A 287520-nucleotide genomic window follows, 5' to 3' on the forward strand; every position below is an offset into this window, starting at 1 on the left:
TATTTTTATGACAATCTCTCAGGAGACTAATTAGGTTCTCCTCTGTTCCATAAGCCATCTTTATTTCTTTCAGACTCATGTGTTTCCTACTTGTTTATTTTGGCCTCTTATTTCAGAGACTAGCCTGAATAATGTTATGATCTTAAGAAGTTCAATAATATTTGAATATGCACATGGATAATGCTATAGTAGCTGGTGAGTTTTGCTTTTAGATGACCATAAGGAGATCTGGCTATTATGCCAGGAGGACTCTAAATCCCAAAATGTACAAGTCTTTGCTTCTGAGACAGTGTGTTTCTTCAGAGAAGTATCCTCCTGTTTGAGACTTGGGAAATATAGTGACTATAAGGTGTGGGATTGGAGGGGACATGGGCGTATTAGCAGTTCTGTATATAGACTTTTGGTTAATACCTGTGTTTTTAGTTCCACATCATCCTCTCGCCCTGGGGTTTCCCAGCCTTGAGTCTCTGAGGCTGACGCCATGACCATCTTCGTGTGCTAGGCTCAGGCTTTTTCTTACCGCTCCATCGGACATCACTCCTCTATTTACTTTCTGTCTTCCAGAAATTTGTTTAAATCTTTTGTCTGCGGATAGCCTCCCTCTCCCCCGCCCCACCCGCCTTTTTTTTTTTTTTTTTTTTTTTTTATCAATCTAGTTTACCTAAAAAGAGTATTATCTTAAAGTCAAAGAAAGGTAAGTTTAGTGAGTTGGAAATGCCTGGGAAAACCTGATCTGAATTGGGTCAAATCAGAGCATGGAATTCTGTGAATCAGCATGTTGTATGCACTTTAGTAAAAGAGGGCTGGGACTAGGATGATATGACTGACATACTCATTCATCACCTTGGATGCAAACTTTAAGAGGACATGTGCCCTTAAAGTGATACTTATTAGAAGTATCAAAGTTTTAAATAAAGGCATGATTAGTAAGCCATATTGACAGCTAAAGAAATAGAAAAAGTCAATAATACTGATCGTGCTTTTATTTTAAAATTGGTATTTTGTTCATTATATATTTTTTGCAGAATTTTTATTTTAAAAAATATTGCATTAACATATAACATAAATTGATTAATGAGATTTGTGGTGCCCCCTTAAATTTTGTGCAAACTGATGAGATTTAAACAGCAGGAAATTTTAATAAGCACAGGAAATAACTTACATAAATAGATGTTTGCAAAGCATAAGAAGGAGGTTTTTATGAGTAAGGCAGTGAAGAAATCCACTTCACTCTAAGACAAAACACAATATTTCTCACATGGCATTCTCAACACTATAAATCGGGGAAGATAATAATACAGCTACTAGGCTCCTAGCTTGTTACACTTCCATCTTCTAAAACGTTTTCCTCATTCACAAAGTTGGAGATGCTTCACTATGCAGGAATTTACCTAACTGCCTTTCTGCAAGCTTAGTTAATCCACTACTACTGGTCGGGACTGAGGATGAGAAGTCAGAAACACACAAGTACAGTATCTAGAGCATAGTAGGAACTAAAATGCTAAATGAATAAATAAAAAAATACTTAAGGTGTTCATTCTACTACCAATAGTGTATAAATAAGACCCTCACAAATACAGGCAGAAAATGAAAAATTATAGGACAAATGATTAAAATCTGTTATTCAAAACCTCTTTAAGCACACTGGTTAAGAATTACTACCAGTCTATGGGAGGAAGATTTGGACATTGCTATCAGAGCCCTCCATATATTTTTTTTTCTTAGTTACATATTTTTATATAGAATAAACTGTACAAAATTCTTATTAAAATGTTAAAAAGCTCAAAAGATGCGGCCAAGCTGACATATAAACAGCCACCACTGAGGAAGAGGGGCTACATGGGAATTCTTTGAATTTTATGCTCCACTTTTCTATAAACCTAAAACTGCTCTTTTTAAAAAGTCTATTAATTAAAAAAACACAAAACTGATATTTCTGAGATAAGTATGGTATTTTTTTTTAAACTAGGATTCAAGAGAAGATAGAAAATTATTTATTTCGAATGAAATCTGATTGCAATATTTTTGTCAAGGTCAGAAGAAACCTTGCATTTTGTCTCCCATAAAAATCACTATGCTCCATGTAGATTTCATGCTGGCATATTTTGTGACCCTTTTTTTCACATTATTATAAAATAAAAGGTTTATTTTCTGTGAACTTCTACCATAATCTGCTCCCAAGCTATCCATTAGCATAAAATGATTATGGGGGCTCATTTGTTGTTGGTTGATTAATTTTTAGAGTGGACTTTAAAACAGCTTCATCCTTAACATAGTAGACCTTTCCAGGCACAGAAGCATTCAGGAATCTTATTTTGAACATTAACCTTTAGACACCCTACCTGAAGTCTTCCTCTAAACCACCATAGTCTCTAACTTAGAGAAATATAGAAGTTTCCTAACTGGTTTCTGTCCTTTCCACACTCTGTCTATTCTTAGCAGAGCAATCAGAGAAGTCCCGTTAAAACATAAGTCAGATCACGTCACTATTCTACCTCAAATCCCCAGGAGTACCACCCTATTCAGTTTCTGCCACCCTAGCCTTCTTGCTGCCCCTGAAGCCTTTGTTGGCCCCTGGGTCTGGAGTGCTCTTCCTCCAGGTACACTGCTGGCTTGCTCCCTCACTCCTTTCAGGGTTTTAGTTATATGTCACCTTTTCAGTGTGGACCATATAAACCACTGTATTTTAAATGTTTCCCTTCTCTTCTTCTTTTTTTTTTTTTTTGACTATAGAAATTATTATTTTCTAATATGCTATTTTGCTGTTTAATTATTTATCGCGTTTATTGTCTGTTTTTTTTTCCCTCTAAACTGCAAACCCCTTGAGAAAAGAAGGGTATTTTGTTTGCTTTGCTCACAACTGTATTCCCAACATCTAAAATTTGCTTGAAATGCAGTAGGTGCTTAATAAATATTTGTCAAATTTGACTAAAATGGGTAGCAGTGTCTTCTAGGAGCAAACTTCTTTTTGAGATTTCTGTAGCAAGCGCCATAATAAATCTGGGCCACGTTATAGAGTAATTAAATTTTACATGGTTTTCATAGGTGTGGAACAACTTTTTTATTCAATTTACTTTTCTAGTGGAAACGGTTCTAAATGTATACTGCATAGCTGCAGAATACAGAAAATGTTAGATGTGGCCTCTGATTCTCTTGACTAATTTGAAAACCCACAGACTTCATATCACAATCATGTAAAAACCAATTTTTTTCCAAGAGCAAAAGTTAAATATAACCCTTCTTCTTTTTTCTTTCTTTCTTTCTTTCTTTCTTTCTTTCTTTCTTTCTTTCTTTCTTTCTTTCTTTCTTTCTTTCTTTCTTTCTTTTCTTTTCTTTTCTTTTCTTTTCTTTTTTTTTTTTTTTTTGTGGTTAAGGTGTCCAACTTTTCCTCAATGGTACTTCCAGATTCAGGCACTTGCATATTTTTCATCACTAATTTTATGGTGCAATGTCTTCTGAAGTCAAAAAAGCCAGTCTATTGATTACCTTTCTAAAATCAAAGAATGGTTATGGTATATTTGTAACACTATTTAATGTAGATGAGTAGAGAGGCATGTAACCTTCCTGCTGTTTGAGCGTAACTGCCTTCATCAGATGAGTTCATACTGACATCTGGAGGCTGAGTTCAGTACTACATAAAGACCATGACATTTCACCACAGCAATTCATGCCTTTGACTCTCTTTAAAATAAGTAAAACACCTAAAATACCTAAAAATATCAAAAAATAGTAAAAGTTTTGTTTTGAATGTTTTTGTATCTTCTACGTAGAACCCTGTGGCTTGGGAAATTTGAGCATAACTGTGGGGAAAGAATAGCAGTAACTGTGGCTAATGTTTCTTGAGTGCTGGCCAGATAGATGTCAGGCAGCACACTAGTTGCCACACTCGTGCTTTACTTGCAGCAATTCATTTTAATCTTCAGACCACTCTGTGAAACAGGGACTATTATTGCCCCCATTTTAGAGGTGAGATCAAAGCTCAGAGTGGTTAGTAATTTTTCAAGGTCACTTAAATAGTCACAACAGAGCAGAACTGGAACCCAAATTGGTGTGCCTCCAGAACCCAGCCAGCACTGTTGCAAAGGTTCTGCACCAAGGCTTGTGTTACGGGATCAAAAGGAATTCCTTTGAAGAATAAAGTGCTTTGGGTCATTCCCACAAGGAGCTGAGTTATAGAACTTCCTAAGTCATAAACACCCAAAATATTCCATCGAGAAATATTTTTTGGGAGGAGAATTGGTGGGAGGAAAGAGGAGAGTCTCAGAAGCAGTGTCATCATTTGCCAACTAAATCTGAGGTCTTGTGTGACGTAGTTTCTTGGGTCAAGTGAGTTGGGCCTATCTGTTCCTAATGGGGACCTGAGATACCCTTTGTTTGGGGCCCACACTTGTGAAGCACCTCAAATGTGGATCTTAGATGGGATGTACTGAACACATTGAAAGATGACGACTTTCATTATACAATTCTATTCTTGTGTCACATTAAATGAAATTCTGACACCATCATGCATTATGAATATATAACTTAGCGAATGTTTTAATTATCTTCTAAGAAGCATTACACTACATTTCTGCATTAAAAATATTAATTTATTAAATGTATACATGCTGTGTTTCAAGAATTGTAACTGTTTTGTCATTTAAAAAAAATCGTTTTTTAAATCCAAGAACTTCCCAAGATAGAAGGGGCCCATGCTTCTATTGCTCTTTTAAATGCCCTAGGCACACAGCTCTATGATTCTACTATTACACTTAGGACTTTTATCCAAGGAAGTGCTCATCTTTACTTTAAGGACCCTCTTCTTTAACTCAGCCTTCCATTCTAGCAGTTTCTCTGAGGTATTGAAAAGCCTTTGTTGATAAGCCAACACACCTCAAAAACTAAAGGCATGATTGAGGATAATGTTTAAGAAATTAGAAGAAGATACTCCACCCAGAGCACTTTGACCAGTGTGGGTCTTGTATTTGACTAACGGGACTTAGCTGGCTTCAGTGTCTCTCAATGATTTAATACTCCCAAAAATGAGAGTATGCTTTGTTTAGAAAGACAACAAAGTTTTTTGTTATATCAAGGTGGTAACAATTAATGAACATCTTAAAAGAAAGTTAATGAATTTTTCAATCAAAATTTATTATAGGACTGGCAAATATCAGTAGGCACAATGTTTTCTCTCCTCTGGTTCCTAGCCATATGCCCAGAGATCATAAACGAGGCAGGTACTTCTTACACTTCATCCCTTCATGTTTCCCTCTGTTACAAACTCATCAACTCAACATGTTGATGATAGCAGCTTGGCAAGAGCCAGTATCTTTCTACCAGCTTGGGCTAGAAAGGAAGATCCGTTAGGGCTAAGACTGCTGCTTCTCATTATTGCACCAAGTATGGTTCCTGTGGACCAGTGAAAGACACTCGTTTCAAAACCTTTTATGTCTCCTATCCTGGGCAAATGTAATCTGCTATTATCACTATTACTTATGTGAGGATCAGCTGTAATAATGTGGGTAATTGGAACGTAACATATCTAAGCTAGAAACCTTAGTCACCCTTGACTCCTTGAATTCTTTCATAAATACCCATCCTACTTTTCCCCCAACACACAAAACGTGTGTATAAATGTATATATACACATTTATATATAAATATTTTTATATATAAATACATATATACATATATGCATTTTATATATACCTACACACACACACATGCACATGTATTGGCCGCTAGTCTTTTTTATTCTTCATAAAAGCACTAAAAATATTCCAAGATCTTCATCCACACTGTCACGGGCTTGTAATTGTCTTTCTGCCTCCAGTACACAACCCACAACCCCTCAAATGTGCCTTCCACATTACAGTGAGAGTGATCTGGCTAAGGGTAGTGCCTCTTATGTTAAATAGACTGGAGTCTGAACCACAACCCTGACATTTACTAGCTGGGTAACCTTGGGCAAGCTACTTAACCCTCAACTTCCACCCAGTAAAAAGAAGGTAATAATTACATTTAGCTCATAAAGTGTATAAGTACGTTCCCATATATGACTAACAGAGGCTTCTGTATAATTTTATTATTTCAATTATTTCACTTAAGGGTTTATAGAAATGAATTGACCTAGGAGGTCATTTTCTGAGGAAAATTATCATGGTTAATTGTATGTGTCAACATGACTAGGACCCAGGGTACATAGATTTAGTATGTGTGAGGGTGTTTCTAAATAAGATTAATATTTGAATTGGTGGACTGAGTAAAGTAGATTGCTCTCTCCGATGTGGGCCTTACTCAATTTGTTGAGGGCTTGAATAGAACAAAAAGCAGAGTAAGGGAGAACTTACTCTGTTTGTTTGACTGTTTTTGGTCTGGAACATTGTTTCTCCAGGTTCTCAGACGTTTTGGACTCAGACTGAAACTGTACCACTGGCTCTTCTGGGTCTCCAGCTTGCAGATGGCAAATCATGAGACTTCTCAGCCTCCGTAATCATGTGAGTCAATTCCTTACAATAAATCTCCTTAAATGGGTAGATGCTCCTTGACTTACAATGGGGTTGTGTCTTAGTAAAGTCAAAAATGTATTTAACGCACATAACATACCAAATATCATAGCTTAGCCTAGCTGGTTTATACTGAATGTATCACTTCTGCACTATCATAACATTGGAAAATGGTAAAGTCGAACTACTGTAAGTCAAATTGTTGTAAGTCAGGTATCATCTATAAGGATATATATATACACCCATATATATGTATCTGCATATATGCATACATATGCATATATATACATGTACATATACATATATGTACATATATACATATATATTCTGATAAAACTCTGACTAATACAGTAACCAACCTAGAAGCTATAGTCATTTATATAAAATATTTGCAAATGTTTATAATTAATGAGCAATTCCAAATGAATTAATATTTATAAGCATTGTAATTTATTATATCTAATGTCAGAAGACAGGCAAAACATTAGTTTTTGCCTGTGTATTGAAAGAGGAGAAGTAGTTATTAAACCAGTTGAAAGGATTCGTTTGGTATACTAATTAAGGAATCTCCCTGGATCTGAGGGTGATATTCACTAAAAACTGCCCCAAATTTTTGTTTTCAAACTTAACCAATTTGGTATTCATAACTTCTCAAAGTCATCACTTTGCAATTTATAATTTAGATGTCTCAAACCATTTTATAATAACTTGGAAATGGTCTTTGGTGTTAAGACTGAAAAAATAGCAAAGAAAAATATTGATATGTAGATGGTTTCAAATCCCTCAAAACTGAACACTTTGTGCTGAGGTAGCCCTTATTGGAGTGTGCAATGGTGTTTAGCAACTCTGGGGTACCCACTCTCTTAAAAATCCACCTCTATTCAAGGCATCTATTTTATTATTATTATTATTATTATTATTATTATTATTACTAAGCTTTATTTTCAAAATATATTGTTCCATTTACCAGAAGCACTATTTATTTAGATACCTGGCTTTAGATATTCTTCCAAGAATATTATTATATTCATTTATGAACAGTAGGATTCAACACTATCTCTGGCTATGATTTTGGAAAGTTTCCATCGGGGTGTTTTGTTTTGTCAGTGTTACTTCTGTTGATGACCTCTTAGCTCTTGATGGTACATGTCGAGGCAGTGCTACTGCTGGTTTGCATTTTCATTCCTTCATAGTCTCTGCTTGCCTGTGAATATTACTGAAAGTAAACCTCTTAGTATGCTATTTAAAACTTTCTGAATATTGTGTCATTTCAGTATGTTCTGGTTAGCAGATATCTACCCTGTTGGCTTTGATACTAGCTTATCATTGAGATTTTTTTGCAAACACTTCAAGCTCCTTTTTAATAGACTATTATTATTCCAATTTCACTGAATTAATCATTTTACTTTTAAATTGCTGGTAAAGTCTGACATAACACTAGATTTATTTCAAATACAGATGAAACAAATGTTCTGATTTATGATTTCTCCAATGGTTCAATAAAAATAAATATGCTAAATATATATTCTTAATGGAATTTAAAGTTCTGTATAATCGTGACTCATTATAGAAATAAATTCAATCACTTTTCGGGAAGTGAGAAATTTTCTACTCCTGGTTAATTTAGTCAGATTAATGTCCTACAGTTAGTGGCATATGTTATTTCACCATAATTAAACAATAATTTATACAGATGTATATTCATGGAGCTGAGTGACTTGAATAAAAATATTGTGCAATAAAAATATAGCATATATTTGATAAGAAATTGAAAGTGCATTGTATGAATATATATTACATTTAATCCATTCATTAGTTGATGGGCATTTGGGTTGTTTCCACTTTTAAAATAATATTATGAATGATATTGCTATGAACATTTATTTACAAGGTTTTGTGTGGACAAATGTTTTTATTTTTCTTGGGTATATCTAGGAGTGGAACTGCTGGGTCATGGTAACTCTACATTCAGCATTTTGAGTAACTGTTTTTCATAGCGGCCACTGCACCATTTTACTGTCCCACCGGCAAGGTAAGAGAACTGCAACTTCTCCACATTCTTGCCTAATTTATTATTATCCTCTTATTATGATCGTTATTATTGCCATCCAAGTATGTGTAATATGATAGCTTATTGAGGTTTTGATTTAATTTTTCCAAGTTTACTAATGATGTTGAGCATGTTTTCATATGTTTATTGACTGTTTATGTGTCTTCTTTGGAGAAATGTCTATTCAAATTTTTTGCTCATTTTAAAATAAGGTTATTTGTCTTTTTATTATGGAGTTGTAAAATTTTTTTATATATTCTGGATACTAGACCTATATTAGATATATTATTTACTAATACTGTCTCCCATTCTGTGGATTGTCTTTTCATTTTTTTATAGTGTATTTTGACTCATAAGAGCTTTTAACTTTGATGAAGTTCAATTTACCTATTTTTCTTTGGCTACTTGTGCTTTAGGTGTCATATCTAATAAATATTGTTTAATTAAGTTCACAACGACTCACCCAAATGTTTTCTTCTAAGAGTTTTTAAATTTTAGCTCACATTTATATCTTTGATTCATGTTGAGTTAGTTTTTGTATGTGTTATCAGGTAGGGATCCAAATTTATTCTTTTGCATGTAGATATCCAGTTAACCCAGTGCCATTCATTGAAAAGACTATTCTTTCACCATTGAGTGGTCTTGGCACCATTGTCAAAAATCAACTGACCACCCCAGAATGTACAACACAAATAGTGAAACCTAATGTAAACCATGGACTTTAGTTAATGATAAATACCAATATTGATTCATCAATTGTAATAAATGTGCCATGCTAATGCAAAATGTTAATCATAGGGGAAACTGTGAAGTAAGATAGGGGGTACCTGGAATCTCTCTGTACTCTGTGCTCTTTGCCTAATTTTTCTCTAAACTTAAAACTGCTCTAAAAAATAATCTATTAAGTTTTTTAAATTAACCATTTAAAAAATCAATTGACCATAAATATATGGCTTTATTTCTCTTCTGTCAGTCTATATGTCTATCCTTATGTGAGTACTACACTGGGTTTTGTTGTTGTTGTTGTTGTTGTTGTTGTTGCTGTAGCATTGTAATTTTTAATCCAAATAGTGTGAATCTTTATTAAAAATGTGTTAATGAATACACAATGTAAAGGCATGTAAATCGTGACATCAATAACAAAGTGTGTTGGAAGGAGTAAAAGTATAGAATTTTCGTGAATGATTGAAGTTAAGTTATCAGCTTAAAATAGACTATGTTCAGCATCTAAATGGTTGAATGACTTGGACAGATTTTCATAGATCTGCTGCTTCCTCTGTAAATTGGTATTATTTACCTACTGCCAAGGTTATTATGAGGATTAGATCAAATGATGAATGCAAAGTATTTAGCATATAAGTGCTCAATACATTTTAGTTCTTCAAAACATTTGCCACGGTGACTGGCACACAACAGGCATTCGTTATTTTAATTTTAATATTAGTCAACATTTAATTACCATTAAGACAGTGACTATATCTCCATTTCATATTCCTCACAGTACTTAGGCAGTCACTAACTCATGTTAGGTCCTCAATTAATTTGATTATGTACATTAATCAGAAAATATTTTTCCCGCTTTGGGGTATGGAAATTTGGTGATTATAAAAGAAAAGATGAACTACATTACACCTAAGAGGTTCTGTTTATCGTAAGATACCACAAAGAGTGAAAAGATGAGCCACAAAGTGAATGTGATATGTATAATAAATATAACTGAAAATGGATTAGTATTCAGAATTTATTTTAAAAAATAATTTCTACAAATTAATAAACAGAAGACACATAACCCATTAGAAAAAATAGGTAAAAATCATGAAGAGGTAATTCACAGAAGGAAAAACAAGAAGGGCTGGAAAAACAAGGTATTCAGCCTCATAGTAATGAGGAATAAACCAAAAAAAAAAAAAAAACTATAATGAAATAGCATTTTATAGCCATTATATGTGCAAAAATTTTAAATCTGACAATATCAAGTTAAAATAAAAATATGGAATAATGGGGACTCAAATGCACTTCTGATATGAGCAGAAACTGGGTAACTACCTACTTTAAAAAATAACTTGGTAACTATGCACTAAAGACCTGGATGGGTATAGCTGCTGCCTTTGGAAAGCTAAGACGATGAGGATGAAACAGATACTTTCAATTGTATTGTCATGAATTCTATTTCACAAGTTGTATAGTTTTATACCTTGTTTTAATTTATGTGATTGCATAAATTATTTTGAACATATCAAATATCACACAATGAAAGGTTTTGAAAATGAAAGGTTCAATTAGGACAGTTGAGGTTTGCATTTAGTTATTATAATTCATAATAAAATATAGATTACAAAATTTTGCTATGAATGTGACTTATATGGCAGGTTAATGAAGAAAACATGTTATTGTCTTTCCCATCATCTTGTCTCACTATTAAAAAAGAAGTTTGAGATTCTCTTTTTGATTGTTCACTCAGAGAAGGCCAGAATTATAAAGGACTTTTTGTAGGCAATATTCTTTTTGTCTAATACAGCATTTTGAAAGTGAGCTTTGTTTCAGTTTTTTCCAAAATGTTTGAAAACAAATTAAATGGAAGAGCAATACAATTAAAACCAAAGGTATATCAAAATATTATTAATGCTGTGTAAATTCATAAGTAATTCTGAATGGTATTTATACCTAAAGACAAAAAAGTAATCACATCTAAATTATTGGAGGAAAACTTTTGTCTCTGATCTTCTCTCATCCCTCATAACTATGCCACATTAGTATAAACCCATTTAAAAAAGTCTACATTTAGAGTCTAATCACTTATTATTAAAAACCAACTGAAAATTAAAAAGTGTTACTTCTGAATCAGTTTCATATTCAATGAGAATATGAGATTATACTCACAAAATTTAGTTTATGTCAAACTTTTGTAACATATCTATTACATGAAAAGTAAGACACTCTATTTCTGTGCATGATTTGAAAACTGTCTATGCAAATGTACAGAGCTGACTGAACCTCACAGGATAGATTGGTATCTAGATGTGTCATAAACCTTTGGGACATATGTTAATGTGATTTTTTTTTTTTTTTTTGCTTTCATTGCTGTTAGGAATTTAAAAAATTAACAAACAAAAAATATAAAAGACTTTAAAACTCAAATTTTGTTTTAAAAAGTGATATGGCCATCCATGTATATATATTCCTATTCTTTCACTGGTTTGTTCTTTATGTCTACAAACATGCCATATTTTTTTTTCTAACTTTTCGTTATAAAAAGCAATTTGAAATAATGATAAGAAACACAAACAAAAGATACCCATAATCCCATCTCACTATTTTGAGACTAAACGTTGACTCCATTCTTTCAATCTTTATGCTATTTTTCTCTCAAATATCCTTAAAACTAATACTGTATATCGAGTGTAAATAATCACATCAACTTTGGTTGCTTTCTGGGATTTTCTAATAAAGAAAACAAATCTTTCAATGATGACTTGCCAAGGAACATAGGATACACTAATGGCTATTCAGCAAAAGAACACATTTAACTGCATTTAACATTATATTAGGACAAGGGGAAGGAGAATAAAATGTAAATCTGTGGCATAAATTACCTTAACTTAACTTTAAGAAAGACAACATAATTTTATTGGCTGGGAGGAATGGCAAAGAGGCTTCATTTGTTTTCCAATTTAAAATGGCACATTACTTGGAGCCCCTTATCCAATATTCTCCAAATTTCTAATATAACATCTATGAAATCCCGGTTTCAGTTAGAAAATAAAGAGGATAAGAAAGATTTTCTATTCTATAGTAAATACAAAAGTGAAAACAAACAAAACAAATCATATTTTTTTTCCCATGGTTCTAGCAAAAAGCAATGAATGCAAGAAATCTGGATGAGCTAAACTCTAGAGAGAAATGAGTTCTTCACAAATAAGCAGAGAGCCATGGTAGTTTCCATATCTGACCTGGGTATGTATGGATGTAGCAGACCTAGTAGAGCTGCCAGAGATGGTGAAAAATTGCAGAGACAAAGCAAAACTAGCCCATGCTTAAATGACAGGGTGGGCTCACAGGATGAATCTAGATGTACCAATCCCCACAAAAATATTGTTCAGCAAAATGATTGTCGGCAACATTTTTCCAAAATGTTGGCATTGGAGGAGGACTAACACAAGGCATTCTTCAGCGTAATTGCCTTTACCTCCCACTCCATACCATTCGTACCACATATACCATATTCTCTTTTTACTTTTATTTTTGTGATAAAAGGGCAAATAGATATTATTTCATTTCTAAAACCTAGTGATTAAAAAAACAAAAAACACAGATGTTCATACATATCCTTTCTGGGAACTTAATCAGAAATTGGTAAACATTAGAGCTGAAAGGGATTTTACAAGTATTCGTCCTGGGCCGTGAGTCATTTCTCACACTCTACAATATTATTAACTATATTCCCTATGCTGTATTTCATATCCCCATAACTATTTTGTAACTACCAAATTGTACTTCTTATACCCTTCACCATCTTTACTCGGCCTCCAAACCCCACTCCTATCTAGCAACCATCAAAATGTTCTCTGTATCTATGAGTCTGTTTCTGTTTTGTTTGTTCATTTTGCTCTTTCAATTTCACATATAAGTGAGATCACATGGTATTTGTCTTTCTCTGACTTACTTCACTTAGCGTAATACCCTCCAGGTCCATATGTATTGTTGCAGATGGCAAGATTTTTGTTCTTTTTAATGGCTGAGTAATATTCCATTGTGTATATATACCACTTCTTTGTTCATTTATCCATTGATGGACACCTAGGTTGCCTCTATATCTTTGCTATTATAAATAGCACCGCAGTGAACATAAGAGTTCGTATATCTTTTCTAATTAGTGTTTTTAACTTATTCAAATAAATATCCAGAAACAAAATTGCTGGGTCCCAGTTCTATTTTTAATTTTTTCAGGAACCTCCAAACTGTTTTACATAGTGGCTTGCACCAATTTGCAATCACACCAACAGTATACCAGGGTTCCCTTTTCTCCACATTCTCACCAAAACTTGTTTCTTGATTTATTGATGAGAGTCATTCTGACATTTACTGAAATTTTCTATCCTTTTCTAGAGTTTCTTAAACTAGTAATAATATTTATTTTAAAGTTTTTAGATAACTCCAGACTAAATTATCAGTGAGTCTCTTTCTAATAGTTTCACTTAGTTTCCAGTCAATTGTTTCTACTTTTTATCCATACTCCTAAATATAATTATATACTGGCCATTGTGTGTGAAAATTTGTAGACTCTAGATGATGTTATTTTCCTTAGAAGGTTTTGAGATCCTATCGAGAGTTCATTTTGTCCTTTGTTCAATCTTGCTCTGTTTTTAATTTTTCTACTAGGATGTGGCATTTCTGCAATCACAACAGAAAGCCTAGGGTATTTAAAAAATACCTCTGACTTGATGAGCCAAGCTTAGGAAGAGGTGGTCTCACCAGGAGTCATTATTGTTAATAATAACGACAAATTAAAACAGCCTAATCAGTAAAGCATTGATTAGCAAGTGGAATGTTCAGTAGACTTTTTAAAATGTGTAAATCTATGTAAAACTTGAGAAGAGATGTGGATATGTAAAATAGAAAAGGAAGATATAAAAATTGTGCTGATTGTATATTTACGTTTGTTTTTAAATGCATCAATAAGTATGTTTTGGTGTTGACTCCAAGTGAATGTGTCTAACAATGGCAGCAAAGCAGAATTTTCATTGCTATATTGCTTATGTCAATCTCTAAAATAATAGGTCTTTAAAAACCTTTACTGTACACTTTCAGTGAAGAGCTTCCTGTCATCTGTCTAACTCATGTCTAAGAGCATAGTACCCATGTTTTTATAACCAGATCTCATAGACAGTCTTAGAAAAGAAAAGATAAATGCAGTGGTTAAGATGAACTATAGTGTAAAATGTTTATTATATCTTACCATTTAATACTATTTATATTCAATTTTAAGATTTTTTTCATTACTTTTGAATAACAGAAATGTCAATAAAGACATATTCCCAGAAAAGGATATTATAAAGAAAAGGTTGATTTCCTTAATGTTCAAGATGTACCTCCACACCAAAAAACAAAAAAAAAAAAAAAAAGAGAGAGAGAGAGAGAGAGACAAAAGACATGAACAGAAATTCACAAAAAGAAAAAGTTGTAAATGGCCAATGAATATGTGATTTAACAAGACTTATCTCACTGCACTATTCTGAGAAGAAAATAAAATATGTGATTATTATAGTGGTTGGCCACAAAGTAAGTCCTAAAGAAACAGTGGTAATACTGATGATTAGTCGTTGTTATCAGGAGTAATCTAAAAATAAAACAATGTTGTGCCATTTTTCACATTTCAGATGTAAAATTTTTTTAACATAATGATAATACATAGCTTTGGGGACAATATTAAGAAAACAACTATTCTCAAATACTTTTGTAAAAACATAAATTATTATCTCTTTGGAGGGCAACTTAACAATATCTACCAAAAACTTTAAGGTTTTACAAACTCGTATTCAACAATTACATTTTAAGGCAATAATTATAAGTGTATAAGCAAATAAATGTGACAAGATATATAGACAAGAATGCTTGCAAACCAAGTAACAAAAAGAGCAAGAAATAAATTAAATATTTATCCATAAAAAATTGGCTGAATAAATTATTATATATCCAGCCTGTTTTAATTTTCTTTAGACCCCCCTGAACAGTTCAAATGTTTTAATCTTCTTACTACCATATTTTTTAAAAGAAAACTGATTCTAATTATTGGATGTAAGAACAAAATAAAAGCCATAGCTACTGTCAGTGACATCCTCCCCCAAACCTTCTCGCCCTAGTCCTAGAGAAAGACTTTCATGGGTACAGATATGTTTTCCCTCAGAACGGATGTGTTTTACTCCTTTTGGGTCATAGATCATCTACATAAGTCCACAGGTTTTCCAACTTAAAATAATCCAGAAAGAAAAGTTTGGGTAGGATTTTATCCAGTTAAGATAGAGGTGAAACCCACTGCAACAACCCCAGTGTATTCAGAGCTCACAGCATTTATAGTGTGTGTCCAGATTTCTGTCCACCAGAATAGATAGCTTTTTATTCCAGATCAAGGCAATTACATCAGAAAGAACAGGGGCAGTATCTCTCCTTGATATATATTTTACTTTAAGACTCAGGAAGAGAGGAGTAGTTCAAACTAACATGGGCTCAACTGCTTAATCTATCATAAAGAGACAAGCCTAATAAATCAGAATGTACTGCTGCCTAGGTCCTGCTGACCTTCACAAAATTTTCTTTTAATTCATGAGAACTTATTATCTTAAATCTGAATATGAGCATGGCCCCGGTTGTATTTTTACAAGAGGAGGAAAAACATCTGCAGAAAGTTTCCACTTACAAACAGAATCTCACTCACCATCATAATCCCAAGAATCAGAAGGTGAAAGTTAGATTACCACAATCAGAATGTTAAAAACTGCCACTATACCATAAAATGAGTCCTATTCAGACATTAAAAGAGATAATGTAGATGTCGATGTATGAATATACATGTGGTAAAATTTTAAGTTACACAAATTGTAAACAGCTATGTCATACCACTTTTATGGAGAATCTCAAAGAATAAATAACAAAATATTAACAATATTTATCTGGAATAGTCCGTAAGCTATTTTCATTACTATTCATATAATCTAAATATTTTTAATCTGGTTATTTTATTTTTATAATTATTGATGATTTTTTCTAATCTTAATCATCCTTGGCTTTTATTATACCATTTCATCTCATTTTATAGCACTTGTATGTGTTCTTAGCTAAGTTTATCCTTTTTCTTTTTGAAAATGACAACTGCTAGGTCCTATTTTAACATCTTGGAGGTACAAAATAAATGTACATCTCCTTTTAGGGTTTCAGCTAAATGGTTTGAGTCCGTATCTCCCCTTCTCATAGAATACCTCTCGTTAGCAGAGAGAGCCCATTGGGGATAATAGCGAATATTCCTGGGATGCAGTTTCTGTGCTAAAGCACCAGGCCAGACCTGGAAGCGTCCTATAGGGCAAGACACATTCCTGTCTTCACCCCAGCAGACCCAGACATCAGTCCTCTTTGACAACCATTTTGTGCTGCCTCTTTTTATCCTCCTGATGATTATACGAGAAGAGTTTATTCTCCTCTCCTGTCATTGGGTCGTAGAGAGAACTACTAGCCCACCCAACAGTTTCAGTTGATTTGAATACTGCACGAAGACAGGACTGAGATCCAGATCTCTCTTCCTCCTGATGCTCTGGGAATTCTTGGGCAAATTACTCAGGTTCTCCCTAGTGACTCCAAGTTTCTTTTACCCAGTTATTTTCTCACAAAAAAAAAGTATGTCAACTTCTGTCTGTACAAGTACCTTGCTACATAATTAGCTTTCTTGGATTCTAAAAATAATGCAGTCTCTTAATAAAGGATGTAATAAAGAAAAGTCTAGAGGGAAATAAGATATAAATTATTATTAATTCCAGCATATAGATGTAAATGCTGTTCATATTTAAATAAATTTCCTTGTTGTTATTTCATGCTATGTCTATACATTTTTAAACATATAGGGACTAAATTCAATTTACTTAACAATTGTACTCAATTAACTCTATACCTATATTTAATGTACACTTACTTAACACTTATATCAGAATTTTCTAAAATCATTTGTCTTCAAAAGTATGGCATCAGGGGCTACATAACATTCCAGTATGTGAATGTATCATAATTTACATAATTAAATTCCCTTTACTGGCTATTTAAGTAGGTTTCTATTTTTCTTCATTAAAAATAAAGCTTAAACATTCTTGCGCATAAATCTTTTTTCAATCTCTAGATATTTCCTAGGACATGTTCCCATAAAGAAGTTTAATGGACAAGCCTATTTGTAAAACATTTAACATTCTCCATTGTAGGAAGAGATCAAAGGGGAATGTACCTTTTACCTCTCAATGGACAAAGATGTTACTTTAGTTTTGACTTAAAAAGTAAAAGTATAGCCTAGCAGTTTATCCCCATATCTAGAAATCTATTTTTAAAGTGTCTTTTTCAATTCTAAACTTACTCCTTTTAATTCTGAAAACAAAGCATACAGATTCTTTTCATTAAGACGAAACCCTTCCAAAAATCAATAATCTTTGGTTGTAATCTGAAGTCGAATAAATTGTATTCTGGCCTAAACCTGATGGTGGACTTAGCCACAAGGAATGCTTTGGGTTCTATACTAAGTTTTAGCTGATTTCAAGCAACTCACTGTCCAGAAGCAGTCACCTCTTCAAAGATGGCATTCAAGCAAGATTAGCATTGCCAATTTTCAGTGTAGATGTGCTCTGGGAGTTAACAAAAACTCAGTGTGGACTTTCATCACATGATGAGGGAAAGTTTCCCCATCTATATTCTGCTTTCCCATTGCTGCCTTTGTCACTCAGATCTACCTAGCTTTTTGTATCTTCGTTTTGCATATTGCTAACTTTGGCTCATCTCCATAGGCCTTAAGAAGTGTTAACTCCCATTTTGAGAATATGTTTTATGATGGCTCACTTTATCTACATAGGTTTTTTTTTGAACAATGATATCTATGAACTATTTTCAAGTGCATATTTAAGCAGTGAAAATCACCCCACTCCCCTCCCCACAAGAAAACCTTACATAGAACTCCGATATATGAAAAAGACGAAAGCTGCTCTGGTTGAAAGCAAGCAGGGGTTTCTCCCTAAAATTTTGTTCATCTCTACTCTCAAGTCAAGAGGCCCCTGAATCATTTCAGAAAATCTGTAAGTTTAAAACCAGGGGCAACAAACCAACCAACCACAGGCTTATATCAAACAAAAATTCGGTTCACTGAAAAAGGAACTGAGGGCTGGTTGCCCTCAAAGTATCCATATGCATACCTGAAGCACCCAGACAATTTAACTTTTAAAAAGATCTTAAAATTTCCATTTGTTTTATTTATGTACCTGAAACTAGTAATGAAGCCAGCAGCATATTTACTTTGCATATCTTTTTCATCCAGTTCAGCAGAGGCTTCATTTCATCCAGCATATTTATGGGCTAATTAGCAAATCTTATCATATTCAGAGTATTAGATAACAGTTCTGTGCTGTCCCATTGGCAGAAGTCAGTCAGTCTGCAGAAGCTTTATTTGGAGCACAGAGGCATACTAAAATAAACATCGTCGTTTTACATTTGTGGGAGTCTAGGATTTAAACAGAGATATGTTATCCTGAAAGGGAACACCCAGTACCCAGTGACTTATGGGGTCATCTGCCTTGTTCTATATTTCTGGAAAGAAATGGCAATGCAACAAATTCCTCTAGTTCCTCTTCTTAATTTATCCTAATCATGCAGGGACTTTTAGGAATAATATTGTGGTACATTATGGTCTCATTTTTATCACAATTTGTAACAAAGCATATTGCCTATAATTATTAACATAATATATACAAGTTTAATTCAATTATACTTTAGAACTTAGAGCCAAAACACAAGATATGAAAGCACAGTCTAATACGCAAACTAAGTAGATCATTTCAGACAAATTATAATGTTCTGGGATTTTACCTTGGGTATTAGGATAGAAAGTGGCACTCTTATTTGCATGGTCTTTTTGGTTACCTCAGAAGATTTTAAAGCCCTCATCACTTAATTCTTATAAATTCTTAGTTTGTCTATAAGAATTAAAGAACATAGAAACCATTGAGTCTATACACTTCAATCCTATGCCTTCTTCAGACAACCAACGTGCAATTGTCACAACTGAATTTGATGGTTTGCCTAAAAAGATTATGAAATCATCATGCCACCAAGCAGAGATAGATGAGTGACAGTATCTCCCAAGAAAACCTAGCATTATTATGCCAGGACAGGAATGGCACATTCTAAAAAAGCTGGCATTTCCTGGGCTCTGCCATATCTATTGTAACAGCCTTATCATTCATCCTACTTAAACGGAACACCCTCCCTCCATTTTTGTCCTTATCAAGGGACACAATTTTCAAGTATATCTATAACTTGAGAAACAAAACTTGGAAAGTGTACCTCTTCAAATTAAATGATCACTTCCCCCAAGAAGAACTAAAAATACCTGACAAGATAACACTGAAAAAATAGGGGTCCTATGAATTCTCTAAAGTGGCTTAATCTCCATATAGCCAAAGGAAGCTCAAGGACCCCAAAATGTGGCTGTAAAACATCACTTACTAAATAAAGCTGGAGTGAAATTGATTCTTCCATGGTTCTTTCATCTGGTATGTGCTTGTGACTGAAGGATGCAATTTGTTCTGGGTCCGCTTTCCAAAGGAAGGATAAAATCTCATTCTTTTTGTACATACCCTCAATCAATTGATTTGGGAGGATGGGAAGTCAATCCCAGCTTTATTTACTTAGTAGGAAACTTTCTGTAATGTAAAATGCAAGCACCAAAAAAGTAGTCTTCTCATACATTAGCTTTCTCTCCCTTTTTTAAAACAAAATACTACATGCCAACTTGCAAGGGAAGCTTTGAAAGCCCTAATTTTCCTCTTTGAAACCTCAGTTGCCAAAGATGGCATTGGTAAGGATAGGTCTTATTTCACATGCATACTGAGCCAGGTTTCCTCTCAATTGCTAGTAACATCTGGCATCTCTCTAGAGTCTGTTTGAGATCCATGATTATTTATTTACCATGTTAATGATCACAAATATCTCTTTCCACTATCCTGCTCCTTGTAGACTTTTCTGTCTTTACTGTTGACATGCCATTATAAGAAAAATAAATGACAATTCCTAATTCCATGGTGCACACCTCCTCCTCACAAAATGATGATTATCGACAAGAAGAATACTTCATGTCTATAGCCATGCCACCCTGAATGTGCCTGATCTCATCTGATTTCAGAAGCTAAGCAGGATCAGGCCTGGTTAGTACTTGGATGGGAGACCACTTTGGAAGACCAGGTGCTGAAGGCGTTAAAAAAGAAGAAGAAGAAGAAGAAGAATGTTTCAATGTTTCATCAGGAAGTAATGGTCTAACCAATTGATTCTAATACCAAATGTAAAATAATTGCATTTCTTAGAAACCATCAATCAATCTCTACACTCTTCCATATGGATCCAATACTTCTTTCTCCAGGGTCACATTTGGCTTTTAATATTGTAGGGGAATAATTTTTGACAATGCCAGCAATTTGGAAAATGACCACCCACTCTTAAATTGCTTAACTTCTATGTTTTATCTTTCTATTGGCAAGGAAGCCAATTTTCAAACTGACATCTAACTTAGGCCTGGGACGATATTTAGCTTTAAATAGATCTGCCAAGTCCTGACTCCTGAGTATAAAAAAGCTTCTTTAACCAAATGGATGCATTCAAACTGGAGCAGGAAAGGTATTCCTTGTACATGAAGCACCTCAGGAATCACCAGCAATCTTTTCACTAAGCTGTATGAGGATTCTAAATTCAACACTGAAGTCAAAGGGAATATACCGAAAGTCAATACTTACATGCAGGTGTCTTTAGCAATAATAGTAATGAAATACAAATTCTAGGGTGAAAAAAATTCTGAGATTTCACCATTCATGAGGTGAGTTTATAGGATCCTGCCTGACAGTTGTGGATCATCCTTCCTTAATCACCTAGTGAGCCCAGATATTCTGGAATATTCTGTGGAGTTTGTGATGTACCACTTCTTCATGAAGAGTGGTCTGAGAGCTGTGCCCACACAAGTATTCTGCAACTCTTCCCTTCTCATAACCTGTAATTAGATTGAGACAAGAGCCTCACACACATTAAAGAGCAGGAGCTATAATCCTGTCTCCTCCCCACTAGAATGTGAGGGCTTTGAGGGCAGGGTCCTCCTTTGTACACAGTACCCTCCCAGTGCCTAGAACAAAGCCTGGCACTCATAACAGGAATTCAGTATCTGTGGAATGAATGAATGAAGCAAGACTTAAGAACAATCATCAAATGCTTCCTTGTGTGGAGAAATCTATAAGTGTAGGAGGACTTCTGATGATGAGCACAGTAAGTGGACCAGAGTAAATGGAACAGCCTTAGCAGAAAAGACTCAAACTTGGCTTTACAGGCAGAGTAAGATTTCAGTAAGTGGAAGGCTCTGCCCAGAAGGCGAGTAGAGTAAGCGATAAGAGGCAGGGCCAAAAGGGAAAGGGGACCTGCAGGGAGATCCCTCTCTCTGTACCTTTAAATCTTGGTTCACCATCTGGAGCCGCCTCCTCAGATGTACCATGCAACCATCCCCATATGTAGCCAGTTCCCTGGACCACTTCTTGGAAGCCAGATATCGATTCCTCTTCAATATCTCACGGGGGGCGGGGGGGGGGGGGGATGGCACAGAGGAATGTGCAGGAACCCCATCACTTTCTCCCTTCTCAATCTCCGGTAATCTGTCCTGTATGTCTCCTGTTTGCTCTCTCCAGAACCTTCTCTCTCTCTTCCCAGTCTTTGGATAGTCAGCATTGTCAGACCAATGGGCTTGAAGTTTCGTGAAAATTAAGAAAAGTTTCTAGTGCTTGCACTTTTCCTACTACAATGACACCCGAGGTAGACTTCCGGTAGGTCCAGAAAAATCTTAGCATATTGGGAAGAAGGTAAAATTCATGGAGAGCATAAATAAACACTTCAATAAATGAAGCTTCCACAATTTCTGCCAGTGGTTATAGGGCCTCTTTCTGCTTTCCAAAGGCACTGTAGGGATAAATAATTAAATGTAAAAGCTGTCAAAATTGAAAGAGTTGGAAATTAACCCCAAATGTTGGGTTCCAACCCAATCTGTGCCCTCTGGGGAACTTAGAATGTGACAGAAAACACTGCAGCACAGCCAGGACCTTCCTCAGCGAGGCGCTTGTTAATTAAATACTACAACAGGGGCTGGTCTGGAGCAGGGCTCCTTGTGACTCAGATAATTAAAATGAGGAAAATACAAACTGAATTGAGGCAAAGAGATTTGATTTCCTGCCTGAGTTATCCAAAGAGAGTGATGATTTGCCTGTTTGAGAGATGAAATTAAATAACTCAGAAAACTAAGTGACACATCGAAATTCAACACCACAGATTTTCTCTCTGCAGCCTGCCGCTTAGTCTCCCGAGACTCCCCGATATCCTAGAAATGCATAAAATATATATTTGTTGCAACAGTGCCAAACTGAATGAAGGAAATACTGTATTTAATTTATACGATAAAACCGCAATTAGCTGAAGTGCTTGAAAAATAGAATATCTTGGTTATCTCAGCATTCGTTAGAGAATGCCATATATATATATACACACACACACACACATATATATGTATCTATACACACATATATACACACATATACACGTATATATATATAAATATAAAATAACTTTATATAAGAAACCAGAGAATGCCTTATAAAATCATTCGACTCAGTGAGCCCATTTTCCTGCCTCAGTAAGCAGAGCATGATTTAAAAAATTAACTTCCTTTTTAATTAGAAGGAATATTATATAATATGTATATAATCACATATAAAGAAATTTAATATAATTCAATTCCGTTTTTAAATAACAATAATTCTAAAACTCTCTGCGTCTGGGTTGTATTTAAGTGAACTGAAGGGACTAGTCTGGCCCTGCTGCTTTGGCCCCCTTCTCGTCAGAGCCGAGAATGTTCTCTCACGTTCTCTCAGGGAGTGCTAATGAAGAAGGGAGTTCGCGCCTCCCAAAGGCAGCACTCGGGTATTATGTGGCAAAGTCATTAACTAATTCCCTCCAAGCGGTTTTTACTTACCCTGGAAATAGTCTTTGATGCCCAAATCCATGTGTCAGTGGTTCCTTTGTTCTTATTTTCAAAAACTACAGAAAAATTATCTTTCTAAGTGGAACTCTAATTACTTGAGCTCCAGTTAACTCGAGTTTCCCAGTTTTCTAGTCTTCTTTGTTCTCTCCATGTGGCAGCACTTTGCAGAGCAAGATAAAGGGGGTAGCTTCCCCCAACTGTGGTGGAAGGGAGTACCAGGAGGGGAGTATGCATCGATTTTAGTAAAGAAGAATTATTTATATTTTGGTTCCAAAATCAATTAGTCACCATCTGTTAGCATATTTGCCACTTGGTATTCTAGGGAGCTTCTATTCTATTCTAAGACTTAAATTGGGATCATTGTTATTTCTATTTTACTTATTTTCATAGTTGTTGGTGTGTGTGTGTGTGTGTGTGTTGTGCATGTCAATGTATGTGCATATGTGTGTGTGTGTGTCCAGTCTGAGCCTCTAAACAGTATGGAGGTCAGCACTACAGTAGGTGTGGTGGCTGCTGCTGGTAGATAAAACAGAGTCACCAGTTGTCCATTTCTGACATGGGTGGGCATGGCGTCTTCTAGGTGTTTTGAGGAAGCATAGCTAACCTTATGCAGAGGTGGCAAAAAGTGGAAGTGGTCACTGATGTCCTCCTATCTCCTCAGGCAGCACCGTTTCCTTCATCTCTTGGTTTTCCTCAGGGCTGTCATCCCTCAGCCTTGCTTTGCATTTCCCCCCAGCCACTCCTGAGCATCAGCCATGCAAAATGCATGTTGTCCCTCTGCTTTCTTAGAGGAGCTTGCCCTCAGCTAGTTATCCTGTGAAATAAGTTTGCAAAAGCCAATTCACACTAAGGTTTTAGACATTGTTACCAAACTGATGCATAACTTCTCCCACGTAACAAATATTTAAACTAGCATTCCTCAAGCAGTGTTTTAACCTCCCTTCTATTCCATATAAGCATCCAAGGGTGGACTTTTAGAAATCTCAATAGGGAAGAAGTTCAAAGGGAAAATGGTACTCTCCTGACATCCCTCAGCTGCCACCATGAAAGTGCCTGCCTACTTGAGCAAGTCAGGGCCTGGGCAACATTCCTAATATTCAGAGGCAGCTGCTGTTGTTAATGGGCCATTTAACTAGTTGCTTCCTGGCATCCCTGTACTAAAGTCTCAGAACCAGAAGAAGCAAAGATGTCAGCTTAACAGTGTAAGAGAGGTGGAGGCCAGAAAGCTATGACTGAACACGCACATTGCATTTTTCTCACTGGTTTGCAGCCCGGCTTTTACCATACTTGTTGCAGCCGTTTACAGCACCAAAGCAGGTCGCCTTAAATGAGATCAACTGACCTGGGTAGAGAGCTAAGGTAACAGGGGATCTGTTTATTTTCATTTATTTTAAAATGACGCAAACCCTGTTTAATGTCTCTGGTTGTGTTGCTTAGAAACCTTGACTTGAATCCAAGTTACAAATGACACATTTGGAAAACTATGGAAAAATATTCTTGGAACTCTGTCATCATTCAAGAAACTTTTTTTCCATGTTAACTCTTCATCTCTCTTTCTGTATATGTATAACTTCATAGATATAACTGAAAACTATTTATTTTTGGTTGTTACTCTATATATCATAAAAGAAAAAACATTCATTTTCTCCAAGTTCTTGCCTCATATGATAAAAGAGACACTTCCACTAAACTGGTGGTATTGGAAAGAAACCTTTCACCTTCCTTTCCTCTAGTCATCTCCCTAGGGAGGAAGAGTGACCTAAACTAGTGAGCAGACCTTCCCAGTGTCAGCAAGAGTCAGTGTGTCGATAACCACTGCCCACGTGTGGCCTCTCTCTTTCTCTCTGGCCTCCTGTCTCTAGAAAGATTGTGTCCCTCCAGCTGCCTCTGCTCACCTCTCCTGCATGCTGTAAGCCTGCTGGGGAATGGCCTGTCCAATGGTTGCTTTGCCAGGACCAAGTTGATAAATGCAATTCAAGGCATAAGAACTGAGAAAAGTCTCTTGGGTCCAAGTCCATGCTACATTCTCCAGTCCAGCTTCGCCAGTAATCAAGCTGTTATTTTGGTTTTGTATTCCTACATCTATTTCTCAGTCTGCCCAGAACTTGAGAGAAGAGCGTGATTTAGTCAAACTCCAACAGATTAATAAAAAGAAATCATCGAATATACCATCTTTAGAGCTGAAAGGAATCTTAGAGATCATGCTGAATAATTCCCTCATGTTCTGTAAGCAAACCAAGCTCTGGAGGCATTAAGCTACGTGCCCAAAGTTGCTCAGACAGTTAGAGACCAAATGTGAGGAGAATTTGGCAGTCTAGATTTTGGATTCACTAATCTTTTCCATTACTGATATGTTATTTGGGGCCAACCTTGGTCATAGGCACTTGAAATCTTTGCAACTGTCTCTTGCCATCACCTCGAGGGGACTTCAACATCCAAAGATACCCCCTTTTGCAACCAGGTCTTTCAGTTATGACTTTTCACATCTCCAAGGAACCTTTGCCACCCCCTCACTTGAGCCAATTACTATAAGTGCCACGCACATTATTATACTTATTGTGGTGATCATTTCCTAAGGTCTGTAAATGCTAAATCGCCACGTTGTTCACTGGACGCTAGAATAACGTTGTACGTCAACTATAATTAAAAATAATCTTTTTAAAAAAAGAGTCATATTGTCAATTCCTGAAACTTCTCTACCACCAAAATCACTGAGTTAAGTACTTTTTTCCCTCCCTATCCTCCTGCCTGTCCTTCCTGCTTGCTATTTAAATCACTACCACTAAGACGAATCTCCAGGCACACTGAGACCTCCATCAATTGACTACTTTCTCCCTATCTCCCAACACCCAACTTGGTTTTACTTTCTCAATATCAAGCTTATATTCCAGGGACCTTCCTTACAATTATTCTTCTTATTTATTCCCCTAATCCTACTGACTCTTTGTCCTTTCATTAGATCCTCACAAAACTACCGTGGGTGAATCTAACTGTTCAACCTCCCCATTTCTGAAAACAGGCAGATCAGTATTCCTGAAGAAAATCACACAGTCAGGAAAATCTATATCTCTATAAAGTTGAGGTCTTCGCTTTCTCCTGTGATGGCAGCGTTACCTAACCATCCTACTACATTTCTCTGGCCATCTCATTCCCATAGTCTCCACAATGGCAATTTCAAAACTTGTCCTTGCTCCTCAAACCTTTGAAACCCCTTCTCCTTCATCATTCAATAGCAGATACCTCCTCATTCAGATAAAATATAAATTACCAGATGAGAACTTCTCACCTCTGCATGATCGAACTCACTCTTTTCTCTTCCCATCACAGTGGAGGAGGCATGCCTTCTACCTAAAGTCAAGCCCTTCAGCCATGTTCAGGAGCCCATCTCCCTCACCTCCTGAAAGCCCTATGCAGTGTTTGTCTCCTTGTGTGTCATAGTACACAAGGGATTCCTGAACTCTTCACACAACTGTTACACGAACTTTTCTTTCCTATGACTAAAGACATTTACTGTCATCATGGAATCTGTAGACAAAATATCAAGGGATACTGATCCAGCAATGTGGCATATTCTAGTATGGTGAAGTATGTTGTCCCACTCACATAAAGCCTCTCCCTCTATAACAGACTATTTTAGCAAGCACTTAAATATGCTACCATCTATCAGCTTGAAAACAAGCCTAAACCAGCAGACAGAAACGTTTCCTCCATTCCACATTATGCCTCTATTACCCTATCTTTTCAAAAAAGATGTATGTACTCTCTGCCTCCATTTCTTCACCTCCCTTTACTCCTTAACTTCCTACCATCTTTTTGTCTCTCTATCTGCCCCTGTAACTGCCCCTTATTAATCTCACCGGAGAGTTTTTCCCTTTCTCTTGTTATCTTACTTGATCTTTCAGCAGTATCCCAGCAGATCATTGCTTCCACCCTGAAACACAAAGATGATATTGACTTCGCCTTGTTTCCTCTGTAATCCCCAAGCCATCTCTGAGTCTGTTTCATTGATTGGTTGTAGTGGGCCTTATGACTTCTTCCTCAATATCCAGCCTCCTTTATTTTGATAGCTAAATCATGGTTGCCGAGGTATTTGAGCCTCAGACTCACAGCCAATGAGCAATGGAGGTCTCGACTTCACTCTCAACACAAGCGTGGGTTGTATATGGTTCAGGTTAATTCCATTCCGAGGCTTACCAAATTTTGGGTCAGAGATGGGCATGTGACCTCATTCTAGTCAATAAAAGGAACACTTTTAATAGGGACTTCAGAAGGAAAAGCCTCGTCCTTCTCTGAGAAAAAACAGACCCATTCTCCTTTCTCAGGAAAGGAAGTCGTTATCCCTGGAAACTATAGACAGCCATCCTGCAACTACATACAGGAATCAGCCTTAGATGGAAGCTAACATCACATAAGGCAGTGCCCAGAGATAGAAAGAAATTGAGAACTTGATGGCAGGGTTAAACTGCTGAATAGATCCATTTTTAAGCCCACATTGTCAGGGGGTTTTGTCATCTCATAACCTTTTTGCCGTTTGAGCCAGTCTGGGTTGGCCTAATTATTTGCAAACGAACTCATTGTTTCTGACTCACTGACTTGACTTTAATCTTTAAATTTCCTCTAGAGTCTGCTCATTTTTCTCTTCTCAATTTTTACCCACCCCCATGGCTTCGATAATTATTTATTGTTGACAATCAAAATATATCTCTAGGCCACACCTCTTCTCTAAAGGCTGGTAACTAAGTATCTCCCCGCATAGCTCACAGGTAACTTAAACTCAAGTTCGAAACTAAAGTTATTTACTCCTCCTGCCACTCCCTCAAACACTCACAACTTGAGGAGGGAAAGAAAGCCAAGGATGGTAGGGATAACTAACATCCCATTTGTATAGAGAAGGCTTGAAATATTGACTAAATTGATGAGACTAAAAAACATATATAAATATGTCATTTAAAATTATATAAAAAAAGAGTAAACTTCAGGTTTAAGATAAACTAAGCACAAGCTTTGGTTTTCTGTCTCTTCCAAGCCCCAATGTAGTAAAAATATAGAAGTGCTAAGAAAATTATAACAAGAGAGCAGAGAACAAAAGAGGGGGAGGAGGGAAAAGTCCTGGGACAGGGTCTTCCCTGTCCTGTCCCAGGACTTTAGCCCATTTGACAACATGGTTAATAATATAAAAAATTTAGTTGTTCCTAAGGAAACATAAGCTCTATTAACTGAGGTTTCTCTGCTTTCTGTCAAGTAAAAGTAGATAAGTGAACAGAGTGTCCTTGTCAGTTATTCTTTATTTTTTTCAAAGCAATAAATGCCTAGACCCAAAACTAGATTTAAAAAAAACCTAACCATATGCTTCTTCTAATACTTCTTGTGTCTTATTATCACAATAAATAGTTAGATATTTCTTAAGTAGGAGAAACCAGAAAGATTTCCTATAAAGACTTCAGATGTGTTTGAATATTTTGTTACCTTTCTTTGAAATTGGAATATTTGAAATGATATGCTGTAATCTACAGTCTTTTGCAAAAAAAAAAAAAAAAAAAAAAAAGTCCAGAAATAATATATTTGAAGTAGCAGTGGCAGAAATTCAGTGCACCAATGGAATCTGATCGTTTAAAGACTGCTGTCGCTTTGAGAAATTCTTCAAAGTTGGCAGTGGAGTTGCTCCTCACCTCCCTGGCTACAAAATTCAGGAAGTTTGAGATGAATCACTCGGCTGGCAATAGCTATCAGGTCAATTAAGTCCTTGGTGATGAAATTTAGAAGTACCATCCATGGAAAATCTGAGAAAAGCTAGGCCTTTTTCCAGCAGGAAAGCTCAGCTCTCCGAAGCTCTGTGTTATCCCTGGGATGCTCTCTGTTTCAAGTCCCTGCCATTTTCAGTTTTAACTGAGCTTAGTACAGTTGCTTTCAGAATCGTCAGCAAACAGAATCAAAAGAGTATTAGATTTATAACCCTAGGAAGGAAGTGAGCAAAGTCTATTTTATACAGTTAATATTACCAGATATCTCAGGCATCGAAATATCCAGATGGTAACCCAGCAGGACGGGTTTAAGTTTCATGTGCATGGAAGTTATCCAACTCAAAGCCCGGGGGGGGGGGGGAACCCTTAGATTTAGGCTCTGACAACCTGGGATTCAACTCTAGCTCTGGATATTTTCTAGATTTCAATCACAGAAATAAAGATACTTCTTGCATGAGATTGATTTGAGGGTTATGTGAGATCATGAGAATATTTTGTAAACCACAGTACACTGGGCAAAGTGTCCCCACTTACCTGTTTCTAGATCATGTCCTTTCCACCACCTCTAGGGTTTCGCTCTATAAAGAATTCCCAACATGCATGGAGGAGAGCACTGTGTGAAGATGGAGGCAGAGATTGGAGTGAAGCATCTATGAGCCAAGGAACACAAGGACTGCTGGCAACCATCAGAAGCTGGGAGAGAGGCAGGGAACAGATTTTTTCCCTCAGAGCTTCTGAAAGAAACCAACCCTGCTGACACCTTGTTTAAGACTTCTGGCCTCCAAAACTGTGAGAGAATAAATTCCTGCTGTATTAAGCCCATAAATTTGTGGTCGTTTTTTTAATAGCAACCTTAGGAAACAAACACAGTCCTTCATCTAGAAGCTGAACATTAAAATTCCTTACCGCTCAGCAACTCTGAGGAATATATCCAAAAAAATTTTGCACATGAACAGTTTATTCATAAAATGATACACTTTGTTTACAAAATGGTGCAACTTGTTCCACATTGATTGGATAATGTGACATCACCACAAAATAAAATATTTATATAGCAATGAAAAATGAATGATCTACAGCTATATGCAATAGCATGGAGAAATCTTAGGAATCAAATACTGACTGAAAAAGTAAGTTCAAGAAGGCTATGTACAATACGATTTTATTTTTATAGAACACAAATACTAGCAAGATTAAGCAAAATATTTAGCAATCATCTGTAATAAAGTAGTTTCTTAAAAAACTGAATATGTGCTTGCCATGATTCAGCACATTTATTTCTAGGCAGTTGTTTCAGAGAAAATAAAATTTAGCTTCACACTAGACCTGTACATGATTGTAGCAGTTTTATTCATAATAACCAAAACATAGAAACAAACCAAATGCCTTTTCTCCAACAGGGGAAAAGTTAATCAAACTTTGGTACATCTACATCATGGAATACTACTCAGCAATTTAAAAAATAAACTACTGATAAATGTAATAACTTTGGTGAATCTCAAGAAAATTTTGTTGTGTAAAAGAAGTCAGTCTCAAGAGTTTGCATACTGTATGGTATCATCAATATAGCATTCTTGAAATAACAAAATAATAGAGATGGAGACCTGATTAGTAGTGAGCAATGGTTAGAAAGGAGTGAGGAAGGAAAATAATTGTGGCTATGAAAGGATGACATGAAGAATCCTTGTGATGGAATTATTCTGTATCTTGACTAACAGTGGCCACACAAATCTATATATGTGATAAAATTGCATAGAACTAAACATATACACATACGAATAAGTGCATGTAAAACTAGTAAAATCTTCATAAAGTTGATAGATTATATTAATGTGAAAAAATAATGAATTTTATTTTTCTCCTGTAACTTCAGACTCTCCACTATTCATCAATTCGTTTGTTCACTCAAAGATATTTTCTGAGTATATTGGATACCAGCCACTATACCATTGACATCTTTCATGAAAATTGTGAGATATGCTACAATGGAAAAATGTTCAGAATGTGAAGCGGGGAGAGCTCACCTTGTCGTTTACGTCAGTGAAGGCATTCCCAAGACAACATTGCTTAAGCTAAAACAATGGATGAGTAAGCCGAAAGTAGGTAAATAGCTGGGATCCTAGTGTTGGAAGGAAGAAGTGTTTCAGGCAGAGAGAATGCATGTGTTTCCCTGAGTGTTGCCTTGAGCTGGGGAGCAACATGACTTCAAGGTACTAAAAGATATTCAACAAGATGGAAGCAAAAAAAGGGGAGAGGTACAAGATGCAGGTGCGAAGGTAGTCAGGAGTGAGGTAACCCAAACAGAGTCTCGTAGGCAAATGCATGACTGTGGAAGAGGGTGACTGAGAAGGAGCAAATAAGAAAGTCACTGGAGATGAGTGCGTCATTGACAATTCCAGTTTACTAAGTGCTGCCTGAACAACAGTCGCTCTCACTGTCTACACCAGTGCATCAGTTTTTAGTGTGTCTGAGAAATATATGGTGAGGATGTAAAGACGCAGATTCTTGGGCCTCAACCCAAGACACTCTCATTCAACTAATCTTTGTTGTGGCTCAATACTCTCTATTTTAAACAAACTCTTCAAAGCATTTTAATGCAGGTGCTCCTTAAATCTCATCTGAGAAACATTGGAAACCCAAGCTATAAAGAGAATGATATAAGACAAGGTTACCACTCTAGGACAGATTACAGTTTTATAAATGTCAGAGTGCGAATTAATTTGAAGAGCTAGCAAGAAGCTAAACAGGAGGGAAAATGAAAACTAATGTAAAAAAATTTTTAAAGCACACATTATTATCAACCAGATAGACGCAGGATTTGGCTATGAAAAATATAAAAGAAAAGATAATATCCAAAATTTCTAAATTAGAAGTGATCAGATTGATTATTTCATGACCTAAATCAAAGATTCTAGCTCTTTGTCTATTCATACGGCTCCTTGTTTATTCCCAAGAATTTTATGAGAAATAATAAAGGCTGCCAAGAAGAGAAGTGCTGTGAAATTTGCAGCCTCTCTGAACTTCAACAAAATTGAAATAATAAAGTCAGCTTCTCAAGGTTCTTATAAAGATTAAAGTTATTTTCCAAGTGCCTAGTATAGTGTCTAGCACATTGCAGGCACTCCTTAAACAGTAGTACTGTTGTGTGCTTTTCTTGTGTTTCCCACCAACATCTGAGAAGAGTGAGAAAGCCGCTCACCCCATCCTCAGTCAGGTTCATCACAAGGCTGTGGGGGAGGTTTTTGTGCTGCTGACAAAGCCTGATTTTAGATCTGAAGCATGAATAGGATGCTGAGGATCCTGAAAATGTAGTATTCTAAAGAAGAGTTTCCACCAGAAGGTGGTGCTTTGCTTATTGTGGTTACTGTGTAATCATGTACTAAGGTTTCATATAGTTTTCAGGTTTATCTTGAATAGATCTGAATACAAATCACTTAACTTAAAGTAGTAAGTCATCTTATTTAATAATTTTATGTGTTTTATAAATGTAACACGATATTTAATCTAGGAGACAAGTATTTTATTTTAAATTAAGGATATAGATAGGAAATTAGACGAAGTAAATGTTGTAATATATTTCAGGTTGATGTTTAAAGGTTATTTTTGTTCCCTGCGTGAAAGCTGCAATATATAACCCATTTGCTTTTTCATTTTTGTTGTTTAAATCCTGTCTTCAGTAGAGTGAGCCAAACAATTTCTTTCATGCCCTCTACTGGATATTTGAAGTTAAACATCAATAACACAGCAAAGTGACCAAAACACATGATCTTAAAACCTTTTTTTTGTTTGTTTTATAGCTTTTTTGTAACTAAAATTAAGCTACATTGTTTCACTGGTGTCAGAATTCCTTTTTCTGTGCAAATTTCAGAGTCATCTCTTCTTATGGTGTAGAAATTACTGGTTAAGAGGGAGTGAATAGATGTAGCTTATACGACTATCACCTTTGAGGCATCTCTAAAGAGGGACCATGCTGCTGTAATACTTAAGAAGCCTCTATTTTATTGCTGCTCTAGTTCAATAGTGATGTCTGCTGTCGGGTAAAACTTGTATTAGATGGGTGGAGTGGTAGAACGGCCCATTACTGACGAAATTCTCCATATTATCTGCTTCATTAACACATAGAATCCATCAGGAGAGCAAAGGAGTACTTTACTTGATCATCTGGTTGCCTATGGCCATCCCTACGGGATACTTTGGGGTGTCTGGCAAGATGTTCCCCAACTCCAGCTTGTCCACCCTCTCCTGGGGCTGATTTTTACTCAGCAGGGCCATACCAGTTATTAAATATCGAAATATTTTCATAGCGGTTGGTACACGACCATTGTCATTGACAACCACATGCTACTCACCACATGTTGACCTCGGGGCCCTATCCTGGGACTCCTTGGACTTCCCCCACAATCAATTAATTAAAATGTTAAGGCCTGGTCTACTTGCCCTAAGAAATTGCCTGATCCAGTCCACCCAACTCCCTAAATCCTTCAGGCCTGATGCAGACCCACATGGGTGTATTCCTGCCTGGGTTAACCGTGACCTTCACACATCACTCTCATGGTGGTACCATATAGCTACAACTCAGCGGGGCCAATGTCGAAAGCAGGGCTTCTGGGTCTCAGTCTATGATTTTCTTTCTATGTCACAATAATTTGTAAAATTTATGAAGCACTTATGTGCCAGGCACAACATATATTATTTCATTCACTCTTTACAACAGACTTACTTTACAGACGAGTAAACCAGAAACAACTCATAACGTCCACAGCTAGTGCATGAGGAAGATAGAATTTGAAGTAGAACTGACCCATACCAAAGCCAGATATCTAGTGAAACTCACCGAAGGCTGCAGACCCAAGGACAGTGCAAAGACTGTGCAGCGGGCTGTGATGGTATTTTATCGGAGGAGTTTCCAGCCATGGGTTCACACAGAGGCAAGATCACGAGAACGGGTATCGTGCCACTCAACAGAGGAAGCCACATTGGGAGGTGGACAGTCTCAGTCACTCAGTCACACCTTTTGCTTCCAGGAGAGTAAGGAAATTAAACTTTGGATTACCGGTGGCCACAGAATCCTCCTTCAAATTGGCTTATAATATCATATGTTAAAGTAACTTTCAAAGAAAGTACGATCATGACTCTCATACAAATATATAACAAACGTGTCAAATCTTTCATTTAACTCATTAATTAAGTGAGAGAACTGGTAAAATGAAGGCCTCAAAGAACTCAACAGGAAATTCCATTAAATAGATAAGAGTACAATTACTTGGTGATTGAGAGAGTAAGACTCCATTAATGGCCAGTTCAAAGGAGAAGCCAGAAAGCAGAGGCATTTGTAAATCAGAAATCCTGGAAGGAATTTGCAAATGGAAACAAAACTGATGCTTTTTTGGAGAAGTGAAGGGAAAGTCAATTAACCCTTCACTGAACAGAATTTATTTGTCTGTCTATTGAAATATTTGCATTGCTCTCAGTTTTCTACGAGTTAACTTTGTACTCTCCAGAATTATAAAATAAACCAATCAAAGACAAAGGCGCATATTACTATAGTCGGACAATCTCTAGTGGTTACAAAATTCCCTTGAAAAGGTATTAATTTTGTCTGTTTATTTTAATGCCTTCCATGTTTTCTTACTTGGATCAAGAGAAGAAAAATGAATAGGATTGATCAATGATCATTTTCTTTTTTTATGACCGGTTGCCCTTTGGGTTGGATTGGGGAATCGGTAAGAAAGATTAGGAAAATTAACTATTTACTCTTCAACATCAGTCCCAACAGAGTGTTTTAGAGATGAATAATAAAAGCAAAAACATGTTCACATTCATTTATTCATGCGACTAATTCTTACTGACACCCACTTCCTGTATGACCACCTCTAAGAAAACTGTCAGTCTACATGAGTTTCTAGGGGACTACTCAAGTAACAATAGCTGCAAACATTTAGCCTCAAATAAGGTGAGCTCCAAAGTTTGAAAATGTGGAGTGGAACATCCTGTTGACCTGTATACCACTTAGGCTGGCTATCTGACCAGCTTGCTTACCCACTGTTTTTCACGATTGATACAGCTCGTCTGTGAATCTTTCACAGTAATCTCCCTCTACGCACTCCCATCATTACTAGCCCTAATGCCAGAACATTCTTGGTCACGTTAGAATACCTTACTTAACAAGGTAGTGGGTCTTAAGGCTGACACATTACAATGGGCCTGGGGTAAGGTTTCTTTTGATATTAAAATCATATCCCTCTCCAACAAAAGTACAACCAGGACCTTATTTCTGGGTCTTTGATCTTCATCTATCTTTTCTAAGATGTTATTTAGACTTGATTTAAAATTTACAAAACTTCAAAGCAAATTAGATCTGTGCTGACCGAAACACACATGTATGTATAGGCAGGAGTGCCATCAGTGGACTGAAAAAAAGATGATATGTATCTACCAGGAGATGGCAGTGTTGCTGCTGCAAACATCTCAGATAAGCAAGGACCTTGGATCTAAGAATAGAAAGTAAGGGAGGCTATTTCTTGACTTGTTCTATACTTCATTCGTATGTATTCTTCACAGAAAAGAATGTAACTTCATTTTACCTCAAAGTTCACCATAATAATAATACTCAAAATATACACTGATACAAAGTACAATAAGAATAATATTTTTAAAGTATGAGACATATACTGAATCACCATTATGGAAGTTACCCTGTCTGAAGTTCTATGTGGAAGACATAGGTAAGCAAAGAGAGTCAACCCTTAAGAAATTTGGAATATGCTTTGGAAAAAGAATTCTATTCATAAAATCATCAGAATTTCTCCTTGAAAGAAATTTAAATTTTCTAACTTAGGTGCTCCTAGATCTTTCCTCCTCAGAGACATTAAACAGGTTGCTTTCTTCGTCCTTAGCCTATCATGGCCATGTTTTCTTTACCACTTTCACTCATTTGACTGAAAATATCTCAGCCCTTTACGTTTTTGGTGCTGGAGGCAGAGAAACTAAGTCTTGAAGTAGCACCTTCCCAGTGGAAATAAAAGGCACATGCCTCAACCCTTCTTCCCAGACAGCCAAATAGCTCCCAGCTCCAAGACGCCTGACTTCCCAAGGCCCGCGTGTTATTTCCCACAGAAACCTCAGCAGCCTACCCACACTTAAAAGTTCAGTAGCCAAGATCTTCAAAAGAAAAAAAAATGGCTTATGTTGCTTATATTTCCAACTTCAACCATTTTTTTAACCATTTAACAAATTAAATTTCAAAATATTTACTAACCTTTTGTTATGACAAAGAATAATAATTAACCGGAAGCCCCTCAGTTTGCCAAACAATAACAACAGTACTAGTAGTTATTATGCCTGTTCAAGGTCTTTCTCTCTACCATGCTAAGGCTCTTACTTGGTCTTAACGAAAGTCACTGTATGAACACTGTGTCTATGACTCAGAAAGCTCATTAATCTCAGTGAGTGTCTCTGGCACACCTTTGCATAAGTGTAGAATTCACATCGCGGGGGTAGAAGGAGCAATCAGTTATTTGAGTGTTAGTTTATTTTGCCTCATTTACAGACAAAGGAAATAATACAGTCGACCTTCCTACCAACAGTGAACATCTTCCCCCTCTCCTCTCCGCCACCGCTCAGGTTTGAGATTGTTTTTGCTAGTTAACGCTCATTGCGAAGAACACAATGACTAATGCTACAGAGGAAGGAATGCCAGGTCAGACACTGACCCACTAATGCCATATGCACCTGCTCCATAAATGCCCATTTTTCAACTTTAGTGGGCTTCCAAATTAAATAGCTAAGACAGATGACGCAAAGAAAAATATGACTGCAGCAAAATACGGAAAGTATATTATGGCTAAAATTAAATCTTCATACAAATCATGCATTTTTAATGTGAACGTTTATGAAAATCACCTCTTAATGTTTAGACAGTGTTTTTCTTCATTGGTTATTTATGATGCTTTGAACTGGAAACACAAGCTAAATGGGGAAGCCAGAGAAGGATTTACTTAACAACTGACAACCTTGTCCTATTGTAAATAAAAAGAAGAAAGCCCATCATCTTCTCAAGCTGCATCATGATAAATCAAATTAAATAGATAAACTACTAGGATTCATCACATCTTTTTCTCTTCCCAGCCTGAAATTCCCTAATGACATAATGTCTGATTGGTTTGTTTTCTCTACTAGGGATTCTCTGCCATGTTGTTTAGATTAATTGTGTCGCTTTATTATTTGAAATGTGAATATAGAAAAAAAAATGTATTTGATAAAAGAGCTAATAATTAAACACCTTCAGCAAGTGAGAATAGCTTGTGGGGCAGGTGGAGGGGAGGAAGGAGGTGCTGGAGATTAACATAAAATGCGGCCTGAGGGGAGGAAAAAGACAGGGCCCGAGACCCCAGTAGTGAAACTGGCCCCCAAGCCTGTTCAATTTTTTAGTGTCTGCGTCGGGCCCCTCCTCGAATGTAGTCTTTGAACAGTTGGTGGAATATCCCCTAGGAGAGTATTAAAGTTCTGCAGTGGACTTTGCCTTGGGATTAAGCTTCTGCAAACAAATTTGCCCCTGAAAAATGAGTAACTGAGCTCATGTGCTGAGGCTCAAGACCATACCATCGTTTATTTGCTTGTACATCTCTCGGATTAAGATATGGGTCCTAAACAGTCATCTATGCAATTCTTGCATCCTCAGAGACGCTGAGACCCAGTGTTTGGCTCTGTCCTGAAAGAATGCATTAATCCCCACTTCATCCTTGGAATAATCCCTAGAAATATTGTAAACAGGATGCCAGATGCCCAGAGTAAATAAGAGCTCTGGGACCCACCAGAGGGAACTCGTGAGGAAGCTTGTTTCTGTTTCAGGAGGAGATCTCGTGAGTCACTCATGACCGTTCTCATGTCTTTATGTCTGTTATGCTATTATGCTATTATGAAAGACAAGGAGCCTTTCCAAGTTCTGTTTTTACAAAGCCAAGAAATTTTGCACCCTATGGCAAACAAGATGCAGCGAACAAGACACAATAACTGCCCTAAGTGGTCTCAGCGGCCAGTTACCCTTCAGGAATGATGGCTTCCCTCCAACCAGACTTCTTCATGATTCCAGATCTTCACAGCAGATTTGCTGATAAAGTTGAACTTCGCTTAGCCCAGACCTGACAGACTGTGGGCCATGCTGATCTCTACCTTACACTCGTTCTTAAAATAGTACTTTCCTGCCAGGGCGCCCTCTGAGGTGATGCATAGAGCTAGAGTAAGGCAGGTGAAACAGTGGAATCTGCAGGAGCTGTCATATCCTCTGAAACAACTCCAAATTCGAGGATTAGCTGAGCTGGCCCAACAGGCAGGCTAATTGCCAAGACTGAAACATTTGGATCAGTGCAGATCTTCTTGCTGTGTAGACAGAGGGGAGGGACTCTTTGATAACAGCTGAATTCCACTTCTAGAAGCATTCTATAGTTGCCCACACAGACTTGGTGCTAACCGTCTGTGGGTCAACACATGAGACACAAATAAATGTTGTTTTTTTAATAAAATAAAGTCATAGTTATTTCTTATCGAGTTGTATTTATTACATGACTGTGTTCGTTTTGTGAAAATTCATCAAGGGATCCAATTAAAATTATATGTATTTCCGTATACTTCAATAAAAACTTTACTTTTTTACAAAAAAGCAGAGGATTGTTCTGGATATGGGGTCAGCAAATAATGGTTAGTGGGCCAAATTCTGCCACCTACTATTTTTATGACTTATGAGCTATGAATGATTTAAATATTTTTAAATAATTTTTTAAAAGAAGAAAAGTAATATTTTTTCATATATGAATATTATGTGTTTCAAATTTCAGCATCCCTAAAGAAAGTTTTATTAATACAGCCATATCCATTTCTTTACACAGTGTCTATGGCTGTTTTTACGCTGCAATGACAGAGTTGAGTAGTTGCAAAAAAGAAAGTATGACCTGCAAAGCTGTAAAATACTTATATTTACAGTTGACCCTTGAACAACATGGCTTTGAACCGCATGGGTCCACTTATATGTGGATTTTTTAAAAATACTATAAATGTATTTACTCTTCCTTATAATTTCCTTTACAATTTTTTTAAAATTTATTTTTAATTATAGTTCATATACAATATTGTCAGGTATACAACGCAATGATTAGACATTTATATACCTTATGAATTGATGACCTCAATAAGTCTAGTATCCATCTGATACCATATATAGTTAGTACAATGCTTTTCTTAATAACATTTCCTTTTCTCTGGCTTAATTTATCGTAAGAATACATATAACATACAAAAGATGCGTTAATCGACTGTTTATATTATCAGTAAGGCTTCCAGTCAACAGAAGGCTATTAGTAGTTAAGTTTTTGTGGAGTCAAAAGCTGTACACGAATTTTCGACTGCATGGGGCTTCAACACCCCTAACCCCCACATTGTTCAAAGGTCCATTGTATATTATTATTGTATTTTAGTATATTGTTTTTATTAAATATAAATATTTTGTTTATCTAATCTTTCATAGAAACTATTTGCTGACCATTGTTCTAAGTTTAAAGAGACAAAGTACAACCAAACACAATACATGATTCTTGATTGGACCTAGTTCAGAAAAAAATTGCTGTAAAGGTAGTTTTGAAAACCGTTTGGGAAATGTACGTTCTGTGTAATCAGATATTTTTATAACCATGTTAAATTTCCTGGTGTGATAATAGTATTGCGTTTATGTGGGAGAATGTCCTTGCTCTTAGGAGATATATACTGCTGTAACTTACTTGCAATGGTAGGAGGAGATATACACAAAAAGTACACAAATTTATCACAAATGCGATAAAATGTTAACAGTTTAGGTGAAGGACAAAAGGGTGTTTATGCTACTGTTTTTGCAACATTTCTGTAGGTTTGAAAGTTTTCAAAGTAAAAAGTTGGGGAAAATAATAAATACAAACCTAAAAATAATAATTATTTTAAATAAGTCACCAAGCAGAACATTAATGATCTATCAGTAGCACATGCGGAGGTTTAATCAGTTAATACAAGTGGTTGGGTTTTCACATAAACCTCTTTAGCAGTTTGTCAGCTATCAGCCCACGGCTCTCATCCTTGTGGCTTTTCTGAATTCTCCTTTCTGTTTTTTCTGAGCCAATTCCAGACTGCAAGGGGTTTACCAAAGATTTACTTGTTATTCAATCTCTATATTCAAAGCAAAAATGATAGTCAGCGTTTATCCTGTCTTTCGAGAAACTAAAAAATTACTTCCCACATAAATGTACGTTTTAGTTTTTCCTAGTGGGACACAGAAATCTATTGTTAACCATCACCTTGCCTTTTAAGAATTATTTAATTCCTTGAAGATTTATGATCTCTTTAATCAGAGCAAACTCTTCATGCACCAGTAATGATCAGTAATGTACCAGTAATTATACATCATTTTCAACCTATATTTTATCTGTGTGTTTTATGGGAATTTCTTTTCTAAATTATGCTTTCATCTGTCAGTAGTAATTTTGAGGTTTAGGAATCAGCCGAGGTATTGATTATCTTGAAAGGTTGCATATGGATCAGCAACGGCTTGAAAATTCTGTGCAGAAGCACTTGCAGGCAGGAGCTATGAAGCATTTGTGGCTCTGGAATGTGTTAAAAGTAATTGTCACTCTTCAGGACCAATCCCTTGACTCTTGTGTCAAGTTGACTCATTATAATATAAAATCTACTTTATCACAATTCATTTTGTCTCAGGTTGTCAAGCAGACACTGTGCAGGTTGTGGCTTCTCAAAGAAACAAAAAAAGCATTTGTTTTATTAATGGAGTCAATGGTTTCTTCAAAGCAAAAATGTAGATCAGAAACAAATTATTCTTTCCCCACTGGCTGAGATCGAAAACAACTCCCCAACTGTCACAGAAGGAACTAGGCTGAATTCAATGTAAAATGCATGAACCAGTTTCTAAAAATAAAATTGGAATCACTTTCACTGCTACAACATTCATTCCAGGAAAATGAGTTATATGAACGTCTTATATTGTTTTATGGAACTTGGAGATTAAAATGATTTTTGGTAGACATCGTGTCGGCTTCCTATTTGAATCAGTTCAAAATGAAGCTGAATAGAATTATAAGGAAAAAATGAATGACGGTTACTGGCAGTTAAATAATCAGGCATTGCCAATGACTTTTTAAGTACATATATATACCCTTTACACGCCCTTCAAAATTTTTTATTGGTTATGTCCACACAGACTGAAGGTTCTACACCCAGCAGTCACTCTTAAAGCTGATTTCTGGTGACTCAAACTGTTTTATGATCCACTCCTAAGTTTGAAAGAAGGGGATAGCAGTTAGCTCTTTGTGGTCCAGTATCTCCAACACCCATTCAAGGCCAGCAACAGGTAGCATTATCCTCTGCCTCCAAGGAGATGAAGCTCTGTTGGAAAAGAATGTTTCATGAGCCCTGCCAAAAAGCCTTTTGCAAAGTAAAGCACAAAAGTTAAATAATCAGACATATGTCATAGGAATGATATTTTTTTTCTCTTTCCTTCTTGGAAATTTCTTTTTATTCTCTAGTCCTTCTATCATTTATACTGAACCTTAAGACTGAGCCTTAATTGCCCTGGAAGAGAGAGGACGACTATTATCCCAGGAGGAACAAAAGAAAATAGCAGCCTCACAAGGCCTATATTGAACTCTAAAATAGGTTCTTAAACCTATAGCAGAGATAGATTCAAAGAGAAAATAAAGGTTTGATAAGCTCCAGAACGAAAAAAAAAACATGAAGTGCTCAGAGCATAGTACTTATATGATAAAATCCAGTATCTAATTGCAAAAGGTGGTTTCCTGAAGCACAAGAGATCCTTAAGGGAGGGAGTTGGAGAGACACAGGAAAGTGAAAAGATGGAAATGAAATTAATGATGTGACTCTTTGTAAAAGGGTCTTTAGGTACAAATCCTTAGGAGGGAAGGGGTGATGGAAACCACCCTCCCTCCCTCCCCCCGCTACCACCCCCCCCCCCCCCCCCGCCACACACGCACACAAAGACATGGGAAAACAAGAGAGGAAGAGTGACTTATGCCCTGGGTCCTGTCTGGAATGCGAGGAGGAAATGTTCTTCCAGGGTACTCCACACCAACATGAGTAGCCACAGTAGCATGGAAGGGACAGAGCAGGTGCACCATAGAGAGAGGATATGAAGCAGACCCACCTGAAACAGAAGCCACCTTGAGTTTCCTATACCTACAGTACTTGAGGGAGACCCCAAAATGATGAGAGACTTGAGTGAGCACAGAGAGAACCCAAATGCTGGATTTCAGAGGAAAGAGAAAGATTCCCACAGTAGAGGCTGCAGGGTGGGCAGCCAGAGCTGGAAATGGGATGGGAAAATGTTGCTGAGTTTCGGAAGCTCAGCAGTCATCAGCCAGAGTCAAGTCAGAAACCACAACAGGAGAGGAGGCTGGGCCCAGCAGAGCAAGCGTCCTGAGGCAAGCCTGTTGTGAGAACTGGCTTTGAGTTACATCAACAGTGGATGCCAGCAGAAAAGTGACTGCAACCCAAAGGATTCTCTCTCAATGCCAAGATTTTATACTAATCCCCCAGGACCTCTGGCCGTGCCTGGGAGGTGGGAAAGAAAAGGGAAAAGAGATGAAACAGGAAATGACTATGTGCCCCAAAGGGACTGGACTGAAGCTGAAGGCGGTGGTTCTTAAAAGGAGGCAATTTTGTCCCTCCAGGGACATCTGAAAATGGCTGGAAACACAGTTTGGTTGGTACAAGGCAGGAGGGGAGGTGGCTACTAGCAACTAGTGGGCAGAGGCCAGGGAGGCTGCTGAACATCCTACAGTGGACAGAACAGCCCTCCTGACAGAGAATTATATAGCCCGAAATGTGAATAGTATTAAAGATGAGAAACCCTGAATCAAGATAATTGAGTTACCACCATCGGTAGAAATGAAAGCATGAGAAATGTTAAAAAAAAAAAAAGTTACATTTTTGCACACCTAAGTTTCTATAACTGAACAAACACATGTGTTTGCACATACACACAATATAATACAAAGATAGAGATTTGAGAAAAATGATGAGTGGAACGTAAAACGATAGAGCGCAGCCCTGAGAAACTTCAACATTCAAAGGTTAAGTAGAAGAAACTAGTAAAGAAGATTTGGGGGAGGAGAAGTGAAGTACAAACGAAACCAAGAGAGTGTGTAGTAGATCACAAAAGTGAAGGGAAAAGAGTAGTTCAAGAAGTTCAGAGCAGCCAATTGCGTAAAATATGAAATGAAAGTGACTAGTAAAAAGTATGTCTATTAAATTCTGCCTCCTGCCTATTAGGGCAGGTGTGGAGGGATGAGTTCAGAGGATGTGAAAGGACTAGCTTTATGTAGGAGAAGAGATTCCTCCTCCACTGCAACGAGAGGGAAGAGAAAGTGAATAGGTGTAGGTACTACTAGGTTTATAAATTTTATTGCAAATAAATTGAAAATTTCCCACATCAGAGGCAAAATCATGTGTTAAAACTGAGAAAAAATGAGAAGCCAGAGAGTGTGGAAGCTGTGAAATGGTGATTATGAAGAGTAGGTGAGTCAGTCAACTGAAATTTGGCAGGATGCGTGAGCGGTGTTGAGTGCCCAGTTGAGAATGGCGATCGTGAAATTGTAACGATAATGATCAGTGTGTTATGTGATATTTTCCCAGCACTTCTCAGCGGCCCAATGCAGTTACAGAGAAGATACATAGCTAGGTTGGCCGGCATAGGGTTTTGTAGGAGAAATGGTCCTTAACCAGGGTTTGTATCAGAATCACACTGGCATTTTCTGGAAGCACTCACACACATGCATAGACTATATCCCAGAGTTCTGACTCTGTAAACCTGATGATTGATCTGTATACCCCTCCTATTTAGAGGAAGTTCCACAGTGATATGTAGCCACAGTTTACAACCACTTATCTATTTGTGTGCAACCAAAGACAGACTGGAGTTAGCAGGGCCTCACAAGTATGAAAAATAGAGAGATCGTTAGATAAGACATCTCAATAAAGTCAAATAACATGTCCCATGTAGAAAGAGTGCCAATGGCAGGTTTTGGATTAAGCAAATTTAGAGTACATTTTCATTCTCGCCATAAATTTTTATAGAGGAGAAAAAAATAACTTGTCATCTCTCATAAAGCTGTATTTTCTTATAAATGATGGCCCCAAAATGTTTGTCATTTCTCAGACACTAATTAAATATTTAAGTTTCCAAAGACCAATTATGCCATATGAAGCTGCCCATAGGGGTTATAAGCGTTTCCCCCATTATTCACAGATGGCTTCCCACAGTGGATGAAGAGCAAAGAGACAAACACACTTTGAGCATTGCAGGAGGAAACCCATGATGAGGGGGGCTACCCCAGCACTGACGACTGAGCCGCTGGGGCCCTTCGATCGTTTCACCATGAGCCACCATTTCTTGACATCCAAACTATAAGATGGCAACACCAAATAAGAAGTGGAAGTTGGGATTTTCGTATACAATTCAGACTTGCCATTTTCTGTGCATTTACTTTTATAGTTCTCCTTAGAGTCAATATAGCAATTGCTAAAAAGAGCACATTATTTTAGAATGGGAGCAGAAGGAAGACTTCGAATAGTGAGGGCTTTAGGAAATGAATTTAGGAGGATTTTTATCTCTGGTCAATAAATTATTTAACAGATCTTCTCTTCAAGACCAATGAATCTTTAAAGTTGTCTTCTTCTAGTTTAAGAATATTGGCTATGATTGTTAATATTCTCATCCCTCAGCAACCCTTCTGCCCAACCTCATCAATAAGAGAGATTACTCAGGGGATGGGTTCAGTGTCTAACTCAGTTCCCATAAGAGGGAACTGAGGGGCTGAGCAAAGTCTGTGAAAAACAGAGAACACGCTCTGAAAACTGGCCTATTGGCCTGGCCTGAGTGCAGCTTTGCCTGACACACTTTATGGGGCTCTCCAACACTGAAGGAGGTTCTCCTTACAGCATTCTCTTAAGAATTATTGCTCTACCATAATTTAGCAGCTCCTCAAGTTTCTGTTTTTGTGTTTTGTTTTTCCGAGATTGAGTCCAAACTCATTGCAGGGGCAGAGAAGGCTCTTCACGGTCCAGCCACTGACTCCGTGTCTAGCCTTATCTTCTATCACTTTCCTTCTTCTCTCTCTGAAGCTGGCATGACAGCCACACCAAGTGATGCCATTTTTTGGTGATAATATGCTCTCATGACTGTGTCTTGCACATATAGGAACACATTCACCCAAACTCCTAGCTTGGGAGATAGAGACTCTGATTCTCCTCTCAGCTTTGCCTTCATTCAGGTGGTCTCAGTTTTTCCCTCTACAAAATAAGCGGATTAGAGACTTAGCAGTTGTGAAATGTGGTTTCTGGGTCAAATCTGGCTCCATATATATTTTGATTGGCATAATTTTTGTGCGTATGTGTGTGCTCCACTCTCCAGTCTAGCCTAGTTCCCACTACGCTGTCTCACCTACACTCGGCAGCAAACATATCTACTATGTTAGTACCTGGCCGCTGAAAGCACATGAATTGGCCACCAGGAGGCCAGATGATCTCTAAGGTTTCTTCCAGGTCTAACAACATGTGAAATAAATTAACTCCAAAACACAGGATCAAGCAGATGGTAAATGTGCAGGAAACTCATAAAAGACCTCAGCCTCAGGTACCAGAGACCTATCAAATAGTCCTGGATTGACACCAAGACCTTTACAAAACAATCAGATTCCCTTGACTGATCCCATATGGCTAACGAATTTGCTCTCTTTTACCATGTGACTTAACAGGTATTATCACCATCACTCCCAGGATGGTCTGTTTTTCCACACAAAACCAAATTGATTTCTCCACAGAACACCTGTTCCTTTTGAAGTTGTAATCCAATGATTGATAATATTTATTTTCCTTCCTGAATAATAATTTAAGTGAGAGAAAATGAAGGTCCTAATTTTTCCCGGTTTAGCACTGACTAGCATCTGCAAGTTTCAGTTGCACTGGAGGAAATCTGGAGCCCATTTCTCTCTAGCACTTGATTTTGACAGGATCATGAACCACTGGAATTCTAGTCTACTCTGGGGAAACCTGTCCAGACTCTGTGATATATGCTCACCTACTCCCAACATCCATTTCCTTTGACGTAAAGAGTATGGCCTTTTCTTTGACCAAAGTCCATCTCATCTTAAACTAGTCTAGACTTTTTTTACACTAAATTTGTGCTGCTCAGGTGCAGTAAACACAAATAAATCATCTAATTTGCCCCAAAGGGAAAAGGCTATGACAGCCGCTAAAGGGTCATGGGCTGGATCAGGTGGTCTGTTAAGATCCCTCTAGCTCTACCATTTTATAAATCTAATTTAAGTTCATCAAAAGGTAGCGCCAGAACTACAGGTGCCTTACAATATCTTATGAATAAAAAATACTGAAAAAAAAAAAAAGTGTAATTGTCTACATTATGAAATCTCTCTCCAAAAGGGAAAACAAGGACTCACTGAGGAAGTACATGTGCAGACACCAACTTCTGGACGTCGAAGAAAAGGCCAAAGTAGTGTCAGGCTGGAATATGCAAGAGTGGCACCCAGAGACTTGAGAATTCTATTCAGGTGGTGACCTACAGCTCTAGAGTCCAGGCCTGGAATATTCAGAATGATTTTTGACTGCAGAGCTATGTACAAGAAATGTATTTAGGAGGAGAGGAAAGAAAGATGAGCTAGTGTCACAATAAGTAGTAGTAACCTTCTGAGAGATAGCTAAGTGCTTTTAAAGTTTATAACTAAATAAATAAATATTTCTAATCTCGATCAACCTTTTGGAAGTGAGTACATATTGTGACTAAAAAGACAGAACGAGTACTTAGGCTGCCAAAATCATCACAGCTTCCAATTAATTTTATTCATTTGGAAATTATCTTTTACTTCTGAAACTTATTTGCTTAGGTGATGTGTCAACTAAAACTCTACAAGTTAGCTATCTACTGTAAACACAGAACTGCATTCTCATAGTTTTTTATCCAAAGCTGCTGATAATAAGGGTTGTTTCTTTACAACATTTAAAAAAGAGAGAGACCAAGATGAGAAGGAGAATTAAAAAAGGAACAAAAAGGAAAAAAGGTGGAAGGCAGGGAGGAAAAGAAGGAGAGAGGGAAGGAGGAAGGGAGAAAGGTGGAGGAGAATACAGGAATAAAGAGAGAAATTTTCTGAAAAGGTGTTTGAAGAATGATCTTGGGAAAATAGGCATCAAAATCCTACAAATAGGCTGGGACAAGATAAAAATGTAGCTCAGAGATTGGAAGTGGTTTGCCCAAAATTACACAGATAAGGAGTAGAGCAGGACTTGAACTCAGAATCTAGTATCCTTTCCCACAATCCCATGCAGCCTCACTAGAGAAGACTACTCAGTACGTATGGCTTCCAAAGACGGCCCCACAAGTTATTGCTTAAACACCTCTGCAAAGCAAGGTATACAAAGTTTTCCCTTTTCATTCTCTGCCTCACCCCACCCCCCACCCTAAGAATGGCAACATTGGTAAACTGATAAACTGGATGTACCCAAAGAGAAAATAGACTCTCATTTCTAAATAACGAGTCTGGATAAAACTCTACATAATTGGTAAACACTTAGAAAACTTAATTATTTTTCTTTGTATAAATAGACAACATTAAACATCTATATGGCAAATCTAGAGCAAATCAAATATATATCATGCCAGTGAACCTTGTAAAATGCCTTTTTCTGCTTCACCTGGCTTTTCTTGCATAATCAGCTCTTTAGGAAATTAAGGTACAAACTGGTATGACATATTGAGCCACCTCTGGACCTTCTCCTTAATTTTTCCCTAACATGAAAGGGGAGCTATCAATTTTATCAACTCTGAAATTTCCCTACCTTTTAGTTGCAGTAAGTTATATATTAAAGGGAAAGAGAAGCTTTTGATAGTATCTTTCCTGATTTTATGGATGTTGCTTTACAAATAAAATACACAGAGGATTTGAATTAATTTGTTCATGGGAGAAACCATTTTAAGGTAACACATAAAATGTATATTTAAAGCATTTCTGCTAGAAAATTTTAGAAATATTTGCCTTAAAATATGGGTTTATTGCTCATTTATATCTATGCAAGGGAATAGAGTATGTTAACCGTTTAAGTTTTAAAAATTCATTTGTTACACAATTTAACCAAAGAAAGAATCCAGAATCTGATTTATTACCTCAATAAAAGTTTTTAAACATTAGATACATGTCCACTTAAAAATCAGGAAAAAAGCACAGTAGTAATGAAATCACTTTGTATGAAACAAACTACATTACATAAAAACTCTACCCATGAATAATTATCAGAAAAAAAGTATTATGCATAGTCACTAGGGTCACAAAGTAGAGGAGAAATAATGGTAAATTCAAATATTTTATGGTTCGATCTTAATCATATTGGAATTCATGAAAAGTACCAAGTAAAACATCTGAGCTCCCTATGTCTAAAAGTCTAATAATAACTATTATGGCTGCCATTTACAAAGCACTTACTATAAACCTGACACTATGCATTACTTCATTTAATCATCCAATAACTTATAAAGTAGGTGCTATTTTTGTTCGGTTTTTACAGATGTCTACACTAAAGCTTATGGACATTGCTCAAGGTTACTCAGATAATAAGCAAGAAACTCCTGGGTCAAAATATGCCTGACTCCTGAATCTGGACTGTTCGTCACCATGCAATATTAACTTGCTGTAAAAGAAATTCATTATTCATTCATTCAAACACTTCTATTGATCAGAGAGCCCATGGAAGTTTTGAAGCATGATCATATTTGTGCTTTAGGAAGCTCACTCTGGCAGCGGAGTGGAGGATGGCCTATGCGAAGAAAGAGACTGATAGCAGGGACACGGTTCCGTTTAGGATGCTAGTGCAGTTGGCTGAGCAAAACATGAAAAAGACCTCTCTTTAGGTAGTAGCAGTGAAGATGGAGAAGAGGAACAAAACTCAATATGTAGTTTTATAGTAAAATTAGGAACAGCAGGTGAGAAGTTGGATAGTGAGGGATGAAGAAGAAGGAGTTATTGAGGATAACCTGTCTTTTTAGCTTGGAGACTGGGTGACGGCATTGATGGGAGAAGAAATGTAGGAAGAGAAAAAGGCCAAGAACAAGTTGGTGAGGACAATGGGGATAATGAATTTGATTTGGGTGCCTGAGGTTATTCAATTAGGTGTGCAGAGCTAAAGACAGTCATAGGTAAGAGGCATGATCATGTGGATAGAGGTTAAAGTCAAGGGAGCATGGAGAATCACTCAGGGAAAGTTTATAGGGTTAGAAGAAAAAAAGACCGATAGCTGGAACCTTGTGCAACACCAGCATTTCAAGGCTTTGGCAAGAAAGAAGGAATAAGCAGAAGACTCCCAGAAACAGAGTATGAATACTAGATTAGTAGAGAGCTGTGTTCCAAAAGCAAAGGAAGAGGTTTCAAGAAGGAAATGATACAGGGAAACCAAGCAAAAGAGGTCCAAATATAGATCTCTGGATTAGCCATTAAAAAGCTGTTAGCACAGGGTGAATCAAGCAGTGGAAGTCAATGTCATTTTAGAGTCATCAGAGCCTTTTTGGGATTAGGAATAAGCTTCTTTCCTGATGGAAGAAGGTGGTAGGAATCTTACCCTGCCTTTAAAAAAGTATAGTCCTGGCATTTGATGCTTCTGCAAATTCTGAACTACGTGTTTAACTGGATTCGAAACACTAACACTGCTTGACTTAATTTTTTATTTAAATTCAAAGTCAAAGTGAGAGTCCTTCAAGATAATAAATGCTTGACATCCCATAATTATTTTTATGTAAGGAACAGAAGCATGTTGTACAAAAGATAGAAGCCCAGAGACTTTGATTAATTCACTGCTCACATTTATTTCAAGCATATTATTCAGGACTAGACCTAATGAGGGAGAGTATGTATTTCTTTTTACCTAAATGGCTAAAATGAAGCTATCACATGCCAGGCAACAGCATCAATGATCCACTGGGCCCACTAGTTTTGAAATTATGTCATGTGTGATAAATTTTTAATATGAGGATTCTCATCTCAAATTTTGTACATTAAAGAAAACTTTATTTTTATTTTATATTATACTATTTTAATAGATTATTCAAGTACACATAAACTATATACATAATGTTTATATTAAATAATGTTATTTTATATATTGAACACTTAAATGTTAATATTTGACTGACTTAACTGAGAATATATTTTCAATTTACTGTATTACTTCATAAACAAGTTCTATACAAATGTAAAGTATATTGGTATTAACTTTAATCAAATATCAAAGTAATTTAACATCTTACTATTCGATATACTTCTTTAAGAAGCTATCTTGTGAGGTATCTGTGTCACTTTGAACTAGTCTCCACTTTGAGTGGGCCATCTAACCCAACCCTGTGTTTTATGTAAAGGGCATAAATTATTCAGTTTTACAGTTAAGACATTGAGTCTCTGAGAAAGTGAGGAGGGGGGGAAATCAGCTTGAGTATGGGCAAGTCAGAAATTAAATCAGAAAAGAATGGACAGATTTCTGTGTTTCCAGGACTATTCTCTCCTTTGTTACCAGAAATAGGCTGCCTTTATATCCATAACCAGCTCTACCAATTTGATGGAATTAATTGTGTTGTTTGGATTTTTTAAAAAGTCTTTGTTTTGCCATTTCGTTTGTAGTAATTGGTAAAATAATCTTACAAAATCTACAGCTAGAAGTATCTATTACCTCAAAATTGCAAATGCCGATGATAAATAATATATGATAGTCAAAATTAGCATGTTAACAAAGTCAACATTGATATTGACTGGGAAACAATGGCTACGTGAAGTATGTCCAGCTGTAACCATCTCGTAGTCACAGAAAACAAGAGGGGCTGTTTGAAGTGAGAGTCATTTAGGTTGGAGGCCTCAGAGGAGAAAATTTCAACAACGGCAACTGAGACAAAAGAAAAAAAAAAACTTTTTGTTCACAATTTAATTCTGCAAAGAATGAATCCTAACTGATTAGGGGACATGTGACAGCCAAATGGGCTTGAACAATAGAACAGAGTGTGGTAGAGGGGTTTAAGTCTGGAGCTAGGAAACTGGAGTCTTGAATTTTCTTTAAGGTCTTGCCAATGACTTGCAGACTGACTTGATCTTAATTATTTATTCTCACTCTTTACCTCCAACATTTCAGTCTCTTTATCTATATAAATAGATGGAAAGTAGGGGAGATTATTTGTAGCATGCTTTGTACAATACATGCTAAAGTAACAAACTATGATAAAGAATTCTGTTTAGTCCTAGCTGGAGATGGATAGGCTAGACCACACAGAGGTAACTTAAGAGCATGGGCGAATTTTTAAGAAGCAATTATATTCTTTCCTTGTTTTATATTTCAATGTGGAAAATGCTGAGAAGTACAGAAAAAATAAAAATAATAGAAATTTACCCATAAATACCAAAATCATCACTGTCAATATTTACTGTATTTCCTTTCAGTCTTGTGTGTGTATGTGTGCTGTGACATACTACTAATATGCACACTATTAAAGAAGAAAATACATTTTAATAAGTTATAATCATGCTCCATATCGTGCTTTATAGCATGTATTTTTCACTGAATAAGCGCTGTCAATATTTTTGGATAATCTTTGAGACATTTGGTGGCTCCCATAATATTCTATTGAATGCACTTAACGTTATTTATTTAATCAACCCCATCTCATTATTTATTTAGGTTATTTTCAACTTTTTGGCATTAAAAACATGCTGTACTGAATAACTTTAAATATGGATCCTTGTAGCTAATTGATAATAGGATTGAAGTAAATCTGGGGTATTAAAATTACTGAGTAAAAGAATTTGAACATTCTGGGCTCTTATTATATATTCCCTCATTGACCTTCTAGAAAGGTTATACTAAATTACACTTTGTTCAGTATTATATGAGCATGTACATTTCTCTGAATTTTTTCTCTCATCTTCAATATTTAATAGGTTTTTAAAAGAATATTTTACTTGTTTTAATTTCTTTGATTATTAACGAGCAATCATATTGAAATAGGATAAGTATCTGTGCATTTTTAATTTAATCTCTTATTTTTCAACTTAGAAGACACAATCTACCATCTTATCAAAAGAATGTCTAGAAGAGTAAACTTCCAGCTTATAGTTAAGAAGGAAGTAGAAACTGAAAGCCCCAGAGGACTCAGCTATCTGCCAATGATCTAGAACAGGATGGATAATTTATGCAAATATATGGTACCTTTGTTCCCCTTCCTGTACCCCATTTATTGGCAGACACCACTGATAAATCATGGTACTGTTTTCTCAGTGAATCTAGATGTACTCTCAGAATTCTCAAACCAACTACTATTATCCTGAGCTATTGCCCCTCTTAGTTGGTACTTGAAATGAAACCTGTTTGCTTTCTTAGCCTAGAGTATAACTTACAATTCCATTGGAAAAGATAAAGTCCAAGAACTTACAATGTTACATGGCTGTTGGACTCTTCCTCTGATTTCATCCTCTCCCAGATATATATATTTATAAATGCAATGTTAGCTAAACACAAATTTTCCTTTTGTATATACTCCATTAATACATACAGTGCATTTATGGAAGTTTTAATGTCCTTTCCATATCTTCTTTAGTTTCTAGAAGGTACTCCTTAAAGGCGCTCAATTAATCGGTATTGGCCATTTAACAATGAAATTGTCAGGATTCTTCCTAGGTCTCTTCGAGCTCAGTATAAATTCTTCCTCCAGAGTTTACCTTCGCTGTCCAACATTCAGTTATCTTTTTTCTCCCTTCCTAACCCTTTTGATTTTAATGTCTCTTTTTAATGCAGCCATTACCATTCCCTAAAAAGACACCATTTCATGAGATCCTGAAAGGCCATGATCATTCAATAAGCACATAAGTGGGTGACTGCTCTGTGGCATCTTTAGAGATCAATAAAATCATTCTGACGTAAACCATCAATCATGAAGAAATGATGCCTTTTTATTTTGCTGCAAAAGAAGGAAGCAGCTGGTGAAGAATTAATAATGAGAGCTGCACTTTTGATAAGCAGCAGGAAGGACCAGGCCGGAGGAACTGATGACAAATAACTAGTCAGCCTTTCCCAGAAGGGAGTTAAGCTTGACTCCCAGTCTCTGCATCCCTTCTATTCTGACAGCTTGGGCCATTGACAACCAATTCTGACCCTAGGAAGGAAGGATTTTAAGATATTCTAGTTCCACTTGAGATACAGTGTACCTGGCTCTGACCTTGGGTACAAGAACTGATCACTGAACTCCCCATATTCAGTTAGTCATTCACTTACTCAACATTTTTAAGTGCCTTTTATGTGCCAGATACTGTAATAAATAAGATAGGCATAATGCCTGCAAAAAGCCATATGTGGACTAGTTTTAGGTTCCTCATAATCTCCATTAGCTGCCCCCACACTCCGCATAAATTCCTATCCATTCTTATAAACAGATTGGTACTCTAATTCTCTCCTGAGGAAATTCTGGAGCCACTACTTGCCTGATCCCTGCCCTCACAGAACTTATATTCAATGGGTCAAGCACCAACAGTAAGAAGTCAGTGACAACCCAGAACTACAAGTCCTCTGATGGGGACACTAACTAGAGCTATGGACACTCAAGGAGGACATTGAACTCAAGTGTCATCAAAATGACATCCAAGATGAGACCTAAAGCATGATATGACTTAGGTAGCAAAAGAGGTAGGGGAAAGAGTCCTAAGCAGAGGATTCAATATCTACAAAGGCCAGAAGGAAAGCCTAAGAACTATTAGTTTTAGAGTGTAGAATATGAGTGGTTGAAGGGTAAGGGAAACAGGGCAAATCATGAGATATGAGAATGGGGAAGTGGAAAGGGCCAGGTGAAAGAGAGCTATAAGCCATGGGGTTTGGACTCCATCCAAAAAGAAATGGGAAGCCAACATGTTGGAAGCAAACAGATGAACTGGACAGTTTGTGTTTAGAAAGACCACAGGGTAGAGGATGGAGGGAAGAGAAGCAAATCTGGAGAAGAGGACTTCATCCAGGCTATAGATGGTCATGTGGCTGGAACCAGGGCAGTAGGGAGAGGAAGATGTATGAGAATTGTATTAGTTTTATTACTGTTAGTATTATTAGGGCTGCTGTAACAAAGTACAATGGATGTATTAAAACAACAGAAATTTATTATCTCACGGTTCTAAAGGCGAGAAGTTGGAAATTAAGGTGTTGGCAGAGCCATGCTTCCTCTGAAGCCTCTAACAGGGAATCCTTCCTGGACTCTTCTAGCTTCTGGCATTTGTGAGGAGTCTTCGGCTTTTAGATTCACTGGCTCCAGTCACACGGTTGGTCGTCTTCTCCCAATGTGTTTTCACATTATCTTCCCTGTCTCTGGATCCAAATTTCCCCTTTTTACAAAAATACCAGTTAGATTGGATTAAAGCCCATCCTAACGATCTCATTTTAACTTGATCACCTCTGTAAAAAGACCCTATTCCTTCCTATCCTGACCAAAAAAAAAAAAATCTCATTTTGAGGTACTAAGGACTAAAACTTCAACATTCCTTTTTTTGAGGAATACAATTCAACCCATAACAGGTCACATCAAGTCCAGGTCTCCACATGACACTCTGGGTCAGGTGAGTGCCTTGTTGCCTGGGCCTGAGCTCTTGTCCTCCTGGATACAGCACTGCCTTGTTCTTAATAGTCCTTCATCCAAAGGCTAGAGACTTGTCTCAGCCCGGGAAATGGAATCTTCGGGGCTTTCCTGTTGCCACCGGCTGCTAGTTCATTTCTCAGAATATTTTCTGTATCTTAATTCCTCAGCCATCCATCTTCCACGACATCTTACTCCCAGGATGCAACATTGCTGTTGCCAGCTGCCATCCCTGACTATCATCTGTTACCACTTTTGCAACCCAGTAGATCAGTGTGGTCCACAGATCACCTGCAGTAGAATCATTCAAGAGGATTGTTTTAAAAATCTTTTATTTTGGCCCACCCAACCCCACTGAATCAGAACCTCTAGGGGTGGGTCCAAGATTCATGTTTCTAACAAGCTATCATAGTAGTTTTTATGAATATTCAAGTATGGATCACTACTCTACCTTATGCATTCTGCTTCCTGGAATTTTCTGCCAGCCCCTGCTGTAGGGTCTGCCTCTCAGTATTGGCACTACTTCTGGAGGTAGATCTCATTTTAGGACCTCTTCACTTTCAGGTTGGCCCCATGTCATCATGTAGATCTCACAACCAGAGAGGGAAGAATAGTACCAAAATAAACTCCTCTTATAAAGAAAAGACCCAAATTTGGAAATTTCACTTAGCCTAGTAAAGATATGTAATTACATATGACTGATGAAAATAAGAATAAAACTATTTATCGCAGGACTCAAGACTATCACCCAAAATTAAAAACACGATAACGTATTTATAACAGAAAAAATTAAATATGTATGTAGAAAATAAATGTATATATTATATATATATGTATAAAACTGATAGTAGAGATAGGCTTTCCAGAATCATAACTGCTTCCCATAAGCTCGAACACTCATCTCCACTCTACTCCAAAAAAATAAAAACTAAAGTTACAGTTTAAAAGTTGTCATTCACTTGATATTTACTTTAAAAGAGCAAGACTAGCTTCTTCTTGGTGCTTTTAAAGATTTAAATGTTGAGGGTTTGGCTCCATTATAAGTGATTTAAACAATAGACATATGTATGTAAAAATACTAATTTTTAAAGCCAGGTCACAAATGAAATCTTACAAATTTCTGTAAGGGATTGAAGTTTCAACTCTATTTGATTACAAAAGAGAGCAGGCTGAAACAGCACTCTTGTAAGTACTGAATAAATATTTGATGATGTTGATTATATTCTTGCCCAAGGCTGAGATTATAACTGACAGAGAAATAGATGATCATTTTTCAAATTGTTTGTTCTTATAAGTACATAAAACTCATATCAGATTTTCACTTGTTAATAATGTTGTATGTTGGAATGATAGAGGAGTTTTATAAGCACAGATGCCTACTAGTTATTTGTAATTGAATAAGGTACAGAAACTCCAAAACAATGCATGAACTGACAGAATAACTGATCTCATTTTCTCATTTAAAGTAAAGGAAGAATTAAAGCCATTATCTAAACAGATTAAGCCTTAATCTGATTTGATGTGATATTTGATAATGATATTTCCTGGACATTTTGTCAAATCATGATGTTATTCATTTCATTTACCCACTGCCTGGAGATGAACCCACCATAATTACACTAAGTTTAAAGGAGAGATGCTTTTTCAATTTTTTTCAATTCAACAAACTTTAATTTCTAATACCAAGAACAACCAACGTAGGAGACCAATATTCATAATTCAAAAAATAAACACTTTTTTGACTTTTTCTCTATGTTCTTACAGGTACGTTCTTTAGCTGATGCGAGGGTAAAGATATTTTATAGTAACAGGCAAAGCGAGGGATTGTTGAACTTCTGACACCACTAGAGACCTAGCAAATTTTACTTGGGTAAGAGGAAGCATCTCTTTGTTGTCTTCTTGTTTCCTTTTGATCTCACGCCTGCCATCTTTACAACATTCTCTTTGCTGAGCTTCCCAAGTTGTCTTCTGCTGTGCAGAGCCTCCTGTTAAAATACTACTTAGGGTTCACACCATATCACCAAGTACCTTGTAAAATAAAAGATATAAAATGTTGCCCTTCTCATTTTCTCCAGTCCACAGTTTTTCCCTCAGTTAGGAATTTAAAAAATTCAGCTGATTAAAGTAGCTCACATTAATGTTACATTATAAAAGAAGGATATTTTAGATAAAATATGGAAAGAAAAATAGTGAAATAGGGTTCTCAGTGGCCCTCACCATGTCTGTCTTCTTCTCCATGACAGAAAGACAAGAGGAACGATAGGGTACCCCATCTTTGAAAGGATGCCTCCCCATTTTCCTGTTTTACTGCCTCCATTCCAAACCACATTTCAAACCACTTTTCTATAACTAGTTACTCTCAGCCTTTCAAATGTAAATATGGCTATGCTTTGATTATCTTATACGTAGACCTCAGGAAGAATTATTCTTTCTATATGCTACCATGACGTGTTTCTTCTGACACTCAAATAGCATGTAAGAAGAAAACTTTGGTTTCTAGTTTATTTTGTCTTCTCTTTACACAGAATAATCTTTCTGTTTTTAGATACTATAGGTAATTTGGAAATCCCAAATTACATAAATAACCACACCCCTCTCTAAGTTTCAGTTATACATAAAAAATCTTTCTTAAAAGATTTTTTTGGGAAGCAGAAGTCAGCTTTGAAAATGTGTGTCAATTTTTTACTCAACACAAGTCAGAAACAGCCCCTTAGCATGTTGTTAGTAATTGTTTTTGGTGTGATGCTCTAAAAGAACGTAAAGTTGAGTTTTAAAAGGCCAAAGTGTATGTTTTTTAATATTGCAGATCTTATAAGTTTAGAAATTACAAACTATTGTCCTTTACATTTCTTATTTCTTTTCCAGTGAGAGACATTGGATTAAGTTCTATTTTTAAGTGTATCTGAGCCTATAGAGAAGAAATTTAAGCAAAGGTCCAGGATACCGATTCTAGACAAACTTCTAAGACCAAAACCCACCTAACTGGCTCAACACAAGCTTGGTTTAGGGACAGTGCCATGATACAAGCAATAACTGCACAAATCACATTTTGCAAGGCAGCCTATTGAGTGCAACTCTGAATTACTGTGGGAAGGAAAGTTTATGACATTTTCCCCCACCATTATGAGCTTTATCAATAGTGCTTCACAATAGGAAAAAAATACAACTTCCATTTGACAGCAGAATGCATTTGTGAAGAAGGAAGAATAAGTTTCAGCATGCACACAACCAATTCGATGCAAAAGCATTTCTAGCTGATAAAAGGAGGGAAAGTAGATCAAGGGGAATTCACAACTAAGCACTTGAGGGCCCACAAGTAGGAAAAGCCCAGTGCAAATGCTGAATAAGGAGTAACATTTAAAAGCAAGCTAATGACACTCTTCCCATTACTATGCAATATTAGAAGTCTGCAGAAAAACCTTTGTACTAGTAGTTGTGATGATTAGAATACAAATCAAGATATTGCCACAAAGAGACTCAACAATATAGCGCCTTAAGTAAGACAGGAGTTTCTTTCTTTTACACATTAGTACACAGGGCCTCTCCTGCTCAAAGGAGAATGGCTATGGGCATTCAATTAGAATTTTCCCATTGTAGTTAAATGACTAACTTCAGAATATGAGTGTGTGTGTGTGTGTGTGTGTGTACACATACACTCATATACAAATATTCTTATCAGTTGTTAGGGGCTTACACAGAAAGCAATACTACTTCATGATTAAGGTAGATCAACAGTAGACTTTGAGGCCAGAGACACCTGAGTTTGAATCCTAACTCTATTGTAGACTAGGTTTGTAGCTCTTCTAAACATTCGCTTTCTTACCTATAAATTGGGGATAATTCTTATCTCATAGAAATATTATGAGGGGCAAATTTTTAAAAAATGTGTATTGTTAGATAATAAAGAATGTTTCTGTTCTTTATCCTGGGTTGCTGGCAGGGAGCTTCTAAAACACTTGTAGATTCCCAAGTTTCTTTGTTATTCATGAGCTCCTTGGATCACCCGTGAGTTTGTGCTAATGAGATAGAGATGGCTCAGGATGGGGACTGGTTACCAGAAAGACCAACCATGTAATTAGAAGGTTGGGGCTTTGGGCCATGTGATATCAGCCCAAACTCCTGACTTTAGGTGCAAGGGTTGGAGGCCGGAGATAAATTCAATCTTATGGCCAGGGATTCAATATGTAATGAAATCCTGATAAAAACTCTGGATGCCTGTGCTCAGTGGAGCCTGCTGGTTGGTAAACACATTGACACCAGGAAGATGGCACACTCTGATTCCACAAAGGCAAAGGAGCTGTTTGGCACCCTCTCAGACTTTGCCCTATGTGTCTCTTCATTTGATTGGTCCTGATTTGGGTACTTTACAATAAAACTTTAAGAAGCAGTATAGTGTTTCCCTGAATTCTGTGACTCATTCTAGTAAATTATCAAACCTGCATAGGTGTGGGTACCCCCCAGATTTGTAGCCAATCATTCAGGTGGCCTAGAGACCCCCTAAGTTTGGCTGCCATCTGAAGCAAGGGCAGTTTGTGGAGGACCAAGCCCTTAACTGGTGGTGCTCACTTCGAGGCGTCAGTGCCAGAGTTGAACTGCAGTACACCAGCTGGTGTCAGAATATGTATAAAATGCTTACCTAGTACCTGAAAATGTGAGAGCTCAACAAAAGCTAAGTGTTATTATTGCTTTGAATTATTATTATTCTTAATAATAATTATTCCAATTAGGAATAATAATAATTCAAAGCAATAATACTCCATTATTGAAATCCTAGTGATGCAGAAATAATATCGAGCTATTTTGAAGGTTTTTTTTTTTTTTTATCAGAGTTTCGTAAATGTTTTCCTCAACATGTGGCTACCTCCAAGCCTCTTTCTACAAATACAAAGTTGAGAATATGGCCTTATGTCCCTACCACATTAGTGAAGAAGATCTAATACGCCACCAGGCCTCGCCTCAGATGAGCAGCAAAGACAACCTTCGACAGCACCAGTTTAGAGGCTCCTACATGAGTGCAACTTACAAAGTACACAGGCTCATGAGCCCCTCAGAATTTGGAGTCATCTGAAGTAGGTAGTGCTTTGTTCAAGCTAGAGATTACTTCCTGCCTATATTCTGAGGGCTGTCACCATATGAAAGGAGGATCCCAGCTCACAAAGTCACCTTGCCTGGCTGGCCAAAGCATGTGCTTTATGGCAAAGAAGAATTACTAAGATCTGGGCAAGATGTGAGGAAGATGTTTTACATACATAAGTGTGGTAGGAAAAAGAAAAAAAAAACATGTGATTTACTGTTTGGCAGAACCATGTTTCAATTCAGTCTTTGCTATTAACCAACTATATGGTTTGTGGTAAATTTCTTAATCTCTCTGAATCTCTGTTTTCCTCTTACATAAAATGGAGTAATAATGAGTCACTCATGAAGTTATTGGGAAGAAGCACTGAGATGCATGTGGAGTATTTACCATAGCATCCAGATCATAGAAGCAACTGAATGCATGTTAGTTCTCATCTCTCTTCCCTTCCCTGGAGCATGGTGGGAGGGAAAGCCTTCCACTGGCTTAGCTAACTATTTAAAAAACCCAGTGCAGAAAGCTTTCTAGGATCGGATTACCAGTTATTCTTTTCCTAAAAGGCAAGTCTTAAGTTACAGTTCTACTGTAAACATCTCCAAAACACTACAGGCAGAAAGATCAAGGAGATTTGCAGTTCTTAGAAGGATTCATGATATCCCCTGCAAGTTCATATTTCAAGGCTGATCTGCTGGTTTGATGGGATTCTGTCATCAGGAGTTTTCTTTCTCCATGTGGCTTCTTAGAAGATAATCTGACCTTCACAGTTTATTCCCCACAATTTGTTCCTTTGTATGGGTAGTATTTTCTATTACTTTGACATTTAGAGAACGTTTCTATTCAGAATTCTTTATATGTGATGGAACTGAACTCTTCCATTAATGAAGAAATTTTTTTTTTATTTATTTAGTTAGAGCTTTCAACTCTTCATCCCTCCTCTTTTCCTAGTGCTAAAATCCTGCCTGCCTATACTCCCAAAGTAGAAATGACTGCAAAGTTCAAGGTTGCTTTCAACAGATTACTATTTCTTTGATGCCATAGGGAGGTAGGATATAAAGAATATGCCTTTATGGTGCACATGATCTAAAAGTTTCTGGGCTTAAAAATCGTCATGAGACTAATACTAATCAATCAATAATTAAGTATTTGTGATTATGGGTGGTGCAAACATTACAAATGTTCACCACAGTACTTTTCAGCGTTTCTGCTTTATAAAACAATAATTTATTAACAAGTAGAAACAAACTTAAAGTCCAGTCAATAAGGAATTAGTTAACAATTATGACATTCTATATAACAGTACATTAGCCATTAAAAATTAAGTTGTAAAACTATATTTATTAATGTATTTATGTATTAGTAATCTACACATGCTAAAAAATTATAAAATTATGTGTTGCACTACCTCATTTTGTTAAAAAATAAAATTACATATTTATGTATTATTTTTATACTATGGATATGCACTAAAATGTGAGTGATAGAATTACAGCTGATTTTTGTTTTCTTCTTTTGTCTTGAATATAGTTTTCGTTTTTCTATAATAAATCTGCATCAGTGACAAACGTTTTTAAAGTTATTATTACAATAATTATTTTCTGATCATCACACTAGGCTCAGTGGGATATAAAGAAAGCATAAAAAGGAATTTATGTGCTAGAAGAGGCAGTGAATTAGAACACCAGGTCTCAACTGGATGCTAAGATGCTTGCGTCCATAATAAACTCACCTCTGTGTGATATAATCTTGGGCAAGCCTGTTGTCTTTACTGTACATCACTCTTTCCACACAGAAAAGCATGATGACAATCCATGCCTCAGTATGATATCGCTGAGACTGGGCGCATACCTTTTACATGCTCTGGGTCATGGGAAAAACCCACACACCGTCAGCAGTCTGTATTTCCATTAGTGGTGTGAGCTATGGGTTTGTTGGAGTATTTATTTAGTATTTCTATTTGTTTTGCTATTATTAGATTATGTTCTGGAAACTTTTCCATGCATCATGGAGAGAGGCTTCTCTGTGGGTAACCTTGAATTGGTAATCATTTCCATCAGGAGCAGAGAAGCTGTGTAGCCTTTTGCTTCTTGGTTAAGTTTGAGGAGATCTTTCATAAGTCTGTATTGTTTGGTTTTGCAGTTAAGGCTTAAATGAAGCAAAACTTTACCTCTGACTATAGAACTGAATAATTCAGTGAAAGGGAAATTAAGACTTTGTATTGGTATTTAGACAATATGCAGCCCACTGAAGAGAAAATAGATTATAAACCAGAGAAGTACCAGAAAGTTGTGCAGGTTGGTCTTCAGCTTTTATAGAGTCTTTATTGCTTCTTTGTGAGATTATGGTTCTTATGCTTGAATCTTTGCAATGTCTAATGATATGCTCATCTAATCATTTAAAAAAAGCGGAGAGAAGGGGAATTGTGTTCAATTGTTTATTCAAATTAAATTTAACAGGATAATCTGACATTGAGCATTTAAATCAGAATAAATAACAATACAAATAAGTCTTACATGGGTTTCAGAGATTTTCTTCCTGATTAACCCTACGACATGCATGCTTCTGCATCTGGTAGAAAACTAGAGTACTGAAAATCTTACTCTAGGGTTACAGATGACCAATGTCAGGTGGCTAGCCACAATTCATTTTCAATTCCCATTTAATCACTAATTACAGTAAGTATCCTTGATTTAACATTCAGTGTAAGAAAAGGTCAAAAAGGAAATGTAATATACAATGCTCCTGAAAAACCACTGCCTGGTTCCATTATCACCTTTATATCTATTGCTCACAGTAGCTATAGTAACTAGCATTTAAGACGCGAACACACACAATCAAAGTCCTAGGCTGATGTGACAGTTCTCATAAGGCTTTGTTCCAAGTCTAAGATTTCCCTGCCCGCTTTTGCATCATATTTCACTTCCAAAGCCTCAAGTGACTAACTTACTGCTTGAGTACGGCAGGGGAAAAGGGAGTTGTAGATACAGACTGCATTAGGGCCACCTGCCCTTCATAGAAAAAAAAAAATATCGATGTTCAGGGCAGTTAGTGCGACTCAGCCCCCTGTGTGTTCCGCTGGGAAAGAAAGAGGCTGTTCCGAGACAGCTGTCGCATTGTTGTGAGCAGTGCTCGTCCAGCCCCCTCCAGGAGCATAGCTGGGGTCAGGCCCTGCGTTGCCCGGCCACAAACTCACCGTAACCTCACTTAGACAGGGGATAGGGTGGGTGTGTGGCTTCCAATGTGAGACTGAAAAAGGACAGATGATTTTTCAAGGGTCGAATTCAAAGCAAAGAAAGAGGGATAGAGCAAAGGGGAAAAGAGAAGCTAAGCTAGAATAATACTCTCAGCATTTGTGAAAAACATATTGGACTAGTGATTTTTTATTTGGATGTAAATACATTTTGGTTTATTGCATCTATTTTTTTAGCAGATATGGTCAATGTGCTTACGCATGTGGTGAAAAATAAAAGTGATTAATAAAAAACAATTCTATTTGGGCATTTATATTTTCAATATAAGGGATATTGACAATTGTATCTAAGACTGGCCCAGCATGCTAAAAACACACTTTTCTGGCATTCCAGTAATCAAGAAAAATTAGGCCATTTCCCAAAAAAAGGAAATTCAGACCCCAAATTATCCCTTTTGGAAGACTACAGACGATATTACTGTGCAGGGCACATTAACCTTGGGATATTTTTACACATATAAACCCTTAACGGAATGACAAACTAATAATTCCCAAATATTTCTTTAAAGGAAGCTTATTATTTTGGTTAGCAAGTGTGCCCAGGGGAAGTATTACATTAATAATACTTGCTTTTGACACAGTTGCTTTTTTTTTTTTTTATGTAGTCAGGATGCTTTATGGTGGATCAGATCCACAAACTGAAGAGAGAAGGAATACACTTTAGCTTTTATGACTTACTCCGTTGAAAGAATTCTCTTAAGAAGCACAAAAATAAAGCCCTGTCTCATGCTTGAAGGAAAGGTTAAGTGATTCATGACTTGAGAAACATGAAGAAGGTTTATGATAAATGTGAGTTTATAATCAGATGTGAGAAAAATACACAATATTGTTTTGCTAATGAAGATTAGAATTGTGTAATCTGACCTTGGACCTACCCAAATGAGGTTGGAACTAAATGCAATGATCTGGAGTATATATATATATATATATATATATATATATATATATATATATATATATTTATGACCAATAACACAAATACTTCATTTCCTCAAGCCCTTGGGCTTAGTCACATCTCTGACACTGCTAAGTGTCAGAGATGTGACTCTTGTGGAAAAGAGTTCTATAACTTTCCTGCATGTGTGAAGTGCCGCATATTTAAGCCTGAAAAGCTCATTTATTAGTTAAGTTCCATGGTCAGTGTCCATGTGAGGGGTGGGTGAGGAGAGGGAGCTAGGAGTCCTGTTCTGTTTCTTATTTGTCTTTAGTGCTAAGCCCAAAGGAAAAATAGCATTGGTTAAAGAAGTACAGCTGTTGGAATCCTTTTTTATTTTGGACAGTTGGCCAACAAATACAATGTGATTTCTTAAGGCAAAGGGACAGATGTCATGTCATACAGCCATTTGCAAAAGAAGGGTATGTCTTAATGATTGCTATAGCTAAGAATCGTGCTGATAATTACATACTGGACATTTATAAGACACTATGCCCTGAGAAGTTCACACATTCAAGGGAGACATAAGGGAGCTGGGTGGGATGGGGAGGGCCTCATGCCATCCGTGTACCAAAAGTCCCACCAAAGCCAACACCCTACCATCTTCATCCCCCAGAGACACCCAAGAGCATAGCTTTAGGGGGACCAGAGAGACCCGATTTCAAACACAGATGTGTGATCTTGGGCAAATTACTTCATCTCTCTGGGCTTCAACTTCTCATTTATAAATCAGTGGATTGTTTTGAGAAATAAATACCAAGTGCCACTTAGCACAGCACCAGGTACGTGTTAGGCCTTCTCTCTCCCTCATCGATCTTTTTCTCTTGCCCTTTATTTCTCTGCTTTAAACATACACAGCAATAGGAAGGCTGTTCTTCAACATCTTCATTTGCTCAGCAATTTATCAGTTGTTGGTTTTCCAATTATTCTTAAAAAAAAATGATAAAAGCAGAATGGCATAGAGTCGTTACAAGGATTAAAAGAAGTAATGTATATAAAGTGCATGTTGGAGGTGGGCATTTGTATATTCGTTCTTTCCACAAAAACTTGCTGTATGTGACTGTGCCAGGAGCAGGAGCCAGACTCATTCACAGTCTATGTGGGGCATTGCAGAACAGCAGTCCCCAGCCTTTTTGGCACCAGGGACCAGTGCTCCTTTGAGAATCTAATGTCTGATGATCTGAGGTGGAGCTGAGGTTGTGATGCTAGCGCTGGGGAGCGGCTGCAAATACAGATGAAGCTTCACTGGCTGTTCACTGTTTGCCAGCTGCTCACCTCCTGCTATGCGGCCTGATTCCCAACAGGCCATGGACAGGTACTGGCCCGCAGCTCACGGATTGGGGACCTTTGTTATAGAGCTAAGGGAAAGTCCTGGGCAGGATGGGGCACCAAAACCACTTTCAGAAAGGGGTTTTTGGAATACTTGGGGTGAATCTTGAAAGAAAAGAGGGAGGCCACCAGATTGAGAGTAGGGGAGAGTGGGGAGGGTGTATTAGGAAGGTGGGGGATGGTGAGAGAAGAAGTGCCAGGTAAATGCAACACACCTAAAGCTCCCAAGGCACTTTTCAGCTACCCACTCTTAAATGGGAGAGGCCTGGGATGGCCATTCACTGAGGAAACCTCCTAACGAGAAAATAAAAGCTTGAACCCTAAACTAAAAAAAATAAATGAATAAATAAAATACGTGTACAATAATTCAAGGAGAACTCTTTTTTCAAAATCAGTATTAATATCATTGTTGAGATTAGGGAAAACACCATCTTGAAAGTAAGATCAAGGCAGTTGAGACAAAGAGAAAAAAAAACTAAGGCGTTAAAAGATAAAATATTCTGACTTTCAAGATGAACAAAGCTGAAACCCACTATGTTATAGAGGTTCATTTCCTCCCTAAATTTCTAAACACTAGAATTATTTCTAATACCCAAAATAGCTGACTTTGAAATAACTGATGATACCCTAAGGATGAGGGGGTGCTGAGAAGAATTAAAGGATTTAATTACTATTTTGCAGTTTAGAGAGGAAAATTGCTGTCTCCCATCCTGTGACTGCTGTTGGTCACAAAATGATGTGGTGAAAAGTGGTAAGGCTGTGTTTCTAATATCTCATCTGTCAAAGAATAATTTTTACAAGAGGATAAAATAATGACTTTTATACGAATATAAAATAAACATATGTGAAAAGTTTTATATAACTCACTCATAATGAGAGAACCAGTAGGATATTACAATTGGTTCAGAAAATAATTCTTAAGTACTACACATTTAGGAAAAGAATGCTGTAATGAATTTGAAGAACAATACGTAAAAAGTGAATTTGAGTTGCCTTAGTTTTTAATACCTCAGGCTGAAAAGAAGGTATGAAATGTGTTAAAAATCTTAGTCATATTTGCTCAGTTTTGATGGCTTTGCTTTTTGTTTTGTTTTGTTTACTGGTTAATGCCTTTGCCTACAACATAAAGGGTTATTCTTTAAGTGAAATCTACCCAGGTAGCAAGAATTCTGTGCCTTATCAGAAAAACTGTGCTCCATATTGATTTCATTAAGAAAAAAAAAAAGAAAGGATCCTTCATTTATGATAGAGCTGTGGTTCTTTGTAATTGTGTGGTTTTTATGTTTTTTGTATTTTATAAATTATTTTTATTAGCGTATTTTCCAACTTTTTTTTTATTAGTTTCAAGTATACAGTACATTGGTTAGACATTTATATAGTTTATGAAACTAGCCTACTGATTACTCTATCTTCCCTCTGGCTCTACACATAACCATTACCTTACTGCTGTCTGCATTCTCTATGCTGCGCTCCCCATCCCCGTGACCCTCTATCAACTAGTAATTTGTACTTCTTTAACCCTTCCCTGCTTTCTACCAGTTATGTTTATTTTTAGATGCCTTGTTGCCACTTTGATTAAATAGGTAACTGAGTGCCATTTCACAAACACCCATGATCTCATCTTAATCAAGTATCCAAACCTCCTCTGACAAAATTTTGATATTCGTCTTCGCAGAAAGTGGGCTGGCCATTATTAAATTTGTTAATTAGGTGAATTCTCCATTACCTCTTTCTTATTACATTCTAGTTTCTATTTTTTTCACAGTTCTATCTACATCATCAGTCATGGTTAATTCCTACACCCAGGAAGCTTACATTCCATCAAATTAAGTCAATATGGAAAGTGCTATAGTAAAGTTATATATTAAAAGTCCCAGAAGCCCTCACCTTTATGTTCAACTAATTTTTAGGAAGGGTGCCAAGACAATTCAATGGGGAGAAAGAATAGTCTTTTAAACAAATTATACTGAGACAACTGGATATTTACATATAAAGGAATTAAGTTGAACCTTTACCTTTCACCATATACAGAAATAAACTGAAAATAGATCAAAGATCTAACTGCAAGAGCAAACTATAAAACTCAGAAGAAAATGTAGGAACAAATCTTTGTCACCTGGATTAAGCAATGCTTTCTTAGATATAATAGCAAAAGTACAACCAAACAAAGAAAAAAATAGAGAAGCTGGACTTTATCGAAATCTTTAAAAACTTATGTGCTACAAAAACACCACCAAGAAAGGGAGAAGAGAACACACAAAATGGAAGCAAATATTTGTAAATCATATCTCTTGTATCTAGCATATATTAAAAAAAACTCATAAATAGACATTTCTCCAAAGAAGATATACAAATGGCTAATAAGCACATGAAAAGATATTCAACTTGTTTCGTCATTAGGAAAATGCAAATCAAAATCACAATTTGATACCTCATCACACAAACTAGGATAGTATAATTAAAAAGTCAGGTAATAACAACTGTTGCAGAGGATGTAGAAAAATTTGAACCTTCATACACTGTTGGTGGGAATATAAAATGGAATAGACATTTTGGAAAACATTTTTATAGTTCCTCAAAATACTAAACATAGAGTTACTATACAACTCAGAAATTCCACTCCTAGGTATATACCCAAGAGAACTGAAAATCTTTGTCCACATAGAAACTTGTACATGAGTGTTTATACCAGCATTGTTCATAATAGCTAAAAAGTGGAAACAACCCAAATGTCCATCAACTGATGAATGGAAAACAAAATGTGGCATATTCACACAGTGGAATATTATTTGACCATAAAAAGAAACGAAGTACTGATATAGATGTTACAACATAAATAAATCTTAAAAACATTATGCTAAGTGAAAGAAACCAGTCACAAAATATCACTTATTGTATGATTTCATTTATGTGAAATGTCCGGAATAGGCAAACTCATAGAGAAAGAAAGTAGAAAGTAGACTGCTAATGGGTATAGGGTTTCTTTTAGGGTTGATGAAAAGTTCTAAAATCAGATTGCAGTGATGGTTATATAACTCTGTGACTATTCTAAAAACCACTGAACTCAACACTTTAAATTAGTGAATTTTATGATATGTGAAACACATCTTAATATAGCTATATATTTTTTAAAAGTCCCAGAAACATGGAGCAAGTTTAAATGAGAAGGGGAAAGCTTTATGAAGAAAATGACATTTGGTCATTTTGGATTAAAGGATGAGGAGTAGTTCACCACATAGAGAAAGGTGAAAGGACTTTTCACCCAGAGGGAAAGCTAGGAATTGTATTTGAGAAATGTGTGGCCAGTGCCTGTCTAGGAAGAGGTTAGTAGGAAATGACACTGGAAAATAAAATGAAGGTTTGAATCAGCCGGTCTCAGCAGGAAAGAGAAGTGATTAAAAGAGGGTAAAGAGAATGGGATGAAGAGATTGTTCACAGAGGTGTGGCCAGAGTTAAAGGAACACAAAAAGGATGGTGACGCTCTCCTGGGACCAGCACCAGGAAGTCATTATGGCATCTAATGGAGGGGAAAATGACCAGAGCTCAGTGAGAGCTACAGCTACAGGAAAGAACCCAGCTGATTTGGACTTCAGGTAGAGAGGAATGCGGCCTTCGCCAAACCTTGAAGGAAAGAAGTCCTAAACAAAGGGAGAAAACACTGTGACTTCTCCTTCTTCCCACTCTCCAGGCTACTGTCAGCTGACCCAGAAGGCACAGAACACAGAACCTGTTGACATACTTTATACAGGTCAGCTTCCTGGGGCAGAGAGCTGGGCTAAGTGTGAAGAGTGAGCCTGGAGAGGAAGCAGCTCAAGGCCAGATTATAGAAGACTTATGTGCCTTGCCAAGCGGTCTGGACTTTGTCCTGTAGACAGGAGAAAGCCATAAAAGGGGCTTAAGTCGGGAAGTGACTGCAATGTGATGGTCTGGAGGAAGAGAACCTAAAACTCATTCTCAAAATGTGGTCCCCAAACTAACAGCCATCCACATCACCCGGAAACTTGTCAGAAAAGCAAATTCTCAGGTCCCCTCACAGACCCACTGAATCTGCAATTATAGGAGAGGGGCCCAGCAATCTGTATTTTAACAAGCACACCTTCAGGTGATTCTGGGGTGTGCTGAAGTAGGAGAACCGCTGGCCTAGAACGTTACCCCTGAATCATAGGCTCCGTCACAAAGCACACCGGTTTTAAATAAGAGTGAAGTTTGGCCTAAGCAGAGCCACCACTTATGACTGTGCAGATTGGCAGTGCACACTTCTGGAGGGTGCTGTTCAGACAGACTATCATAGCTCCGTTAGCTAAGGGTTAGAGAGGGTGGAGGAAATACTACAGGCCCACACATTGACTCAACTGGTTAGGACCTCCAGGAGCAGCCTCACCTATAGGGGATAATGGGTAACAATCCTGTATGTCAAGATGATGCAAATGTTCAATCCTAGAGTAAATGGATATTTCTTGAAAGAGCACATTTTTTCCCCCTTGGAAAGAAGCTGTGTATGAAGGATTGTTTCACTCATGAAGGAACCAGGTAGATTCTCTTTCAAAAGTAATCATATTTTGAAACAATCAAATACTGTATTCAAAAATAGGAGATTGGCTAAGCAAATTATGGTACATCCTCAAATGTAATACCAAATAGCATTATAACTGATGATTCATAAGAATATTTAATATTATTAAATTTTTTAAAATTACAATGGTATATTCTATGATTCCATTTTTAAATTGCATAAATATTATATATGCATTGAAATAATCTGGAGGGATATATTTCAAAATATTAATAATTATTATATCTAGGTGATAAATTACATAGGTTTTACTTTCTTCTTTTAATTTGAATTTCAACAATTTTTCATAATGAACATGCATTTTCAGATAAGAAATACAAGTTATTTAAAAGAGAAGGCAGACAATATAATGAAAATATGTTAATATTTAAATACTTAAAGTTTAAAGAATATGTGCAATAGCTAAATTATTATTTTTTAAAAAATTTATTATTATTTCTTTGTGGTGACATTGGTTAATGAAATCTGGTAAGTTTCAGCTGTTCATTTTAACAGTAAGGCATATATATATTTACATGGTGTGTTCATCTCCCGTTATTAGATTTCTTTCTGTCACCACATATTTGACCCCTTTACCCCATTGGCCACCCCCTCCCCCACAATAGCTAAATTACTATAAACAAAGTCAAAAGAGATGTGAAACTGGGAAGATATTTGTAGATTATATGACGATGAGTTAATAAGATAAAGAATACCTCAGTATAAAAGTTGGCTAAAGTCATAAACTGCTATCTATAAAAGAAGAAATATCAACATATAATATGAACATATATATTTAACTTTGCCCACTAATCAAAGAAATTAAAAATTAAAACAAGGTACACTCTTTGCTTTTCTGATTGGCAAGATTAAAATAAATAATCCAGAGTTTTGTGATAGTGTGGGAATGGGTATATTATCATGGTTTCAACAAGAATATAAATAGTTATAAAATTTTTAGATGGAAATTTCAAAATGTGTTCTGAAAGCTCTGAAATATAACCTTTGACCAGATAGGATTTTTTAATGAGAATATAATTAGATAATTGTACATCAGTGTATGTTTAGTTAACAAACATTGAAAAGATGCTTAACCTCACTATCAATCTAAGAAACCCAAATTAAAAGAATATGTTGTCGTATATCCGTGAGACTGTCAAAATTAAAAATTTTTCTTCCAATATCAAGCATGGTTAAGGTTCTGAAAATACAGATAGGTATTGCTGGTAGGAAGCTAATTTGATATAGCTACTTTGGGAGACAGATTTGATACTGCCTATTTTTAAAAAATACTATGCTTACTTTGTGGCCCAATAATTATATTTTTTAGGATCTAACCTAGAGAAAAAGATACACGTCCACAAAGAGAGGTACATAGGACATGCATGTTCACAAATTACTCATATTAAACAAGGAAAAGAAAAAGAAAAGAAGGGAACAGCCTAAATTTCCTTATGTAGAGAGCAGATAAATAAGAGATAGTAAACTCATAATATGGAGGAATAAATTATATGTAACTACATGGGAATAGATGTCAAAAACATATTGCTGAATGAGAAAAGCAAACTGTAGAATGATATATGCTGAATAAATTATTTATGTGATAACATGTTAATAAATGTTTTGATACATGTATCATGTATGTTATATATTGTAATATGCACCAAAGTCATCATAGTTATTTGCTCTGCAGAGGAAGGAGGGCCTCAGCTTGGAAGGTGGTAGCCAAAGGAAATTTTTATTTGGAACAGTCTCATTTTTTTTTTAACAGAAGAATATTTGTATATTCTGAATATTTATATACATGGAAAGGCCGGGAAATGATGTGTTGAAACATTAATCGTAGTTAATTCTGATCAGTGGAAAACGGATGTTAGTTTCTGCTTTTGATATTTTTATTTATTAAAAATTAAAGATCTTCCTAAAAATATATATATACATAAAGAACTTTTACCATATTTTTGTTAAAAAGAAGGAGAAGGATGGGGTGGAGTAGGGGAGAGAGGAGGAAGAAGAAAGAAAAGAATATCTCTAAAGCTACATAGTGTAAGATTCCAATTATATGACATTCTAGAAAATTAAAACTATGGAGACAGTAAAAGATCAGTGGCTCCTAGGGACTGAGGGAGAGAGAGATGACTAGGAGGACACAGAGGATTTTTAGGACAGTGAAACTACTCTGTACAATACTGTTATAATGGATACATGTCATTATATTTACAACCCCAAATGTAAACCCTAATGTAAACTATGGACTCTGGGTGATCATGATGTGTCAATGTAGGTTCCTCATTAGTAGCAAGTGTACAACTCTGGGGAGGAATGTTGATAATGGGGGAAGCTATGCATGTGTGGAAGCAGGGGCTATAGGGGAAAATGTGCGTATCTTCCTCTCAATTTCTAAAACTTCTCTGAAAAAATAAAGTTTATTTAAAAAGTGTTTTTAAAGTTCCAACATAGAAACTTGATGAAATTGTGGTATGCCATAGAAGAAACTATCATTAAAAACAATAATAATGAATAAAGACGAAGTATAAGATTTTTTAAAAGGCAGGGACAAACAGAATATGTTAGGAATCCATTTTGTTAAAAAGAAGCTAAAATTTCCAAATGATGAATCTGCAGGTAACTTTCTTTCCACTTATCCCTATTTTCTATTCTATCTAAAGAGAGCCTTACCGATTAAATTTTATTACTTAATTAATAGTTTGAATAATAAAGTAATAAAATAAGTAATAAAATTGATTTTTAAAAAAGTCTAGCAAAGGGAAGAAAGTTAATGGCAAACCCACTATCGCCCTATTTGATTTTTATTTAGCTTACATACATCTCTTTTAGTATCTTTTTCTTAAAAACTGCCTAACAGTTCCTTTTCCCAAAACCAACACTCAGAATTTCATGCTGCTAAGGGAAACTTTATGACGGGCAAGGAGGATTTGAAATATAATTTCATATGAAAATGCAAGTGATTTTACTATGTTACCTCCTAATGCAGGACAGCTAAGGACACAGAGCCATGAGCTCCATGTACGGGAACCTGAGTTCTAGTACCCACTAATATTTCTAAACTGTAGAGAGCCAAGCCACCTACCTGACTTAGAATTACTTGGAATGTTTGTTAAAAATGAAGCTCTGCTCAAGGCCTAAAGCCTCCAGGCCAGAGGCCCTAGCATCAGCGGTAACAAAAATCCTCAGTTTCTTATGTAAGCTAAAATGTGAAAGTCTTTGCCAGAGATTAACCCCCCAAATCACTGTGATATTCCAGAAATTTGGATTCTTCATCAAAGTGCCAGTCCTACCAGATTGAGGATAACATGCAATAGTGCCTTTCAGCTTGCTTTGAGAAGTCCAAACACCAAAGAGGCGGAGACTATGGTTATCAGTTACATTCTCTCTTGGGCAGAGCCTTGGCATTTCAAAGAGGACCAGAGACAGAAGGAAATGCTTCCAGATTGAATTATCTTTAGGTAGTCCAGATAGGGAAGAGCATGAGTCAGGGAATTCCTATGGATTCAAACCACAGAGGAGACCGTGCAAAAAGCCCAGAGCCAGGCCTATCACATAGGTGATGAGCGGGAAAGGAGATAACATCAAACTCCCTAGGATGCAGGGAATGTTCCTGGCACATCACAAAGGAAGGCTGCTTTTGACGAAGGACCCTCTTCCATTCCTATATATCTCAGGATGATAACAAGCATTGCTAAACTGCTCCTTGGAAAACTTTAAAAATGATTTGTCCTATACCTTTCCTGCTTCCAACAATTTCTGACTATAGGCGGTGGAGACAGAACAAGAAAGCCAAGTATCTCCGCCTCAGTAAATGTGAGCTTCAGTACACATGGGGCACCTCCTGGAGTGGAATATTCTAGACCTACGCTGTCCTGTATGTGGCCACTGGCCAGGTGTGGTTATTGAGCACTTGAAATGTGACCCGTCTGAAATGAGATGTGCTATAAGTGTAGAGAATACACACTGATTTTGAAGACAATGTGAGAACGAGAATGTAAACTAGTTAATTTTTACTTGATTAAATGTTGACAAGATATTTTGGATATATTTGGTTAAATAAAATATATTATTAAAATTGATTTCACCTATTTCTTCGTATTTTTTCTAGAACATCTTAAAATACATGTGTGGCTCGTAATATATTTCTGTCAGACCGCAGCACTCGAGAACAGCAAGGTAAGCAAGACATATAAGTGACAGGTAGTCTACTGCCTTTCAACCTAGCCTAAACGGAGGCACAGTTTCCATTTGAAAAATGCCTTTCACTCAAATCTGACCTTCACTAAAATTGCTGAAGTTTCTCCCCCTTTCTCTGGTGAAGTTCCCCGTGGTGAAATAAGAGCTGCACTCTTGCTTTTATTTTTTAATCTCTCAATTCCTCCGTGTCAGGAACCATGTTGCTTTCTCTGTTTTACAATGGCTCCTCGCCCACTGCGAATGCAAGATAAAGGCGACCCACAATGATTAACCATCCTTGCAAGCTTCCTTCTGTTTATGCCAAACGGTTGTTCATTAATGGTCTTGAGGTGGTTCATTAGTGTTTGGGTGTATAGATGAGCATCTATAGCCAATTGGTGAATATTTATTACTAATGAGTAAAGGCTGATGGAGAGATGATAATAGAGAGTTCTGATTAACTCTGAACAATAGATCAAAAGGCAATTCAAGCGCCAGAAGACACTTGTTTTGTGCAAAGCATAGAGGCGTGACTAGGAAAAAAGGAAACAATGAGGTTAGAATTGTAAATAGAATATACATTTAGTAATCATATCAAGAAGACCTTAGTCTGAGAAGAGAATAGCTGGACAAAAGGAATTTTGGATTTGAGTTTAGATTTTAGAGCTAAAGCATGTCTCTTAAACTAGGCAAAGCTAGAATCAGTTGCAGCTCTGTGTGTGTTTAATTCCACACTGAGCTCTTCTTACAAAATGATATTGTGAATGCATGCATACATCTGCATCCTACTCCAGCGCATGCACACACACAGACACACAAACAGACACACACACACACACACACACACACACACACACACGCACGCACTTGCTCACACACCTCACCTCATACCATTCACCTCCATGGCTGGAAGCTCCACCATTCCCATAAAATCCCTCATGGGAAATATGGACATTTTCAAGTAAGAATCTGAAAACATTTGCAGGATTGCAATGTTTAATTTTCAAATATTTGTTATTCTGGGGCTGCTTGTACCAGTGAGCAATGACCAAAACAAGGATTAACTAAAATCCAGCTTTGGACAGATCAGGAAAATCTGTGGGTCAGAGGGAGGAGTTTGTGAAAATCACAGACACATTTTAAAGGATTAAGCAACTTGCTTGCAATGTGCTTTTGTGGGACCCGCCCCATTCCTTACTATTCCAATACTCTCCTCAATTCCTACCCTTCTTGGTTTTTAGTATTGTTTGTTAGTTTTTTTTTAATGTTACAATAAACTACCAATTAGGAATAACTTATATCTTCAAAATTCCTTCCTAAAAATTCAAGTGATTCTAGAAAATTAGGGACTATCAGTTATTCACATGTTTGTGCAAACTTGTTTAATGACACCTGAGACCACCTGTGTTGGAAAAGCCGATGGAAGGGCTGTGACTGAGGGGAAGAAGTGGCAAGAAATTTTTGGAACTTGGGAGCACTTTAGGAATTCAGAGAGACCTTTGAAGGTACCATGGTGGAGAACACAAAATGCCGTGAGTGAATGGGAGCCTGGTGAGAAGGAATACCAGACGCTGAGAGTAAGGCATAAAATGAGGTGAATGGATGGATGACGACACACTTCACCAGTTTAGATTTTTCTAGAGTGCCATCCATCCATTGGCTCAGAAGGAGGAAAAGTTACGCTCTCCTCTCTTCTGGCCTCCTTTATTCCTGCAAAGACTGCCACCTTCCCCTACCATTCAGACTTCAAGCTAACAAGATTAATGCTATGACTAACTATTCTGAGATGTGTTTGCTTTTTTGGTCTAGCCTGGGACTTGATCACCATTTATAACATTAATCTTTTTTAAAAAAAAAGAAAAAAACAAGTATTCTCTAATGCAAGCAGACGAAATGGGCATAAAATGGACTTTTGGAACAAATTATTCTTAAGATATAACTTACCCATAAATATACTTTAAATAATAGCTGTATGCTTCTAATAAAGTTGTCTTTATTACTTTTGAGATGATTAACCTGATTCCAGAAAACAGAATCATCCTTTTTATGAAAAAAATTTCGTTTCATTAAAAATTCTCCACATTGTCTTTTTAAGATCATTTTTATCATTATTTTGCAGACTTGTGGAAATATTTTAAAGAATAGCATTTGTGAGTCCCTGTTCTAAGCTGCGGTCTACTCATAGCCTAAGCACCAGTGCAGTCATTCCAGAATTCTCTCTGCATTCCATCTGATACTTACAGCAGCCCTGAACTGACTTCCTTCTTTTCCTGGATCAAAACCACTACCCCTGGCTAAACTTATCCCCAACTCAAGTTCTTCTTTACTGTTTGAGGGACAATCCTCACCACCCTCAACCAAATAAGGCTCTTCTCTGCTCTGAATCTGATGCCCAAATTGAGTAAAATGATACATGTCCTCCATTTCCAGAGCCCAATAGCAGAATGATGTCACAAGAGAAAAATACAGAGCATTGCAGAACGGTTAGAGGAGGGTTGTTCTCTTCTATTACAAATGCAGGATATGGAGGATGACAGCATGTTTAACAACTGGATCTGTGCAGGAAGCCCTAATCTGTAGCATTTGCAGATTTCCATGGTGCAAGTACTCTCACCATGACTGATTTTGAGCTGCCAATATAATATCTCTGACTATGGAGTTGGGAAGTGATGTACAGCAGTACACCACAACATAGAATTTCCACCATCCCTATTCGGGTGGAATCTAAGATCATAGATAACAGTAAAATGTAGTAACAATGAACAAGTAATGCATTTTAAGTAGTTATCACTTTTGTTTTAACTTATTTAGCTGTAAGTTTATATAATTTAAGTTTCAATATTAACTGCGTTTAATAACTGGCTCACAAATTTCTAAAATCTAACAGTGAGTTTTTGTTAAGCAGTGCCATGGGGCTCCGGCACACCACTTATGTAGGTCTGCCTTGAGCAGGGGACTCTTACCTGTATGTCTCAAGTAGGGGGATGTGGAGAGTGAACCTTCTTCCTGAAATGCTGGCTGTAGGGATCTGCTATCAGAGTATTAGCGATACAATCAAACTTATTTAAAATCATATATTCATCTTAGATACACTTGGGTTTTCTTTGGACATTCCCATCCTAGTGTTGACCATACTCAAAGCTACTCAATTTGCAAATTCTAGTGCGCTTATAGCCTGAGGTGATATAGTTTCCAGCATAGTTAATATACATGCATAAGTCAAGAGGGAGATGACCCTGTTATTTAGAATCATTGTTCCACATGAGTAAAAAGTCAGAATCACTGTTCCATATGAGTGAAAAGTAACGGGTTTATATTTTACTTGCTTTAACTATGTTTAGATTCAAATGAGTATAATTTCCTAAAACAGTAACATAAATCCTAGAGAAGAAAACCTGTCACTTGTAGGAAAGCAAAGCCAGAATAAAGCATTCCAATACCTCCTTTTCCACTTTAATTGGGTGGCTAGTCTTCTGACAACCCAAAATATTATTTTAAGAGCTTGAGACACAGGGAGAGGGCACAGACAACCCAAGAGAAAAGGTTACAATCACAGTTTGGTGAAGAGAAAATACTCCCACAAAGATAATATGCCATGACATATTGTATTGAAGTGTGGCTTTCCATGAGAAATTCCACACCACAAGGTTCTCATGTAATGCAGGACTAGTTGTCCCTAATCTCCAAATCCAGCGTCTAAGTGCTAACACAACCTGCTGTGAAACAAGGCTCTTACATAAATCCTACATGCTGTAATATTTCAGCTACAAAGGAGAATATATCTGCCAGGATAGTTCCCAATGAGGAAAGTTACAGAAAATATAAACAGAATTCTTTCTCTACATGGAATGCCCAGAACATTTTTTTTTTTTTACTTGTAGACAAGGTTTTGCCACACGTGGACTGCCCATTTTAGGGTTAAAGAGCCCATACAGAGATTTGACATTTAAAGAGAAAAAGAAAATGAAAATTGTATGATACACTCAGTAGGGGATATTTTGAAAGCTTATGGGGTAGTTTGTCTAAAATGTATGTCCAGAGAATTTTTACCGATGGAAGGTTGGAAGAGTCTTCATCTGGCAATTCCTGATTAAGAGTGACAGGACTGTGTACCCGGAAGCAAGCCTTCGGTCTTCAATAGCAGAAATGGTCAGCATCGAGGCTGCCATGCCATGCAGGAAGCACTCTGTATTTTCTGTTTCTATCATTCTTGATAAGTTTTAGATTGCTATTTTCAATTTTTAGATCCGATCTTTATCTCCTAATCAGCTGTTCTACTGCTTTAGAATGTATATGGCTAAATTGATTGGCTCAGAATGTTACAAAGTCCTCTCCCTCAGGAAGAACCCATTTACTATTAAGACCCTGATAGATCTACAGCCTTTACCAGACGCTTCTTGGGAGTGGCTGCCAAATTCACAATACTTTTTCCTCTCTGGAAAGACTCTCACACAAGGATAGGTCCTGAGTGATCGTATCTGAGCCACACAATCTTGTAATCTTTGCTATAGACGAGTGGCTCAAGAACTTTCATGTGTCAGAATCAACTACAGGACTTGTTAAAACACAGACTGTGGGACCTGGCCCTACAGTTTCCTTTCCAGTAGGCCCATGGGTGAGGTTCAAGTGTTTGCATTTCGAACAAGTTCCCAGGTGATATTCATGCCGTTGGTCTGGCACCCATACTTTAAGAACCACTACTATGGATACTTAGTCAGGGATAGTTACTCTAAGATAGGGCAATCGGCTTTTCTCAGAAAACCTATTTAAATTTATTTTTTAATTATGGTTGACATATGATGTTGTATTAGTGTTGGGTGTACAATATAGTGATTATGTTAGGTAGCTAGTCAGTCATGAGTGAAAAGGGGAACAAAGGAAAGGGGCTCGGCCTAGAGACCACCTAAAGAACACCCTAATGGTAGATATTTGTATACCTTATGAAGTGGTTGCCCTGATAAGTCTAGCACTCATCTGATACCATATGTAGAGACAGACACAGAGACGGAAGGCTATTAGAGTAATGCTCTGGAGGGAAGGTCTAAAAACCACCACCGTTTAGGTTCCAAAGAGCTGATCTGGTTCCTGTTCTTAGGTGGAGCCTTGGTTGCTCAATTTTTTAAATAAGCCCTATTACTTTTGTTTTATTTTGTACAAATTGGACATAGAAAATTTCTGTTGCCTGCCCCTAAAAGAACTTGAACTAAGACATGAGTGTATCAGCTAAATATTCCACCACGAAAACAAAAAACACTCTGATTATTTAAAACAGATAATCTGGAATTGATCTCAATGATGATAGAAGGTCTGAGAAGACAAACATGCAGTGAGAGATTAGCAACAGCAGGACATGACCTCCATCCTTAGGCTGTAGGGACAAAGGGCAAAGGTGGTATTAACAGAAGCTTGAGTGATCTGGAAGATGATGGAACCACAACAGACCTGTCCAACAGAGGAAATGCTGCTGATGCTGTCAGAAACAGCACCCAGCGCAATTGAGGAGGTGGCAAAATACCCTGGCTTCTCCCTGCCTCCAATATCCCAGAAGTCTTCTCTATGCCGAGGAATGAGGGGAAGACCTCCTGAGATGCTAAGGACAGCTGAAGGCACTGCAGAAGAACGAGGTGTGGCTCTGAAAACAAATCAATAACTAGCACTGTTCAACTTGGATTTCTCATTTTTTTCTTCAAAGTACATTTTGCCTACTACAAATTAGTGAGATGATATATGTACACCATATAATATCTTATAGTTTCTTAAGAATAAGATTTTTAAAAAATTTGAATAGGTTTTTATTAACTTGTTCCATAATTAAAGTTGACGTTTCTGAGATAATCTTTAGGGGAAAATTGCAAGTGATAACAAAATTTAGCATTTGTATACTTCTTTCCCATTCGAAGTGTTTTTATATGTCTCATCTAATTTAATCCTCAAAATCCTCCTGAAGGTTTTATTACTAGACCCATTTTTAATATAAGGAAATTGAGCCTCCGAGAGAATAAACAGTCACATTGATCAAAAGTGGTAAAAAAATGGCATGATCCCAAAGCCGGGCTCAAGCACACAACCTCAACTGTTGCAAAACACCAAGCTATTGTGTGAAAACACGTGCAAGGCTACAAACTTAAAATTCTTTCTCTGTTGATATCTCATTTCTTCCTTTATCTAAAACCCAACAGCCAGAGTAAAACCTTGTAACCAGAACTGAGAGATTATTTCAAATCAGCAAAATACCCCATGACATCTTTCCTCCTCCTCTACCTGCAGAAGTCAATTAAGTATGTGTTCAGTGGGCCCACAGGTTCCTAATTAACAGGCAATGATTATGGGACAAGAGAATGCCTTTCATATAAAATCATTCTAAACAGCAGCAATCATTTAAAAAGAAAAGAAAAAAGTAAAGACATTCTTTGAAAATATAAAATAAGCTAGACAGAGTGGGTATTTTTGATGGCTTATGAGACTACTTAGTTACCTAGAAAGAATTAAATATAAACACACAATGGGAGCAAGAACGAGAGTTCTCTTCTGTCTCCATAGAAATTAAACTTCTTCTGGACTCAGGTCTACAAGACTGCATTTGTGATGTTGAAGAGCCATCTTTGTTTCCCCTGGTTACAAATGAAATAGTGTGCAGGGATCAGTTCGAATCCATCACTTATGGCAAAATGCTTCCAAACACAATGCCTTGCTTTCAATATTTATTATCTATATTTATAGCTATTTAATAGAAAAGATAGATCACACATGCACACCCATACATTCCTGTGTTTATAACCTACTGTGTATGATGTTCTTCATACATGGAAATGAGCTATGTAACATGACACATCCCTATAATATTAATTACTAAAGAGAAAAAAAATTTTTTTCCAGGCAGACTCCATCTTCTCCTTCACTGCTAAAAACCCAAGAGAACTTGCTGTAAGGTAATTTGTCCTATAAAGTTATTCCTCAGAGTGTGCCTCAAAATATGCTATTATCTATAAGGATAAGCCCTACTTTATGGAGAATCTCCATATCCAATTTGACTCAATAAATTTCAAGCTCACTGATTATATTTCCATCTAAAAACTTTACAGTTATAAAACTAGGAGGCCTTTTAGAATCATCACAGGTCAAGTTTCTTTCTGAATATTTTTTCACAATGGGCTGCAATAGATTGAGCCTACCCATTAGCCAGAATATCATTTCTTGTACTCTTCATCTGATGGCCAATGGAAAATTTGTTTTGTCTGGGTTCCATTAAAGACAATATTTGGAATGGATGAAATAGTTCAGAACAGGAGAGCAACATTCAAAGTTATGTTCAGTGAATAAAAATGTGTCTGGTATATGAAAAATAGGCTTGTTAAAAGAAATCAAAATTCAGCATTGAAATACCTCTTTCAGCAGAACAAAGCATTTTCCCCTCCCCTGAAATTCTCAACTAGTCCTATGAATATTTTTCTTTTGAACATCGTTCCACAAAAGAGAGAAAATAAGAATGATAAGAAAACTTCTATCAACAATTAAGTGAAGAATTGTTTAACATTTTAATTGTGACCTTTCTTTTCACAAGTGGTACATTCTTCTAGAGATTTTGCCAGCAGAAATAGGGGTGTGAGCTGATCTGTATATGTGATTGCAACATCAAATGCTATTATAATGTTCTCGACTTTTATCACTGAAATAACTAGATGTACTGATTTTTTTTTTTCATTTAAAAAGACACCTTGAGATTTGCTCTTAATGTGATTTTTTTCCCCCATAATATTTGGTATTCATTGAACAATAAAAAATGCCAGGGAAAAATTTTACATATTAAAAGTAAAATCTTCCTTAAAGGTTCAGAATTCTGATACACATCTTTTGCTTACCTTTAAATAAACATTTAGGTATGTTAAGACCACGGCAATTCTTGAACAGCAGGGTGTTATTTAGTTTAGGTCATTTAGAAAATGTCTGAAAAGAAAGGTAGGGAACATGAGAGGAGAGTGTTATGGATTTAAAAGTACATGTGTACGTAAATATGTCGTTAAAACTTTTTTAGAAAAAGATGTCTTCCTGGGAGTTGAGAGCCACCAGAGCGGGAAGTCCGCTGCAGGGAAGAACAAAAGCATGGCTGCGCGATAGTACTATCTCTGCAGCAGCAGCCAGCTCCCTGAGGAAGGGTTGCAGCGACCGTCTTGTCTATTACACTGCGTTTTTTATTAGTGACAGCCTCCGTTATTCTGTCAGCTCAGCCAACTAAGCCGTTTCTCGCGAACTCCGTTAAATGGGAGAAGGAAAGAAAAGACAGAAAGGTGAATTGTACCAAGTGGGGCACATGGGGATTTCTCTCCTTCGGGGTCGGCTTCGCTTCATCCTCCGGGATGTGGGGAAATTCCAGGACCGCTTTTAACCCAGAAACCCGTGCGACCTATTAATTAGTAGGGAAGGCAGTGAAAGGCTTAATCTTCTCTTTCCAGCTGGGGCCAACAGAGCACGGCTGGTCAGGGCTTCCTGGCCGGCGCGCACTGGCTCCAGACCCTTCAGGGCCTTCAGATCCCGCACCGGGACGAGTAGAGGTCAAGTCAAAGAGCACCACCGCAGCCCCCGCGCCCCGCGCCCCGCGCCCCCGCCCGCGCAGTCCGTAGCTTAGCTTCCAAAAGACCACCACTACCACTGCAAGGCTGTAGGGCGGGGAGGGGGCGGGTCCCAGCGGGGGCGGGACGAGGGGGCGGGGACAAAGGGGCCGAGGAATGAGTCGGGAAGTGTAGTTGTGCTAACCCCAGTAGCGTAGCTACCTAGGCTCTGTTTGTGAACTTAGGACTACAATTACCAGGAGTGCGCGGGCCCCGCCAGGGAGTCCATGCGCAGTGGGCGCCACATTGTATCCTATCAGCGGAGGAGAGGGTGATGTCACCTGCGAGTTGGTAACCTACGAGCGGCTGTAAAGGAAACTGTTTAACCGGATCCCATTGTACCCGGAGCGCAGAGCCGCCTTTTCAGCATGCAGGGGCTCCTCAGGTAAGGGGGACACGCCGCCTCGCCTGCCGCACTCATTCATTAAGTGGCACCGCGCGGTGGCGCCGGGGTGGGCGCGCTTCTTCGGGCCGGGCGCTGGGTTCGCGTCGCGCCCTCCTGATGCCTCGCCGAAGCTCCCGGGCCAGTAGGTAAATATTAAACTGGTCCTTCAGGTTAGGGCTGGGTGGAAACAGGACATAGACAGTTCTTGGCTGCCAAACGGGATTTGGGAAAATGGCTGCAAGCGCGGAGCAAACTAAAGCGAGCCCGGAGGAAGGAGCCCCCGAGGTTGGGGGTCCCTCCTTCCTTTCTTACAGAGGCGCTCGGATGCCAAGAGAACCGGCAGGGTACCAGGTACAGCCGGCCTGCTGCAGGCACCCCGGGGCTGGGATACTGGGGGTCGTAGCCTCGGTTGTGGGCATTGCTGCTGTCAGGAGCTGCTGGCGGGGGAGGCTCCGAGAGGGAGAATCCTAAGGCAGGCTTGAAGGAATCGGAGGAGGCGACAGGGAAGGAGGGAGTCTGAGCAGAACCTCCACCATCCCTGGCACACTCACTTCAAACCTTATGCGAAAGGGATGGAGTGACTAATTCAGGCAAAGTTGTAAGCTAAAGGATTCAAAAGAGAGAGGAGGGGAAACCCGCGTCGAGGAAGGAGTAAGAGGTGTTGGCAGACAGCGGCGAGGGGAGGCGGCGCCGTCTGCGGACGGGGTTCGAGGAGCTGCAGAACACTCCTTCCCCCAGCCCCTCCCGGGAGGGAGTATCTCGGTCCCCCCTGCACTGATTGCTCCCTCGACAAAGAGCACCTGAGCTGGGCGAAGTGTCTGCCGGGAGCCCTGAGCTGGGAGATGGTAAAGCGTGTGTGTGTGTGTGTGTGTGTGTGGTTTGCTGTGGGGCAGGAGGCTGGGTAATCGGGGTTTCCCAGCTAGTGCGGAAAATCCAACTGCTTGCGATCCGCTTGCCCTCGGATTGGAGACGTGCACGAGGCCCGAGAACTCCATGAAGTCCTCTGGATTTCCCAGTCCCTAGCACCCTTGTTCTTTCCTTTACTCACTCATTCATCAAACCCTGCTAATGGCTCTGTTCTCAAGTTGCTCACGGCCTGAGGTTGGGCTGTTCTGTCTCTTGACTTCATAAAATATATTAGGAGACCCAGAAATAGGTACCCATGTTCCATTTCTTCCAACCCCACCGCCCCCCATCTCCACCTGCAGGTGAGCATCAAGAGAAAATGCCACCCATGACCGTTTTGCTCCCATTAAGCTGGTAGTTTCTCGAGCCTCGAGAAGGACCTAGTGAATTGAAGCGGAATTTGTCTGCAGGATGAATCCCGTTGCCATGGCGACTCCTGTCGTCGGAATCTTAACTGCTCTCATTGCCGTTTCAATTCGATGTGGCTCTGTGGGCAGCTGGGAGGGCGTGGCCAGGGGGTGTGGTCAAGTGCTCGCCCTGGGCCCAGCTGCTTTCTCCAGCTTGCTGGTTTCACAGCCCTGGGGCTCTCTCCATGTAAATAGCTTGGACACAGTTCTTAGCCCCTTTCCCTTGAGCGCGCATACCTCGTCTTTCCACCTCTCTCCTTAGAGATAATTGTTTGGAGCCCCTTTCCTAAGGCAAACTATGAAAATTACAATGGAAAGATGTCGTTCCTCTTTCAGGCTAGCTGCACCATTTGCCTAGTAACATGTATTATAGTGTTGGAGGCAGCTTTCTCAAGGGATTTCTCAGTTCTGCTTGAAGAGAGCTCTCCCTGGCCACGAGTAAAAAGGTCCTCAATTTGCCCTATGTGCAACTTACTGGAAGTTTTTAGGGACTGGTAATAACAAATTGAATTCACTGCCATTCCTTGTGGCTCTGATAAAATCTAAAAGCCTCCCTTGCAGGATGCAGGCCCTTCAGAGTGAAGGTGGTGGGCTGGGATCTAGGAAGCCTGGGTCCTTGACTGGCTCTGTCATTACTGGCTATTCCCCTCTGGGGTTAACTCTTTACCTCTGGGGACCTCAGGCATTTGTGATGGGGGAGAAGGGTACAGAGGATTTCCTAAAGTTGATTCGAGGTATAAAATTCTGTGACTCTAAGAAGGACTTTGTCATTGTTTTTGATTTTTCTCAAAGAGATCTGAAGATGAGAGTTTAAACCCAGCTACAGACACTGAGCCTTACTTGTATGGAAAAATAATATGGTTCTTCATGGCATTCATCAAAGTGGGCAAGGCAGACATGTTACTATTTATAATATTCTAATATTACATCATTAACCCAATATCTGGACTTTCATTTGTCCTTTTATCTTAGAATTAATTGTTTAGGTTTTGCCTTTTTATAGATTCTTGATGAATTCATTTATTTGTAACTTAATTGCATTAAGTGTAATTAAATTACATAAATGTTTTGTTTCTCTTCTGCTTTCATTTTATACCAAGATTGATTATCACAGATATTGCCATTAAGGGGGGGGGGAGTGTATCTGTGGTCATTTATTTCTGTGCATTTGTGTGCAAGTGAATGCTTGGAGATGCTGTGTGCCCGGTAGTTGACATTCATCATCTCATTTTAAGTAGGTGGTTACATCCCTATGAGGAAATGGGATCAGAGTTGTCACTCTTTATTTTTGTCCTAGAGCTTATTGACTGAAAAAAAAAAATCTTTTAATTATCTGTTTACTTTTTGTCTTCCTGTAATTCTGACACCAGTTCCAATGTAGAGAGTTTTTATCCCCCTTTCCTAAGGTCTTTCAGAAAGGGGTCTTCGTCTTATCTATCCATGTGTCTCTAGCATTTAAAGAAGTGTTTGGTTATGTAGGTATTTAATAAATATTTGTTGAATCAGGATTAAGTAGTAGAGCCATGATTGGAGATCCCAAATCTATATTCTTTCCATCGATAGTTCTGTCATCAATTGTAATATTCCTCTTAGCTTTCTGTTAAGCATTTTCATCAGCATAACCCCAAAACTATGTAGCATGTGATGAAGTGTAAAAGGCCCTCCATGTGTTCGAAATAGAGGCTTTTCATAATTATTTGCTTTTGGAACACATTCACCAACATAGACAATTCTTACTATCCCAAACTAGACATTTCTACATTTCTTTACATTGTACCCTCCGTGACCCAGATAACTTTCCCAGGAGGTATATGACAGAAGAATAGGAAAAGAGACCAGAACAAAGATACCAAGAGCCTTAGGCAGGCCACCAATGGCTCCTATGGCACCATTTGGGTAGAAGAGCTGGACATAGACAGAGTCAGTTGTCCTGGGCTGACTGATGTGAGAGAGGAGCAGGGTAGGAAACATTTGTCCAATATTTGTAACATTCTGTTACCATCCAGTAAGTCAGGTTCTGTGGGTTTTCAGAAGTATAAATTAGTGAGGAGGTGTGATAGTAATGAGGGTGTGGTGGGTCATGTCCTTGGGTGGTGCTTACAGGAGCTCAGTGAGTAGGTGCCAAGGAATTTGAATCCTGGCTTTCTTCCTTTGTAGACACATTCTGGGTGTTAAGAGAGAGAGAGAGAGAGAGAGAGAGAGAGAGTGTGTGTGTGTGTACAAGGTGTTTTATTTGAGCTACTTTATTTAGAAGGATGTTTTTGGTGTTGGTAGTATGGTCATCAGAACACATAAGATGTTTATAAACAAAATATGGTTAAGATTGAAAGTGTTTCATTGTAAATATTTGGGGGGTGGTGGCTTTGCTTGAGAATCTTGAGTTTTGTGAAATCACTTAAAAAGTTACAGCTATTGGATCAGGGGAAACAACCTTTTCCAACAAAGCTTGGTGCCACTGAGAGTCTTAGATGTTTGCTTCAGGAAATAATCACAGAGCTTGTAACTTTTGTGGGACCCTCTCTGGCTTCGTGTCATGCTCTTGGTATTTCTAAGAGTTAAGTTCATCCTTATATTGCAAGAAACAAAGCAACTTTGCCAATTTAGTTTAGCAACCTGTTTAACTTCTAAAAGGACACCAGTCAAAATGGAAATTCTACGTTGTAATTTTTTTTCTTTGGATAAGGATTGTGGACTACTGTCTCTTATTTTGACATTACAGCTGGTAGCAGAGGAAATCTTCTAAATGAATACGTATCTTAAACAATCACAGCATCAGTTCTGAATGAACCTATGAACACAGTTTAGAGGCAAATGATAGCACAAGTAACTTAAAAATAGGTAAGGAGGGCAGCTTCTGTATGTTGTTAGGGCAGGGTGGGGTAGGCCAGGGCTGAGGATACCTCTCTTGAAGTTACATTCACTTTAGCAAAAAGACAGTTTGTTGTCTGTGTATATAGATTGTGCTTAAAGTGACTGAGAGCTGCTGATAGAAATTGGAATTGAAGGATGGATCTGATCTGCCCTCCCCACAACCTTCCTTCAAGCCACCACTTAGTACCCCCACTGAAAGAGGGACAGATGAAGACAAGATGCAAATTGATTTTGGTGACCTACATTCTACTCCAGCAGACTATTTCTACGGCAAAACAAAACAAACCAAAAGTCTAACCTTTTTATTTTCTGGCATCCCTTCTACTATTCCAGGAACAAAGAACCAAGCCTTTCAGAGTGAGTTTGCATTCAAAGCACACAAGTCTAAAAACGAGTTAATTGATAAATCCTAGCAGCACCACAACAAACATATATAGAATCTTCCCCACCCCCGCCCCCCTTTCCCCACCCATTAAACTGGGATATTACCAAATACACCCTCAGCAGTGCTTTGGTGGGCTTATTTTCCTTGTTGACTTTTAAGCTCACCTGGTTTTTATCTCTATTTTGTGAACTTCTACAGTAATGGTTCCCCTCAACTGGAATGTTCACTCTTCTGAGTATCTAAATTCTCCTTGTGCTTTCAGATCCTCCTTGAATGCCACAGCTTCCAGGAAGACTTCCCTGCCTTTCCTTCAGCTTTCACTACCACCCTCTTCTCCTTCCTTGTTAGAGCCCTGAGCCTGACCACACAACTTAGCACCTACAGTTCATGTGATACTAGTAGTCAAGGTATGTGAGGTGCTCACTTTTCGCCAAGCCCTTCCTAATACTTTACATTGCTCCTTCACCATAATTGTATAAAGTAGGTCCTATTATCACCATTTTACAGGTGAAGAAACTGAGGCAAGAAGAAGTTAAAGAACTTGTCTAGCTCAGGTCACACAGCTGGTAGGTAGCAGACAAGGTTAGGGACCCAAGCAGTCTAGTTCTTTACACCCCACACTCCTGCCTTGCCTCTAGTTTTCCTATATATTGTATTTTGTCTCCATCAGGTTGAAGGACCACAGTTCCTTTGTATCTCTTAATTCTGAAACAGTGCTGCGTCAATAAGCGCTGGGTTGACTGAGAGTAAAAATGCTTCTACACTTAATGGTTTCTTATAGTCTGATTTTCTGGAGTATAAAGTGTTGCATAAAATTAAAAATGTTGCATTTGTTTATTTGAATGATAAAACTTTTGAACTGCCTTTTTTTTTTTGCTACGTGAATGATAGGCAAATGCTCTTACATTCCAAATCGATTTGGAGCCTGTCCAGCATTAGACCCTATTTGTTAACTGAGATAACTTTTCAGTAGGCTGAATCCCTTATCTGAAGAAAGCCCTTATCCAGAACAGGACCACAGAGCATGCCTTGAGAGTTAAGACTCCCATAACTCCTTAGCTTCCCTCCTCCCTGTCATCATTTAACATAAATTGAAAGAGCTCTTTTAAAAAGAAAATAATGAAAACTTTAGCAGTAGTCAAACATGTAATCTAATATTGGTTATTCTTAGATATTAAAATAAGCTTTTTTTTTTTCCCACCTCAGAAGAAAGACTTTTATTTATTTTTACAGTGGAGCAAATTTGGTGGCAAATATACAATTGCAATTCTTTTAAACCACAGTCATGATTATGAATTAAATATGGAAAATTAGGGAAGCAAGTAGTTAGTACGATTTCCTGACTTACAATAGATCTTTTCCTTTTGGCTTAAAAAACTGGATATTGTGTCACTTTGACAATATTTAATGAAGACAATTGACTAAAACAAAAACTGTGTCATTTAGAGAAATAATGGGAAAGTTGTTGTGCACTAAAAGTGTATTGCCAGGGAAGGAAAATAGAAACAAAAGCCTTGTTAGTCATTAGACTACTCAAATATAATATTCATTCAACAAACATTGATTGCAGAAGCTTTTTATTTTTTCATTCATCTTGTTACACTTCTTAAGTATGTCATTCACCTTTAGTAACAACCTGAGCTCATTCTGTTCTATAAATTGCACCAGGATTGCAGCTGAGGGTTACTTGTGTTTCTGCCAGGTACACAATTAGGGTCACCTATTAAACCGGTCTTTGTCCTTTTCATTTCTGGGGAAAAAAATCTCTGCGATTGGCAAATGTTGCCCATCTGATGGACTTTCTGAATTTAGACTTTCAAAAGTAGACAGCCCAGATCCCAGCATTGGGCATTGTCTGGGTAATACAGATGCCCATCTTTTGTTTTCGAGATGGGTTCTTCTTTTCTGGCTTGTTGGCTAAGCTTAGTTTGTTAGTGACGTACAAACCAGGTCAAGGGCATGGGTTTGTTTTGCCTTATTTTAGAGCCACAAACTGTACCTGTAATCCTAGTCAACTTTTTTTTTTTTTTTCAACTCATGCTCTTGGTCACAAAAGAGACTAGATAGTACACTGTGGATATATCAGTATATAACCATCACCAGTAGGGGCAGAGATGGTGCTATATTATAAAATGAACTGTTGGAGGTGGCAGGTCTTAATATTTTCATACCCCATGGGTTAGAGGTAAGTCTTTGCTAGCAGTTTGCAAAGAAACTATATGTTTCTGACAGGTGTCAATCTGTGAAGAATGGGTCAAGACTAGGGGAAGCTTCCTAAAACTTTGCCAAAGTCCCATAGCCATTACCTTTCCTGGAGGTGTGACCGAAGTCATTAGTGTGTGTTTTGGTGGCACTTCTAGGCTTCACTTTCCTTTCACAAAGCTGCTGCAGCTTCATGCCCTAGCAGAAGACTGTAGGATGGTGGTCAACGTCGTTCACCAGGTGAGTCAAGTTGTTCATGTGTGTCTAGCTGTAAATCTGGATTTGTTTCATAGAGATTTGGTAGAACCGAGAAGTGAAATGTCTAGACACAGGTTAAGTTAGAACCTGCAGTTCTGTGACAAGGTTAGACTTGTGGCCCTCCTAAATCCTGAGAATTAATTATAAAATTTATTGTAAAAAGTTAAACCATTTGAAGGACTTTGCTGCATTCTCTCCTTTATTCTTGAAGTTGGTGAAATTGTGAATACAGAGAGTATCCTATGGTTCTGTTCAAGTAAATTATTTAGGATTTTTAAAAAAAAGCATTTTCAGTTATCCCATATTAGTGGTTATTTGAACTAGGATGATGCTGTAGCAAAGGAAATAACAATGGCATTTGTTTGTTTCCTATTCTGCTTGGGTGCAGCAATCATGATTGCTTTAGAGGTACAGCCCAGTGCCCCCCAACACTCAGTGGTGATTCGAACTAAAGTCAGAATTGTGCTGGAGCTGAAGCTGATGGCTGAGATTGCATCGTGTTTTCAGGAGGTTAAACAAATGGCCCATTATTATATTTCTGTATTTTTAAAATCAAGAATAGAGATAGGATTGGACTGGAAAACCTCTATGACCCATTTAGGGCTCGCATTCTGTGAGTAGGTGACACTTCCAGCTACTCAAGTTCCAGGAATTGTGGCAAGAGACTGCCTTGCCTACGACATTTTCTGCTAAGCAATTGATTTAAAATGTAAAAAATGTTATTTTTAGGTTGACCCAATTTCTTTTCGGGCTGTGACTGAAGCTTCCTTTCTTCCGTACTCCAACCTTTTCTTACTATACTCCTCGGATTGTAATTTGAGTCTGGAGGACCAGTGAACTGCTTCCTTGCATGTTCTGGCCTCCCTGTGGGCAGAAGGAGACTGTTGTCCCCAGGCTGTCAGATTCCACATACAGGAAGCCATAATCATTGACCTTACAAAGAAGCACATCTTCTTCCCCCTTAGCCTCCTAACTTAGGATGAGAGTAGTGTGGCAGCAGAGGGGACAGCTTACATTTTAATTCTCTGGAGCTCCTACTGTTTTTCTGATGGAACAAGTTGGGGGAAGTAGGTGGAAGGGAGGACGGAGGGAGTTATTGGGTTTCGCTTGTCTTATCATTTGTTTCCCTCTGCTTTGTCTTTGTTTATACTGTCTCTTCAGGCCAGGAATTCCTCCAACAGAAAGCATGCATACACGTGGGGATATTCAGATGGCACTTCCTTCTTGTGTTCCTGCTGACTTGGCTTTCCTCCCTACAGCCTGATCTGAAAGGAGGACTGGAGATATTTAACCTACTTTAAATTATTCCATTACATGGGAGAGATCTTAAAACAGTGACTTGAGGCAAGCGTGTTAATAATGGCTTTTCTGAGGAGGAAAAAGGATGATGTTGAGTAGGCTTAAATTTAACATCCACATATAACTTATTTATGTCAGTAGAGACTTTAGTCATGAATGTTTGACACTTTGAATGAAATCCTTTCACCTTTTGGTTGCTGCTTTGCAATTGCATAGAAGAAAAATACCAGTCGATTTTAGATTCAGATTTGGGTTATCGTGGCAAGTCCTTTAAACATCCTGGGTCTCTGTTTCCTCATCTGTGAAACAATGTGAAAATTCTAAAATTTCATGAGAAAGGCATCATCTTAAAATAATGACCTCACGTATGCGGCACTATGTAATATTTGTGTAATATCCACTGGGTTTCCCTAGAATAGAGATCAGTTGGCCCCTGCTTAGCACCACGAACCTGAGACCTGTTCCTGTCTGTAGCTTAACCCTCAAGACCTGATCCTTAGTCTGTTCTTAACTGAACAGCTTCTAGTGACGTTCTCCAGTCCTGAGGATCAGAAAGTTCCATAGCATATAAGGAATGAGGCTAGATGGTGTCTTTGGGTGATCATTTAGTTGTTTAAGTTGGTATTCTCTTTAAACCAGAGTTTGACTACCAGTGGTACATAAGGTGGATGTAGCCAGCTGTCACATTTTGTTTGTCCAGCACAATTTTATTTTTAAAAATGGAATGATTTTAGTGAGCATTTATACTCTTATTTGTCACAGACCTCTCTATACCCTAGTGGCTCAATAAACAGCCACTTTGTTTATGTGATATTTCTTTAACTCCTTGGCCCTTGAAAGTATTTGAGTATGTGATCCCTATTTTAAACTAAATTAAATTGCAATGAGAGTCTCTTCAAACATCTATCAAGCAGTGTGGGCTGGCAAATGACCCAATTCAGGATCTCTTAATTTTGGCACTATTGGCATTTTAGACTGGATGATTCTTTAATGTGGCGGGCTATGCTGTGCACTATAAGATGTTTAGCAGCATCCTTGGTCTCTACCCACTAGATGCCAGTAACAACTTTTCTCCCAGTTGTAACAATCAAAAATGTCTCCATACATTGTCAAATGTCCCCTAGGTGGGTAGAGGTGTCGTGTGCAAAATCAGCTTCAGTTGAAAGCCAGTTGACAGATTTTGGAAGGCCCGAGAACTTTAAACATTGGAACCAAGCTTGGATATTTAGGGATAAATTGGAATTCTTCTGGGAAACCGAGCTACCCTGCTGTTTTTATTTATTTGGGCAGTTGGTTAGAGCAAAGTAAAGGTCAGTAGATTAGGCCCTTTGGGGGTCACTTCTCCATTCTTCCATGACCACTGCCTGGGAGGCCAGCCACATTTTAAGGACATGTCCTTGGTCACAACAGGGGACTCTGTGAGAGACTGATGCTGGGTCAGGGCAAGCCCACCAGAACTAGTGGGTAAACAACTTTGAAGCCCATGGCCTGTGTTGCTAGATCAGTAATGTCATTTGTGGATAAGGAAGATGTGGCTTTGGGGAAAGAAAAGGTCATCTCTGTCATGATTGCCAAAGACCAAAACACTTTTAAAATGATGGGGGGGGGGGCCTTCAGCCTTTAAACATGGAAGTTTATCTCAAATAGTGTGGGAAGGGCCTTGAAAAGAATTAACAGAATGACATTCTATTTTTTCCCTTCACCCTTAAAGACGAATGTCTTTAAAACATGACTCTAAAACTGTGGCAACACTCAAACTTGCCTTGCCCCTCAAAAAAAATACATTAATAAGATTTTCCTTGTACGAAGGGAGAATTGGGAAAAGTTTTAATTAACCAACCCAAGCTCAGTTCTCAAGCAACTAATTCAACTAATGCAAAGATAATGCAGAGGGAAGCACACCCTTTCAGTTAAAGGTAAACCCAAGTCTTTCTCACAGGCATAGGTGTGGCTTCCAAAGGGATCCAGGCCTCTTCCCTAAGGCTGTGTGTTGGTTCTGTACCCTAGATGGGTATCAAGAATTTTCCATGGTGGATTTTAAAAAGATGCCTAGGGATTTTGATTCAGTAGATCTGGGGTTTGGGCCCAATCTCTAGGATTCTTAAAGCTCTCCAGGTAATTCTGATATTTAGCCAGGACTGAAAACTAGTGGGAAGAGCAAATGGTGTGAATATTTTTACTTACCTAGAACTTTGAATTTGAAAATGATTGGTCTTTTACGTGATGTATAGTGTACATTATCTCATACATGTAACATAATGCTTCTAATAATCTTGAAGTGTTATATTTTGTAGTCTTTACTGAAAAACTTGTAGTGATTATCTTCTTTTCAAGATGCTTCCCTGGGAGGGAGGATTCAATTTGTATGCTAACCTATTGTTTAAAAGATAAGAGAACAGAAATCACCCAATCACAAATGGCCAACACTATGAGTGCCCTGGATTTAAAGTGGCTGGGAGAGTAGTATTAAATGCTCTTACTGGCTTCTATTCTAGAGAAATCTAGATTCTAGGAAGGATCTGGACATTTCAGAGTTGAGTTTAACTCAGGGAGTTTCCCATCAGACTTTTCCTTCTGGCTTTGTAAACTTAAGATAGATTCGTTTGTTGAAAATTTTTTTCTTTGGCCTCTGCGCCACGGTGAAGGACTACAGAGTCTCAGAGTTATAACCAATGGTGGGAAAGAAAATGTCTCCTTTCAGTTGGATTTTATTTAGTATTTCAGATCCAGATTTCTATTAAGCATAGCAGAGGCAAGGCAATAACTAAGTTTTAGAGGAAAATTTTATACTGGGCATTTTAATGGACTATCTCATAAACCATGGATATGGTATCTTAAAACATCATTTATTCCTTCATTCTGGCATGTAAAAAAATGTTTAAATGTTGGGCACGAACACTTCAAAATGCTGTTTTAAATCTCAGATTTTTTTCTTTGGAATACAGAATTCTTGTTTTACTTAAATAAAGCCCAGATCATCCTCCGTCTCCAGCTTCTGAAATAAAAATGCAGTAGGTGAAGAGTGTTACCAATGGAAGATTTGTTGCTTTCACTAGCAAGTAGTTTCATGTTTTGCTTATTTGGATCATATTCGTGTTTTCAAAGGAATGTTCACAGCATTAGTTATGGGGAGCAAAACTCTACAATCCCTAATCACAGTTTTCCCCATATTTATAATGCTTATAGATCAAGTATAGTGTTTTCCCCTAAAACTTAGTTATTCCCTTGCCTCTGCTATGCTTGATAGAAATCTGGATCTGAAATACTAAGTAAAATCTAATGGAAAGGAGACATTTTATTCTATTTCCTACCATTGGTTTTAACTCAGTTCTTCCCTAAATGCTGATTTTGAGTCTCAGGTGGCCATTATTTCTAGTACTAGAGAAAAATTTGTCAGTAGGACACAGTATTAAAGAAAAAATGACAGTTAAAAAGAAAGATAATACAGAATTTCCTTTTAAGGTTAATGAAAATGTTCTAAAGTTAGTAGTAATGGTTACACAGTTTGTGGGTATACAGTTGTCCCCTGTTGTCTGTGGAGGGGGTGGGGTACATTCCAAGTCCCCCAGAGGATGCCTGAAACCATGGATGGTTCTGAACCCTATGCATACTGTGTTTTTTCCTATACATGTGTACCTATGGTAAAGTTTAATTTATAATTTAGACACAATGAGAGATTAACTATAATAACTAATAATAAAATAGAACATTTATAAAAATATATTGTAATAAAAGTTATGTGAATGCATTCTCTCTCTCTCAAAATATCTTACTGTGCTGTACTCACCCGTTTTGACCACATGAGATGACAAAGTGCCTAGTGATAAGATGAAGAGAGGTGAATGACTATGACTAGGCACTGTGATGTAGCCTTAGGCTACGATTGGCCTTCTGCCCATGTGTCAGAAGGAGGATCTTCTGCTTTGGACGATCCTCGGTCATCATCGGAGCCGTGTTCATGGTTGAATGTCAGGAGCAGATGATGCTGATGTTTGGAGATATTTAATATTTTCAGACCGTGGTTGACCTCTAGTAACTGAAATCACGGAAAACTAAACCGCGAATAAAGAGGGACTGCTGTACTGACACCCATTCGACTGGATATTTTAATGGATGAATTTTACGGTTTGTGAATCATATCTCAATAAAGCTGTTGCTTTTTTTTTTCTTTTAAAGCAAGGCTAAAAAGAATCAGACTAAGTTTGACATAACTTTAGACTTTAAGGATAATATCTATAACTTCTGTTTCTTTCATGAATATCTCGATTTTCCTTCAAATAAATAGATGTATATCATGGATAAAGAATAGTTGTGATAGTTCCTTAATATTTATGGACCACCTGAGACATAGGATACTTTGTTATAAAGAAATTTTTGTTGTAATGGAATCTGGCTCATATTTTTCTTACATTTCCTAATTGTGAGCTAGGGTGTTAAAGGATGGAGAACTTTGCATTATTTTAAACCTGCTGTGATGATAAGCTAAGGTTTTGGAGATATGTTTGGCTTAGCACATTTTGCTCTAAACTTATTCCATTTGATTATTTCGCATGATTTTTCTGCTGTATAAGCCTTTACACTGTAAAAAGCACTCAAGTATATGATCTTGCCTATAAAGCTAACTGTGTGTGTTGGAAAAGAAATATTTCATTTATAAGGGATTATGTAGCTCAAAGTTTCTCAAATTTGGTTTCATAATCCTTTGAGAAACACTGCATAAGAAGTTGAATTGCTGAATGTTTAGGTACTCACTTGATGCCAGTGGGATCATAAACTCATGTTCAGAGGTAGGCTTTGAGGTACTGCAGTACTATTCAAGTATAAGATGCTTATCTAGGCATATTAGTTTTATTGCTGCATAATGAATTTCCACAAATTTAGCAGCTTAAAACTCCACCAGGTCAGAAGTCTGTGCATGCTGGGGCTAGATTCTCTGCTTAGGTGCTCACCAGGCTAAAACTCATGTGTCACCCAAGGCCATAATTCTCATCTGGGGCTCAGGGTTTTTCCAAGCTCACTGGATGTTGGAAAAAATGTATTACCTTGTGACTATAGGACTGAGGACTGCTAGCTATTGGCCAGGGACTGCTTTTAGTTCCTAGAGGCCACCCACATTTCATGCCACATGGTCCACATCTTCAGTTCACATGTGAATGTCTACTTTCTTCCAGGCTAGCTGGAACACATTTCTCTGATTTTCTATTTCTTTATCAGCCAGAGAAAAGGCTAATTTTATGGCCTCACCTAATGAGGTGAGGCCCACCCAGGGTAATCTCCCTTTGACCATATAATATAGCATAATTATGAATGTGATATGTGATATGTTTCTCCCTCAGACTTAACTGTTTTCCATTCTTATTTTTCTTGTTTTGAGTAGCGTGAAAATGATTTTTTCAAAAAGCTTTATTATTAAAAAAAAATTTATTATTGAAAATTTCCTACAGACTACACACAGGTAGAATTACTAATATAGCTAGTAGGAGAATCCTTCGTAGACCCACAGCTTCAACAATTATCAATTCATAATTAATCTTTCATTTCTACTCCCAACTACTTTCCATCAACTCTGGGATTATTTGAAATCATATTCCAAATATTTTATAATTTTTTTCTGTAAATATTTTCATATTTATGTCCAAAAATATTAACTCTTTAATAACATAACTAAAATACCATTATTATACCTATAATCATTTATATAATTTCCTTAAAATTACCAAACATTTCATCAGTTTTCAGATTACCTTCCACTTTTAAAATAAGTTTGTTCAACTCAGGATTTCAATAAGGTATTTATATGTTGCAGTTTTGATATTTCCTTTCAGCCTCTCTAAATCCTGTGCAGTTTTTTTCCTTGCAAATTGCTTGTGAAGAGAACTGGGTTATTTGTTTTATAACATTTCCCACAGCCTGGACCTCAAGGCACAACATCTCTCCCTGTCTCTCTGTTCCCTGTAAATTAGTTAAGATAAAAATAATTAATGCGATGGACCTATCTGATCACTATGGATAACAAAGTTTATTTGGTAAACAGAATGTGTAGATATAATTTACTAGATCCATGTGTGTGGAGAGATTTAGAAAAACACTTGAGAGCAGAGCAAGGATTTTATGTTTTTCAGATTCCTATTAGTAAGAGCAGTCTAAGTGTTATATACTTAGAGTGTGTGAATTAGCGCAGTTTAAATTCTTATAGAAAATACACGACATATAGATAGATTCATTAAGTGATACTTGGATTTGTTTAGTTCTTTGGGTTAACTTTTTTTGTTAAATTGGGTTTTAGCCTCCATAAAAGGAAAAAAAAAATCTTAAGGAGGAACATGTTTTAGTTTTGAGTCTTGGAAAATGGCCAGATTTTTAAAATTGCAAAGATCATGAAATAATTGTTTTTTTGTAATAGGGCTTTGCTAGTTATTTCATTTTGGTAGGCTCTTCAAAGACATGTCCTTTGGCCTCAAAGTACATGATGCATATTTTGTATTGTTTTAAGAGAACAATTTCATACGACTGTCATTGGAAGAAAGCAGAAGAGGTTATCTATTTAAAATTTTGTTTTGGAGGAAAATTTTGTTTTGGAGGAAAAAGCAGCATTAGACTGAGATAAGTAAAAACTTAATTAAGAGCATAATAACTTAGAATAGGGGATACAGAGCTTTTTCTATAAAGGGCCAGATAGAAAATATTTTAGGCCTTATGGGCCAAGCTGTCCTTGTCAACTATTCAATTCTGCCATTGTAGGAAAAGCAGCCATTGACGATATGGAAACAAATGGGTGTGGCAATTTGGAAAGAACTGACATCTTGAAAACATTCGGCCTTGTTATCCATGAACATGGAATTCTCTCCATTTATTTAGTGCTTTGATTTCATTCATCAGAGTTTCGTAGTTTTTCTCATATAGGTATTGCTTAGATTTATACCTAAGTATTTCATTTTAGGGGGCACTAATGTAAATGATATTTTTGAAATTTCAAATTCCATCATTTATTGTATGTAGGAAACTAGTTGACTTTTATTATTAATCTTATATCCTGCAACCTGGTTTTCTGATAGATAGTTTTTATCAAGTTAAGAAATTTCTGCTTTAGCCCTAGTTTACAGAGAGTTTTTATCATCAATGGGTATAAGATTTTGTCATACTTTTTCTGCAATTATTGCTGTGATGTGATTTGCTTACCTAGGATAAATTCCACTTGATTGTGGTTTATAATTCTTTTTATACATTGTCGAATTCAATTCAATAATATTTTGTTGAGGATTTTTGCACCTATGCTCATGAGAGATTGAGAGATGTTGGTTTGTAGTTTTCTTACAATATCTTCATCTGATTTTGCTATTGGCATAATGTTGGCCTCATAGAATGAGTTAGGAAGTATCCCTTCTGCTTAGATCCTCTAAAAGAGATGGTAAAGCATTGGTATAATTTTTTCCTTAAATATTTGGTGGAATTCACCAGTAAACCCATCTGGGCCTGGTGCTTTCTGTTTTAGAAAGTTATTAACTATCGAGTGCTCTGTTCTTATTAATGTTATGGCCAGTATATAGAAACCGATCTGTTTGTAGATAGTTGATGCTAAAGAATAATTTTCAAAGAGTTTGAAAATAAGATTCTCAAAATTATAAAATAAACACATCAATGATTTAACTTATTAATTAGTGAAAGAACTAGTAAGGTGTTAAGACCACTTCAAAGGAGAATTTAAAGAACAGATATATTTCCACCCATCTGACCATCCATCCATCTATCCATTCAGCCATCCATCCACAATCAGAAATGTTGATATAAATTTACTAGTAGATCCAAACTTGGTTAATACACAAAAGGGCTATAAAATGTAATGTTTTCTTTTCTAACCACTTGTATCTCTACCACACAAAATCTATTTGCTTTGCTGTAGGTAAGAACCATTATATTGCTTGTGTTTTGTATAAGTTAATTCCTACCCTTATAGAGCTGTAAAATAGTCTGGGCCAGCACATTCTCAATTGTTCTTTTGTGTGTGTTTCACAACACTTCGATCCAGTAAAATATTGAAGACCCCAAAATAGATTTGTTTGTGTAATGTATTAATCATGTTAGAAATCAGAATTTGAGAAACTTTAAGACTATTAATTCTTTCATTTTTTAAAAAAAGGGAAAATAATGAAACCCATTTCATGTAAATATCTGAGGAATGATTTCATCATAGATATTGAAACTTTTGAAAAATTCCACTGTACACTTGTTGAGAGAATGAGAGAATATGGCAAGTAGAATTAATATTATCATGAAAATAGCTTTGAACTCATAAACACCCTGACAAGGTCTGAGGTGCTCCAGGTCTCCCCAGCCTTCCCAAACCATACTTTACGAATCATTAGCCTGATTAAAAGAAAGAAAAACTCAAAAGGTAATTCCTGGAGGACCCACTAGACCACAAGTAGCACTCCACTAAAACGATACCCAGAATCCCTTTTGCCCATTTCTAAATCTTTGGTTTTTCCCTAAAAGTAGTACTCTCTCTGACCAATGTCTTGCTCAGAATGAGGAATTCTTAAGGCTATTCTGAAACTATTAAGTCAGAAACATTTTATTTTTGTTGATTATAAAATTATATAAAAAAAAAAAGTATAAGGAAATAGAGAAAAATCTTACCAAGGAGGCAAAAAAAATGTTAACATTGTGGGAAAATATCTTCTTGAAGTTTAAAATATTTTAAAATTATATGTTATCTACATTCTTTTACTTCCTTTTTCCAACTAAATGTCATAAGTATATTTCAAGTTATTAAAACTTTTTTTTATTGTCGTTAAAAACATAAAATTTTCCACCTTAACCATTTCTAAGTATACTAAAACAGATCTCCAGAAACTTTAACTTGCAGAACTGAAATTCTATATCTTAAATAAATCCCTTTTGCTCTCTATCTCTAGCCCCTGGTAACTACCATTCTACTTTATGAATTTCACTACTTTAGATACCTTATATAAGTTGAATCATATAATATTTGTCCTTTTATGACTGGCTTATTTTACTTAGATAAGCTCCTCAAGATCCATCCATTTCGTAGTGTGTGACAGGATTTCCTTCCTTTTTAAAGGTGCATAGTATTCCATCTTATGTATATACCACATTTTATTTATCTGTTCACCCTTTGATGGACATTTGGGTTGCTTCCATCTCTTGGCTACTGTGAACAATGCAACTATGAACATGCAACTATATATGGCTATATATTCAAAGGTAGAGATATACCCAGAGACTGGATTATATGGTAGTTCAATTTTTAATATTTTGAGAAACTGCCATACTATTTTCCTCAGCAGCTGTACGATTTTACATTCCTACCAACATTCGTTATGTTCTGTTTTCCTCACCAACATCCTCACCAATATTTGTTATTTCTGTTTTTTTTTTTATTATAGTAGCCATCCTAATGGACGTAAGGTTATTAAAACTCTTAATAAACTGCTTAGACGGCAGCATTTATTTCCATTTTATGTGCTGTAGGGTAATCATTTTCCTAATGTTTTTTTCCCATTAAAAAACTATTATGAACATTTTTGTGTATATGTTTCAGATTATTTTCTTGGGATATATTCTTAGAAATAAATGGGTCACAAGGTGTATAATTTTAAAGCTTTTTGTTAAGTACTGCCAAATTGTGCTCAAGAAAGGTTTTGCTAGTTGACACTGAATAAGGATATTAAAGCATCTTTCATTTCACCCGTGTCTGTGCTGAGTATTATCTTAAAATTATCTGTGATTGGGCAAGTGGCAAATGCTATCACATCGTATTTAATTTGCATTTTAAAAATTTGTTAAACAGATCTTTTTTTCTCTAGGCTATTTGTATTTTTCCTTTCTCAAGTGAAAGGAAATTTCTCTATTTAAATCTCAGTATTTTGAACAGACCCTGAAAGAGATTAATTAGTAATGCAAATGTGACTCTACTAGAACTTTTCATAAATGCAGTAAACATCACGGAACCTATTAGAAGGAAACTTATGAGACCTCCAGGTGCATTTAAAATGACCAAAAATGTTTCTCTGTGATTAAGGGTCTCTGGTTGCAGATTTGCAAAATTAATTAACAAGCCCTTTCCTCATTATCTAGAGTGAAACCTTAGGTCAGCTCTTGTCATTTTATGGCCGATTTGCATTTCCTGGAGTTTGCCTTAGTGGTTTTTCCACTGTATGTGTTTTTTCTGCTGTCAGTGAGATTGCTACAGCGAAGGCCTTTCTGAAGACAGAACTGAGAGATGATATGTAGATTTTCCATTGGATTGAACATGTTTGGGAGAATAGGAGGTAGAACAATGAAATAATATAAATATTATGAGGAGAGAGGCAGAAGTTTATTTTAGAATGGTTTATATGATAAAAGAAATGTTATACTCAGTACTTTTTGTTTATAAATGGTGTTATAAAACATACTAAAATGCTTAGGTAAAATATTTAAAGCATTGCCTATGTAGCACCTAATATTGGAAAAATGCTGTGCTCACAGTCAGATTGATTGTCTTCATGTTGTCAATATATCAGAAGTCAATATTGTGGGGGAATGGGTTTTCTTTTACCTTAAGTGCTTTAGGTTTGTTCTAATTTAAACAGAGAAAATACTCATCTTTTAAGCATAGAGTGACGCTCATGTTTTAAAACTAATTTTAGATGATTATGGTAACTCAGTAATAAAATACAATGCAATATTTCCTAGCACATTTTAGAGAAGACTAGTTATTCAGTATTATCATGGTTTTGTTCACTTCTTTTTTTTCTGGCACTCTATTTTGAGGCGCTGCATCTGTCTGTCTTCATTTAAATAACAAAACGCACAGTACATCCTGTGGAGCTTTCTGGCAAGGCATGCGTTGGCACATAGTCTGGGTACATTTGTTTGGGAGATATGGTTTGACCCAGTGGTGTAGAGGTCATTAGACGATTCTCTGGAGTAAGGACCAAGGTCCTTGACAAGAAGGTCTCTTTTGCACTCTCCTTCCCGAAACATCAATTCATGTCTTCCTAGTCCTGAAGAATGGATATTTCTCCCCAGCCAATTTGTTAGCTACTAGACACCATTCAAATCACAAGTGGTTTGACTCATTGTAAAATTGACTGATGAAGCAGAAATTCTAAGAGTACCAAATGCCTTTCTAAGAATCAGACACTTCTCTCACACATTCTGTAGACAAATGACACCTCCAATGTAAAATGGACCATGAGATGTTTTCTCTTAATTTACTATAATGTTTTCTTGGCTTGCAGTGGCAAAATCTTGTGAAATATCTGTAATACAAAAAGGAAAAGAGATTATAAAGTCTTATTCTGTTGCTGGTAAAGTTCTGAGCTAAAAGTATTCAAACATACTTTTCTTGTTAATGGTAAGGAATTCCATGTTTATGAATTTACCAAAAAAAGTTGATTTGAGAAATACAAAACACTGCTCAGTTATTTTTTTTTATTCTGCCATCCCTTGATAATTCTTATTATAAAAGTTTTAGGTAGACTATATGACTGATGGATTAATATTTAAACATTTTCTTTTTGTAGGTTTTGATTTTTAAATGAACTGGTCATAAGTGGATCAAACCTTGACAGTTTGTAGGATATAATTAATTTTCTACTGAGATTGGCAAGTATTATTTGGTTCGTGTTTATTAAGAGCCTCAAATGTATATCTTGTTTTGTTGTTTTGGAGAAACATTTTAATACATAAGCTTAAAAGTGACAAAATAATAGGTTTATTTTCTAACAATAATGCTACAATTTATTTAGTATAGGCATTTAGTTGAGAGGCATGAATTTTTCTGAAGTGAGATATTTTTTATAGTATCAAACCAAAAGCCCTTATATTATGAATTGTCTTAAGGAGAACTAAGACAAGTAATTAACTCAAAGTTTCAAACTACATATTATGGCTCATGATGTAGAAAATTTCAGTGGGGGAATTCAGATTCTTTAGCCTGCTATCTACTTGTGTGACTTCAGCCAACAATCTCTTCATATGTAAAATGGAAGGTTTGGATTAGCTCACCAGTTCTGTGACAGTTTTGCTGTTTCCAGTGGCTTTTAAGGAGTGTCATATTCACTGTCTGAATTGACTCTGACTATTCTGAATCAAAAGTCACAGTGCCTTCTTTCCAGACCTGGCAAAACTGAAACCTGGAATGAATGATTTCCTAGTACTAAATTTAGTGTAAGGACAGAATCAGAGTTGGAACTCAGGTCTCCAGAAACCATTACATCTTAGATGATTATCTGACACAGCCCTGTCAGATACACAGATCCCTTCCCCAACTTCCTAGTCCCTCCACAGCCATGGCAGACAGTGTTTATCCAATGTTTATTTGTCTAATGTGACATTTCTTTCCTACCCAGCCTGGACGTGGCCTCAGAATCCTTCTAAAGCAACATTCTGAGCTGCAACTAATAGATAAAGACATCTAACTAGTTTGACATTGTTGGTAGTAGAATCTTTAAAATAAAAAAGGCTACTGTAAATTCTGTTAAGGAGGTTTACTTATATTGTGTAATTCAAGTGGAATATTGTTGCTTTCTCTTCAGCAGTGGTTCCCAATGTGATGATTCCTTTTTAATTTAAAAAGAAACTGTAGATTCCCATATGACCATGAATTCTATGACACTTGAATGGATTTCATTTTACTAATCACAGCATATAAATTCATTTAGAAAAATGAGCATACATATGTGTGTGAGACATTTTACATGCTTATGAAAGGCCTCTTGTAATATCTTCCCATCACCCCCTGCATCCTCCTTCCCTACCTACTAAGAGTTAGAAGCCATTACTCTATACCACTTTCTTTTTTTCTTGGTTTCAGTTTAGGTTTTTTTTTAAGTAGAATGGAGTTTGTGTTTTAAGAGATCTCAGTGGTTTTCATACTATGTGCTATGGAGTCCCATTTCCAGAGGGCACCTCAGGACACCCCGTCCCTTGCCCCACACCCTTTCTAGCTTTTACCAGCCTGTCTGCTTCAAACTCTTCTATATATTAGGGTTCTCCATGAGATTTCATTTGGATAAAGGGTTGAACAGTTTTAAAGATATTGAAAACCACTGCTAATCCCACCTTCCCATTTTGCACAGTGTTTCAGGATTACCCTGTTAGTTAACAGTGGAGCCAGGATGAAGACTCCCAATTGGCCAGTTTACAGGCCACTCTTCATCCCCATACCTGAGCCTCTCTTCGCAGGACCAGTGGAGGATGTAAGCTGACATCGTCAGCTAAGAGCGCAGCACACACTTACAGGGAAAGAAAAATTGTAATACCAGGAGATTCCAATATATTTCCACCCTTCAATAAAAGGTTATGTGATGTACATATTTGTAAATGTTTGTTTTATTTGGCTGCGTGTGAGCTACTCTCACTATTTGGGTTGAGTGGAGGGATAGTGTAACTTTTTAACTTAATTTTCTTTTAAAACCGTAAAGAGTGATGCTTTGGGCAGAAGACAGTTTCCTTTTTTTTTTTTTTTTCCCTTCCCAGTGCTGTGCCCTTTTCCTGTTGTGTTTGTGAGGATGGTTTACCTTGTCCTAATTTTGACCACTGTCCAAGCAGCATATTCAGTCTCTTTCCTGGATTTTGTCATCTACCAAAGGACAACCACAGGGCTCATTTATCTACAGTGATCACCTATTGCCATTATTACATCAACATGCCATCAGATGTCAGCCAAATTGATGTTAACATGCCCTCGTCTGGGCTACCTTTTTCTGACTGGAGTTTTAGCTTGAAGCCAAATGTCCCTCTGCTCTCTGTGATTTCTAGAACTAGCTTACCTCAGTTTACCTTGGGTGTTTGGGGGCAATAGATGATCCTTGTGTCTCGCGACAGTTTGCAGTGGGTATCGTGTACATCTGAGCTCCATACCTGGGTGTGTGTGGGGTGTTAAGTGTTTCCTGTTCATAGTCTTTCTGGTTGCCAGGGTGGAGGAGGTACTAACTGCTGCAGGCCCCTGACAGGCTGCTTGCTTCCTCACCCTCCTCAGGAAGGTCGTCTCCTCTCGTGTGGAAATGCTTTTCTGTTAACTGTGGTAAAGCTAAATGCTTCATTCACTTCAGCCAAGAACTGCAACCCCTTTTCCTCCTTTTCCCATATACTGTTTCTCATATGACGATGAGAAACTGAAATGACTTTCTCTGGCCCCCCTCACTAATTACTAAAGCAGAAGAGCCAAACGTCAAGAAATGAAAGAAACTAAAAAAGAACATAGGAGAGTTTTACTTCAGAAATCTGATTATTAGACCATTGAGCAGTAAATTTTGGTTCTAAGTCGTAAAGCTGAGATGTAAAGGGGGGTTCAGTAACTTAGTGAAAGATTTCACTTGAGCAGAAATTTTTTGTCATTTCTCACATGGAAATTAAAAAAGCTATCTACTCTCTTTAATAGGAGGTGTTTTCCTTTTATCTGTCAGCCCCCTACTAGTCTATTTTCTTGCAGAATCAACTAGCATGGCTAATTGCAAGTTCTTTGTCCACCTAAGAAAAGTTTCTGTATGATAGCTTTAGTTGTCATAGCACATCAAACATTGCTCTAGAGAAAGACCACCAACTTCCCTTCTTGGGGAGAAGCTTGGTGAATAACATGAGTTTGAAAGACTCTTAAAAATATATGTAACAATGAGCTTTAGTGGACATTTTGCTAATGATAACTTAATTTCTTCCCAAGGCAAATGCAGAACTGCAAGGTATTAAAATATCTATCACTTGTATCTATGTCATTAGAATTATTGATTAGCTTGCTGTAATTGCAGCCAGAGTGACTGCTGTTTCAAGTAAAAAGAGTAGGAGTGTAACCTCAAAGATTACAACCCAGAAGCTGTTTTAAAAAGGCATCACTGGAAATCTGAGTAAGATCTGTAGCTGTTGTCTAGTTAACTGTAATGTGTCAGTATCAGTTTCCCGATTTTGATAGTGTACCATAGTTATGTAGCTATCACCAGTAGGGAATGCAGGGGACTTTTTGGTACTTTTTTTTTTTTTTCCAATTTCTTATGAGTATAGTTATTACAAAATAAAAAAAATTTTAAGAATACCCTGAGAAAAAAAATTACTATTCTAGGTAATTTTTATTACTATTACTATTACTATTACTAAATTACTGTTCTTTCCCTTTCATTTTTCTTTCCTCAGCTTTATTGAGATACATTTCACATACATAAGTCACCAATTTTAGAGTACAGTTCATTGTTTTTTCACAGTCACTGGTTTATACAAGCTCTGTACAGGATTGTACAGTTATCACCATAATCTAATAATAGAACATTTTCAACTTTACAAAAAGGAACTCCATAGGCATTTGCAGTCATCTGTATACCCCATCCTCCCCACCTCATCCCATCTCCATCCTTGGCAACCATCACTCTGGTTTCTGTTTGTATAGATTGGTCTGTTCTGGACATTTACTATAAATGGAGTCATACAATATGTGGTCTTTTGTGACTGGTTTCTTTCATATAGTATAATGTTTTCAAATGTTCATCCATGGCATAGCATGTATCAGTACTTAACTCTTTTTTGTTGTCAAGTAATATTCCATTTTATGGATATACCACATTTTCTTTATTCATGGACATTTTGTTTCCATTCTTTGGTTATTATGAATAATACTGCTGTCAACATTCATGTATAAGTTTTTGTGTGAACATAAGTTTCCAGTTCTCTGGGGTAAATACCTACGTTTGGAATTGCTGGGTCATATGTGACTATGTTTAACATTTGAAGAACTGCCAGACTTTTCCAAAGTGGCTGTGCTATTTTATATTCCCACCAGCAATGAGCAAGTGTTTTTGATTTATTTATATCTCAGGTATTTCTTAAGCACTGTTTTTGTTGTGTTTATGAAATGTTTACTCTTGTCTTGGTAGATGTGGGAGCCGGGAGCTTGTATGATAATTTGAGGGAAATGAAACAAATGAAAATCAAATAAATTATTTTTTGATTGGCTTAGTATAGCTCTGGAAGCCTTTCAGCCCTGAGCCTACAAACCTTCCTGTTTGACTGGATATGACATTACCAGGAATTTTACTTTCCTCCTTTTATTCTCCCTGAGGAGGAAAAAAGAAATATATCTTTTCCTCTGCTAGACATAGAGGGTTCACACAAACATAAAGGACCTCCGAGTTATTAATAATTCCACGGGAACATGTAGAAATTAGAGATTAATTTCTGTAACATCATTCTCTTGGTGTTTCCTCTGTGCTGTTCTCCACCAGAGCGTAACTTAAGAGCTGAATCAAGGTTTGTTCAGTTGGTGTTTGGAAAAGAAACGGTGACCAGTGCTGGTCAGCTGGCTTGGAGCGGTTGGCAGGCCTGCCGCAGACCATGCTTCCTGCAGGCTTTATAGCCTCTGAGGGTTGTGAGAGTCCTGCACCAGGCAATGGTGTTTGAATTTGCCCTGTTTGAGCTTGGAATAACAAGGCCCTTTATAATCCACTACGGTAGTGAACAGGCAAGTCTGGAGACCCTGGAAATGGCCCAGTACATGAGCCAAAGACAAGATCCCAGCTCCTTTGCCTTGGCTGGCCGACTTGGGGAGTAGGCAGATAAAGGAACACCAAGAAATGTCATTTCTTAGTTCTGGTACATAAATATCACAACTCCTACTGTGTTCTGGCTACTATGGTTACTTTGGGTCATATATTGGCAGTAAGCAATCAGAATATTTTGCCCGCTCAAATCACAGTATCACAGAAATAGCCTGCCTCTTATGATCACCTTTCTCACATTCTCCCTATTTTTATTCTTGTAGAACAGAATTTTATGAATGATAATTGCAAGGGTAGATTCCCTGCAGATTTTTATTCACATGCCCAGTGTGAGCCTCTATCATGCTCCTTGTGGGTGGTGTTCACTGTGCACATGTGGGGTCTAGAAGATGAATGTTGGTCCCCAGGGCCTTCTCCAGCACTGTTTTAGCTGATCTTATTGAGCAGTGTCTAGTCATACCTCCTATGACTTCCCTGAAATGTCCTACCTCAAATCAGGAGAGGACCCCATATTTCTATCTCCTCTCTATTAAAAACTGCCCACCCAGAGTTTTTTCATAGTTCATTCAGGCATAGTTTTTTCAATGTCCTGTGTTACCTCTGTCAATACCTTGTTTCTCTTAAAATGAAGTTGGGGTATGTATGTATACATATGCGTGGGTGTGTGGTTTGGGACAGTTGCCTGTTTATTACACCCATGCAAATTGCCTACCCATTTTATTAAGCCTATATTTCAGAGATTAGGCAAAAAAAAAAAAAAAAAAAAGATTTTAAGTACATCAGTTTCAAGGGTCAATTTCATATTACTATGAAGAATTAGAATGCTGTAAGATTAGAGTAACAGCTGATGGTTTTTCTTTGGCTAAACCACTGTGTAATTTCTGCCATAATTATGTATTTGGCTTAATGACGTCAATTGGAACTATAAAGAATTGAATTCTAAATATATACAATACATATGTATTTCTTTTGGCTTATTTGTGGCCCAGCCATGCTTTGATTGGATTGAGAATCATAATACCTTCCCTAACTCTTCAAAATAGAAGTTTGCAGCAGTTTTTAATTTTTTAAAACAGATCTTCAATGTACATTTTTTCAACTGGTATTGTGATTGACCTGGTCTTGGGAAAAAAAGATCTGTCAGAAAGAGGCTGGTTCTCATATAGGTGGGGAGTGGAAAACTGGCTCTTCCTTAGCTGTATATGCGCCGTTTTTGTTACTGACCACCGTGACTCAGAGAGGCAGCCCGTCTGTGCTACCTGGACTCAGGACCAGCCCCCTGCATCTGATTTCTAAGGCAGTGAGGATTTATCCACTGCAATGCTTCATACACCTACCTTCAACTTGAGTACTGTGAGTGGATTTATCTATATTACAACTTATCTGCAGAAAATCATCCTTTTTTCTCTGACATTTTCACCTTTGATGGATTTCTGATTATATCGGTTGGGTTTGTAACTAGAGCTCTAAGTAGAAGTCTGCGATTTGATTCTTCTAAATGAAATATGTCCTATGCTGTCAAATATGGTAGTGACCAGCTATTTAAATTATAATAAATTCAAATTAAAAATTCAGTTCCTCAGTCATACTATCCACATTTCAGACCTTCATTATCCACACATGGCTAGTGGCAACTCTGTTGGACAGCAAAGAGATAGAACATGCCCATCATAACAGAAAGTTGGCTGATGGTAGACTTTTCTCTACACCAGAAGATCCAAGGGAAATGTGAATCACAGCAAAGGAAAACTTTGCTTAGGTAAATTCAGGTGCTGAAAAATTGCTGCTACCTGTCCCTAGACTGAAATGAGAAAAGTAAGTAGATGTGCCATTTGTGCTGTATTTTTTTCTGGGCAATGTTTTTTTGTTTTTGTTTTTTACTGTGGTTTAAATGTATATCTATTGACTTCTAGCTCTTTGAAGATATTTTTAAGACTGTATATTTGCTATGTTTATCCACCTTGAAATTTGAATTTACAAGTTATTAATTCGTAAACAGAAGAATTGAGCACAAATCTTCCCCTTCTTCAGCCTTCCACATGTGGCTATTAAGTCATTAATGGTTTTGTGCGACTGATATCCAAGGCTCGAGGCTGCATACAAACCATATAACATAGACACACAGCATATTAGCTCTCTAGGAAGGTTCTAGTAAATGGACAGGGGAGTGGGCAATTAACTGATTTTTCATAGTCGATGTGAGTATTCTTTCTTTAATTTCCATTAACTTGAATAATTCTCAGCAGCTTGAGAATATATAACGGTGTATTCTCCCTAATGTTGGTATTTGGTGGTGATAGTATCTATATCAAAATGAAGTCTGAATTCCTCTCCAAACTTAGGCCAAGCACATGAAGAGGATTTTAACTCCCGCCAACCACTACCACCTACCTCATTACCAGCCTATTTTCAGAAACCTTGTGGGTGAGGTTGTATGAGGATTTTTTTTTTCTTTTTTAAAAATTATATTTTCCTGGGGGCTGGAAAAATTTACTCTATAGCAACTAGCCAGTTCTTGCCATGAACTCTGAGGGAGATCTTTGGTGTACTGTGGTTGAGTATCCTGGTTCTTGTTCTCTGCTGTCTTCTGGGACGAACACGAGCACTTTTTATTCTTGTTACAGCGCTTCAAGAAGGGCTTTTATATTCTTTCCTTCATGAAGGATCATTCATATTTTTTACTCTGTTGTTATGTTTCACATCTGCTTATAATTCATGGCTTTTTCTTTTTTTTTAGCCCATGCTCAATTTGTATAACATAGACTGTTATACAATACTCTGTCTTCCAAGAGGAAAACCCAGGGTAAAGTCTAGAAAACTGGAATTTCTATTCTCCACAATTGGATCTTAGATCTAGTTATAACTTAGTGCAAATGTGTTTGGTTTGAACATGAACTTGGCCATCATGTGTTCTAATTCATTCAGCCCCTATGTACTCTGAGAGCCTGTTTTTCTAGTATACTGTGGTACTGCATCAAGCCATGCATTTATTCATTTTTAACTGTGGTCCAACATCTTGCTCCATTTGCCTGTCTGGGTGCTAGCCATAGATTCAGTTTGAACCCAAGAGTTGCTTCTGCTATGGATGGAGTTATTTATTTTGAAAACACAGATTTTCCAGAATGGCATCCATTGCCCATCACTGAATCATAATGCAAAATATTGCCTTGGCCTCAGTTCTTGATTATAAGCATTTTCCCCAAGTTTCAAGGCCTTTCCTCCTGAGATTTTATTTTACCAGAAGTTTCTGGCAGGAGGTATAGATTGATCTGAGGAAGAAAGCCATAGAAGTCAGAGAATTGGTGACTATTCTCTAGATGTCATGAAACTCAACTAAATTTTAAGCTTCTAAAAGACAAAGATAATGTATTTTACTTTATTACCTATGCTTAACCTATAAGTACTTAACCTATAATTGGCCAATTGATTAACTCTAGAGAAAACATGCTCAGTTTTTTTAAAAAAAAAAATTGTTAACATTTAAAAGTGCTAAAATTGAATATTGTATATTAAAAATAAGTCTGCCTAGTTTTGAGCAGTAAGCTGGCTTATTATGTAGATTCCTCATTAACCACACTCATTATTGCTTCCAACAATCCTTATTATAAATCTATTAATCATAATTAATAGCTCTCATTAAACGAAGCGAGAAAATAAATGTGGTTAGTGAAGCAACACTGATGGAAGTGTTTTCTTCCCCTCTGACACAGAGTAGAACTTGGGCATCCTCTCTCTTTGCCTTTGCTTCCCCTCTTACCTTACCCCACAGATTTGTTTAGCTCCATTTCTAACGTTAGGTCGGGTGCACCCCTGGGACTAGATAAATGTGGTTCTAGGATTCTGGATTTTTCAGGTTGGTGCAGTAGCATGCAGAGGTTGACAGTCAGAGATCTTGATTTGGGCCTCTCCTTGGGCCAACATTGCCACTACGAGGCTCTGTGATTCTGGGCAAGGTTTGATCTAATTTCTCCTTTTAGAAAATGAATATTATGGCACCTGGCCTTCCTGCCTAGTTAGAAAGGTGGCTTATAAAGATCAAAAGAGAAATGGTACATGAAATATTTTCTGTATAGTACCATAAAATCTGTGATCTTGGTATTAAAAAATAATAAATTGCCTATGTATATCTAGGGATTGATATTTATACCAATTGAACCCTCTTATTCATGTGTCAAGAAACTCAAGCCTTATGGCACTGGGGAAACTAAAAACAGCTTCAAGGAATCTAATGAAATGTATGCTGAAAATATATTTTAGTTGCTCGTTAAATTTTTTTTTTTTTTTTTTTTTTGCATGTGAATGGTCAACTTGGTATCTCTTACTATTTTCAAGTAGTTTGAGAAGAGCTTGGGATATTTTTCACTGGAGTCTATTTGGTAGACTGGCCACTGGGCCATTTAGCTTGGTAGAGGAGTATTGAATCGATGCCCGCTTCCTTGGTATGGTGTTGTCTGGGCTGACTTATCTCTGTAAGCTCACAGGGAAGGCACCAAGTAGCCCTAAAGTGGCTATTTCTTTCCTCTTTCCCTTTTAGTTGGTGCATCAGAATTATTTATTTATTTATCTTTTACAGTGAAAAATTTTTATATTTAGAATTAGCTAGCTGGACTCAGTTTAGATGATCCCAATTCTGTTGGCAACATCCAAAGCATCAGTCGGGATCCAACCGAACTTCTCTCCATCAGGCCTGATCAGGGTGTTGACTTTGGCCATGTCAATGTCATAGAGCTTCTTCACAGCCTTTATGATCTGATGCTTATTGGCCTTGACATCCACAGCGAACACAAGTGAATCATTGTCTTCTATAGTCTTCAAGGCTGACTCAGTAGTCAGGGGGAACTTGATGATAACATAGTGGTCAAGCTTGTTTCTCAGGAGGGCACTCTTCCGGAGATATTTGGGTTGCCTTCAGAGCCGCAGTGTCTTGGGCCATCAGAAGGTGGGTGATGTGTGTATTTTCTTTCTTTCTTTCTTTCTTTTTTTTTTTTGTGGCTGCACTGCTTTCTTGACCTTTGAAGCCTTTGCTTTGACTTTGGCTTTAGGTGGGGCAGGGGCTTCCTGAAAAGCTGATTGCAAGCAAGATAAAATAAACTTAAGCAAAAACAACAAGAAAAAAGAATTTGCCAGAAGAATATGGGGATAGCCTTTTTGCCTGCAAGGAAAGCTGGAGCTTTAGAATTTCAGGGAGAAAGTCTGCTTGGCCTGTCCTTGATCTTTGCTCAGCACACTGGCACATTTTTGGCAGGGTTGGAGAGGTGGGGGGCTGGGACACCAAGAACACAAGGAATAGGGTAGGTCATTCCCTGTAAAATCAGTATGCTAGACAGGCAAAATCATCAATAGATCAACAGGATTCTTAGTTCTCTCAAACTGGCAGCAATGTGACACGCTTCTGACCATGGACCTACCAGCACAGGTTAAACCTCCCTTTCCTTTTTATTAACAAGAGAAATAGAAGTTGAGAAAGATCAAAGAGGGAAGGATCTTCATTGAATGAGAGGCACTTTTCCTGAAAATACAATATAGTGGCCCTTTCCTTAGAAGCTAGGAATGGGCCATGCTATTTATTAGCATCCTCTATTGTTTTAAAGGGCAGCATGTGTCTGCATAGACTGACACTGCCCAAATCCAGTCCAGAAAGTACAGTGTGAATGGAGTTATGTAAGGTTATGGTTTCTGCCTTTCCACATCTCTGGGCTATGTTTCTGTTAGATCATTTTCCCACTTCTGTACTTTAATAAAAGTGCCCAAAATAGGTCCATGGAATAAACCACTGTTTTGACTCAAAATATTCATATTTTTCTCCATAGTCAAACTAATTAATATATGTTATCCTTCAAAGTAATTCTCTTTTTGTTCTAATTTCAGCTTCTGATCTTTTTATAGACTCCCCTACAAATACCGTTGGTGCTTTCAGAAAGTGAACCACTGTACAGAAATGGGTTTACATGTGAGGAGGAAAGACGTGGTTTACCTTTCATTTCATTCCTTCTGTCCCTCACTCCTGAAAACGTGCTTTCAGGGAGGAGTGGGGAAGTCTCTGTTCTTCATTACAGATGACCTCTGTTGGTCACCTTCCTGTACTCTTACACCGTTTAACCGAGACAGCTGGCCACGAGATTGTGAGATCTGTTTGTGTGAAGGTCCCGAGGGATTGTTTGGGATGGCCAGGTACCCAAAAGTGTGATTGGCAAGTTTAATTTGTTCCAACATGGAACATTTCTGTCACGTTCATCCTATACTGCATAAAGTGTGCAGAAACATGGGGGATTCACATGCAGACCTGGATTCTGTAGATAGGGAATCTGCAACTTTATACTTGGGCCACTTTTCCCAGTATGAAGTCCCAGACCAGATCTGGTACTCACTGTACACACTGTGAGTTGTTCCACTAAACTTGACTCTTTTTGAGGACGAGGATGGGATCTTATTTACTGTCATAGCATCACCACTGGGCAGCCACATGCACACCCAGGACTCTCGAAAGGGTGGTACTCACTGCTCCAAAGGCAGGCTGTCACAGTGAAGCTCACTTCTTATGCCCAGTCATCACCACCAAGCTATTGCTTTTTCTCGTACGGAAGCACTGTTGCTTCTGCGTGACCCAAAGGACATCTCCAGATGGCTCTTCTCGGCTCTTATGTAGTGAAATGGGATCATTTGGTACTCCATTTTTTTTTCTTTTTTTGCAGTACCATTGTAGTTATATAATTTTAAATAGTGTGGAAAAATGAAGTAAGGCTGTCTTTTTTTCTGCCTGACATCGGGGATAAGGTTTACCTTGGCTGGGAACATAGGAGCTGGCTACTGATAGATACCCCTTAAATATTTTTTTGAAGAAGTGCTGGAATTACAACATTTTGACCCATAAAATGTGTTTTTTTTTAACCACCTTTTTTTTTTTTTACTCTTAAGAGTGAGGATGGAATCCAAGGCTGTAAGACTGAAATCTTTTAAATTTGTGGCATGATGGGAACTTATAATCACAATGTCTTCTTGTCTTCTGTCATTCTCTATTCATCTTTTTTTTATGGAAAAAGAATATTATGGTGATTCTCACTGACACAATTCCAAGGATCAAATGGTTTCCTATGACATAAAATAGATATGAAGATGTTTTACTTAGAGATACTATCAGCTTTTCATAAAATTTAGAAATTTCATTTTTACTCAGTATTATCCTTTGTCCTTCTACCGCTCAACTTCACTTAGAAAATTAAAGGAAGAGAAAATTGCATTTTTACTGTTGGTTTAAAATGGTTTAGAGCATCATTTGACTTGATGATATCTGGAAATTTATTTAACTCAAACTGTTTCGTCTTCCCACACGTTTCAAATGAATGCTAAAAGGAAAATACCTCTGTAGAAGCAGAAGGGGTATTTTTAGATTGCACTCCTATATTTGGGCTTCATTACTCAGATTTTTCCCCCCAGGGCCAGGGTCATATTTATGTGTACTGCACTTGATGGCTTTTCCTTATTCTTCCCTTTACCCAGAACCACCTAGAGGCCAGCATACTCAGTACACATGTCAGTTTGTAATAGTAATAAATTGTGTCTTCTTTGCCTTTTTCCTTTGCTCTTCTCCCAAGTGTTGTAGATCAAAAGGTTACTTGTTTTATATTTACCTCTGGTTTCAACTAGTGGCAGTTCATCGGTGGAATGAATACTCTCCATTTTTTCCCCCTGAGTTCCAAAACATTTTAGTTTTCCACTTTTTTTTTTTATTACATTTAGTAAATGTTAAAGAAGTAGTCCAATAATTTCGTATGAATATTTATAGCTCTGATTAGCAAGCAAGTATTGAAACTAAGAAGCATTTAGTGGGCTGATTTGGAAGATTCCTCTCATGGGGTTATCTCAGTGTATGCTGTTTTTGCCTATCCTGACATGTTAGCATATTTATCAAAGACACTCTTGGTTTTCATTGAATGGAGGATGCTTTTTGCATTTGTTTTCCATTACATTTGGAGGAGATCTTCCTGATACCAGTGTATCATTTAGCTTTTGTTTTTCTGTGAGTTTGGTTTACAAACTCACTTCATACGACTCTTAAAGGGAGGTAAAACCAAGAAAAAAAATGGATACAAATAAGATTAAAAGGAAGACCCACATTTACTTGTCATCTGTCCTAGCCCTTTGTGTATTCATTCTGCTCTCAGTTTTGAAGTAAATATAGTAGAAAGATTTCTCCACCTGTTTACTTTGTAACAGGTGGTTGACAGTGTATTCCTACATTCTAAAAACTCGTTAAGAGTAAATAAGGTTGTATAGAATCTGCTTGATTAAACTTCCTATTTGAAATTCAGAGGAAGGAGGCTTAACCCCACGATGTGGATCAGCTTCTGTTCTTATTTAGCAAGCCCTGAGATCCTTCAGAGAAGCCAATGGGTCAGAATGTTGGTTTCCATCTTATTGGTGGCCATGGCTATTTTCCTGCCTATAAATAGTTTACTATGTTGAAACAAAGGCCAAGTAAGTTTCTTCCCCCACCACTCATTTTAGTAGAATGTTGGAGATAATGGAATACTGTGTGATGGGATAAATTTTGCTGGCAACCTATCGGTATAAACCTTAGTTGATTTTAAGTTTAAAGCCCATCATTAACACTCTTCCCCTTGCAAATGGAATTTCAACCATATGAGGCAAATCACATGACAAATCCATTATTTCTCTGTGAAACAGTAAGTATCCAGGTAGGCCTCTTATCATTTCCTTACAGATAGGCCCCCGCAGGAGGCCGTAGCGGAACTAGACTCATGTAGCCTTTATCAACTGGAAGTCTGATTGGAATAGCACAGACACTAGTGTAATCAGAAGCAAACATCGCAGCTGAGCAGTTGGGGTGCTGGTAGTGGTCGGTTAATGTAGAGGCTTAGAGGCCTCTTTTACAAATGGGGGATCCCCAGGGAAGCAGTAGTATTCTATAGGGTAACATAGAGCCTCTTCTGGGCCTGGGTTTCTTTCTGTTCAAGCAAATTAAACACAAAAAATGAAACAGATATTAATTAAATTGACTGGAGACTTGGAAATCGTGCAAATTTAAGAAGCATTATTCTGTGGCATATGGGACTCCTTCCATCATTCTGTTGTCAGAATTAAAAGTCTTCTCTGTTGAACATATGTACACTTACTGCCAATATGTCTTTTGCTGCTTACAGTGATGTAGGTTAAGATGGATCAAATTCAAATGTTTCTAGCATCTAAGTAATGTAACTGAGCATATTAAACACATGAAGATATTAATTTCCATGTGTCTCCCATTTTTCTTTGGACACGTGGCACACTGTCTTCTATTTTCCCACTTTCAATAGAAATGCAAGCCCAATAATTGTTTTACCTTCCTCCTAATTCTTCTAGAAGGAAAAAAAAGTACAAGCGATATTGATAAAAAATGGCAACTAACTCCTAGCCTTGGTGTTGGAGAAAGAGTGGGCAATGGTGGGACCATGGCAAACTGTGCACCAAATTAGTGCTGCTTGGGAATGAAAGTCCTCTGTTAATAGGATGTCCGAGTGTTTGGAAATCAATAAAACTATATTCTTAAACATTAATATTTTTTAAAGAGACTGTTTGGTCTAGGGTTTATGATTTTGGCTCTGGTGTCAGAGAGCCAGGGTTCAAATCTCAGCTGCACGGTTCATTAGCTGTATAGCTCTGGGCAGTGTACTTAATCCTTGAGCCTTAGATCTTCACTGTAAAACAATGCCAATAAAAGAAAAAAAAATGTGTTATAAGCTTATAAGTAGAACTTGATGAGATAGTCCCTTAGGAGAACTCAGTGCCTGGCATATAGTAAGTGCTTAACAAACATTAGCTGTTACTATATTATTAATCAACACTGAGTCGGTCTAAGAAAGTATGTCGGTGAACTACCAACATGTAACTTCTGTTTAGTAGTATATAGACTTTGAACATTTACTTTATCTTTAGGCAAGTTCTCTAATCCTTCTGAGCCTTTGTTTCTAATCAGTTGTAAGTAGGGCACAGAAGAACCTGCTTTGGAGTTTAATGAGGATTCAGTGAGGTAGGACATGTGAAGTGATTGGCACAGTTGATAAATATACTAGTTATTGAGCACTTAGTAAAGCATCCACTGACCTGAGGGTTAATAGTATTTTATCCTACTTCACAGGGGAGGAGACTGGTTGCAAGTTAATTTTGGGCAGTTGTGCACTGGCTTTTCTCTAGCAGTGCTGCTGCTTGAAGGTTCACGTGTCAGCATATTTCTCAAAGCTGTTTTTCTATAGCCTGTTCGCGTCTGCTTATGAACACCTATACCTGTCCTCCCACACAGTGTTCATCGTGAGAGCTCGTTCTGCAGATCCGTGCATTGTCACGTCTCAGTGATGTCCAGTTGGATGTCATCCTTCCAGAATATCTAACTACTCATTGCTCCTAAATATATATTGTTCACTGAGAGTCATGGTTTTATCGGAGCTCCTTTGTCTTGGCCTTTCTTCCGAATGCCCTTGACTTCTTTTATTCTTGGATCCAAAATGGAAAGTTGTCCTTTCAGGTTCATAAATCCTCTAAAAAATTGGAGGAGAAAGGGCATTAACAAAGGAGAATTGATATGGTGGCTATTCACCAACATATTGAAACTCAATCCTTTATTTAGTTTGGAGGTGGTAAATGAAGCCATATGGTACATCTTTACAGGCTTTCGAGGAATATTGCATTTTGTCCAAACCAGTCAACTACTTTGAAAGATTTCTGGTGGGACATGCACACAGCTGGTACACAGGGGTGGTGGTGAGGAGACAGACCTCACTTCATCCAATGAATAGCCTAGTAGACTTAATAGATATAATTATGCTTAATAACGGGAAATTCCCTTTCTAAAAAAAAAAAAAATCCCATTTGAAATGGTCAGTCTCTTTACAATGAGAAGAACAGTCAGTCTTTTTTGGAGGGTGTGGCAAGTGGGTAATTGCGTCCTTAGCAGAAATGGTCTCTAACAAAGTGTTCTTTCTTGAGCTAGGCATTTGAAGCTTCAGGTAATTTTCAGCAGCTCAAAAGGAAGAAGTTATGGCAAAATGAAGTTGTCAAAGCAATCCTTACACTATGATTAGGTTTCTATCTAATAGTATTTTTTAGTAGCTAAGGATCTGAAGATGGAAATTTATTAGACTGATGATTCTGTTTATTACTCATCGCACACGGTCTGGCCCTTGCTGACCTCTTTGACCTTGCCTGGGGCCTATTTCCCTTGTCTACTGTGCTTCAGGTACATTAGTCACTTTTTTGTTTCTTGAGCAGTCCTGGCTTTTCCTCCCCTCGAGCCTTTGCTATGCTCCCTGTCTGGGACAATCTTTCTTTAGATTTTTGCATGGCTGGCTTCTTCTCATCATTCAAAAATCAGTTCAATGGTATCTTCTCAGCTGCTATCTTCATGACTTTGCATTTTCTAAACTGAATCATTACCCCTTCAGAATCCTTGGCCACTCTCTAAATATCCTGTTTCATCTATCTGAAATTAGAGTAATTATGCTTGTCTGTCTCCTCTCCCTAGAATATGATCTCCATGAAGATGAGGGTCTCATCTTTCTGGCTCATTGATGAGTCTACAGCACCTAGAACAGTCCCCAAAGGTGGTCAAAGATATGCTTGTTAAATGTGTGAATTAACTTGTTTTTAATGTGTTTTTAAAAACATCCCCAAACTTCTCATTTCATGTACTTTATGTAGACCAGGAGTCAGCATACTTTTTCTAAAAGGTGTTAGTAGATCATAAATGTTTTAAGTTTGGGGGGCCAAACTATCTCTGTAGCAATGACTCAGAAAGTAGCTATACATGGTCTGTCAATGTGGGTGTGGCTGTGATCCAATAAAAAAATACCTTACTTACCAAAATTGTTGGTGAAGGGAGGGGTGCCACACTTGGCCTATGGGCTGTAGTTTGCCCACCCCTCACGTAGAGTCCATCATTTTTAACATGCACAATCTTAAATATAAGTGAAAGAGTATGGAATTTGTAAAGTAGCTATCTTAACTGGAGGCTCAGTTCCTTTGGTTCACAACTAGGAGAATATGAATATCTATTTTTGTTCTGCTAGAAGAAAACATGTAGCGAAAATTATTTGTTGCATGATAGAAGCATTCCAAAAGAGAGACATCCCCCAGTTGATGGATTACATATTAGAGACTACTAAAACAGAAAAATTAAGTACTGATCTAGCATTGTAGTAGAAATATCAGGAGAAATTTATAAGTCTTGAAAGATGAAAAAGTTTATTTTGACCACCCCTGGCCAAGCTAAACCAACAAAGGATTTCATTTAGCCTAATGTAGCAAATTTAGGAAATGGAAATATCTGAAATTATGGAGCACTTTACATTCTTTTACTTCTAAAGGAAGAATAAAGTCAAGGATACCTGTATGTCATTGGGCACACTTTTGAAAACTTGAATTTATAAAATGCTTTGTACCAGGATTGATCACAGGCCCTGTTGTCTCTGATAAGAAACTACCAGGTGTCCGAGCTTCCTGGTAGCCAAGAAAACTGTTAGTCCCTGGACCTTCTCCCTTCTTTCCACACTTCTCCTAAAGCAGAAACCAGCTGGTCAGTGGGAAGTCTCTCTGAACTAGCTCTTTCAGTTGTTTGAGGGATCACAGATTCATAGATCATATGCCACATAGTTTGCCGCTGGAGTTGGGTTTCCACTTTTCTTGTTAAAATCTTGATGAGATTCCAAACAGTGTTCCAAAAACAGCATCATTATAAACCAAAAATATTCCTGTAGCTGTTGTTTGTTTACCAATCAATTTGTTTTTAATTGTGGTAAAAAAAATGCATTCATGTAGGATTTTGAGATTCATTTTGCTAGGTTAGACTTCTCAGTTATCAAGAATCCATTTAGAATCATTCTTTGCATCTTATTTAATTGCTGAGTCTCCAAATTTGTATGTGACCATGCGGAAGTCATTTAATATCATAGCCTCAGTATCTGTAAAATGAAGTTTATCTCTCAAGTCTTTTTCATAATTTGTGATGATTTTTAGTTGAGCACATATGCCAGCTTCAGTTTTGCTGGAAGTGGGAATATTAATGCAGCCCATATATCCCTTTGAAGCTATTAGCATGCTTTTAGATGATATATTCATAAGTTGCTTTTCCTTCCAAACTAAATAGTCTGTTAGGAAAACTTGTGAGGATGTAATTGATAATTCAAAGAGTAGGATATTTTTTCTTTGCATGGCAGTCTTTTTGTCATTGGTTACGAAAGCTATTTATTTAGAAAGACATATTGGAGGCACAAACGATTCATGTCCTTAACGTAATGGCTCAAGTCGTACTAAGATGGGTGTTTTGGATGTCTTTCATCAGGTTTGTTTGTTTTATTAGGTGTCTTTATGACCTTGTGAATGAAAATTCAAGGGAGTCCAGCAGCACCTCTGTCCCCAGCTACATGGCTGTCCTAGACCCAAAGGGAACCCAGAATCTCTCAGGCTGTGTCTGTACAGGGGGAAGACAGCTGGCTTTTGTAGCCTCTTCTTTCAGCTCTACTAAGATATAACGGCCCATTCATATTTCATCTTTTTCAAAAAATTCCTGAGGTCATCCTAATTGGAAGTGCCCTTTATGTCCTCTGAACCCTTATAGTACTTAATACCTCTTTTGTGGCATTTATATCTGTCACTCTGTAATTTGCTGTGTTCATGAGTTTCTTCTCTGTTAGACTATAAGCTCTGAAGTGCCTGGAACCAAGTGTGATTTCTCTTATTTTTCCCTACCCTATCAAGGCTGTCTTGGATTTGGTTAGTTTCTCCTTCTTCTCTGTTCTCAGAGCACATCTGTAGGTCGGCCTCTCCCTTTTATCTACTTAATTTCTGAAAGACACAGAGTATGACTTGTTCCATTTTGTATTCCTAATTCTTCACATATAACCCCCCGACATATAGCTGCTTATTTGATGTTTAGATGAATGGAAGAATGAGTAAAGCTATAGTTGGCCCAATAAAACACTGGAATATCTACATTTACATGATTTTTGCTGCTACAGACACCAGCTGGAAGTATATGTATTGCCCTCTAAAATATCATATGTGTTGATGACACACAGTAATCATTTATTTCAGGTGTAATTTAAATGATGTTTCTTCTATCAGAGCCTAGGACAGGTAGTCTGGCAATGCAGAATACTATAAAAAAAGATGACCTGAATTCAAGTCCTTTTATTCTGCTTCTTAGGAGTGGTTTGACGTTATAGAGGTCACTTCAGTACCCAAAGACAGTTTCTCATTTATAAAGTCAAAATAAAAACTATATCTGACTGCCTGTGCCTCTCTTCCTCTCTTGGGAGAAAATCAAATGATACAGGGCATTATGAGTACTTAGAAAAACAATTTACCTTACAGAGGGAGTATACTATTACATGTTATGAAATAAGGTGACAGCTTATGGTTTTAACACTTGCTTTTTTTTTTTTTTGTAGTTATATAAAAAAGTAATTCTACCTATAATTAGGACAGTTGGCTATTACCCAAATAGAGGCCTCAAGTTCTACCTGTTTTACCTGTTATACCCAAGTCCTGAAAAAAAGGATAGTAATGCCCGGTTAGTTGAACATAGTTTTCTTATTGCCACGCTAGTTCTTTTCCTTGATAGTAAAAGAGATAGATGTAGGTAATAAATTTTATGCCCAGAGCAAAGCACTAAATTTTATTCATCACACACTTGCATATTTTAGTTTCTCCTTCCCCTTCTTTCTTACTTCTCTCAATTAGTTTGATACTTTTACCTGTGACACTTTCTTTTATAGGCTTCATGGTCAAATTTTCACATTCTTGATAATTTTCTTAAATTTTGCCTTGTTTGCTACTCTCCACCACCACTTTTGTTATATTCCTTCTCTTGCCACACAGTTCATCTCTCTCAAACTACTTCTGGAGACAGAGGTGGAAATAAATGGCTAAACTTTTGGATTGTGGCCTATCTTCAAGAAAGAGGTCCTGGTGGTGGTTATTTCTATTTTATTTATTTTACTATTTTATTATTTTATTTTATTTTATTTATTTTACTATTTTATTATTTTATTTTATTTATTTTACCATTTTATTTATTTATTTATTTATTTATTTATTTTATTTAATTTATTTTTTTATTTTATGTTGACATTCATTAATGAACTCCAATAAGTTTCAGCTGTACACTTTAACAGTAAGACATATATATATTTACACTGTGTGTTCACCTCCCATAGTTAGATTTCTTTCTGTCACCACATATTTGACCCCCTTTACCCCATCTACCTCCCCACTCTCCCCACTCCCTACCCTCTGGTAACCAATAGTCTACTGTCTGTGTCCATGTGGCACAATTGGTTAGCACGCAGTACTTATATGGTGGTGGTTATTTCTGAATACTCCCTGCTTAGCCATGATAATGACTTTTATATTCTACTAACTATATCTTTACAGCACCACACATACTGAACCTTGTGTTATTTATAAGCTTCAAGGAATAAGTCCCCATAGGCTTATTTAAGATTCCTAGAAAGTCAATCTGGCAAAGATTTTTTCCAAAAAAAAGGAGTCCTTTAAGAAAAGAGGTGTTACATTATTCATATTGATTTGTGAGCAGCAAAATCTTTAGAGGCTTCTCTAAAATGAGACATTTGTGTTTGGATTTATGGCTTGATTTTATGATTGACTATTAGATTGATTCTTAGAAAATAATAATACAGTAGCTTAAAAGATACAAGTTTGTGGTTTAAGGGGGTATGGTGTATAGAGTCAAGTGGAGCATGAACCAGGGGCTTTTGCATTGTTAAGGGACAGAAGTCCCACTTAAATTGGCCTGAGGGAGAAAAGTTCACTGAATCATGTATTGGGAAGTTCAAGGGATATTTGACTTGAGGCTCAGCTGGTTTTAGTAGTTAAAGGATGTCATGGAAACCTTCTCATCTCCTCACCTCCTTGCCCCATCTCTCAGTTTTGCTTTTGTCTGTGCTGGCTTCATTCTTGGGCAGTTTCCAACATGTGGTAGAAAAGGCAGCTACTGTAAATTCCAGGTGTGTGTGGCCCTTTATCTCATGATTCTACGTAAAGGAGAGCAGCCCTCTCATCTGCATTATCCATTCATAAAAAGACCCCTGGTCTCTGTGTAGTGTATTCAACCCTAGATCAGTTGCTCTGTCTAGGGAATAGAGTGCCTTGAATTAGCCAGGCTAATGCCATGTGTCCGCCTCTAAGGACAGAGAGGCAGGACCACTTGGTTTGACTACTCCATTAGAATTCATGGAGCAGATGAAGTAGTTCCCAAAGGTGTGTGAGGTAGACAAATAGGTAAGAGACATGACCACTAGAGGTGGTGATCAGCGGTCCCAAAGACAGATAAGTGTACTTTCAAATTTTACTATGTGTGGTCATGTGTGTCAATGTGCGAGTGTACGCACACTTCTTTGGTGCATTTTGGTTGTATGTGACTTTAAACTATGGTTCTTGGGCTGAGCCCCATGGTGAACTGCAGTGGGTCTGGTAACTGCCTGAAATCTATTCCCACCCACTGTGTGTTCACCTCCCATAGTTAGATTTTGCTCTGTCTCCCACAGAGCAAGATAGAATCTGGAACACTGAGATGGTTTGAGAAGCCAGGGGCTCATGTGCCTGTGAACTAGCTCTGTGAGAGCAAGGTCCATGACTGTTTTCTTCATCCTTGTACCCCGGCACTGAAAGGAGGTGGGCACTAGGTCCATGAGTGAATGGGCGAATAAAGGTGTATAAATTAGCATACACACAGAATTGTGGATTTGGGATTTGTGTGTTTGTGTGTGAGGAGGGGGTGATTCTTGGCTGCCTTAAGTTGTACCTATGAGGAAAAAGCAGTGTGTGCACGCGTGCATGCATGTGTACACGTGCGTGTGTAGCTTCATTATCTGTGGACATCTCTGTCCTGGTTGCTTTTCCAGTGTGAGCAGGTATAGTTGTAAGCCAGCATGTTTTTCTGCAAAGGGACTGTCTTTTACCTTTCATGTGCCACCACCTAGCGAGGTAGGCGGTGTTGGTAAGAGCAGTAACCATGAAGGAGCCAGTAGCCAGGTTAGCAAGCACATTTGTCACAGCTCTGTTTACTGCTGATGAATAGGAGAGAGACCTAACGAAAACAGATGTCCTGGTTGATTATTTTCATGTGGAATGGAAAGTGGTACCTGTAAGGTAAATGAAAATTTTAGGAGTTAAAAAAAAGAGAGAGATGTGGGCCACAGGGAAAGGTGAGGGTGTATACATAGAAATCATAAGTAAGAATTAAGCACTTTTTGATCACGTCTTAAGTAGTAGTTGAATGCTTCCTTGAAATGCCTAACTTTCTTGATTTTGTTATTTTGAGGTCTCTTTTAGTGTTACACCACTTCTTATTTTGGTGTTAATTTTCTTGTCTTTCTTTGAAAAGTAGTTACCAACATTTGCCTTCATCTTTTTGTGTTCAGCTGTTATGCTTCCATTTGATGCCCTTTTGTAATTTATACTTTCCATTGCTGTATTTGCTTGCTTATTTAAGATTGGGTCAGAAGCCATGAATGTAACAGGATACTTTTTACTACTATTTCAATAGCTTTAGAATCTGACTTCAGGAAGCAAGACTTTGGTATTTATACTAGGACATAACAAAAAATTCCTTAATTAAACACTTCTAGTCTTTTATATAATGTTCCTGGAGCTGCTACCTAGAGAGTGGATGTTCTGAAGATAAAGATAGCAATATTTACAGCTGTAGCAAAAACCAAAACCAAAACAAAACAAAAAAAACAAAAAAAAATAACACCTAGGGATTTAAGAGGATTCTGAATTGTACTGTTTGGGGGAAAGTAAGTGAGCAGCTATGCATTTTGTTGTTATGGTGATGAGATGGAATTGGGTATTGTCTTTAGCAAATGGTTTGGTATCCTTTCTTTTTTCTCCCTTCCACCCCAACCCCATTCTAAATTATAAGTTTAAAAGAAAAAAGTCATTGCTTATATTGTTGCTTTACAGTTGAACAGATTGTTTTCATTTTAAGATCTAGCAATTGTAGGGTTGGGTGTGGTGACATGGAAAAGTGAAGAAGTGAAAGCATTCTGTGAAGCAAAGTCAAATCAGATATTCATTGACAAGTGGACTGTGTTCCCCAGAGGACAAAATGAGACATTTAAGGACCATCGCTGATCTCTTTGATTAATCGAGATAACAAATGGATATAAAGCACATTGAAAGTATCTGAGATGTTGAAGAGGCTTGATAAACAAAAGTTATTTAATTTTTTAAAAGACTAGTTTACAAACAAATATTGCTAAATCTCTGTAAACTTTCAGAGACAGCTTGATAATCAAGGCCAAAAAAAAAAAAAATGTAGTCCAAACCCATGTTAAAAAAAATTAAAAGAGAATAAAATGCAAATAAGTTTCCTTCCTTCTTCAATCTCCATTTTATTCCCTAGAAAAAAGCTATTCCTAATGGATTTTTGTATCTATTTTATCACATGCTAGACAATTTCTTTGCATATTTAAATAAGTATCCTCTTTACATTTATGATATACCATGTTTATTATGCAACGTGGACTTTTTATTTAATATACTTTAGACCTCTTAGCATCAGAAAAGAGCCTTATTCTTTTTAATGGCTGTGTAGTATTTTATTATACAGAAGTGCCTAAGTCATTTAACCAGTCCTATATTGATAACTTCCCATGTTTAGCCACTTGATGACTTTAGACAGTTTAATAATATTCCTGGGACCATGAAGTCCAAATATTAACCTCTAACTACTCTAGGCTTGGTAAATGAGTCCAAATAACAATTAAGACAGCTTGTTACCACATTGTGAACAAATTTTGCAAGAGAGGCAGTTTCTTTAGTGTCTAGTCTTCTCGAATTGCTCAATAGAGTGATTACTGCTCTCGCTTAATTATATAGAAAATTATAGAATTGGGTGGAGTGGGGATAGTGGGCAGTATCAGCTTCCTTCACATTTCCCTTTTGCTGACTGTGGAATGACTTTTTATTTTTTGGCCCATATTTAAATCAAGAGTGTGATAATCCATGTATAGTAATTAAAATTCAGTAAAGATCATTCTTCACTACTCGAATACTGACATTTCAGAATTGTTTGTAAGCTATATGAGTAACTTCCCAAAGGTATTTATCGCATAGAAATCTCCAGTGAATAAACACACTCTTTATAGTAGCTGCTGGTAATTTTTATTTTGGTTGATTATTAGCTTTGTTTAATGAAAAGAAATGATATATATTCACTAATTTACCTGCTTAACACATGTATTCTCTTGCCTTTGGTGATGCCTGCTATCTTTTAAAATTTCCTCTATCCCTTCCCCATCCTCAAGGTTTATGCATTGCTTTTATTACATGCAGGTTAAATAGTTTTGCAGTGCATAGTAAAAAGGAAAACACTTTTCCTGAGAGCACATGCCTGGACTTTGTACTTCTTCAAGACTCTACCTTTGTTTGGCTTCTTAACTCCCAGAAATGGCATCATTATCCAGTTCTTCCTATGCCATCTGGGATTTCTGAAAGTGACCTGGAATGCAATTGCCAAAGGAGCTTAGTAACTCTGCTGGTATCAGAACAAGTTCCTGCTGTCTTCCATACTTCCCCAAAGCTCGATAGGCATGTCCAGTTGACTGATCCTGGACCATTTATTTGTTCGGACCTGCTCATCATTGTCCTATGAGCTGTGTGTACTTATGTTCTAGTATCTTATAATGATCCCCCAAAAAAGACCATTTTACTTTTTCTTTTCGAATGAGCATTTGCTTTCAAAGTAATGGTAACTTTATTTCACTGCAATTGATATCAGTGTACTGGTAATCATTTTTGCAGTTTTCAGAATCGATTTCCTTTCTAGCTATTTGTAGTGAATGTTTAGTGATATTCAAAAGAATTGAGTTTCAATTACGTAAACTTTTGGGAAGTGTGGCCAGGAAATAATTAGAATCTTACAGAACTATTGTCAGCATTCAAACCTCGATTTTATAAAATTGGCTGATAAAATCTTAACTTGGTCCTGGAAAGACCATCCCTTGCCTCTTATAAATTCATATGATCATGATGTTTTCATTTAGTTCTATAAGCAGTGTGATGACTTTTTTTATTGATTGACAAGGAGGACCCCTAACATTTCACCTATTAAAAATAAAACCTCAAGAGTCTGTACATAAGAGAAAATTGCTGGAAACCAATTTGAAGTTTTTGTAGCCAAACAATCAGTGCTCAAGTAAATATGGCTTATGCATACTTTTTAAAAAAGTACCTAATAGTAAGAAAGAATTTTGAAAATTGTACTGAATGCACTTTTATAAAAATATAATATTAAAATATATTTGATTGCATCTTAATGTACTAAGTACTAATTTTCATTCATGTATGAGCATCCTTAAGTCTTCTGTCATGGGCTATATCTGTGATGCTTTTATGATTTCCACAATAGAAGTATAATTGAAACAGAGCCGGGGGGGAAAAAAGGAAAATATAATAGAACTTCCCAACTTCTCTTCTAACTGGCCCTGTGACCATTTGAAGAACTTCCAACATAATGGCTTTCGTAAACTGGAAATTCTCCAATAATTGCCTCTTGGGACATGTAGAATTTAAAACAAAAGAAAACGTTTTTTTAAAGTTTGTCCTGTTGTTATCCCTATAGCTGGTGCCTGCAGCCTCAGGAGTACTTTTCTGTGTTCATCCAGATTGCATCTAGCATTATATTCAAGTGTTTAGATTTGTTGGCTGACACAAAACAACTTTTAAATGGGTCGTTTGAGTGGATCTAAAAATCAATATAATATTGACAATGAAGCTGGATGCATTTTGAGGCATGGGATTTCAATGTGCACAAAGTAATTTTAAATAAAAGAATCAATAAAATGGCTAACGAGTTTTCAGGTATATCCTTACAGTTTTTTAATGGAGTTTTTGAGGAGGCTTGCAAACTTTCTCCTTTCAATAGAATACTGACATCTGCATGATGCACTTATGAGCATTCATTATCCATGTGAAACTATTCTTATAGGCTCCAAAAACTTAGACGCACATGGAAATAATAGCTGCCATTTATTGAACATCTTTCACGTGCCAAGCATTTGGCTAAATACGTTAGCAGCTTCGTAGTTACTATTTCCAATTCCTGGTAGATGTCTATGCACTCACATATGTAGGGGTGTGTGTGTGTGGTAGTAGCTACAAATATAGTCTTGTTTTAGTTTTAACGTAAATGGTGATACATATGTATTGATAGGCATCTTGATTTCTTTCTTTTTTTCCCCTATGAATATGTTAGATCTTTTCATGTCAGTATCCATGGATCTAGCACATTCTTTGAACCTGGGCATAGGATTCTGTTGTCATACTTGTCTGCACAATGGAATCACCTGTGAAGTTTGGAAAAATTCCCATGCCTGGGCCCCAGTAGCAGAGATTCTGATATAACTGGCATGGAGGAAAGTCTGAGCATTGGGATATGAGAGCTAGTATTTCATGCTATTGGTGCAGCAACATTTATTGAAACATTCCTTTATTGAGGGATACTTAACTTAGGTGATTCTCTATTACAAATAATTAATCTCATTTTTTTTTTCCTTTTACAGTGGTGTAGTGAACACCCTTGTTAACATCTTTGTGCCCATGTGTGACTATACCTGTAGGTTAATCCCTAAATATGGAATCTAGGAGTTCTTATCTGTGGCTCAAAGGGGTAGTATATTAAAGATAACAATAGCTACTGCCAGATTGCCCCTACTGAGGTGATACAATTGACTTTCCCATCCATAGGTTATTAGATTGCACATTGTGGTGTTGAGGGCTGGTCCCCTTGACCATCTCCCCCAGTTAAAAAAAAAGTTTGTTCAGATTTTGGTGGGTTGTATATTTAAGTGCTTATAGAGGTTCCCAGCACGAAAGGAGACTGGGGAAATACCAAGTCAAAGCTTTATTTCTCTAGGCCTTTTTAGTGCTGTGTCTTTGGAAATGAGTTTTATAGGCTGACCTGACAAAGTGATGCCTTCACTTCTGATCATTAGTGGGTGTGTGCGTCACTCATGAAGGGGTGAGGCAGTTCACGCTGAAGAGCAACAACTACTAGAGCCACACAACACCTGAAACAGGTGGAGGCTGGAGTGCCTCTTTATGGCCTTATTTCTACACGAGAACTTGCATTCGACTGAAGCGTTTACTACCATCTTTCCATAAACCACTCTTGAAGTTTATGTAAAATTTGTAGGTAGAATTTTTATGAAGGGCAGAGTGCTTCTTTCAAAGGGAGTTTCAGTTTTCATAATGTGACTCCCCATCATCCATCCTTATTGTTTCTGGGTGGCTTCTCCATGACTCGTTGTGAGCAGGACTCATTAGGGAACAGCCCGAGCATAGGTGTGGTGCTGGCCTTGCCCAAAATGAGCCCTTTCGAACAGCAGGCTTGGTGGAGAGATTCAGGATGTTGTAAACAACTCACCACACTGTAATTTTAAACCCAGGACTCACCATGCATTTAGCTTTCTATAAACAAGTTTTTTTTTTTTTTTTTTTTTTTAACATTAGTAATGGCAAATGGTGGCTGTGACTACATGTATTCAGAATGATCTTTCTGAGGCAGAAGTGTGAAAGCCAGAGGCCCTGGGTGCTTGCAGTAGGTTTTCTATCTTGGTGACCAATTTGCAATTACTTTCCTGGGCAGACAAGATGCCTTCAGATGTGGAAATAGACTAATCAGTAGGTGGGATCAGTGACTGAGGACAACATGAAGGGGGAGGGGGTCAATGTAGCAAATATCAGCATCCTTGCAGTGACTAAGCTGGGTGTGCTATATGGTAGTTTTCATATAAGTGGTTGGATTGAAATACTAAACCTGTTGAATGCTTCACAATGTACAAGAAAGCTGAGATTTTTTTAATACCTTTTGCCACACTGCCCCCAACCACTTCAGAGAATTTCCCACAGTTTACAGATAAGCTCACTAACCTGCAGAGCCCTTGATTTAGTGATGACAACTGCCCTGTAGAGATTAAACCAGCTTCATTCCAGGAATTTGTTCTGCTGATACACACAGGAATGTCAGAGAAAGGAATCTGGTTAACATATTTCCATCCAACAGTAGTTATCGAATATAAATCCTCCCTCCAACTTTTTGATGTCTCTCTCACTTCCTTTTGTGATGCCCACTTAAAACCCATCGGTTATAGAGGACTTTAGGATGCTGAAGTCTTTTCTAAGTTACTCGATACTCCATGGAAGAAGTGGGTGAGCTAGTGTTGGAACCATGGCTACCTTTATCATATTGTGTGTCTGTTCATCAGTTTTTCCCTAACTGAAGAGCACACACATCATCGGCTGTGAGAAAGATGGAGTACTCTTAACAGTTACCGGAGTGAGGCTAATTTCAATCAAGAACTTTTGTTCTACATGGTGTTTCATTTTTTGCTCTTGCAATTGTATTAAAGTGATCTTGGCATAAAAGTAGTGAGAAGAACATGAAAAGAGGAACACATTAGTGAGTTTTAAAATCCACTTGCAGAAAACATGAACATATAAAGCCCTCTAGGCAAGCTTTTATTTTCAGTCCAGATAACTGGAGTTTCCCTATAATGCCAATAGACATTATTTTTCATAGAGGCCTGTGTAGAAATAAAAATTATATCTACTTGGCAATAAAATGGCTTGGTGATAAAACGTAGTAATAATATTTAAGAAGGAATAAGATTGAGCAGTTTGGAGGCTGAGAGGGTTGGTGGCAGTAATCTCTTTTCCAGAGGGATTACTTCTGGCCTCCCTGGGAAGAGGGACTGATTGTAAGGATGGCATCTGCGCCCTTGGTCCACAGTACCTCTAGTTTATCTTCCCTAATTTCTGCTAAACTTTACCTGAAGGTCTAGAAAACATAGTTGTTCAAACTAAATATATAAATGTTCAACCTCTTCTCTCTCAGGATTTGCCAAAATTATTTCAGTTGGGAGAAGTTTCCCCAAAACACCTAATGATATATTTCTTTTTAGGTAATGTCTTTTAATATCATTTGCATTTTCTGTATGAATGGTACCAAAAGGTTTTCTGCTTCTTGGTAAAGGTCTGAAACCTAAAATGCCTACAGTGTAATGGTTGCGGTGGGGAGACATTTTAAGAGGCACCGCATTTACCTGTAGTGGTGAAGATTCTGACTTTAGGGGTTATTTTATTGGGATCAGCAGAGGGCCGGAGCATATAGGGTACTTACAGGTGATTGCTGGTGTCTTGCAATATCCAAGTATTCTCTTCTGGTGACTATGATGTCTTACTCTCATATCCTTTCTGAAAGGCCTGCTAAGTGATTCAAGAAAGTTGCATTCTTTTCTTTTCTTTTTTCTTTTCTTTTCTTTTCTTTATTTTCTTTCTTTTTTTTCTGGTCTGTGGTCTTTTAGTTTAGTTCGTGCCTTGCTTTGTTTTCGTTGTTTTGTGAGATTTTTTCGTGTCTGGGTGCGTTTCGGTTCGTTTGGCGTTGTCTGTTGTTGTCGTTTTTCTTTCGTTCTGGCCTCCTCCTTCTCGAGTCTTTCTGTTATGTTCTCTTCTTTTTCTTATCTTTTTTCTTTTCGTTTTTTTTTTTCCTTTTTTTTCTTTCTTCCCTCCCTTCTTCCCTCCTCTCTGGTAACCACTAGTCCATTGAAAAGTTGCATTCTTTTTAATATTTGTATTTAAAAAAAATTTTTTTATAAGCTTGTTAAAGAACAAAACTTGGCCTCTTGGAAGAGTGAGAGCTTTGATGTGACTGACGTAGGCCACTGAGTCCTAGCTTCCTTTGTTTGTGCCAACGCCCCTCCTCCCTTTAAATTTGTCTTTGTACAATGAGTGGATCCGTTAGAGGCAGCAGCGAACATAGGAACCCAAAAGGGGAATACAATCTGCATTTCTTTCAGCTTCAGCTTAAATTTGTTTATTGACTTAACGCATAGACTAGGTACAGGTCAGCAGGCCCAAGGGCACAGGCTCTCTGGCCAGGCTGTGCTTTCTCTGATGGGGAGCTCCAGTGACACTTTTGGTTTGGCTCTTCTCCCAGATGATTGAGACGAGATGTCCTGGCTTCCAGACTGGTTTCTGTCACGTGAACAGCACAAACTTTCCAACTCGAGAACTGTGTTATTGGCTTTAGGGATTTGTGCCCTAAACCCGCGGTTAGAGTATTGAGTCATGACAGCGCTGCAGTTGCCAGCTTCTTAGGGTGAAACCTGGAGGTTCCCTTCTTTGCTCTTGAGATGAGGGGGAGGGTGTTTTCTGGCAGGGGTGTATGACTTGGGCTTGGAGGAATACTGTTAATTATGTGCTGGTTGAGGCTTGGTCTGGCTTGAGGGTGCACGTGGACTTCACTTGGGCTCCTTCCTCCCTTATCTAGGGAGGAAGTGGGAAAGGAAGGGGACTGATTCTGGCTTCCGCTTTGCACGCCCACCGCCAACGCCGATGCAGGGCAGACACAGAGAAGGGAGTGTGCTTTGCTTTTGCTGCTCTGCTTTAGGCCGTGGAGCAAAATGTTTGCAGGGCACCAGTGGATTTTTGAATGCTTGGGTTTTGGTTTCCCCCTTGATGATGGAGCGCCTACATCATTTTCCTCCTGCGTCAGAAAAGTCACCAGACTGAGACGACTGAGTGCTGGGTGAATTTCCAGGAGCCACTACAAGAAGTGCCCAATTAGAACATCCTTTGGGGACCAAGAGTGTGGGGAGGGCTGTCCCTCCACTGGACACGCTTACTGGGAAACGCCCTTTCCGTTTCCTGATGGCCAGGATGTTGAAACTTGTGGGGAAAACACATCCCCTTTCAAATGTTCTCCTACAACCTTTAAAGTATATCCCATGATTTTTTTTAAAGCTCCAAATAGTATCTGGCATCTGGTATACTTGGGAAGTGAAACCAGACATGAGGAATGTGCAAGGGAAGAGAGATGGCCAAGGAAAGAAGCAAAGCAATTTTTTTCTTTCACATTCTTCTTGATAAGAGAATTTAGGTTAACATTATCGTGTTGTTGAAACCCAAATTGCATGTCTGGGCCCTTTGGACAAATGCAAAATGTGAAAATGTGGGATAAACTGCAGCTCTGAAGACAATAGGTATGGCAGTTAGAATTCAGGGTTCCCCCAACCATCATAGTTGCTTGAATGGCATAAATTTTCGTTCACGTTCCACTTTTTATGTCTGTGACATTGTTTCAGTAACTCCAGAAACCATTTTTAATAAACAAACAATGACAGCATTTTAGTGTTGAAATTATAATTGGAGAATTAAATGTGAAATACTGTCTCTTTTGATTAAAATAATCAAAGTGGGGCATAACCTCTCTGGCTCCTAACTGTACTTTTGCAAGTATTTGCAGAAACGCAGTTGTTGAACTAAGGTGGGAGCTGGGGAGAACTCTCTCTCCTCTCCATTTCTTCAGCATCTAAGTTATTTCCCCTGGTTAGAGGAACTTTGGTAACTTAGCCAGTCAGCATATCCATCTGTCTGAACAGCCATCTTATAAACGTGTGGCAGAAGTCCCTGATGAATCCATTTAAATGATGTATGTATCAGTGCAAATCTATCTTATCAACACAGCCTTCAAGCTTCCCCCTATGTATTTGGTACTGATCGTGTGCTGCTTTGCGGAGAACAGACTGTACATAGCACATATGTATTGTGACTTGGCATTCTCAAAGGGAAATGTTAAGGAGGGTTTCCTTGTGGACTATATGAGTTGTTCTTCGATGTTTTTCATTATCGTGATCATTGTCATCTACATTCTGTAAAATTTGGCCCTCATTTTTTGACTGTTACCACATTGAGAGTCTTGTTTTGTTAGACAGTACAAATGACTCTGACTTCGAGCTAGGCCACAGATGGATTAAATTTCTTATTCTTTGCTAAGCAAAATGCACCTGCTCCAGAATCTTAAGTAGCTTTTTAATTGCTTCCTTGTGCATGGCATAGCAATAGTCATCTGTAATGCTATATAGATGGACTGCATTTTGGATGTCCCAGAAGTGACTTTTTCCCCTCTGCAACCATGCCAGAAGCTGAGATTAGAAGATGTTTTCTGGTTGAGGGCCCAGCTGTCATGGTGGAATTAGTCCTTTCTCTCAGTCCGATCTGATTTAAAAGAGACCAGGAGTGCAAACATAGGCCCCTGGGTTTAGTCACTGTATTCCCTCTTCACAGAACAGAAGGACCAACTTCACTGCTCCCTAAGTGTCCCCACGAGGCTTCGATCTCCCTAATCTGTGGATCTTTTTCTGCTGTTTCTCTAGCACCTAACACAGTGTCTGTCCGGCCTAGTGATTGAAGAGGCTGAGCTATGGTAGCTGCGTAAGCAAATATGCCTCGGGCAAAATGTTCACTGACTGTAAGGACTCGTGAAATGTCTCAGATGTTCTACCAGTGGGTCCGTTTCCATAGGAGCTTGCTTGAGGATGGGTGGAAAAACCAAGCACCAGTTAGTTCTGCCAAAAAGAAATTCCTTGTTGGTGGGAAACTGCAAATACCCCGAGGATGAAGTCTATTTGTGAAGCTACTGTCAGCATCGAAAATCTTGACGAGTGGCTAAAGAGCACTTGGTGATCTGATTGGCTTCAAATGTTTTGGCAGTTGTGAAAAACAGATCTACATGCAACTGTGGGAAGAACACCCAGCCACACAGCCCTGAAGTTCAGAGATGAGATCATCTGTTCACTTAGGCATTTATGTCTTCACATTCAGCAAACATTTATTGAGAATATATTGTGTGCCAGGGACTGAATGAAACCTGGTCCCTGTCTTGAGGATCTCATAGTTGGGGAAACAGGCATGAATTTAAGCAAACATGCAACTATGTATATGGTGCTAGGAGTATGGAAAGAAATGTGTGACCATCTCCGGGGAAACTTAAAGATTTATAAAAACATTAGTATTTGTGTGGGTCTTGAATGGTGAGTGGAAGATGGTCAAGTAAAGAAGTAATAGAGCATCCTAAGCTGAGGGGATTGCAGAGGTGTGAGCTCAGAAATGTGGTTCCTTTCAAGAGCTGTTGATTGCATGTGCACGTGTTGGGGGGTGGGGAGTGGGCAGCATGTAGACACACAGTGCTCAGGATGTTGGGACACAGGGGTGAAAAATAAAGTAGGTAAGGGCCAGGCCATGGAGGGTCTTGTGGTCCAGGCTGGAAAGTTGGACTGTATCCAGGAGACGCTGCTGAGCTGAGTGACACAATCAGATTTATGATGTGCTGAGAATAAATCCCAGACTCCTCACTCTAGTGTATGAGGCCCTGGGGTCTGGACCCCTGCCCTCTTCAGCCTCTTCTCTCTTAACAGTCCTTTTACTCACTGCTCCAGCCTCACTGGTCTTCCTTTTCTAACTCAGACATGCCAAGTGCTCCACCTGCTTCGGGCTTCTGTACACACTCCTCTGCCTGGCATCCTCTTCCCTGAGCCTTTGCAGGGCTGGTCCATTTCTGCATTAGGTCTCAGTTTAAACGCCCCTCTCCGGAGAGGCCTTGCCTGATCACACTCTCTAACATAGCCGTCGGTTCCCACCACCATCATCACCATTTTCTTTCACTTTCCTCTTGGGTCCCTTGTAACACTAACCAAAATCGATACTTTAGTTTACTTGATTTTGTCCCGCTTTCTCCAAAGCAAATAAGCTCTCTGAAGTTACATGGTTTCATTTTCTTCCCTCTTCCCTTCTGTGCACAGTGTTTGACACATAATTGGTGTTTGATAAACGTTTGACTCAAATTATATGGATGAACGAGGGCAGCTTTGGCAACTGCATGGACGCACCACCTGTTTTTGTATGGTCCATGAGCTAGCTAAGAATGGTTTTCACATTTTTAAATGGTACAGCAAATCAAAAAAAAAAAAGAACAATATTTTATGACATGACATTATATGAAATTCAGATTTCAGTGTCCAAAAATAAAGTTTTATTGGCACAGGGGCATGCCCATATTCTCAGATGTCTGTGGCTGCTTTCATGATGAAATGGTAGGGTTCAGTAATTGTGATAGAGGCCCATAAAGCCTAAAATATTTACTATCTGGCCTTTTACAGAAAAGGTTTGCCAACCCCTAGCCGGGAAATCAGTAGTCAGGGAGAAGTCTTAAGAAGTTGTTATAGTCATTCAGATAGGAGATGAGGATAGGCTGGACTAAGGTCGTAACCTTGAGGTTAGAGAGGGTGGGAACTGAATTCCAGCCAGATTAAGCAAGCAGGTTTCCTGAACTCTGCCAAGCTTCCATGCCCCACTCCCAACCAATTACACTTTTCCAAATAAACATCTCTTTGTCTTCACCAGGATATCAAATCTCTCTCAAATTTTTCTCTTCCTAATTGCCCTGCTCTCTCCCAAATGTCTACTTAAGTGTCATCTCTGAAATGGGGATGATGGAATGATGTGATGGGTGTGTTGTGCTTACTAAAATCATATACACAGCCAGTTTCTGGGACTCCTTGTTAGCGAAGCACTAGAACTGTTGAGGAGAACTGGCCAGAAGCGTCAGCTGCCACTGAGCAGTCGAGTGGGGTGGATGATTACTCCCGCTTCCTGTTTTGGTCTATAGCTGGGAGACTAGGCTCTGAACAGTCGAGTTCCAAATACATGTATTAAAAATGGTTGCTTGTTGGAAATCTCAAAGCTTTGCCATCGCCTACAGTTTAAGGATTGGTTTAATAGAAGACCTCGTATTTGGGGTTGCACAGAGGAACTAGCGTCAGACTTGGTCTTTGGGCTTTAAACACAAATCACCTGTCAAAGACAATATTTTATCTTTATTAAAATTATTTCAATTAGTTTCTTAAATGTAATAGACCTTGTATCTTATTACCCATCTTAGAAACTAGCCAAGACACTCATATTCTTTGGTTTATACAACTGCTGGCATGTTTTTTTTTTTTTAAGACTGAAAAACTGCTTTGGATTTAGACCTTAACATTTCCTCTGTACCCTTCCTACATACAGTCCGAATGTAATATAACTTAGATTTAAGTGAAATAACTTGGAAAATGAAAAAAATAAAGGAATTGCTCTCTCCGTTCACTTCCCAGATACTTTGGTTATATGTGTGAGGCTGTATTCAGCACATGCTGTGGGCATTTTTCCTCAAGGAGTTGACTTTTCAGTGGGGGAAGACCCAGACCACAAATTCCTCTAATTGTTGGCTGTGCATCATGGGGTCACAATGTGCTAAGAGGGCCCAGACCACATTTAATTGAGTAGGTTAGTACATTTGTCCCATGTACTATCATGTGCTGGGGACACAGAGAACAATATAGCCAAGGTCCCTCCCCCATGAAATAACAGAATAGGATAAATTAAATAGTGGTAGGTGCTGCAGAGAAAATCACACAGGGTAATGGGATAGAGAGTGTCTGGTGCATTCAAAGAGGACTACTGCAGGTAGGGAGCTGGTGATGGCTTCTCTGAGAAAGTGAAGTTCATATTGAGGTCATAATGATGAGGAAGACACAGCCATGCACAGATGAGAACCAGAGCATGCCAGTCAAGGCCATAGCTGATGCAATGGCCCTGAGGTATGAGCCAGCATGGCCGGAGTAGTTGAAGTGCAGTGACTTGTACGAAGAGTGCTCCGTGGTGAGGAGGCAAAGCAGCCAGGGGCCACATCGTGGAGGCCCTCGGAGGCTGTTGGATGGCCTTTGCGTAGTCTTATAATTTCAGTGAGCCACGGGAAGTTTTTATAAAATAAGTTCGATACGTAAAAATTTAACATCCAAAATGGATAAAAGCAGAATTGTTGGAATTGAAGCTGGAGTGAGAAGCTCAAATCAGTACCTACTGAAAATCTCTGATCTTTCCCCCATCTCTCATCTAATAGTTTGGGGTATCTGACACCTTAGGCATTTCTAACAGGTAAGTCTAGTCTACAGACAACAGAACCAAGGACTTCTCACCTTCATCCTATCCCAGTCGCAGACATTAGAAAGTTCTTTCTTTTGTCTCCTTATAGCTTCCACCCATTGGTTTTAATTCAGCAGATGCCACCACTCACTCTGTTGCTGTTTATTTGTAGCAGCCCTGAAATCAGTTCAAGGACAGTGCAGGTTTCTGCATGCCCCTTAGGCCTTCTCTTCCTTTTTAGGAAGTGCCCGTAGTAGTGTTAGCCCTGTCTCTCAGGACATGCTGGGATCTCAGGATAGTGACATTAATTGCACTGTCTGGTGATCTGCAGTCTACTCTCTGTGAGGGTGCTCAGCATCCATTGTAGCTTCTTCAGCAAGGTCACCTGCTACAGCTCTAAAAAGTGAGAGCTGTCAGGGCCCAACCACATCTGCTCACTTGCTCACTAGTGTGTGCTCGCGCGCGCGCTCGCGCGCGCTCTCTCTCTCTCTCTCTCTCTCTCTCTGTCTCTCTTTCTCTTTCTCTCTCACTGCCCTCCCCTCCACAGGCTTCTAAATGTGGCTCCCAGGCACCCGTGGGTAAATCCAGAGTCCTCCACCTGGGCTGCAGCTTCTCCGTCTAGTGTTCCTCTCCAGTCTGTCTGACTCTTCACACCTTTGTTGCTGTCATCTCTCCTTCACAGATGCATTTCTCCTCTGCCCTTACAACTCATGAAAGGCCAGTTCTCATCCCACCTTTTTTTCCCAACTCTGTCTCTTGTTAAAAATTGAAAATCTAGAAAAGTTTTACATGAATATGCTCTCATTATACATATATAAAAAAACGAAAAGAATGTTTCCTTTCTTGCCTTTCTCTCTGAGTTAGGATTTTGCTTTGTATCTTTCTAAGCCTTTTAGCTATGCATTTACATGTAAATTTAGTTTTTTTTTGTATGAAATTGTTTTTAAAACACATTATGGCATCATGTAATACACATTATTCTTTGACTTGCTTTTTTCACTTGACAGTATAACTTGGAAATTTTCCAAGCCAATACACATAGTTGTAACTTAAAAAAATGTTCAATCGTAAAAAATGTATTATTATGGTAAAAATTCAGACTCAAAGGGTATAAAGTGAAAAAGGAATAATTCTCTAATTTTTTAAATTTATTTTGGGGGTTATTGCTATTAAAACTTTCTTACATTCATAGATGCTTTAAAACAGGTAATCTTGTAGTATATAGTATAGATGTGATAATATCTTGAACATTTTTCCATCTCTATAACACAGATGCCTCTTCATTTTAATGGGTGCATAGTATTCTATTATGTGGCTATACTATAATTTATTTAACTGTCTTCCTAGTAGTGCATTCATTTGATCTTTTCTGTTTGAAAATCTCTGGCCTTTCTAGCTCATGTTAAGTTGTTCTTCCTTTGTTTAAGTTATTCAACACAATAAATATTAACCAAGTGCCTCCTATCTTTCTGGCACTAGGACCCCCAAGATGCTTAATACATAGTGCCTTCCCTCCCCCCCCCCCCATTTTGAGTTGTCACAGTCTAACAGGAAGGACATACTCCTAAAGAACTTAGAATGTGACATGAACTGGAATGGATAGTTACGCTTTAGCACATGTATTATTCTACTTGGGGAAGGTAAAGAAGAGGAAGTTAGAACTAAATTGTAAAGGATGAATAAGAGATCTCCTGGGGTCAAGAATGAAAAGGTCATTCTTATAAGCGGAGTAACAGAAACAAAATGGTTTGGCAAGAAAGAGTGTGTGATGTACAAGGAAGGGCCAGTAGCCCAATGCAATGGCAGCATATGCTGGGATGTGGACTGACTGGAATTGTACTGTGTGGTCATACAAGCAGTAGGTGGTCATAGATTTCCTACAGGCGGTCATAGGTTTCAACTAGTGAATAGAAGGACATGTGCTCTCTGCTCAACTGGACTCAAACTCTCTTGAGGTTGTTAGCTCTATGCTCCTGGAAGGCACTGTCATTGCCTCCAGTGCAGGGGGCTCTTCCTTGGATTGGTCTGACTTAAAAAAAATTTTTTTAATTTACTTTGCACTCTTAATTATGTCATGTCCTTTTTTTGCAGAGTTTAGTCACTCAAGAAATAGTACAGAATTCAGCCATGGCCCCAAGGAAGAGAGGTGGACGGGGGATTTCATTCATCTTTTGCTGTTTTCGAAATAACGATCACCCAGAAATCACATATCGGCTGCGAAATGATAGCAACTTTGCACTTCAGACCATGGAGCCAGCATTACCCATGCCCCCTGTGGAGGAGCTGGACGTCATGTTCAGTGAACTTGTGGTAAGTCCCAGACTTCCATCCTGGCGGTAGTGGGGAGTCAGGAGGGAGAAGAGAGGATGTGGATGGTTTGGTTTAGTTAGCCATGGGCTTCCCCCACTTCAGTGACATGGCCCCCATCTGTCCCTTATGCGTGTAGCCCCCCTGTCAGCACTGAGCCTGTGGAGAAAGAGGAGAAGGAAGAAGGTAGCATCTCTACATCAGAAGGCTTTGCTGGTGCTTTACTTTTAAGTGAAAGGTTTTAGACCTATAGGTCTTCAAATACGTGGCAGTGCTGCGTCCTAAGTTACCCCTTCTGATTCCTCCCCATCACCACCTGAGTCTGTACGCATGTGTGTAAATAATTCCCTTATCTGCTTCACACCTCCTGGGAGTCCCCGGTGCTTCCTTCACCCCCACTCCCAGTGTATAGCATTAATGTCTTTTTAAAAATTAGTCATACTCCCCTTCTTGTCCTTGATCCTTTGATGAAAGACATTATTACTTAAGTAAAGTATAATTATTTAGCCTAATGATAGGATCGCAATAATAACTCATGTGGGAAACTTTTTATAGATACTATCATATTTTAGAATCCACTATACCAAAGTGAGAGCTGTATCTGGTATAGGACTCATGCATCAAGAGATGTAAGGGCTCCCTTCAACTGAGCTTTTAAAGCATCTCCGAAGTAGTGTTTCTTTCCAATCTGTTTCAGAGGATATTATGGTGTAGTTTAAAGGGCACTTACCGGGGTTCAACTTACTGCTCTAACTTTATTATCCGGAGAAGTATGGAAAAAGCATATGATTTTTCCCGTGATAGAAGAACTTTGGTGGCAGATGTAACGAATGTAGGTCAGCTGGGGTTCTGCTCCTCTCTCTCTTCTATCCATGACCCAACCCTAGTGGAAGAGGAATGAGAGACATGGTGAACTCCTGGCAGGCGCTAAGTGTATGCTTAGAAATGATACATGTCACTTCTGCCCGCATTTCTTTGGCCAAAGTAAATCACATGGCTACTCCTGAGTTCACAGGGCAGGGATGTATCATCCTTCTATAGAGACTGGTCCCATAAATCACATGACCAAGCCTAATGTCATTGGTGTGGGTGGAGGACACATAGTTTTCTCACAGGGGGAGGAGCAGTGAATCATCTGCCATGATGGCTACCAAGAAGGGCAATCATAATGTATTGACAAGCTTGGTCTTATTTCCCACTTAAAGCCCTTTAAAACCAAAAGTCAACCTAAGGAGACAGATGTTACTGATAGATAAAAACCTCTTCGGTGGTTGTGAAGCTGTGGGCAGAGCTGAGTACCCTCACAGCATTCCCATCCACTGTCCTTTCAATCGTGTTCTGTCATCCTCCCAAAACGAGACCTAAGCCAGAGCCTGGGTGGTGGCAGCTCCGTGTACATCTTGAAGACAGCTCATTGTTCTGTATTCATAAGGGAGAAAATTCCACTTTCTGCCTTACTGATGTCTTTATTCTGTGTGAAAATTGCCTACAGCTGTTAGTTGTTAAAAAGCCAATGCCAAACCAGAACTTTAAGCTAAAACCATTGGAAAACAAATTATCTTGAGGTTTGTATCTGTCCTGGTTAGTGACTGATGGATTTTTGTCTACTTCTGACTTTAGGGACTTTGACCGCAAATCTATCCAACTGCCAAGGGTGTCCTGGGGCAGGGGAAGTGAACTCAGAGCCACTGGAAACCTCTGCCCTGGGTTCTCTTGAGTTGTCCCAGAAGCAGTTGTGCTTCTGCCCGTGCACAGGAGAGGGCGGCCACGTGGGGAGGCAGAGAGTGCATGGCCCCTGGAGTCAAACCACTCTGCAAGTAGGGTAACTTCCTTTAAGATGGTTTCTGTTGGACTTTGAGTTTATTTTCTTGTTTATAAAATGGAGATAATACCTCCTTTCTGATAAGGGTTCGTGTGAAGATTAAAGCAGCTAACTTCTTTTAAAAGGCCAGCACCCAGTAGGTGCTTTACACCCTGCATCCTAGAGGGATGAGAGAGAGTAAGACAGGCATTTTTCTGGGTACTACACCCCAAGCAGATATCGCAGGCTTTTCCTTTTCTTGAAAGCTAATCTGCCTGCTGTGAGAGAGCCCGTGTGGGTCCCAGATCGCAGGCCATTTTATCTCTGTATCTGTTGGAAAGCATCTCATCAGAACCAGTTACTGTAAACTAATTTCCTTGGCCTTGTCCTATGAGTCACTCATTTGATATTTTTAAAGTGATACCAAATAGGTTGCTTTCAGAATAGCTTACTGCAACCTTATCATCTCATAAATAAAGCAAGCCTGTATGGGAGGTCAGCTGTGTGAATCTTTAAAGAAGGTGGGAAGCAAGGAGCGCCTTGTTTTCTAGCAGGTTCCCTGCTACAGGCAACAAAATGAGAGTCATTCCAATTTCAGGAAGCAGTGGTTTCCGGAGGTCTCAGTGCCACACCCTGCCTATTTTTTTTTTTTTAATAACAACTTTATTGAGATAGAATTTACATCCCATGCAATTCATCTATTTAAAGTGTACAATTTAATGGCTTTTAGTATAGTCACAGAATTGTGTAACCATCAGTACAGTAAGTTTTAGAACGTTTTCATCATCCCTAGAGCAACTCCCTTTACCTGTTCACCATCACTTCCCATTTCTCCCCAACCCCGCCAATTCTCCGGCAACCACTAGTTTACTCTCTGTTTCTGTGAATTTACCTATTCTGAGCATTTCATATAAATGAAATCATATAATATGTGGCCTTTTGTGACGGGCTTCTTTTACTTAGCATAAGGGTTTTCAGGGTTTATCCATGTTGTAGCATATATCAGTACTTCATTTCTTTATGTTGCCAAATAATATTCCATCGTGTGAACATGCCACATTTTATTTATCCATTTGTCATTGATGGACATTTAGGTTGTTGCTAGTCTTTGTTATGACTAATGCTGCTATAAAAGCTTTGCATGGAAATATATTTTTAGTTCTCATCAATGTATACCTATGAGTGGGATTTTTGGGTCATATGGTGAAATTGTGTTTGACTTTTGAGAAACTGCCAGACTGGTTTTCCAAAGCAGCTGCACCATTTTACATTCCCACCAGCAGTGTACGATGGTTCTAGTTTTTCCGCATATTTGCCAACTGTTGTGAGTTTGTGTGAACTCTGCTAACTATATATTTTATGCCTTTGCACATCAATCCTTTTTTCCTGGATTACCATCCCTGCCTCACCTGTTGTTCACTTCAGGATGTGCTTCATCCACTGTCTCTGCCACTAATCAAGAACATAACCAGAGATCCAGCACTGTTCCCATAAAATAAGATTCAGCTGAATCTTGTCTTTGATACAGGCTTCAAAGGTCTTAGAGTATCCCCACCAACCTTTTGAAGAGTCTTAGGCAACTCTACATACTGTCCTTGCACAAGTCACTTTTTTCAATTCAGCGTTAGCAATAGAAGACTTCTTTGGGGATGAACAGAAGAAATTGTCATTAATTGACAGACTAATTCTTATGATGTGTGTGTGCTAAGTGTCTACTCTGTGCCAGGCCCTGAGGTGACTGGTTAGTAAAACAGAAGTGGTCTTTAATGACTTTGACGGGCTGAAGGTCTAGCAAGGGACAGAGATAACTAAACATGCAATCTTAGCCAACGTGACCAACTGCCATGAGAGGGGCTACTCGAGCATTACATTTTGTTGGAGAAGAACTTTTATTCCTCCCCTCACAGGTTCTGTTTTTATCACCCATAGCTCTCTTACAGGGGGTGAGGGGGTGGGGGAGTAATATTCCCAGCTTCTCTTTCATCCTCTTTGGAATATGCATAGCTCAATCTCTCTCCCTGTCTCTATTTCTCTGCAAGTTAACCTGCTTTCAAAAAAACACATATTCTGTGACCTTTGGTCCTATACATTTCATAGGAATGACCCCCTTTGGGGAGTTCAGCCGTTCTTATGACTGGTGGGTAAGTGTCTAATTCAGTACTGAAATCTCAGCACGCCTGCTTGTCTGAAGATGAAAGCTGGGCTTTCCAATTCAGCTTTCATGACTAAAAAGGAAAGTATTTTGATTTCCATTTGTTGATTGCATAGCTTAGCTCTCAGATTATTCTAAACTTGCAGGGAAAAGAGAGTGCTACTTACTGAAACCTGCCCCCAAACCCCACAGGTGCCTAATCTAGTATAGAAGGATCTTGGAAGGCTTCCTGGAGGAAGTGGCATTTAATGTAAGACATAAAAAACAAGAAGGGATTATCCAGGCAAAGAGGAGAGAAAAGAGTTTCACAGGCAGTGAGAATAGCATGTGTAAGGGCTGGGAAGTGAGAGAGACAGTGTAGAAGGCCCAAGGAACTGAGAGTTCAGCATAGGTGTAGCATGAAATGGGAGGCTAGAGCATTGGGGGTTCTGAGAGGCAAGCCTAGAAAAGGAGATGCGCATTTTTATATTCTTAGTTAAATTATATATTTCAGATTCTTATTCGAACCAGAGAAAAGTACCTCTGCTTTTTTACAGGATTTCTCAGTGAATTAAATATACCAACGTACATCAAAATATCTTGCTATTTGATTATATTTACAAAAATAATGATTGCTCTTTACAGTCCCTGTGACGTTTTGGCAAGTTTAGCAAAAAGTGTTATATGTCTCCCTGGGTAGATGCTGAGTATGTTTTCCTTTGCCTCCAACTGCTGAGGTGAAATGCCTTCTTGTTACAATGCATCTCTTTTCTGGCTACTTTAATTTTGAAATAAAACTACTAGGAGTCCCCTTCCACTTTTCTACCCAATGCATAGACTCCTACGTACACCAAGAGTTGATGAGTTTCCTATAGAATATTTTATAGAAATAGTGATAATGGAATTGATATTTCCTCTCAGGTTTCCTGAGCTCTCTTGCTGTGTGAAACATGCAAAATGTCCAACTGCTTTTTGTGGGTGAGATTTAAGATAAGTCTGGTTATTATTTTTGAAGCATATTTTAGTAAATCTCACCTATTTTAGGACACATATTATTCGTGTGCCTGGAATCAGTTTTATAGACTGATTAGAGGAAAGCTCCATTTCTAATACAGTAAGTACGTCACTGTGAATTTGTAGACAGTTGGGAATAATATGCAGTGTGTACCCAGGTTTTTCCTAAACTGAAATATTCCCAATTCCATTTTATACTGTTTTCTGGTTAATTCCTTTTTTCAAACCCATTGCTTAGTTTTCCATTTATTTGGCCAATGGGTCTAGTGCTATGCCTTCCAGGAAACATAAAATATTTTAAAGAAACTTATGAGAAGAAGTTCATTACTCATCATGAAACCGCCATTTATACTATTGAGAATTGTCAATGAAAGTTAAAATCTCAATGAAGAAGGTAGTGATGGTGGGTACCATAGGATGATGGGAAGATTTGTATCTTTATAAAGATAATTACTTACCACAGATCAATTTTATTAAGCACTGAGGACATTCTTAACATTAGTCACCAGCCTAGAATTTGAGAAATGAAGATAACAGGAATGAGAGAATTTATTTGATATATCAGAGTTGGATGAATTCACAGGCAAGGTAAGCTGTGCCAAATGAATTCCCTTGGGAATCTGCATCAGTAATCTCTTCATTTTTCAATATGAAGTCACTTTGGAATGAAAGGAGCTACAGGAATCCAAGTTAGTCTTACAGATTTACCAGTGTATAAATTTTGTTCTTTTACTAGCCAATGCGAATTGTTGCCCATCTCAGGCTGTCAACATAATTTTTATTATTATTATTATCATTGCTAGGGCTATTTTAAGCTCTCTTTAATAGTAAACTTATTCCATTATTACCAGAATTGATGAAAAGTCTCAACACTTTTTATCTCTTTAGTTTTAAAACTCGCCTTTTATATTAAGACCAGGTAAGAATACAAAGTTTCTTACAGAAACTATTCAATTCCCTGTATCCAAGAAAGATGAAAAGATTAAGTAGTAAGAACATTTAATTTTAACCTGATCGAAGAGAAAAAAACTGGTTGTAAACCGTCATAGTTTTAATCTGTTGCTTCTGAATTAGAGTGTAAAGGATTGCTCAATAATTAAGCAGAGGAAATGAGACTGTATAAAGACTTCAAAGACATATCTAGAACAGTCTCAAAGTATTAAGTTGTCTGGAAGCCAAAAATCAGAGCCTAATGAAGGGATTGATATTAAAATTGTTTATTTCCATGAGGTTAAAAATTCTGTTAACTTGACAAACCTAGGAAGGTCACAAGAGAAAATTCTATTTAGCTAAAGGACATGATTAGTTGACAAAGAAAGAAAACAAATCTTGAGTAGGTCTTCCCTTGAAACTGTGGCATTTTTGGATAAATCAGTTTGATGAGTTAATAGAAAAATGTTTAAAACAGTATGAAAATATGCAGTACATCACAAGGGGAAGTGGAAATGTAGATAGAGGCTTAAATGTGTTCAGTGCTAAAATTCCTGAATAGTAGATTAAACTGGTGCCAATATAACAGTCAATTTAAAGATGACTGCAAACCCAGAAATGTATGAATAAATAATTTTGGCTCTGAGAACTGATGGCTGTGATTCAGGGTGATGTTGATGTAGGCGGCTTTGCTTACTTATATCTGTTGTACATTTGAACAGAACGTTGCATTACTTATCAAATTCGAGTTGGCAGTAGACCTTCATCCCAGTGGACAGTATACATTTTGTTGTACTGGTTGAGGTCCTCTCTGCTTAGTGACAGTAAGGTGGTCAACATGGCTTCTTAAATTTCCTTCTTGTTCTCTGATTCACTAAACAAATCCAGTAAAGCTTAAGGTAAACCCACAAAACCATTTTATTCCCTCTAATTCTAAATTTATGTTTTATCTCACCAAGATCATTTCAAATGTCCTTTTCTACAGGCTGTTAAATTTAGATTTTGACCTCATATTAGATATTTTGTTATCAATCAATACATTTATTTCAGGGTGCTTCTTAATTTACATTCCAGCAATCGAAATGGTGGGGAGGGAACGTGAACAGATGGAGGAAAGAAATATAGAATCTTTCTTTTTTTAATACAAATACTGTAAAACTATCTCTGAACTTAACATTATTAAGGAAATGGTTGCATCCCCTTGACCTTGATAATTTTCATTACTATGAGACCTAAAGTGACTCTGAGTAGTATGCACTTACTTAGCTTTCGGTTACAATTTGAAATCTGGTTATTTAATTTAATCCTTAGGCTACATGTGCAAATTACACAAAGTAAACATACTATACTGACTTTTCAAGTCTCTATATGTCCCAGTATAAACCAGTATAGATATTAAAAGACTAGGAGAATAATTTGATCTATATAAGCAGTGTGGTTTAGGTAAGCTTTCTAGTATAATTTTGAAAATGTGTTTCAATAATGGCTGGAACACTGGTAGTTTGAGCAAATAACTGCACATGAGAATATATACTGATGCACTGGGAATCATCCAAACACCATTTGTTTTTACAAAATATATGTCATATGGCCTGTAGGGGTAAATGCCCAATATGTGGATGGTATATTCTAGTTCTAAACTATCCTCAAATACTCTTATTTGCTATGCTTAGAATCCTCCCCTCCCCCACTGTCAATTCCCAGAATGCCTCTGGAATTTAAAACTGTTTCTTGATGCAAGATATAGGAGCCCAGTACCAGCTATATCTTTTAGTTATGATTTTCTGGCCCGTGGATGGATAACTGTATACACATACACACACACACACACACACATATATATATTATATATATACATTATATATATGTATTTTTTTGAAAACCAAATCCCTAAAAATGTTGTTTTTTTCTTTCTCATCAATTTTCAGTAAATCCACTAGAAACATTCTACAGCTGCTAGCTGTTTATTTCATTACACAATGTAATATTTAAGAACTAAACTAAACCAAATGACTGAAAGCTCATTCAGAATATATATTCGGGTTGTTTTCAATCAAGATGGGCCTTTCTTGGATATAGAAGAAAAAGTCAGCAAGTTCTTTGCCACCTTCTAAACAATGAGACAGTTTGAGTTTGTTTACACAGAGACATTCATTATGTTAAACCCTCTATGAATATACATCCTTTCACCTTCAGCGAGTAGAATGGCACGCAGGCATCGTATCTGGCTTTTTCACACGCCAGATTCCCAGGGCCTGGAGCAGTGCCTGGAGCAGTGCCTGGCCCAAAGTAGGTGCTCAGTAAATGCTTATGGTGTGGGTGAATGACTCATTACTGAAAGATAACACATGAGATGTTCAGTAAGTATCTGAGTGAATGCTTACATGCGTGAATGCATACATGAATGAACGAATGCTGAATCCTTCAGCAGCTGGGTTCATATCTTGAATTATTCTCGAAGTAGTAGTAGTTAGATTTGGGCTGATCTTTGCTGATTTTTGCACTCTTCCTGCACCCCATCACCTGTTGTCATTTTCTTTCCTCATATTTTTCATTTGGAGGTCAGTTACTGTGGGACCAAAAAGGCTAAGAGTGATAAATGTGTAAGAAATTTTTCTATCTTTAACAGCCTCTCTACTATTATTACATGGTAAAATAGATAAATAGATGCCATGTGTGAAGAGACTCATGGTTCCAAGTATCTTGACCAAATTAAAACTTAAAATTGTATGTAAAAAAAAAAAAAACAGCTTGAAAGTGTCATCTGAGCTGCCAAACAAGTCTCTGGAGGGCATGCTAAGCAGGTATAGGAGAGGCTGGCAAGAGAAGTCTGGTGTCGTCGAGGCAGAGGGACACGTGTGGAACTTGGCTTCACGGTTGCCCACAGGTGCCTCTTTCAACTGTCACTTTATAGCTGGTTTTGTGTCCCAGGAGACAAAGTCCCTCCATTCATTTAGGAAAACACTGCTTAGAAATTCTCTCAGCTAAGCCTTGTCAACAGAAGTTGTACTAGATTGTAGCTGCAAAAACTAGAAATTTGGATGATTGGATGGATGTTAAGAGATGATTTTAACATATTTAGAACCGAGTTATTTATTTTAAATTGCTGGAAAACTGCTGGCGATGCAGACTAATTAAAAGCTAAAGTTACTCTAGTGAGTTTCTGGTTGAAATAACACAAAGAAGCTAAATAAGAAGCCTACACAGTTAGAGGTATACTTTGATATAGTTCTCATGGCCTACTATTAAAGTGAGGAAGGGATATAGTATAAACATTCAACCACTGGTAGCAAGAAACTAAAAATTACTTATATTTTTCTTTGTGGGATTTCTCACTCTTATTTTTATATATCGAAAGAAGACACATCTATCAGACACAGAACATTAATGTGTAGGTGGTGGTGAGTCATGCTGTGGTATTTTGTGTAATGACTAAGGATGTTGACAGAAGCCTTACAGGCTGAAAACCTTCAAGCTTCTTTTTATGTGTGTACACATCCCTTTAGAAATTTTAAGGTCTGTTCTTTTCCATTTATGTCTTAACTGACTGGTTAGGAGCAGGTAATAATTCACCGAATGCACCTCTATTTAAACTGATAAAAACCTTATCTCACATTCAGATTTCAGACCACCACTATGAAAATAAAATATCGTTTTCAGGGTCACTGTGGTTAAATTTTAAGAGCTGTGTTGGCCATTCATGACTCCTGGATGTGATCCTCATTTGTTGTGGTGGGGCTGGATGTTCATAAATATAATGAATTTTCATAGCCTAATAGTACACGTTCTCTATATATTTATAAGAGTGTAATTTTTTTTTTTCTGCCAAAGTGTTACCCTTCAGTGTTCCATCTGCATTGTCTAGCCTGTCACCTGTGATGGTATACTCACCACCATGTCATATGACATAAGGTCGGGTCTCTTGCCCTTCCCAGGTCTGACTTATTTCTGGGAGTGTCAAGCTGTGGGATGAGAAGAGAGGGTTACATCCAGAGAAGGCTCTGCTAAGGTCGGGTGCACTTGAGGTGAACCCAAGGTCGCTGCCTGCTGGGTACATGTGGGAAGCCTTTGGTGGGTGGAGTTAGGATGGGTGAATTGAATTTGTTTGCTGTGGACAAATACCTGGCGTATTTAGTTTGAAAGAGAAAAATTAGCATTGCTTGAGTAATAATATGGTTAGAAATTCTGTAAGCTCTGTATACATTGAGTCAGATGGGTAGTTATCTTGTCAAGGACTGCTAAAAAGTAAAAAACAAAAACACCCCACACACACACAAAAAAAAACCCTAAACAAACCAAAACACAAACATACACAATACAATGAATGTTGATTGTCACAGTGACCCCAAGGACATGTCTTAGCTTCTCCTCCCCATTTTCTTTTCCTCCATTTCCCCAGCATGAATTATAACTCCTACCCAATTGTGCCCTCCACACATGTGAATATGCATTAATATGTATGTAAAGAGTTAGCTTAACTCATTAGAATTTCTTTATTACAGATATCTCTTGTTAGCTGGAAACTTACTTGTTGGCACACTGAAATCCATTGATTTGGTAGATTATCAAAGAATGAATGCTTTCAATGTTACTTCAGAGGTTTTGTAAATAAACCCATACTTTCATTTAGCTCACATCTCTAAAAGAACTTTTTCAACTCTTATATGACCCTTATTGTATATTATTTCAAAATTTGTTCCCTTGCTTTATCTAACAAATCAGTCCATTTCCTTAGATTTATTTATACTATGCCAATTGTTTTCTGATTTCTGTATATTTCTATAGAGCTGACTGCTTACTCTAGAGCATAGGCCTGGTCAGATTCCTTTGTACAGACTCCCTTAGAAGCAGGGCTTAATAACGTGCTTTGTTATGGATAAAGCTTAGAACTTTAGTTCTGACAGTTGGGCTTCTCTCAGAGGTCCTTTCTTCTTAAATATATATATATATGTATCTTTTCTCCAAGATATTATAATTTTGTAAAAATATAAAAATAATCTTTTTATTTCTCCAAGAATAAAAGCCTTTAGGATTTTGTTTGTTGGTTTTTAAGAAACTTGAGCTTTCTGTGGAGAGGGATGATGCTTGGTACAGATATTTGTCCTTTCATCACTTGCTAAGTCATTTTCCTATAATTAACTTTTAAAAGCATCCAAATAAGAAAAATATGAAAAAAAAATCAATGTCCAATAATTGGAGCTAGGCTATCCAAGTCTAAGGTGTAGTGGCAGAAACAAAACTCGTTGTTTAACTCTGCATTAATTGTCAGTCCCCAAAACAATATCTGACATAGCCCGATTATTAAAAAAAAGAAAAAGAAAAAGAAAAAGAAAGAAAATAGGTAAGGTGATCTGAAAGCAGCCAGATGCTTCCTGGATTCCTGGGATTAGACTAATTACTGTGGTTTGTTAATTAGTAGAAAACTTATCTATTAACTCATAGAGTAGCCAACCACACTTTTGTAGCACAGTCACTAGAGGGGAAAAAAAATAACACAGAAAAGGCTCTTTAAGGGCTTATTGTTAATATTAACATATCACTTCATTTAATATTAAGGGACTTTGGGGAAAACATTGCCTATCTCTTGGCCTAAATGGAATGCATGGTAATAGAATCTGTGTAATTTTCAAGGAAAAGATAGAATATTTCATGGAAGTTATTTGGTTCCAAACAATAATTTTACCTGAAATTACAACATTTCCCAGATTGAGCTACTCACTCTAAAGGACTCCACAGTTTTTCTTTCCCTTTTCTTCTTAACATTTCTTTTCAGTCAGTTATTTTCTAGAATAACTGCTTGGCTTATCTAATCTACTGTTCAACCAGAATTTTATTTCCTTACTATGTACAGAAGGCAATATTTTCTCATTTCTGATCCTGGGCTCCAACAAACAGGCTTACTTTTTAAAATTTTTTTTTTAATAGGAGCTTTATTGAGATATAATTTACATGCTATAAACTTTACCCATTGTTAAGTGTACACTTCAGTGCATTTTAGTAGATTTGTGCAACCGTCACTGTGGTCCACTTCAGAACATTCCCATCCCCCTGTCTCCTCATGTGCGTGTTTGCAGCCAGGGCCGGCTCCTGCCTCTTGCCCCAGGCAACCGCCGTTCTGCCTTCTGCCTCTATAGAATTATTTTTTTTCTAAGAACTTCACGTAAAAAGATGCCATCTGAATTACAGTGTTCTCAATTTTTTGGTTTTTCACAGTTGCCTTTTTCAGTTTGAATTCAATATCAAATGAGAACTCCTGTTATATTACTTTGAAGTAATTTCAGAGCTTAAAGAAATTCTGTGAAGATGCTTTTCAAATTCATTTACGTTCCATTCTTTTTCTTCCTTCCATCAACTGTGCTTTTTTTCCATTCCTTGCTTAGTAGTGTATCTAAATGCGTGCGGGTAACTGGGAAAGAGAGAAGGTAAAGGCAATCCAACTATTTTGTAACAAAAGAAAAACCCCAAGAGCGGGGTCTATGAGATGTAGTATAGATTCAAACATAGAAGCTAAAACTAAGAAACCATATAGTACTTTTTTGACCTGCAAGTTGGAAAGATTTCTGAGAAAAGACAAAAAGTGTTGTCTCTGAAAGAAAAAGTATTAATAAATTAGACTTTAGCAAAAAAAATTTTAAAAATCTAGGGATGAAAATAGACTATTAACAAAATTAAAAGGTGAACCACCGGCAAAGAGAAATAATAGCCTACATATCTATGACAAAAGACATGTTTCCAGAATATGTAAAGAACTTATTTTGATGAATAATAGAGTGACATCTCAATAAAGATGGGCAAAAAAATCTTAATACTTCACACCAAAAAAACAAGTATGAATGGCTAATTAACATATCAAATTGTGTATTCAGCATCAGTTGTCATCAGGAAGATGAATCAAACCTAAAAAAAAACTACATTGAAATACCACTTCACATAAACCTAAAATTAAAAAGGCAGCACCAAATTTTGGTGAGCATGTGGAGTAACTGGATCTGCCATATATTGATGGGAGAATAAAATAGTTCAACTGTTTTCTAAGGGGTACAGTGCTACAACCATTTCAGTATATACCTTTGGCAAACCCAAAATTGTATACTTAAGATCTGTAAGTTTCATCGTATGCACATTTTATCACAAAATAGAAGTGAAAAAACTTAATTTTAATCTTCGAAATGCATTGATCACCATCATATCCTACAATAATCCTCTCTTCTCCCTCCCTTTCAGCTTGCCCACCTTCCCTCACCTTTCTTTCATTTATTTATTTATTTATTTATTTATTTATTTATTTATTTATTTATTTTGAGACAGGGGAGGTGTTTACAATCTGGCTTAAGTACCATTTTGGGGACTGGCAATTAAAGCAAAGATTTAATAGAACAAATTTAGTTACTGCCCTCTGAAAACAAGCCTAGAACGGGAGTCAGACATGCCAGTAACGTAACTGTAGCAACGTGATAAATGCCCATAAAGATAGGCTTCCTGGAGGGAATAACTGATACCTTGTAACAGCTTAGATGAACAAGGTTGATCCTTAGACATGGTGGGAAGGTCTCTCTGGGAAAAGAGAACAGTATGTACAAGTTTCAGAAGTGCTAAGATGTAGCTGCTGGAGGAGGAGAAGGAGGTGAGGTCAGCCAAGTCCACAAGGCCATATCATGAAGGGCCTCCATCAACCAGCTAAAGAATTCGGACTTCATCCTGAAAAGAAAAGGGACCATTGATGCCTCTATCATCTCGTAATCCTAAGTAGATGCTAAATTCCATGAAATCAGGGTCTGTTACTCATCTTTGTGTTCTTTATAATGTCTGGCCATGGTCCTGGAATGGGTAGGACAGCGAGTAAGTGTTGATTGATCTCTAAGGCTATGATAATCTTTTCAGAGTCTTGCATGCTTGATTCAGCCATGTTATTAAAATAGAATGAGTCAGAGCAGAGATACTTTTGGAATGGAAGGGTGGGGGTCTTATTACACTCTGGGCATTGTGCCTAGGCACTCCCAATTATTATCTAATTTAATCTATGTCACTCTTTTGCTCAGAATCTTCCAGTGACCTCTAATTGCTCTTAGGATAAAGACCAAAGTTCACAGTGGCCTACAGGACTGCTGTTCACCACCTACAGTGCTTTTTACCTATTTAATTCCTTTCATCTCCAGTATCACTTCACTTCACTTCACAGACTTCACTTCCCCACCTTTCCCCAACAAGTTAGCCCTCAAAGCTTAGCTTCCTATGTGATCATCATGTGATTATTTATTTTCCCTTCTGCCCGCTCAAGAATATGAACTCTGTGATAGCTTTTTGTCCTCTGTACCTAGCACAATGCCTGGCATTAGTGGTCACTCAAAAAATTTTTTCGGTTGCATGAATGAATTCTTGAGATAACTCTATTAGATATATATTATCACTCCGATTTTTCAGATGAAGAAATTGAAGTTCAAGGGTTAAGTCACTTGTTTAAGATTGTGTAACCCTGTAAGAGCCAGACCTGGAACTCAGGGCTGTCTGACAACAAAAATTCTCATCTTTCTGCTAACAGATGCTCTTTAGGCTGTGAGTGCAGCATATGGATGCATTGTGCCATGATTCTACCTACCTACTGAATGATCAGTAGAATGAACAGTCTACTGGTTAAGAATGCAGACTCTGTAACCCGGCAGTCTAGGCTCAAGTTCCTCCTCTGTCTTTGTTAAACAGCTGGAGCAAGCTATTTAATCTCTATGAGTTCAGTTTCCTAGAAAATGGGGAAATATTACCCACTTTATAGGATTGTTATGAGGATAAACTGAATTAATATTCATATGGAACACTAATACTAAGCACACCGAATGTGCTCAGTAATTGCTAGCTAAATTGTAATCTAAAATTATATTCAGAGACTCTACAGCAATTTTTTAAAATTTTTTATTTTATGGAAATTATCTTTTTGCATGAAATATCTGACCCTAAGTCCTAGTTCAACTGTGTTCTCTCAGTTCAAAATTGGTCATTTCTGTGTCTCGGCAGAAGCAGAGGTTTTCTTGTAACAGCAAAATATGGTAATATTATTATCCTTTGCTATGAATTTCTAGATTTGAGGATTTATAAGTTTCTTCACACCTCAGCTCAGTTAGCAAAAATACAGTGCCATAGTGTAATAAAAGATACAACACTAATAACGTTGTTCTCTTTCTTACAAATCACAAACCTTTTCTCCAAAATAAGCACCATGTTTCCAGCTGTTTGAATAACTAACCTGACCACCCCTACCCGCTCACACACAAAGCCCTCTAATTGTTGGGAAGTGATTTATGTAACCATTATTTTCTCCATTCATCAATAGGTGAAAGCAGGTGTGAGTTACAGGAAATTAAAAAAGGAAGAAAGAAAGAAAAATAATTATTTCACATATGTAATAGTTGCATGCCAAAATTTTAACATTTTTAACATGTTCCCTCATAGTGGAGTTTCTGTAACTGTCTTTCATTCTTTCTCTGTTGTTCATTGTTGAAATTCTTAACTAGCTTTTTGTGGTTAGAACGTAATAGTGTGTGGGTGTATATTTTAGTGACTTAACTATTTACCTTGTTCTTAAAAGGACATTTGTGTTTAAATGTTGAGAAAAATAACAACTGTACAGTTGCCTGCCCACCTCCACCACCACCCTGGGCCAGGCAGTGCTACAGTGTTTAGATGAGATTGTCAATCCTTACAACACCCCTGCAAGAGAAATGATATGCCCATCATGGAGATGAGGAAGTGGAAGTTTAACTAAATTAAGAACCTCCCTGGGAAGCCAACTGTATCAGGCCCTGAGTGGCTAGGCCCTGAGGTGTAGGCGTTAACGAGTCTAGGCATCAGGGGATAACTAGAAGCCAGCCTGGCAAAGTAAGTTGGGGTTATACATGGCAGACCTCAACGGCAGGCTGAGGAATGTATAATTCATTTTGTAGACATTGTGAAACTCATGAAGTTTTGTCAACTGGGAACTCAGAACAGCACAGGTGCTCAGTGGTTTTAAAGTATGGTCCCAGGACCAGCAGCATCAGCCATACTTGGAAACTTATTAGAATGCAAATTCTCATACCTTCTCCCACCTGCTCAGTCCTAAACACTGAATGATCAGTGATTTAAGGAGTTCTCTAGGTCAGGGGTCCCCAGTCCCCAGACTGCTGACTAGTACTTATCCCTGGCCTATTAGCAACTGGGCTACAGAGCAGGAGGTGAGCAGAGGGTGAGTGAGAGAAGCTTCATCTGTATTTGCAGCCGCTCTGCAGCGCTAGCCTCATCACCTCAGCTCCTCCTCAGATCATTCATTAGATTCTCAGAGGAGCACCAGTCCCTGGTGCCTAAAAAGGTAGGGGACTGCTGCAGGTGATTCCGAAGCTGCCTCAGGTTTGAGACTGCAGTGCCTTTCTGAATTCTGGCCATGCTGTAGGAAGGATTGGAAGAGCAAGGAGGAACAGTGGGCAGGCTGTTTGCAAAAGCCAAGAGAGAGGTTGTTAGGGCATAAGTTTGGGTGGTTTCATTGGGAATGAGACAAAAGGAAAATCATGAGCCTTTCAAGGAAGAAATAATTGGACCTTGATGACTGAATGGCGGTAGGAGTATGAGATGTGAAGTCAGTATCCACGAGTGGCAGAATTGCAGATATATGCCGAAGGCATTTAGGGAAGGGACTTGTTTATACTCCTTGGGCATCTAACCTTTATTGTATATTAATTTATAGCACCTTTTTATATGTCTTACACCCACCAATCTGCCACCTTCAACTAGATAACTTCTCCTATAGGAATAAAAATGCCCCAGATGCTCAATACCAATAATACTTCTGACCATGGATTCAGTTATTAAATGCCAAGAACTGTCCTCTAAGCATCTTTATATTCATTATCCCATTGTTGTTATTCATTAGTTATGGGTGTTTATAAATTGCCTTCCCTTAGTGTCCAATCTAAGCCACATACCACTGTAAAATTAATGTTTCCAGACACTGATCTGAGAGGCCAAGAGTCTGGTTTCTGGAGTCAGACTGCTCTGGGCTGAAAACCCAACCTGTCACTTACCAGGTATGGAGCCTTGAGCAAGTTCCCCAGTCTTCCACCTCAATGCCCCAGCTGTATTAAACAGGGATTATTATTACAATGAGGATGTAATAATGAGTGGGACACTTAGGGTTGAGGTGAAAACTAAATGAGAAAATGTCTACGCCATGCTTGGCACATAAAGTACTAAATTAGTGGAGTTTATGACAATGAACATGTCACTCCCTTGCTCAGAATCTTTATTGGCTCTCCTTGGACAAGAGAATTAACTCCTTAGTCTGGCATTTAAGACTTTCAACAAACTGGTCACTCCCTACCTCTCAAACCTTTTATGTGACAATTCTTTGCATAACCCCAGTGCTTCAGCCAAACTGGTCCTATTCCCTAAACTCACGGAGTCTATTACCACATCTAGGCCTTTGGTTCTGATCCTCCCTTCCTCTCATCATGTCCAAGTTCTTCAGGGCCCAGCCTGATGTTCAGTGTTTGTGGAGCCATCCCCAGCAAACCTCAGTGTGTAATACAGTGAATCCTTCCAAATGCTGGAGCTTCAATGGCCTTGACTGCTCAGTGGACCCTCTGTAGCAGTACACGGTGGCTCAGGATAATTCCATCTGTGCTCAGGGCACTTCCCCACACCCTTTAGTAAACACAGGGCCTCGTGCCTCTGTTGCTGTGCTCTATGCTGGGTGCCAGAGACAAGCTTTCTGAATGATGATAACATACACCTTAACTTAGCTTTTTGGTCTTTTCTGAGTTCATTTAAATTCAGCTTGGTGTTTTGTTTTTTGTTTGTTTGTTTGCTTTTTCTTTCCCTGATAATGCTGATACCTTCCCCTGTAGGAATAACAAATAATCTACAAAATGCCAATTATTATTTTTCTTCTCAGGATGAGCTCGACCTCACAGACAAACACAGGGAAGCCATGTTTGCACTTCCAGCTGAGAAAAAATGGCAAATATACTGCAGCAAGAAAAAGGTAAGATATCCATTGTATATGCGGTTAACGAACGGGCTCTTCCACTTCACCACCAGAATTTGGTCAGCACTTTCTAACGTACAAGTAGATTGAACATGTCCTGTCGTGGCCTTGGTGCTACATGCGGCAAAGCACCAGTTCCTTGAATGTTGTTTTTATTGACACTGTACTGGACACCACCCCTCCACCCTGTACCAGTAACCGTTGTTCATAAACCTGTACAACCAAGACCCAAGATAGCACTGGTTTTCACAGTGATCAAAGTCCCCCCCCCCACACACACACACTTTTTACATCAAAATGTATTTATAGGTAGGTTAGGTCTAGTATTATGGGGCCACAGTCCTCTGTGACGACCTTCTAACAACTTTCCATTTCACCATCTCTGAGGCCGTGTCTTCTTGGTCTGAGCTGGCTCTCCAGTCAGCTCACATTCCAAACTAAGGATGCAGGAGAGGGAAAAAGACAAAACTTCCTTATCTCCATTCCTAGGGACATGTCCTGGCAGTTATACACGCACTTCCCTCTCACATCCCGCTGTGAACAAATGGCCACACCTCACTGCAAGGAAGGCTGTCTTTTTTCTGGGTAGTCACCCCCACTTAATAAAAGTCGAGGGTTCTATCACCTCTGTAGAAGGGGAGAATGGATATCAGGGCCGCTAAACGCTAGAGCTGTTATTCCCTAGTGTCCATGGCATTAGGCATCACCCCTGGACTATATCCCCTGCAGTCAAGTTCACCCTGCTATCTTTAAACCCTGTGGCAAATTCTTAGACTGTTCGCATCCCATTTTTGGAACCGATCCTGTTCATGGCTGTCTTTAGCCACTTCCCTTCTGTTCCAGTAGAGACTCGAATCAAGATGGGGCAAGCAGGAAGGACAGGGTTTGCACCTAGGAGAAACGCTGCCTCTCTCCAGCATGCAGTGGACACTGTGATGACTCTTGTCAAAGGGAAATAAGAACAAACTATCAATCTAATATCTTTTAAAGACAGTATCAGTTAGGAAGACCTTTTCTCAGGCGACTTGTATACATTTGGGGGCTTCCATTTGCCCACACAGCTGGCTCTCAGCACCTCTGTTCTCTCTTTGATGCCCTGTGTAATTGGCATGCCACCTTCCCAGGAGCATCTCTCCTGTGTGAGCCTCTGTGTGTCCCTCTTCAACCAGACTTCACGGCTCTGGTGGTTAGAAGCCATGTCTTACTCAGCTTCTGATCCTTTGACATGAATGTCTGATGAGTGAACCACTAAGTTCTCGTTACTGTTATACTGAACTGTCAAAAATCTGAAGCACATTAAATTTTCTACCTGAGCAGTTACAGTCAATAAAATCATGTGTGGGGTTTGGTTCCGGGGGGCTTTTGCTGAGAGACATGTCTAGCTGTTGTCTCTCAGCCGCTATCACGTCAGACCAAGTCGGAGCCTTGGGGTTTCTAATCCAGCCATAACCAGCAAGACGTTTGTGAATGAACATGTCCTCTTCTCCTCTTTCTCTTTGTGCTCATCTTACCAACCAGAAAACCTCTCTTATCTTGAACTGGTTGTCGTGGCTCAGGAAACAGATTAAAAACACTTGGGAAAAAGTTTTTAAATGAAAATAAAATGTGCTCTGTTCTGAAAGTGATGGTATTGTAAGGTCTTTAGAAACAAGGGGACATTTCACGGAGCCATCTTACAGACCCAGCCCCTAGAACTGGGAAGGAAAAACCTCAGGTGCTTGTGTACGCAGAGGACATTGTCTATTTTGGCTCATCTGAGTGCAGGCTTTTCCCTCAGAATTAGGAAGCAGGGATTGAGAATATGCGCTGGAGGAAAGGAAAGGGCAGGGAAATGGGAGCAGCTTACCGAGGGGAAAGTTTCCTTCTTTCCCAGATTTTATTACACCCTTGACAGCCATTGAAAGTTAATCATGGAAACTACTGCCCCTTAGATTAGAAAGGCAACCCCTGGAGAGTAGTAATGACCTTGGGCCTGCAGCTGCTGCTCATTTTTCAATGTCCAGGCCTATCAAATCCCCTTGCAAACTTTGTCTTCCGTGTGCGTGGTGGGGTTGGCTGTTGGAGGAGGATGGATATGGATGTGGCCACTGGCTCAGAGTCCCGTTTCTTGATGGATGGACCCTTCCTGCCGAGTACCTGGCCAGATTGTGCAGATCTTTGAACATACAGTTCTCCCTCCTAGCTTCATTCCAGCAGCTTGGATTCCTTATGTGACTTAGCAGTGGCATGGCTGAGTGGGAGAGCCATTTCAACCCTTTGGGGAGTCCTGTGGGCTTAAGGATCTGCCTCACTTTAAAATGGACAGTAGTGTTCCTTAACTTAAGGATTTTCTTGATTAGAACTTCTCAGGCTGTTAAAACTATACTATGCCTTTGGTCTGAAACTGACCCTATTGAGCACTTAATAAACTGAACAGGGGAGCCTTAAAAAATCCTAAGTATGGAAAGGGCATGATGTTTACCTCTCTTCCAAGAATGTGGTCTCCTAAGGGACAGGTTGGCTATCTCAGGATGGAGCCAGTAGTGGCCATCTCTAATGAGGACAACAGATGATTTTCCTTGGACCATCTATTGTGTGGCTTTTTCAAATTAGGCTTGTCACCCGCAAGCCAAACCCAAGGCTGAGGGAAAGCTACATACCCATGGTTCCTTCAGATTTTCCATCTTTCAAGATTAGAACTTCGAACATTACAGGCATTCTCACACATAGTAAAGCCACAATGTAAAGGCCCACAGAGCCAACAGAAACGGCCACATGAGTTGGTGAAAGGCAAGCTTTCTGTTTAAACGTACACAAGACTGGGAAATAAGATGGGGCCAGGTCTTTCTCAGCCAAGTGGCTCTTTTCCATCCAATAATGACTGGAGTCCCAGCAGTGGCTCTCTGCTTATCAGGCTCTGTGTTCATTTCTCAAACTTCTCTATCTAAGTCTCTGGTTGAAAACCTATTTCCAGAGCCAAAATGAAAGCAGCAAAAGTATTTCTGAGGCTAAAAGAATTGGAAAGAAACTAATTGGAATTTTGCCTAATTGAGTAATCTGGGGGAGAGCAAGAGATGGATGTTGTGGCCTTGTTGAAAATCCAAACAAATCTGTAAAAATGACTGGACTGGTTTGTCAGCCATGGTTTGCCATACATAGCAACCCACCGTCAAATTTTTTAACTTTCATGAAAGGTCCAAAAACAAGTCCTGTTGGTGGAGTTGGGGGTATTTTCAAATAGGAAATGTTTGTGGTTCTTATCTTTAAAGGTAATTCCCTTTTTAGTTCCAATCACAACATACTCTTTTGTTTAAGTGAGGTTTTTCCCAGTCTCCAGCCAGAAACTGCATCTGTTAACAATCTTTTGGATTTTAAACTGAAGCTTTTTAAACAATGAACCATCTGACCACGAAAGGCATCTGGCCCTGCTGTATTTGCTTATTGTTAACATGATTTTTTAAACCCTGGGAAAAGTAAGGACTAGGCCTTGGGAGAAGGGAAAACCGCACGGCGTGCGTGCGTGCGTGCGATGGCGGCGGCGCGGGCGGGACTCAGCTGCAGCTCCGCACGGGGGCCGCTGTGCTGCTTCTGTCACTTCGCGAGTCCTTGTAAATATCCAGAAAATACTTCTTCTCCCCTCCTGGAACTGCAGAGTTTGCAAAGTGAACGGGGCTGGACACTGTTAGCTGTAGTGACGTCAGATATTTGAGGCAAAGGTCAGGATTTGACAACTGTGCCTAATTTTTCCTCCTTCCACTTTGGATCTCTAAAGCCAAAGCCGCAGCACATGGCATTGTAGTCTTCGCATTACACGTCTGCATCTTTTCGTGTTGACGTTGGAGAAGGTGAATTTTAACTCTGCCGCTGAGTTTGTTTGACTGTAATTAAATCTTTCAAGAATCTTGCCTAAGCTGGCTTCAGTTCAGCTGTTGTGATTTGTGCAAAGTACTGATTTTGAAGACATCTAGGAAAAGCGGCTGAAAATTCAGCTGATACTTTTTTTTGGTCCTTTTATTTGGTTTGCATAGTCTAAATAGATCACTTTCTTGCCCCTCTCCCCAGAAAGTCATTCTCCTTTCACCACACACACACAGAGATTAAAGTTGTATCATGTATGGTCATGAGATGCAGTTCTTGGGTTCCCTGAGAATTGAGGCCCTCCTGTGTTTGGAGAGCAGGGAGGGAGTGGTTTGATCAAAACACAGATTTAAAGGAACGTATGCTAAAGTAGTGGAATTAAAGACGAGGAAACCATCAGTTTTCGACACAACTGTCAAATGAACCAGCTCAGAAAACTGAGAGATGGTATGTTAATCCTCTAGTTGTTCCCAGTATCCTAATGAGAAGCTACAGTGGGTAGGCTGAGGCGTGAAGCAATGGTTGGGCATTTGACCTGGAAGATTTGAGAAGGAGGAGGAGTTAGATACGCTCTTCCTTTTTTACTGTTTGAATATACATTGGAATGAGCTTTGGAATTTTAGTGCCCGCTTTGATATATGTCAAGATTTTGGAGTGGGAACCAGGAAAAGGGGGACAGCTAAAAGCCGAAGGAAGATCCAGGGGAAGGTGGAGGGAGCAGTTGCAGACCTGCCTGCTGTTCCACACCAGAGAGCTGAGCCAGCAGGGAGTGGGCAGCGACTTGCATGGCCTACAGAGTGGCGGCTGCTTCACTTCCACCCTCCACGTCTCCCAAGAGTCTCTCTCTCATGCCTCACTCACCCGGAAACCTGAAAGAAAGAGTGTCGTTCAGTCTAGCCACCTTGAACATTGAAAACCACCACATACTTCTATTGAAATTAGGAGGAAAAATAAATATTATTTAAAATGCAATAAGTGCTCGTGTTGTCAAGACAACCCTGGCACTTTTTTTCTTTGTCTAGCTCAGGGACCCATTCTCCCTAACCTCTCTCTCTTTTTACTCTTCCCTGGGGGGATTAAAACAAAGGTGAATCTGTAAATTACCTAGAGTTTTTCAATATTATATATCTATTTAGACAGTGGCTGTGAAAACATGGCTATCTTGACCCTGATGAGATTTCCTCAGTTTTCTGCCCAGCGACCCACAGGAGGCATGTTCCTCATTGCCCTTTCCCCACTAAGTAGCTTAATTTTGGACATCTTTTTCCTTCCAATATTACCAATTCTGTCACTTCGGTGGTGCCTACCGTCACCCCTGCTTTTTAGAGTCCAGAATGGTCCTGAGCTCATAGTTTGGGTTTTCATAAATGTTGACTTTCACTAGGTGCCCAGCTTCAGTAATGAAGAAGCGTAAGCAAACTTGCCCATTGAATGAACCAAAACATATGTCTTTCCTCTTTTGTACTTGGGGAAATGACCAAATCTAAAATATTGTAGACAACTTAGGGCGTCTTCTCTTTGGGTATTCCATTCTAGTTCTGTAGAATACTGTTTTTCAGGCTTGAGATACTGCAAGTGAAAGAACACAATACTAAGAGGTTCTATTAAACGAGTCATTTTTCACAAATAAGCAACTCTAGATTGAAGTGAGCCAGCTTTACAAGTGCCCTGTTCAGCAACAAAATTCATTCAGAGTCACAGCATTATAATTCAAAATTCTAGCTGTGTAATTTCCGAAGTTAAGCTAACAAAACAAAACTGTGTTGAGATAATAAAAGAATGTTCCAGCACAATTGCAAATACTGTTATTGATAGAAGTCTTAAACCTAATTACCAGAGCAGACATTCTGGGTTCCAGTAAATTGGTGCTCTGTGAAATCTCCGAAATAGAAAACTAAGAAACCTCTGATAACTTCCCCTCAAGTCATGGGATAAACTATTATTTCCTGGTTGATTATTTTATTTTGTACAATTTTAAAATATACAAAAAAAAGTACAGAATATTATAAACATCCATGTTTAATAAATGCCAACATTATGTCATACTCACCTTGGATTTTAAAAAAATAAAATAAAATATTATATAGTTGGATCCCAGTGGTGACTTCTGTTCTAAAGGTGATATGTGTTTCTTTTCCTCATGCATCTATTTATAACCTTATTCTCCTATGTGTTCAGATTGATGAAATGTTCCATCATATGGATATGCCACAGTTTAATGATTTTTATCCCCTTTGGATAATGCTTATTTCCAGTTTTTCGCTATTTAAAAAAAATTAGTGCAATGAAGATCCTTGTGCATCCATTCAAGAATTTCTCTAGGATTGACACCTAGACATATAATTACTGGGTCATTATGAACATTTCCACCTTTAATTGTTCTCCAAAGTGGTTGTAAGAGTTTATACCTGCAGTGGATTAGGTGCTGATCTTCTGAGGAACTAGTTTTTCATTGCCTTCATCAATCACTTTACCAAAGTTTGACTGTTTCAGGTATAAGAAACCGTCATTAAAGCTCTTCCATTTCCCCCCATGTGTCTTAGCAAATCGAATTGAAGCAAAAATTACTGGAATAGAAAATGTTCATTTAAAAAAGAAAAACCCAAGGTTTAGAAAATGAAAAGCATTCTATTCAAATACCCATCAAGCCATACAAAAGCACAAAATGTTAGAAGTACATAAAAATGGACAGTTCACTCAGCATTATGTTTGTTTGGTTTGACTGCAAAGGAAACTGCTCTGTGTGTAGTTCACTCTTCCTCTCCTTCAGACCTCTTTACACCCTCGGTTCCAGACCCAGACAAACTGTATTTCCATCTCCGGCAAGCTCTTGACTGATATATGCCCTCGCCAAACACAGGAAGTTCCTCTGAGGCATTGGCCACTTCCCTGATGGCTGACTACAGTGCAGGTGCAGAGGCAGCACGGCTGCACAAACAAGTGGGCCGGCTGTGGCCAGAAATGACACAATTGGTTTCTTTCTCCTCCTCTAACCAGCACATCTTTATCTTGAGCATCTCCTTATAAAAACTGGGAAAGCCTCTCCCTTTTCTTCCACCCCTTAATTTCTTTGCATATTAAGAAATTGAGATGTATAACTTGCTGACTATTTCCCATGCCTAAATTTTGAGCTAGTTTCTATGTACAAGTCAGTTTATAGGTTTAGGAATTGTTGATTCTTCAGTCTATAAATACTTTGTTCTTTGCAGCATTATAAAAACAGTGAACATGTATCTGCTTTGCGGATACCATAGTTCTTTGGTGCTTCCTCATCCTTGCATTTCCTCAGTGAGTAACCCCTTTACTCGGGGCTTTGCTTTCTTTGTAATTAGGAAACACCAGGCTGGAAGAGGGTGGGAGAGAATGACCATGTGCTCGCATTCACCTATAATCATTCAAACAACAATAAAAATAAGTGAGCAGTATACAGCTGAGAGTAGGAAAAAAGATATCTTAGTTGGACAAACCAGTTGCCATGGCGTCATGGGGAGTGTGGGGGTTGTGTGCCCTGTGGGGGTTGTGTGCCCTGTGGAGCTCTTTTCCTCTGTGGAATGAGAGCTAGAGAAGCAACTCTAGCACTTTGTGCTTGTCACCCATGTCCACATTGCTGCTGCACTATAGGGCAAACACTCCTGGAAGAGACTGGGAGCTCTGGTCTGGGTGGGAGCCCCGGGAAGGCAGTGGTTCTCAGCTGCTGCAGAGCAGCCATCTTTGGCTTTCCAATCTTAATTCTTAAGCAGGTTTCTTCCGATAGCTCCCTTTTGATAGCTCGAATATGGGACTGATTCCATTATGTGTCAGTTGCAGAGTTAGGAGTACATGACTCTCTTGGAGCTCTGTCTTTTCTGTAGAGTCCTTGTCAACAGTGCTGTTGTGGAACTGAGGTTCTAAATGCGACTATGTGAAGTCCTTCGAGCCCCTTGCCTCTGTGTGTCGAAGCATTTCACTTCCAGAATTCTGCATTCTACAGGTGTACAATTAATTGCACATTGAGTGAGGGGTGTCAGTGATGGCTATATCTGTGATGGCAAGGGATATTACTAGGTTTCATATCTGAGAATCCAGAACTAGCTGCCCATTCTGGTTATCACCAGCCCAATGGACCCCTGAGGGACAAACAGCATAGGAGACATTCCAGAACAAGGCACATCCCTTGTTTCAGTATTCCTTAGGACTGCGGCTTCCTTCCCTGGTTAACTGAGTGCACTACGAATGACCTTAAGCAGAGTTGGGAAAACGCTTTATCTTGGTCACTAACTCTGAACAATTGGAAGTTGAAGGCTGGAGCACTTTGAGCAGCATTCAGAGGTTATGAATGGGTTCAGTAGGAATAGTGTGGTAACCGATTAGCTATGTTTGCCATGACACATGATAGGAAAATATGTCATATGTAGCAGATATTTGCCATCCTTACCCTCGAGGGCACCTCTTGCCCCTAGATTTTAGTTGGATGTAAGTATCATATTTCATGCTTTTTTCCTTCTGGGTCTCTTCCTGGTTCTCTGCGGACTAAGTGCCATGGCATCTGCTTTCATAGAAAGAATGTCCCAAGCCTGCCTGACTTCACTATCTCCAGGAGACAGGTTTATGAAAGACATCAATGGAAGGAAGTTCGCACTTTGGAAGAGCAAAGAAGAACAAAACCACTTTTTCTTAGTTTTTCCTACGTATATATTTATTCTCTTTGCTAATAGCTCTAGCATGTCTAGTGCTATTGAATCCTTGTCATACTTGGTGCAGTTCAGAGCTTCACTTTCCTTGTGAAGTAAGAAGAAGTTTTGAGCTTCCAGGATAAGTTAGAATGTGCCACTAATACTTCTAATTTGGGGCTCTTCAAATTCCATATACTCCAGGAACCTAGTAATTTGTGGAACTAGAAACATTTCACAGTAGAAAGTCTACAGAAGAATACCACCAACTTTAAATTACAGTGTCTTAAATTCTGTAGTTGTTCTTCAATGCAGTACAGAACAACATTTGACTTAAGCAGTCTTAAGATGGTATTCTTTTATCCACCCTCAGATGTAAGGAAAAGCATGTTTTCTGTTTCTAAGATGTACTTCCCCATGTCCTCACATTTAGACATTTCTGAGACAACGACATCTTGCAACAGATGCTTTTCTTTTATATTTCTTTTGCTCAAAATGCTGTCATTAATTCAGTAGTATGCCATACAGTCGTGATGGCTCAAAATCAGAAATATGGTTATGACTCTCTTTCTAGGGGACAGTTAGCTCTGTTGCAGCATTTTTCACTGTCATCCTAAGAATGTTTCCATGAATGGAACATGCCTTTGTGGGCCTGCTGTTTCCCCTGATTCTCTTCTTAGTTTAATTACTGTTTCCCAAAGTCCTCTCTTTATAGCCTCATGTTAAGCATTATATTGCAAACCGTAAACACACTTTGATTGTTTTCCCAAGAGCAGGTTACAGAACATCAAAACCTACTTTATGACATTCTGAAAAGCTAGTCTGGTAGCAGCAAATCTGGTAGCAAGATGTGAGGCAACAAAGGCCATTGACACCACTGATTGGATTTCCACACTGCATAAGGGTTTAGTGATGTGTGTCCAAACATGTAAATTTACCAACCAGCTGGACTAAATTGTATCTGAGTCTGTAGCACTCCGTGGTGACATGTGGGTAAAAGACTTTTAACAAGCTACATAGAAGTAATTTGTTTTATGTCACTGTATACCTTTGTGTCATAGACAACAGGGGAATGTGGGCTTGTATCATTTCTGAAAATAATAATTGGAGAATGTTTCTTTTTCTTCTTGCCATGAAAATGAGAGGGAATTGTCATCTAAAATTGGCTTCAGATGTTGAAGTTATACTGATTGAGATTTTTTAGGCTCCAGTCATATTCCATGCTGTGAAGTGCTTTGCCAAAGAAATGACTTGTTAAAATAAATAAAATAAATGTCTCGTAGTTTGGGAAATGGACTGTAAAGTCTTACTTTTTAGTTCTAGGTAAAGGTTGTGGCTATATTCTTAGATATATCAGCACATATGAAATACATTTTTCCCCTAGGATCCTGTAGCATATGACTTGTAAGATTTGAAATCTGTAAAGTCAGCCGAGGCTTTTTCAGGAAAGGAGAGTATTGGAACAGACTGGGCCCCTGAGCTGTTTCAGAAATGCAGTTGGTTTCTTTAGTCTTGAAGTCATAGTTACTCTTTGTTCCTTTGCTGCTGTTCCCCATTGAGAGGCTGGATGTCTTTAAAGTGTCACTCTTGCTTTTCTGGAGTATGTGATTTGAGGGAGAACAAAAAATGGTAGCTGATGAACAAGTAGTGCAAGTCTGAGTTTTGATGTGCTATATTTCATTTCAGGTAATTCAGAAATTTTTGATGATTTTTAACTAAGGTAAATAAAGTTTGTGACAATAAGAAAATATGTAATATTTTGTGCTATCAAGGAAATGTGTCAAGGCATTTTTTTCCAGTGGAGCTTAGGAATGCTTACACTTGATTTTTATTTTGAAGCTAGAAGATACATTGAGAAAGACTGGAGATTAGTAAAAATGCAAAAGAGTTAATAATACTTGACTGTTTCTTTTTATCATAATGAAAAAAGAGTGAAATATATAAATGAGTACATGTCTTTGAAACTGTACTTGCAAAGACCGGGAAGTTATTGTCAGCATAAGTTTGTGATCGTGTAGGCCATTATAAAACTCAAATATTGGGTGGGTTAATGAATAAGGAAAGCAAATGACTTTTTAGATTCAATTCAGCATTGTGAATTTTATGTATGTTGAGCAGAGGATTTCTGTTCCTATTCCACCCTTGAGAAGCCCTAAGCTCAGAGTGTAGTGTTAATACCGCTCCCGAGTTAGGCTAACTGCTACTCCTAAATGGCATCAGGCTCCAGATCAAGCCATGAGGCAAAACTGGTCAAGTTTAGTTTTCTTTCTGGCTGGAGGTGGGGGGTGGGGGGGAGTGGGCCTAAACTCACTGAGCTCAAAGCTTTCCTTCCTTCTTTCCTTCCTCCCTCCCTCTCTGCCTGCCTGCCTGCCTTCCTTCCTTCCTTCCTTCCTTCCTTCCTTCCTTCCTTCCTTCCTTCCTTCCTTCCTTCCACAGTGAAGAAGTCTTAGAAGTACTCCCACAATAATTTGCCTAACAAATTACTGGAGAGGACAGAAGACCAGGTATAGCTGTGTGAGGAAGGGGGATAGTGGGATAGTCTCTGTGGTTTTAAGTCAGAGACTTAATGATGCCTAAATAGAAACCATACCACACAGCCTAGATAAGGCAACGGAAAAGGGTGGAATTGACGTGAAGTGATCCGGATAGGGTAGGTGTTCTTAAGCAAGAGCTTTGGGCAAGTCTGAGCATTTGTGGTAACTTAGGTGTGAGGAGCCTGGAGCAGTGTGTTAGTCATACAGTTTGTCCTCCACATTACACCTTTATAGATTGTGTCTTCTTCAATGAGGAGGTACTAATCACGCATCTCTTATTCATCTATACTGTAGTTAATATCAAAATGAGAAAAGAAGGTTTATTGAATGTTCTGTATGTGGCACTCTGCGGAGTGAGCTCCACCTTTTATTACGAGTTATTTAAAAAATCCGAACATTGTTTTAAAAAACTGATAGCAGTGCAAATAATTCTTATCCATTGAAATGCAAATTGTCTAATGCAGTTGATTTTTGTTCTGTTGATCAATTTTGTATCTATTAGTAAATAAATGCTTAAATATGTCTTTGCCCCTTAAATTATCTTTTGAACTTATTGCAACGTCTTACCAGTTCCCTCATTTGTTAATGAGTTCATTAAAATCTTTGACATCAGTACATGCCATGATTTTACCTTTGAAAAAATTATCCTCTATCTATATAGAATTTTTAACTTAGAGAATTGATAAAGAAGGGGCTAACATTATAAATTATCTGAGATCTTTAAGAATATTCTAGGCTGGAGCACATAATGTGATAACAGGAGACTCTCTGTGGGAAAATGTGCATTGCATATCGATTCTTTTATACCTGATTAGACCAAAGAAGGGGAAGGAGCAGGGTTCAGGGGGTCAGAAGAGGTCCCAAGCTTCACACATATTCATGGAAGAAGCTCCTATAATGTTCAAAGGGATAAAAATGTACAGGAGAGGAGCAGAGGCTCCAAGGGTAATCCAGACACCTGAAAAACAGTGTTCTAAAAGCGGCTTGAACTTCTCACAAAGATTCTTGGCAGCTAATGAGCCCAGTTACTTACTGTTCATCCATTTTCCATTCTGTTAACTTATATTTATGTTTCAGAGATAAAGTGTCCTCAATCTTATAGTAAGAAAATCAATTTTACTATTTAGTTTATGGCCAACTTTGCTAAAATATGAAAATAAAACAAGAACTATACATGTTTACCTCTGCTTTGTATAACATATATCTTTTATTTTATATCATAAATGTTATTTGCTATGGACCATCAGGAGAGCAAGAACTTGCTCTCTTTCTTCTTGGGGACACATTTTGGTCAGAAATCTTCCAGATGCCCTCTCAGGAGAGACTGCCTAGAGTTATACATCACTGACAAGCATGTGAGAAGAGCCATTTCATAAGACTTAAGATATATTTGTTGGAGTTAGTTTTGTGAAGAATGGACATGAGGGTGTGATGAACTTATGGAAAATTGGAGATTTATTTAGGAATTGAGGAAGATAAACTTGTGCTATACAGCCAGTGGAGAATTTTTGGCTTGGTAGAGAGAAGACTTTGGGAGGACATAATAGCTTTATTGAAATTGTTTAAATATTTGCTGGGTTATTGTTCATGGGAGAAATTACACTTATTCCATGTAGTTCCTAAGGGTAAAACTAAGGCCAACAAGTGCCTGAAGTTACAAGGAGACATCTGTCAATTCTGTATGAGGTAAATTTTCTAGCCATTAGTGAGAGTACTGGTTGCAAATGATATGGACCCTTTTGAAGCCTTCTCTCAGAGAGCATATGATCGATCACCTGCTGGTGACCTTATATAAAGGACCCCTGGGAGGGGAAACTTGGACTAGGGTGTCTCTAGGGTCAAAAACCTAGCTACATAATTATGTGATGGCTTTCTTTAAAAGCATACAGATGTTTTGTAGCATTAGAAAAAGTGGGACAGAGGCTTGCTTTTCTTCCATGATTCTAAATACTAAATGTGAAAATCATTGTTATTGCAAGTCATTCTCCATTCTTTCCAGAAAGTGACTGACATTCTCAAGCTTAGGAGGAGGTGTTGGATTTCCTGGTAGATGAAGAAGCTGCTGTTCTGTGTGGGCCCAACCGGATTTTGACAACAGATACACTTGATGTGTAATTGTGGCAGTGGCCAAAAAATGCAACCAGATTACCAGTCCCAGGAACTACATGACTGTCTTGAAATGTGACAACGTAGGCATTATTTTTTGAAATGAACTGGCACCCTTTGGCAAGCTTTGTATGGAGAATATAGTTTCAGCCCACAGTTAGGGGTTAGAGGTAGGCACTGGAAAAACTGAGTAAAGCAGCAGTCTCGGGAATCCAGGATGGTGGATCTGTTGATTCTTCTCTTCTCAATGAAAAATGAACAAGATAGACACTGTTGGGGATTTAAAGAACCAAATGATGCTGTGCTATTTTAACTACTTTCAAGGAGTTGTGAGCTTCATAAAAAGATAGACTTTACAGGCATGGTAGGTCCTGCTTCTTTTAGAAAAAGTGCAGGTTACCGGGCAAATTCCAAAAACTTAATATGAACTTATCCTAGCTTCTAGCTGGGGTTTACTGGAGATGGGGTAGCTTCAAGAAGAGGAGTCATTGGTAATCAAGTTAGAATTTTGATATTCTCTTGCCCTCTTGAGAGCCACCCTTTAGATTCTAGCACAGAGGTTGACAAACTGGCCAAGTCACCTGTTTTTTTATAAAGTGCTGTTGAAACGTAGCAGTGGTCATTCTTTTAAGGGTTCTCTTTAGCTGCTTTTGCACTGTACAGTAGCAGAGTTGAGTAGTTACATCTGGCTGTGCAGTCTGCAAAATTTAAAATATTTATTATCTGGGCCTTTACAGAAAAATTTGCCTACCCTGGTTTCTAGGGTGTGCCACACTTCATCATGGCCACCTTTTGAGAAGGTGCTGATTACACTATTACTGAAGCGGAGGAGAAAGTTACCAGAAATAACCAGCAAGTAATTAGCAAGGCCATCTACCAAACCTTCCATCTTCCATTGAACCTGCTTGCTCTTCCTTCCTTGTTCCTCAGATCCAGTTTTACCCACATTGACTCCTGTTTCCCATGATTCCCTTAAGTGTGTTAAAGGCCACACACATCATGGATAAATACCTAAGAGAATAAAATATGTAATCTTTCTGCCCAGAATTCTGTGAAAATTCTAGGCACAGAATGAATTTATTAATATGTGAGGGTGGACCCATGAAATCCACTACAGTAATGACAATTTAATGTAACAGGTGACTATTTTAATCGTTAACAAGGGATAGAATATCTTGATCATACATACGATCACAGTTAACATGGTTTCTAACAGCATTTTCTTTATAAATGAACAGGTTTTTTGTTTTGTTTTGTTGTTACTAATATTTGGCTGCCTTTGTCCTATAATGTAAATTATTGGAATGCAATTTCCTTCATACTACCATACTGAAGTAAGACCTCTCTGCTGTTGAAATTCATTTGTTTGAATCTTAATATGTCTCTACTTTTGGGGGTTGATAGTACTATTACACATTGCTAGAGGATTGTTAGCCAATCCAGACAGGGAAAAAGTATCTCTTGTCTTTTCTAACAAGTATTTATTGTCTACGAACCTCATGGGTATGTAAAAGTGCACAAAGAGACTTATGGCTTTAGTTGGCCAAGTGCTTGTTGCTTCAGTCTGTGATTTGTGGTCTTGTGAACAACCGTAGAGCGTGTCCTTTACAATTAATTGACCTTTGCACAGCATATTTTGGGCCTTACTAAAAGCATCTTAAACTGAAGAAAAACTATCAGTTCTTCATATTCTTACTTGGGAAATGATCCTATTAAATTTCAAAAGAATTTTTTCTTAAAGGCTTAATTTTTAAACTGTACTTCGAGTCCCACTTATATCACTGAAAGTCTTTAGCTACTACCAAGAAATTGTTTGCCACACAAATTCTTAAATGTTGAAATACAGAAAATTTCAGCATGTTTTGGGTACGTAAATCTTAGTCCAAATCATATAGTTTCTTTCTCTGAACAGATAGTCAACATTAGGATTACAGTGAGTTTTAGAAATAGAAAAGCCACTGAGAGAAGACAGAGAAATGTTTTTAAGTACATGCTGTGGGGAGCCAAGGGGAGTCCCGGGAGTAAAGGACGGAGACATCCCAAATGTTACAGGATCTGGATGCATTTCACGTTACAGAATCTGAAACAGTCCCTCGATAATATATTTGGTCATTTTTGATATCATTACATAACTCTACTTCATTCTTTGTTATTGGTACAAAGTAATTTATTCAACCATCTCCCTTTTCATGTATTTATTAACTTTATTATTTACTAATTCAAACATTCACTGCAGTGAAAAAAAATCTTTGTAATATATATCTATGCAATGTGAATATATATCTATGCAATGTGAATATATAATTATGGGGTAAATTCCTGAAAGTAGACTTACAGGGTCAAAGGCTGGGTGTGTTTTAAATTTGAACAAGTACTGCCAAATATACCTCCAAACTATTTTTACAGTCTTAGTTACGAGGACTTAGAGTGACTGTAGTTGGAGATTCTGAAATAGCATCATTATCAACCTAGCTGACATTTATTGAGCATGTTCTGTGTATACTATTCCCAGTGCTTTCTTTACTTTTATTAGCTTATTAAATCCTTACAATCTTCCTGTGAGGTAGACACCCATTTTACACATAAGGAAAACTCAAACTGAGTCACACAGAGAGGTTACTTAACTTACCTGCCTATAAGTCACTTGAGGTAACGTGTGACCGAGGGTTCAAATTCAAATTCATGTCTGTTAGTGGTGGTAGAAGTGGCACGTAGTCAGCTCAGGCTGGTAGAGAAAGATGATAATGAAGTGAGAGACAGAAGTCTGGGCTACAGCTCTGAATGTCTGCCTCAGAAACAGTGCAAAGAAGGAAATAATGCAAAATGTATTCTTCTGGGCAAAGTGAAATTGAGAAAAATAAACGCAGTGTTGTGCATTTAAAGAGGAAAGGGGAGGATCTCTTGGACATTTTTTACGAGCCACTGCCAGGGATTTGGAATGAAGAATGTGCCAATTGGAAATGAAATGAGGTTAGGAAGACTTATGTATTCCTATATCTTCTAAATGAGTTGGTTGGTTAAAATCTGATTTAAGAAAAAAAGAAAAGGATCAGTGTTCTTGAAAGTCTTTGTACTATACAAGTTCCCTAGCAAAGAGGTTTTTGTTTTGTTTCATTGGAATTTGAGAAAATGGGAACAACGTGGACAACCAAGAGGTTAAAACAGTAGTCAGAGTAGGCTAAAAACCAAAGGCAAATTGTCAGAGTGTCCATCTAGCAGGAAATTTTGTCCATGAGTATTCTCTTATTGATGACTATCAACCTACTAAGGAAACAAGATGAGTTGGATTAGAGAAATAATAAAACAATGTTGAGATTTTTTTCCCCCTCTAGATGCCTTATAGAGTTAGGTAGCTATTGAAAGTTAAGAGCTTTCTAACTGAGTCACTGAACAACATCAATTAAAATTAAGTTTTCAGTTTTAGAAATTGGGCCATCTAAGTACAGTAAACACTGTATTTTCATGACATCTTATTATTAGAACTATATAGAATCTTGGAGCTTGTAGAGACTTTAGAAACAATTGGTTTCACCCTCTTATTTTGGAGAGAAGAAAAATGAAGCCCAGATGAATTCAAACTTACTGAAAAATGCTGATTAAGTAAACCAAAAGGTAAGTTCTGGAATCTCATCTTCATATGGCTTATCTGGCCATTATTCTACTGTACCATCTCTCTGGAAATCATTTTATGTTTGCAAATATTCTCAAAAACCAATTATCAATGGAAAGTTTAAAATATATCAGTTCAGTTCTGATGATCTAATAGACCTTCTGAACATAGATATATAAGCTTAGATGGTTATTACATTTTCAAGAGGAAACAAAACTAGATTTTAATATAAATTATCCCTTTTGTAGGTAGAACAAAATCACATTTCACATGATTGCTAAAATTGGTATTCCCATAGGGCAACCTTCTCTAAGTGTCGTTGTTGACCACAATCTGTTTTAAAAGAGAGGAAAAAAACGACTTTCTTAAAAGAATAGAATAAAGGCAATATTCTTCCTTACTAGAGAAAAATTCTAATGGAATTGCTAAAGGAAGTAACCAAAAATAGGGTTAGGTATGTATGGTCTGGGGAGGGATTTATTTATGGTTTCAGTGTCCAGAGCTGCTCAGTGCTATCTGCTCATCTCCAAGTGCTCTTGAGAAATCCTCATGAATTTGGCTTTTCGCCTGAGGTATAGAACAGAATAGCACAGGTTAGGAAAACGTTTCTTAAGATTATAAAGATGAGTAGAGTAGGCCATTGATAGATGGCCAGAAGAGTTCCCATAGAACGAGTCTAGAGAGAGGAGGATCAGAGGTGACCCAGGAGAGACATCAGGCCTTAAAATAATATCCAGAAATGTTAAATATAACAAAAATAGCCATAAGCGTTTAGGGAAAGGCAAACTCATTTTCGGCCATTAGCCGTGTTTGAGTTTCTTATATAATGTGAAATGGTTAAGACTGAAAGGCCCGCTTTGCACTTAATGTTTACTGCTTGTGATTCATCTGAGGTCCAATCATAGAAGTTGCACTGATTTTTTTTCAGCAGGAGGACCTTTGGCAGCTCACCTCTCTTCTCTTTGCCTCTTTTTTCCTTTTTAGTAAAATGAACATTATAACAGCACCTCCCTCGTAGGGTAGAGCAAATGCAGAGCACAATGCTTAGAACAGTGTTTGACATGTAGTAAGCTATATATGTGTTGGATATTGCTGTTGCTTCCATTATAACTAATACAGTTTATACAATCTTGTATATCTTTCCACTTGTTTCTCCAGAACAAATAAATAGAATTGAGACAGATGGTTCAAAGAATAATACCTGTTAGCATCTGGTAATATATAGGACCCAGTTGCCTTCCAGGAATGTTATTCATGTTGCACTTCCATCAGGGGTTTCTTTCATGGACTTCTCAGGAGAGTGTCTCCCTTTGACATGTCTCAGTGTCCAGGGCTGCTTAGGGGACTTCCAGGGAACAATTGCATTCATCTCCTTCTATTCTGTGCTTCTGTAGCAGCCACACAAAGTAGGAGAGAGTTGATTCACAGATGTGAGTTTCACTCGGCGACTGTAGCACATACCTGTATAGAAGGACCAGGAGGACATAGGGGAAACTGGAGATACATTGCTGAAATGTAGAACTCTAAGGCTCACCCCCCAGACATATAGTGATAACAGTACATTTACAAGAAGCTTTCACATACACTCATTTGATTTTCTCAGGACTGAGGCATGTGAAATAAAAATGAGTCTTTCTTCCCTTTATTTTGACTACAGTGTCTAGATCTATTCTTAATCTGTTTACATTATTAAAGTGTTTCCAAAGTGTAAAAATTTCTTCATATATACTAATATTCAGTTTCTAAAATGATCTCTGTTCCATAACCATGACTATTAAGCTTACAACAGAAAGGCTCTCATGGGACCCCAGACATGCGGTGTGATTTTTGTTTGTAGTTTTGGAAATTTGCCCTAGTTTGGGGGAATGAAAAGATCTGGCACCTTCTGTTTTACTTTATAGGTTCAAATACCATGGAATACCAGTATGGATTTTGGCTTGCTGGATACATTGGTAACAGTGAGGTTTTGCCAACTTTAATACTCCATTTTAAGAGGAGAGAAGGGGTCAGCATTTACACCACCATTGTAGCTAGTTTATTAACATGTTAAAACTCATCAGATTTCCTAAGCTTTTAAAAACCATGGAAGTGTAATCCAGCCCAACTTCAAAGCTGCTGCTGCAGCCTTTGTCCCCATCATCTGGCTTGTTCAATCCAAATGAAATTCATGCAACTGCCTAAGTTCAGATATCAGTTACTTCCAGCTTTTAAGGCACTGTAAGCAATAGTTACTTTGCCCCCTTTTTTTGTGACCACTTGAAGAATAGTTTTGAAATTAAGTTTCTTTTATTTTTCCCAAGTAGACCTTCCTAGAAAGATTTGCTTAGCAAAAATGTTGAGGTTTTTTGTTTTTGTTTTTTGAGGTAAATATAGGACTGAAATTAAAAGCCCCACCTAGAAACTGTTCTCCCAGGGATTGGGATTCTGACATCAGGAAATAGGTAACTACTACTTCACTGTCCCGTAGCAGCTTGTGTACCTGTCTAGCATCTTCTCTAGGGGACAGGGATATCGATGGTACTAAGTGCTCTCTACATACGAAGCTCAAAAATAGCTGAGTTTGTTTGATCACACAAGTGACTTACAGCACATCTATTTGCAAGCATACGTGGAAATCCCTGACCACAATGCTATCTTTTGATGGGGGCTCTGATGGTGTTGCCTGAGTTTTATTGAGGTTTGAGGTATAGGTTCAGACTGGCACAGATGTCCTACCCACAGAAGCCCGAGGGGCTCTGGTGCTGGATATAAGTTACCCCGGTTTGTAAGATGCAAGACTGGCTGGAGCAGTTTAGGAGTGAGTTCCTGAATTCCTTGGGTTTCAGTTCTCTTCAGCCCAGACGGATTGCATTTTCTATCCAAACTCAAAATCTGTCCCAGCATGAAGGATGGGCCTGAGACTAATGTGGTTCATTTGACTACCTTGCATTCGATGTCATGCTTTCTTCTCCCTCCTCATCTGAAGCAGTACCTCGTTTTGGTCACATCAAATGAAACCCTTCAAAATTTTTACTGTCTGCTGGCGTCTGAATAACTGAAAAAGTCTAGTTAACAACTGGACAAATCCTGTGGTCATTTTTTAAGGCAGCTTTTCATCTCTTGTGGATTTCATCCAGACGAATAGTCCAGCAGTGCTGTCCTCAGTGTGACACGGGACTTTCACATCCTTTGTTCTTGTGACAACCACAGTGCCCTGCCCAATGTTGTTGTGGCCCTGAAGGAAAACGACTTCACACCGTGATGTGGCTAAGTTCCCATTTAAATGACTTCCGTACTCTCTGTGGAAACTGGGTCGGGGAGACCACCCTTGTAAAGCGGACAGTCTGATTTAAAGCCAACATTTACAGACAAATATTTTCTATCTCAGTTTGTGTGGGCCATTGTCTGGATGCTCTGGAAATCAGAAGACCATCATGTATATACATCTGATGGTTTTTCACCTGTGTTTTTCTCTCTTCAGGAGCAGGAAGAAAACAAGGGAGCAACAAGCTGGCCTGAATTCTACATCGACCAGCTGAATTCCATGGCTGCTGTAGGTATACTTACTGTTCTATGACGGTTTAAAATGAAGTCTAGTACGAAGCACACAGTTGCATAATAAATTCACTCGAGTAAGAACTACCAAATGTCATTGTCTTTCCAAACTCCATTCCAAATGTCCCCTGTTGGGAAAGGGGGAGATGCAGGCAGGAGTGTACTTGGCAAAGTGCTTTTTTTCCAGTATGTTTTAAATAAAATCAGCACACACTAAAGTATAAGTGAGTTTAATGTTATAAGAGGAACTATAATCTTAAATCTGGCTTATGTTCAACTGTAATTTGCAATTGCTCTTACCAATCATCTGGAATTTAGTTATGGCAGCACAATTCTCAAAGTTATTGCCATTTAAAAATAGTGCAGTAAAACCATTTCTTCATTGTTCTCCTTCCGTTATCTTTCTTACCGAGGACTTGCTTAGTTCCTGGCTTCTTGATTTTCCCAGGCACCAAAGTACTCTTTTACTTCTATAAATAACAAAAGGAGTTCATGGTACAAGTGGTTTAATGAAGAGACATAATAATAATAATAACAACAATACTGAGATGTCCTTGGAACATCTTTGGTATATGTATTTTTGGTGCAGTGATTGCTTAAAATGCATTCTCGATGTCTAAATTATGCATTCTGCTCACATGGCTGTCTCTGTGATGTCAGTGTTCAGAACAGCTTGAGGGGCACATATTGATCCCAGCTAAAATATGCAGTAGAAAGCAAATCATCAGCCTCTGAGCCTTACTTAGTAGCTTAAATCCTGTTTCTGCTAATAAGCATTAGAGGTTGCCCACAGTAGAACTGTCTCTGCCTCAGTGGGCACATTCATGATTTTAAGAGTCGACTTGTTAGATTCGACTTTGCGTTTATACTATCCATGCAGATGACAGCTCCATAATACTTATCTCTACCTCCTTCTTCCTTGCCTTCCCCAGAGTCCTTGTGGAGAATTAATTTCTTATCACTTAAAGCAAACATTTTGCTGCTGCTGCAAAAGTTAAAAACTGACTAGAATGTGTGAATCTTTCACACTTTTGCTGAACTTTCAGAGGCTTTGACTTTTAGTAATGTCCTCTTTTCTAGCTTTTTCTTTAAAGATGCTTCTTCTGCTGTCATACAACGAATAATAAACAGCCTGGTAAATGCGAACAGGGCTGTATAAATTATAGAGGGTTTTGTCTTGAAAGTTTCTAGACTAAAAGCACAGCAGAAAAGAGCAGAAAATAACCGCCAGATCCTCCTTATACAAGGCATCCTGCACAGTGGCAGAGATGAGGAAAGGCCACGTTCAACATTCATATGACTATGTTAGCAGAATGCGAGGCTCATGATGACCACCTAAGCAATAAGAAGTTAGAGCCATTTACATTTCCTGCATGTAAAGGTTATTTTCTGAATTCTTGTTCCCGGCTGTTAGGGGAAAAGACTGTCAGGCAGACTGTCTCTCTTTCTAATTAAGTTGGCATTGTGTGAGGTTCTAACAAGGGCAGTTGCTTCTTTGTTAATGAATTTACTTCTATAAATGGAGAAGTACTAAACGTTACGGATTTTCCCTTTCTTCAGTTTTTGGGGCAGTTAGGTTCATTTGTCCTTTACTGACTGATTCCATGCCTTATCTAGAGCCGACCAGTTCCTGTCCTGCACTAGGGTCCACGCCGTGCCTGTGAGTGGCACTCCTAGAGCCCCTTTCTCCTTCGTCAGCTCCTTGGACAGCCCGTTGCCGTAATCATGAGCCGTCTACTTTGAATTATATTTGTTCCCTAATCCAAAGTCCTTTCCAAGAGAATCCCAAAGCTAGTAAATTCTCAGACACTTTGCTATTCTTTATGTGCTAAACGCCTAACCGAGCTTTCTAATGTTCCTTTAAGGACTGAGCCAGCATCTTTGCAGGGTTAAAGGTAAAAGGCATTAACTGTTCGTGAATTAAGGAGGCCTGATGAGACGAGAAACTCGGCTGAATTTTCTGTGTCTCACACCAGATTTGTTGCCACCGCCTCCTCCCATAGTTCTGGCTAATCTCTCCAATAACTGAATTAGAGAACTCCTGACAACACACAGCAGAAGTCCTAAGACATTGTCCCTAGGGACTGAAAAGGCACACAAGTACTTTGAGTCCTTTTATGGCCTGGCAGCTAGGCTCTGGCTCTCTGCTTAGGAAACTGTCAAAGGGGCATTTATCCACATTGTCATCATCCTTTGTTCATCAGTAGTAACTACTGCTATTGAGTGTGCATCACGTGACAAGCAGTACAACAGGCACTTTACATGTCATTTTAAATCTTTACAAGCATCCTATGCTATAAGTGTTATTTATAGATAAAGAGTCTGAGACTCAGAGAAAGGTTACTTTGCCCAAGGTCATCTAATTCAGAAGTGGTAGAGCTGGAATTTAAACCTATCAGTCTGAGCTCAAAAACTCTTTTCCAATTTGGTGCTCACTAACTTGGGTGAAAACCCTGTAAAAGAGCCCTGGTAATCCCATCCCCACTCCTACCTCCCAGCCTTTCTGAGGTGGGTCAGGCATCTGTTTCCTTGAATGCCTTGAGAGTCTACGGAACAGTCCAGGTCGAGGTCTGCAGCACTTACTGGTCCGTGCAGCCGTTTGTGGAACAAGTTCAATTACTTTACGTAAGCCTCATAACAAGAATGCTTTGTTCCTTAAAGGGCCCCTGAATGGTCTGTTGGCTTTTAAAGAGTGAAAAACAGAATGGTTAAGGAGAGCCGTCCAACGGGCTGAGAAGGACCTGGGCCTTCCTTGTATGTGGCTTCCCTGTGTGCTCTCGGGAGGAGAGATATGAGGTGAAGTTCAATGTGCCTAGCCTGCCGACTTACTGATTTCACACCAGTGAAAGGTTTCAAACAGGAGCTTGGTTCCTGACTCCCAGCCAGGGATGATTTCCGTGCCTCCTTTGCGCCTTCTCTTGGACCAGCAGAGCCTCTGTCAGGATGCACTTTGTCTTTTGCCCTCATTTCATGTGAGCGGGGATTTAGTATGTGCACAGAGCACCTAAAGAGGCCATCACAGGCCTGGCTCATGCACGCCAAGGTACATATGGGATGTTTGCTATAGCGGCCACCTTCATAAATAAAGACATATCTCCCTTTTCTACAAAAAGTTGCAGATTAAGCCTTCTCAATGTGAAGCTCAGAAACTTGAGACTTTCTATAAGTTATTTTATTTTTAAAAGTCATATTAGAATATTAGGTTTATCTGTGTATCCTCAGTCTTCTCAATACAATAAACACAATCTTAGATTCAAATCTCATTGTATCATGCACAAAAAAAGAGTGTATCGTCTTCTGTTTTGAGAGGAAAATAATGGTCCTTATATTGAGAAGGAAAATTTAAATTATCTTGACTTTTCATAAATCTCCCGACTCTGCTAATGCCGTCTGTATTTGTTTAGATGTTCCACCCTCTGACACTGTTAAGAGGATAAATATGTGCATCTTTACTTAGTGAATCACAATAAGAAATGCATGTAGTCTTTGGGGATAGTTTTCTGCGATTAAGTTTAGGAACAAGGAGTGATAGTCATAAAAGGCTCCATTCTGATCTGCAGATTTGAAGTGATTGCTTAAGAGTCTAGAGTTCAGCTGTGCCATAGGAGATTAAACGTACTTGGCTGGATTTGTGCTGAATTTTCCAGGTCTCACAGAGCTGTGAAGGAATTCATTGGCTTTTTCTGCCAACAGCTTCTTCCCCTACCATGCTCTGGTGACAGCTGCCCAGGCACATCACCAGCAAAAGGACAGCCTTAGCAGAAACAGTAACAAGTTTAAAAAACAAGACTTTACTGTTTTTATTTCAGTTGTTGTGAATGATACTGATATATTGATTTGCTTTAGGCTTTATTCACCCAATTGTGAGCAAACTTAGGCTTTAGTTAACATCTTAATGCTGATATAATTTACTTGAAAAAAAAATTAAGTAAAATGCCACCTCGATAATTTATGGTCCTGAAAGAAAGGGAGAGACTGGATTATTTTGACACATGGATAAGAGTGAAACATTATTTTTTCAGTACCCATCTATTCCCCAACCATACATTTTATGAGAATTGGTGACAGGTAAAAAAACTAAGACTAGACAAGCGTCCATTCAGGTAGGAGAAAGGCAAGGGACCAGTAGTTCCATGGGTAGAGGCACCTAGGTCCATAAGAGTAGGGATACTTTTAGTACAACTATTATCATGGGGTAAAAGGAATGGAAAAGACATTTTAATAAGTCTATAAGCCTTCCTTGCATTCATGACTTAATAATATCAAGTGAGATCTGCTTCTTTAGAGCCTCTTCTTCAGAGTGAGGTTCACTGACTTGCAGCATTGGTGTTGCATGGAAACTAGTCAGAAATGCAGCATCTTGGGCTTCACCACAGACATACCAAATCAGAAGCTGCTAAATTTTAACAAGATGCCCAGGTTATTCACATCTACATCAGAGTTTTTAGAGCACTGCTCTAGCAGATCCCTGGGAAGAGAGAGTACACGCACGTGCGCACGGACACACACACAAACACACACACTTTGTATTCTGATTTCTAAATGATGTTGAATCATTTCTAGAACTTAAGTGGTTACTCTGAAGGAATTGTCCATCTTAGTATCAGGTCCAATTTAATTGTTCCTTTTAAAAGTTAATTTGATAAAACAAATAGTATGAAACAATACTTCTCAGCTGAGGAATAAGAGAGATAAGGTGGGAGGATTGCTGCCCACCTCTGTTTGATAGTGTAGTAATGTTACTAATTGCCACAATGTTATACTAACAACAGGTTCAGTCTTCCTTCTATCAAATATAAATAGTTATACCTTCATAGAGTACACTTATTGACTAGTTAGTGATATGTTTGGACACCTTAATCTCTATTAAGATTTCTAAACATTTCCTTAAAACTTGATTTAAAATTTGAAACAACTAACTTTAAGTAGAGATAACAAATTTGTGAAATTCTTAGTGCTCTACATTTTGGCTTATAGCAAATCTTAGTTATTGATTTATTATTTATTTGCATTTAAAGTGGTAGAAGCATGTAATCTGAGGGTTTGTCTTCACTTATACTGTAATTAAAACATAGACTTGGAAGAAGTAACTTCATTTTTCTTTGCATAGAGAAAATCTCTGCTGGCCTTAGAGAAAGAAGAAGAAGAAGAGAGAAGTAAAACTATAGAGAGTTTGAAGACGGCACTAAGGACAAAACCAATGAGGTAATTTTTTCCTGGGTAGCATGTCTATTCGTCTCTTTCGTTTTGCTTTCTTTCTTTCTTTTTCTTTTTCCTCTCTCTCTTCTATCCTCTTTCCTCCCAATTTTTGAGGAACTCTTAAAATCATGCAATTGAACCATGGATGAAATACATTAATCATTGAACATTCAATAAATTGATTTTCTTCAAGTAAAAGACATACAGGCTAAAACAAACAAACAAACAAAAAGACAGAAACTAACAAGTGTTGGTGTGCAGAAATCGCAGCCCTCATTCATCACTGGTGGGAATGTAAAATGGCGTAGCCTCATTGAGAACCAGTTGGGCAGTTGCTCAGAATGGTAAACACAGTGTTGCCATCTGACCCAACACTTCTGCTCCTTGACATACAGCCAAGGGAAATGAAAGCATGTCCTCCAAAAAACTTGTATGCAGATGTTCATATCAGTGTTATGCATAATAGCCAAAAACATAGAAACAACCCAAATTCTATCAACTGATGAATGGATAAATAAAATGTGATATATCCATACAGCGAAGTGTCATTTGTCCGTTATAAAGAATGAAGTACTGATACATGCTCTAACACAGATAAGCCTCAAAAATATGTGAAATGAAAGAAGCCAGACACAAAGGACCATATAAGTGAAATCACATGAAATATCCAGAAAAGGGAAACCCATAGAGACAGAGAGATTAGTGGTCGCCTGGGTTTAAAGAGAGGAGGAAATAGTCTTTTGGGGATGATTAAATTGATAGAGTGTTCTAAAATCACATAGTGGCAATGGTTGCATAGTTCTGCAGATAGATTAAAAATCACTGAATTGTGCATTTAAAAGTGCGAATTTTATGACATGTGAGTTATATCTGAATAAAACTTGTTTAAAAGAAGATGGGCAATCAGTTTCCACTTTGTGCCTCCCACATCTTCATTTTCTATTAACACCTCTAAGGTTTAGTGGAATGTTGGTCTTACAAGTACCTTTTATTAGCACAAGTGCTATGAATGAAACCAACTGGTTTAACCAGTTTGGCTATATTTGGGTCATGTGGTTGGGTGAAAAGTCTAGAAAATAAAAATTCCCTTCCTTTATTTGACTATAAAATGCTAACTAAGAAAAGCCTATTGATTCACCAGAAATCCTATGCAGGTGTATGACAGAGGTTTTCTGATCTATGCTGACTAGATGTGTGTTCTGCATACTCACTAAATAAGTTTGGGAAATTCTGGAGTAGTCAGATAAACAGGTTATGTTGTTTCTGAACTTTTCAGAGGCTTAACGTGCAGATGCACATTGTGAATTATTCTCATTGACTGACTTTACAATGAATAAGTGCTCTAAATATTATTTAAAATTAACATGATGATAAAGTATGGCTTTTATTTATGTAGGAATTCCATGTAGCATGTCATACAGTCATACAAAAGAAGGATTTTGCTACAGCACTGTAGAGATACTGGTTATTGTCTGTTGGATAAGCAGATGTCCTGGAGTTTCAGGTTGCTCTCTGGCTTCATTGATGTGGGGCCCACCTGGTCAGTAGTCAGCACATACAGGTGCATGGGGCAGATGCTACAGTTAAACATATCAGCAAAAGACTTACCCTAAGACAGATATTCCAAGTGCCTTCCTGTTCCTGCTGTCCTGTGTTATATGATCTGTTAATTGGTTCTTTGTGTCAGTTGAGAGCTATTTACCACAAATAGAGATTTTTTTTCACGCTTCTGGTTAGACCTGACCATTGGATCTGTGCCAAGAAAGAGGCCAGGAATTGCGAAGACTTCATCAGTGTAAGCCTTTGGGTGCTTTAGAAACTTACATCTTCTTCCTTTCTTCTGCTTCTGCATACTTTTCCATTTAGGACTAGTACAAAATTCCAGAGAGACTTTAGTCCGATATATTTTAACCTTCTCTTCCTGACAGGTTTGTAACCAGATTCATTGACTTGGACGGCCTGTCATGTATTCTCAACTTCCTAAAGACCATGGACTATGAGACCTCAGAGTCTCGAATACATACCTCTCTCATAGGATGTATAAAAGCACTAATGAACAACTCTCAAGGTCGGGCTCACGTCCTGGCTCATTCTGAGAGTATTAATGTAATTGCTCAGAGTCTGAGCACAGAGAATATTAAAACAAAGGTGGCTGTGCTGGAAATCTTGGGCGCCGTGTGCCTGGTTCCCGGGGGCCACAAGAAGGTTCTGCAGGCCATGCTGCACTACCAGAAGTATGCCAGCGAAAGAACCCGCTTTCAGGTGGGTGTTGCTCCCTCACCACTTCTTCATTCACCCCTCCGACAGGTGCCTTTCCTGGCCTTGAGTGAGCAACAGAAATTGAGATTCCCCCTGGAGCGTTTACTCACATTGCGACTTCAAGGGCTTCCTTCCTCTTAGGTTTTAGTACCACAGAGTATAGAGGATCTTTTCTGTAGTTGATCAATCTGGGGTTTGGATTTACTGAACTCAATGGGCAATGTGGCCCTGCTTCCTACATGTTCTATAGCGCACATCTTTTGAATCCACTATATGGGGTGTTCCTTGAAAATTTTACAGGTAGCCATTATTGATTTCAGATCAATATAAACAGTAAGATTATATCACCATATTTATATTCAAATATAAAAAGTATGCAGAGTTAATGAAGCACAATCTTTTGTACTTTGTAAACATGCATATATGAATATATTTGATATTAAGAATTTTGAAAGTAGAGCTTTTAGGCCTAACCTTAAAAAAGGGTTTTTTTTTTGTTTTTTTTTTTTTATGGATCAATATAATTTTGACTAAACACAAGATTTTAAAAATTAACTTCTGAGTATAAAAACATTAATAGAATGAGGATAAAGTTAGTAATGATTCAATCCTTTGTTTTTATGTTTGTACCCTTGGTAGACATTAATTAATGACTTGGATAAAAGCACAGGGCGGTATCGAGATGAAGTGAGTCTCAAGACTGCCATCATGTCCTTCATCAATGCAGTGCTAAGCCAAGGCGCAGGAGTGGTAAGAACCTCTGTACCACAATTTAAAACATAAATTGTTAAAAAATAATTTTTTAAGAAAAAGATTACTGACTATGTAGTCTAAACAGCATAAATATCTACTTTATCACCCTTTTACTTTCAGGAAAGTTTGGACTTTAGACTTCATCTTCGCTATGAATTTCTGATGTTAGGAATTCAACCTGTAATAGATAAACTAAGGGAACATGAAAATTCAACATTAGACAGGTAAGTCAGACTGTGACGATCTGAGATAGTTCATGCTTTTTCCATGTGTGTCGTGCCAGCCTGTGAACTACTTGTGATCCGTCTGTAACATGTGGAGCTTACAGCAGAATATTAGTTCATGACGTTTTTTATATTAAAACTTTCTTGATGAAAGGAGCAGCAACACTGCATAGAAAACTGGGTGTGGGTTTTGACATTAGACTCGAATTCATATACTAGGCTTTTGTGTTAATGTCCTAATTCTTATGTGACTGTATTTGTAGGATGTTCTACTTTTAATAGCTTTTCTTTAACTGTCTTTTAGACATTTAGATTTTTTCGAAATGCTCCGAAATGAAGATGAACTAGAATTTGCCAAAAGATTTGAACTGGTACGTATGCTTACAATTATTCTGACTTGACTCATCAGCTCATAGAATTTCCCTGTTGTAATGTGTGTCATAGAGTCAACATGGACAAGTGTAACCTAAGTGCAAAATTAAAGTTCTGTTTTACTACCCGTATGTCAGGATGAGCTTCTGTTTGCCTTCGATTCGCTTACCTCGCATTGTGGCAGTTAGGGAACTTGGGTGTTTGACTTAGATTTCTTTTTCATATGAAATAGGTTCACATAGACACAAAAAGTGCAACTCAGATGTTTGAGCTGACGAGGAAGAGGCTGACCCATAGTGAAGCTTACCCTCACTTCATGTCCATCCTGCACCACTGCCTCCAAATGCCTTGTGAGTATGTTTATGATGCTTATTTTTGAATATTTGGACCACATCATCTGAACAGTGCTGATTAGATTGGGTGTACACTAGGTTGGGACTCCAAACCTTGGTTTTGTGACAGCCCAGTGTGTCTGAACACAGCCTAGGGCGTATTGTTAAGTTCTCTCAAAGAAATGAATTGTAACTTACTTTGATTTTAAAAATAAGTATATGCCTTACAACACTTTTAGAAAAGGGTAGGAAGTGCTTCTCAATCAAATAGATGATCATTGCATGTTAGAATTCCAGACACTTTGGGAAGTGTTGGTTCTGTGGCTAGTTCTTTAGGTGCAAGATTTCATTCCTATTTTAGAAATAATTTGAAATATTTTCCCACCATCTTTTTCTTTTTTTTAGACAAGAGAAGTGGCAACACTGTTCAGTATTGGCTACTGCTAGATAGAATTATACAGCAAATAGTTATCCAAAATGACAAAGGACAGGACCCCGACTCCACACCTTTGGAAAACTTTAATATTAAGAATGTCGTACGAATGTAAGTTTCTTATTTTGTTACCTGTAAGATAATAGTGACAATGTAAGACATTTATTTTATCCTACTTCAAAATAGTAGCTGGAAGAACTGAAATGTTCCAGAGGTTAAATGTGATTTCCTATAGATACACATGTTAATATGCCTGAGTAACATCTGGCTTTAAACGAGTTTCAAGCACGCTGAGAGTTTTCTCTGCAGTAGATGATTTCTGCACCTAGAGAGCATGCGTTTAGCAGTGGGCCTTTGACTTTTTTTTAATGAATGCTCCTTTACTGTTATACAGGTTGGTAAATGAAAATGAAGTTAAGCAGTGGAAAGAACAAGCAGAAAAAATGAGAAAAGGTAAGTGGTGAGGCCCTGACAAAAGAAGAGGCCACATTATTGATTATTGAGCAACTATCTCTATTATCTGTATATTTTAGAAGTTTGATGCATTTTATTGAATTTAGAGCATCAAATAATCTATTTCCATGTCTTAAGGGCATTTTGCGCTGGTTTTTTTTTAATCGAGCTGTTTCGGTTGTCATACCGATTCTCAAATATCTTATGCAAATATTTTATGTAATTTTTTTGGAAAAACTTGTAGCTTTTGCTGTTCAGTATTCATTAATTCAATATTCTTAACAACCAATCATCTCAACCCACCCCCCACTCTATAACTGCTCTTTAAATCACACTGGGTTTTAAGAAGTGTGATAAGGAACACCAGGGATTACCCAGAATTTTAAAAGAGAAACACAGGCCACTTGATTCCAGCAGCCCACTTCTTCACATGACCTTAATTTGACACCAGTCATAAAAAGAGAGATCAAGCAGAACTCACTAACAGTTGTAGCTATATGTGTTATAAAACATTAATAGGCCAGCTATTGATGAGCATTTGGATGTATCTTTGATATGACAGGAGGGTAATTTATGCCCGTCACTGTGCCAGCCACTCATAGAATATATATAACTTTCTCCCCTCCATCAAAATATTAGCAAATTAAAATTGATACTTTTGAGAAACAATCACACCCCAGCGACTCATACCCTTTCATAATGCTGGATAACTGACTTCCTATTCCTTCTCCAAGTTCTTCAGTCACAGTCAGTGAAGTACAGAAGTATTCACCCCAATATTTATTGTGTTGAAAGACGTTCCAAAAGATGCTGAAGCATTTCCTTTCCTCTTGTCACATTTGTCCTTTTTCATTGAGCAGAAAAGCAGGGCCACCACTGATACTGGTGAATGCCAAATGTGAAGTACTATAACATTACAAGTTCTTCATATGAATTCAGTTGCTCTCAAAAAAGTAAGGTTGCACATACATTTTTATAACTAAATTCCAGAAACTGCTATAGGAAGAATTGAAACACTGACTAAAATTTAGGGTAAAGAAGGAAGGATTATAGCAAAAAGAAAATGATCGATGAGTAGTATTTTAGGGATATACCCTTAGAGGATAGAGACTCATGTGTGCAAGTTGAGAAGAAAACTTAGGACATAAGCTTTAGAGTCCTTCAGTCATTCATTCAGCCAATAATTACCAAGTGCCTACACTGTCCGGCACCATGCTGGGCTCTGAGTCCCAAGTCCCAGCTCTGACTCTCACTGACTGTGTAGGTTGGTTGTCATGTTCACTTCTCCTCCAGTCTTCTCCTCTGTAAAATGAAGACTGAACCCGTCACAGGTTGTAGTAAAGGTTAAATGACAAAAGAAATATAAGGCTTTTAGCATAACTTCTGACACATGCTAATTGTGCAATAAACGATAGGGACTGTGTGGGATTGAGGTACCCTAGGTGGTACAGACAAAACAGCCAAGGTCAGTAGGAAGAACAAGATGCTTTAAAATGAAGTCAAGGGTAAAGTGCAAAAAAAAAAAAAAAAAAAAAAGGAGATGTAATAGTTAAAATTAATTCTTTTCAGAAGCAAAGTTGTATTAAAGAGGGCAAATGTCGATGAATTAGTCAGAGGGTGGAGGCTGTGAGGAGCTAGGAGGTTCTGTGGACCTGAAAGGTGGAGACTATCTGGGGAGAATTCTCTTTAGTGCAACACAGCCAATAAGGGCTGAATAAAAGCCGAGCAAATGGGATGATAAATGGCTGCCATTTATGGAGAGTTCCCCAAACCTAGCATTACATCAGAATCATCGACAGAACCTTTGATAACCACAGGTCCCTATGCCCTGCCCCACCCTACAGAAGAGACTTCCTGGAATGGGATCTGGGGATCCTGAATGTTAAAGTCTCTAAGGTGGTTCTGAGGCAAGGCCAGATTTGTGAAGAGCTGAAGACTGGTGCTAAGAAGTCGTCTTACAGCTGTCAAAAGAGGAATGAAATGGAGCTAAAAGAAGGAAAATGAGATACAGTGAAGTGGTTTTTAGATATGTCTCTGACTGTACAGAATGATATTAGTGGTAAAAGTGGATTAATGGTTACTCTAATACCAGGGCTGGGAAAATCCAGGATTTTAGTATCGTGAACCCTTCTCTGCAAACTCTGATTTTGGAGGACTCCAAAGAGAGAAAGTAAGAGACAGAGAAAGCAGAACTTTAAATGTGTTATTAAATTCAGGCATACAGACCGACTCTGTGTAGCTCTGCCCCAGTGGGTTATATCTCCAATGGGTTTGTCGATATAAAAAGAATAGGAATTGGGGCCAAGTATTTGAAATGCAGATCTGCAGCCTAAACTTCATTATTCCTCTTTTCCAAGCTCATCACACTCGTCAGTGCTAGAGTCAACAGGCATATTGGCAATGTAAATAAGCATTATGCTAAATTGGATGCCTTGTTGCATTATAGCAGGATTGAGGAAGTTGAGAGCTAATATTTTTCTCCCCATATTATCATGAGTCTCATGCTCAGTCCCTACTCCTGCCCTGGAGATATTTAATGCTAAGATAGCATTTGCTTTCACAAGTTTTAAGAATTTTTTGCCAGAAGCATAAAATTCTTCAAGTACAAGTAACCTTCTGGGGGAGAAATGGGAAAAATAACTCTGCATTGGGACTAACGCTGGATCTGGCAGCAGCATTTCCTCACAGCACAAGATTCTGCCTTTCGGCCTCTCTGCTAGTTGGGCACAAGCCAGCAAACCTAGCTAATAAACACTAGACTTCTTCTCATTTCTAATTTGGAGGGGTGGGGGATGGGGTGCGGGGAAGCCCATTTCATGTTCATTTTCCCTAATGTAGCTAAAGGGCTATTTCTATGACAGGATTCTGAATTTGGTTCCAAATAGGCACCATTCTCCTCTACAAGTAGTTGCTCACACTTATGTTCCATCTTCAGAAACTGTGACTCTAAGATCTCTTCTTCCATCTCTTACAAAATTTAGTTAATAAGGTTGTTCATCCGAAGCCCCCCGCCCCCAAGTACGAACACCGGAGAGAGCCTGACAGTCACTCCCTTTGGTAGAGAAGAAGAATAGTTACCAATAAAGAGGCTTACAAGCCTCAGTTTTCAGAGGAAATGCTTTAGCTTTGAAGAGTCCCCGGTTTTCATGTCTGGTTGTTTTCATGGCACAGAGCACAATGAGCTACAACAGAAATTGGAAAAGAAAGAGAGAGAATGTGACGCCAAGACCCAAGAGAAAGAGGAGATGATGCAGACCCTGAATAAAATGAAAGAGAAACTTGAAAAGGAGAGCACGGAGCATAAGCAAGTCAAGCAGCAGGTGGCAGATCTCACTGCCCAGCTCCACGAGCTCAGCAGGGTGAGGACGCAGCACAGCAACTGCCTTGTCTTTGTCCCCACTTATCCCGGAGCCCCTCATTCTTAAGTAGACAGCCCCTGACCAGGGGAATCAAGCCTGAAGCGTCACATGATTTATGACAGTGGTTATGGGGCTTGCTCCCTCTGTGATCATGTAGGGTTAGGCAGAAGACACAGAGGTGTGCATTTTTTTAATGCAGATCCTCTAATAAGGTCAAGGGAAATTACATTGGCTTCTTAAAATGTAAACTAATTCCATGAAAACCAAACTGTAGAATGGTACAAGAAGTGAGAGACATGCTTTGCAAATAATCCAAATGCAAAAGACTGACCCAGCAGAGCCCCTGAAGGCCTAGATGGTCTGTTTGACTTACTACCCCTTTAAACGTGCATTCTCAGAAGTGTGAATTTTTCTGTAATGTACATTTTAGACAAAGTTTCAGACTCTCAAAATCATTCGGTGAATTTATTCCTTCCATTGATCTTCTCTTTTCTTATGCTTATCTTTTCAGAGGGCTGTCTGTGCTTCGGTCCCAGGAGGGCCTTCGCCTGGAGCCCCAGGGGGGCCCTCTTCTTCCTCAGTGCCAGGGTCTCTCCTTCCTCCCCCACCACCCCCACTTATACCAGGAGGAATACTTCCTCCTCCGCCCCCTCCCCTCCCTCCAGGTGGTCCGCCTCCGCCCCCAGGGCCTCCACCTTTAGGGGGAATTATGCCACCTCCTGGTGCTCCACTGGGCCTGGCACTCAAGAAGAAAAACATTCCTCAGCCCACCAACGCCCTGAAATCCTTCAACTGGTCTAAGCTGCCCGAGGTAAGTCATTTGTTCCAGTTTCCCCTCCAATGGATGGCGTTAGCAGCTCACTGCGCTGTCACAGGAAGGGGGAGCTGCCCTGGCTGTTAAGTGACTTCATTTTCTGGTATGGACTCAGGGTTCTCACCAGCTCAGATATTTAAATGATAAAGCTTCTGAAAAAAATGACACATTGTTTGAAGCCAGCTCACTTTGAGTATCTGGTAGAATGAAAAGTTGGAGATAGCAGCATTTTTTTAAAAAATTATGACATCTGTTCTTTTTGTGTATAACTGTAAATTCTAGCAATATTAACTTGATGTTTGCAGAACAAATTGGAAGGAACAGTATGGACCGAAATTGATGATACAAAAGTCTTCAAAATTCTAGATCTGGAAGACCTGGAACGAACTTTCTCTGCCTACCAAAGACAGCAGGTAACAACATGTGCCCTCCAGATGCTATAAAAAGAAAAACGTCTCCTTATGCATGATCCCTGGGCCATCTGCCATAACCATCTTAGTTCTAGACTGTTTGGTCTACCCTGGCATGCTCCTGCAAAGCATCATGGTGTATTTGTCCATGCATGTGTTCAGATGCCTGTGTGTGTATGTAAACATGTCAAAGATATATAATAAGCTCCTTGTTAGGAAGCTTCATAGCCTCATGTATGTTCAAGACTTTGTCTCCATTGGTGGAAGTTCTGTATATTATTATCACTTGTGCTTGGTCAAAATGGGTCACCAGGAGAAAATGTTAGTAGGAGAGTTACCTAACTTGTATCCTCACCCCACAGTATTAATTTCTGAAGTCATTTTAGCTTATCTGACTTTTTATATATATATATATATATATATATGTGTGTGTGTGTGTGTGTATATGTGTGTGTATATATATGTGTGTATGTGTATATATATACGCATACACACATACATAATATACATATTTAAATATGTATATATAATTTGTCAGCTAGCCAGAACCTAGAGAGTTTTTACTGTTTGTCATGAACATGATCGACCCAAAAGTGGGGCTGGTCAGCTGAGCAGGTGCACAGACGGCAGTGACACAAACAGGACCAGAGAAGCTTCTGAAAGTGAGCAACGCTTTCTTAATAGCCAAAACATGCCATTTGGTGCTTGCTAACATGGCTAAGCAGTCGATGTCACATCGCGAGCCCTAGTCACATTTGTATGGTACCTCTCGCTCCTCAAGGGGCATCTTAGTAGAGCCACTTAAGGGTGGACCAAAAGAGGTCACAGTGGGGTGGCTAGGTTCGGAGTTTCAGAAGAACAAAGAAAAGGTAGAGTGGGACCTGGAAAGGGAAAAATTGAGTCCCAGAGTGTGAGACGGAAGATTGTTAAGGATGACTGTGGGAGAGGAATAAGGAGAGCAGAGCGTGTCTTAGAAGCACGTGGATGTGGGGCATCTGCACAGGGACTTTGCTTGGGCTCTGTTGGGAGGACCTTGACTCCAGCGTGAATCATGCCCAGGGTGGGGCATCCTTAGACAAGCAGCAGACTTCCTATTCTGCTTGGCTTGGTTCCTAAGAAAAAGCCTCAGAACAGAACTGCCAAGCACTGAAGAAGACGATGGACTGAGGCTGGGGGAGAAATAACAGATGAAGGGTTTTATTTTCAAAATGGCCTTTGATATACCGGAAATTGAAAAGAAAAAATAGTATTCCTTTAGCCAGAAGATTTTCACTTAGAGGGAAAGCTTCTCTGCAGGGCATTTTATTCCATTTTAGAAAAACACAAAAGTGCAAATGGTTGCCTACCATGGCAGAATGACCCTAAAACAGGAGCTCTCAGCTGGCGCCACCACCTATAAGTGTGAAAGTAAACTTGTGCAATATTGTATATACCATTGAAGGAACGTGAAGAACAAGACGGAAAGACATTGCCCATAAGAAGCAAGATACTTTATTGTTTAAAGAACAAAGAAAGGGTGTGTTTAGAGCCTTCACACCATAGGTGCTCAGACCAGATTCATTCCTAATTTGCTGCAATGGGCCTTCTCTCTCTCTCTCTGCTGTCCCAGGATGGTGTCCTCTGGGCCTTGACATGAAGTCTTAGGACATTTTAGCAAATTTCCTAGTAAATTCAAATAATCTTCTGACCTTGCTACATGTCTCATTGATCTCCTACGTCAGTTTCAGCCACTAATACTAGTCCATTTAGGTTGCCAAAGATGAAGTAAATTAAAGAAAGAGAAACAGCAGTTATTCCAAATGATGCTCTTCATGTCTGAGCATGTGGGTAGCATTTATTATTGAAGGCAGGTGGTTGAAAGACCCAGGTTTACAAGACTCATAATTAACTGGCTTTCAGCAGAAGGTGCAAAAAGGATGCTGCCAAAACGCTCTGGGACAAATATGTGGACAGTTCTCAAAAGCCCTGGGAGACAGGGTTGCAGAAAGCCTGGCAATTGGGTAATGGTCTCCTAGCAACCAATCACTATTTAAGTAATCAGTAGTCATTCCAGTCAGGATAGACCAGAATATTTCAGTTGTACTTAACACTAAGTCAACTGGTAAGTGGAATCATTTGTGACATTTTCAATAGCACTTCCTGGAGAAAAAATTTCAACACACCTGCTCAACTTGATTAAAGTATGTTTCTTCCCATCTTGGTGCAAGAATTTGAGATGACAACTTTTAAACTATAAATATATTTCCCAATTGAAGGAAATTTGAGCCATTTAATTGAATTTACTGAATGCTGAGAGACAGAAAACTGAAAGATACAGACATTCTAGTAGGAATATGTAGGATAGACAAAAGAAATGGAGTGCCTGTCATTGAATGTCTCCTAGTCTCATGACTGATGACAAGGTCAAAAACATGTGCATTTTCATTTAATTTTGGCAGTGCACTGTATAATTATCATCACACTTAAACTGCTCTCTTTTCCACTCCCAAATGAATACTAGGAACCTATTTTTTCTATGGTATCTCCCCTTCTTCCCTCCAGAGGTATAAAACCATGGTCTAACTCTCTGAACTTCGGCCAGTTGTTTGGCCAAGTAAATTTTTGAGAGGCAAAGGAACACATGCATGCCATTATCTGTGTGCATGCAACAGGAACACTACACAGAGTAAGATTTTTTTTTTAATTTCAAATATCAGATTAGTAAAGTTTAGGTGAAGCCATGGATTAATGACACGTAGAAGAGATTTTATGTAAATATATGTACACACACAAGATAAGCTCAGTTGATTTGAGAAATGTTGTATGATTAAAAACAAGTATCTATACCGTCAGCTTTGTATATAAAGTACTTCAAATGATGCAAATGTATTAAACTGTTGCACAGGCCTACAATGCAACTTATAGTATAAAAGTAGAGATGAGGAAAATGTGTAAATAACCATAAGGTAGACTAAAAGGTGATAATCAAAATTGGTAATCAGTTTTGGTATTGATTACAATATACACAGTTCCCAGTCTCATCGACCCTAAAATTTAGTTCTCAAGGAGCTCTTATTTTTTTAATTTAATCCTCGTGCCAGTTCTACGAAGTAAGTATTTTTCCTATTTCACAGATAATAAAAACATGTCTTACCATGTATTCAGTGCCCGAACAGGTGGCATATTCAGGTGTACAAGGGGTATCATTCTCAGGCTTACTTTGTTCTTATGCCATGGACTTATTCATTTTGAAGGTCAGGCTTTGTAAAGGATTTTCTTTAACTCCAGCTTTAAGAACAAAGCCATTCTTATTCAGGATTTTTTTTTTCAGTGTAGAAATCAAAGGTGTACAGAGCCGATTATGTACGCTTATGTGCCACGTGAAATGGAATTTAATAACGTGCAGTCATTCCCTTGTTCACATTCCAAAAGTTCATTTGAAAGTCAATTTCTTGAATCTCAAAACCTCTTTTTAGCATTAAAACTATATTATACATGATTTCCAGACCAGCGACGAAAGACTAACTTTATTATTGAATGTAGTTCATTTCATAGTAATACTATTTCTGATACAATTAAACAATATTTTCTTTATTTTATGGGAAATTTTTATCTTGAGACTTATAAATTTATTCTCCCTATCCAGGCAGTTGGTCAGAGGGAAATGAACTTGACATTTACCTAGAGTGTCATATCAATATAGTAATAAATTAACAGCTCACTATCTCCATTCCTCCTCCCCACTCTTTGCCTGAGGACACTCCTTCTTTACAGGTCATATGATCAGCACACACAATGTCATTTCAAAGCCTCTCTGCTCTGATTTAGGAAACAAATGATGACTGCTATCACAGACTCCACAATCTGATCTCTCCTGATAATATGTAATACACAAACCATTCTTGGGGTCCCTTCTGGAACATTCAGTGGTATATTCTGATTTTTGTAAACGATCAGAGAATTTCTCTTTTTAATTCCTTTAGATTTTTCATTATTTTGTGTATCTAGTTTCCACATTGAAAACTTACATGATTTAGAGTATTTATTTCAGTAATCTTGGTCCTTAGCTTGGTCCTTTGGCACATGAAAGCCAAAGAGGAAATTGTAAATGATGGCTTTTCTTAGGACTAAGGTATAAGATTGAGGTTCTATAACAGGACTCCATGGTGAGAGTTAATCAAACACAGGGTTTTATATAAATATTAGTGTAAGCATTTTTCTGGAGAGGGGTCCCCAGCTTTTATCAGATTTACAAAAAGATCTCAACCCCAAAAAGATTAAATACTATTTATGTAAGGGTTATTATTATCTATGAAGTGTTGTCATTATTTTATTGTGGAACAGTATCTATAGGAATCTACCAGCACCAGTTCCTGAAAGTGCAAGTCTCAATTTCCTATTTATATTCCAAGCCCAAAGCCCTAAATGAAAAATCATCTGGAAAAATCAGACATCCTGTTAGGTAGAGCCAAATATAGACAGTTCTATCATGTTTCCCCTAAGTTGATTAGTAAAAAAGAACGTTAACTTATTTGAAATAGTCCTGGAAGCATTATTATATTTATCATGCCCCATCTAATAAACTTTGTGATTTTACTTAAAATATTATGATTAAAGGACTCTTAAAGAAGGGGAATAAAGCTAACAACCAAATTCTCCTATGGCATCCTTCATCCTCACCTCTGGAAAGATAAGATACATCACTTAGCTATTAACTGTTACATTTATTGCTGCCACTTGTTACAAATGGAAGATCTTGACCCTTTGTTCTTCATCTCAGGGGTAAGCATGACAGTAGGAGCAAAAAAGACTTGATCATCAGCTTGAAAGATGATTATGTTGTATGGTAGCTTCCACGTATTGAGCTCATAACCATATGTCCAGTACTGGACAAAATGCTTTGCATGCATAATTACATTTAATCATCACAATAATAATCCAGTTGTCCACCCCATTTTATAGATATACTGAGTGCCAAGCCACACACCTGGTTATTGATAGTTGTTGGCTTGCATTAGCCCACTACATTAGAGGTCAGAAATCTCCATTTCCCGATGATGGGAACTTATGGAAAATGAGATGCCAGAGAACTTCATAGAAATTTCTTTTTCGAAGGGCAGACAGTGACAGCCAGATCTAAATTCAACTAGCAACTAACTTGTCTCTTTAAGACAGAAAAGTAGGGTAGGACCTCATGGAGTTCACTTCATCATAGTTTTTTCTACCCTTGAAAGGAGAAACTGCTTTTACTGAGAAAGAGTCCTGTGGAGTTTCCAAGTAGAAAATTTGACAATTACAAGGACAAAAGAGAACTGTGACATCAGAGGAGAAGAAAGGTTTCTTATGGTTATCAACGCCATATGGTTTTTAAACGCCATTCTAGAAAGACGCATTTTGTTTCCCACCAGAAGGATGAAATGAAACAGCTCATCTGTGTAAAGTTGGCCTTGGCAGTGCTGCTAGGACCAAGGAGGCCTTCAGGAATTTGCCGAGCTAGTGATGGTGTGCAAGCCCTTTGCCTGAAGGCTGGGGTGTGTTTTGCAAACCGAAGCTGTATTCATTCCATTATGACAAAAGAATACAAAGAAAGCTGTAGCTTTCTTATAATGTATCAATTACTTCTTTCTCTTTTCCTCCTTTTCTCCAAGTCTTTTCTATAGACTATTTCGAGAAGAGACTTTTGACTTTTATTTGCTTGAAACAGCCATGAGGCATCTGGAACAGGGCCTCAATGGCCGCACACCATATGAATCTCCTGTTGTCTCTTTAATTCCACCTTCTGGTTTTTCCTGATATCTACTTGTAGCACCAACAGGCGTTGTTTGGACGCTGGAGGGGTACTGAGTGTGAATATTACTGACCTATGTTGTTGAATTAGTCTTTCGTCTTTCAATAATCCTTCCTTATGACACAAGAAGACAGGGGAATATGCGTATTTCTGGTAGTACATGACAATGGGAGTAACCTCCTCAAGTTGATGGAATTGTTGATATTTTTCTGCTTCAATTGAAAATTGTCATGTTGAACAAATGGAGCACAGTGGTCCTTCAAAGAAGATTTGTTCCTTTCACAGCCTGAGTCTTTCCGTGGTGTTTTAAGTCCTCTTCTAAATTCGATTTGCCAACAGTGAAAATTAGGTACAGCACATGCTGTCTTCTCTCTCTACCCTGGATACTCGGGACCATGCTGCTACCTATATTTTCAGCCAGGCTCTCATCTCCGTGAACTCTCATGGCCGCTCCTACAGGCATAAATCATCTCTTACCCTATGTCTCTGATTTCCTTGACTTTCCTTCATTTGCTGTGACTTCTGAACTGCATGTATTTGATTTGCCTTTTCCATGCCTCTGCCATGGCTGTAGGATTTCTTTGTGAACAGTAACTCCAAGCAGGTAAGTGAGCTACTACCTAAACCTTGCTTAATGTAAACTCCTTGGCTCACTCTCAGCTCAAAATGTCTTGGTTGTCCGGTTTTTGTTTGTTTGTTTGTTTGTTTTAAATAGTGTAATGTAATTCTTAGGTAATTCCACAATGGGTTTCAACCCTTAACTGAATATTTAGAGCTATACCTGAAATCTCAGCTCAAGAAACAGTTAAAGTTTGATCACGTGAGGCTTCTTATGCTAAACTCCATATTGTCTTTGTTTCCTAAACTGTTACACAGTTCCAGAGCTCTTTGGTGTCCTTATGTTTTAAAGCTGTGATCCATTTTTTAAATTGATTCTGACTTCTACTGAAATCAAACTTGCTATTGATCAAGTTAGTCTGTTTTCACCTAATGCCCATTTTACTCATACAGTCTTATATCTTTAATTGTTTTATGCCTTTCTCACCATAAATTATGACTGGCTGTCATTGCTTATAGCTTTCTGTACAGCAGCAAAGTATGCTAGTAGTGTTTCATTGTTAACTCAAGTAATCGAACTAATATCTTGAACTACCTCCTCCAAGTTGTCCATCAGGCTCCACGGTAATAAAAGGTACCGTCTGGGCTTGGGAGCATCCTGTTGCACATAAAGACGTTTTGGAGTCTTTATTGTTCTGCTTTTTGAGTGCTCAGGAGGCAAATGGTTCTGGGGTAAATGTGCCCTGCAAATGGCTGGACCAGCAATGGCAGGCCTCAGCTGAGCTTGATTCATAGTGACAGTTCCTCTGTCTGCTGTCCATAGGGATTTGGGGGACAAAAGGAGGGCACCACTCACTGATAATTTATGCACGCTTAGCATCTTCAACTTAGAAGCACTTTGTTCTTCCAAATAATGCGTTTTCAAATGTGGGTGGTCAGCTTTTCTTATTATTTCCCTTTGTCAACTAGATTTTAGTCTTTGTTTCAATTCTACCTCCTCCCGACACTCCCCCCAACAACCATCACAGCAGTGTGTGTGTGTGTGTGTGTGTGTGTGTGTGTGTGTGTGTGTGTAAACAGAAAAGAAAAGAAAAGGAAAAGTATGTGTCCGAAGTTGGAATGTTTGCTGCCTGACTGTGATGGATTTCTTTCATACTCTCTATAGAAAGAAGCAGATGCCATTGATGACACACTGAGTTCCAAACTGAAAGTCAAAGAGCTTTCAGTGATTGACGGTCGGAGAGCTCAGAATTGCAACATCCTTCTCTCAAGGTATTGTTGACGCTAAATAAACATTTCCAGAAGGACCAACTTCTCTAGTATATGGTTTCAAACCACATGTTTGTTTTTCTTTTAACTGGACTCTACTGAGGTACAATGTTTTGGACTCTCTTCTGTCTAAGGTGAGGACAACTATTGGTGCTTACTTTCCCTAAAGAAATATATTAGCCGGTTGCCTGCTTTCTTAGAGTTTAATTTCTACAGACTCCTAAATTTAGAAAGCAGAATACCCCAGATCAATGTTTGTGTGTGTTTTTCCATCTTTCCCACCCCCCACCCCACCCCCAACCCAAACGCCTGTAAAATGGACTTTACTCCTACAGGTTTTGGCTTCAGAAATATTTTAGCTGTTGAGTAACACCGTCAGAACCAAAAATGAAGCCTCTCTTTTTAAATTTTGCCTTCTAAAGTCACCTTTTATATGATTTCATGCGTTTTCTGAACCTTTTTATGACTAAAAGGATATGTAAATCTCAAACCTCGATGAAATGCTAATTAATCCATTTTAGCACTGTTCAGAAATCTTTCTCATAATTAGTGAACCACCACAGCCTTGGAAATGTGGGAGCCTGGAATCTGGTGGTAGCTTCAGGCAGTATGTCAGGTCATCTTGGGCATTTCAAGTAGCTTTTCTGAATCTAGTTTCTTCATGTCTTCAAAAGGGATTTTAACATTGGGCAAAGATGCTTGATGCTTGTGAGGTGAATGAAGATGTAAAGAATCATGAACTTTGAGGCTTTAAGCGTTAAGTCACATTGATTACATTCTGGAAAGAATGTGGTATGTGCATTGAGGCTAGTGTTAGGTGACTTCTCTTTCAGGGAGAGTAGAGAGGGAAAGTAGTAGTTCTTAGTTTTTAGATAGTCTTATAGTGAGTTTCTTTTAACACAAAGAACTGCTGCTTGGTTTTCAGCCTCGGAGCTTGATTGTTAGCCAGATATATTACTTTAGGGAGTAAGTGTTTCTTTTGGTGAAAAGAAATTGAGGTTTAGTGAGATCCCTGAATTTTAATACTAGTAAGGTAACATGAACCATCCTGTTAGCATTTCATTTCTACCTCTGGAAGAATGGAAGCTATGTAAATGGCTGGTTTGCTCCCTGAACACATGCTCAGGAAGACACTGTTGAAAGTAGGTCTAATTTTTCTTCTATAGTGTATACAATCTGTTTTGTTACCATTTCTTTTCACAAATAACATTTTTAATAGTGAAATTAAATGAAAATTTGGAGAAAGTTTTTTTTTTAATCCCAGAATTTCTCCCTATATTTTGTGCTTTTGCACTCTAGAAGAACACTTTAAACTTGACAAAAGGCACTCTCACTCTGAATTTCTATAGAATTTAAATGCTTATAGGAGTAAAAACCATGACCCAGTTCCTCAGGGACAGATTATTCTCAGTACTAGGTGCCAAACAGGGTAAGTACACCAGTTACATCTGTAGATAAAGTTACATCTCTTTCTGGCAAATTCCCTATGCCTTAATTGAAGGAATCAGTTCATATTCATGGTATGTGAGTCCCTTGTTACCTCAGAAGTGTCAGAGCCTAAAGTGGCTTAGAACTTGAATGTATCTAAACTCTCTCTAGAAGACAGTTTTAAGGATTTGCCTACTATCTGTTAGATTATCTATTAAAATCCACTTTAATGAATAAGTGTTGTTACAATGTGTATAGTTTAAAAGGGTATGTGCATAGCAAAGTAATTTTGAGTCTCAACTGACTTCTGGTAATTGGGCATTAACTGATCATGTTCTAAAACGTTCTCTCCCACAGAGGATTCATTAGCACATGCTTTTCTGCTCAGTGATCAATAGTTCTCTCTCATTAAAGAAAGCACAGGGCTTGTTACATGTACTGCGGTAAAAGTTAAAGAAATTAAGGATGTTTAATTTAAATTAGTTTTTTATATAGTTTTTTTAACCAGTCAGAAGTTTACCTTGCTTTCATTTTCCTATTTTCGTTGGTAATACATTATTGCCCACTAAAGGAGCTAGGGACTTAAAGGAGGGAAGAGATCTTCGAGAGTGTGTTTGATACTTTTTTATTAAAGAGTTCCACTTTGGAGCATTTATTTGCCTGGCAGTATGCTGGGTGCCACAGGATGTACCCAGACTTAAGATAGCACTGCTGCCTTTGGAAACTCATGGCTGATTGGAGAAGAAAGGTGAGATGACTTGTGAACAATAATTCAGGGCTTAGACTGGCCTCACTGGAAGGAGATGGGAGCTCAGCCAAGTGAGAGTGACACCTCAGAGTTGACCAGGAAAGTGCAATTACAGTTCCATGGGCAAGGGGGACAGAGGCAGTTCCAAGGAGATGTGTGGCAGGAGGAAAGTCACCGGAGGGGTCTAAGCATAGCTAATAAAGAGAGCCTTGTAATTGCAGCTATCGGTTATCACTTGGTTCGAATGAGATCAGGAAGGAGAGCCTGTGATCCATGCCCAGTACCTTTATAAGGGCATGAGTCACCCCAGGATTGAGCCATCCTCTTCTCATCTATAAAATGGAGATAATGAAAGTGGTAGCCTTGCAGTAGGTTTATGAGAATTACACCTGACAGAATGCCTGCTTATGTGCCCATGAGATCAGAAATTGGTGCAGTTTGTTCTGGAGAGCACTGTGTGTTTCCAAGGTTCCAAGTTTATTCTCTCAAGGGTTCACCATAGGTTTGAAGGAGTCAAGAACTGGAAGCAAAGGCAGCCATCAGGTAGGGGGCTTTTTCTGTTGTCCAGGTGAGACTTGATGAGAGACAGAGTTGAGAGACAAAGAAATCTTCAATAGGACTTGGAGACTGATTTTGTGTGTGGGGACCAAAATAGAAATATTTCCAAGTTAATGTCAAGATTTTTTACCTTTCTATACTTACTATCTTCTTCTTTTCTGCTTTTTTTCGTTCCTAAAGGGCGGCAACTCTCTCTGTTTCTTATCTTGCTGACCAGGAACTTAATTCCCAGCAAGGCAGTCATTACACCAAATTCCACGACAGGGAAAGCTTGTGGCATATTCCATGGGGGGCATTTGATAAGCACATATGTCTGTCATGTTTGGTTACTGAAAAGCTCTTTCTTACCCACATACTGCAAAAGTTAGTGGACCCTTTGGTCAGAGGCACCTGCCATAGCCTCACCTGGAGCTGAGCAGACAACTAGAAAGAAAGCCCTTCTTGTCTCAGGGGCCACGCAGGGGAGGAGGTGCAGGCCCTTTTTGGGTGCTCACAGCATGAGTGGCAGGTTCACTTGCAGCTTCCAGAAAGAGAGTGGCTGAAGGTGAATTAGAAGCTCCAGGCCTCCAGGGACCCTGCCTTTCATACTTGAGCAGAGTGGCAAGGCCCTAGGTGGATTGAACAACATCTCTACTGCATGTCTAAAGGTGACATGTGGCAATTTAAAATTCACTCTGCTTTATTCCCTGAAACACAAACCTCTCCCTTAAAAAGAAAAAAAAAAAATACAAAAAGAAACTTGGAAGCGGGTTAATATTACAAAATGAACCCACTTAAAATATACTTTTATGAAGTGTTCTGCTATTCTTTTTTTCCAGATGCTCACTTAACATGGCAGCCAGGGTACAGTAAACCACAAAAAGCTACTTTAAACTAGGAGGATTTGGCTTAAATCCACTGAAGCAGAGCTAAGACCGATCTAGCCATCCATCCCTAACTTACTGTAATTACTCCAATTCTCTTGGCAAATTTTTGAAATACTTTTGTAGAACAAGGTAGAGTTAAATACTGTTTTTAAATGGCCAGTTTGCTTCCTGCCTTGTAAAGAAAGTTGAAGTGGACGTCTCAAAAGGTGCCACCCTCCAGTACACCAGACACTGCCAAGCTTTAAAAGCAATTAAAAGGTTAGAACTGGTAGGGTCATTAAGTTACAGAGATTAGCAGCTCATTCTGTGGGTGACAGATGATACTAAGAACTCAGCAACCTATGGAACCATCCATCCCGCTGGGCAAGCGGACCAGTCTCCTCTTTCCCCAAAGGTAGTTTCATTGTCTGCTCTAACAGGCCACGTGCAAGGCAGTATGTTAACAGGTAGATTTTCTTAAGTACTGTCCATTAAAGTCTCAAGTCTCTTTGTGAGTCACACTAAGAGAAACCAAAATTGTTATGAATTAGAGCTAGTGTTTAGTCCAGACAGCCTCTGGGGGGCTTTGAGGAGCATAAATATATACAGTTTCAAAGCAAGAAGTTCTGCACTCCATATGGGGAGCTAATGAAATGCAAATCTGATACTTGAAGTATTGTTCTCGCTCTGATTTTCAACTCCTTTTCTTTTAAATGCAAAACAGAAGGACTCAGCAGAACTGCACCATAAAGTAGTTTCTTCAACTCAGTGTGAAAAGGACACAGACCTAATTTATTTTTTTCTTATAAGTGGAGCTTTTCTCATGATGACTATAGATATTTCCACAGTCAGTTGGTTTTCATTAGCGGCAGTTTCAACCTTCCCTAATGTTTCTCCTCGTTTGCCTCGCATGGCTGCGCTGTGGTGTTTGCCTTTAACTGACGCGAGAGCCTTCAGTGTCCTAGAATCTAGGGCCGAGGGCCTGGACAGTGGAGACCTTGGTGCTAGAATACAGTTTCCCCGTCATGCGTTTCACTCGTGCCAGCTTGGCCAAATCGTTCCATTTATGTTTGAGCTTTTCCATCTGATGTTTGGTGAACATATTCCTGAGACAGTGATTGTTGCCACAATGACTACAATAATCTGGAGAAGTCTGTCCGGGTCCAGGGTTACTGTCCACAGTGCAGGAGTGATGATGGCACTGCATCTCGGACAGGGCGATAAAATGGTCCTTATTTTAGAACATGGACAATTGGGCCTATTGCCTAGATGCTCTATCTGGCTGTGAAAACATAAAACAAAAGAGAATGATATTAATACAATAGGATTCCCAAATTTGTTCCTTTCCTGTCCTACTTATTAGCACACGAAACAATATGCCACGTAAATGGCAGGATGGATGGTTTTAACAAGGTCATGTCAAAATTCAGAGAAAAGGACAAGCCAGAGGTGTCCAGAGTGGGCTGTGTCTTGTCCAAGTCCCCCTCCAGCATTCTTTGCTCCTTCTGTGACCTTCATGCCCGCCCCTGTCCTCAGCCAGCCCTGTGTGCTGTACATGCCAGTACGTCTTGAGTGTTTCAGCTTATCATTCAATTCTCCCAAACACTGTAATCACCTTTAAAACAAACACCACATCTTCTAATTCTTTTTTAATACTCCCAGTCCTAATAGGTGTTGTATGCAGAGAGGGAACTGGTGAAATAATAGGTATGAGAGTGCTTTGAGAAGTGTTCATCATAACCCTAGTAAGTGCTCTTTAATGATCAAATAACTGCACGAGAATATTAAGGTTACATGAATACTACTGCTTTTTTGTTTTTTTTCTGGTGTAGAAAAGTCTTCCTTGTAGAGTAATCATACAGTTTATTGAGCCCTTTCCATGGCCAGGCACTATGCTAAACACTTTATATGCATTATTTTACTTTACACACACACACACACACACACACACACAAAATTCTGTTTTGTTTTTTTTTTAATTTATTATTATCCCTATTTCAGAGATGAGGAAACCGAGGCTTAAGAAAAATTTTTTCTGGGGTCACACTGACCAGAAGTGTCAGAGTCAGGACTGGGGCCCAGCCTGTCTGATGCCCAATGTTCTCTCAAACATTACGTGTGAGAACTATAGGTCTTGTTCTGTATTTGTGTGTTTATATCTCTTTCTCCAATCCTAAATGTTATTCTTCTTGAAGATCACAGACTTGAAGAAGAGATCAAATAATGTTAATATGCCACATAAGTATAGCTTGTAAGGAAGTAAGATTTTTAAAGTCTGGGTCTAATGCTTACAAATAGAACAAAAGAATGACTCTATTGTTACAGCCGATAATCTGATTAAACCTTTTTTGCCCTAATTAAGACTATTTGTTGTATATACTAAAAATACATTTTTACAGGTATGTTTTAATTTCCTTCCTGACATGATCAAGACAAAAATCCTTAATTAAATTAGTAGATCATATAAATTTATGGTAGATAGGAAACAGATTTGTGTTTTTGCTTAAATCCTTCCCTATGAGATATTAATTATAGAAGCAATATTTATATAAAGAATTTGTGATTAGCACTCAAGAATCTTGGGTTTGTGTTAGATACTGCCACTTTCTACATGTTTAACCTTGAGCAAATCACTTAGCCATTCTGAGCCTCAGTTTCTTCCTCTATTTAAAAAAATGACCATCACAGTTATTTCGAAGTTCAGATAAAATAACATATGTGAGAACTCTTTAACTATGAAGTGCTTATACATTTTGGTTTGTGTATTAACTAGTGCTTGATTTTTTTAACATAGGTTCTAACCTTCTTAAAATCCGTTTTTAATATGTCACCAAACTTTAAACACTTCTGATATATAAAAAAATTAAGGATTTAGTTCTCCTCTGTCACCTGCAATTCATGGATGTATTAGAATGGGTGTTGTCCCATTTCTCATCTTCCAATCTCTTGCTTAAGGAAACTAAACGAAAGAACATAACAGCTTTGTTCTCTGTGTCAGCAGAGCATTACAAAGCCCTGAAAGAATGTTAAAGCTGTTTCAAAATCCTACTTTTAGGTGCAGTATTGTCAGGAAATAAGCTTTTATTGGGAGATTTTGAGCAAAACAGTAATTGAAAATCAGCAGCTAGAATAGCAGAATGAATGGTTGTACATTAAATTTTAATGCCCAAGCCAGTATTGTTAACAACAAAATAAAATATTTGTTCTCTAGGTTGAAATTATCCAATGATGAAATCAAACGGGCAATTCTAACAATGGACGAGCAGGAAGATCTGCCCAAGGACATGTTGGAACAGGTGAGCTGCCAGACATATCTTAGAGCACAAGTGACAACTGACTTTCAGCAGGGAGTGAGAGATTGAGAAAATCCGGTTGTTGCCGGTAGATGATTTCCTCATCTTGTGTCATAAATGGCAGTACATTCAAAATGCTGGGGCTAGCAAGTATGAGATGGATTTACACGCAGTCAGCACATTCTTGTCTGTGATATTTGGAGATAATTTGTATCATCTATGTCAGGCGACAAGTCGAATGTGATATCCTAGCCTCTCTCTCTTCATGCAGTATTTCTATAACATGCTCTGTGTAGACACTCCAACTATGTTGTGTGTTGTTCAGCAGTTTTGTTCAGTCATCCCCCAAATGGCAGTGTTGTTAACTAGCAGATATTCTAGGGATTATCACCTGTCTCTTGATCTGGGCCTAAATTGTCCTTTGCTTTGTGAAAATAGTCTTGGAATGTTCTAAGATTGTTCTGTCTGCTTTTCTCATTATCTTTGGGACAGAATCATATTTTGAGTGATTTTGGTCAAGTGGTCCACGTTTGTGAGAGCCAGGTCCATTTATGGTCGACCGTGGACACAAGTAATCATGATTCCAAGCTGAACTTGCGGTCACATCTGTAGGCATGCTCAGCTCCTAAGAGCAGAGGAAGAGGATATTTTGCATTGCTAAATCCTGGGTAGCGAGGCTGCTCCAGGTGGCAGGCACGCCTGTTTGTATGCGTGTACATTTTCCATGGTTCTCACTGGTTTCCTAAAAGGCCTCAAACACAAAGCAGGGAGGAGTGATGTGTGCGATGTCACCACACCCAGACAGTCCTGCCCTCCCTGAAGCCACTGCAGCTGTAGTTGTCCTAGGTGAAAATCCTCACATCTAGCAGTGGAAAAGCTTTTCATGCTATCCTTTGAAGGTTTGATTTAGTTATAAAAACAGTTGACGACTGTATGTATAAGTTTCTTAGGATGCTCTGTGTATGAATAGTTTAAAAGTAATTCCTAAACCTAAAGTTCATTTCTTAGAGCATTTCACAGCTTCTCCACACAGTCTTCCCGCTTGCTGTATACCGGTCAAAGCAGAGTCTGCCCTGAGACTGTGCAGCCCAGCTACCCTCTGTCCCTCCCTGGCCCCCAGGTGACCCTTTACTGCAGCTGTCTGCATCCGAAGTTGCTCATCCATAGTGAAGAGGTGTGCAGAAAGCTGCTTTAGTCCTTAGGCCTTCAGCCCCTATTGACAAGGTCATATGTTTAAAATTCCACAAGATCTGTTTACTGTGAAATTGCATCCAGTAAAATTCTTCCTTGAGGGAAAGGATTTCAAAATCCTGCCAAAAGGGCTTGCTGTGCAAATAGAATGTACTTCAAATAAATAAAGTAAGAAAATCAGTCTACTGAAGCAGAATCTGGCCAACAAGGATACTCTTGACCTGGTCTCGCCTGATAATTCTGTGTGTCTCATGCTCTGCTCATCTCTCATGCTCATCTTTTCCTCCAAAGTCTACTGCTCCTCTCGTTGCCTTTTCCTTCATAGACTCTTCCCAGACAAGCACTGCAGAAGCCAGCCTCTCCTTACTCCTGTCTGCGGTTTGCATTCGAGCCACATTCATTCCCGCTTTCCTGCTACTTTTTAGCTGCTGGGCTCAGAACTCAGTTGAGATCAATACATTCTTTCTTGCGATGTATATCTTTCTCCTATTCCCAGGTGTCTATTCTTTCCTCTTCACGCACAGGGTGTTACTCGACTCTGCTTTGAGAAGGACTAAGCCGTTGGCCTGTGCCTCTTGCTGCGCTCTTACACATAATGAAAGAGAGCTTAGTGATCGTGTTATCCTGAACAGGGGCCTGTGGGCTCGGCACAACTAGTTGGGAGCAATACCTGAGGCTAGAACTGAATTTCCTTGTCCGATAGGTAAAAATCCAAACTAAGGAAGAAAAAAAAACAAGCCTCCTCTCTCTTCCTCTTCCCTTCCCCCTTGCCTACTGCCTTCCCTCTTTGTACTGAGAAGGAAAAAGAAGATCCTTGTCCTGTCCAGTGTCACTATTTGAACATGGGAATATAGATGACTAGAAGCCACCAGGACACCAGACCCGTGAACTCCCTGGCATCCACTTCTTCCACCCCTTTTAGAAAGAGCCGTTCCTGGCCCATCCCTTCCTTATGTTCAGAGACCCAGCCAGATCTCTCTCCTCTCCTCCAGATCTTTCACCTCTCCCTCTTCGCATGTAACTTAAGTCTCAGCTTTTCACACACATATCTCTTAAAACCTCACACCCCCATCTAACTGCTATCCTCTCTCTCTTTTTTTTTCCTTGACACAGCTAAAGTTCTTGGAAACTAGTCCCCACTTGCCTCCTGTTCATTCTTCTTCACCTCACTGCAGTCTGTCTTCTTCACCTCCCTAAAGCTGTTCTCACTGAGGACACACAAATTCCTTGTTGCCAGAGTCAGGGGGCACGTCATAGTCTTCATCTTCCTTGATTTCTCGGTGGTATGTGACACTAATGGCCACTTGCTCCCTGATGAAATGTCTTCTTCCTCTGGCCTTGTGATTCCACACAGACCCCTCCTTTGAAGGTTCCTCTTCTTCTTGTCCTCATCCCTTAAATGCTGGCTTCTCTTGAGCCCTGCTTTTCTTTTTTCTCTTGGTGGCTCCAGGTTGCCCCAGGCACATCCATGCATGTTATAACTAACACCAATGCTTTGTCTTCCAAAAAGATCCTATTAGGATTTCAGGCCCATTTATCTACATGCCTACTCGATATCACTACTTGGTTCTCTTACCAGTATTTCAAAACACTGAACTCACCTTCTTCCCACCCACCGTCCACCAACTTTCTCTTCCCAGGTTCCTTGTTATACTCCACGTACATTGTCGCCTAAGCCAAAAGTCAGGGCCTCGTCCTTTTGGTAGACCCTCATCTACCATAATTCATCCATCAATGAGCCAGGCTAGTTCTATTCAAACCCTCTAAATAGCTCTAGAATCTCTCTACTACCCAATCTAGGCCACTATGATTTCTCAACTAGATTACTGCATCCACCATCTAATTGCAACCCCCTAATACTTTCGATCTCTTCTAATTCTTTCTTCATTTTGCAGGCACAGTAATCTTTTTAGAATGCAAATTCATCCCTCTATTTATAATTCTAGGTTATATCCCAGTGCCCTCAAAATAAAGACTGAATTTATAATAAGCCTTTGCCTTGACCTTGACCTTGACCAGCGCTTCCGTCTCCCACTGCCATGACAGCCGCTCTTCCACCTGCATCGGTGCTGTGCTGCCCTTTTCAGACCCCGGCACATAATATGTACTCTGCCTGGAATTTATTTTCAGCCTCACACCATTCACTTCCTTCCCTGTAGTTCCAGTTCTTTTTCACTCTGGTGGCACCCAGACCAACTGCCTTTGCTGAGATCCCTTAGTTAAGTCCAACAAACATTTGAAAATCTGCTAAATGGACCGTGCAATGCCAGCATCAAGTTATAGGGAGGATCTTGGGGTCCAGAGGGCCAGTATAATTTTTTTTAAATGTCCATGAGCATTTGATCTAGAAAATAGCATATAAGCCTGTACATATACATACACATATTTGTACCTTTACAGGAAATCAAGACGCAAAAGTATTTTTTCAACTTTAAATATTGTTGCTACTTTTTCCACATTCCATGTTCATTTCTTCCTTCAAAATAAAATGTGGCATTAAAAACTTCAAATCCCATTGCATTCCTCTCTTCAAACTCTACATGGAGCAAAAAAAAAAAGAAATGGAATTAGATAAGCCAGAGAAAAAAGCAAACCGAGTGGAAAATACACATAGAATAACTCATTCCAGCATGATGTAATAGAAAAAAAAGCAGAGTGCTTGGAGTCAAGAGACATAGGTTCTATTTCTGATGATGACAAACACTGGCTTTATAACCCTGGGTGAGTTGTTAATCTCTCTGGGCCTAAATTGTAGTATCTCCTAATGAGAGGATTGAACCTCCAAGGTCTCTCTAATGATCTATGCAAAGTGAGTCCTGGTAAGGAACGGCCACAATTCTGATTTGAGAGGCAGCATAGAACAGAAAGATGCCAGGAATAAATCTTATACCAAGGTAACTACTTTGAAGTGAAAATGGACAGATTTAATCATTTCTATTGTGTCTTAACAATCACCTAAGAGTAGAGCTTATCACTTAAACAGAAGTTAAGATTTCATCTTGGAACAAATTAAAGAGTGAAAAACTATTGCAGAAATATGCATTATAAGCCTCGATTTTAATATGTGTGTGTACTTTTTAGCTCTTGAAATTTGTTCCTGAAAAAGGTGACATCGACCTGTTGGAGGAACATAAACATGAGCTGGATCGGATGGCCAAAGCGGATAGATTCCTTTTTGAGATGAGCCGGTAAGTTTACAAACGCTTAAAAACTAAAGATGCCTCTTTCCTTTCTAAGGAAATTAGACTTTTGAGTCATGTCAAAATGTTTGGGTCAATTAACCTGGTTTAACTTGCAGCCTTTTTGAACTCAAAAATCTTCTCAAGTCTGAGTTGTGTGGAATTTGTTTTTTTAACCGGGTAAGACAGGGTGAGGATTTCTTCACAATTATCTGTATTTCTGAGCCTTTTGGCCCAAATGCTTTGACCTAATCAAGTCACAACTTTTCCTGGTTCCAGTCAGTATCATTCTTCTCACTACTTTGATTTCTTGGAATTGTATCTCACTCCTCCTAGGACCTCAGCATCCCGAGGTTGTCATAAAACAGGAAAAAAAAAAAAATGAACAGGCTGCAGTGGCAACCTGGAGGCCACGTAACTGAACAGCCACAGTCTGGATGTCAAATCATGACCCATGCAGACAGCACTAATCGATCATGGCATTCTTCCCACATAACTTGGCAAACTTTCTCAGCCCTTCTCCATAAGTCCCTGAGACAGCCACTCCTCCTTAATTGAGTCTGGCATGTGAGCTGAGTCTCTTTGCCATCCCAGGCCCAGCGACTTGATTTTTCATTAGAGAAAGACCAGTGGTCCTGAAACTCTCAGTCAACCTCAGGGCAGAGTACCTCTCAAGTCCCAAAGGCTAACAGATGTAGCCAAGGTGAAATATGCCTCTCACTCTTTTCTGCCTTCCCCAGACTTATTTTTATTGTGGTTCTATCTCATCTTCCCTACTACAATAAGACAAAGGATGGTTTTGAAATTTTGACAGGTGTGCCCAGCAACCTTTATGTAGACAAACCAGATGGCCACCTGCAGTAGCTGCCACTTAGTAATTGTCCAGATCTTTGCATGCATCCTCTCACTTAATCCTGCTGTCAGCCCTGCCAAAAGGGTGTGAGGTAGGGAACTATTCTCTTCCATCTAATGGAAAAGTTAAGGTACCTGTTCAAGGTCACCTAATAACAGGAGAACCTGGGCTGCAAACCCAGTCCTATCTGATTATATGGTACAGTTTTGGAGGAGTGGCTGATCCCTGGTTTTACTGGAGTAAATTTTTCATCAGAGAGCATGTTAGGCAATGATTCCAGAAGGCCAGGGCAAGAACACCCACCCTCATCCCCTCAGCAACGCAGAGCAGCTAATCATGGTAGTTACCAGAGAGGCCAGTTTGTTATCTCTGGCAGCTATCTTGGAAGGCAGAGCTTGCCAGCCTGGAGGGAGCTAACTGTGGAAGGAGGAGGAAGGTTTGGGGACATGAGGAGAGAATGTTGGAGATAGTTTTCCTATACAGTTTTGCCAAAGGCAAACTTTGTGAGAAAGTTAAAAAGCCCGGAGTGGAGTGTAGGGAAGAGCCCTTTATTTGCAGCAGAATGGGCAGTCCTTTCATTTACATTCTTTTTTTATCCCTTCCCTGTTCACAAGAGCTGCTGGGACTCAGGAAGAGAAGAAGGCTTTAATCAACAGCACCCAGCTCTCACTTTCTTTTAGCAGTTGCCTAATCTGATTGTAGCTAAGGACCCTCCTGCAATTGCCCAAATATTCTCTGTAGGTCTGAGGAAAACGGGCCCTCCAGGCGAAGATGGCCTGTGCCCTGTGCTACTGTCCAGGAGAGAAAGTGTGTGCGCACACATGCACGCACACATGCACGCGTGTGCGTGTGTGTGTGTGTGTTTCGGGGTTGGGGAGCACTCTGAGGTACTTCCACCTCTATATTCACTGAGTGAACATAGATTTATGTTCAATGCTCATTAGCTTATGTTTGCTCTTACAGAATTAATCATTATCAGCAAAGATTACAGTCACTGTACTTCAAAAAGAAGTTTGCAGAGCGTGTGGCAGAAGTTAAACCTAAAGTAGAAGGTAAAGTCAAGACACCTAGATTGGAAATGATGTTTGTCTTAAGTGCCCATATTACAAGTGCAATCCAAGTGCATATAGTAAATGGAATTCCTTTGGTGATTTTTTTTTCTTTTTTTTTTACTCGAAGTCTTTTGGAATTCTAATGGATAATTACTTAAAGTGGGCACTTGGATCACTGGCCTGGCCTGGCCTGGCCTGGGTTCTGGTTGTCACAGCACACCTTCTGGGTTCCCCCACAGGATTGTGCTTTTGACCACATGGGTGTTGGGGAGGAGTTTATTTGACTGCTACTGGCATTAAACCTGTACTTAGCTTTCTTGCGACAGGGACTTACTTGATTTTTCTAAGGGAGGATTTGAGGCTGTTACATTGATAAGTGTTTGAAATGAGGTCAAGGCAATACAGCCCCAGAATGCATTCTGGAATTGGGATCCTGCTTGAACCCTGATCCCTGATGATGCCTGCAGCTGTCACCTGTAACACATCTGACCAGTTTTTCTATCAATGGAATTGATCAGTAATCCTGTCGATCTGACTCATACCAGACAAGAAAGTATTTGCAAAGGAATGTGCAAAATGTACTTGCTGTTCTGTGTACTCCTAAGTACATTCAGTTGATGAATCAGCCAAGAAACAGGCTGAAAGGATGGGATTGTGTGGCTGCCAGTAGGTCTCCTGAACAACATTAGCTGTCTCTCCCCGTCCTCCTGCTTCTAGTTCAGGTGTTTTGAAAGTGCTCCTGGTCATTCAGTCCAATCTTGCACCTTCAATGGATGCTATCGGATGTGTGGACTTACCACTGAAAAGTCTTGGTTGTAATAGTTGTGTTTTTGTATGTTCGATTTGAAGCAATTCGTTCTGGCTCGGAAGAAGTGTTTAGGAGTGGTGCCCTGAAGCAGTTGTTGGAAGTGGTTTTGGCATTTGGAAATTACATGAATAAAGGCCAAAGAGGCAATGCCTATGGATTCAAGATATCCAGCCTAAATAAGATTGCTGACACAAAATCCAGTATTGACAAGTAAGTATGGGATCTTCCAACACTTGGAGAATCCAGGTACTTAGGTCAGGGCTTAAATTTGTCCCCCTCTGGTCCTCCTCGGCCTCCATGACGCTGCAGTGTCTGCTCTGCCCTTACCTTTCTCACTCCTCTCTCACACCATGATTATCCCCAGGTTCCCGTTGGGCCAGTTGTCTGTCCTTCATTTTCAGGCCACAGGCATATCATCTAATCCAAGCCTTTTGTTTTTGGGGTTTTCTTGGATAAATTTTTTATTTTAGTCTTTAGAACTAAAGACTAGTTCACAAATTATAAATGTATATTTTGATGTATTTTCACAAATTGAACACATCAGTATCACTGGTCCCTGGATCAAGAAACAGAACCCTCCCAGCACTATGGTAGCCTGCTCAAGAACTCTTCCATCACAACCCACCACAGAGACCCAGCCGCGTTCCACTGAAAGGAAAAACACCTGGCAGCTGACGGTAGAATCTGGAGTTTGTCGGGTTTTTAGGTTATGTTCCTTTATACATTGAAGCTAGCAGCTATGTGAAAAAAATGATGTGTAAATGTGTTTTGGCTGTTGTTATTCAGCCGCTCATCCCAAGACTCATTAAAATGCTTCCTAGAAAGTGCGTATTAGGTGAACAGATTCTTTTTAGAGACACCCAGTTGTGAAAATGCTCTGGTGTCATTAGCAGGTAGGGTCATTAGCTGTATTAACTCTAGTTTCCCTGAGAACCGAGTTTCCATAAAGCTCTCACTGACTTCAAAAGGACTATGCACAATTGTTTCTAGGATAAACTTCTCTGTACCCGAATTCTTTTTTTAAATATAGGTTGTTCACCCTAATTATTCCTAACTAGTGAGGCTTTTTACTCTATATTTTCTATGGGGTTACCGAGGCACAGTGTAATTGGCCACCCTGAACCCATCCTGTAAGAAATAAGCAATGCATTAAATTGTAGAGCTAAACTTTATTAGTGTATCACATAGACATAGATGAACAAACAACAGCTGCTGTGTTCTGTCACTGCCATCTTATTTTTAATGTAAGCGCTCGTTCCTTTTTAGAGCACTTTCACATTTGATTATCAAAAACGCCTGTGAAGTACACAGGCTGTGTCACCTGTTGTCAGATTAAGAAACTGAGGCAGGGTCAAGTGGCTCATTTAACTTGCCTAAGGTCATAACAAGCAGGGTATTTGGCCTTACTGGTGTTTTACACTTACCAAAAAATGGATCTTATTTGGAGGTCGTAGTAAATTTTACAGCATCTTACTTGCATATAAGAACAGCTACCTTTTTACAGAATCAAGCCAAGCCACAGAAGGGTGGGACAGTCAGCATGAAGTGTGTAGTCACTCTGCATTAAAGGCTTGTTTCTGGTAATGACAAGAGAATAATCAAATGAATGCCATAGTAGTTTTTCGTTCTTCAAGAACTTATGTTCAGTCAAATGAGGTATTATTTGGATAGCAAACATGTGCAAGCTCTGATCTGGCTTTACCTCTTTCTTCATTAAGAAAGATTTATGGTTAACTAAGTTTAATTCTTTTAAATAACAAGGCATTTCTCTGAAATAACGAAGGAAAATAGCATTGCTCTTTCTTTGATGGTAGTTAGGACTTTGTCCCCTCACGCAGCAGGCGTGTGGGCAGGCACGTAGATTTTGTGAATGGCAAGATTGAAGTGCAATGATACAACTAAACGTCTGCAATATAAGTGGCCAGAATTTTTAGCCACTATTTTACTTTACTGAACAATTGTTTGCTAATTATCGAGAATAAGGAAAATAAGGGATTTTAATTTTTTTTTTTTTTTTTTTTTAACGTGTGGGCCAATTGACTCAGGAATAGGATTGCACTGACTCACTGAAACTGCTAGGGTGACCAGAAATGGTTTTCATTGTTATGGAAAAGAAAATTGTTTGACAACCCTGCTTCATTTTAGCTGGAGGTGGGTGGGGCTATGTTATGACTTAGCATTGTGAATTAGCAAACTGTGTAAAAATTGTGGAAATGTTTTTAAAGAACGCACTGTGTCTTCCTGGTTATGATAACTTTCAATAGACTAGTGGTTCTTGATTCTGGCTGTTTGAATCACTGGAGGGTTTTTAAAAAAATAGCCACACCTGGTCCCTCCTTGCAGTTAAATGAATCTCAGTTTGGCCCAGGCATCTGGGGTCCAGATGATTATAATGTGCAGTAAACTCAGGGGACAACAGGACCAAACTCCCACAGCTTTGCCTAACAGATAGTGTTATCAAACGCCCACCTTTTCAACCCAGGTCAGTCAGGGTTCAGCCCTGTCACCACCAAAGAGGGAGAGAGGGGTTATGCAGTTAGGAGCTGAAGTAGTGCTAATTTTAGGAAGTGGATTCTTGGCGCCGGCAATGATATCATATTCGTGATGGCACAGACCTGGCTCACTTCCAGGCCGAGCCCTGAAACAAGGGGCTTTCTAACTTTCCGACCACCCTGTGATGCAACGGCAAAACAAATGAGTCAGAAGGGAACAGAGCTAACAAAACAAATGAGTCAGAGAGGAAAAAAGTTACAGAGTTAAAAGAAACCCTAAATGAGAATTATCAAAAATTGTCATCAGTGAGTTGCTGCTCTGTTATTTTTAGAATTGAAAATAGCTGTCCTCCATTAGTGGATTAAACATCCCTCAGACCCCCACCCCACCCTGCTTGTCATGCACTCTCAGGGCACACCTCTTCTCTGGATGGATGCACTGTGACAGTGTGTCTGCATCGGCAATGGCCCAGGTTCATTTCCATCACCTATGTCATTACCCAGATTTTGAAGGATGCTCATCATGGGCCAAAGAAGTAATATTATCCCCTTCCCTCCCCTTTTAGAAGATGTATGCTTTCTTTTTGACATATATTTATGTAAATCCCATGTAGATTCTCCCCTTCTCTTGAGAACCCTTGCCTTATAGGAACCTCCAAATTTTGAAATTAATGCAGGAATGTAGCACTCTAGTGGGTTCAACCACATGAATGTACAAATCATATGCAGATATTAACGATGGTTAATACTCTTTCCTTCTTTAACTGTAGGAACATTACACTTTTGCACTATCTCATAACTATTGTGGAAAATAAATACCCTAAGGTTCTCAACCTAAATGAAGAACTGCGAGATATTCCTCAAGCAGCAAAAGTAAAGTAAGTACCTACAGTGAATTGCTTTCATTTTTTTTAAGTCATTTGGACTGTGCTTTAGCCATTGAGATAATTAGCTTCGCATGAAAAGGGTCCTTCTGTTTGCTTTCCCCTGAAAACTAGTATACGAAATAAAGTTTGAATCTTATCCAAATATTATCCAACTGTGTTACACGGTTTTGAATATATGTATTTGTTCTAGCTCCTTCTCCATACTCCTGCGTGTAATATCTAACTTCCACAAAAACCTTACTATGAGTTTATTCAGAGCACATATTATGAATTAAGGAAAGTGGTTTCACTAGCTCTTTTCAAAGGCAGTTCTGTTAAAATACAGGTAGGAGGACCTATATTTTAGTTAAATGAAGATAGATGATTAAACAAATAGAAGACCTCATGTCAGGAAGTAGCTAGTAATTTTCACATGTGCATACACTCCCAGAAACCAAGGCAGCCTTTTCATGAAAAGCAGTCTCTATGCAAATGAGAAACTAAAAATAAAAAATGGAAAGTTGCCAAACTTTCACCACAAACTTCACACCAGTTTTCAGAGACAGAAGCAGGCAATTTTCCTTGCTGTTCTCTCCTCCTTCTTTTGACCTTTAAAAAAAAAGTACATATATAATATATGTAATATATATAACATATATAATATTTATATATATTTATATTTTACATATAAATATATTAACTGCATCTTTTAGAGTGAATTTGAAAAATATGATAAGTAGGCTAATTTTTTCTTTCTGTGTTTAGAGTTTGGTAGAAATGTACCATGTGAGATATAAAATGTTAAAGTAAATGAAGCACTTGTGAATTTGTTTACATGTGAATTATCTGCGAGAATGAAATTGTAATCGCTAATATTTAAAAGTCATCAAATAAAAAGCCTCATGGAAGAAGCCCAGGAAATTTTCTGTTTAAAAAAAAAGGGGGAGGGGGAGAAAAACTAGTTAATATAACTTTAAGAAAATCCATAGTTGATTGAAATTTAAGTGATTACCTTGTAGTTTTTATATTACCAGAGCTTTCATGAAAAGCAATACAATAATTATGAAAACACAATGTGAATATGATTATGAATAAGCCTGTTTCTTTTACTTATTCAAAGGGAGTGACACCTGGCAAGATATTTATTTCCACATATAGTAGTTTACTTACGTGAGATTTTTGTGAGATTGAGACATGAAATATATTTGTACAGATGGAAAGATATTTTTATTCAGATTTTAACCTATAAAATATACCTGCTGTCAGTAGAAAATAAAAAACATAATTCCATACCTAAATTCCATAAGTTTAAAATGTTGTCTTTCTATGAGATCTGAACATTGAAGGGAATTTTAAACAAGTGTGCAGTATTAAATTCATCATATATTTAATGCCCATAAGTCACATGTTGGTTACTAAAATGTTGCTGTTTACAACAGCATGACCGAACTGGACAAAGAAATAAGTACCTTGAGAAGTGGCCTGAAAGCAGTAGAGATGGTGAGTATTTGTTTCTCGTTCTAATTCCCAGTCTCATCACTATCTCTAGTGCTGGTGATGTCCAGCAGTGAGTTGCTGGCTGCCTAGGCATGTAGTATTCCTGGATAAACCTTTATTGATTTAAAAAGGCAAACAAAGAAGCAAAGGCAGGTTGCGTTTAGCCAGGCAACTCAGCTGTCGGCAGTAAGATGTCATGGCAGTGTCACTGCCGCAGGAGCTGGGAAACTGGACCTAGAGTTCCAGCAATTTCCTGCTTGTGAGGCAGGACTCATTAAAGTGCATCGGGTTAGATAATCTTCGTGGATCCTCTTGGTGTTCACGTTCTATTAATAAATGATTTCTGCTCTCTAGACATCACAGAGCAGTGGAACTTCTCCATTGTCTTTGAGTTGGCCCAAAGGGGAGTATTTATTGAGCAGACACTTGGGTGTACAGTCTGTTCTCAAGGCAAGGGGTCACTGTGATTCAGAAGCCTTGCCTTACAGGTGTTGCAATGGCCTAGAGCAATCAGTCTAACAAATATTCACTTAGCCCAGCCATACCCAGATAAACAAAGTTGCCTGGGGTGGGGGGGGAGGAAGGGTGAATTTAGGTTAGTCTGAGGCTTGTGATAATGACTGGCATGTGTTAGAGGAAGCTCCTCTTCTGGAGGAGATGAACTTTGATCTGTGGCTAAGAAAGAAGGTGAGTAAACTTAAGTGCTAGGAGAGAGGTTGTCCCAGGTATACAGACAACTGGGGCCCAGGCCTCCGCTGAAGGAAAGCAGGTCAGACTGCTGGAGGCCAAGGAGTCTGTGGAATTAAACATGACTGGGATGGCACAGTGCCACGTGGGTACTGCCCAAATACTGCCACCAGTGAGGAGACGGGTCAGGGGTTGAGAAAGCTAGCTCAGGAGAGTGGACATCGCTCTGGTGTGGCACTTGGAAAAGGAGTCTGATTCACGAGCAGCTTGGAAATGTGCCCCTTTCTTAAGTATTTTTCAAATCATTTATCAGTAATGCCGTGAAGACCTTCCTTTTTTAAATCACAAAACTATGCCATACGAAGTAGTCAACTTCATTAAACACATACCTCTAAGTAAAAATTAAAGTTATAATGTCTAATCTTTTCTGTTTGTTTTTAATAAACTAAGGAGCACCTGGGGGTGAGGGGAGGGGGGTGATGGTGCTGTTTGAAAAGAAAAGAAGATGAGCTAATGGAGAGAATCTTTTTCTCCCAGCCCCAGTGAGCCAAGAGACTGAGTGAGCACAGCACGTAGGACGATCCTCGGCTCTCAGAGGCCAAACCAAAGAAAGGCGGTGTGGGACGAGGCTTGTTTTATTTCCTCCCTGTAGAAGGCTTTCTTGAGGACAGCATGGCAGTTATGACAGCCCCAATGCCTCATAATGGGTGTTCTGATCCTTGCACCTGAGCTAGTTCACAGCAGAGCATGAGAAAGGGAGCCCAAGGAAGTTTTGGGTGTTGGGTTTATTAAAGGTAGTTTTGCTGAAATCTCCAGCCCCTGGGTCATGTGTGCTAGAACACATTCTTCATAGGGAAGGGGCTACAGAAGCCTCCCCCTCCCCCGGCAGCTTAAATGTCAAGATATCGCACAGGAAGGAAATACTGGGAGGAGGACCTTGGCTTGTCTAAATATTCATGATTTCTGATTGTGATTTGCCCAAATTTATTAGATTGTTTGAAGAGATCAAAGATGGACTTCTTATGAAATTATACATTAATGAAGCACTTTAAAATCGCTTTCATGTCTTTGCGTCTCACACATGCGGCATGCCCACTTCCCAGGCCAAAATAGTAGAATCATGGCAATTTCAGTCAAAGCAAACTGCATAATTTATAAGTTTCCACTTCTGTCATTTCATTTGATTCTCATAGTAATGTGGATATTGCTCTACTTTTACAAATGAAGAAACTGAGGCCCAAGCTACTTGGTATGGGTAAAAAGTAAATCAGTGGTGAAGCTGATACAGCCCCCAGAGCCTGTGGCCTCTACATTCCTGCTTGTCTGTACCTTTGCCAAAGCAGGTACGAAAGAAAAGAGAGAGATTCAGATTGAGACAGTTGGACACAGCGTAGTTGTTACTGGGACTCTGGAGTCAGGCAGACCTAAGTTCACATTCTGGCTCTGTCATGTATCAGTTACTTGACTTTGAGCAAATTACACTTTAAACTCTCTAAACCTCAATTTACATGCCTGTACAGTGGGGATAATGCCTCACTCATGGAAGTGTTGTAGGATTAAATAATGTGCATCTGGCAATGGTTTAATTAATTATTAAAATTAGATTTGGAAAAAATTAGATATGAATAACCTGTGTGTATGAAGAATATGGATAGTTAACAAGATACTAATACTCCTGCCTGCCTGTTAACAAGAGCTAAATGGTATGGACAAGAAGCAAAATGGTAGTTGATTATGGTGCCAAATGCTACAGTTGCAATTCTACTGACCCAGATATCATGGTTTAGGAAGTAAATAGACTTGGCACAGAATATCAACAATGAAATTCTCTTGCTTTCAGTCACACGCCCTTTAAATCCAATTTACTTTCCATTATTCATTTAATTTCTATTCATTTTATCCAAATACTAATATGCTTATGTTAAAGCCAACATAAGAAAACACCCTGATGAAGTACTCAGATGATTGGTTAAACTGCTGTTTACAAAAATGTGTGTGCACATGGACATGGCTGTAACGTGGCGGGAAGAAGGACTAGTGGAGCTAGAGCATCACAAAATGTTTCAGAGCAGGTTTCTATGTGTTTGCCACTCTGACTTATTAAATTTTAGTATGAAAATGAGGCAAGGTATGCCTGCACTTGAAGCCTTTGCTGACATTGTTCATTTCTTGTGTTTAAGGAGCTGGAATATCAGAAGTCTCAGCCCCCGCAGCCCGGAGATAAGTTTGTGTCTGTTGTCAGCCAGTTCATCACAGTAGCCAGCTTCAGCTTCTCTGATGTTGAAGATCTTCTAGCAGAAGCAAAGGACCTGGTACGTTTCCCCTTGCACACTGAGTATTGTCTGACAGGCCGGTACTTTCAGATATTGTACTATATTTTCATTCTTAGGACTGTGTTCAATTGAAACGGACCCTTTTTGTCTAGATGGCCTATGGTGCCTTTAGGTTAGCAAGACCATGAAGTATCTGAATGGTATATAACCAATAAATGCTCTGACAATTTTCTCATGGTTGGTAGTGGATCAAAGTACTTGTCTCAGAAAATCAGAAAAGAGTAGATTGTGAAAACCAGAGGTGAGAGCAGGAGGGACCATGTACCTCAGTAGCTGTAAGTAGTATGCTCTCCTGAGATAGAAAGTCGGGAGGACAGGATACTCCCTCTTAAAATCTCATATTAAATGAGATGCACTTTAATTCACAGCTTCATCACAGTAGGAATAGAAGACATTTCTTTTTATGATTTTTGCTCTTTCAAAATTTTGTTTTCCTATAAAGGAATAGTTTTTGTTCGCTAATAACCAAGATCTTTAAATTCTCCTGCCCCTACTCCCTCTCTCCCTGGCCCCACCATTGCTCTCATTATTTCCACTTCCAAAATATATACACATTCATTACATATATATATGAACACATTCTCTCATTCTCCCTCATCCCCCTTCTTAATATTAAGCTCTCACCCTGCCCTACTGAGTACTTCCATACGTCCCATCTCTCAGTTGCCACAACTTTTACTTTAAATTCAACCTTTCCTTTGAGTAATGGATGCCCTTTTTCTGTGGTCATGTGTTTGGTGATAGATATGAATCGTTTATGTAAGTGTACCTACACACTGGTTAAAGTTCAGAAGTAGACTGTGTTAAGGTACATTAGCTAGTCTCAACCTTAAACCCTACTTCCAACACCACTAAATAAATGGAAAGGCGATATGCGACTCCTGTTGGAGGTCCAGTCTCTGCTATCGCGTGACTGCAGTCAGTCAGCCGTGTCAGCAGCCTCCACTGGCATCGCTTCCAGCCATGTCTTGTGTATACCTCACTGTTTTGGAGTATACACTATATGAAAGAAGGGACCCTCACCCCAAACCATGCAATATGGTATTTACTCCATCAAGGGCTCTGGGTAGTTAACATTTTATTTAAACACACACACACACACACACACACACACAACTACTCTTTTTCCCTTCATTTTAGCGTGGGAACTTTAATCTGGAACTAGTTTTCTTCAGATTTCTAAGACTAAAATATACATGACTTCATCGGCAACTAGAATTCCTAGATAAAAAGATCATTCAGGATGGCTTGAAGTGCATGAACTTGAATGTTTTAGAAACTCAATTGTGGGCTATCTATTGCTGTTTTGTTCATTCCAGAACTTTTAAAAATTAGCTTTTAAAACCATGGAATAAGCTAGAGCACTGTATGTGGCATGTGAAGAATGTTGTGTTCTTTGCTAAAGAGCTCTGGTTTCTAACAGAATATTTCCAAATAAGTAAAACGTTGAGAACAACTCAGTGAGGGAAAAAATGATAAAAAGAACATTTTTATTATAAATTTAAAGATATGAAATAATATTTATAAAATGTCATATATATACATGCATATATATAACAATCAAAAATTTTTATTTAAGAATAAATATTAGGGGGAATTGAAAGGAGGGAATCAAATGGTACAACTTTCCAGTTATAAATAAGTGCTGGGATGTAATGTACAAATGACGACTAGAGTTGACCATATGCAGTATGCTGTACTTGAAAAGGTATTAAGAGAGTAGGCCTAAGAATTCTCATTCAAGGGAAACAAATTTTTTTCATTTTTTAAATCTATACGACATGGATATTAACTAACCTTGTGATAATCATTTCATGATATAGATAAATCAGGTCATTATACTATACATCTTAAGTGCTGAATGTAATTATATCTCAATAAAATGGGGGATGGGGACAAAAAATACAAGAGAATAAATATTGAAAACATTTCCTTTAGGTAGATAGTATCACTGAAATATTAGGACACCTTGATATAATAAAGACAAGTAATTCAAGAAAAATAAAAGCAGTCAGAAACCCTTGGGTTGGGGGGATACTGCATAGACATTTCATGGTCTAAATATGAAAAAAATTATTAAAGATCTAGAAATGATTAAGTAATTAATTAGGAAGAGGGAATGCAAAGTCGTTGGACTTTGAAGCTAGAAACACGATCCTTAGTAGCTTAAGAGGAAGAGACTTAGATCCTATAGAAGGAAGAAACATTCTAACAATTTGACCAACATTGAACACTATTTGGATAGTCATAATAATGCTAAGACTCCCGAAGTCATGTGATCTCAAATTATAAAGATAACTACCAAAAGGACTAAAATTAGAAACAGTTAAAACTAAAAAGACTGAAAATACAATTTTGTTACATGAAAATATTTTTATCAAATTCTTTAAAATTCCCCCTTAATATTTTGCATTTAGCCATTTAAAAAAAAAATTGCTTTGAAAGGAATTCTAAAACAAAGAATTTAGAATAAAATTATGTTCTCAGTCACAAATCGTGGGTTGCGTTAATGCTTCCATAATCAGTTATTGTTTCCTAATTGAGGCCCAGGAAATATAACAGTACCAGCATTGTTTATGATTAGAAAGAGCATCTAAGAAGCACTGAATCCCATTTGCTTTTGATATTAACCATATGGCACCAATAAATGATATTAAACTACTTCAAAGAAAAGTTGAAAGTACAAGTTTCCCTACCCCTGCTGAGTTTGCTATTAGTTTTATGTCTTAAATGTTCTGCCTTACAATATTTTGCTTTTTTGTTTTTACTACTGTTTAGTTAATAAAATGTCATAGGAGGTAATCATAGATGTTAAGCTCAAATGAGGCAGACAAGAATAATGGTTTCAAAAACTGAGGAGTATTAAATTTTTTACTTTAGAAATAACCAATAGACATGTCTGGCAGCTAAAGATTACAATAGGCTCACTAAAATCCAGCATGTTATATTGACTCAACTTGAGTTCGAGTCCTTCTAGTGAGATTTACGTTTGATTATGGAACCCTCATAGAACACTGAACTTCTTAAACCTTTTTTTTTTTTTTTTTTTTTTTTTTCCAGTTTACCAAAGCAGTGAAACACTTTGGAGAAGAAGCTGGCAAAATACAGCCGGACGAGTTCTTTGGCATTTTTGATCAGTTTCTTCAAGCTGTGTCAGAAGCCAAACAAGAAAATGAAAACATGAGAAAGAAGAAGGAAGAGGAAGAGCGCCGAGCTCGCATGGAAGCTCAGGTAAGAGAATGATCAACAGGCGATTCCACCTCCTGGAAGTTCTGTTGCTGCAACTGTGGGTTTTTAAACAGTGCTTTGGTATGTTGGCAAGAAGGAGGGCATCAAAGCACTCTCTCTAATGCTGCTGGGAGTTTAAATTGGTATAAAGTTTCCCGTAGGCAGTTTGGCATATCCAAAGCCCAAAAAACGATCTCCACATTTTTTTATCTGAAATCTCATTTCTTAGAAATTATTCTAAATAAATCATCATAAATTTGCAGAAGAGAGCAGCAATCTTTCCCCAACTGGGTAACAGTCTAAGTGTTTACCAGATAGGCATTGGTTCTAAATGATGTAATAGCTAAATAATGAATTTTTATGAAATCCTTAAAAGTCATTTTTTCAAAAATTATTTAATAATGTGAGAAAGCTTAAAAAATGATTTCTACATGAAATCTTTTTTTCTTGTAAAATAAGTATTAATATGTATAATAATGGTGGTAGGATTTTTGCAAAAAAAGTTCACAATGGTTATCTTTTGATAGTAGGATTAAAGATGATTTTTTTCCACTTTTTGTTTCTCTAAATTATCTAAATCTTCTACTCTCTCTTCCCTGAAACAAATATACAATCACCACTTGTGTATTATTTGGCTTGTAATTATATAACTCATATATGGCAAGTTCTAGGCATCCACAATAGATATGGGCTAAGCCTTTAATAAAAGGAGTGGGCCGATGAGTATTTGCTTTGCTCTTTATATACCATCAAAGAGACTAATGTTTGGGGTCTATTTAATAGTGATAACTTTTTGCTCCTTTATAGAAATACAAATTGCTTCAATTGCTCTTTTTTTAAATTTTTTTTTTATTTTTTTAATTATAGTTGGCATACAATATTATATTAGTTTCAGGTAGGGAACATAGTGATTAGACATTTAAGTAACTTATGACGTGATCACCCCGGTAAGTCTAGTACCCATCTGACACTATACAGAGTTTTTACAGTATTAATGCCTATATTCCTTATGCTATACTTTATATCTGCATGACTATTTTTAACTACCAATTTGTACTTTTTAATCCCTTCCCCTTTTTCACCCACCCCCTCTTTCCCCTCCCATCTGGGAAGCTTCAAAATGTTCTTTATATCTATGAGTTTGTTTCTGTTTGTTTATTTTGTTCTTTAGATTCCACATGTAAGTAAAATCATGTGGCATTTGTCTTTCTCTGTCTGACTTACTCCACTCAACACGACACCCTCTAGATCCATCCATGTTATTGCAGATGGCAAGATTTCATTCTTTTTATTATTATTATTATTATTATTTAATGGCTGAGTAATATTCTATTGAGTATATGTACCACCGCCTCTTTATTTGTTCATCCATTGATGGACACCCAGGTTGCCTCCATATCTTGGCTATTCTAAGTAATGCTGCAAGGAACATATAGATGCACATGTCCCTTCAAGGTAGAATTTTAGGCTTCTTCAGATAAATACCCAGAAGTGGAATTATTGGGTCCTTCTTTGTCTCCTGCTATAGCCTTTGTTTTAAGTCTATTTTGTCTGATATAAGTATTGCTACCCCAGGTTTTTTTTTTTTTTTTAGTTTTGCTTCCGTTTTCATGAAGTATCTTCTTTTTCAGTCTGTGTTTGTCTTTTGATCTGAAGTGAATCTCTTGTAGGCAGCATATGTAAGCATCTTGTTTTCTTATCCATTCAGCTACCCTATCTTTTGATTGGAGCATTTAATCCATCTACATTTGAAGTAATTGTTGATAGATATATAGTTACTGCCACTTCATTATTCATATTTTTGATACTTATTTTTTTCTTCTTCTTAAAGAAGTCTCTCCAATATTTCATGTAATACTGGCTTGGTGGTGTTGAACTCCTTTACCTTTTTCTTGTCTGCAAAGTTCTTTATCACTCCTTCGATTCTAAATGATAGCTTTCCTGGGTAGAGAGTAATCTTGGCTGTAGGTCCTTGCTTTCATCACTTTGAATATTTCATGCCAATTCCTCTGGCCTGCAAAGTTTTTGTTGATAAATCAGCTGACAATCTTATGGGAACTCTCTTGTAGGCAACTAATTGCTTTCCTCTTGCCGTTTTTAAGATTGTCTCTTTGTATTTCTCCTTTGGCTCAGTATGGACTTCTCAGTATGGACTTCTCAGTATGGACTTCTTTGGGTTTATTTTGTTTGGGACTGTCTATGCTTCCTGGGCTTGTATATCCATTTCCTTTGCCAGGTTAGGGAAGTTTTCTGTCATTATTTCTTTAAATGGGGTTTCAATTCCTTGCTCTCTCCTCCTTCTGGTACCCCTAGGACGTAAATGCTATACATTCGATGTTGTCCCAGAGGCCCCTTAAACTATCCTCATTTTTTTAAACTCCTTTTTCTTGTTGCTGTTCTGACTAGGTGTTTTCTGCTACCTTATCTTCTAAATTTCTGATTCAGTCCTCTGCTTCATGTGATTTACTGTTGATTCCCTCTAATGGACTCTTCATCTCAGATATTATATTCTTCATTTCTGACTGGTTCCCTTTTATGTTTTTCATCTCCATTTTTATGTTTTCTGTCTCTTCGTTAAAGTTCTCACTGAGTTCATCTACTCTTCCTGTAAGTTCAGTGAGCATCCTTCTAACTAATTTTGAACTCTGCATCTGGTAGATTGTCACTATTTCGTTTAGTTCTTTTTCTGGAGCTTTGTTCTGTTCTTTCATATGGGACATGTGTCTTTGTCTCCCCATTTTGGCTGCCTCCCTGTGTTTGTTTCTAAGTATTAGGTTGGGCTACTAAGTCTCCCAGTCTTAGTAGAGTGGCATAATGTGATAGGTATCCTGTGGGGCCCAGTGGCACAGTTTTCCCTGGTTGCTTGAGCCAGGTGCTCCAGGTGTGTCCCTCGTATAGGTTATGTATGTCCTCCTGTTGTAGTTGAACCATGGTTGCTGTTTGCGTGTTATGGGAGGGATTGACCCTTGGGCTGATTGGTTGTGAGAACTGGCTGGTGAGGGGCCTACCTTATGGAGCAGGATTCACTTTAGCAGGGCTAGGTGCCTGCCCCGTCTGCCCTTCCAGTGTGTCATCCTTGAATGCAGCCCTGTGTGGTGCTTCAGCCCTGGGAGGAGCTCTGCAGTAGCCTGCGCACTCTTCAGCCTGTAGCCTGTGCACTGTCCAGAGCCACCTGGCAAGAGTCACCAAGGAATCTACAGATGGCTGCCACCTGTGCTGGGCTTAGAGGTGCCTCAAAAGACCAAGCTGGGAACCGAGGCCAGCTGCTGCTAGTGCCGCTCTTGGGGCTGCTCAGCAAGTGGTACTGGTACTGCTTGTTTGCGTTTTATGAACATTTAAGAAATTTCAGGAAAGTCTACAGAATAAGCCAAGACATGCCATTTGGAGGCGGCTTGAGTAACCCTACAAGTTGCGAGGGGCAGAGTCTCAGGAAATCACCTGGACCTGGCAACCTGTGATAGCTAGACTGATGGAGATTCAGATATGACGATGCCTACGTCTACACACTGGGAAGTGGGGAGGGCTCAATAAAGGAACAATGGATTCTACCAGCACTTCTGTCTGGGATACAGCTGCCCCTCCAGCTCTCACCCTGAGGCCAGACAATGCACTTCCTCCTTGTATGTCCCTGGCACTTTTCAAGCAGCAGCCCCAGCTCTGGAGCTCAGAGTGAGTGAGTCTGTCAGGTCAGTGAGTAATTTTGTACATAGGCCCTTTAAGAAGAACATCTGCGATTCCCACAGCCCTCCGTCTCACTCAGCCACAATCTCCACTGGTTTTCACAACCAGAAGTCGTGGGGACTTCTCTTCTCAGCACTGGAACCCTGGAATGGAGAGCCCAGTGTGAGGCCAGGACCCCTCGCTCCTCCAGGGAACCTCCACAGCCAAGATATACCTCCCTATTATGAACCACCGTAGGCAGTTATGGGACCAGCACTTTTGGCCTCTCCGCCGCTCCTGCCAGTCTCAAGGTTGTTTCCTATGTCCCTAGTTGTAGGACTTCTGTTACACCAGACCTCGGGCAATTTCCAATGGTGCTTCTACTGTATTTTCATTGTAATTTTCATGTGGTCGTGAGAGAAGGCAAGCATAGTGTCTATCTACTATGCCATCTTGACCGGAAGTTGCTCTTTTTTTTAACTAGAGTATCATGAGGTTTACCTAGCTCCTGCATGGTGAGAGTCTAATCACAAAGTAGTGGTGACCTTATTTCATTATTCATTCCTTCTACAATGAGACCTCTTATCCCAGTTACTCTTTTCTTGCATCATCAAGGAGGTTAGCAGCTACAGACAAACATGGTTTGGTATGACTGAAATCTTGTCATGTTTCACAGAATTCATTGCCACTGAAAACAAAATACACCACTTTGACAGTTCTCTAAGATTTTGCTTTCTATTTGTAGCTCAAAGAACAACGTGAAAGGGAGCGTAAAATGAGGAAAGCAAAAGAGAATAGTGAAGAAGGTGGAGAGTTCGATGACCTGGTTTCAGCTTTACGCTCAGGAGAAGTATTTGACAAAGACCTTTCTAAACTGAAACGGAATCGCAAACGCATTACCAACCAGATGACGGACAGCAGCCGAGAGAGACCAGTCACGAAACTTAATTTCTAATTTTCCTTGAATACTTTTTTAGAAAGCTCACTAGCAGCCCTTTGAAGTGACTAGAACTTTTCATTACACTGCCTTGCAATCCAAACAGTGGCAATTTCTTCTTTCATCTGTGAGTGAATGTGTAAATGTATGTGTATATGTATACTAAAAAAAAATGTATATAGAAGTCTGAGTGTTGTCTGGAGACACATCTGTATGGGTAAAAAAAAAAAAAAAGAAAGAAAGCAACCTTTGTTAATGTATGTGCTCAGAAACACTTTGTGTATGCATTCACATTTAGTGTGGCTCATTTTCTTCCCCTGAACACCATGACTGTTCAAAAGCACAATACTATCTCCTGAAAGAGATGACAGACATTCTCTAGAGTGAAAACAAAAAACAAAAGAAAAAAAAAAGCTTGAGAAATATTTTGTGGTTTCCAAGCTTCGTATACTTTGAAATTATTTTCATTGGTAGAACTGGTGTTGGAAAAATATAGATTTAAAGTGGTTTTTGATAGTCAACAATGTGATGCTGGTTCATCGGTAACTGATAGGACCAGCTTAGAATTTTCGACATTGATGTGGGGATTCGGTCTGTTAATGTTTCTTGAGAACATCTTGCACACAATCTAAATCATGTAGACTCTCAATCAGAATTTTTTTTATATTTAAAACTCGGACATCAATTTTTTTCCCCCTAATTTCATCGAGTTTTCTGCCAAGCGCTCTTGATGATTTCTTTACATTGCTTTTTGAAAGAACACTATTTATCTAAATACAATCTATGCTCTTGTTAAAAAACAAGATTGCCAGAATGTGCTCGTTCTAACAATATAGATATATAAACTTTAAAATAAAATTTTCCACTCAATACCTAAAAGGAAGAATTCTCTGAAGGGATAAAATTATTTTTAAAAAATTTTTATGGGGTGCCTTTTTTTTTTTTTTTTTTTTTGGTATTTTCTATTTTTCTGTTTTATAGGACAAGCTGCGTCTTCTGTAAATATAGGTCTAGACTAAAGGACACTTAGTATATGCACAAAATGTCAACAATACCAACAGAGATGCCAAGATCTATTTATCTCCAAGTATGTTCAAAGTGGTTTCCTGTTTATATGTTGTCATTTTAAATTGTGTGTCAGTAAAACTACCTGTAAATTTTCAGTCCAAAAGATAAAGCTCTCAGGGAGAAATGAATAAAAACAATGAACATTAGAAAATAAAATATAGATGCTTACCATTAACCTACCAACTCTTAATATCCTTAAGTTATATGTAAAGAGGACTGTTACTTTTCTTTTTCTTTTCTTTCTTTTTTTTTTTTTTTTTTTTTTTTTTTTTTTTTTTTTTTTTTTTGCTTTGCTTTATTTATTTGTAGTGGGGGAGGGAGACTAAGGTTCTCTCTTTTATTTCCATTGATCCTGTTGTGGTTAGGTTTCCTGTGGAGAGAGTAGTTTGTCCTGTTGCACTAGAACATTATTTACTCATTGAATTGAGTTTTTCAGTCAATTAACAAATATTTATTAAACACCTACTATGTATCAGGCATAGTAGGGCTACAATGGTAAGCAAGACAGAACCCCTGCCCCCAAAGAGCTCACGTTCTAATGGGGACCTTAAGGGGTGAATAGAATACCAATGTGTGCGCTGTACAGGAATCGTGCTATTTAAAAATAATTTGTATAAACTATAATGCTTAGTGCAGATGGCAAGGTCTCTGTGCTATGTGAAAGCTGTGAAATAGTGCTCTAAGAGTTGTCAAGAGCTGTGGTTTTACATTTTTCCCCTCATTGCAAAACTTAGTGACTTTCTACACATTATATGGAAGTAAATGAGTAGCTGATTAAACGGTCATAAATACACAGCAGAGGTTGCGCTCCCCCAACCCTTAGTTACCACGGTCTGCAAATACACCACATTAAAGGTACAGATGGAGACTTAGCTCAAACAAGGCTTAGAGATGAGGAGGAGTGGGCTATGCTGATGGATCTGTCTATTCCTTAACTAAAGTGCCTCTATGTATATTCTTTTCTATTTATAGCTGGAGAAATTTGGTCTGGCTCAATTTTGGAACTATTTTGAAAATGGCTTTGTTTTACAGTTTAAGGAATGGACAAGTGAATGGAGAGTCACATAAAGGAGCAAGTTTGTGTATCATGCCCCTCTTGCCCCTTTTTAATCATCTTAATTTTGATATGGCCATCCTGGTAGGCCATCTTTGCCATTTCTATTTTTGGTTTCTTTCCCCAAAAGCTGTGTGCAGGTAATTCTATGTGCCATTGTTAAAAAAAAATCTACTTTTTAGATTGGTGCTGGTATAAGTAGCCACTTTTCTCTCTTGGGTGCGTGTTTTAAATTTGTTTGTTTGTTTTTTTAAATTAATGCCAAAAAGAAAAAGCATTATAATTTGTAAACTTAATTATATGTCTTGTATCTTATTAGCTTAGCAGTTGGAACCACTTAGTCTTTAGGTGCAAGACTGTTGTTATAGTACCAAGAAAAAAATGTTGTATGTGTTACGAGATTGTACATTTTTTTTAAATAGCGATATGCAATAAAGAGATGAATTCATTGAGTGTATGTATATGCTTTCTATGAGTTATTAAAATAGCACTATCAAGTTTCTTTGCACTTTCCACTGTTAAATTTAAATATTGCAAATTGTTTACTAAGTCAGAAATATACACATATTATTTAACTTGTCCATACTGAACCTAGAAGGGTATAGTTTTCTGCTATGGCTTATTCAATATGTCCCCAGACTACCATATCATTCCTCTTTCTATAACTCTTTCCATAACCTCTTTGTGTAACTCTATGGGTTATACAGTTTCCCGGAGGGACTACTGATGAAATTATTCAACTGAGAGTATTGAAAAGACCCAAGTCCCCGGAATCAAAATATTTTTGATTTTGAAGCATTTCCTTTTTAAAAATTAATTTGTGGTATAGATCAATATGGGGAAGTGTCACCTATACAGAGGAAAAGGTGTATTTTATCCTCTGAAAATTGGGACTTTCTTCAGCCCTACATAATTTTGGCTGCCTGGCTTTCCTCCACCCAATTTGAAGTCAAGCTGAAAACAAATCGTCCCAGTGGTTGATAGAGGACTGAAGCACTTTCGATTTTTAGAATGGACTCATAATGTTCTTGACAACCATCTTGTTTTTCATCTAGTCACTCGATACTGCATGGTATCCAAGGGCTGCTTAGTTCTCAGTCAGATAGGAGAGAGCCTTCTATATGTTGGACAAATTTTATATTCCATCCCATAAATGGAATGTACTATTGCCTATGTGTACATCTGAATGTGGAGCTTTGTCCAGAACCACCTAGATACATCAGTTGCCCTTGATGTATTGATAGAAATAGGGGAAAATATGAAACTTTCATGTCATTACACTTATTTTTATGTCTTTGGTTCCCCCCAGAAATCATCACTGGGAAAAATATGCTTTTGTCAAGTGGTGAATCTATTCGATCTTCCAAAACTTTGCCCCTTTTCTGTAAAGTAACACAGGTTTTTGTGAGGCAAAATAAAGATAATCTTTATTAAACTAGTTTGGACACAATTATTCAAAAGACTGAGTTCTGAAAAGAGGAATTTTTTCAGATTTTTTTCTTTAAATAACATCAGCTGTTTTCTATCAAGTGGAAAAATTAAAGAACTCTCAAGGTTTAAGAGTTACTTGGTACTGTTCAGTTCCATAAACATTAGCTTTGAGAAGTTAAGTTTCTCTACATTGGACTGTGCAGAGAAATTTAAAGTCAAGGTTGTAGGGCTTCTTGCATTGGGGTCATTTATAGATCACTACTATGTTAAGTGCCCATTTTCTCTAAATGGTCTATATGTTGGTTTAAGTCTCTATATCCCCATTTCCCCTATTAATATGAACTCTACTGAAGTTTAAAAACCTGTTGAGTTCATAATTAACAAATGGCTTAAAATCTATAAATTCTTAGAGAAAGTTTGGAACCCCTAGAGAAAGGAGTTTCTTTAAGGAATTTTGCATTTTCCATAGCAAAGACAAAATTATTTTTCATCAATCTTGTGGAGAAAACATCAAATCTATGGTTCCTTCCCTGACATGCTTTTGTCTACTATAGTCAACAGTGTGTTTCCATGGTATCAAACTAACAACATAAACACTAGGTTGCACGCTAGAGATTTTTGACAAAGGATATCCTTATATGTATCAAACCTTGATGTGTTTTTGTTTTTCATGGGAGAGGAGTATCAATTTTACCACGTCATTTAAATAAAATATTTGTTCCCTCTGCTTCTCTGCCTGTGGTTTCTTTCACTGAGAGAAGGAAGAGAGGAAACAGTTCAATACTGGTCTTCAGTACCATCTTCTATTTGATTTACACCCATTATGGTCATATGGGGACATTTCTGTAGCAAAAGAATCTGCAGCCCCCCATGTGATGGTGAGCATTTCTTGTTAGTGTCCTTACCGCCATCCCAGGCCTCCAGTGTAGAGAAACTTTGTCTACTAAGATTTGGGGACCATCTAACTCTTCTGCGATGAGAAGGGGTGCCTGGAGAGGAAGTGATTATGCTGCCGAACAATGACTTAGGAAAGCAGGCACAGGAGAGAAAAGAGCTGCCAGCTGCTTGGCCAAGACACCTCCCTACCAAATCAGGTTAAGTTGTCCTATTCCGTCTCACTTGCCCTCCCCCCAGCCAAATTCCCTTTGATACCTTTTTTGCCCCTTCACTTCCCTTGTTTATTCGGATCTAAGTATATCTTCAAGAAACAGCCCCACAGGGTAGCTTCTCGTTAGAGACCCCCACCCTTTGAGACTTCAGCCCAGTCTCTAAAACTTTCTGATTAACTCTTAGGCCAACAGGACCATACTGTCCATTCCTTAACTCTACTTTAGGAGCCGGGAAGAGAGGCAGAAATAAAGGAAGGGTTGGTCACTAGTGAGCTAACCATACTTAGTTCAGATTATAAGCCTTCACGGTTTCCAGTTGAAGCTAGTTTCTGCAAACTGACCGTCATTAAAAGACTCACAAGAAGAGACTGTCCTTTCTCACTCCCTTTCTGTCTTTTTTTCCTCAAACCAGCTTCATTCTACCATTATAAAGGCTTATTAGGAATTCTCTTAAAAAGAATTGCAGAAAACAGTCCTCTCATGCTGCCTCGAATATGAGATACTTGACCCTGAAATGCAGCAGCTGTTTAGTGACCTGACATTTTTATGGCTGGTGAGTTTACACTAAAAGTTTGTTTTTCACTGTCTGCAGAGGCACCACTGGGCACCAGGTCAATGGGCTCTGTTTCACTGGAGTCACTGCTAAAGGAATAATGCAATGGAAAAAGGAGCCTCTACCACACAATCTGGTGAAATGACGCTTCGAGGTCAACTGGCATTGACTTTCACTAGAATGTGGCAAAAGTGACCTTGTTGAATCTTAAAGTAAAACCACCTATAGTCATTAAACAGTACTCTCCACAGAAGACTGCTCCCAAGCTCCCCTGTGCCAACTTGTAAGCAACACAGTAGAAACTAATATCTCTAAGTTCCAGAGTTGTCTATTACCATTAGACAGACATGAGTTGTGACCTCAGGTGAGTGTCCTAAACACCTTTATTTCCTTTTTTGCAAGCTGGGCAGAACCGTTGTAAAACTTCCCATTGCAGGATGTAGCAGTCCTACCTCTGAGGCTCCCAGGACCCAGATGCCAGGGAGTCACTGCAGCCAACTTACTAATTAGAATTAAACAAACTCTCTTGATTACGCTATTTTTCAGCCACAGCCAAGAAGCCCAGCCTCCACCCTGGCTGAAAAGAGGAAAAATAGAAGGGCTATTGCTGAGAGCAGACTCCGTTTCAGCAAAAAAGGGGCTCTTTTCAGTACTTCCTTTTACCAGGTGACTGTGGTAACACAGATCCTCAGAGCCCCATCAGGGCTGCACCAAAACCACAAGCACTGATTTAGTCATAAGATCAATGTATATCATTAATATGGCTTTTCTCTGTAGAGGTTGTGGTGACTCAGAAAGAGTGTGGTTGGAAGCCAAGGCAAGAACAAATTGAACTGAATAGATAGCCCCACTGTTCTCTTCCCCAGAGTGCTATGTTCTCAGGGACACTGCATTTTAATAGCAACACCGACACACAAAAATGCACCCTGGCAATGAGGTTTAAAAACTGACTCAGAAGCATTCATCGATAAGAAACTTTAAGCTGCAAAACAAATTGTAAAGGAGGTATGATAGCCAATCTCAAATATTTGAAGAGGGAGAAAGCTTATTCTGTATTTTACCACAAGGCAAGACTATAACCAACGGGTGAAAGTCACCAACAAACTGAATTCATGTTTCTTAACCTGTGGAGAACTTTTAGACACCTTTGACAACCAGCAGCTGGACACATGCCACATGAGCATGCTCATCCTCAGAGACAGTCAAACCCCTCAACTGGATGCCCAGGGACCGATGACAATCCATCACATCAGGGATGTTGTCAGAAGTTTGGGACTAAGTGACAGGTCTGATAGTTGATTTTTTAAAACTTTTTACTTGGAAATAATTTCAAACTTACAAAAATTTGTAAAAATAAAAATAGCATAGGGAATACCCTATATGCCTTTTTCCCCAAGTCACTTATTGTTAACATTTTGTCCCATTTGCTTAATCGTTTATTCTCTTGCTCTCTCTTTGTCTGTGTGTACGTGTACACATAAACTTTATAAATTTATATTGATATTTCTATCTAATCAACTATACATGTTCTAATTTGTCAGTTGGGATAATAATAAATGTCCTTTTTAGCATTTCCTTCCTTCAGAAAAGCATCTAGTCCAAGATCAGGTGTTGTACTTAGTTGTCATATCTCTTTAGCCTCTTATACTCTTTAGCCCATCTTTGTCTTTTATGGCATTGACATTTTTGAAGAATAGTTCCTGTAATAGGCAGACTAATGGCCTGCCAAAAATGTCCATGCTCTGATCCCCAGAATTTGTAAATATGTTACCTTACATGGCTTCGATTAATCGAAGACTTCGATTAAGTTAAGGATCTTGAGACGGGGAGATTTTCCCAGATCATCCAAGTGGGTCCAATGTAATCACGAGGGTCCTTATAAGAGTAAGGCAAAATGGTTGGAATCAGAGATGCGAGAATAGAAGCAGAGGTTGGAGGAATGCGATTGCTGGCTCTGAAGAAGGAAGGGTGCCATAAGCCAAAGAATACAAATCCTCCCCACTCACCTTTTTTTTCTTTAACTATAATTTTCTTTGTGTTGTTCTTGTCTGATGTTTCTTTTTGTTAGATTGAGGCTATACATTCTTTCTGGAAGACAACATAGGTAGTATCAGGGAATCATACAATGTTTGTCTGTCAATCATAGGTAACATAAATTTTCATCACTCAGTCAAGGTGTCACTCAGTTTCTTCTCTGTATAGTTTCAGGGTTTTTTCTCTCTTGCAATGAATTAACTGCCTGCTCCTCATCAAAATTTCCCTCTAGATTTAGCATCCATCAATGATTCTTGGCTGAACCAATCTTTATAATAATGGTTGCAAAATGATGATATAGTTCAGTTCCAACATTCCCTTCACATTTACCAGTTGGCCTCAGCATTCTGTTCTAAGCAAAAGCTCTCCTGCCTCTTCCATTGTTATTTACCTCTGATCAGTATTTTTTTTCAGTGGCTTATAATCCATTATTTTTTTCAGTGGCTAATAATCCATTATTTAACTTAATCCTTCTATGCTCAAATTATTCTAGATGTGAGCAGAGAAAGCCGCACCCCGCACCCCACCCCCCGCCCCGTCCCCAGCTTGCTCCTGTGATCTTGTAATATGTTCTATTTTTTAAAAAAAAAAGCATTTCCTAACTTTCTGGCATAACAAATTGTTCCAAGTTTATCTTGTACCTACACTGTCAGCCTTGGAATGAGCCATTTTTCCAAGAAACTCTGATACTTTTTGTAGGAAATGGTATAAGAGACCTGAGATTAGATTTGTTTTTTGACCCATTTCACAGACAGTGAGGAGATATATACGTGTGTGTATACATATAACGCACATGCATACATACGTGCACATGTTTTAGAAATGAAAACTTCACACCAATACCTTAAATTCTAATCCATCCCCACAGGGTCCTCCCTTGCCTTCCCCTTTTCCATATTTGTATATCCCTTCTTCTGTAGTAAGAACTCTAATTCCCAAGCACATAACACATTTATGGTTTTGCTCAATCCTATAATGAATCTAAAAGGGTTTCAGAATTGTTTCTTACAGAACACTACAAAAAAAAAAAAAAAAACTACCCTACTAGAAAATGTAGAATTTGTATTTCTTCCCTCTCTACTTCCCCTCCCATATTCCACTCTATTCCAGACTGAAGAATATAATCAAAAACCGTGTTCATAAATTACTTGGATTGGGCCTTTCTTCTTTTTGTTTTCCTCCTTTGGTATGGTTATCATAATCATTTGAAATACACTTAGATTCATTTGTTTCCCTTTTCTTTCAGTTTTAATTAGATTTTGTCCCCTTATCATTTATTGATTTATTTCTTGCATATGTAGACTACTAACTTACTTTCAAAGTCAAAACTGTATACAAAAGCATATTCATAGAGGTGTCAGTCACCCTCTCCTATGTCCCTTTTACCCCACCTTATCTCGTAGGTATCCAACTTTAACATTTTCTGCTTTATCTTTCCTTTGTTTCTTTTGTAATGATAAATAGATACATGTATAGTTACTTTTCTTCTTTTTTGCACAAAAGGTAGCATACTACATATGTTCTTTTGCAGTGAGCCTTTTATACTTAATATTTGTTGGAAATCATCCCCTATTAATTCATAAAGATCTTCAATCTCATTCTTTTTTATAGAGTGGTAGTACTCCATTGTGTGTGAATAGCATAGTTTATTCAACCAATCCCCCAAATTTTCTAATTACATATAAATTGCAATGAATAATCTTGTGCATCTCTGTGTATTACTGTTAGAGGTATATTTCCAATATAAATTTCTAGAAGTAGGATTACTGTGTCGAAGTGTAGACACATAGGTCATTTTGTTAAATATCGCTAAATAACCCTGACAGGGACTGTACCATTTTACATTCCCACCAGTAATGTGGTAATGTGTAAGTGTGCCTAATGAATTCAATCAATTTTCACTATTGCCACTGTTATCATCCTGGACTAAGCACCATCATCTTTCTTCTGGATTGTGGCAATAGCCTCCTAATTGGTCTCTTTGCTTCAGCCTTTCCACCGTTTGCTTCATCACAACAGCTAAAGTGATGCTTTCAAATGGATTTAAAAACATGTCACTCCTCTGCATAAACTCTCCAGAGGCTTCCTTTCTCACTTAGAAGTAAATGTGACAGTTCTCACGATGGCTCTCTAGACCCTAAATGATCTGGACACCAGCCCAGCACCATTGCCCTCCTGACTATGTCCTCACTACTTTCCTTCTTCCTTCCTTTGCTCCAGCTGCACTTGCTTTCTCTTCTTTCATGATAATACCAACCATCAGTCTTTGTACTTTCATTTCCTTTGCCTAAAACACTCTTCCCTTAGATATCACTTCACTTTCTCTGCCATCTCCTCTAGATCATTCTTCAAATGTAACCTTCTCAGTAAAAGACTTCCTTGCCACTCAGTTTATAATTACAACCCACGGCCATCCCAGCACCCATCCCTATTCACTGCTCTATTTTTCTTCATAACACTTATGACCACATATTTTGCATATCATTTGTTTATTATGTCTCCTAATCTTACTCCACCTATTAGAATAAAACTTCCATGAAGTTAGAGATGTTCGCTTTGTTCACTGAGTATTTCCAGCACCTGGAACAAGTTCTGATATACTTGGGGACTGCAATAAATGTTAAATTGAATGAATGACTTCAATACATCACTCTCTTCTTTGAAAGATCAAATATGCAAAAAAAAAAATGGAGACATGAATAATGCAGTCGATGAGGTTGATTTAATAGATGTATTTTTAAAAGATATATTTGAAACAATAAATCTCTCTTTTCAAATGTTTACAACAGTGTTTCTCAACAACAACTGTTACATTTTTGTGCTAAATAGTTCTTTGTTGTGGGGGCTATCCTGTGCATTATAGGATATTTAGCAGTATCCCTCACCTCTACTAGTTAGCATACCCCTAAAGTTGTAACAACCAAAAATATCTCCAGGCTTTGCCTAATGTTCCCTGAGGGGTAAAATCGCCCCTAGTCAAGACCCATTTGCCTAAGGTTACAGTCCCCAAATTGAACCATACGTACACAAAAAGAACAGAATTAATGTTAAAAGTTTAAACACAAAATATTACAATCTCTTAGGGGGAAATGTGCCAAGAAATATTGGGTCAAAAGTTAACCCAAACTAATAGAGTTGCCAGATTAAATATATGACATCAAGTTAAATTATAATTTCAGATAATAAATCATTTTTTAGTATAAGTATGTCCCATGCAATATTTGGGACATACTTACACCAAAAATTTATCTTTTCTTTATCTGAAATTAAAATTAATTGGGAATATCATATTCTAATTTGCTAAATCTGGAAACTCCCATTTATAAAATAATACATGTAAAATCATTACATAAAAAGACAGCCACTACACACAGAATACAGTCAAACTGTACTCAAAGGCAAAGGTATGTTTAATACCTTCATTTCTTAAAAAGAAAAATGTTTAAAAATGAACTAAATGTTTAACCTAAAAGTGAGAAAACAACCAAAAAAAAAAAAGTAAAATAAACCAAGTAGTCTAAAGGAATATCTTACAACTAAGTTAATTTAAAGGAGGAACCCTTTTCCACTCTAGTTATAGTCTTTCCAACGAGATGATAATACATACTCCATGCGCTTTGGTTCTTGGACAGAGCCAGATACATTCTAATTACACTCTACATCTGCTCACTATTCTTCTAGGTGCTCATCAATATCAGCTATTGATGTCTTTTCCCTTTAAACAGATTACCATACATCTTTGTCATGCTGTGTAATGTCTTTCATATTTTGTCTGCAGCCCCTGACCTTTTGACTAAAGGAAGCTCTCAAGTTACAAGTATAGACATTATTGCTTAAGGTGGTGACTTTAGAAAGGGCCTACTTTATGTCCACTTAGTTGATTTATGTTAGCCGAAACCTCAAGAATCTCATGGTCTCTCTTATATATTATCCTCCAGCATCTACAGATGAGTCCAATATTTTCAAGGCATGTTAGACATTTTCAGGGAGATGGCAATACTTCTCTGAAGGCATCAGGTACATAAGACGTGAACTTGTGAGTGACTGGGTTCCCTAAAGGAAGGGATTCTATCAACTAACTTTGAAAACCAGGATGGGAACAAAGAAATAAGGCCTATTGTGTATGATGGGCTATCACTGTACTGTCATTTCCTGAACAACATTCTTCTTATCAGCAGTGGTTCTTTGCCAAATTTCAATTTGAAAGAGCATTATAAGGGGGAAAACATCCAAATCTTTATGTAGTATTTCCTAGGTAGTAAACACAGGATTTCCTGCATCCGAAATGATTTCAACAAACTGCCTTCAAACATGGCCTAGTGACAAATTTGGACACTGTTCCGTTAGACACAGATAAGCTTGCTGATTGAAATCTCCTCCAGCTGAACAAGGGATTTTGCCAAGTGTGCAGCAAAGTTCGCAAAGCTGTCCATCCCCACTGAGCCTGTAAGCCACAGAAATGAAGTTTCTTTCTGTACTGATTCTTGGTCTTAGTATTTCATGTGTTTATATATCTTTCCAAAATAAAATCTAGAAGTGTGACTCACTCTTTTCTTTTGAAATTCAAGTAGGCAGCATGGTGATTATTAAAGAGGAAGTTAGGTGGCCAACAAAGGCATTTGGTTCATTAGTTTTAGAAATAATAAGATCGAGGAATCCTAGAGGATTAACGCTGAGTTTTTGAACACTGGCATTTGTTTCAGGGAGGAAAGGCTAAACTTCACAATCCACAATCTCCAGAGGAAGGAAGTGTGTTCAACAAAGGGGCAAGGAATCTTTCCCTCTTAGACATAATTCTGGTCACACCAGGATAATTTGTAAATCTGCCTTAGAAACAGTTCCTTTCTCTATTTCCCATTCGTAATAAGGTGCCCGTGATGAACTAAGTGAGTGAAATTTTCTCCCCAGACTTCAGTCCCTCTTTGTTTTAAAATCCTACTTTGCTTCCGGAAGCATGTGGTTTCATAATTCCCAGTACACACTTTTGGCCTGAAACTCATTTGTACTTTCGTCATCATGATGATGTACCAAAGAGTCATAGCAACAGTTCCAGTTTGCCAAAGGACAGAGGATACATAGATTTTGATTGTACCAAAATTCTACAGAAATATGGTATCTGTGACATTATGTGGAAATCACTACAGAGGAAACCTTTTCAGGAAAAGTCAGGGTAAATCTTCATAGTGAGCATTTGTTGCCCCAGTTGCTTCCCCATGATATGTTTTTTGTGTTCATAGAACACGAACCCGCAGCTTTGATGAACTGCCAACATTCATTCTGTTAGTCCCTGGTTTTGATTGTTGAGAACCCAAGGACATCTATCTGTTCGCCATGTCTCAGCTTTGTCAATATAAGAAACTTGCAAACCTGTAGAGGATTTTAATGAGCTTATTTGAGCCAAACTGACAATTGCCAGGAAGCAAAATCTCAACTGATTAAGAAATGCTCCAGACAATGGCAGTTTTGCAGCTTATTTTATATAGTAGAATCGAAGGAGGAGACATGTAAGGAGGGTTCATTGGTGGTAGATTAAGGGGGCAGGAGAAAGCAAAGCAAGGAAATCTCTGGGGTTGGATTAAAAGTAAAACAGAGGGACACATAATACTTCTTTTACACTGGTGGGCACAAGAGGGTTAATAATGAACATTTACAGACACAGAGATGGTATGCAGGGGACAAGGTAACCATGAGGGGTTCTGTGGCTCACTTAAAGACTAACCTTCCTCAAAAAACCTACAGGCCCAGGATGTGACCACCCGCCATGACCTGCTTTTGGTTAGAAATTTTTATGTTCAAACCATTCCATGTGATTACTTTCAGTCTCTAAGTTTGTAGGGCCTGGCATGCTGGCCTCCCCTGAGCTTGTCAGGTTAGTATGTGGCCTGTTTTTCAAGCACAGCTTTAATATATTTATGAAAATGAACTCATTAAAATATGATCATATAAATTTCCATAATTAATATTGGAGAGGAAATTCCCTTTAGAATAATAACAACTATCATTTATTAAGCTCAGGTGCTGTAATAAGCATCTTCCATAAAAGAACCCAATAAAAACCCAATGACTTACACTTTACAGATGAGGAAACCGAGGTTCAGGAAAATTTTTAAATTTACCAAAGATTACACAAAATTCAACCATAATCTGACAAATAGCCCTTAACAAAAATTCAATACAAAAGACATGCAAAAGACACTGCCATTATCCCCCTATTTTATTTTATTTATTTTTACTTCTATATTGACACTGCTATTCTGAAATTTAAACCTGAAGTTAGAACAGCGCCTGTGGCTAGCTCTCTGGAGCCATTTTGGTTCGAGCTTGCACCTGGGAATTTTCTCATAATATGACAGTAGTAACAGAATGAGGGGACTGAAGGGGATTGGAAAGTACTCTAGTGTTTCAGTTTCCCACCAACTACCTTCTTCGCCTAACCATATTCTCCCACCAGATGGTCAATCGGAATGTTCCCATCCCCACCCCACCAGATCAAGTGATGTACATATGACCAAGCAAGGCGGTCAGAGCTGCGGAATATTAAGTCTGGTTCTGTTAAGTAGCTAGTCAGACATGAGCAACAGGGGGAACAAAGGAATAGGGGCCCAGCCTAGAGACCGCCCAAAGAACGCCCTATTGTTAGTTAATCCCTCTTGCATCTGCAGAGACAAAGGAAAGGAAGGTCATGGTTCTAGCTGACCTAATCTGGCTACAGATGCCTGAGTAGAAGATCATTATAATACTATGTTTATGCCTGGAAGTTCACGAATCTAATTATAATAGACTGTATTCTGGGTAAGCACATGCACACTAGGCAAAGTTATATAGCAGCCAGGTGTCAATCAAAATGAGCTCACTTGCCAATCACCTAGGAATGCCTTTGGAACCACCCCATCATGGCCCAAATATAAGGCAGACATTCCCACTTCTGGGCCCTTCTTTTTGCCCTCTTGTTGTTGTAGTTGTTATCTCAATCTCAGCATTCTGTTACAGCTCTCAGCTGGGACTGGGTGCCTCCGTGGGGCATTCTTTGTCTTTCTTAAATCTCAATGAACTGTTATTCTTCACTGCAGTCTTTTGAGGAAAAACCAAGGGAAAATGCTAACTATACTTCTGCAATGACTTTATCACTCTCCCTCCCCCCTGACCTTGGAGCAACAACAAACTCCAGTGGCCCCAATGGTGACAGTTCCAAAGACAATCCCTGAAGTGACAGCTCATCATTCTTGCGACCCAGAACTCAAGAGCTTCCCTGGTTCCAGTCCTTTCTGAAGCTTAGTTCTTCAGCTTTTTAGTTCTAAAAACTGGCCAAAGTCAGATTCTATTGCTTGGATCTGAAGAATACTAATTGTTGCAAATGTCTAATCTAGGGTCTTCAACGGACTGAGAGGCTGAACAAGCAAAGTACCAGGTCTCCTCTTCTGCTTAAGTCAAGGGGCTCTGTTTGCTATAAATAAGAATTTTGTTATTACAGGTCGAAACATCACCAATCCAGTCCAAGCATCCTCAGTCCTTGGTGGCTCAAAGTGACCATCTAGTGTAGCTCTTGGGGCTTTTAACTTTGGCTGTTATATTCATTTATTTTGCAAATAAACTCAAATGTGAGGAGAGGATGGCACCTTAGGACCCTCTTTAATCTCACCACTATTTGTACCCAGTCAAGGCAGAAGTGGAAATAACTGCCATCCCAACTTTTCAAACCTGTTGACAGCTTTTCAAACCTGGTTCCAAATCACATCTGAACTTTCCTTTAAACAACGTATTATTGTCACCAAATTGTAAATGTACAATGGCACATTTGCTTGTGAACATATTCAGTGTGGAATTTTTTATGATTTTCTACTCTATACCTGTCAAAAAATTTTGCTCAATAATTTATTCTTTAGAATTATTGAACTTGAAATTTATAAAATGTTAAGGGACCATTCTGAATTCAAACCTAAATCTAAAGAAGCTGACTAGAACTTTTAAGCTTTGTTCCCTATTCCTCATACTATCCCTTTCCAAAAAGACAAGAAACTAAAGATCTTTGAGGAAAAAGAAGGGAGTCTCAAATTTGACTGTAGCTTTTTGGTTAGAGATTGAATGTGATCTTATATTTAACAGTGGATATCTGTCCTTTTTTCCTCAAAAAATGGGTTTATCTTCTTTCTTTCTATTTTGTTAAATGAACTAAAGTCAATGTGAAAAAATTGAAGGGCATCTGAATAGTTTACATCAGGGTTGGAGTGGTTTTCCAAATGGCAGGGGGTAGTAACAGTCAGGATAGGAACCAACTGAATTCCAAATGTTCAGATAGGAATTAGTTTTTAACTTGAAACATATATTCCACTGGAAACTGCATTAAAGAAGATAGCTACACCCTCAAGATTAGCCTACAAAAAGGGCTTTCAGACAGTTCTGACAGTGCTAGTATTCTATTAAATAGTCCTAGTATTCTAGAAAATGGTTCTAGCTTATGTGGAAAAGTCTGAAACAATGTAAAAATTTGATAGATCTTTTTTAGCCTCTCAACCGAGCTTCCCAAGGCTTTCTTCTTCCCTGTCTCCCCTGAGGTTCCTTTTCCGGCTTGCACTTCCCCCAGGGGCTGCTACTCTCAGGTCGCCTAAATCGAAATTACCTCAGGGGCTGATTAAAATGAAGATTACTAAACCCCGTGTCTCACACAGAAAGAAATTTCTAGAAGTGGGGCCAAGGAATCTGCATTATAACCAGGTCCCCGGGGGATCCTTTTACACGCTGAACTTTGAGAACCAAAATGTTTTGGTTTCTAATTGCTAATTTCCACATCACCCCAAATCCAAGTTTCTATTTGCTCAAGCTGCCTGATTTCAGCTCAAATAAAGAGGAAGGCGAGAAATTTATGAGTTTACTGAAGGTTTGGAGGATGGCATCCTTAGGGCTCCTGCTCTTTTCTCTCTGGAAATCCCTGATCTAAAGATAATCATTTTTAACAACTAGATAAATTTCTCTTCAGATAGAGATAAAAAAAAAAAGTGTGTGTCCGGTGGGGGGGAGGGGTGAAATTGTTACATAGAGATTTTCACATTACTTTTTTAAAAATTTAATCAAATACATTGTTAGGTATTTTGTGATGAAGAATTTTTAATGACTACTTAATATCTGAATTTTATGTATTTGCCAAGTTCCCTATTTGTTGAATATTTGTTACTTATAATAAACAAGGCTCTGATAACAATTTTGAATATAAGTCTTTGACAGAACCATGTCTCCCTTGGTATTCATTTCTGGAAACAGAATTTATAATTTCCCATTACAGATTGCCAAAATGCCCTCTGTAAAGGATGGTACCAGTTTACAACTTCCAGAGCTGGGTGTGAGAGTTCCCTTCTAGTAACCACATCATCATCAACATTGAGTAATACCAGGATTAGAAAATTCGTAAACACTTTTTAAAATTAGGGATTATGCTGTGACTTCAAAGAACAAAGGGATAGGGGAGAAAAATCAGAGTTATGGGCAGAGCCCTGGAGTGTGAATCAGGAGCTGGATCCAGGATAGCTGGACTTCCTGACTATTTTAGTCTCTCTGATTCTTAGTGAACCACACCCATGAGAAGGCTGAGTAGATAAGGAGGCCCCAGTCTAGGCAGAACTGCTCACCTGACAGTGTGTCTTCTACATTTCCAGGCAGAGTTATTAAATCAGTGGTCTGCACATGTTAGTTTGGATAAGAATTACATAAAGCAGAAATCAAAACTCAGATTTCTAGATCTACCCAAAGATCCTGATTCAGTCAGCATTACGTAAGCATAGGAATTTACATTTTTATTAAGAACCCCATGCGAGTCCAACATTGATGGCCTAGGACCTCTCTTGGATAACTATTTAACTTTTGATGGCACATTTGTTTGTGGTATAAAAGCAGCCCATGAAATAAAGTCTGCAGTATGCAGTCAGGGACCATGGACCTTTTGATATCCTGTGAAAAGGTCCCGGGGGTAGGTGGCTGGCTCTGTCAGTACTGAGACAAACTAGATTATCTGCTTTAGCATCCAGGCTCCACATTTGCCAGTTCCAATTACCATCCCAATGTGAGCTTAAAGGGGCTCTGTCAACATTACTTAGATCTGAAGATCAAATTCAAGGAAGGTAAAAAATCTGCAGAACTGATATACAAGGCAAGCCTTAACTTCAGGCAAAGTAGATAGTTACCCACTGCTATGGACTGAATTGAGTCCCTTCAAAATTCATATGTTGAAGTCTTAACTCCCAATACTTCAGAATTTCACTGTATTTGTACATAAGGTCTTAAAAAAGGTAATTAAGGTTAAAGGAGGTCACTAGGCTGGGCCCCAATCCAATATGATTAGTGTCTTTATATGAAGAGGATACTAGGACAGAGACACATAGACACATGTGAAGACGGAGGGAGAAGACAGCTTCCCAGAAGCCAAGGAGAGGCCTCACAGTAAAACTAGCCCCACCCACACCTGGATCTCAGACTTCTAGCCCCCAGCATCATGAGAAAAGTAAATTTTGTTGTTTAAGCCACCCAGTCTGTAGCATTTTGTTGTGGCAACGCTAGCAAACTAACACGCCCATTATAGTATGATTTGAACAAATCTCTCTCCCCTCAGTGCCTGGAATACTTCCATTAGAGACAGTCAGTCTTTTGACTTAGCTATGCAGCTTAATAATTTCTTACTTAATATTAATCTCTCTCTCACACACACACACACACACACACACACACACACACACACACACACACATTCTTATTGCTCCTTCTAGGCCAGGCAGCTGGTTTACTTATCTCTGTACTCTCAGGCCACATATCAGGATCTCCATCTCGTGGAATTCCACAAACATTTTTTAAGTACTTTCTATAGGCCAGACACAGTAATAGAGATTTTAAAATATAGATGTAATCTTTATATTTGAGACACTTACTATCCAGGGAGGCAGAATCCTGCACTGTTTAAGGACTGCGATGGAGACAGCTTTAGGAGGACAGGGGTGGAAGTGACTAATTTTGCCTGAGGGAGCTGGGGAGGCTTTCAGAGAAAAGGTGAGTTTGAAAAGATGAGTAGGAGGTTTCTAGATGAAGAAGAGACAAATTCTGACTCAAAGGATTAGTATGTACCAAAACACAGGCGTATCAAATGAAGTATGTTTGGAAATGATGAGAACTTCAGTGGGACTGAAGTATAAATAAGGTTGTTAGGAGAAACTCAAGTGGCCACATGCACCATCCTCAGGATGGCAGAGCAGGACCAAGCTACTCTGCTTAGTGCACATCAGTCAGCAGGGTTCTCCAGGCTCCCCAGACTCATAATATCTCTGAAGCAAATGATGGTCCCTGCCAAAACCAGCCAACCCCTTTCCTATACTTTGGCTTTTAAGAGCACAGGGAGCCCAGCACGAGAGCCAAAGTCCATCTCACTCTCATGGAATCAATATTCCCAGGCCCCACTTTCCACTTCTGCAGAGCTGGAAAGTAACCAAAGTAAGAGATGTGGTTTAAGCTAGCCCCTCACATCTGCCCCAGAGAATATAATATCTTTATTACTGTCTCTGTGTCCAAGGTTCATTCAGCTTGTCAGAAATCCTGACGGCGTTCCTACTCCTCTCTGTGTGGTCAAACCGAAATCTGTGTGTTTTGGCAGATAACTGATATTTTTCCTATTGATATGCTGTTTCCCATGTTATTCACTTATAGGGTTTCTGTAGTCCAGTGTTCTGTCAAGTCCCAGCTGGCCAGGAGTGCATAACAGTCATTAACACTACAGCTGCTTTTTTAAAAATAGTCTCCATGTTGTTAAATGGGCTTGGATAAGTTTAAACCCGTTTATGTTAAAACATATATATCTAGCTGGGTAAAAATGCTCATTTGTGTTAAATGCCTTCTAAAAGTAATAGCAAACCTAAAAATAAAAGTTCCCTATTATCCAAATTATAAAATATTTATTTTTATCTTTTGGAGATATGGAAGAGTAAAACTATTTTTGAAAAAGTATTTCCTGAGTGACCTAACCAAAGTATAATCTTCAATTAAAGTAAAATGTATAGGGGACTGAGCAAAGAACCAAATACATTTTTCTTTTAATCTCTCCTGCTTTCTTAAAATATGTTTTAAGAAAGAGAAAGTTTGATAGGTACCTATTCGAATATTGAATTTCCTCTTTCAAAAAGAATTTTTATTGGCTTATGTAACCATTGACTAGTTTATTTCTTCATCATGTAAGAATCCTTGATGCCATTTGACTGCTTTTTAAAATAACAGCTTTAGTCTACAGCCATGCCACCCTGAACAAGCCCGATCCTGTCTGATCTCAGAAGCCAAGCAGAGTTGGGCCTGGTTAGTACTTGGATGGGAGACCACCTAGGAAAACCAGGTGCTGTAGGTGTAAAAAAATTTAAAAAGTAAAGAAATATGGGATTGTAAGCTGACAATGTCCTTGCAATCTGTGAGGTCAATCAAGGGTTGCCTCACCTAAAAAAATAAATAAATAATAATTATTATTATTATTATTATATTGAGATATAATTCACATACCATACAATTCATTCACTTGAAGTATACAATTCAATGGATTTTAGTATGTTCACAAATTATGCAAACATCACCACAATTTTAGAACTTTTTCATCGCTCCAAAAAGAATCTCCATACCCTTTAACAGTCACTCTCCATTTTCCCCTATTTTTTTCTTCTCTAGCGCTTGGCAACCACTAATCTATTTTCTGTGTCTTTAGATTTGCCTAATTCTAGACATTTCATATAAATGTATTATATAATATATGGTCTTTTGTGACTGGCTTCTTTTACCTAGCATAATATTTTCACAGTTCATCCATGTTGTAGTATGTATCATTATTTCATTCCTTTTTATTGCCGAATAGTATTCAATTATAGAGATATACTACTTTTGTTTATCCATTCATCAGTTAATGGGCATTGGGTTGTTTCCAATTTTTGGCTATTATGAATAATGCTGCATAAGTTTTTGTACAGACATATGCTTTTATATATTTCATATGGAGTGGAATGACTGGATCATATCATTTTGACTGCTTTTTAATGTTATGAAACCCCAGGTTTCATTACTGATAAATACAGTTCAACGTACCTGTGAGACACTACTGTGAAGGTGTCAGGCAGACAACAAAATTAGTTATTGTTGCTTTCATGGACTTAGAAAAAGTCCATTTTGTTGCCAATATCCCTACATGATTTCTTGCACAAAACAAGAACTGGTGATAACTCACCTCTGACTTATAGAGGAAGAATCAGTCAGCAACTATGTGTACTGGTCATCTAAGAAAAAGTCTATGTTATTCAGATGTACAAACCACAGAAATCAGGCAATTAATGTCAGAAGTCAGCCTTTCAGTAAGACACCCTCTCCTCCTTCGTGTCACATTTAATGGCTTAGCTGCTGGAAAGAAGACCACGATTTCCAGGGAGGACACAGAGACTACACCGTAGGGAATTCCTGCTATTATTTTGCCAACACTAGTGTTGCATTTTTCCTCATTATTTATTGGACAATTCATTGAACATCTAGAACATGCCCAGATTTGTGTTTAGTGCAGGGGGTAAAAACATGACTAACCTATAGCCACTGTCCTTAAAAACTGACAGCCCCAGTGATGAGGATGAGACTAAACAAGCTCACCAGGCATGTATTATTAGTGTGTGGCCATTAAGATGAAGGACAAAGCACCACCAGTTGAGGAAATCAGGAAAAACCTCAAGGAAGAAGTAGCATTAGATGTGTGTTTTTGAGGATGAGTAAGATTTTGATATGCAAATGTATGTGGAGAAGACATTGCAGAATTGGCTTACTCTTTCTAAGGAAAATACAGGAATGAAGGCAGATAAGCAAGAAAGCATAGGATTTATTTGGGGAGTTCAGTTTTAAATTTTCTCAATGCTACTTACTAATCATAAGACTTTGGATGACTTACCTGAATTTTCAAAGACTCAGTTTCTTCATTTATAAAATGGGCAAAATAATACTATTAATGTTGTAAGGATTAAATATATGATACAATATATTTTAAATGTTCAAGTAGTTTGGCTGGCCTATAGGCAAATACAAAAGAGCAGAATGTAGGTTGGACCCATAATGCAGAGAGCTTTGATGTGGGATGAGAAGTTAGAACTTAGATTCCCCAAGCAAGAAGGAATCGCAAAGATTTTGGAGCATCATTAGAACTGTGCTTGGCCATGAGTATATAGAATGGGAGAAAACTGGCTATTCTTTGGAAGGCTTTTGCAGTAGTCCTAGGGAAAGGTAATGAGAACCTGAGATAAGCAGAAAGTATAGGAATTTAAGTGAGGAGTAAATGTGAAAGGCTTTATAAAGGTAGACTATATAGAACACAGCAACTGCTTAAATTTTGGGAACTTTAAAAGAGAATCCAAATCTTTTGAGCCTCTATCTCCAAGGAAATATAGGAATGTCATAAAATAGAAAAATTGAGTTAAGAGGAAAGACAATGAGATCAGCTTTGGCTCTGAGGAGTTTAAGGTACCTGTGAGACGCTAGTGTGAAGATGTCTAGCAGACAAGGAGAAATGGGGACTGGAGCACAGATAAGAAGTCCAGGCTAGACATTCTGGAGCTACCTGCCAAGAGCTATTGGTGGAAGCGAGGGTATGGGTGATACAGATCTTCACAGGGGAGTCAAGACTGACATAAAGAAGAGAAACAAGAACTGAGGAGAGATTGATGAAACCAGCACAGTGCGCCCACCAAGTTTACTAAGAAGATCCTTCACAAACTGTCATGTACTTCAGTCTCAAGTTGATGAGAAACAGAGAAATAGACAGCTGCTGTGGAGAAGGTCGCAGGGGATCCTTTCCTGAACCAGTGGTGCACAACCGTGATTTTTTTGATAGACCTGATAAACGGTCAAATGAAATAATCATACTACTAGTCCTGGGATCATCAGATGTAATAGCAAAGGAGTTATTAAGTAAGCCATGCTTTTCTGACAAGAGAATTTGCTCTTGCTTGCTTCAAATAACTGTGTTAATCATTCCAACTTTATTGATTATTCCAACTGCTTTTTGAGACTGCACTTTCAGTCATGTTTCCAAATTAAGTTATGATACTTGGGGATTTTTATAGCAAAGTATTGATATAGGAATTATGGTGCCATTACTGTCTTTTTCTTCTTTAATGAAGACAATTTCTGAAACAAACTCATTTTCTCTATCACACATTTTACACCGGGTGTTCAAAGTACAAACAGTTCCACATTTTAAAGTTTATAATCAGTCAAAAGATGATAGCCTGTTGGTGGCATCTGCCCTTTACGTTCTAGAAAAATCTTACTTGATGTCTCCCCAGATGGTCATTTGGGAGGTCAGAACCTGAAGCTAGAGGAAGTCAGGGACCGTCAAAGCAGGAGACCACTGTGCACCAACCTCCCCAGGTGCCAGCACTTAACACCTGTAATCACAACAGTTTCTCACAAGGACCTTGACAGGGAATTACTTAATCTCCATTTTTCAGACAAAATCTGGTAAGTGCCTGAGCTAGACTTTGAACCAATATTTGTCTGACTCAAGTGCTTTCTCTACTAAGTAACTTCTTTTTTGTTGGATTTATGAAGATTCCTACAATGTTCACCACCACAGTCCCCAATACTACAATTCTGACACTTCATGTGATAGAGTAGCTGTAATTCAGGATGGTGGACCTTTCCCTCGACCCCCCCCAAACCATTTAACATTTCTCCATTTTATGCTACATTTACTATTCCATACATTTTTCTGGATACATTTTATTTTCAAATTCCTCTGTGATTAAATTAAACTACTCTTATTTCAGCTTAACCATTTTTCTTTTGTCTTTCTTAGATAAATCTGTGATGAGATAAGGGTTAAAATAAATTCCACATCAATGAAAAGGTAAGTCTCAGATATAACATTAATAAATGCCTTTTTATAATCAGAATTGCAAAACAGAAAAAGCGAAATTTGAAGATATTTAGCAATAATAAAGCTTTATTCTAAAAATACTAACAGTTGTATATTTCAGTTTCTTTTGGATGATGCAAATATTATAGCCATTTTGTACAAAATATATAACAAATTATAGCAAACTAAGAATTCATGTGTAAATTAATTTATGAATTTAATGGCTTCTATGCTTCCCACAAATGATATGTAGAAAAGTCTTGTGAGCCCCAGGGAAGTACATTCACAGTAAAGCATGCCTACTGAAGTTTGAGATTTTACTAAAATAAATCATGACTTGCCAACATTAAGGGGAAACAGTAATTTATAGGGCTGCAGTGAATACAAGTTTTTAAAATTATGTTCTGTCCTAAGGGGAAATTACCCCCGTAGCAATGCGTTTACAAAAAAATAATTGGAAAAGTTAGGAAGCCTGGGCACTTAGTGTATTTTGCAGTGGCGTAATATTTTATTACCATCATTATTTGCCCAAGTTAAAGTGTTTATCAGACTTGATCTCAGCCCTAAGAAAATTTAAAGTAAAACAGGATTCAAGCAGACCTGCCTCATTACAATAATATCTCTGATTCTTCATATTTGAAGACTTCTAAAGTTTTCTAAGCTTTTTATCCACTGCCTTCTCAAAAACAGTTCTTTACCTAGAATAAATGAGGGATTTATATATGTAGATTTATAAGCCATTTGACAAGGGTAATTTGTAAATTAGTTGGACCTAAGGATGAGCCACTACATTCTATTAAGATTAAAACTAGAGTCTAGTCACTATGAGAATTTTTTTCTCTCTGACCAGAGCACATTTGAAAAACTTTATGCCTTTAATTAAAGAAGAGATTTAAACTCTATGCACACCCTCACGAGCTGACACAGAGTTGTGTGTTTGTTTCTGTACATCACCCCCATAAGTTTCACTTCACTTTCTAACCAACATAGGCCTGAGGTCCTCCATGGTTAATCCTTCTCTTGCTGATATCCACATTTATTTTGAGCACTAGCAAACTCCTTCCCTGGATTAATCCCGTTGTCTGACTTATGCTGCTATGCCCTACTAGCATAAAACAGGCAAAGAACACACCAGTTCGGTGAACTGAAACCACCTCAAATTCAAGTTCTCTAACTGTTCTCCTCCCCCTGACCTTCGGCACTGTCCCACAGGATGCCCTTGGCCAGCCTTCAATTCCATCCTCCTCAGAGGCAATTATCGCGAGCCTCCTCCTCTCTCAGAGCACATCATGTCCCCACATCCTAGACTATCTCTCAGTAGATGACCTCCCACTCAAAGGCTTATCTACTCCTCACTCACCTTCACTCATTTCCTTTCATTTCAAGGAACAAGGTTACTCCTACCACTTCTTAGGAATCTTTCTCCACTAATAATTGTCGCTCTGGTCTGACTGTTCTCTCCGTTCTTCTCGGTTGATTCTTTCTGCTAGCAGATGCAGACTCTTCTGGATTCCCCAGTGCCTCCCTGGTCCACTCCTCCCTGATAGCCCTTAAATGTAGGTGGTCTTTTTCAAAATGCTCTTCTCTCATTACCCTCTATACTTTCCTTGGATGTCCATTTTCACCCTACCATAGTTAAAGTAACTACTTTAACCGGGAAAAATTAACACAACTTAACTAGGCATAAAGTTGTTAACTAGGTAACTGAAAGGGTGGCAAAGGTAGCACCCTCGGAAAGCAACTCCGCCTCGCCTCTCGGGCTAAAGGAACAAAAGGAGAGGTTGGAGTTATTGAAACTAGAATTTAGAGAAAGAAGCATTCCAAAGGAGTGGGACCCAGCCCTCTGGGAGGGGGCATAGCTGGGCACTACTGGTGTCTCTCAGTGGGTGTAAGAGGAAGTTGTTTCAGCAAGTGTTAGGAAAACTGCACGCTGGACCCAACAACTGCTACTGGAATCAGCTGCAGCGGCTGGAGTGAAGAAGCGAGGCTGCAGGGGACTCACACCCCTCTCCCTTTCCAGCTCTGCAGCCTCCCTCTATGGGCAGAGCCTAAGAAGGAGGCAACTGGCAAAGCGGAAATGTGGTTTGCAGAGTCCCAGCTCCAGCATCTGAAAGTGAGTATTAGAGAGTGGATTTGGAGCAAGAGATAAAAATTGGCCCAACCCCATAACCTCGAATACCACGGGAGGATTCAATAGCTCATTTCCCCCAACACAAGCTTCTCTTTTGAGCTCTAGACTCATTTAACCACGCCTCTGCCAGATTATATGGATGCCCCATAGTTACTTCAAACTCAGTGTGTTCTAAATTGCCCTCATTATCTTTCTTGTTCTTCCCAGCCCCGTCCCATTCTTCTACCCTGCTTTCTCCAGCTGAATGAATACCACCATCACGTATAGATGAAATGCATAAATATTATTTTTTCATTGACACTCCCTGTCCCTTACTCTCCATATTCAATCAATCATCAGCCTCCTACCACTTCCCTTAACATCTCTCACGTCAATTCTCTCCTCTCCATCCCCATTGCCACTCTCTTCGTCTATATCCTTGTCATTCTTTACTAGACCCAGGCACTATCTCCTAACCAGCCTTCCAGTCTCACATTCGACTCTACTGCCACACCCTGGGCCCTAATTTCTTGCCAGTGATTCCCTACACAGAGTGAACTTTCTCAAATGCAAAATTTGTCACCCTGATCTCTGCTTAAAATTCTTTATTGGCTTCTCTTAACCTTCAAAATCAAATTCTCTTTTGCATGACTCAGAAAACTATCCCGTATTAATTCTTAGGTCTATTTCTGCTTGCGACTCCCTTGCTCAATTCAACCAAAATTCAAAGATCCTTAACCTTGCCCTGTTTCCCCTTGCCTCTGTGTATTTGTACATCTCATTTCCCTTTCTGGATTAAGCTTCCCATTTTCCACCCCTTACCCTTCTTCCCCTATCTAACACCCTCTCTGCCTTCAAGACTGAGCACAGGTTTGGGTTCCCAGGAGAATTCTCTCAGTCCCCAGTCTATAAGTGTCTCCCCCACAAGTCCCTATAACACTTTGTGGTAGGTCTTCTAGGTGGTATTGCTAAGTGGTTAAGCATAAGAGCACTGGGGCCAAACTCGGTTTAATTCCCAGCACTTTATCTCACAGTCTGTGTACTTTGGGAAAGTTATTTAACCTTATCACCCCTCAGCTCCCATATATAAACTGGGGCTTAGAATAGTATCTTCTTGATAAGTGGTTATGAAGATTAAATGAGATATTTGTAAATGCCCAACCCCAGTTTTTAATCATTCTTTCAAAGTGTCTCCCTCCTCTGGTTATTGTTGGTACCTATAGATTATTTTGAGTCCAGGACACAACTTGATAGTATACTTACTGCTTTAGAACAACAGTGTTTTTCTGGTAAAACTCACAACCACGTTTATTTTGGAAGGGCCAGGACCAGATGGATACTATAATTGTCTTAATTCTATAATTATTTGAGGATAGGTTCAAGTCTCAGATTTTCTTAGGCACTTGGGCCTTCTTCTTATTCTAGGAAAAAAGGAGTGAATGCTTTGCCAGCCCTGATCCTTTGGCTGGTGTTAGAGTGAGTTTGGTGGGAATATCATTAACTTTTTATGGGAAAAATGAAATTGGCCGGCACCCTGTTCCTGCCTTCCTGACTGGGCCTGAAGAGGGGAATCCAGTGAAGCATGAGCTGAGGTAGCACCAGTACTTCCCCAGGGCCCAGTCAGCTAGCAGGCCTCTGTTCTACCTTGATGCAAACACCCCTTCTAAATATTTACTTGTGCTTTCGAACTTGAGGTCCAATGGGATCATAAAATATATTATTCCAAAAGAGATTACCTCCCTGTCCTCCACTAATTCATTCTACCACACACAGAGAAAAAGAAAACCACACTCAAGCCAACAGCATGGAACTTCTCCAGAGAGCTTCTGACCACCATGTTTGAAGCCCTCACATATAGCTGTGGGGATCACAGTATTTGAGGAAGATACATGTGTAAAATGAAGACACACGAATATATTTTGTTTTAATTTTCTTTTCGCCAGACTGAGGCTTCACTTTTCACAGATTTCCCAACGGAAGAACTGGGATGGATGATAACATGGGAGAAAAATGTTCTTCCCTGGGTTGTGTTCCTCCAGAGGGCTGTTTGCATGCACGTGGATGGTCAGCCCAGGGCCCCCGTTGGCTCACACAGTGGGTGGGGAGGTCATGCTGCTCCCTGGGAGCTGGGATGGAGCGACCTCTGTCTTTCTGTCCTTTGGGAGGATGCAACTCACACTGGCTCATGTCCGGCTGCAGGCTGTCACCTCAGATGGCCTCGTCGAGGCAAACTGAGTTACTGGCAAGTTAGCATCAACCTGGATACATAATGCCCTCTTGTGTCTCTCCTTCAGGAGCACTGACCTGATACTCCCACCACTGGGCTGTGGAAATTATTAGGAAAAGTGTAGTAGGGATATTGTGTTTTTTTTGTTTTTTTTTTTTTGTTTTGTTTTTTGTTTTTTTTTTTTTAATGAGACAAGTTTTTTGCCCTTGCTCAAAAAATGTCTCTCCTTAATGAAAAAGCAAGAGGGCCTGAGTATGGGAAGAAGAGCCTAGAAACGCTGGTGTCTCTAGGAGAACTTTCCTCCCAAAGAATACAAGATTACAGTGTGACTATGTTCCCTGAGAATGGTTTATTTTCTAATAACTAATCTATAGCATCACAAAATCATACTGTATACAAGCATTTTGCATGGGTTCATCATCATCGTTAGATGTTACAAGTGTATTATATTCATATGTAAGGTATTACAACCAAATCAATGAGAGCCTTTACTTACTTTTTATTCTTCCACACAGTTCCCCTCCTGCCAGACCTGTAGAAGGATGACTGATATGCTGCTCCTGCATAAAGGAAACTGTTACAGACTATCGATGAGAGATGTTTTAGCCATTTTTAAATTGTGAGAGATGTAATTTTTATTTTTTAAAATTAAAGTCATCGTGAAGTCATTTGCTGTAAAGAAATAACAGATTTAAAAAGGAGCACATATTGGTTGAAGTAATACTTTTGAATATATTTTTACATAAATATATTTTAATGTATTTATTGCTAATTACAAATTTAGTTTTTGTCTAGGATTGTGGGAATTTATTTCCTACACGATAACCTGTAAAATAGATTAAGTAAGTTGATTTCACACTTTCTTTTCCTTTTTAGCAAAGGAAACCTTGTTTAAATGAAATCTTACTTAGAAACCCAATATGTAAAATAGGTAAAAGAAAATAATCATGGAGCAGGTTTGGCAGAAGCAGAGGCTCTCTTGACTGTCATGTCTGCCTCATAGTGACACCAAGGGCGCTCTGGAAATGGCATTTGAAATAAGCAAATAAGCATATGCAAAGATGTTCACCATCATTAGCCAATAGGGAAATTCAGATTAAAACCAAAATGAGATATCGCTGCATATCTATCAGAATAAATAAAATTTAAGGAGAGAGTGACAATGCCAAATACTGGTCAGGATAGGAAGAAACAAGAATCACTCATACATTCCTGATGGAAATATAAAATGGTGTAACTACTCTAAAGTAATGGCAGTTTCTTAAAAAACTAAACATGCAATTACTCTACAATTGCACTCCTGGGCACTTATCCCAGAGAAATGACAACTTATATTCATGTAAAAGCCTGTACATGAATGTTCACATCAACTCTATTTGTATAAGTCCCCAAGTGAAACAACCAAAATGTCTTTCAACAGACGAATGGTTAACCAAACTGTGGTACATCCACACTGCAGAATAGTACTCAGCAATAAAAATGAACGAGTTATTAACATATGCAACCTGGTTCAATCTCTAGAAAATTATGCTCTCTGAAGAAAGCCAATTCTAAAAGGTTACATACTGTTTGATGCTATTTATATAATATTATTAAAATGACAAAATTATAGAAATGTATTACAGATAGTGGTTTCCAGGAGTTAAGGCTGTGGGAAGGGAATGGATACGGCTACAAAAGGGCAGAATAAGGGATTCTGATGGCAACGAAAATGTCCTGTATCTTGTTTGTATCAGCATCGTAAGTCTGATTATATTGTTCTATAGTTTTTCGAGATGTTGCTGTTGGGAAAAACTGGGTAAAAGATACGTGGGGTTTCTCTATTATGTCATATGACTGCATGGGAATCTATCATTTTCTTACAATGAAAAGTTTAGTAATAATTTTTTTTAAAATACTAAAAAAGTTAATCTCTCTAAATACTATGTCTATGATATTGAGTAACTCCATACAGCTATGATTTGGATGTCACATGCCATCACTCTGGAGATGGTCATGATGCCCTCTCAGACGGATGCCAGGCACCAGTTTAAGCTCAACTTTCCTCCTTTCCAATGAAGTCAAAAGCACTTACTTTGAGTATAGATACCATGAATCAACACAGGATTCAGACAGAGCTGGAAATGAACTTGCTGGAGTTTTAAGTTAATTTCTTCTCTTAACTGGGTAGGAATTTAGGCAACGAGGCAATGAAAGTAAGCAAGAGATAAATAGTATCACAAAGAGATGATTGGTTGACTGGTTGGTTGGTGGTATATACCTACCTAACTTAAAAAAAATAATGATTTAGGTTGTATTTTTTAAAAATACTTATTATATTATGTGGTAGGCTGAATTGTGGTCCCACACAAAGGTACATGTTCTAATCCCTGGAACCTACGAATATGTTACCTTTCATGGCAAAGGAGACTTTGCAGATGTGACTAACTTTAAGGATTTTGAAATGAAGAGACAATACTGGATTATCCGGGTGGGTCTGATCACAAGGGTCTTTATAAAAGGGAGGAAAGAGGTCAGGGAGAGAAGGCAATGTCATGATGGAAGCAGATATTGGAACGGCATGGCCTTAAGTCAAGGAACACAGGAAGCCTCTGGAAACAGGAAGAGACACGGAATGGATTCTCTCTGAAGACTCCAAAAGGACTCAGCCCTGCCAACATCTTGATTTTAACCCTGTAAGACTCATTTCGGACTTCTGAACTCCCAAGGATAAATGTGTGTTGTCTTAAGCCACTAAGTTTCTGGTAATTTGTTATAGCAGCAACAGGAAATTAATATATATATACCATACAACTGGCAAAGTAAAAGAGGAGAAACTACAGAGAAAGAAATAAGAGAAAGCAAGAGCTTATGCTCTCTTCTTTTTAATTTTATTGAAATATTATTTTAAAGGCAAGATTTTGTTCTTATAAACTATATATAGACTGTATACTTGAAAGCTTTCCAAAAAAGCAGTCAACTCCCATTGCAAGACATTGGATCATCTGTAATAATAAACTTTTTTGAACTCTGCTAGTAAACAAGTCCATATTAGGAATTCTTTTTTAAAAATTATAAGGATTTCTATCATTTGTCTTCGCCTTGGTAAGAGTTGAGCTCAATATGTTCCCTTTCTGATTTCCATTTTGGAAAACCAAGAGTCAAGTAAATTACAGCAAAATAATTTACAGCTGTCCATGCATTTCTCTATTCTTTCTTTGCTTCATATTTTGGAGGCAGCTTTATGTTCTGTGGCATCACTCCCTTCACCATTAAATCATCACAATTTTTTCATTCAATGGATAATTACTCAGATATGTATGTATACACATATATACAAATATATATATACATACTCTACATATATCTATAATAAGAATTAAATTATTCCCTTTATTTATAGTAGATGTGTCAGAACAATGAAGATTCTGATTTTCAAAAAGGTGAATCTCAGATTGTGACATGGCGCTCTAGAAAGATTCTTTAGGACATTATTAAACAGTGGTTTGAGAGTATGTAGAAAAGATGTTGTGATCCTCAGGAGTAAGAAAAGAGGTTTTCTGGCGGCTTCTAGCATGACTAATCCAGGTGGAGTAGCAATCACCTAATACAGGGGATTCTGAAGAGTTCTGTTGTTCCAATATACTCTGCAACCCAAAGGCTCCAACTAGTATAAGATTCTACTTTCCAGAGCACTATTAATATGTGAATGACTTGATTAGAACTAATGTTCTTGCCACGCTTATATATGTATGGCTTAAAAAATAGTCATGGTATACTTTATTAATTCATCTCACAAGTTTATAAACCATAGCAAATCAGAGTAGCCCTATAGAATCTTTCTACAGCATCCACTTGAACATCCCTAGAAAATGGGAATCTACTCCCTCCATGTTCAACCTATGCAGTACACATTTCATTTACATCGAGCTAAATTCTGTCTGTATTTAATTGGAGCTAAACTCTGTCTCTACTTAACATCAACTCTTTGTTCATTGTGCCTCTGTTCTAACAGACAGCTTAAAGACATCTATCAGGCCCTCCTGCCAAAATCTTATTTTCTCCCCAAGTTAAACATCCATTTTTTTTCTTCGCTATTTTCCACAGGACATTTACTAGTTGATAGGGAAATGCAAATCGAAACTACAATGAGATACAACTTCACGCCTATTAAGTGGCTAATCTTAAGAACAAAACAAAACAATAATCCATAACAAGTGTTGGTGAGAATGTGGAGAAATTGGAACACATATGTGCTGTTAATGGAAATATAAAATGCGGCAGCCAACTTTGTAAAAGTTTGGCAGTTCCTCAAAATGTTAAACATAGTTACCATGTGACCCAACATTTTACTACAAGGTATATACCCAAGAGAAATGAAACCATATGTCCACACAAAACTTATGTTCATAGCCATACTACACATAGTAGCCAAAAAGAGGAAATAACACAAAACAACCTATTCATTAAGTGATAAATGAATAAACAATATATTCATTTGACATATTCATAAATGACATCCATACAATGGAATATTATTCAGCAAAAAAAAAAAAAAGAATAAAGCAGTAAAAAGAATGAGTACTGATACATACTACAATATGGATAAACCTTGAAAATAAGATTGGTTAATGTGCTAAGTGGAAGAAACCAGTCACAAAAAAGCACATATTATATGTTTCCATTTGTGTAAAATGTCTACAATAGAGCAAGTCATAGACAGAGAAAGTAGAGGTTGACAGGTCTGGCAGCTAGTGGTTGCTAGGGGCTGGGAGGAGAAGGGAATGGGGAGCTACCTGCTATACTAGTGGATATGGGGATTCTTTTTAGGATGATGAAAAAGTTTTAAAAGTTGTAATCATTTACTATCCTTCAGGCCTCATTAACATCAGTGAGGTTGTGGAATGAACTTTTCAAGACATATAATGTAGAATCTCTCCTTTCGAGAAATAAAATTTCAACAAAATAATTTTTTATAAATTCTGAAACTTGTTATATAAGACAAATTAAACCAAACTATTGAAAGCATAAGGTTGAAAAATAATAAACCTTAGGCTTAAAAATATGTTTCGTGACTACAAAGCTTAGTTAAAAATTTTTTTTTATAAACTAAAAACATGGAAAAGTGAAAGCTTATCATCACTGTTTATTTTATTAACCTCAAATGTTATGAAAAGAACTTAAGCAGTTTATTTGATTTGGCTGAACATATATTAATTACTTAAAAATAAAGCATAGCTTTAAAATAGCTTGTTTAGAATGCCTGTCCAATGATTTAGAACTAATTACTAAATATTATTCTGTTGCTAAGTCTTTACATTTGTTTTACTGAGGTTTGCTAAATTCGTTAACATAAACTCAAGCATAGCAAATTTCTGGCATATTTTTGATAAAACGTATCACAAACATACACTTTTCCACATATGTTTAGAATCGTTAATAGGAAATGCTCTTACATCAGATTTCCAGGGAAGAAATTTTTATACAAGAAGTTTATTGTGGAATAGTCTCAAGAATAAAAATTAAGGAAGGAGGATTGGGCAAAAGAAGGTGAGCTGTGATGAAATTGCAAGAAAGGCCTCAGCAGACCTCATAAGAGCTTGGAAGCTGGGATGGCCCTTCAGAACTGTCCCACATTAAGGTAAGAGGACTGGATTTTCGTATTCCCACCTCTGTTAGTCATTGGATATGGCCAGCTCCTGGGGAATGGGCATAACCTTGGGTAAAGTAATTCCTTTTATCTGAGGGCAATTCTTGGGGAGGGATTAGCTATAAGATATCAATAGGTAATACTTCTGCAGGCTGATTAATATATCACAGGATCCACTACAGTTTGCCCTCTGCACTACCTTGATTCACTTTCTTTGTATAAATCATTTATTCCATCTGCATACAACTTCCTCAGGATTATAGTTGGTCTCTTCCTCAGGAAATTCACAGGAGAAGTTAGTGGATGACATATAATCGCAGTCGATCTCAGGACTGTCACTAATATGCACTGTCTCCCTTCCCTACTATCTATCCTAAATTCTCCTCACTTTTGGCTAGAACTTTTGCTAGACTAGGTGGCTTTTCTGGTCAGGCGACCCAGGCCCTCATTACTATTCAAACTAAACCCCTGTTCACTATGACCGCCTCAGGCCAGGAGCTGTACCTGTTCCTTTACTGTCAAATTAGGCAGAAGAATGCTGAAAAAATGCCCAGTAGATCACATGGAACCAAAACTATTCTTTCTTTCCCCAAAAACTTAATTAGGTTCTCCCATCTGGGGAAGCCAGCACTTAAAGAGTCTCCACCCTTTGACCTCTTTCTCTGTGTGTCTCACAGTATGACTGATATTTCAATGTATACTAAGCAAACTGACATTTGTTTTCTAATTGCATCCTTTACAACTTTCCGACAACCAGAATGCCAACACAGTATTTTAAAAATGTTGAGGAGTTCTTCAAAAGTGGAGGTTCTGTTCAAAAGGAATATCCTCTCCCCTTTTCCCATTCTAACTTTTTCTTCCAAAGGAGTAGCTTAATTTTTCATGGGTCAAAGGGAAAGTTTCAGTCTATGATAACTATCTACTAGTTTCCTCATAATTGGAGTTTATATTTTTCAGCCAAGATGAATGTTTAAAAAAATCTTTTAAAGGTGTGTAGATGACATCTGTGTCTATGCCATACTGGCTGAGAATTATTTTGTTTATCGTACCTGCAGTTTGAGAATTTAAAGGTAAGTTGTAGATACACAAAGTTAATTAGTATTTTTAGCACCAAAGACAAAGAACTAATCTGGAATAGAACTTACTTGACAGCATTGACCTCAAGTTCACCTCTGTTATTGACTTAAATGCTTTGGTACGCAAGAATATTTGATTTTGTTTGTGTGTGCGTGGGGAGGGGTGCTATTAATCCACTTCATGCTAAATCCAACATTCTGTGTTTAATTTCAGAATATTTTTTTGTCTTTATCTGTCCTAATTACTGATTTAAAACAAAATCTACTCTTGACTCTGCTGTAAAGTTATTTGGGCAGCCCAAGCATCCCCAGGGCAACCACGCCCTTGCAGGTATACAGATGGCATCAGTGAGTCTGCGATCCTGAACACTTGTGTCAGGCTGCCCCAAGACACAGCCACCAGGTCTACTCTACTAGCAGGGCCAGTGAGGCACAGTCCAGACCTTTAGGACAAATGACTGGACATTTCGGAGCCCAGGTACTCAATAATCATTTAAAAGGTTATCATAGGAAGCCAATTTCACTCTTACATTTCAAACATAATATTGGTGCTTAAAATCAACTGACTGGAAAAAAGAGACCTATTTAGCTGCAGAGGGGCTAATGAATTCAAGGGAGGAATGATGAGAAATATAAATCACTCCTTTCATGAATTCCCAGACAAGATCCTACCCTCATTTCATTTCACCCCACCTCCTCCTTATTCTCAGACTCCCATCTCTCTCCCCATTCACCCCTGCTGAGGTTCCAATACCAGTACTTTCAATACTGGTTGTGGTTTAGTTGGCTATGTGATCTTGAACAAGTTATTTCTTTAAGTCTCCGTCCATTCATCTACAGATTGCAAATAGTAATATCTAGCCCACAGATATGAAATAAATGAAATAATATAAGCAAAGTACCTAATGAAGGCACTCAATAAATGTATAGCTCTATCTAAAATTCTACTCTCTAAAGAGGAATTATTTAGAATGCCTGTTTTGGAATAAAGTCTTAGAAGACTAAAACTCCCAAATTACAAACCTAATTCTATTTTCCACATAAAGAAATTTGCCTTATTTCTCAGTTATCCTGATATGTTGTATACGTACATCATATAGTATGAAATAAATTATTTAAACACAAAGTTAACTGAACACTTATAGCACTGGTTATATTTATTTTTATTTTAAGTTATTTTTTCAGAGGATCGAGGAGCCAAAAGAAAAAGTTTTAACATCATACAGTTTTAACAACATATCATCATTTGTTAAAGAAGATCTTAATTATGTAAATTATTTATTATGCATTTAGTCTATATTTCTTGTTTAAATACTTTGAACAAATTTATAGCTACTTAGAAATATCATTATCAATATCTTAAGATCTTACATCATCCAATAAGAAGTAGTCGCTGCTTTCGTCTTAAAGAATGATGTTAAAATAGGCATGACCATATGTGTTATTGATTAGGCAAAGAACTACTAAATAGGTAATAATGATTTGTCTTATAAAGGGAAAGAATTTAAGCCAAAAGTTAATCTTCTTTTTTATTTGACTTATAAAACCAAAGTTGAATCTAATGTGACAACTCTTGGATCAAATGTAATAACTGAAGCATAAGGAAATTTCTTTAAAATGTCTTTTTATTATAATTATAAACATCCCACCTTGTCTCTCTCCAAAAAAGAACCACTGTCTTATTCTGTATACTCAGCTTTATTTAAATTATGGATTTAATATGTAATACATTTGCCTTAGCTTTGCAAAGCACTAAGATGATACATTACTTTTTATATGATAGTGAGAACCAAACTGTAATCAAGAATGTCAAAGCATTTAAAAATTATGAAAGTTTAATGCATTATGGTGTGTTGCTTTTAAAACTGTTAATACTTTTCCCTTTTTGAAAATTGTACTTGATAATGGAGCCTCCTTGTGGGGAATTAATAGTATTTCAGGCTTTTAAATCACAGGTAAAATGTTATTTGAATCTCCTAACCCCCATCCATCATAATGGGAATATATATAGTAGTGCTATCAAGAAAATATGGACTTGCCTTGGACTCCAACATCCAGAACTCAGCAGGCACATGAGTAGTGGTGAACTCTGTGCCATCTCTCTTTAATTTGTGTGTAGACTTTGTAGATGAAGGTAAAACAGGGTTAATTTTTTTTCCCACTTCAATTGTTAGTTTCTTTGGAGAGAGAACATGCTGACTGAAAATTATTTACTTTTAAACTGGCCCGTGTAACGGGAACACATTAAATTCGGCAAATACATGTTTTGTCTTAATCTGGTGGAGGTGTTTCTCTACTTTTAACCAGAGAGCAGATATTCCTCTGATAAGGAAGATAGCCTTATTCAACAAAGCCCAATACTTTGAGAGAAAGATGCTAGCTATCCAGATCAGCTAGCTCAACTTTGTGAATGAACTTGATAACAATGGTTAGAATTTGGTACCTTGTGCTGAAGGCAGAACAGTCAGGACCAAGAGAATAGTAATATAAGATTATCTTCTACTCCTCCATTCACATTTACAGAAGATATAACAGGGTATTGGATGTAAAAATATCCAAATCTTTGGCATATTATATTGATCATAATATAACAATATAATTCAAAGTGAACTATAACTCTGGCTTATAGCTTAGCTAAATTTTTTCCAAGATTTTTCTTTTCTTTTCTTTTTTTTTTAAACTATGTAGACACACAACACAGAAGCATTCCTATGGTGGTATATTTTCAGGGGCCCGGGCCAGTAATCGAGGCCTCATTGAGGCTACCGGGCAGAAATGGCAGTACCTCCAGTCGACAAGTCTATAAAAGCAGAAGGCCCATTGCAGTAAATACATAGGTGACATCACTCTGTCCAGAGCCAAGTGGAGAAACTTCCCCATCACTCTCCCAACACAGAGCCTTGAAGACGCTGTTTTGTGGTTTATCTTTATCATTTGTTTTTTAAAAGTAACATCTGCTTATTATAAAAAATATAATGGGATAAATTATTAACAACTGAAAAGCACCTATAATTATATTGTTTGGTGAAAATATTATTTGGTAGTAATACTATTTGGTAGATATCCTTTCAGATTTATTTCAGTGCAAGTTTGTTCTCCAAAAATGAGATCACTCTAAATATACTATTTTATAATGGACTTTTTCTTTAATAAGATATTATACATATATATTTATTGATATATTTCATATCAATAAATAAAAATTTCATAATAAAAACCAGTATTTATTGCTCACATTACTCAGTGCAGACATCATACTAAGTGCTTTATATGCATATGCATTATATAAATTACTCATCATTCTGCCAACGGCTACTTTTTAAATTTAGACATTAGGAGGTGGAGCCCAAGTCGAGAATGGTGCTTGGTCTTGCCAAGTTGAGAATGTAGAGATCAGAGTTCAAGGCAGCTGAAGTGATTGAAATTTGTGGATCAGCGTACCAGAGAAAAGGGAGTTATGTGATAGAGACAGAAGTCTACACGGGGGTTCTCCCATGATCTTTGGAACAGAGCTGAGCTGTACATGTATAGAACAGATTGCCATGCGGCCTAGGAGAGAAGGGCTTCTATAGTACAAGGAGATGAACAAAGAGAGCTAAAATTACACTGGACTGGACGATGTTGGATTTACAAGCCAGCCAGGATAGAGAGATTTCATCGAGCTTCTCAGGCCTTCCTTTAATACAACAGAAAGACTTTACCTTTGAAATGAACATTATGCCCTAAAAGAAGAGCCACATCCTAGGACTAAGGACAAAACTAAAGTATATATTTAGTATATTCTCAGCATGCTATACGAAAGATTAAGCTTCTATCCTATGAATGCAGGTTAGTTAGAAGAAGAGAATTCCTAACCTCTTGGCTGCAATCACCTGGAATTTAGCCTTTGCCACTTGTACTTAGAAAATTGAGACATTCTTATGACCTACTCCTTCTAGGAAGATCCCACAGTCCTTAGCTGGAAGCGGGAGAAAGAGGGATCCCTATACTCTTGACAGTACTTGCCTGAAGTGGAGTTTCTGTCACACTGAGCTAGGAGCAGCAAGAAGAAATGGGTTATAAAATTCCACAGATTCTTGCTGTTCTCACCGAGTTTTAATAGACTTTCTCAAGTAAATGTGTCTTCATTTGCTTTATGCTCTTAGGACAATTTCCTAATAGTTGCTTTTTAAATAATTTTCACCAGTTATACTTATTTCACTAGGGAGAGGATCCACAAAGCTCCTCAATGCCATTCTGTACGTAATCTAAAGAGGTCTAATGCTAGAGCTGGGTTCTCTTGGACTGACTGAGTGGGGATAATCACACAGCAAGCTGACTGAAGACAGATTGATGGATGCCTCAGCAGATGCCTGTTCAGAGGGTTGACCACTGAAGACTGATGCTCACCAATGTCTAGGTGCTAAATAAGCCCCTAGAACCTGAATACTGCTGTCTTAAGTTTCTGCCATCTGGCAGAATAGAGGAGTGGGGGAAAAATGAGTTGCATAAAAATTACTTTCTTGCACTACAAAAATTGTGGACTAGACTTTATATCAGCCGTAAACATGCAAGCAAATCTTTTGACAAGGTTAGCTGAAAGGAGGGAGCTGAGGGAAAGAAAGGGGATGGAGGAATAGGAGAGGCCTTTTTCCCCTTGTGAGAGCTTGGAGCCTGCTTAAGTGCTCATGGGAGGGATTTGGTTCAGCTGGAAAGGCTAAGGATACTGGGAAAGGAAATAATTGACAACATGAGATTCCTGAGGCTGGGGGACTGCTTTCTATACTATTGGAATGATAAAGCTAAGAACTAGAATAAATCCATTTAGTTTGTTACCTTTGGTGGCTAAAATATGAGAATATATATTTATATATATATTAGTGTCTTCTATTTTCTTGGTGAAGTAGGAGTCAAGGTTATCTTCCAAAAGGGGAGGGTCAGTTAAAAGTTTGAGTAGAGAAAATTTGAAGGGTTACTAAAAGGGGCGGAAAAGGTGAGCTAACAAGTAAAGGGGTTAAGATTGTTTGGCAAGGTGGAGGGCCCAGGTAAGGCTATGAATTCAAGGTGCAGAGGGTACTAATTGATCTGACTCTGTAATTTTTCTCCAGCTCTACTCGGCTGCCCTGGAACATGAATAGAGAAGACAGATATTTGAGGTCATCTAGGGCTGGGATTATATCTATAAAAAATTGATAAGAATCTCTTCACATATTTTTTAAACACACATCTTATATAACTGTTCTCCAAATTAAACAAATCCTTTCTTTTAAATTTTGTGATATGTATTTTCCCATTCCTTCGGTTATTGTTTTTATCTTCTCTGGCTCTTTTCCAGATTTCCCATTGCCTTTTACAAATTAAGAGAGGCAGTACCACGCAGTGGTTAAGACAGGACTTCTGGCACCAATCTGCTAGGTACAAATCTCACGTTAGCACTTACTTCCTCTGTGACTTTAGGCAAATCACATAGTACCTCTATGCCTCAGTTTTCTCATCTATAAAATGGAGGTAGTGATGACAATACTATCCCCCTCAGAGGGTTGAGGATTAAATCAACTAATGTATATACCATGCTGAGTATAACTTGTTGCTGTTATTGTAGTACAAATGAAGTATTCAAGCTGGAGCAGAATGAGATATGAAAGATTACATTCTGGCCTTTAGGTATGATGCCATATTCAATACTTCCCAATATTTCATAGCTTCTCTCCCCTTTTCCCACAAAGTCTCTAAAAGCATGTACTCAGCATGAGGAAAGGCCTAAGCCCGATATTTATTAAAGAGTCATTATTTCTTTTATTCGAGGCATTAATTTTTGCCTCTAAGTATTTACAACTGAACCAGATTGGTAGATGGCCTTTATCTACATGTCTTTTGCTTCCGAATTCATCTCCTTTGATAATCACTTCTGAAAATGTTGTACCTTTTTTTCCCCACAGTCCTGATTATGAGCAATTTTTATAAAATACAAGGTTCTCAATTAAGCTATAAGCCTTCTTAAAGCAAGCTGCTGTGATTTCTACTTTTTAGTAGCCTTAGTACTCAGAAAGTTGCCCTACGTAAAAAAGGAAACAAAACCAGTAGATGATAATGATGATGATGATGACAGTACCACAATTTCTAGGCCTTAGCTTCCCTATCCATTGACCTTTGTGGGGACAACATAGGATAGATAAGGGAAAATAGGGCCCTGAGGCCAGAAAGACTGTGGTTCAAATCCTAGTTCTATCACTGACTGGTTGTAGAGCTTTGAATTAAACAAATAGACACAACGCTCAGAATTGTTCATTAACAATTTTCTTTTTTTCTCCTCCTATTCTTTTCTACCATAACTCTCAGAGCCATTATCAGAGTGGCCTCTTCCCCAAGCCAGATCTTTTCTAAAACTTTCTACTACTTCCTACCAAGAGTTAAGGTAAGAATTTCTTTTCTGCCTTAAAGTCGTTCATGCCAGTACTTGTCACTTTGAATCTTTCAGATGTTCCTTTTGCTCACCAGGCAGGTTTATTCCAAAGCATGTTTATTTATTAAACATGTTTATTAAATCCCTTCCTTCAATTCTTTGTCCCAGGCAACACCTATTTTGCAGCATGCTTGCTTTCTTCCCCAAAGATCTCTAACTTTTTTTTGCCCTTCATTCACAGGTGCTGAATTCCTATTCTGTTACATCTTTCGTAATTGGAAAACTTCATCATGTCTTCCTAATCCCAGACATGACTTCCTTTTTCTCACAATGCCAAAAAATACTCAACTATTTTGCCTTTAATAGGCAAATGCTGTAGATATCTGTTAACTCATTTCCTGTTTAGAAAAAAAAAAGTGCATCTTGCTGCCAGCATTAATTTAATTTTACATAAACACGTTCTTTGAGGCTGAAGCAAATCTGACTGGTTTTCAATGTGAAAATAAAATATAAAAACTTTTCTTGGATTTCTAAATAGAACTTGTCTCTAATCCTACAGTAACAGAAATATATACATAAATCAGATTCACCAAATGAGTCTTCAGCCAACAACTGTTAGATTAACATCACATGTAGGAATGTTACATTTTCTAGAAATTGACATTTTTAGCAATTGAAATTTATTGTATTTTGTAAATGGAAATACCACTACTGAAAACAGAATGCTATAAACAGAATGGGGTCATTTGTTTCCAAAGACTATCAATATACTAAAGCAATGAAAACATAATAATACAAGTGAGATATTTCATGGCAAACTTTGAGGGTAAGGTTAGGACTATAATCCGCAAGTTATCTCGGTAAAAGCTGCCACCGCTAGCTCTGTCAGAGACTATTCTTGGGGCGACGGGGAAATGGGTTAAACGTTTGTTTGGCTCCATTAAGTCTGCATGTTTTATAACAAGTACTGAAGAGGAGAGACTACCTCATCTACTCTGTACTACACTGAGTGTGGTAAGATATCCACAGATAATTTATAAACTTCTGATTGTGATGATGCCTTGAGAAGAAAAATGAAAATTTATTTAGTTCTGACACAAATCATATATTTCTATCTTTGATTACAAAATGACAGACACCCACCTATCATACAAAAATTTGAATACAATAAATATCGTAAATGCAAGAAAAAAAGGGGCAATTTCATACTGAAATTTTTATATGATAGTTGTTTCATATCTAATTTAAAATAATTAAGGTTGTGAAATATTGACGACAAGAGAGGCAAGGTGGAAAAAAGGAAAGAAAGAACGGAGAAAACAGAAAAACATTCATAAAATTCTGAGTAAATGGTTCTGTGTATAGTGGCCTTTAATGAGAAATTATACATACAGGAATCCTGATTTGTGCTTTTGAATTTTTTTGAAAGCATCTTTGTTTTACACATTTCTAAGGATATTTCAAGCTTGATTGAAGTACCTCTCTGACTTGCCTTATTAATACCCTATTACATATGATAATTCTATACGTCTTCTCCCTTTCTAATAGACTTTTTTTTTTTTTTTAGGTAAATCATGTCTACAAAGCAATGATCTTTTTTTAAAAAAAAGCAAATGTAACCAAACTGTCAAATATAGGAGAGTATAATCCTCTTGGAAAACTCTATGCTTATTCCAAGAATAAGGCCACTTCTTAAAATATTTTTAGAATTCTTCTTAAGAAACATCTTTAATTAGTTAAAAACCACATAGTAAAGTAAAATCTTGTTACTTTATAGAGCTCTCACTTTAATATATACTTTAAAAGGTGCCATTACTCACCTGATTCAATCAACTTGACTTCAAATTACATTTTTGGCTACATCCAAAAATTAATTTTCCTCAGAAGACAAAGATTTTTCTACCATGAAAGTTATTTTTTTAAAAACATGAAAGCATTCTGAGAGGGGCATCCTCAAAAATATTAGAAACAAAAGAAGCTGGTTAGAGTAAGGGTTAAGCCTTAAAGCTTGCCAAGGCAGATAATTTTGGGGTTGGGATAAAAAAACATTAATTTTTAAGTATAACCTCGGAATACTTTTTTAAACAGCCATATTTATTTTCATATTCCAGATGGTTGAACTTATGGTAATAAAACACATTTTCAAAATCCTAAAATTGTTTTAAATGGGATATGAATTTTAAATTTGCTGCAAAGATTTTTAGAAGGTTAGAGTGTGGAGGAAGTGCACCAAAGTGTGTAAAGAATTTTTCACTCCCAACCTAAGCACCCAAAGCATGTGTCAGAGGTGCAAGTTCTAGAAATGTGAAGTTCTGTTGAATGCTGGTGATTTAGAGGGACCTTCAAGCAATTAATTCTGAGAGTCTTCGAGATTCTTCCCTGAAACTCTCTGTATTTGAACAAATACTGATTGCATTCAATGATTTTGTTTCTTTATTTCACAGTGTCATTCCTGTAATATGAGCTTTTCGGTAATCGTGAATTTTATTTTAGTCATTTTTGGCACAATGCTTGGGTTGTGTGGTTTGAGATTGTTTTAATTTTTACATTTTACATTCATTTTGGCACTTTTGAAGAAGGGGACATTGCCTCGTATGTTGTTTGGGGAACATAGTATGCCTTCCCCCTGTCTCCTTTTTTAAATGTTTGGCTTTATGAAATACACGATTCTCCCTGGAACCCTGTATCATTAAACGAAGAGGGTAAAAATTTGCCTTCACAAGCTGTGCATTTCAACCCCTCTTAGAGGCTGGTATCCCTGGCTTCGGATTTAGGCTGTTTGGCCACTCCTGTCACCAGCTCTGGTGGCCCTTCCCGGCAGAAAAGTACAACTGGATTTTTGTGAGCCCATAAGGCCATGTCCCCTCCCAACCCGCTGGTCGGATTGGAAGAAGGCAACCTGCCACAGGTCCCCAGTCGGTTGGCATAGCGGTTTCGAAGGCGACTGCGCGTTCTGGCCTGCAGGCCCGGGTCCTGGTTGGGCAGGAAAGCGTCCACATTCCTAGTCCGGTAACCCTCCTCCCGGCTGCGCCCTAGGAGCATCGAAATGTTGGGATTGCGAATAGCATAGATGACAGGGTTGATGGCCCCATTGGCCCAGGTCAGCCAGAGAGCCACCACGTTGAGAAGCGAGGGGGCCTGCGTGGCCTGGGCCTGCCGGGCGGCGGCCAGCAGCACCAGGAAGCAGTAGGGCCCCCAGCAGCAGATGACGAAGACAATCATAATGAGCACGGTGGTGGCGGTGCGCACCTCGCTGAAGAAGCGCAGCACGCGCGCGTAGGTGGTCATGGGCCGCACGCGCACGTCGGACAGGCGCACCGCCCGGCAGATGTGGTAGTGGCAGAAGCACATGAGCAGGAAGGGCAGCAGGTAGCAGGCCACCACCAGTCCCACGCTGTAGGCCGCGCCCAGCTGTTCAGGGTCGGGGGACGTCCGGTACAGGCAGCCGTGGAAACTCTGCGCCGCGGGGGGCTCCCGAGGCGCGCGGAGCAGGTCCCAGGGCAAGGAGAAGCCCAGGGCCACCAGCCAGGCGCCCGCCAGCAGCTGCAGCGCACGGCGGCGACCGATCTTCTCCCGGGGCGGCCGCACGATGGCGCAGTAACGGTCGAGCGAGATGAGGGCTACGCTAAGCGTGGACACGATGCCGAAGCACGAGCTGAAGAAGCGGCTGGCGGCACAAAATCCGCGCCAGGGCCCCGCGGCGGCGGCGGCGGGCGGCGGGTCCCCGCGGGGCGTGAAGAGGTCCAGGAAGGCGGCGGGCAGGCAGAGCAGCGCCGTGAGCAGATCCGACAGGGACAGGGACAGGATGAAGGCGTTGGTGACGGTGCGGAGCTGCCGGTGCTTCACGATCACCCCCATCACCGCGCAGTTGCCCAGGCTAGACAGCAGGAAGATGAGCAGGAGGACGAGCGCCTGGGCCGCCACAGCCGCCCCGTGCGACAGCGGCGGAGCGGCCTCGGGGCCCAGCGGCGGCCTCTCCGCCTCCCCCGCAGCCCCGTGCGGGCCGAGGCCGCCGCCAGCCCAGGCGCCAGGGCTGTCGCCTCCGCTCGCGTCGCTCTGGTTCCCCAGCGCCGCGGCCGCCGCGGGAGCCACGGTGCTGAAGGAGAGCACCGCCGCCGCCGTCACCGCAGGGGAAGTCCCGCCAGGTGTGGCGGCTGCGGAGGGGGAGCCCGGGTGCGGGCTGCCGGGCAAGGCCAAGCTCACTGGCGGGCGGCCCGGCGGCGGCTGGTCCTCCATGGGGCCCCGCGGGTCTGCTCATCCCGCACCGGGGGAGGCGGCCTCAAGCCGGAGGGGGGCCCGGGGCCTGGGCGAGAGGCCGCTGCCGAGAGGCGGGCGCGGCCGGAGGGGTGGCTGTCGCCCCGGACCTGGCGGAACCTTTGACGTGGGTTCCAGGCGTTGCCGAGGGAACCGCGTGTTTACGCAGGAGCGCGGGGCGGGACGCCAGCCAAGTACCTTCCGAAAAGCCAGCGTACAACATCACTCCTCTTCTCCCCCCCTCCCGAGGATGCCCAGCCAGGGGGGTCTGGGGTCCAGACTGGGCCAAGTCGACCTCCTCAGGGGACACTGCTTGGCCAGATAAAGCGGGACTAGGACCTCATATAAAAGGCCACATTTGGCAAGGGTTCATTCATATTCAACCTCTCCCGTTGGATACAAATGCCCTACAGGGAGGCTTTTGTGGAGGATGCTTTGCTCCCTGTGGATGTTTCTGGCATATGCAGGTAGGGAAGGAATCAACAACCTGACCTAAAAAACTATCCAGCCATCTGAAACTTGAGGGACAGAATAATTTAAACCAGGTTCTCAAACTTGAGCGTGCAACAGTCACCTAAAGGGCTTGCTAAAACACAAGTAACAGGGGCCCAATCCCAGAGTTCCAGATTCAGTAGGTCTGGGGTCCTCTCCTAGAATTTGCATTTCTAACAAGTTCCCAGGTGGTAATTATGTAGCTGGTTGGAGGACAACACTTAGAGTACCACTGATGTAGTGTGCTTGTTAAAATGCAGATTCACTGGCTGACTGCCAATATCACCAGGATGGGCCCATGAATCTAAACCCCATAGGTGATTCTGATTCTGATATAAGACATGTAGCTCAGAAAATGGCACCACTTTCCATCTAGCTTATAAGCCAAAAACTTAGGATTCTTTTTAGATAAATTCTTCTTCCTCACAACTAGCCCATGTCCAATCGCCAAGACCAGGAAATTTTACTTGTTAAATATCTTTGTATCCATTTACTTCCTCTATTGCTTTATCCTCCACCTGAATCTTAGCTCTCATCCTCTCTTCTTTGGACTACTGCTGTCACCTCTTGATTGGGTCTCCCCACATCCAGCCCCTTCTCTACACTATAGGTAGAATGCTCTTTAAAATAAAATAAATTTGATCATGCCATTCACTTATTTAAATTCTTCAACTGGCTTTCTCCATTTAATTTAGAATAGGACCCCAATCCTTAATGTTTCCTACAAGGCACTACATGATTTGACATCTGCTTCCTCTCTAGCCTCATTTGGGTCCATTTTCTTTCTTTCGTGCTCCATTCCAGTTACACTGGCCTTGTGCAAGTTACTGAAACCTTCCATCTTAGGGCATTGGCACTTGCTATCCCCTCTACCTGAAAAACTCCACCCCACTCCCCAATTCGCTTGCATCACCATCTTCACATGAATGTTAGTTTTTCAGGGGAAGGCTTCCTTGGCTTGTAGAACACACCACTGTCCATAATTATTATTATTATTTTTTTATGATTAAGCATTACTTGCCTCCCACTGTAAACCATAGACTCTGTGAAGCCAAGAACTTTGGTGTTTTTCGTTTGTTTTTTCCTGTTTTTGTTTTGTTTTTAGATCTCTAGCACTTAACACTCTGGAAAACTGCTAGATACACAAAATAATTAATTTTTGAGTGATTGTAGGAGAATCCGGCAACTGAGGGACCAGTTGATCAGTTAAGAAAAGACAATGTAATAGCACAGGGAAAAGTGAAAGAGTCTGAAATAAGGCATTTATAGTGAAGAGGAGAAGAAATTGTAAAAAGGTAGTGTATGAATTAGGGACTTCGGATATAAGAAATACAAACACAGCACTGTCTCACTTAGGCAAAAAGGAATTTGCTGAGGAACAGGAGAGTTCAAATTGCAAAAGGATAGTCTTACAGACAGCCTTTTCCTCCAGGTGGGGAGCTAACAGGCTTTTCACGTATTTCAGAGATAAAAGAAGAAGTTGTCAGGGAGTGGAGACTCACCTGTAACACCTGGGTCCAAATGGGTAATTAAAAAGATTAGTTAAAAAGTTTTTCTCCCCAAACGGTAGTCCTACCACCAGCATCAACATCATCTAGGAGCTTGAAATGCCCCAAACCATGCCTAATAAGAGAGAATTCACATTTTAAGATCCCCAGGTAGTTCATACATACATTGAAGTATGAGGAGCATTGCCCTAAAGAGGGATGTTATGGAATTTGTGGGGTTTGAGGGATGAACAGAAGGGTGCCACAACTCTTATGGAGTCTGGGGGACTTGGGACAAAATGCATTGCAAGTTCATGATGAAGAAGAGGAAATGGATTTGGGCCCACACAATTGCAGGACCTGGCGGGTACTAATGGGAACTGGGTACTAATATAATTGGCTTTGAGAGCCTCTGTGAGTGGCTCTGTGACTGAGCTCAGCACAAAGGGAATGGAGGTTCTGCCTCTAAAATGTACCATACTTGCCTGCCAGGAGCAAGCAGCAGTGTCCGCCATGGATTGTATAAACTCTTGGGTGACCAATAGATTTGACAGATTAAGCATAGTTTCCAATGAGTAATGAGGTAGCAACCAGATTGCAATAGTTAAATAGCAAAAGGAAGATGAGAAAATGTACCCAATGAGCAGAGAGTCAGGAATCCAGAAGCCTGACTACAAAAGGAAGGAAATAGAGGTAACAGCAAGCTAGAATGGGAAGGTAGACACAGGATGTTTCTGTCATTTTGTTTATCATGAACTCACGTCACTATTTAGAGGAAAGAACCAGTGAGCAGAAGGAGGTTGCTTGAAAGAGGTTAATTGATGAAGCAAAACCCTTACCAAAGATGGAAAGGGATAAATGTGAGCAATTTTTAGAAGATGGAATCAACGAGGCTTTGTGACTGATTAAACATGTGGAGGTGAGAGGAGGAGTTAATTTCCTTAGTGTTTTTGACTCTAAGAGAGATGGGGCAGAGTACAGAAGGAATGAACATTATTACAAGAGTTTGTCTCTGGTTTGGATTAGAATTCAAGAAGATTTAGGCAATACATTTTTTTTTAACATTCAAGAAGTGTAACATTTTTTATTAAAATATGTATCTTAGAACAAGCTCTGTCCTATCTTAGAAGTGGAGGAAGGAGGAAAATACAGGACTTGGAGCTAAAAGTATTAGATTTACAGCCTTTAATGTGACCTTAAGAGAGAGTTATTTAATATGTCTTACTTGCATTTCATATATATATAAAGGAGATAAAAATAGTAGCACACCATAGGAAGGACAGAGAGAAAGGTTTGCCCTGGAATAGTTGGTAAGGGGTGCACTGTAGACAATTTTAAAACAATAATAAAATTGACTACAAGTCAGTCTGCTTTTTTATTATTATCATGTACTGACAATTTTAAACAATCAGTGATGAAATACTTCTCATTCTTGGTTGCCATGGGATAATGCACATTCTGTAGTGTACTTCATTAAAGTAGAAGATATATGTGTGGCAAAATGCTATAAAATATAACTTTTAAAGTATGTATCTTCAAATTAATGTGGCTTGAAATTTGGAGAGAAGACTAAAATAATGAACTTGTAAGAGTCATTGTGAGAGCTACAATTCAAGCTATTATTCAAAGAACATTTAAAACAAAATATTGTAGCAATTATCATAGAGTAGTATTTTAAAATAAGAACTAAGGCTTTAGTTTTACCTGATATGTTAATAACTAGAAAAATATTCTGAATTTTTGGCATTGTATATATTAGAGATAAGTGAGATTTATACTGTGTATATATATATATATATATATATGTGCAAATATGAGGTATAATGACTTTATATTTAGCCACAGTGTACCATTTTAGAAAGAACGGGAGTTAGCTTATATGTACAATTTGGAAATAGGTTTCCACATAATTTATATAAAAATTACCTAAAGATAATTATTGTTTTAAAAGAAAGCCCTTAAAAATCACAGAAGTCACTTGAGAAGAAATCCATCCTTCAGTGGGTCATCGTCTTCTACTATAAAACTTGCTGTACCTGTGTAATGGGCTCGTCCAGATACTTCCACTATAACAGCATTAAAGTCACCACATTTTGCTTCCTGAGAAAAGAAAATGAAAGAAGTATAATATCAAACTACTGCACTCACATTATATCTGGCCTAAAAGTTATATTCTTGATATCTATCATTTTAAAGAAAACCCAAGAGTTAATCCAATAGGCAATGAAAGGTTTTTAAGGACAGTAACCTGATCAGATTTGTGTTTTAGATAAGTTTAGTTGTAAAGTAGGGGACAAATTTGAGAGTAGAGAGACTAGACACTCAGAACCCTGTTAAGAGGTAGCCTTAATCCATTGATTGAATCCAGAGTCACTAGCATAGTTTTTAGTGAGGGTGGAGAAAAAATATAGAGATACTTCAGAGGTAGAATTGACAGGCCTAGGTACTGATATATATGGAAACTGAGGAATATGAATAAGTTTAATATGACCATAGCTTCTAGCTTGGAAGTGAAGCTGGTGCTACCAATTAACCATGTTGGGGAATGAGGCGGGAGAGGCACATTTCGGAAGGAAGGGAGAGAGGGAGGGAGAGAGGACTTTTTAATAAGTTGAGTTAGAGATATCTCTGGAACAATCATTTAGTGATGAGTTTAAGTAGACAATTGGGACTACAAGTGTTAGACTCATCATCAGTGGATGGTTGAGAGCTGAAGCTTCAGAAGTGAATGAAATTGCCCACTGGCAACAACTTGCAGATAAGATGAGAAGGAAGTTAAGGATAAAATACCGGGGACCCCTAAATGGAAGGATAGGAAAAGGAAGCTAGGGCAGGGAAAAAGATGCAGAAGGTATTGTCAGAGTGCCTGCAAAAGCCCTGATTGAGAGGGTAGGAAACTGGTGCAATTGAAAATGTTCTGGCAAGTATAATTAATAACAAACTGAGAACTAATATCCCGGCTGAACAGAAGTTTTATAGGCCTGTTTTAAAATTCTCTTCTGAGAGCTGAGTAAAGAAACTTACCTAACACCCAACTCATACCTCTTCATTTCAAAAGTAACACATTTACAAGTGAGAAGCTAAGGGTGTCACTCACCCTCACAGCCTTCCCTGTGAATACTGAGCCAGTCGTACTGCTTTTAAAGGCTCTCGTCTGGTTCAGTTCTAGAAGCCCCTTGTGATACTGTAAGGCAATTCGGGCTGTCACTCCTGAGCCAGTAGGACTTCTGTCAACCTGTTCCAGAATAAATGAAGATGAGAGTGTTCACAGTGTTCTAGTTCCATATTACCAGGCTTTTGTGTCTAAAAATTGCAGTTTTAATACCTGTTCATCTGCAAACACACAGATGTTGATGGTTGGTTCCTCACTATAAGGATCTTTTCCATCTGTTAATATAGTTCCGTATAGAAAGCCAAGGTCTTCACTATCAGGATGAGTAATTTTAAACTACAAATGACAAAAAATTATCAACCACATATAAAATAAATATTTTGATTAAAATTTATTTTTTAAATAATGTATATAAGGTACTCAGTATAACTTCTACCTTTATCATTTTTAAAATACCTTTTGGATCAAGGCACTAAATACTAGAAATTATGTCTTTGTCTAGATGAATAAACATAGTTTGACTGGAAGCTATAATTCTTACCATACTTTGAGTCCTTTTTAAGGAGCTTGCTCTGCACATAGCCTCTATTAAAGGAATAGTCCTATTTTATACACACATACTCAAACCCACACACTCTTTGAATCACTGACCCCAGGACGGTCAGTCCACAGGTTGGACATGGCTGCTCAAACAGGAGGAGCTAAAGTAGTTATATCCTCACTCTCAGGAGCTCGAAGGGGATAATGTGGAAAAATCAATCAGTATCTAGAGCATTGATAGACACAAGGACAGTGAAAGGCCATGAGCAAGCAAAAGTTATAAGAATACAGAAACAATCAGGTAAGAGAAACAATTGGATGAACAAAAAAAAAATGTAAAGAATGAAGGTAATTGTTATCATGAAAAGCAGCAGACATAGAGAAAAGCAGCAATGATAGTGAGGCTAAATCACATCAATGGGAAAGCATAGGCCTAAATGTGAAATGTTTCCTGTTCTCAGAAGTCTGGTTGTTTAGTTTTTCCTGGATTTCTATAATGTCTGATAGTTTGACCGAGATTACTATAATCTTACTTCCACAGTTAGTACATTTCACTACCACTTATCTGTTATTTAAAGCAACGGAATAAATTTGGATCCTTAAAATCCAGAGTCTATCTATAACCAAGTTAAAGAGGCCTGCATACTGGAACTTTGTTCTTTGTCCTCTTAAAGCCCTTATGCCCCGCCTCCACTCCAAAACCATTTCAACATCACACTGTTCACAGGCATGCTTTCCCCACTAGACCAAGCTCTTTGAAGGTAGGCTTTGTTCTTTCTTTGGGTCTCCAGCATCTAGCACAGTGTCTAATGTACTGTAAGTTCTTGGTAAGTAAATGTTTGTTTAAAAGTGAATGAATGAAGATGAATTTTTCCCACTCCATGGCCTTTCCCTAAATCAACATCAGCAGTATGGATGGTCAGGAATTCACAACATAGTTCTGCTGCCTGATTCATCCCTAATACAACTTTTTTTTCATATTTTTCTCAGAATCCCTTCTCCTGCAAAGACCACCTTTTGTGACCTTGGTGAGAAGTTTAAACTTCAATGAAAAGTGCAAAATTACTCCTTCTATTAAGAAAACTATGCCTTTTCCTCTTGATTTCATTGAAGGTAAGGTGAAATTATTTTATACCAAATTGTTAACTCAAACTATTAACTGTCTGCTTAATGAAACAGAAAATTGACGTAAATTCAGAGCTTCAGAAGTTACTATGATAAAATAACTCTACATATTGATATTGACAGTACTGGAAAAATGATAATTTAGAACAAAAATTTATTTTTTTAATTTTATTAAGTTATAAATTATGTTAAATCAAAACATCAGTTGTTAATTAGGCCGATTATATAATTATTAGTAAAAGTATGCTAGACACATTTTCACAAGTAATTTTTTACTTAGAATGATAATTAAATTTTCATTTGCTAAAACATTCAAATACTGTATATGAGTTTTATTTATAGGTCCCAATTTCAAGGTAAAATGGCAGACTGGTGCTAGAAAAGAAAGAATATTCTAAACTTGTGTATGATCTAAATTGATTTTACCAGAATAGTTTTCTCAAGCCAAAACTAGGGTTACTTGAGTAGTTATTTAACTAACTTTGTAGCAATATAGGGAAAAAACCACTAATTAGGAATTATTGTTCTCTGTGAAATAACAGAAAGTCTAATCAGATTTCATGAAATCCATTTTGTAAGCTATATTTTACATTCATTATTTTCAAGTTTTGTAGAATGACTACACATAGCAAGTCATATGCATTTCGAATTAATAGAATGCTATATGATACTTTTACTATATGCTTAAATAACCACAAATTATATTAGTATATATATTATTAAAGTTAGTAATAGTTATCATTATTGAATATTTATTACGGGCTAGGCATTATTCTAAGTCTTTGATCTGTATTGACTTATTTCATTCTTCTAACACTCTGTGAAGCAGGCATTTCATAATTTCCATTTTATAGATAAGGAAAACAGGTACATGGAGGTTATGTAATTTGTTCAAAGTTACAAAAGTTACAAGTGGCAAAGCTAGAACTCACTGGCAGTCATGCTCTAGAGCCTAAGATTCAAACCCTATTCTTAGTATTACTAGTAATTTAAATGTATAGATATTTAATTGTCTGTATGGATGTGTCATTTATATTCCCTCCATGCCACAGAGGAAGGCATTTGTTACAATGGCAGCAACTGTACTGACCTGAGCTGTCACTGCTTTCGTCACTGCAGTCGCTGCATCCACAAGGTCCCTTGTCTTTGCTGAACCAACATCAAGTCCTAACTTTTCAGCACTAACAAATGCATAAAATGCACCACCATATGCAATGTCCACCACCAACTTTTCATGACCAGGAATATCCACTGGGAGATCTGAAAAAGATGTGTTAAATAAATTGGTTTTAGTATTTTAGCAATAAAGTTCATAGAATTTTTAATATGTGTATTTGGGGGATATTTCTTCCTATAATGAAAAGGAAGGAAACAAAAATTCATCTGTAAAATGAGTAGGCATCAGGTAAAGAATAATAGACCTTTAGCTAAGGGCATCTTTCTATCTTTAACTTGATGTTTGCATAAGTTAATGAACATATCGTTACCATGTTTTCCCTAGATCATACATACATATTTGTTAAGAATTCTGACGATCTTTTCTAGAAAATAGCATAGAGACAGAGAGAAGGAAACCCCTGGGACATCAACGTGTGAAAACTATGAAGGAAAATGTCGGTCCCCTCTCATGCTACTAGGAATGGTTTAAAATAGTGCAGTTTCAGATTCCTATTCACAAATTGTTTTTTTTTCTTGAACTGCAATGCCAAAACAAAACAAAAAAATTTTTTTTCGTGTATGTTATATACAAATGCTTATTATGTATTTTCATCTCATGAAAGTATCCTGTAGGCAAATATTCAGAATAAAGCCATTGTGGAATCACTGACCTTTATGATATTATTTTGCATCAGGGTTTTTGAGTATTCTAAGTCCTCGACAAATCCAGAGTTTCACTTGAAGATCAGTTGTTTGAAATCATAAACTGGTATTTCCAAATGAATGGGGCTAGATAATATTTTGAAACATTAAACCTGTTTCCCCCTCCTCAAATTTTCCTCTTTCTCCTCCCCAATTCAAGTGGGCTTGGCAATTACAGTCTCTGGGGAGAGGCGTATGGCAGGGGAGAAAGCAGGTTTTATGGAAAATCTAAGATCTCACAGGAGAGATTTGTTGGCAAAGGAGCATCCCATAGAGAGGAATATTTCTCCTGGTCAATAGAGAAATTTTCTCTGGACTGAGGAAAGACTGAAGGTCCTGAGTGCAGAGGACCTGTGTTGACTTCCCCACAGCACCATGAGAGTCTTGGGGGTGGGACAGAGGCAGCAATGGGGCAGGAACAGAGACCACGTGAACAGGGCAGACAGTGTTTCGCTGGTTACCTGTGTAAGCTGAGGACCAAAAGGTTCTCCTCAAGTCCTTGGCTCTTTTCAGAAAACTTCGCTCACATATATGCCAAGAAAAGGGGTAGCACATGGAGGGATCAGGCTAAGTCAACCAATAGGACAGAGTGAGGTCTCAAATTCAGAAATTAAATTGTGGAAAATAAAATATTTATAGCATTCCTGAATTTACACAGTCATACAAAGGTGCCAACCAGTATGCTCTCAGCTACAGGCTAGCCCACAGAGACTTTTTTTTTACATGTGATGTGTAAAAACATAGCAAATTTATCATCAGAAGAGTAAAACATGCTTGTGGAACTTAACAGTAAAACTGAATGAAAAAGGTCTTTATCTGGATGCTGATGCAACATGAAAAGTATGTTTAATGAAAGGAAAATGAGGAATTATATGGAAATGAGGGACTTCTGGAGAGCTAAGCCAAGTGAATCTTTTTTGGTGTTCTCATGTGTAAAATGGGCTATTCCCTCCCCAAAGCGTTCATTTGAGAATTCCATGTGATAAAGTGGAGGGGGAAAGAGGTGCGGGGATGGGGGGAAGTTTCTTGACATAGATTAAGAATGGAATGTTAACATTAAAGCCAAAAGTTTAATTTTCAGTGAGAATAGGACTCTTAAGAGGACAAGATATTTACATTTGTCCATCAGCATATTCTTTTCCAAATTTCATTGAAGTTACTCATTCAACGAATATTGACTACCTACTGTTCTGGCATTTGAATATAATGAACAAAACTCAAGAGTTTTCATTTTAGCAGGTGGAATGCAAATGGACTAACAATCCTCTGAGGTGGCTACTGTTGTCATTTTCATTTTACAGACATGACAGTGAGAAATAGAATTCACAAGGTTACCAAGATAGAGAGGGACAGAACAGTGATCTTGGTTGAACACTGTCAGTCTGTCTTTTTTGCATTTCCCAAGTAGACAATTTAGGATTTCATTTTCTTAGTGACTCAAAGGGAGCATTAATGCCCACTGATTATTGTACAGTCATGCAGTGATGCTTTCAGGAACTGCTGTGCTTGCCGGGTTGGCTCGCCTGTCCTTATCAGCCTGAATTGAGGTAGTTGGTGATCCTGCTGCCAGCTGTTTATTTCCCACAAAATATAAAGTGCTTCCCATTTGCTGCTGGGGTGGCCTAGGTAGTCCAGCTAGTTAAACTGTTGAGGTTTTTGAGATGCAATCCTAAACATAAACTCCCTCTAGTGTCCTCCCAGTTGCAGATGTGACATTGTTCTCTCCTTAAAAGTGGCACCAGTTTCCCAAGTGGCAGTCTTCATCAGCTTGAGTGTTTCTGCTGCCTGAGGTTGCTCTAAGACTGACATATGCCTGGGCCATTATGGCATCATTCACAATCAGGCTAATCTGGAATCCATATCCTTGAGGAGGATCAAAATCAAACTAACAGAATGATTTGCACGGCTTGAAGACTCAAAAAAAAAAAAAAAAAAGATGTGCTAACCCTACTCATGGCTGGACTAAATTAGCTCCCAGTTCAATCAATTCCAGTCATGACTACTAAAGCAACCTGACTGATAGAATTCAGCTCTTTAGAGGAATCTCCCTCTCTGTAAGGATAATAGTTATATAGAGCTGTTTTACATGACATACAGGCTCTATACTAGGGAACCGTCCAAAATCTTTTGAAGGCTCAGCATACCTAAAGAATTCTAACTCGCAACCCTATATATTCTGTAGTCTGTCCATAGGAACATTATATATATGCACACACATACATACATATGTATATGTGTATATATAAGTAGTGCCTTACATATTCTTTTTAATTTTCACACACAAAAAAATGACTCGACAAATGAAGCATAGGAACAGAGAGGTTAAGTAATTTGACTAAGGTTGCACAGCTTTACGGGGTTCTCAGGATTTGAGCCCACGCAATGTCTGTCCCTGTTTTAAAATATAAGAGAAGCAACATTGTTATCGTCACGATTTATAAACTACTTAGTTCATTCTCATTTAATTCTTCCCCCAAGAAATGGGGAAGCACTTTTTACAGATGAATTTTAGTAACTTGTGTTTTGTAAATTCTCGGGAGATTACCTCCCTGTATTCTGAGCCAGCCTGTAACTCTGGTACACTGGCTGTTCTTTACTCTTTCCCTGACCCTAGTGGACTTTGCTTTATTCAATTGTAAAATCCCTAGGTATGCTTGCCAAGTGGGGAATGAGACACGGAACAAGAGAAACGCGGAATTCTTTACTTCTAAGGGCTCTTTCAAGACCACAGGATAGATCTGCAGCATAATAGACCTGCATGCACCGCACAACTCCTCAGGGCTAAGATGCTGGCACACATCCGCAGTGATTTAGAATTACCTTTTCATTAACTGCAAAGGCTGTGGGGGTGCGTTACTTGCGTAGCGTGGCTTTTCGCCCAGGGAGTTAGTGTAGTTAGTTTTGTCTTCGGCTGCCGCCCCGCCCGCGACTGGGAGGGTCCCACCGGTTGGTTACCTGTGGCCAGCGCGAAGGCCGGGACGCTATGGAAGCGCACCGGGCCGCGACTGCGGCCGCCTTCGCACTCCACGAAGGCGGCCACCAGCCCGCATGGGCAG

General features: G+C 38.3%; 4 protein-coding genes, 1 long non-coding RNA gene and 2 pseudogenes across 8 annotated transcripts in view; 3 read left to right on the forward strand and 4 right to left on the reverse strand.

Moving 5' to 3' along the window:
- The first annotated feature begins 20404 nt into the window (after positions 1 to 20404).
- Positions 20405 to 20523, forward strand: LOC118601224 (annotated as a pseudogene).
- A 60867-nt stretch (positions 20524 to 81390) lies between these two features.
- LOC118600365 lies at positions 81391 to 82688 on the reverse strand. The gene is made up of 2 exons (XR_004949966.1): positions 82384 to 82688; positions 81391 to 82031 (listed from the first exon to the last, which is right to left on the reverse strand). It is a non-coding gene; the product is annotated as an uncharacterized LOC118600365 (long non-coding RNA).
- Positions 82689 to 82950: 262 nt separating this feature from the next.
- DAAM1 (dishevelled associated activator of morphogenesis 1) lies at positions 82951 to 233612 on the forward strand. 3 transcript variants are annotated; one of them, XM_036218349.1, is made up of 26 exons: positions 82951 to 83078; positions 140804 to 141022; positions 158810 to 158899; positions 179099 to 179170; positions 184283 to 184377; positions 186300 to 186633; positions 187270 to 187380; positions 187504 to 187607; positions 187912 to 187978; positions 188212 to 188329; positions 188717 to 188855; positions 189139 to 189197; positions 192369 to 192556; positions 193068 to 193367; positions 193676 to 193783; positions 200122 to 200151; positions 201271 to 201377; positions 208165 to 208249; positions 212519 to 212625; positions 214433 to 214521; positions 215371 to 215539; positions 218592 to 218699; positions 220127 to 220187; positions 223052 to 223183; positions 226265 to 226435; positions 230838 to 233612. In XM_036218349.1, exons 2-26 carry the CDS (start codon positions 140840 to 140842, stop codon positions 231045 to 231047), a joined length of 3237 nt encoding a protein of 1078 aa, XP_036074242.1. In that variant the 5' UTR covers positions 82951 to 83078; positions 140804 to 140839; the 3' UTR covers positions 231048 to 233612. The 3 variants fall into 3 exon arrangements, with proteins under 3 accessions (XP_036074242.1, XP_036074244.1, XP_036074243.1); XM_036218350.1 differs by having other exon boundaries at positions 82959 to 83224; XM_036218351.1 differs by lacking the exon at positions 200122 to 200151.
- On the reverse strand, positions 112511 to 114109 carry LOC107519528 (60S ribosomal protein L23a-like). The gene is given in 2 exon segments (XM_036239547.1): positions 112511 to 112962; positions 113971 to 114109. Coding segments are annotated over 2 exon segments (591 nt in total).
- Positions 233613 to 250526: 16914 nt separating the features above from the next.
- On the forward strand, positions 250527 to 250645 carry LOC118601184 (annotated as a pseudogene).
- Positions 250646 to 273571: 22926 nt separating this feature from the next.
- On the reverse strand, positions 273572 to 275974 carry GPR135 (G protein-coupled receptor 135). Its single transcript, XM_016162438.2, has one exon. It carries the CDS (start codon positions 275828 to 275830, stop codon positions 274337 to 274339), a length of 1494 nt encoding a protein of 497 aa, XP_016017924.2. The 5' UTR covers positions 275831 to 275974; the 3' UTR covers positions 273572 to 274336.
- Positions 275975 to 279183: 3209 nt separating this feature from the next.
- L3HYPDH (trans-L-3-hydroxyproline dehydratase) overlaps positions 279184 to 287520 on the reverse strand; it is an 8865-nt gene continuing 528 nt past the window's right edge. Inside the window, exons 1-5 of one of the 2 annotated variants that reach the window (XM_016162420.2) lie at positions 287420 to 287520; positions 283695 to 283864; positions 281153 to 281275; positions 280925 to 281062; positions 279184 to 279927 (exon numbers count right to left, since the gene is read on the reverse strand). The exon at positions 287420 to 287520 is cut by the window's right edge and continues 528 nt beyond it. In XM_016162420.2, the coding sequence (XP_016017906.2) occupies positions 279802 to 279927; positions 280925 to 281062; positions 281153 to 281275; positions 283695 to 283864; positions 287420 to 287520 (658 nt within the window). In that variant the 3' untranslated portion in view covers positions 279184 to 279801. The remainder of the gene's footprint in view (positions 279928 to 280924; positions 281063 to 281152; positions 281276 to 283694; positions 283865 to 287419) is intronic. The other variant, XM_036239574.1, reaches the window with a different exon arrangement.

This window comes from Rousettus aegyptiacus, unplaced genomic scaffold (assembly GCF_014176215.1).
Source record: "Rousettus aegyptiacus isolate mRouAeg1 unplaced genomic scaffold, mRouAeg1.p scaffold_m13_p_3, whole genome shotgun sequence".
NCBI lineage: Eukaryota > Metazoa > Chordata > Mammalia > Chiroptera > Pteropodidae > Rousettus > Rousettus aegyptiacus.

What these genes read in the sequence shown, in the direction of transcription:
- DAAM1 (XM_036218349.1), top strand. Translation starts at nt 140,840, where the DNA reads ATGGCCCCAAGGAAGAGAGGTGGACGGGGGATTTCATTCATCTTTTGC. An exon ending in CTAAGGACAAAACCAATGAG is followed by an intron (nt 184,378 to 186,299) that starts GTAATTTTTTCC and finishes TCTTCCTGACAG; the next exon opens with GTTTGTAACCAGATTCATTG. An exon ending in TGAACAGTAACTCCAAGCAG is followed by an intron (nt 200,152 to 201,270) that starts GTAAGTGAGCTA and finishes TACTCTCTATAG; the next exon opens with AAAGAAGCAGATGCCATTGA.
- GPR135 (XM_016162438.2), bottom strand. Translation starts at nt 275,830, where the DNA reads ATGGAGGACCAGCCGCCGCCGGGCCGCCCGCCAGTGAGCTTGGCCTTG.